General features: G+C 39.2%; 8 protein-coding genes across 11 annotated transcripts; 4 read left to right on the top strand and 4 right to left on the bottom strand.

Annotated features, from left to right (window-relative positions):
• Positions 1-6440: 6440 nt before the first annotated feature.
• Positions 6441-11105, bottom strand: LOC136754663 (chymotrypsin-C-like). Its single transcript, XM_066710693.1, has 8 exons — positions 11046-11105; positions 10819-10907; positions 10503-10600; positions 8864-8992; positions 7563-7699; positions 7093-7238; positions 6828-6980; positions 6441-6513 (listed from the first exon to the last, which is right to left on the bottom strand). Exons 1-8 carry the CDS (start codon positions 11083-11085, stop codon positions 6496-6498), a joined length of 810 nt encoding a protein of 269 aa, XP_066566790.1. The 5' UTR covers positions 11086-11105; the 3' UTR covers positions 6441-6495.
• A 14652-nt stretch (positions 11106-25757) lies between these two features.
• phf24 (PHD finger protein 24) lies at positions 25758-65925 on the bottom strand. 2 transcript variants are annotated; one of them, XM_066710691.1, is made up of 9 exons: positions 65481-65925; positions 56430-56824; positions 47187-47372; positions 32958-33036; positions 32524-32726; positions 32096-32262; positions 30826-30864; positions 29377-29478; positions 25758-28300 (listed from the first exon to the last, which is right to left on the bottom strand). In XM_066710691.1, exons 2-9 carry the CDS (start codon positions 56820-56822, stop codon positions 28204-28206), a joined length of 1266 nt encoding a protein of 421 aa, XP_066566788.1. In that variant the 5' UTR covers positions 56823-56824; positions 65481-65925; the 3' UTR covers positions 25758-28203. The 2 variants fall into 2 exon arrangements, with proteins under 2 accessions (XP_066566788.1, XP_066566789.1); XM_066710692.1 differs by lacking the exon at positions 30826-30864.
• Positions 65926-150049: 84124 nt separating this feature from the next.
• On the top strand, positions 150050-152829 carry LOC136754661 (C-C motif chemokine 19). The gene is made up of 4 exons (XM_066710690.1): positions 150050-150179; positions 151062-151182; positions 151609-151743; positions 152195-152829. The coding sequence occupies exons 1-4, from the start codon at positions 150110-150112 to the stop codon at positions 152205-152207; spliced, it is 339 nt and encodes a 112-aa protein (XP_066566787.1). The 5' UTR covers positions 150050-150109; the 3' UTR covers positions 152208-152829.
• A 7176-nt stretch (positions 152830-160005) lies between these two features.
• On the top strand, positions 160006-163650 carry LOC136754660 (C-C motif chemokine 19). The gene is made up of 4 exons (XM_066710688.1): positions 160006-160184; positions 161003-161132; positions 161236-161350; positions 162207-163650. The coding sequence occupies exons 1-4, from the start codon at positions 160124-160126 to the stop codon at positions 162240-162242; spliced, it is 342 nt and encodes a 113-aa protein (XP_066566785.1). The 5' UTR covers positions 160006-160123; the 3' UTR covers positions 162243-163650.
• A 4641-nt stretch (positions 163651-168291) lies between these two features.
• Positions 168292-172040, top strand: LOC136754659 (C-C motif chemokine 19). Its single transcript, XM_066710687.1, has 4 exons — positions 168292-168483; positions 169307-169436; positions 169540-169654; positions 170511-172040. Exons 1-4 carry the CDS (start codon positions 168423-168425, stop codon positions 170544-170546), a joined length of 342 nt encoding a protein of 113 aa, XP_066566784.1. The 5' UTR covers positions 168292-168422; the 3' UTR covers positions 170547-172040.
• Positions 172041-184187: 12147 nt separating this feature from the next.
• Positions 184188-187911, top strand: cimip2b (ciliary microtubule inner protein 2B). Its single transcript, XM_066710686.1, has 6 exons — positions 184188-184293; positions 185329-185552; positions 185952-186109; positions 186388-186520; positions 186653-186874; positions 186961-187911. Exons 1-6 carry the CDS (start codon positions 184226-184228, stop codon positions 187047-187049), a joined length of 894 nt encoding a protein of 297 aa, XP_066566783.1. The 5' UTR covers positions 184188-184225; the 3' UTR covers positions 187050-187911.
• Positions 187912-188537: 626 nt separating this feature from the next.
• Positions 188538-232930, bottom strand: rusc2 (RUN and SH3 domain containing 2). Of its 2 annotated transcripts, XM_066710684.1 has the most exons (13): positions 232796-232930; positions 207364-208996; positions 206339-206858; positions 200755-201474; positions 199809-199997; positions 198844-198987; positions 197670-197746; positions 195899-196073; positions 195612-195717; positions 194279-194325; positions 192805-193846; positions 192302-192475; positions 188538-192062 (listed from the first exon to the last, which is right to left on the bottom strand). In XM_066710684.1, the coding sequence occupies exons 2-13, from the start codon at positions 208864-208866 to the stop codon at positions 191879-191881; spliced, it is 4881 nt and encodes a 1626-aa protein (XP_066566781.1). In that variant the 5' UTR covers positions 208867-208996; positions 232796-232930; the 3' UTR covers positions 188538-191878. The 2 variants fall into 2 exon arrangements, with proteins under 2 accessions (XP_066566781.1, XP_066566782.1); XM_066710685.1 differs by lacking the exon at positions 199809-199997.
• A 1714-nt stretch (positions 232931-234644) lies between these two features.
• Positions 234645-271614, bottom strand: LOC136754656 (phospholipid-transporting ATPase ID). 2 transcript variants are annotated; one of them, XM_066710682.1, is made up of 28 exons: positions 271201-271614; positions 261381-261462; positions 259012-259070; positions 254250-254363; positions 254009-254107; positions 253746-253807; positions 252354-252426; positions 251993-252063; positions 251816-251898; positions 251340-251498; positions 251028-251116; positions 250602-250795; positions 250205-250413; positions 249835-249878; positions 249372-249537; positions 247937-248125; positions 247010-247125; positions 245869-246033; positions 245344-245455; positions 244746-244851; positions 244179-244341; positions 243791-243974; positions 241202-241425; positions 240784-240867; positions 239574-239819; positions 239031-239169; positions 238792-238922; positions 234645-237079 (listed from the first exon to the last, which is right to left on the bottom strand). In XM_066710682.1, the coding sequence occupies exons 2-28, from the start codon at positions 261421-261423 to the stop codon at positions 236798-236800; spliced, it is 3606 nt and encodes a 1201-aa protein (XP_066566779.1). In that variant the 5' UTR covers positions 261424-261462; positions 271201-271614; the 3' UTR covers positions 234645-236797. The 2 variants fall into 2 exon arrangements, with proteins under 2 accessions (XP_066566779.1, XP_066566780.1); XM_066710683.1 differs by lacking the exon at positions 271201-271614 and adding an exon at positions 269358-269587.
• Positions 271615-272508: the final 894 nt, after the last annotated feature.

Genomic DNA, 272508 nt, shown 5'->3' with positions numbered 1-272508 from the left:
TCTGTTTTTGCAAAGTTGCACATATGCATAAAGCACTCATACTGTGTTTTGCCCATAGGAGCTGTGGCTGTGCTTGGTGGCAGTGTGTCTCCTCCCCTGGAAATGGCTGTTGAGGTGTGTGCTTTTGTCCCCCTGGCTTTGACTCCTGCTCTGCACCTAGGGCTAGACAGAGGGATCCGAAGCCGCTGTCTAACGGCTCTGAAGAACATCAGGACCAGCAGGGAAGGAGCACAGGAGAGCACTGCAGGGTGTGGTGGACACACAGAGGGACACACACACTCTAGACCAGCGGTGGGCAGTTCCAGTCTTTGAGGGCTGGAGGGGTTCCTGGTTTTAGTTTGACCTCGTAATTAATTCCTTCATAGGATAAAAGCCAGTTTATTCCAGGCCTTAATTAGTTGCTGATTGAAAGGTACTTAGAAAACCTGCAGGAACCTAGCCTTCAAGTAGTATGACAACGAGCTCTTGAGTGTTTCAGTCTCGGAAACCACATCAAATGGCCTGAGCCTAGTATTTGATCTTATAAAGTAGTAGCTTAAATACCTTATGACTAAGACCTCTTTTCTCCGTTCACACTTGACAGAGAAAACAACACACATGTTTTGTTTCTTTTAAGGCAAATTCCTTCAATAAAATATTGTACTCTGTGTATATTGAATGTTTGTCTGATTATATAGTGCCAGGTGTCTTGTGCTGCCGTTGCGCAAATGCCTATTTGTCTGAAACGGATGTCAGCTGCTTTTTGACCTTTGTTTGAAACTTCGAGGAGCAGAACCCAATAAACTCCCCGCATGGTCTCAAATCCAAAGCAAGCGGAGTGAGAATGATTCAATCCTCGGCTACAGGGAGAAATGAGGCATACGTTCCCTTGTGGAATTGTAGAGGGAAGGATTTAAAGTGCGGCGGTCATGGCAAACAAACTGAGGCTGTTAGTAGAAAGAAGCGCTCGACAATTTGCAGAATAAGCCATGTCAAGTGTGCCTAACATCAACTAAATCCCTGGGAGAATAAAAGCGCTGTATAAAGAATACATCAAAGCTATTTTGCCTTGTTTCTTTCTTGGACCATATATGTAATGTTAGATTTACACCACTTGTGTGCCTATTACTGAAAACACAACTTGACTAAGCAAAAGTGACATTTAAAGCCTTATTTGTGTTACCAATAATTGATATTGTTTATTAAGGTGTGGACACAATAAATAGAGTCACAGCTCTCTTTTTTTAGCAGTTACACGTATGCCCATACATGCAAAATATCATTCTTGGAAGAAATACAGAGGGGGTGTTATATGTGGACTGAATAACCCACATAGTAGTAGTAACCTTGTTGTGCTGCAGTAATGATGTCACTGCTGCACCATAGCAACGTAAAACACTTTCTCATGCTATAGTAGACTGGATATTCATCTGCCATTGCCAATCCTCTTCATCATTGTTTATTGATTGAATAAAAAAGGCCGTATACAATGGTTTTCCTCAGTTATATCTGCCCATGTACCATGAGCGAGCATATTTGTACAGGCAATGCTGTGCTTTACTACCAGTCCCGGACACGGGTTCAAAACCATCAGCAACACAAAGGGCTACACTAGTAAACAACACCTTTGTGCCTGTTTCAATCCCCTTAACAATTACAAGACATAATTAAGTTGCAGTAGGGCTTGTTTGGCTTTATTACGCTGTCTGAGAATTGCAGTAATTAGAGAAGAAGGATGGCTTCCCTTTTCACTTAGAAGACAGCAGAGTTTAAAAATGGTGTTTATGTATCTAAGGTAATTAGAGAATGGGAATACACTGCTCAGTCATGTAAAGGTGAACAATTAGTTGTTTATGATACAAGTTCATTGTCACACATCGATGGCATTACCTAAGGATAACAAGACTCTCAGTCAGACCCAAGTATAAAGCATATGTGATGTACATAATGAAAAGCTGATCAGAATTGTGGCAAATTATCTATGGTGAATGATATTTTAATGTTTTACTAATATTGTCCTGCTTGGAATACGTCTGAGTGAGACAAATGTCTGTGGTACCTTGAACCATTAAGGCTGGTTATACTGTATAGTAAATTAAAAATGTGCACACGACATTCAAATAAATAAAAATGAATGACAACTGTATACATCTAATATAATTTCCATAAAATCTAATGTATTGCTACTTTGTTTATTAGTTATCATCTTTATGTCTTCTACAAGAGACTGTGGAAGAATCTGCTAGTTCACTGCCAGCAATCGGCAATGGATCTCATGCAAATGAAGCTCATTCACCGAACTAAGGCCTGCATGACATTTCTAAATCTAACATTTTTACTTCTATGTGTATGGTCAAGTCTATGTTCTACTTTCAAATGTTAAATAAGTATGATAATATGATAAAAACAATAGCATATTTACAAACAACTAAAATATAACTGTACAGTGCTGTTATTTCTTAAGTGTGCTTAGTCACTGGACCTGCAGAGACTACTGATATGAACCCTTTAATCTTATAAATGAAACCAGCTTTTAAGAAGTAAAACTCCAGATTTCTGAAATGTGTTAATTAAATATATAACATTTAATTCTTCATATATATTATCATTTTATATTCTTAAAAAAATATAATTCCACATTCGAGTCAAAGTGTTTTCCCATCCTCACTGGATTTTCCTAGATCATAAATTAAAGAGTAAAGCCTAATGTGCTCACTTCACTTGGTTTGGAAGCCAAGACTCTTAAACGAGCCTTCTGGAAGACTGGATATATAAGGCTTTTCCTATATCTGGGACATTGCATGATCAATCAGTCTTAATGACCTGCCACAGTAAACGAACACTTACAACTCAACCCCACTGTAAAGAACGCTGACCATTTCTCTTTTGTGTCAAACTGCCTGCATCCCTATAAATGAGTTTGACAGTACAGCTATTTCACTGGCAGAGTTATAAATGACACTTTGGGTCAGCTATCTGTCTTTCAAAAAACAGCATCTTGGCTTTCTATTAAGGAAACTTTACTTGGAAGCCCAGGGTAACCCAAAAGAGAAATATTCAGAATTATTTTATTTAGCACATTGGTAATTATATGTGTTCTGGTTCATGCAACAAAATATAGAAATGCTCTCATTGTGAAACAGGTGAAGACAACAGGAAAATAAATGAAGGAGGAAAAAATCACCAATTATAACAACAGGATATAAGTGGAAATTTCAGTTAATTTAATTAATTTCCAGCAATGCAATGTATTTTAAACAATTTCTACATATGTGTATGAATTATGCATGCTTGTAAATGTAAGAACACCCCAAGAACAAGCAGGAACTCAAGACAGCTGCAGTGCAGGCCTGCAGAGCATCACCAGGGAAGAAACCCAGCATCTGCTGATGTCTATGGGCTCCAGACTTCAGGCAGTCATTGACTGCAAAGGATTTGCAACCAAGTATTGAAACTCACAATTTAATTCATGATTATGTTAGTTTGTCCAAATACTTTTAAGCCCTAAAATTGGGGTGACCACATATAAAAATGGGTGTAATTTCTACACCGTTCACCCAAAATTGGAATGTAACTACCCTAAAATTAAAGGTGAAAGTTTACACTTAAAGAACATCTTGATTGTTTAATTTCAAATCCATTGTGGTGGTGTACAGAGGCAAAATTGTGACAATTGTGTCACTGTTTAAATATTTATGGACCTAACTGTATATTACATATACATTTATGTATTTATGTATTTATTTTAAAGCTTTTAATTGTTTTGTAAATGTATAAAGTAAAAAAATAACTTAATCATGATACTCTGAGTAGAGAATTGTAGACAACTCTGGTGTTGGCTTGATGGATTTTCCTGTTGCATTATTTAATGCTGGCTGTGTGATTGCTGCCATTTCTTCAGTGTTTAGGGGCATCTAGTGGTTTCTTTTGGAATTATAGTTTTTACGAAATGCAGTCTGAAGCTTACAATGTGGAACACTGTCATTAAAGTTTGATGCCTAATGACTGCAACCGAGTCTGCATCCCTAATCACCTTTCTGAGATCATTTTACTGTTCATACCCATAATGCTAAATAAAGGAAAGAGGACTTAGCTTCTTAATGAGCTGTATTACTATATTAATAATCATTACATGCATACATTAAATAACAGAAAATTACCATCAATAGATATTTGCCACTGGGCAATCGTTATTCTTGTATAAACCTGGATAAGGGCAATACATAAGAAAGAGATGTATCTATTTGTCACTAATCACACTCAGAGAAAGGGAGAAATTACTTGGCAAGGAAAATAAAAATAAACAACAAACCTGAGTTTTGCACCTGACAGATTTGATTCTGTTCCAATATTAAAGGACCTCTGAGGATTAACCATCAATTTTAATATCTCACATTTTAAAAGCCTTTCCCTGGGTAAAGTATTGATTCAAGTAACAAGAAGGGTTTATTGGTGTATTATTTGCTTTTAAGTTCACAAAAATTACACTTTATTCATACCTGCTACATCTATGATATGTGAGAATAGCTTTATTTACAGTTCCAACTTGAGACTTTAGGTAGTTAGTGCTGAATCATTTTCTACAATAAACTATTTCAGATTTAATATTTTACTATGGCTTAAACAGTATACACATATAATGACACAACCAAATAAAGATGACACATACAAAATTATCTAGAATGAAAACATCAACAAAAAGTCTGTTTTTTGAGCCCTGGACAGATTACCTCTGACTTTCAGCTGCTATCAGGGACTCTCTGTGCAGTATGTATTACTATGTAATAACAAAGGGAAAGAAACAGAGAATATTGGCTTTCTACTCAATTTGGATTCCCCAGCAGATCAGTCAGGGGTTGAACTGGAAATGACTCTAGCTGACACAGTGTTTTAGAGGCAGGTTTTTATAGAGTGCAGTCATGAAGAGTATGGACAGTAAACACATTGAGTGTTATTATGAATATCCACAACCTTTGTATTTGATAAGGTTCAGATAATATACTATATTTTCTCACAAGTACTTTAAGTTACATGACAGGACATAAAAGTGTATTTTTTCACACAAACATAATATTAAAAAGGAAACGTACAGTATGACTTATCTATCCACACACACACACATACACATACATCCCTACCAGCTTGTTTCTTGACACATGTTCATTGATGAGGCTCATTCCAAATATTAGTAATTGGAAACCAACTCTAGGCCCATTGATTTCACTGGAATAGTGGAACAAATGTTACTCTTTTGAAGTCTGACATCAAAGATTATTTCTCAGTGTAAAGCGTTCTCCAGAAACCTTGTATGCTGGACAGTAACAAACACAAGTAATAAAGCTTTAAATAAAGAGCACTCAGAAAGCAAACCAGTCATTCATCTTGCTTCGTGGTTGCCGGTCTTAGCTTTCCAAAGTGACAAACCTAATCTCTGTGACAGACTGCAATATGAGCTTTCAAGCCAACAATCTATCCTTTGCTATCCAGAGCTGTTTGATTTATTGCATCAACACTCAATTATTTACAAAACTCATTAAAAAACTTAAAAGAAACAGAGGAATGTCCAGCTGGCAGGACACATTTTGTAGGTAGGAGTTTATCACCTGAAATCAATATGCACATTTAATAAAACCCTTTCAAACTGAGAAGACATGTTAATATAAACTCAAGAACACAGTTAAACAAAGCCCAACTCTTTGAGGATGAAGGCAAAGGGGAAGAGGACACCTTGCAAACTCAGTAGGGTATCCTATGACAAGCAGGAAATTAAACAAAAGCAATGCATACACTCACTTGTGTCATCAATATTTTAGATTTTAATAAAATTTTTACAGTCCTTTGAGTTTTTTATGAATGATTTAACTAAACAAGTGGTGACTACATCTTCCGTAAAGTGATATTAAAGAAATACATTCTTAAATTAATATGTAGATACAAAAACATCCTATTTCGTTATCTCTTTACAGTCATGCATACATCCCACAGGAATAACATATGAATGCACTTCCCCTGAGTTCTGATGTTGATCAGATGTATGAGCCCTAACCCCAAACCTAGCCTGTTACCCTACCCGTAACCCCGACCCGAACTGTGTTGTACTTGCGATTAACTGTTATATGTGTTAACTGCTATTTCAAATAGCCTGACAATCTATGCGTAATAATATAATATTAATAATAATAATAAACCGCCACAATATGGCTTATGTGGAGGTCCATGGTTCATTCGTCTGAAGTGTTTAACTCAGTCCTCCAGGGCCGTGAAACGCGACAAAAGAAAGAACAAAGATGGGAAAACTCTCCAACACCTCCCCCAACATTCCTGCACTACTACTGAAGTTGTAGAGCAAATAGATCTCCGGGCACTCAACAATTAACATGTAGAGAGCAATACATAAAAAGTCTAATTTACAGATGTTATATTGGGGTAGTAGAGGGAAAAGAAAACAGCTCAACAGGATATTAATGTGCAGATGTTTTATTGCATGGATACAGACATAATCATTCGGGGATGCTTTCAGTAGCTCATCATGGTCTGAAAAAAGAGAAAAAGCTAAGTTATAACAGTGTGTGATGTAAAGTGTGTGATGAGGCAGGCTTTGAAAAACACAAAAGCCAGATTGTGTCTGTGCCTGTCTTTGAATTGCCACCAAAGAGAAGATGCCAGTTTGTTTCTGTGTAAGCTCTCTAACATTCATTTAAATTCCTTGGCATGAGGACAGGAAGAGAAATCACATTTAAAGCTCTTACAATTAGGGAAGGAGAAAATTGTGAACTTTATTCTGAAAATATTCCTCATGAAAATGCAATGGCAACCAAGTCACAAGTGCTCAACAGGAGGTGCAGTACCTGGGAGATCCAGTCGTTGAAAGCAGACACGCGAGTGAAGACGGTGGGCTTCTTCTCGTAGTTGCAGCCCAGACCAGAGACAAAGCTGGCGATGCCATGCACCTCCCAGATGCCCTGAGCATTTCTGCAGTTCAGGGGGCCACCGGAGTCACCCTGTGAGAACCAGAGGAAGTGAGACAGGGAATTATGGGCTTTTACCACTGTTTTTTACCATGTTACCACATAACATGTGTGTCAGAATTGCAGTCAATCCAGTCACACTTACGTTGCATCCAGCCACGATGCCATCTCCTCCGGCACACACCATGCTGGTTCTCAGGGCAGGGCCCCACCAGTCGGGCTTCGTGCAGGTAGCGTGGTCGACCACGGGCAAAAGGGCCTGCTGCAGGTTGTCAGCAATGGGGCCATTAGCTGAAACACAAGCAAGGCCATGATTTTGTGCAAGAGTAACAACTGAGCATTCAATTCTCGACATAGCTGGACGCTGGTTGAAATACAAACCTTGCGTTCAAATACTGCCATGACTTGAAACATGCTAGAATGTGTAATAACATTGTAATTACACCATAGTGGCAGTTTCATCATTTTGTTTTATTCTGTGCTATTTGATATTCAGCAGGGAATCGTGCCCATTACCTTCAAGGTCTAATTAACAGAAGATGCTCGAACATCCACACAAAAATATGTAAATAGGGACACATAACCAGATAGTAAATTGCAAAAAATAACCCTTACTGTAGAGCCTGCCCCAGCCAGTGATGTAACAGGGGTAGTTGTTGGTCAGGATGTCTCCAGGCTGAGGAATACAGGCCAGCTGGATCTGATCACTGAGGGTAACGTGCTCAGCCAACTTAATCAGAGCAATGTCATTGCTTTGGAAGAGAAAAATAAAGGGGTTCAGTTTAATACCTTTTTATGGATATTCTTCGACGTGCAGCTCCATGGGATGCACTGCATCAGCTCAGTTCACACTCGCCGAAATGGATTTACAGCCTAATTCTGCAGAGTGTCAGGAACCAGGATTCTAAAACCCTCGCTGTTAACAGATGAATTCTCCCTAAGCTTTGTTTCATTAGAAAAGTCTATATAGCAGACATTAGATATTGACAGCTGTGGGATAAATGATGGCTGTTACTGTACTTTTCTTTTTCAAAACATGTCTGAGTTGTTTCATTTTAGATTGATTGTCTTAATCAAAAAACAAAACTGAATTGGAACAATTATTTTTTCCAAATAAAGTAACACGAAACTCAGCACTGCTTCTGCAATGTATAATGAAAGATGACAAACATTCAGCTGGATCTAGAAACACGACAAGATGGATAGACACATTATGAGGAAGATGTGGCAAACTGTGTGATGAGGGTGAAGGGAAGCCTATTATGCAGAACATAAATTTCATCTGGGCTTGGGAGCTGAAATAATAATGTTCTGGCCTATGCACAGTTTGCCAAGATTCAGTTCTCCAGGGCTAGAGGACCGCCTGGTAATTATTGAACTGTAATCTGAAACATTACTAAAGTGATTAAGTTACTCCCTCAGCAGGGCACTACATTACATTTTCTTGGTATTTTTCAGTTGACTTCGGGAATGCAATTGTAGCCAACAAAATAAAACTCAATAAATAAAGTTTAAAGTTCAATGCAGTTCATTTAATAAAAATCTCATGAGCATTCAATTGATCTGCTCACCTACCTGCTTTAAACAAGTCAGCTATAGATAAACAGAAATGTGTTACTTTGTCACCTTTTGCCTAGTTTAGTAAGTGGAGTTTATAGCATTTGTGTGTCTTGGATCAATAAGCAACAGCTAAATACTACGGTAAGTGAGAAAAATGGGGAAAAGGAAACCAGAACCCAATGAAGGCCTTCATCAACGAAGCACTTGTGCTCATTTCAACGACAGGCAGCCTGTTTATCACACACTTGCTGCATGGAGGTCTGACTGCTGTGCAGGGAAGAAGGCAGATGGAAAGACAGCCCTCTGCTGTAGTGGCACGATGTGGAAGGACATGTGATGTACACGGCAGTCCTTACCCCAGGACGACAAAAATGGGATTCCATTTCTCGTGGACAAACAGCTGCTCTGCCGCAATGGCCTTGGATCCAGGTTCATCAGCCAGAAGATTGTGCTTCCCAACTACAACTCTGTAGGTGAATGCCTTGCTGCAAAGTGGGGTGATTTGGTGTCAAAATGGGTAATTTACAGTAAATGTTCACAAAATAAGTATTTGGTTTAGATACATCAGTATGTTAATCAATACATAAATAAATATCACATGGAAGACTAAACAACAGTGTTTGTGCACATGTAATGTAAAAGTGTGTTAGTTAAATAGTCAACTGTGTAACTGTCTAGGTTAAATTCTCTCAAGATGTCTTCAAAGGGACTTTAAGGCCTCTAGTCAATAAATCGGATTCTTAAGGTGGAATTGTAAAAATATTAACATATAGGGATATTTAAGGGGATGTTTTACATTGACTGTTTACATGACTTTAAATGAAAAAATTTTCATCCTCATTTCTGCTACACTGTAGAAACAGCCACATGGGTTCGCAAGCTGCTCACCCAGCTGGGAACGGTTTCATCCAGCAGTGAAGATGAATGCTTTGTCAGAGATCCCAAATCACACAATGCCACCTGACAGGTTCTCCAAATGTTCCAGTCAATATTTAATTGAAAAGACTATTAATGAAAGGGTTTAGTTATCCATTAGCTGATAATTCGACAGGTTCTTGAAACTGTGTGTCATGATGATCGACACAGTGAGAGTCAAAACCAAGACGATTGTCTGCTAGGCACCAATCTGGAATAGAGAACTGTGACGGATGGAGTGGACGTGATGCTCCAGTGTGGGGCAGCATGTCCTCCTGTCATCAGATCTATTTTTTTTATATCTTGATGTTCTTTCCATTATATCCACGCATGAGCTAATGAGGTTTGGCAGTGTTATTGGTACCTGCCCTGTTAGAATATGCCAGATTTTCCAATAATATTCATGCTGCGTACTGGCGTTCATCCGAAAGGCGTACGTAGAATTTGGTCATGTGGTAAATACGACTTCAGTCCATTCAAGTGACGGCAGACAAATCAGACTGAAATACAGAAATCAGAGACCACTGATATACGACAAAAGATTATTTTGTTGCTGCTAATGTGTTTTAAGAAGCACATAGACACCTGTTTACCTGTTCTGCTTTCCTATCAAAGAGGCGGGAACAAGATAGGAAACATATCAGGTAGGTGTTTTATTCTTTCACGTTTATAGGCTACATTCACATCTACCATTGCAATATTTAGCTGTGAATGTCACTGTACAATATTCATCTGCCACTTTCCCTGTTCTTGTCCTAATAAATTAGACATAATGTCCTGAAAGAAGGTCGCATAGTATGTAAAATATCATAAACTCGTGTATCATCCAGAATCCTGAGTTTCCCACTTGATCGGCCGTTTGAGTGCAATTTACAATTTCCAATTCCACCTGAATGCTCTGAAAGGAATGGCATGATGAATCCTAATAAAGGTGGGACACTGTTAATTCACAGCTTGCGCAAATTAAGATGAGTATAAAATTACATGTTGTTCAGCGTTATAAACAGTCAATATTATCCATAGACTGTCTTTATTTTCAGTGCCATTGCAGTGTATTCTTTTCTCAACAAATCGACTTACTTGATACAGTGAGCAGCAGTCATTACCCAATTGGTGGCAATCAGGGAGCCTCCGCAGGTGTGTCTCCATTCATCATTTTTCAAGTATTGAAGGGAGATCTTGAGAGCAAGGAAAGATGGAGAAGGAGACCAAAATAAAAATACCCCACTTCAACACCTGCTTGACCTATCCTGCCCTGCTTGTTCTTGCACAGTGAGTCACTCATGGGTAGAGAGCAATATTCTGACAGGTATTTTGACTAAAACACATTTTGCAGTCACAGAATAAGCAATCAGAAAACATCACAAAGGACAGAAAGTCCTTTGACAGCTCTTACCTGCCAGGGCCAGCTGTGGGGACGGGCATCAACTCCATTCACCACCCTGGTCACAGAGGGCTCAATGGCAGGCACACCGCACCCATAGGCTGAAACAGCACAGAGACATGAAAAACTGTTTTAAAGACAATTTGTTGGATAGTTTACTTCAAATAAATGTATAATACAATATATTATGCATTTCTACATCATGTTTTTGACTATTTCCAGACCCAAGATTCGCTTACCGGTGGCGAGGAGAATGGAAGCCAGTACAACAGGTATCATTTCGATGGTTTTCCAGCAGCGAGGTAATGCAAAGTTCAGGATTGCTTTTATAAATAGTGACCCTTATCTTGGCAGGGCTGCTTGATAAGCTTGTAGGCCTCCAATTGGTAAAAGTCAAGGCTACTCTGGGTAAATATTTTACATGATTTTTGGAGAATATACACGTCATCATAAACTCTGTATTAATAAATATAAATAAATATTATATAAAGCAACAATATGTACATGAATGTATTGGACAATAGTAATCAACAAATAGATTATTTTTTCTCCTATTACTATTACTGCAGTTATTATTTTTGATGATGATCATAATAATTATACTACTAATAATACAATTTCTATTTCAACATTTTCATTTCACTTCTAACAGTCATTCCCACAGGAGTTGTTTCATTCTGCCTTGATTCAATATGTACTGTTTTATCAGGTGGGTACGGGGATTTTTTTTGCTTGCATATAGAGTATAAAAAGGCACTACAAGGTACTACAAGGCTTACATGTGGCAAGAGCAGAACACTCTGTCCTGTGAATTGAACTGGGAATAAGGAGCTCACACACTTTAATTGTCGTAGGACGTCTAATTTGCAGCTTCGATTCCAGCCCTGCAATTCAGCTTAACAACAAGCGAAGATTAAGTTCATGTGTGGTAGATCTGCAAACACCTGCAGTGGTTCTCAATGAGCCGGTGTGCTGAATTCCCTCTCATTATCTTAGATTGCTCAACATCGACCATAGCATGAAACATTTTCACCACTGGGACATACGGTCTTTCCCCTATGTTTTCTCACAGCCTACAGACTTATATCCTGTCTATGCTTAAAAAAATATATACATATACTGCACAGACTTAATGGCTGGTCTAGGCTTCCTGCTTCACAGAAGAATACATGCTTTCTATAGAGCGGAAGAATATATGCTTCCCATACTGTACTCAGACAGTATCTTCACACTTTTTTCCTAGTTCCGGTTGTGTACATGTGTAAATAATTTCTGTTTTCTTGTGTTTTTTCAAAGTTATCCTCCAACTATGACTATGAGGCATAAGACCGATTCTAGCAAAAGTAGTGACAGTGCAGTTAAGAGAGAAGTCTGCAATTACTCTTGAAGAAAGGTTAAAAATGACTGGAAAACACGAAAGTGGACAAACATAGTATTTTAAAGATCTAACTTACTTAAACCCGACATACATAAAGGTCTCAGGACTGTACCCCTTACCTATCTTGGGGTTTACCTCTACTGCAATGTTGTAGTTCTTCAATTTATATTGGACACAGTCTCCTGAAATAATATGGTAACACTTTATAATAAGGTGGTGTGATTCCATCCATCCATCTTCAAAACCACTTATCCTGGTGAGGGTTGCGGGGAAGCCAGACATAGGGCACAAGGCAGCAATACACCCAGGACAGGACGCCAGTCCATCGCTTGGGCAACACACAGACAGACACACACAGGGCAATTTAGAGAGACCAATCAACCTAACCCACATGTCTTTGGACAGTGGGAGGAAACCAGAGTGCCCGGAGAAATCCCACATGGACACGAGGAGAACATGCAAACTCCACACAAACAGGCCCTCTGAGCCGGGAGTTGAACCCGGGACCCCGGAGCGGTGAGGCATCAGCACTAATTCTTGATTTCTCAAGAATTAATATATGAATACCACAGGATTTATCATGCACTTCATCTGAGTTCTCATGTTAAACACATGTATAATAGGGTTAGGGTTAGGTTTTAGGGTTAGGGTAAGGGTTAGGGATTGGGTTCATATGTTCATAACATCAGAACTCAGATGGAGTGCATATTTATGTGTTAATCCTGTGGTATTTATATATTAATTGTTGAGGAATCCAAAGGAAATACAGGATTAGCTGAACTGAAACTGGAGAATGCTCCCTTTTAATACTCCCTCTCCATATGCAGAGCAGCGTGGCATGGTCTAATCTACAGTAGCTGCTGTGAGAAATGAACACCTGCTGTGAATGTCAGGGATCAAAGTTGATTTTAAGTGTAAATGCTCAAACATTCTCCTTGCAGAGGCTTTCAGGAGAGTTTCCTCCATTTGTCTTCTCTCCAAATAAGATCTTGGTGATTCTGACATGTTTTACTATACCTCACAGCTGCCCAGGAAATTGAGAGCTGTTTAAGTACATCACAAGGACAACTAGTGCAACCTGTCTGCGTGAGCAGCAATGTTATTGTGCCGTTTATTTAGAAGACATCCCAAAAATGTCCATTATGTGTGGTCTCCAAAGGTAAAACAGATTTCATGATATACATAAATGAAGGATATACTTTTTAATGCACGCTTGGCAGATCCAATACACTGCTTAAAGTGCCATTGCCTCTCATTGGATGAATGCATGTCTGAATGTCCCAATCTGTGTGTATGTGTTCCTACTGATTTCATCAAATTTTCATTTGGATGAGTATGCTTCTTTGTTCCACAAGCACCCGATACCATTAATAAGCAAGTAACCTGTCCCCTCCAGACACTAGGTGGCACTAATATCCAGCAATTGTAAGATATAAAATGCTAACCTCACCAGTATCTAATTTTAGCTGGAGAAAGCCTCACCAATATATTTTGAACATACAAATATATCATGCATTTAAAGCAGTCAGTATGGGAGTGATTGTTCGCAGATTTCTACCATATATTAAAATATTGTACCATATGGAACAATATAAAAATATATCTGTCCCATATGGTAACACGGCATTGGTTTGAACTGTTTTGTTTATGTAAACAGTAGGTGAAATTGAGTGACTTCTCTTCATTCAGTGTAAAAGGCCTGTTAGTAATGGGGCACCTTAAGGCTCATTAATGATAAGTCATGCTCATTTGAAACAGCATGTTTAGTGGTATGTAAAAGCCTCTCCGAAAGCAGCACATATCTCTTTTTTAATTGTGTTGACACTGATCAAAATGTACATATGCAGCATACAGACTCACTCATTACTACAGGCTGATCATAATGGATTAACGAGTTTGCGCTCAGCTAATGCAGGACAGCAGGCTGGTGTCAGATGTGTTTTTTTATTCCAAACGCATGACAACATCCAGCTGGGGCTGAGCCAACGTTAGTTTAGTTATTTGGTAGTTGATGTTTCAAATGAAAAGTTTTTAATAATAAGAAGAAAGGATTGACTTTGCAGTTAATACAGAACCATGTACTCTATTTACATACAATATGGAATGCAAAAGGGTGTATTTTTTATTCTCTGGGGGTGCTTGTTGGGGATGCAACAGGTAATCTGATCAAACATTATGAGCCACAGTCTATAAATCCTTACACTGGCTATGCCACAGCTTTGCTTTCTTATCACTGACACTGCTTTACTTATCACCTCAGAAAATACTGCCTCTTGGGTTACAGAGCTGACAATCCACACGTAGCTTCTAGATTATATTTTGTGCTGGAGCATAATTCCCTTATGATAAAGGGAGGTGATTCTCATTTATATTCTTCTCGGAGATGTTGTTTACCTCCTGTAGCTATTCAGAAGTTTCTCTGGATCACTCTGTATGACATTTGAACGTCTCCGGGTGCTCGATAAGAGTGGCAGGTAGGATTGCCGTGTTATCCAGATTAATTCAGACCTGCTGGGATAAAATCAAAACTATCAGTGGTGCAAACACTAGATGGCAATATCCTAATAACAGAATCAAATACATCTCGGGAGGCCTGTATGTTTGCAATTATATTTTGACAGGGTGAATGGGTCTAGGATATTAATGGGTTTTACTCCAAAACAAATTCCTACACAGGAGTTGCTGGGTTATATTGGTAATTCTCAGTAGAGGAGATGTTGATCCACAAATCCAAAATGCTGCAATGGTCGGCATTGTTATGGATCAGGTATATTGCTTTCATACAGGTCAGTGACATGATTCCAAAGTGCAATACCTTCCATCATGATTGGTCATTCATTTTTTGGGGCACACATCAACTCAGGTCATGTTTATGTTCAAGTGGCTTGCCAAACTGTGGAGCAAAATGGACACTTCTCATGCACCAAGAGACATAGTCAATACAGATCTATCAATGCAGTTGAAAGCGGAGATGCTGTTTTTCCTACGCATAAGATCATGCTAGCTCCGGTGTGATCACTTGAATTGACCCAGAACTGGACAGAAAGGGAATGGTTTTAGCCTGATTGACCTCTGATATCATGATATATGCATGATATCACCCTGATGCCTTAACCTCTAACCTCTCTAGAGTCTTTCTGCATGCCTACATGACCTGTGGTGGAACCTCAATTGCTCAAAATCATGGACTGCCAGTCAACACAGCTGTATTCCCAATCTTTAAAAGGCAATATTAAGGCCACGGTTAGAAGATTTTCAATTAATAATGGATGTAATACAAGGACTATCTGTTATGACAACATGCAAATTCAATCAAACCACTTGTCAACATGTTGAAGTGTTTAGAAAAGTCACTCATACTGCTTTGTTTTTTTACTTTGTTTTATAAAGCCATTTCACTCAGGTTAGAATTCATTTTACAGTACACTTTTATGGAGCTGTGGATGAGACTTACACGGTGCGGATTAATGCTCTAATACATGTAATTTTAGACGCAAACACGTATTTCATTAAAACAGAAAAAGCAGAAGATCTATAGGGCAAGGGATGCAACCTCCCAACACTAAACTAAAGCTAACCTATATAACACTTCAGTATATTTGGTATGTTTAGCTCCTTTTCATTGGCTGAAGCATCGGCTGGCCTATTCCAGCTTTCCCACTGGTCTTCATTGGGGTTCCCAGCATGACCGGCTTCCAGTGTATTGTATTTGTATGTGTCTACAGGAGATAGGGTAAAGATGTTTTTTTTTATCATAGTTTCTAAACATATGTTTCAGGCTGAGCACTGTAGGAATTTGGCAAATAATCGTTTCCAATTACATTGAGAGGACCAATACATACAGCAATGCTATACGAGTCAAAAAATAGTCTGCTTCAAGTTTTTGCAGCACATTGACTTCTGGCAACAGCCCTATTCTTTCATAATAATATTTAGAACATGTGAACATAATGGTATTTCCTTAAAATAAAAGGTGTCTGCTCCCAAATTTCAATGTCATATATATTGATCTATAGTATTTCCTTCTCTTGTTTGCTTTGTGAATGCAAAGATAATCTCCAGCTGAAGTAAACCATTGATCAGAGGTCCACAAACATATTCGTGACTAATGCGGTGTCTAAAACACAAGAACAGTCAAACATATTTCTCTTAACTTCATGTCTATGTCATGCAAAGAAGGATTGAAAACAAGCAGAACACATTTTTCTCCTTCTGTTTCTACATTGGCAAATTTAGTGATTTCTCCAGGTTTTACCATTGAAATGAGTGTCATGCCAATCAACCATTGTTGTAGTGTATCAATAAACACACAGCATGCCGTAAATATCGATTTTGTCGCTGTATGAAGAAGTCAATGCAATTTACTGTTGTGTAAGTGTATGTCTGCAGTTTTCATCATGATGTGATGAGTTGCCTCCTTTTTATTTTGTGCAAAATGTTGTCAGAAAGAAGGCTGTTGGGTGATAATGGTTGGAGTAATTGCATATTGACAAGGGGAAAACAAAAATCTGATCCTTCACCTTTAATATAACTCTTCATGGCTTGAAATGTACCTTGATTTCTGAGCTCTGAATACAAGCTTGAATAAAGTCCACAAAGTCCACTGTTGTTTCTTTGTTTATTTAATTTTTGTCTTGAGTTTTCAATGATGTGTGCAAACATTATTGTTCATAATAAATGCAGCACACAGCTTCCATTCAATCTGTGTTATATTTAATATCATTCTGTTGCAGGTAAAATGTATTGTGTGTGTGTCTGCTGTTATTAGAGGGAATGGTTTAATTAGCCAGTAGTCAAACTAATGGATTATTTAATTCAGATCTGTTTCAGTGGTGCTTCTGGTTAGTCTCTGGACACCAAAAACTATGTTGACTTACCTGTGAATTGTACAGGGCCTTAATTATGATTGAGCATTTGTTTCTTCATTAAAAATATTAATAAAACAAATAATCATAAGACATGCATTCATTTGTATAAGCAACAACAAATGAATGGAACACAGTTCTAAAGAAAGATAATATTGTCTATCAAAGGCATAAATATGAGATTTGGTTATGCCTGTTGATTATATATCAATTTCTGTTAATATTGTGCTGAGCATATCGTGAATCTGTATTTATTATTCTTTCCACCATTAATGTATTCACTTTCAGGTGTGCCCTTCTGTAAAATGAAAACAATATATAAAACCTCAGGATCAGGGAACTTGTGACACTGCTATTGTGTTGTTGTTGTGTCCTTTCTTTCATTTCTTTTTAAATAATGATAAGTTGTGCTGCTGTGTTGACATGATTTAGTATGACATCTGTGAAGGCTGCGACTCCCTACGCCACTGACTCCTACAGCTTTCTAGACACGTATCCGGCGACAGTCCTGCTACTTTATGTACAGATGCTAAAAAAGGGCCAGAGTGGAAAGATTACAGACCATTTCAATATTTGATTAAATGGCTTTTCAAAAATGGGGGAGAAAGAGAAAAAGGATAAGTGTGTATTTTCCTCAGATGTGCGGTACATAGAGAATGAGAGAGAAAACAATAGCTGTGTCTGGGGGCGGTTTATTTTTAAACAGGGCAGGCTTCAGGTGAAATGCAGCTTGTCAGTTTACATTAGGCTCAGATTGCGCATTTCTCTGTGTCTTGGCAGTGGGAGGCGACCCCTAAGTGTCCAAATCCACTGTCTTCCACAGGCCACAATTGTGTTTCTTTTCACTGCCAGAGGATTTCTTTATACTTGGCCCACCTTATTCCCTAGTCCTCTTGGAGTGATATGTGTTTACACTGCTACATTTGTTTAAACATTTATATATAACAAAGCAGGCTTTATTGACTAATACATTATGGCAGCTAAAAGATCAAATACTAACAAACAAACAAAACAAAAAATGTTATTTACAGATTTAAAGAATAAAAGTACAATGAGTTTTCAAGTTACACCTCAAACTCAAAACAACAATTATGTATTAGATAACAACAGTTTCTGAACAAAAAAAATATACAACCTATATATATAACCTAAATATATGAGATAATATAGCTATCTTATATTTTATTAGTTCTTACTGATCTGTGTATTACTGTATGTTTTTTCACATGGACCATGGATTTTTAACCTTTTAATGTTTCAGAATTCTAGGCCTTAACCCTTAGTATTACCCTTAACCCCAACCCTCTCTCGCTAGACACTGTCTTTGAAATAAGTTATGTGCTTGTGCTAACTCTAATACTGTTTTCAAGCCATTCTTTTGTGACAAAGGTTTACCAAAGGTTGAAACATGATATAGAGGCATTGAAATGTTTTGTTTGTTTTGTTCTGGGCTGGGCTACTGTCTTCACCTCCCAAATCAACAGCCTTTTCAAATAATGTCTCTTTAAGCAGAAAAAGCAGATAAACTCTCTCTCAGGGGGGTCTGTCTGGCCCTCTCTGTATAGACGTACTCTCCTGCTTCCTCTCTTTGCCACTATAAATGGAAAATTCCAAAGTACATTAGGGTGAAACATGCACATATAAGCCATTGATCGCCACCTTAATCAGGGAGATTGACTCTTAACTCAAGCCATGGCTTGAGTACATGGCAGTACAGACTCTAAAAGATATATACTGATGAAAAAACAGCTTATATTATCATATTTTGAGGTGTTACTGATAGTGTCTCTTGATATTGATTTCAAATAATGAACAAACAGCATAGAAATACTACAGGGAAGGTTCTTTCTTTCCAGCATTCACCTGTATCAACAGTCTTCACACTCTAGCAAATTGGACTATATATTTCATACAGTTAGTTGAATGAAGGTATTTGATTGACAATCCATGAAGAGACCCTGCAACTTAGTTAGTTGAACCTGTATCTTATTCACTCTTCCTGACATTAAATTTAATTTGCACCAAAACTACATTTAATCTTACGAGTGCAAATGCATGCACCTAAACTGCATTCATCCACAAATGAGGTTTCGTAAATGGAGAACCCATTGGACATATTTCACAATCCAATTCCGAGTCTTCTTTTGCAGTTGTGTAATGCGTGGAAAAATTTGCAGATGCAAGTAATTGTAATAAAAGCCATTGAATTCCTAGTAAAATGTCATTAAGCATACCAGTGCAGTATAAGTAAAGGGAAATGACACTGAGTTTGCATCAGAGGATTAAGGTTGATTAGCACATTAATCTAGCTGTGTTTTATAGAAGGGTTTTTTTCTGCTTTTGCTTGGTGGCACAGAAAATAGATGCATATTAAGCTATAGACGAAGAACACAGGCAGAAGAGCTCTGTCTGCCTGGAACTTGTTGAGGGTCAGTGCCACTCCATTTTCTAGTATCAGTGCAGTCAGAGTTCTCGAAACGTACTGCTGCTTTGCTTGGTTAGATTCAGGCTCCACGGGTATTGAGTCATGCACACAAAGAAAAGAACAAACTATAGCCTATGTTAAAATGCGTATTGGTAAACGTATCAAATAAGGTTATATCTATAGCAGTTAATAAACAACCTATATACTAGTAATAGAGGATGAATAGAAACTGATAAAAACATAATGTTGTTATTAACAATTAGTGCAATGACTATACTATCTTGTTGCTAATTATAATGGGTGAAATACCTTGAACAGGTTCTAATTTTTGCTTCTCTGGAAGATAATTAATCTATAAAGGGTTTATTAGCATGGTAATAGTACATATTTACAGAATGTTGTTTATAATCTATTATTGCTTTATAGATCACATATTAATTGCTCTATAATGTAATCTCACTGATACTTTTTTTCCTGTTGACCTGGTCAGGCCCATATACATTACTTTAAATGCTATGATGCATTATGAGATCCTTTTCCATCCCTTTTGGCAAAATTCATGGAGAATCTGAGATCAAGATAAATATTTTCAGTTATTTATATTCATTATTAAGTCTTTCTTTGCCATAACACAATATCCACTCATTTACACTTCCCTTGCTGCTAAAACTGTATGTAGTGTCAGCTCTGAATTGCACACCATCTGCAGGCAATCAACACTTAACATATCTCTCTGTGTAGGAGTCAACTAGTCACCACTGTTGGTTGATCCCAAGTATTCTTCACAAACTGTTCAAACTCAAAGCAGGCAGGACATACTATTAGCACAAGTAAAGTAATTTTTATTGTATTTGCTAGCCATAAAAATTAGTTTGAATGACTAAGGATGGGTTACATAAACCGATCAACTCTCTGTACACTCTCTGTACACTCTCTGGACACTTCTTTGGACTTTGTTGTTTGTTTAAAACCATCTACCTTACCTATGACCTAGCCACCAACTGAAAATACAGACCATTGCCACAATGTATGGACTCTTTTCATACACAGAGTGAATGAAAGGACCTTCAAACTTTTGTTTTCCCACATAAAAGGTGAATTTCGGCCATCAATGATTAATGGGCATTTCACAGCCAAACCTGACTGTGTGCTTGATCACTCAATACAGTGCTTATGAAGATTGATGCTGTTTCTTCACACGGTGGCCGTTAGTCTTTTCAATATTCATACCCTGTCTAAAGATAATTTGAAACAATCCCCTAGCTATACCGAATGCATCTGTCAGGTCACTAAAGCGGGAGTGAAAATCCTAGATCTGTTTCTTCTTCTTACCACAGTTTGCTGGCCTCTGGAATTGCATAAAGAAGAGCGGCCAGTTAAAAACTTTAGTGGCGGTAGGGAGTTTAATCTTCGCTGACTGAGCAATGCATTTTGCCATTAAATTAGTCTTCAAATCTGGGGAGATTCACTTCAGGGTAAGATTTCTTTACAGCTGGCAAGCAGTGATAAGTAAATTATAACCTCACTCGCAAATCTCTTTTTCACATGTAAGTGTTGAATTATTAAAGGAAACTAGTGCCTTGATTCTGTCTGTATTGCTATTTTATACATGCAAAGATTGTAGTCTAGTCTGCATTTCCCTTCCTACATTAATTTGTTTCATACTATTATTACGATTATAATTACAATTACATTTTCGATTACGATTATGATTACGATTACGGTTATGATGTATAACCACAATTATCAGTAGTATGTCTCTGGGAATAATATAACTCATGTAGGAAATGTGTCCCCAGACAAGATAACTCAACATTCTATTTAAGCAAAGTTGTATGAGAACAAAATAACTATCTAACTAACTAATTAAATAAATACACCCTGTCTGTACGTGGAACATGACTTGACTGAATGTTATTTAATGGGCGTTGGCTCTCATCTGTTGCAAGCAGACGGCAGCATTAAGGCTGAGGTACCCTGGTGAATGTAAACCACACACTCCCTATCTCCCTCTCTGTCCTTCAGAGGTGACAGAACCTGCCACGCCAACATCAGACAGGATTCATTCGTCTCCGTGCTGTCATCTCTTTACCTTAACTGCAGCTACTTCCCCTCAGCAATCACATATTCTCCGCCAATTTAAAACATCGATCAAGACAGAAAACAGTCTCTGCCAGAACGGTGCTGTGGCTGAATTTAGCTGAAGTATGAAACAATTAAATTGACTTCTGATGAGTCTCCCCCCAAAAAGTAATTATGGCTGTCATGAATAATGCAATCATGTTTTATGGATTTTTGAGCAGCATGGCTTGAGGTCAATGTTAATGGTTAGGGAAATTCACTCTTATTTATTTATTTATTTATTTATTTTCTTCCCATGTGGGTTTTAAAAGAAAGCCAATGAACACAAACATGTTATAGTATCCTTTCAGTTGTGTAAACTTGTTGTTATACTTAAATTGCCTATGTTCCTTCATCCCAGGGGGTCCTTGAATAAAAAAAAAACAATTTTCTAGGTATATTAACCTGAACCAAACTGAACTTACTTTATTAGGTTTACTATTTCTTCTTCCATAAGAGGTTTCCATGCTACGAATTCATGAACGTCCTACTTTGGTAAATTGCAGTACATTTTACAAAACATTTATATGACTTTAATCAGGCCTATTCATTTCCTATCAAACAATCCACTTTATTTGGGTTATCTCTCAAGCGCTATTAGAGAAGAATCATGACTGAGAGTTGGACAGCTATTTAGCCTTTTGCTCACAATTACCTCTTGGCAAAATGGCCATTTATGCTATAGTGGACCTTCCACCAAAGCCTAAATGTCCCATACTGATTAAGCCCCATGTGTAGGCTTAGGTTCTTGCTCCTATATAAACATGGCTTGATTGCCAAACTTCACAAATTCAGCCGCTTAATCGTCTGACATTGTCAAGGTCCAGCACTTCTCTAATGAAGACTAACTCCTTCAATCGTGGAGTCCGACCAGCATTAACCACAGCCATATTAAACATAAACAGATAAATAAATCAGTGTTCAAATATTGTCGGCCCACACTGAACACTACTATGCTTCCCCGACTGCGGTTACACATGGTTCATAATTGATATGTGTAGGTAAGAAACTGAAAGAATTTGTTGATGATTAAGGCATGGCCTTTTTGTTTTCTGTTATTTCTTTTTTCTAAAAGGCATAATCACGTCTTGTGTCATTATCTTTTCTGATCATTATTGACAAACCAGTTTTGCCCTATAATAGGCACAGTGACATCCATGGTTTTGTAGCTCCTAATGAGTTCAGGGATGTTGCTGATGTTTTGATCTTTTTAGTTTTCTCTTTCCTCTTAACTGTAGTCAGATATCAGACAGTTTGGTTTATGTTGGAAGACCATTCTTTCGAGTTCTAGTCAAGAAGACAACGATGCAATTGAAAATATCTGAGGGGCCATGTTAATGCTCTTCCTCCTTCACATACGCTTTCTGAAAAAGTAAGCAATATTTTAAATGAAATCAAAAATAAAATGACAAAACTCTAATATTGTAGCACAAGTTTAAGTCATCTGTTTTCCATTGGTAACTTGTATACAGCTGCATCTATAGCATTAACTTAATGATATATGTATACAATGTAATAGTAAAGTGATATTTCATTAGATCAAATTGAACAAAGACTTGACTTAAATGCTAAACTGTTTGTTCCATCATTCCAGAACCATTTCAATGTTTAATCTATTCTGTGATCTAAAACATTTGAACACATTTCATAGGGAAAGTGTCACCTATAGTATTAAGTTAAAAATGTATATAAAGAGCCTTATTATGTACATTTCAAGCTTTACAAGACATTCAAACCATTGTATCACAGCATGATGGATGTATACCTTCTCTAATCTCTGCCCTTTCTGAAAAGATTAAGTTGCTATGACCCAGGGCTGGTGTGTCTCCAAGAACACATTTTCGAACAGTTTCAGCTGTGTGGTTCTGCCTCTTGAAGATAACTTTATTAATGACGCACCTTCTGCATTGGAGAAGCTATTTAATTGAATTCTATTTATGACTCGCTTGCTTTGGCTTAGTCATTGTTATATACTTCATCACTGCATGTTCATGTGTGTTAATCATATTAAGATAGACACAATGTTTTAGAAAATTATACTTTTTTTGGTTCATGTCTAAGGGTTCGCTGATGTGAGGATCCAAATGAAGCTGTATCTCCCAATCCCAAGTCATCAGAATTGTCCCTCCTCTTCACTCCTGCGCTATCTAGTCAAGATTAATATAATTTGCTGAAAATGACAAAACAATAAACCCTAATTTGAGACATTAAAACAGTGCATGATATTTACAACAAATAACATCTTTATAACAACACGATCCAGGTGTCCCTTTCTGATCCTATATAATACATTACCATCCATATTGTAGGAAGTTGTGGTACATTTCCTCCAGTGATTAGACATTCATCCAGCCATGACTTAAAACCCTTTTCTTTCCTTAAACCACATGGTCCAATTTCAATCTCTCTCCTTTCCTCATGGAGTGTTTGCTTTTCTTCTGATTCCCACAATGCATTGTTTTCCTGTTTGACTGCTTCCTAACATCTGCTCAGGACCCTGATTCGAAACCATTGTGCTCAGACCCCATTTGTTTTGTTTGTTAGTTTGTTTTACCCATAGAAATATGTATTGACTTCCTCCTTGCAGCCAATAATTTAAAGCAATAATTAATTACCAAAACACCCAGAGCGGGACAATCCACATCATTATTCATTCTGTAGGTGTGCTATACCACTTTAGTTACTGCTTACACAGTTACTATTGTCCTACTTACTTGACGTATTTTTATTATGATTTATAATAATAATTATTACAATACCATGTATGTAAACATATAGATCAGAGGGGTCAGGGAAGTGGTGTGTTTTTCTGGAGCAACTAAGATGGAGTTACACCAGACCCACATATCAGGAAATAAAGTAATGCGAATTTAAAGCTGTTAAAACATTATCAAATACCTTAATAATTCTTGTTAACAGAATAAAACAGATTCACTGATTTAAGGAGAAAAGAAAACAAAGAACCCTTTAGGATTTAAAGTACGTTTTTATTACATTTTTAACCGATGCTGCATTCCCGCACATTTCGGTTTGTCATGACATATTGTATGAACGTGTCAAGAATACATAGCAGGTGTCACACTATCATTATACCCAGGATGCAGTTTCTATCAAATATATTTCACTTTAGCTGAGAACAGTACATGGCAGTTAATAAATTGTCACTGTAAATACATAGCAGGAGTTGATTAAACAGTGCGCTCTGGAGTGAAGCAGTGGCTGAGCTGTTGAGGGGTCAATGCCATCTGAGTCTTCCCTAGAAACTTTGCAGAAGTCCATTTTGAAGTCGTGCTTCTTTGTCCAGACAAACATTTTAAACTGTTGGTATATCTGGAGCCCTGCATTTTGCATGAGAGATTGAGTTTAAAAAGCCAAGTCATGCAAAATGCAGGACCCTAAGTGTCAAGCTTTTATCTGAAATGCTTGATAAAAGGAAAAAGAGGTTTGACTTTCTACTGTTTGACTGATTCTGGGTTTCTTCAAACGGAAAATGTTGTCATGCTCTGGAAATGCCAAATACCCCCCCAATCTGCAAGGCCTGCCAGCAGCAAAAGAAGAAACCTCTACAGCCATTTACTAAAGCACTGCATCCAAAGACTTCACAGATAAATGGCCTAACATGGAGCATGTGGTATTAACATTCTGCATCAGAGGATAAAGAACGAGCCGGGTGGAAATGCTACTCTAAGGTAGGTCTTGGCATTTAATGTTTAACCCATGAACCAACAACATTTCATCAGATTTCAGAAAGGTTCTAGTACTGTGCGCTATAAATAAATAATGCTTGATAAACCTCGAAAACAAACACAAAGTGACTATTCCTGGAATGATAACCCACTTTTGTGATCGTGGCACATTTTTTGGGAAATCTAGGTGGAGTTTAGTCGAACTTAGAGAAAGGTGTAAATTTTCCACTTGAACTGCAGGCTTTTAAATCAAATCTTGATAGTCCATTAATAGTAAAACTCTGCCTAAAATGCTGTATCGGTCTGATTAAAATGAAAACTAGGGAGAAATTAGTAGTTTGTCCTAAACTAAAAGCAGTAAAAAAATGACAAATAAAATGCATAGAAAATTGTTAACCCTCAATAATAACCAAATATTAGCTTTATATGAGGAACAAAAGAGAAGCACAGATATTGTATATATATATATATATATATATATATATATATATATATATATATATTTTTTTTTTTTTTGCAGACATTAGTTTGTATGAATCTGCAGGTTTGTGTATTATTTTTTGTAAAGGCTGCTGTACCCTGAACATTAATTATTTCAGGTTGTATGAATACTAAATCAAATAAATGTGATATAAATATATCACTAGGCCTCATAATCTGCAATCCCAAAACCATTGACAAAGTGGTGAAGTACTACTTGTCATTGTATGATGATACTTACATTTTCTTGTTTCTCTTTGAATTAAAATAATGCACTTTACACCACCAATGGGTATAGGTTATCTTTAAGTACTGAAACAGGAAAAGTCAAACATTCTCTCTTGCTCTTTCTCCCATGCTTTCAGAGACAACGTATGTACTTAGATAAAAATGAAGGGGGGGACCAATTCCTAATATATATATACAATCTGTGATATAAACTATTTCATTAGCACAACCACACAACCATACTCACAGTGTTATGGCATTTCAGAGGTCTATTCTACATTCTTCAGAGTTATTTCCCTTTTAAAATCAGCAAAAGGTCTATGTCTTCCGTTTCTCACTCATTAGCATCAGAATCAACAAAATGGAAGATCGTCTGTAGTTACAGAGCACTTATTTATAATGAGCGTTAATCGCATTGAATTCAGAATGCACCAGCTGTAATCATCTTTGACTTTTAATTAACTTTTATCCAAGCTGCTGCTGGTTGCCTTTCAAAACAAAACTCGGTAACTTGGACGTCCTCCTTTTTAGATCTGTATCTCATTAGACTACAAGGTTCCCTTTTCCCCTCGTCTTTTAAAACATACTTATCCTGACAGATTAGATTAAAACTGTATGCACCTTGGACTCACTATGCTTCTCTTTTTACATTCTCTTGAGGATACTTTGTGCCACTTGTAATGCAGCTGGGAGTGTTTGTAAAGCACTGTGTTACACCAGCTAAAACGGGATCATTATGGAGTTCTTGTCACCACTCTTTGATATGGCTCTGTCCTCTGGAAGGCTGTTAAGTAAATGAAGATCGTATTTCATTTTGAATGGCTTAAAGCGGACGGTGTCCTCGCATTGACTGAGGGATTTTATTGTGGAAGCTGAGTCTTGCATTTGCATGTGTAACTGACTTTCACCTCCACATGCAGCCTTCTCTGTCTGCTATCATTGCCACCAGATGGTTATGAGAAAAATCACAGGGAACCAATAGTTAATCTTCTTTATAACGGAAAGCAATAGGTCTAATTACACTTTCACAAACTCAGATCCCAAAAATAGCCACCACGTTCGCTCTGTGGAGCTTACTCCCTGTACACTAATGAAGGTGAGGGGTCTCTTAATTCTTTATTCAAACTTGCACTTTCCCAGAGTGCAGTGCTATCCAGGCAAACCGTTTTGAACAGTGTATCTTTTGTAGTAGCTGAGGGAATGCGAGGCATTTGAAAATGAGGCTTTACTTCCAGTACAGTTGTGGGAGCAGCTGTCCAGCTCACAGTGCTTATAGTACTTTTCACGCCCTCGAAATCTCTGTAGCAAAATGAGAGAAACACAAGAAACACCACAGGCCTTGTCTACGGCTCACATACATAGAAATAATTTAAAAAGGTGAAGCTAAATCATAGGTTTCATGTGTTTATTTTAAGCCTAATCCATAACTTTCAGTGCATTATCTATTTGTTGCATTGTTCTGCCTTTCCCCGCATTCAGAAATCCCTCACATTCAGTTTCCTTGGTTAAAAGAAGCTGGATTTAAATGCATAATCTTAAACAAAAAGGCAAAGACAACTAAGCAAGTTTTATGAGGATTCTTGGGATACTTGGTATTCAAGTTGCTCAGACATGTCTCCAGTATTGGTCTTGAGAGTTAGAAGGTGAGAATACTTTTTCATTCATTTTCTTTTTTCTTACAAAGTCACTCAGTTATTTTTACAGTTGTTTGGTACTATTAAACATTTACAATTTTAGGGGAAAGTGCCAAGGCAAGGTAATATATAGGTTAGTAGGTTATTAACATAGCTAATTTAACTGTGTTCATCAGTATGTGAAGTCTTTATCACATTTGATTCTTAAATATGTGTTCGCTCTTTCTGACCTAGAGTGAGTGAAAATGACAAGCAACTGTGCTGCCCTTACTTGAGGATAAGGAGAATAAATATACATTATATATATATATATATATATATATATATATATATATATATATATATATATATATATTTCGTAAATAGCTTTGATTCCTGTTTTTGTACCTGTGCTGGTCCCAGCTGGCACACTTTGATTTTATAAGGATCGATAAGTTCTCAATATGAAGTCAGCAGTGTATCCATGACGTCCCCTCTTTTGCTGTGGAAGAAATCCCTGCACAGGTTGTCTTCCTCCCTTCGGTGGTTTTGCCAATTTTTTCTGAACTCCCCTCCCAAGGACTTGGACCGCTCCACAGGGTTATAGAGGGGGGCGGAGGTGAATGGCAGTGCTGTTTGGGCGTGCTGCCAGGATATAGATAGCACTCTCCTTCAGAAACTCCTGCCAGCTCACTTGTCTGCCAGACAGAAAAATATCAGCAGTTAAAAGAGTTCATCAGATTTTTCGTATCATTCATCCATCCATTACATGGTCACTGTGAGCCATAGCCTGACCTGACAGAGTGTAAGTTTTAAGTCTTTACGCTGTTTAGTCTTTATGCTAAGGATCAACTTCTTGGGAAATCAGAATTGATTCCATATATACATTGACAGACAAATGACCACAGGGAAATGTAGAGTAGCCATTCAATGTTTTTGAGACATGGGAGAACATACAAACTTCACACAGGCAGCCACCCAAGGCCACAGCTGAACCTTGGTCCGAGGAGCTGTAAGGCTGCAATGCTAGCCACTGTGCCACCATGCTGCCCATATTCTGATAATTTTTGTATTATTTAATTCAGTTATTTCTCAGCTTCTGTGATGTTCACATCCCTGGAGTTCTTTTGAGTGACTCACACTCGTGAGGGTTGGCTGGTTCTAAGGAATCTTGCTTTTGCAGCTCAGGTTGGAACCGCCATCTTTTAATCTTAGACTGCTTCATTGGTATTCTCTCACCTACCCTCACACACCTTTACCATTTCAGTGGTAACTGCTGCTGTGAAGCGATTCTTGCAGATATATGTTTGCCAAGAAGCAGAGGCAGGGGTCTTAGTATTTATGTAAACAATTCTAAAATCAAAATAATACCCCAACATAACAATATGCACGGTATTTACACAATCAAAATGGAACGATTGAAGAGAGTATTAATAATGAACATATATGTTAATCTTTTCCTAAAAAAATTATAGGAGGTTAAGTTATACTATAGATGACTCTGAATATTATATTGCAAATAATTGTTAATAGCACCTGAATAAACTGCTGGTGTAATCAATCGGTTTAGCATGGACCATTTAGATGCCAATTTCTTCTTGTTCTTAAGCTATTCATTTTATTCACTTACATTTTGAAATTATGTTAATGTATTCATGCAGTGGAGCTTTGTCCAGTGAAGAGTAATTATGGACCATTTAAACCTATTTTTTGGTGAGACGTGAACTCACATTATGTTGGGACTCGAAGGTTTCTGATTTCCTGGAGGACTCACCTGTTTTCATCCTGCTCAGAGGACAGCAGTTTTTTATCCCGGCTCTTCTCACTGCCTGAGCTTGCTGGGCTGCTTTCTGATATGGGACCAACGTGACTGATGCTGCCAATGATAGAGAAATACACACCATAGCCCCTTATAGCCATTCCATATCCATTTCTTAGGAGGGTGTTGTAGAAAACATTTGTTTGGTTTACCTGTAGATAAGCTGATAAGCTAAATGCCACATTCGTGGGGAACTGATGTGGGCCTGGGGGTTTGAAAGGGGAAGTTATTTTTCTCACAAAAGCAAAATAAGTTGCTGTGGGAAAGGAGCACACTGCAAACTGACAGTTTTACACGTAATTATAGAAGATTTCAATGGGTTTAAGCTGAACCGAGTGTCAATCTGACAGGGCTCCGCATGAGTATTTGTACAGCATGCAGAATGTAAAAAAAGAAAGTCACATGTATATTAATTTGATTTGAAGTTTTTTGGTTATGTCTTCTTGACAGTTGGCTTGATAGAGTAACTCTGTATTCTGATTGAAATTAAAGACATATAAAAGAATCATTGAGATGGTTTGTAGACCAGGCAGGAGATTTGGATACAAATTGCATTAACCTACATCTGTTCACCAGTGGTTGTGGTGGGGCGGGGTGACGTAGGGGATAGGGGCTAGAGTAATGATCACAATGGAATTAGTTGATGCCATGATTATGAACCTATATCAATAAGATTTATAGCACATTTTTGTTGAGGGAATTAGCAACAGAAAATGTCCGTCTCTACCTGATGTACTCTAAGGAATTTAAGACAGGTTTTGTGCTTCCAACTTTAATTTGTTCCACAGCAGAGTGAATTTAGCATGCATGGCCATTCGCTGGCAGCCTCTGTTACATAATAAAAAAGGGGGAAAAAGACCAGCTTTGGGTTCAAGCCAAGTCCCTACTGGAAAACATGCATTATACAAAGCATTCCTCCCAAAGCACTTGACTATAATACAGAATACTATAGGTTTCCATGCTATTTAATATTCTAGAGACGTAGTCATAGGATTAACCTCAGCTTTCCTCTCAAACTCAAAAGCAAGACAAACATGGTCTTTACTAAAAAATAAAGCTAACAGTGAGGCACATTAAAAATAAAGCGAATAAAATTAAAACTTCATAACACCAGTCTTAGGTCTGTTTTCACAAGTGTAGTGTTTTAAAGAAAGTTCGAATAGACTTGTTTATTGTATTGACCAACTTGCACTTGTTATAAACATATAATAAGCATATATAAGAAGATATATATTTGTTGTTTATTGATTTAAGAAAGCGTTTTCTCAATTCAAAGAACTTCTGGTAATGCTTTAAAATATCCACTGTCATTGAAATTTACCGCAGTTGGGAGATACATATCACCTCAGAGGAGCTTCAGACACAAACCCACATGCAATTCCCTGCACACAAACTGCTGCTTACCTTAAGTTCAAGACAGGTGAACACAATCTCATAAGGCTGCTGAGGAATGGCAGATGTGTAACACAGATGAGGAGAATGGCATGGAATCAAAATGGGTGACAGTGCATTATGAAATGGTTCAGAGAACAGGTGTTAAATGGTCTCAACAGTGCTGGTGAGGTACAACACTGGATTATACGCTGATATGGTTCCTGTTTTTGGTCCATCATTGATAATCACGTCATGGAAAGCATTTCACAACCAAAAAGAAAAAAAATACAGGTTTGAAATGAATGAAATGCATTGGTTGCTGGTGTTTCTGGTAACATTTTAAATGATGGTATCATTAATAAATGATTAGTAAATCATTTATAAACACTTTATTAATTAACTTCTATTAATAATTACATTTATAAATTATCAATACATGTTTATAAGGAATGATTTGTCATCTATCAAAAAATAAGTGAAACAAAATAGTGTTTTGGGAGCTAATTATAAATGATAAACCAAACCTGTTTTATAAACTATTTATTAATGACTCTTTTCTTGTGCTTTCCTTTGCTTTGTTTTGTTCTGTTCTGGTGTGGTCTGCTGTGAAATTAGTTCTGTATGTTAAGCGCTCATTGGTGTGCATAGCAGTAGCACTGTTGACCGATGGAGGGATGGAAAGCAGCCAAGGTCAGTCTGGCATTGATGCTGTAAAACTTGCTCTTAACAACTTGCATACACAAAACTGACAGAATTATGGTAATGGTAAGGGGGGGGGGATTTGAATGAATCTCAGTCTGTCTGCAATAGAACACCATTTAAAATACTCAGAGTCAAAACAATACTACGTTTTTTAACTTTGACCAGGAAGAGGGAAGTATGTTTTTGTTTGGAATGCATGCACAGCTAGATATACTAGAAATAGATATAGATTTGTTTTTACAATCTGTCTGGGAATGTGTACTTGCTTTATCCCCCCAAAATTAAACCGCTGTAATTACAATGGTAATGCATCATCAATCTCAATAAAACATGAATTAGAAGAGATGGAATATTTGCTCTCTCAATTACAGCTCTTTTTAATAGTTTTTTTTAGGAACAGCAACTTAAGTATAGATAAAAGTGATGAACTAGTTAGTAGATTGGGTTTTTGTTTTTAATTGAGGCTGTTCAAAAGATTAATGGTGTTGAGGGACAAACTAAACAACTTTATCATACATAACCAGACATTCATGAATGATTTTTTATTAACACTTGTGGTAACTTTTTGAAAAAGCAGCAGTTAAAACAGCAGGCTTACCTTACATTGCAAGACTGAGTCTCCTTGGTGTGCTTGTGGAACCAGGAGTTCTGGGCTTTCCGAACCTCACCGGCTGTGATAAATCCATCCTTGTCCTGATCCAGGCCCAGGAAGGTGGCTCGCGCCTGGCCCCTCTCTTTTGCAGTCAGCAGTCTAACCAAAGAATTCTGGGAAGGAAGGTACACATAAGAGCCTGTGCACTTCCCCAAGTCTTTCTGGTCTGGTATTACAATCTCAATCTCAACTGCTGAACTGTTGGGCTTTATTAGTCAAAGTGTCCATGTGTTCAGGTAATTTCATGATTTAGACCTGTAGTTGTGGCACTGCAGGTACAGGGGCTCCAGCTCTAGGGTAATACACTGTCAAGAACAGAAAACACAACTGGAAAATCAAAGGACTGAGGATCAAAGCCCCCCAGGTTTCCATACCTCCGATCGGAACTTGTGCAGGACCCCCAGGGACTCATGGTAGAGGAAGTCGACCCACTCGATCTGGCCCCGCTTCTCTGGATCGAGCACAGAGAACTGTGCCAACATCTCCTCCTCCTGCTCGTCCGAGAGCTGCTTCTCAAACAGCTGCTTGGACACAAAGTGCTTGTAGTGCAGGAACTCGTCCGACACGAGGCAGGACTCTGAGAATGCACCAGCAAAAATACACAGGTTGACTCACATTGATAATTTTACAGTGTATTAACATAGTAGGTACTCATTAACTACATGTTAGTTATTCATAGGAGCAGTGTAATTAAGCATTTATTAACATGTTCTTAATGTGAAACAATTATTAATAGTATAAATAGTACACATTTGTCTGGTAAGAATGCCTTTGAAGTGTGACCAAAAAAACAAGCAACACTAGATACCTGGGATGATCTTGCATTGTTTGAATGTCTCCATCAAGCTGTACATTTCCTCCTCAGTCAGAAGAAGGTTGACATTATCCTAAAACAAAAATTAACTGTTTTGAACACAGTTGTTTTGTTCAATCAGGTTTCTTATGAAGCCTTTACTATATAAAATATATTAATTTAATAAAATATAGATTGTATGACTGATATAAAATAAAAATACTTATGTAAAAATATATGAAACAAGCATTATATTTAAGTCATGTATAGTCTAATATTTGAGTAAATGTAAATAGGTAGTCTGAAGTGCTAGGAGATATTTGTCAACCACAGCATTTATTCTTATGCTGCACATGTACTGCTGTATATATTACTAGTGGCAACATATTATTTTTGTTTTATAGACAGGTATGTATGCTATTCAGTGATGTAAGACTGGAATACATTTTCAGAAAATATCCTTGTATGCATACAGTTGAGGTTAACTGTTTAAAAACATTAGTTTTTTATCAAACTCATAGGCTAGATATAATCCATGTTTGTGTCACTGTTTATTTCCAATAATGTTGGTATTGGCATTAAAGTGCTATATACTGGAGGTCATCCTATACCGCCCAGAGCAGTTACTACCAGGTCAAATTTAGTCACTGCCATTCTACTGTTGTCTGACTGTGTCTATAAATATTTTAGTAAGGTGTAATCCATCAAATGTTAATATTGTTAAGCTGGGAGATAAATATTATATTTCATAATACAGAGAAAAAAATGTTTATTTGCATGATGTGCAATAAAAACAATGACCTACGCAGAAGCTCTCAACATTGTGCTGATGTGAAATTATATTTGGACAATGTGCCATGAGTCAAGTCAGTACAATGTTTTGTATACAGAACAAAAAGAGAACGTCATTGCAATACAACCAGCACAGAGTATAAAGAGTATGAAACATCCTCTACTAGTAACAGCGTTTAAAAACTAACATGTACAACTAAAGTCTTAATATTTTCCTGTCATGTTGCTTCAATATCAACAGCCTTCTATAAACATGGTAATAGTATTATATATGGTATACAAAACCACAAGAGCAGTGTCCTGATATGCTGTGAATTGTCTGGTAGCTGGGTAGATAAGTTAATGCTGTAGATCACACTGCCATACAGAAGAAGGAATGACTCACAGAGACACAGCTACAGAAAGAGAACTTATTGAATGCCAGAAAAATGATCTAATACATGCAAATCAACTGTTGGAGTGCAACAGGGAAGGGAATCCCAGACTGGTTTCTTACATAAAAGTGAACAATAATATGACAACGTCAGTATAACCTCAGAGCCACTGAGTTGTTTTTTTGTGCAAACTGTATATTTTAACTCCCTTTCCACGTCAAAAATAATTATATTTAAACTAAATAACTGCCTACGTTTATTATCACATACGTCTAAAAAAAGAATCTTGTAATAAATATTCCCAGTGCACAGCGCAGCGCCCCTGCATTGAATAGCATGTCTTCAGACATCTTAAAGGTTGATTTTCTTTTTACTTTGCCCTTCATGTAAAGATGAAAACTGAAGTGGAGCTGTTTATTTATTTATCTTTGTCCTATTCAGTGCAGATTGAGAGTTGTATTTCATTAATATGAATACCCTTACGGCAACCCCAAGACTATCGAATTGGTATTTTATTTAAACTATCATAAATCTGATACTTGTAGGTCATATACTAGCCTTTTAGTAGGGACTGACCATTTAACCTTTGACCACAATCTGTACAATGGAGTTCTGAAGTAGAATACATTTTAAGAAAATGTAATTGTTCTGCATTTGTTCATATTTTGTTATTTTCTATCAGCCTCTATCTAGGTTTATTGTGTACCATTTGTTTGTATATTAAACCTACAATACTTTCTAATTTTAATACTCTTTCCCATCGCAGAAATATCACTCAATAAACCTGCGAAATAGCCCACACTGCCTAATGCATTCACTCCTGTTATCACTATAGTGACAACAGTACTTATCTCAGAAAGTGAAACTAATTACCATCATTTATCTATTAAGTGTTTTATGGGCTGTATTTCAATAAGACAGACTGAACACAAAGCCTCTGGTATAAAGGCTTTGAAGAAGAAAGCACTTTCATGGAAAGGAACGGGGGATTCAGAAACTGAAAATGTAATTGATGGCAAATATGAAATTGTTAGTTTATTTTGCGTGTTTTATTTTCCCAAAACAGAATTGTACTTCTACTGCTTTTTTGTGAATTTCTCTGTAGAGGTTCTTTATTTTCCATACTTAAACATGTCTGATTACATTACTTTTCATTTAACAGATGCTCTTATCCAGGGTAACTTATATTTGTACTCATTTATACAGCTGGGTATTTTACTGGAGCAATCTGAGTGAAGTACCTTGCTCAAGGGTACAACAGCACTGCTCTACCAGGGATTTGAACCCACAACCTTCAGTTCCGAGTCCAGAGCCCTAACCACTACTACACAGTGCTGCCTACTTCATACAGTGCTCCTTTATACAGGCAAGCCTAGCAAATAATAATCTCCTATCTTTTTGTTTTGTGCTTTTATGCCGTTTGTACCGATATGGAGACACAGAAGGTTACGTCATTGCAAGACAGGTGTCTCAAACACAAATCTGCTCCAGAACACAGCCTCCTATGAGTTGGACTTGACATGTTCCTGCGTAGTATAGCCTTTTGGGTTTTGTAAACTCCGCTGAAGCATCTTGCTGGTCTCAACATTCATCAACACATTCCTCAACAGCTGGTGAGGGAGGCTGAAATGTCGGCCTACATGGGACACAGAGACGTTCATAATCTGCTACCATATTCTGGCAGTTATATCTTTTTAAGCCCAATGTACACAACGTCAATGTAAACCTCCTCAGCACGCAGGATAAAGACCAACAGCGGGGCAGTAAATTAGATCAAATGGATGACCTTGCTGAGGTGCCTGTCAGTCTCAGGAACTGTGGGCAGTGCAAACTGTACGGATCCAGAGCACAGTTCACTATTGACTCCTGGGAGGAGCACCATTCTGAACAAAGATTGTCTGGATATTAATAATGACTCTACTGAGAAGCTGGCAATGATTATGGTGTTAGGGCAACACAATGCACTCTGCATTTAAGCATCCTGACAGAGTACATTGTGCGAAGGCTAGAAAGGAAGTATGATTATCTGTAAGAACACCATTTAAATGAGAATGTCTATGGCATTTAAATTAGGGTTCATTTGATATTCAAACCAAATCCAATTGTGAACTCTGACTTGATGTTCTCTCACATGCATACGAGTCTGTTGATTTTAACTGAAGAAAAATACCCCATGACTGTACTCATTCCAGTCATGTATGTCATTCCTGTGGCGTCTCGCATGAACGAGAAGAGGCACAGGTCTTCATCAGTAAGCACCTTGTCGACAGGCTTGTCCCCAGACAGTGTTTCTTCACGTGTCTTCAGTCCTGAGTCATGGTGATGGAGGCTTGTGGAAAATGCTGTGCTGTTGACCTTCATACCTTCGCACTCGTGGGATCCCCCGCCGTTCTACAGGGCGCTCCGAGCCTTTGTGCTCGAAGTAGGCCTCCATAAAGTCGTGCTGGCCTCCTGGGATTATAAGACCATCTGTAGTCAGATGAGATCTACCCAGGAGACCAGCCGGATAGAAGATTTCCCTCCCGAAACCTGCCGGTTTATCTGGGCTAACGCTACGCACGTTTGCCTCACAAATACGCAGAAAGATGTCTCCTGGATGGCTGTGAGTCGGTGTCTCCCCACCCGAATGTTCATGCACAGAAGGGGCCTAGCCCCTTATGACATCTGCCCCTATAAGGGTTGCCTGGGGAAGGAGACAGAGGCTCACATCTTTAGAGATTGCCCCTCCGCCTACAGGGTCTGGCTCCTGTTTTCTCCGTTCCTCCACAGGTTTGCTGTTCCTGCGCGGGCGACCGCCCAGCAGATCTTATATGGTCCTGCCAGGGGATTAACATCTTCCAACCTGAGGTGCTGGTGGCGTGTCGTCTGCGCAGTGAAGCAGGCCCTGTGGGAGGGACGGAATATCTGTCTATTCAATAAGCAGGAGCTGGACCCGATTGTCATCGCGCGGAGGGGTATGGTACTCGTGAGGGACTATGTCAATCTGGAGGTCCATCAGAGGGGCAAGGAGGAAGCCTATAAGAACTGGCATATACAAGATCTGGGGGAGCTCAGGATCCCATGATGGGACCCACCTCCGGGGACGGTCAGTTCCACCTGCTGGAGCCCGAGTCCAAGATCTTTTAACTATTTTATGAATGATTGCCTTTTAAAATGACTTTTAAAAATGAATTTTAATTGTTTTTAAAGATTTAGTTGTTTTTAAAACACTAGTTGTTTGGGGTTTTTTGGTGTAGTTTTGTTCCATTTTTTTTGTCAAATACATTGACAGTTTTGGATTTAATTTTAAATGTATTGGACCGTTTTGGTTTGTTTTTTATTTTTTCCTTTTTAATTGTTTCTTTATTTTGTCCAGTGCATTTTCAGTTATTTTCAATGTATTTGACTTTTATGTTGGTAGCAGTTTGCTTTAATCACGTTTGTTTTGTTTAAGCACATGTTTATTCGAGTTTATTTGTTTTATTAATCACTAAGATTTTAAAAATTTTAGGTGATTTTAAGAATTGACTTTTAAAATTTGAATCATAAGTATTAAAATTTGTTTTGATTGTTTTTATTTTGAAATGTAAAATACTTACACCAATAAAACAGTATCTGTTGACCTTCATAGACTTTTTCACTTGTCTTTTGCGTATATGCAAGTGCAAGTCCAATGCATTACAGAACAAAATTATTTTTTGTGTCGGGGGTGGAGGGGGTGGAGTGTCTACAGCAAGAGAGATCACAAGCAGAAGTAAGCTTTCTAAAATTTTAATCGACCAACACTTTATGCATATTAAAATTCACAAAGTCAAAAGTTCACAGTTCAAATCTTTTAAAGTAATCTAATGCAATATTTAGACCAGCATTCACGTTTCAAACATCTAATACCCATGGGGCGCTGAGTGTTGCCGGATATCAAAAGTCTGCGTTTTCAATCAACACATCAAACATAGTTTAGACCAACTTCACAGTTCGCCACCTCAGCCTCTGCCAATCAGAGAAAAAAAAAAGATGGGTGTGCAATTACTCACATCATTAAACCTGCTCCCTGTGGAAATGACTGTTCACATATTTATGCCCACATGTACTGAAACTTCAAAGTTTGCATTTAGGTTTACGCAACCTTTAAAACCGCCGTTTCTGTTTTCGTAAGCAAATCAAACTTGTTTAAGAAAGCAGCAGCCGAGAAAAAGAACAGACGGGGAACGCTCATTCCTGATGTTGCACAAGAGTTGCTGTTTCCACAAATACTAAAAGTTTGCCATTCCAAAACAGCATTCAGGCGAAGCAGAAAGAAAACAACATAACTGGATAGCAAACTAAGCACAACTCTGCCCTCTCATGACAGAGCAAGCTGTGGATGAACTATGCTAGTAATAAAGGGTACTTTTTTCATTAATCCCAGAGAGTGTTCTTTTGTCCGGTTGTAACAGTGAGGAGAAAGAGAGTATAATTTATATTCACAGCAGTACTTTAAAACTTCATCACACATATTTCCAAAAGCTCATCAAATCAAATTCTATTGGGTTTAAAATTGAACCCAACTAGATTCATGTGGTATTTAAAAAGATCCTATCCACACCAAAGATGCATTAATGCTGAACTACTGGTCAAATGGCTGTGTGTGATGCTGTGAATGAAAGATTGACAGCTATTAAAGCAACACATTGTTTAATCCAGCTAGTTAATTCCCTACTTAATTAAAAGAATATTAATTAAGTGAGAGTAGGACACACTTTGAGGAGAGGATATGACTTTTAGTTTTTTTTATCATCCAAAGAACTTCTACATGAGAAACTAGATGAGAAATAAGTTTTGTCTTTTCAAAAGTCACATATAATTTCACTGGCAAACAAAACCCTGTTTAAAATGTGTTCGTTTCACACAGGCCTAATGTGTTGCTATCGCAGTGTTTAGGTCTGAAAATACTTCAAAGAGAGGTACTCACATTAAAAACATTAAAAGGTTTTCAAGTTAATTACTCATACCAGGTGGTCAGATTTTTTAAAAAGTTCATTTACTGTAAGTGTGTAAACAGAATCGAGCGGATGGAAATCATTTCATGAGCCACAAACAACTACAATGGAAATGTTGAGTGTATTTTGTTTTATATATTTTTTTAAATTATATATATATAACTAAATTCTTATATAGTTTGAACAGCTGTTAATGTCTTTTTCCAGGGGTAATCCAATCCATTCACTTGTTTAAACACTTTTAACCCTTTCTATTTAGAGAAACAGAATATTGAATATATTCTTTCTTGTTTAATCTTTCTTGGTCTTTCTGCCTCACTTGTGATTATGAGAATGGACATATCTGCTCTGCTTTTTCTTCACTTCACAATCTTTGGAATTTTGGAGTCACGTTTTGCGGGAGGACTCAGGAACTGGAGAGTTAAAGACCCAGTTGAAGCGCTCGTAGAGGCAGCTGAGGGGTTTATGAAGGGAAGCAGAAACTGGGAAGGCAGGTGTAGGGCCAATGAGAGCAAAGGAAAGTAACAGAAGTGCACAAGGGTGTGGAGGAATGTTAATTGGAAGAGTGACTGATGAAAGCAGTGAAGGGAGAAAGAAAAGGCAGGGTAACATTGGCGGCCTCTAGTGGGGATAGAGGGTCAAAGCTAGGGAACCATGACAGTACCCCCACCTCCACACTCGGCGTAGCCAAACTGGGCCGGACACGATGCCGAGGAGCAGGAACAGAGGTAAAAGAGAAGTTGGGAAGGAGGGAAGGGTCAAGAGGTCTGGAAGTCAGCCACAGGACAGGAATGGGTTTGGGAGGTCTGGGAGGCGGCCACAGGATAGAGATGGGTTCAGGAGGTCTGGGAGGCGGCCACCGGCCAGGGACTGGGTCGGGAGGACCAGGAGACAGCCACCGGATAGAGGCAGGATCCGGAGGACCGGGAGGCGGCCACCGGACAGAGGCAGTGTTCAGGTCAGGCGGAGGAGGTGCTGGACACTTAGAAGGCGGAGCCGAGGAGGCCTCAGGAGGCAGAGATTTGGGAGCCACGGACAGTTCAGAAGACGGAGCCTCAGGAGGTGGAGCCATGGAAGGCAAAACCTCAAGAGGCGGAGTCTTGGAAACCTCAAGAGGCGGAGCCGAGGGAGGCGGAGTCCTGGAAGGCTGCGCTGCAGGGGCCGTGGATGGCAGAGTTGGTGATGCAGGCTTCGGGATGGGCAAGACCGGCAATGCAGGGTCGAGGATCGTGGTACTCAGGACCGAGAACTCGGGCTGGGCGGAGGCGGCCGGGCACTCGGGTTGGGCGATGGCGGCGGCGGCAGCCGGGACCTCTGGCTGGGTGATGGACGGGACCGAAACCGGGACCAGAACCTTTGGTTTGGCGGGCGTGGCCGGGGTCGAGACCTCTGGTTCGGCGGCAGGCGCGGCTGGGGTCAGGACCTCTGGTTCGGTGGCGGGCGCGGCTGGGGTCGGGACCTCTGTTTTGGTGGCGGGCACGACCGGGGCCGGGACCAGGACCGGGAACTCTGACTGGGTAGCCAGGACCTCAGCTACTGTTCCCACAGTGTAGGCCGAGCCACTCAACAGAATGGTAAAGTCAATGAATGTAACCAGAGACCAGTCACATCTGCCTCTAGGTAGCAGGGCGGATATGGACTTGTTCAGCCCAAAACTAATAATGTCCTTGAGGCAGGTGTCAAAGTCCACTTGGTTGGCCAGAGTACAACAATCCTTTACATATTCCCCCAAGGAATATTGTCCCTGGCGTATTCCAAAGAGGAGAACTGCTGGGTCCAATTTGGTTGAAGGCGAAGTTTTCTGTCACGTTTTGCGGGAGGACTCAGGAACTGGGGAGTTAAGGACCCAGGTGCAGTGCTTGTAGAGGTGCTGACAGAACAAAAGGGCTAGGCAAGGACGTGGTCGAAGTCACTGGCAATGGTCAAGATCAAGAAGGCTGAGTGAGACACAGGACTAGAACTGGGGGGGAGAGAGAGAGAGAGAGAGAGACAGGAGAAGGGAGAAAGAAAAGGCACGGTAACACTGGCGGCCTCTAGTGGGGATAGAGGGTCAAAGCTAGGGAACCATGACAGGAGTCAACTTCACAATCACAAGCAAAATCAGTGAAGATGTGTTTTCTTGCAGTCATTAAAAAAATGCAGAATGGGGGCAAGCAAAATCTTGACATGGAAGATTAACTTTCTGTTGATCTAAGCCAAAAGAGAGGCTGTTTTTTTTTTTTTTGCTTTTGCTTTTTAAATAAAAAGGACATCACACGTCTTTAGCATAGAAATTACTTCTAAGTTTATTATGGTATTTAACCCTGCCCCTAGGCCAGACCAAAATGCAACCCTAATATCATTACTAAGCTCAATCAGGTATGAATACATTTGACAGGTTTTCTCATAAGAAGAATAAATATCCTAATTAAATAAAGTCAAAACTCAAAAATGATTAAGCGTTGAATGTGTGTTTTGTTTTCAGATACAGAGATGTTGGTGTGCCTCGCAGGCTCGCACACATTTTCAATTAAGTAAATGTGCCTTAGGCTGGAAAAGGTTATGGAAAAGGGTGATGGTTTGATAACTGCAATCCACATTCCTATCTCCAGTAAGAGCTACAATCTACACTCACCTAAAGGATTATTAGGAACACCATACTAATACTGTGTTTGACCCCCTTTCGCCTTCAGAACTGCCTTAATTCTACGTGGCATTGATTCAACAAGGTGCTGAAAGCATTCTTTAGAAATGTTGGCCCATATTGATAGGATAGCATCTTGCAGTTGATGGAGATTTTTGGGATGCACATCCAGGGCACGAAGCTCCCGTTCCACCACATCCCAAAGATGCTCTATTGGGTTGAGATCTGGTGACTGTGGGGGCCAGTTTAGTACAGTGAACTCATTGTCATGTTCAAGAAACCAATTTGAAATGATTCGACCTTTGTGACATGGTGCATTATCCTGCTGGAAGTAGCCATCAGAGGATGGGTACATGGCGGTCATAAAGGGATGGACATGGTCAGAAACAATGCTCAGGTAGGCCGTGGCATTTAAACGATGCCCAATTGGCACTAAGGGGCCTAAAGTGTGCCAAGAAAACATCCCCCACACCATTACACCACCACCACCAGCCTGCACAGTGGTAACAAGGCATGATGGATCCATGTTCTCATTCTGTTTACGCCAAATTCTGACTCGAGACTCTCAGACCAGGCAACATTTTTCCAGTCTTCAACTGTCCAATTTTGGTGAGCTTGTGCAAATTGTAGCCTCTTTTTTCTATTTGTAGTGGAGATGAGTGGTACCCGGTGGGGTCTTCTGCTGTTGTAGCCCATCCGCCTCAAGGTTGTACGTGTTGTGGCTTCACAAATGCTTTGCTGCATACCTCGGTTGTAACGAGTGGTTATTTCAGTCAAAGTTGCTCTTCTATCAGCTTGAATCAGTCGGCCCATTCTCCTCTGACCTGTAGCATCAACAAGGCATTTTCGCCCACAGGACTGCCGCATACTGGATGTTTTTCCCTTTTCGCACCATTCTTTGTAAACCCTAGAAATGGTTGTGTGTGAAAATCCCAGTAACTGAGCAGATTGTGAAATACTCAGACCGGCCCATCTGGCACCAACAACCATGCCACGCTCAATATTGCTCAAATCACCTTTCTTTCCCATTCAGACATTCAGTTTGGAGTTCAGGAGATTGTCTTGACCAGGACCACACCCCTAAATGCATTGAAGCAACTGCCATGTGATTGGTTGCTTAGATAATTGCATTAATGAGAAATTGAACAGGTGTTCCTAATAATCCTTTAGGTGAGTGTATGTACCACAGCATCAGTGAGCATTAATTTTCTATGGGAATTAATTTTCTTTGTTGTCCTGGTTCATAGAGAGACAGATGTCAGTTAACCGAGTCTAATCCAGTCTACAGTATTTTGTTCATGAAAAGACATGAGCATGATTTAAAAAACTCTAAATGTAATGCTGTTTAAAATATATATTCTCACTCAATGTTTACTTTCTTGACAATAAACTGCAACTCTCTCCAGGCAATGGTATGACACCAATTATTTTACAGATATATATTGTTCTAATGAAAATCTCAGATAGTAGACAGTAAACTTTGACTACTGTGCTTCATTTCTAAATAATACTATACTCTGTCTTGATTCAAGCAGACAATTAATTTAGTCACACTAAAAACTAACAGGCACACTGAGTACTATACCAATAAATTATGAATGTAACACGTACTGGAAAAATACATAATGCTAAGATATTGTCTACAGATGCTGGTCTATGTACTTATTCTTGTCTTGCTGCTTTGATTCATGCATCATGCATTGTTATAGTTATTGTTATACTTTTAAAGGCACTATTAAAGTTTAATACAATTAAATATGTATTTTATAAATCAAACATGAGCCAAATAATAAATCACATTGAGCTTTGGGTAAAAATTAAATGCATTGTACTAGCTTAGATACCCTTACAGAGTGCAGTGCAATATAACTGAATTCACACAAAAATTATATTTATTTCCTTGCAGTATTATTTCAATTTCTAAAATAAGTGGTTTTCTGTTTTGCAACGGTAACTTTCCATTCTAAAATCAGATTCAAGCCAAAATAAGCAAATTAAAGATGGGAACGGGTTATTTAACAAATACTCGGCTTCAGCTTCCATCATTCTGGGCGAGTTTGGCTCGATTAAGCGTTTTTTACGGCCTAGGAAATGTTTCAAAACAAATCACTAAGGGCTCACTATTGAGTCATAAAGGCATCAATGGCTGATGCCAAATAAAGCATAATGGTGGTAAAGTAGTAATATTTGTCTCTCTATTAGGAAGAAAGGAAGCTGTCCTTGGAGGCATATGCCCTCTAACACTCAGCCTCCTGACACCACCTGGGTTTGATATTCACTCCAAATACAGGGAAAAACACTTTGAGACAGCACATACCAAGCTACATGATGCTGTGTTTACATATTCCTGCTTTATTTCCCTATCCCACTGTTCCTGTCCTCACGTACATTTTTACCAAGCCATACACTTAAATGATCTAACTAGGAATACACATTTAGTGTACTAGGAGTTTAGGCACAGACCTTAACAAAAGTGTGTGTGTGTGTGTGCATGTATGTGTGTGTGTTTAGTTAAACTGAAATATTTAAAAGCAACTCTCCTACATGTCTTCCATCATTAATTAGTCAGAAAAGTAACAGCAGTGTTCAATGAAGTAACATGTTTTTAGCATAAATAGTTTATTAATCTTCTCTTTACAAGGTTCAGGCTTCAGTCAGCTGTATATCTCTATTTTTATCTATTCATCATGCCTTTAAAATGATTAGTGAGAAGTAAGAGAGAACATGCTTGTTACAATTGATAAGAAACTGCCCTTTGTAGCTTAAGATATAACACTTTCTATTACAGTGTCAATAATAAATGATTGGTAAATAGTTTATAAAATAGTTATGAACCATTAATAATTACTTTCATTAATGATTAATACACCTTTTTAAGACATGATTTATAATAAGATTTGATACAAAAGTGTTTTGGCAGCTCTGATATATATTTTTATAAATCATAAATCATATTTTATAAAGGTTGTGTGTTTCAGAGGGATGGCTGAATGATTGTGCATGCCCTAAATATTGTTCCACTAATGGCTAAGAAAAAATGAAGCTTTTTATATCAGACACTCATCTGAAACAAACTAGCTAAAGGCAACAGTGGCCCAGGAAAGACCAAGTGATAATTGCCTCAATCCTGTACCGAGGACAAACGGCAAAATACCAGGGTTCAAAGGGTTTGTGTTTCAAATGTTGGCTTTGATACCAAGTTATAATAAACTTTCCTTTATTTCAGGGCAGCAACAAAAAGAAAACCCACTGTAATGGAAATGTGACTGCTGTCTCTGTCAGTATGTTTTATGGCTACTAGTCTCTAAATGCTCATTATCAGAGTGGTTTGAAGGAATCCTAGATGAGAGAAATAAAAAAAAACATCCCTCCACATTCTTCCGCCTCTGTTTGCTGGCTGCCTGGTCTGCTAAACAAATTTTGTTCTTTTTTCCTACACAATTATAAATGTGTCTTTACATTGGTGTCTGAATTGTAGCACTGAAAGAATGATTCCCAAGAGTGCCATATCTTGCCATTAAGGAGTGTATCATGATTGGCTTTCAAAAGTGCATTGAGACAAAACTAATAAGGTGGACGAGGGCAGCAGTGGGAATTTTCTCTCTGGCCTGCCTGCACATTTCTTTTGCACAAGACCCTGCCCGATTCCCCTTCATAGCAACAATATTAAATGATTGAATTATTTGATTGACCCAAGCAGTGTTTTAGATTTAGTCCAATAGGTCAGCCAGCTAGCGCATTGCTTAAGAGGAAAGAGTGGATGTTTTCAGCCCAAATGAGAGAAGTCGCAATCAGGATTTTAGGCAATTAGAAAATGCTGTAATTAATGGCACCAATATTAAAAGTTAAAAAACACTTTCTGTTGTACACTTCTCACCTGAGCATTGTGATTCAGTTGTGATTCACTGAGGTTTCCTGAGAGCCTCTACCATTAAAATAGACAGAAGTTGTTGCTTTCACTCCACGTGACATCGTGCAAGGCAATTTAATTTTGTTGCCAGAAGGCAACGCAAAGGTTATCAGTGACAGAAACCCACTTCTTCCAACACACTCGCAGAAACATGCAGCAAAAAGCTCCAGAAAGTAAAGATCTGCAGAAATCTTGGGCAGCAGTCTTTTTCAGTCCTTACATACTAATCAATGAGAGTTGTTTTAATTCCAGTTCAGTTCCACAGTGCCGCTTCAGTAACCAAGTCAAGTTTATTGTCAGCCCCACCCTGATTTCCCTGTAATGATTTATTTTTGGCAGCTAACCTTGACCAATCTGTTCCAAAAGACACTCTGAGTGTCAGAGTTATAAATGGGGTTTTATCGTGTTTTGTTTTTTGTATTTAACAAAAGCAGAATATTCCACTATTTTCATAATTGATAAAGAGATGGCTCATGAACACATTGCAAACTGTAGCACATTTCAATAGTTTATTGTGATTTTAGCCTGATCCAACAGACTGCTCTCGAAATATAAAGCTGGCCTTGAGAAGCTCAAACCTTTTATGAAAACCTGAGAGTGCCTCTACAATGCCTCATTGTCAATATACAGAAAACCAACAAAACATAATCTACCTAGAAATGAATTAACCTGATTTGCTTTAGTAGCCTAATCCATCTGAAATACGATTGTTTCATGGAGACACAGAAAACAGCTTAGCAACAGCACAATCAAACAGATAACACCCTACTGAGAGCGACTGCCTGTCATATTTTTCATATTTAGGATTTTATTCACAAATTGCACTTTTATTCTGCCAAACTAATATCCACAGACTATTCACCACCTTGGCATTAAAAGCCGCACCGATAAGGTAATCATGCTGTACTGTGGGTGGGAGTGAAGGTGATGAAAAAATAGGCTGTGTGAATTGCTGATAAAAAAAGCTCTCTCGGCACACAATGACACGAATGACAAGGAAATGAACTCCATATTGAAATGCAAAGGCCGTAGGATTTCATTTAATTCCAGAGCTGCCTGTGAGGTTTAATACAAGGACGTATCTGATAGATTTGTGTTCGATACAGGCAGCAGCTATAAAAGCTTCAAGTGGGATCCTGTCAGATCTTAGAAACTAATTAAGCTTTGGAGTGGTTAGTAGTGAGATTGCATGCATGTCGGAGAAATCAGGTTCCGGATTTGAGGTGGGTTGTACATAGTAAACCGAGATTTTCATCACATGGGGGGACACTTTATTTGTTGGCCTCATTTCACGGTCAAGTCCCAAACCGGTTATAATAAACTGAAAATAAACACTGCCTTCATTGAGTTTAAAACAAGTGTCACGTCTCGCTTTCTCTGGGGTGAATGTGGGACCATATTAGAGTGGCTTTACTTCATAAATATTGCATGAATCACTGCCGTGCCAAATCCCCTTGTAGAGGCCTTGTCAAAAACTCACCACAGAGGACCAGCCTCCCACCCACCGCACCCCCCAGCCAGTGTAACAGTAGTAAAACAAGGCAGCTGCAATGTTGAACGACGCTGAGGGAGGCCGAGGGGACTCACGCAGTAGTAGCAGCTCCAGCCTGTGGTGGTGTGCGCCGTCTCCGTCAGGTCCTGCAGGGTGTCGCTGTGCAGGTAGCCCATCTCACGCAGGCAGCCATCATGGAAGACCCTGGTGCAGATGCGGCAGGGGTAGAGGTCCTCCGCCGTCCACACCTCGCAGATCTCGCACATTTCATCATTGGGGGGCTGAGGGAAGACACAGTGGGCTCAGGGCCAATACAAAGACCAATGCCGCACACCGCATGTCTGTGCGGCCTAATGTTTACAGTCCTGCACCGTGCTGGGAGTCTAAAGAGGAGTTCCTTGCATTTTCCTTTAAGGTTTTGTCACTCATTTCTTCCCTTGTATTTAAAAAATGAAAGCATGGGATTTTGAAAGGAACATAGCATGTGGCAGAGAAGATAGGGATTCCTTTCCTTTATTTCTCTCTCACTTCTAATATCTCTGTGATAATAAGTAATAAATAAATATAACATTCAATCTTTTTTCTCCTTAAACTACTGCTAATAGACACAAATTAATAAAAACATCCACACAATGTAATACATAATAATTACCCAGAGCGTAAAAAGCAATACCATGTAGTCAAGGAACATATACATAACTTTTAACAGGCTACATGCCCATAGACAGGGGGTGTTCGGATAGTTCGAACGACCCCCCAACCCCTCACTGCCAAAGGTCCAGAATTTAAGTCAGTATTTTTGTATTAATTAATATCATCCTTTACAGGAATATTACATGCGCAGCAACTGACGTTATGCACTCATAGCAAAATCTGTGAGGCCAATGACTGGATAGTGAGTATGGGGTGAAAAGAGCAGGAGAGACAGAAAAGAAAGCACGCAGCACATGACGCAGAATATTTAACACATGTTCAAAAAGACTGCCAAACAGGGTAAGGTTATATTTACTACCTAACCTAACAGTTGAGATAGCTAACGCTAGCTATGTACTAGCTAACAGTCGTCAACCCTACAGGAGCAAAAGGTAGCTAATGTTTCCACTCGTGTGTGTCTGTGTCTGTCAGGATTACGCAAAAACTACAAGACTGATTTTCACAAAACTCAGTGGAGGGGTGTAGCATGGGTCAAGGAAGAATACAGTAACTTCTGACCATTATCCGTCCAGTGGAACTAGCTAGCTACAGTGACCGATTCAGAAGGTTTTTACCCTGAATATGTGTGATGTGTGTTCCTCTGTGTCGGCGCTCCATTCACGTGTGTGTGTGTGTGTGTTTGGACTGAAAAAGGTGGTACATGATGTTGGTAAGCAATTTGACAACATTGTAGTAAATATTTTCGATGCATCAAAAAGCATGCTCGGTAAGATACCAGCAGACAAGCTAATCCAGCACAAATTAGTGCATAAAAAGTCACCAAAATGAAGTATTTGAACCTCATAATTAAATACAAAATGAGGGGAAAAACTGCAAAAAGGTCCACTTTTTGAAAAAAATAACCCCCCCTTCCACTAGGCTGGCTACGGGCCTGGGCTATGATAGTCTAAAATCTTTCTGAGGTAGCTCTGGAGTCTGTAAATAATGCAAAATATCAGAAAGGAAAGAAAAAATACTTAACTCACTTTTGCATTTCCAACGATCAAAGTTTTATACGCTATCCATTATCACAACCACTTGGGGTTTAAACTTAAACTAATCTACTCTGACTTTTAGTACTTTTTCTTGCCTCTTTGTCTTCAGAGGAAAGCCTTCAATGTTCTTGAGCTACAAGCAAGTCCCAGATTCTCATGAATATTCTTATGTGTAACACACCTTTCATAGGGGCCGTATCTGCACACCAGTGGTGACGTAAGAGGGTTTAATGGTATACTGGACCAGCCTTTTAGCATTCCAAGATGGCCGCCTGTTTGTGCTAAGCCGACTGAGATCTCAGAAGTGTGCTTGTGATGATAATCCACGGTCTTATCACATGATCTAAAATTTCACATCAGACTAAGACACAGTTTGACTGACAATCAGTGACACCATCTCAACAGGGATCCATCCCATCCATATATAAATATATTTGTTTTAATAGCATGGTTTTGTTCTTCTCTTCATTGCCTTCCATTTGGAGAGCGAAGATACATCAACTACACATCCTTCTCAGCAACCTTTTTCCTATTACTCAGCAGTTCACTCACTGTGAGAGTGCTGAGTGCATTCCTTGTGGATAAAAAGAAGCTCGGTTGCAATTTACACAGTGCCTCAATTCGTATTGTCAGTGTGCTGCGTTTTTAGCATTCAGCCTATTTTGGGAAATGTGTGCAATGCATGATGGATAATATGTCTATAATTTAAAGCCCTGCTGAGAGAACGAGCTGGGCATTTGAATGAGAAACCCTTTCTTAGATGGAGTTATGGCTGCATGGTTGTCTTCCTGTCTCACTGATGTTTTAAAATATTGGTGTGGAAAGAAGGTTGAAATGTTAAAGGAATTGATTATTCTGAATAAGAACAGGGTCGGCCAGGTCAGGGTTTGTTGTGTTGAAAGCATAAAGTTTTCTCACCTAGTTGCTCCACAAATATATCATTTTTTTTCCTATCATTTTACAATCTCACCCTACATTCTCCATAGAGTAAATGTCGAGAAGAGCAAGCTAGATGCATTCACTAATCGGCCAATCAGCATATGATTCAGTGCAGTGGTTCTCTGAAAGCACAGACCCAGAACCACTGTAAATAGACAGGCACAGCTGTTATTACCAAGATCTTTAAAATGCAAAACTCTAGCTATGTTCCACAGTCTCACCGCTTCGCCTGCAATGTGAGGAATTTTATATGTGCCAGGGGCTGAATTAAAGTTAGTTATATACACATATCATAAACATATGTAGAAAGGGCAAATTCAGTTCCCGACATTTCCACCACAAGATCGTAATTGTGAGAGATGGTTGGCTGCCAATTGTATGACCAATCAAACCACATATTTCCTGTAAAATTAAGTTATATTGCAGTGGAAACTGTGGCAAAAGTGTTGCTGTTGCAATCTTCAAAACATCCTCCACTGTGAGTTGAACACATTGGATAATTAATTCATTTCCCCAGATACGAAGCATCAAAGGGGTTAGTCTACGTACCACCAAGTTGCAGTTTATAACTGTATTAATCTGCCACTTGACAAGTTACCCTCACTTGAGCGAAATGTTAAAACGGGTGTTGTGCTTAATCTATAAATAGGAAAAATTGAAAGGGGGCCTTTTTTCCTTCAGGAACACAGAGATCAAATACATGTGATGAAATCTCAAGGGAAACCACTCACGATGACTCAAGAGATTTGACTGGCTGCTGCCTTCACAACGGCACTTTCCTGCACACTGGATTTGTGACCAGAATCTGACGAGATTTAAAAGATTGCTTTTGTATTGATTAGCTGATACCCATTTGTTCTGTTGCTTGGTTTACAGTTACCGAATCACTGAAGCTTAAACGCATCTCTTGTCAGCTGAGCATGCTGAATTTTGAAGAATTTATCTCAAGAGAGAATGACACTCAGATGACTAGGAGAGTGAATGGCATATCCACAGTTCCTAGAAACCAGCTTGGCTACACAAACTACAGCTAACTTGTGTTGCCAGAACAGTTGAAAATGACAAAATATCATCTGCATCTCATTTACATGCAGGCACCCCCCTGAATCCACTCCTGTGTCCTGGCTATGAATTAGAAAAACTGCAAATGGAAAATGCATTTCAATCGAAAAGATGAAGCAGCGCAGAACATTTCAGCAGTTGCCCTTTGCCTGCATTGGGGGAGGCTGTGTTTACATCTGAATAAGAGCTCGTACAATGTACACTTGTCACAAATCCTCACAGAAATGATGGAATGAATGAAGCCAAGTGTTTCTCCATCAGTCCCAGCTGGGAGCCTAGGGCCAGGTGAATGGCAGGGACTTGCCAGTTTATAGCTGACTGAGTCATTCCCTTAAACTCCCAAAGTTCTTGGAATTAGACACACATCAGCGAGCGTGATATGGGGAGATATTATTTCAGGGAAAGTGGATTCTCAGGTGCAGACAGCAAAATTACTTTTTACAGGGAAAACAAGGAGACCAGTACAGACCTGAGAACAAAGAACATCACATATTTTCATAAGGTTGATTAGTAGTAGTATAAACATAATAGTTCACAAATCACATAATTATGTTATCTATGCTACTCCTATTATTACAATTACTACTTCTGCTGCTGCAGGTGCAACAAGCTAAGAAATTAGTTGGTGTTGAGTTTTGAGTTTTAGGCAGTGAATGCCAGACGTTTTTTCCTGTTTCGAATGTGCGCTAATCTAGACTAAAGTATATATGGGCAGATTTTAGTTCAGTGTTTAATGTCTTCTTGAAGGGGGGGATTATTGTGTAAAGTCATTCGAGAGATGCAGTTATAGCTAGTATTTGAGTTATCCACTATTGGCAAATGCATTGAATGCGTGAAATTGCACAACAGGTCAATACATTTCAAGCCTTCAACCACCAGGGGCCTGAACCCACACTTAACAAGATGTCTCCCACTGAGATACACTCTATACACAGATATAACTTTCTTCTTTGTATACCTAGTCAATACATCAACCATATCAATCTGCGATGAGATCTTTTCACCTCAAAGCAACGAACCGAGAACTGCACCTAGTTGGTACCTGGAAGCAAAGGCGCTAAGGAAAACCATTTTGGTTCCCAAAGTAGCACTGTCTGACCAATCCCTGTCATCTAATCTCTCTTATCCCTCTCTTTCAGATAATGTATTCTGGTAAATTGCTGTGCACACTGTGAGTATAAAAAGGAAACTCGGTATTATTCCTAAACACAGTGCATCTAATTTATGGTTTGAGGGAAGGAGGCAGTGTATACAGTGGGGGAAAAAGTATTTGATTAACAACAACAAAATCCAGAAAAACGCATTTCAAAAAAGTTATAAATTGATTTGCATGTTAATGAGGGAAATAAGTATTTGACCCCTTCGACTTAGTACTTGGTGGCAAAACCCTTGTTGGCAATCACAGAGGTCAGACGTTTCTTGTAGTTGGCCACCAGGTTTGCACACATCTCAGGAGGGATTTTGTCCCACTCCTCTTTGCAGATCCTCTCCAAGTCATTAAGGTTTCGAGGCTGACGTTTGGCAACTCGAACCTTCAGCTCCCTCCACAGATTTCCTATGGGATTAAGGTCTGGAGACTGGCTAGGCCACTCCAGGACCTTAATGTGCTTCTTCTTGAGCCACTCCTTTGTTGCCTTGGCTGTGTGTTTTGGGTCATTGTCATGCTGGAATACCCATCCACGACCCATTTTCAATGCCCTGGCTGACGGAAGGAGGTTCTCACCCAAGATTTGATGGTACATGGCCCCGTCCATCGTCCCTTTGATGCGATGCAGTTGTCCTGTTCCCTTAGCAGAAAAACACCACCAAAGCATAATGTTTCCACCTCCATGTTTGATGGTGGGGATGGTGTTCTTGGGGTCATTCCTCCTCCTCCAAACACGGCGAGTTGCGTTGATGACAAAGAGCTCGATTTTGGTCTCATCTGACCACAACACTTTCACCCAGTTCTCCTCTGAATCATTCAGATGTTCATTGGCAAACTTCAGACGGGCCTGTACATGTGCTTTCTTGAGCAGGGGGACCTTGCGGGCGCTGCAGGATTTCAGTCCTTCACGGCGTAGTGTGTTACCAATTGTTTTCTTGGTGACTATGGTCCCAGCTGCCTTGAGATCATTAACAAGATCCTCCCGTGTAGTTCTGGGCTGATTCCTCACTGTTCTCATGATCATTGAAACTCCATGAGGTGAGATCTTGCATGGAGCCCCAGACTGAGGGAGACTCACAGTAATTTTGTGTTTCTTCCATTTGCGAATAATCGCACCAACTGTTGCCACCTTCTCACCAAGCTGCTTAGCGATGGTCTTGTAGCCCATTCCAGCCTTGTGTAGATCTACAATCTTGTCCCTGACAACCTTGGACAGCTCTTTGGTCTTGGCCATGGTGGAGAGTTTGGAATCTGATTGATTGATTGCTTCTGTGGACAGGTGTCTTTTATACAGGTAACGAGCTGAGATTAGGAGCACTCCCTTTAAGAGAGTGCTCCTAATCTCAGCTCGTTACCTGTATAAAAGACACCTGGGAGCTAGAAATCTTGCTGATTGATAGGGGATCAAATACTTATTTCCCTCATTAACATGCAAATCAATTTATAACTTTTTTGAAATGCGTTTTTCTGGATTTTTTTGCTGTTATTCTGTCTCTCACTGTTAAAATACACATACCATTAAAATTATAGACTGATCATTTATTTGTCAGTGGGCAAATGTACAAATTCAGCAGGGGATAAAATACTTTTTTCCCTCACTGTATGTACCACACTCAGTCCCTGCATTCAATTACAGATTTCAAGTATCTGCCATCAACAGACTGATGGCCTGGATGCTGCTGTGGAGTCTGCCGAGTAATTTCTGCAAATGATTACGCTCCATGGGTAAAATATGATCTAATTGATGCCAGGTTTACAACCTACAGTCAAATCACAAAGATATATGTCTTCACTGCAGCTAAGACTTTAAACACTGTGCATGCATATGACATTGTAGGCTTTAAGCTGAAACTGAGCAAGAATTAAAAAACCCAACACACAACTCACACACTGATAGAGCCAAACAACAAAGAGCTGAGAAAATGGCACCAGTGAATTGTGATACATAGGTGTTTTGATTGATCTATTTTACATCCCTGGTGTGGGTTTTGCATTAGAAGTACAACATCCATTCTCAATGTACATAAAAGATGTTTTCTAGTTGCTTGCTTAGTCAGAAAAGATAAATAGGGGCAATTCAATTGTACTTTTACTCTCAAGTTACACCTGGTGGTGTAAAAACATAAAAACATATGCTGGCAATTTTTTGGGTCAAGAATACAATATAATATGTGTGATAGCTGCTCTAATGTATGTTGCTTGGTTCTTTATTTATAAGTATTCAAAATCAATGCAGCAAAAGTGATTATAATAGTTTATCATGTTGACCATGAAATAATTAATTCAGTCGTGCCCCTGACACCATACCAGTTTGATGTGGCCTTTAATTATGAATTTAAGAAGAAAGCATAGCCTGATGATATAATAATCTAAGATCCCTGAACCCTGCATTACATTCGTTTATATTCAGGCGGTCTGCACAACTTGCAGCTCACTAACTACGCATCCCTCATGACTACCAGCTCCAACGACCTTAATTAAATCACTTGCACTGAAACACAAAGCAGGAGAATCGTCTTTCTTTTCTCAATTGGTTTAAGGATGCAGAAAGCACAGAGACCAGCCACTCTTTCATCCCCTCTTATTTGCTACACGTAATTATGGAAGACTTTGTTAGATGAAGAGGTGTTATTTGCATAAGAAAGATCTTGTTAGTGTCTTTTATATTACATTACTGAGCCCAATCCATTCTCAAGCCTCAAGTGCAGGCGCTTTATATTTCTGTGCAGTATTTTGCCCCGTTATGTTTTTTTCTAAGTATAGGACATTGTACAATGCTAAAGTGAATGCTTTCTAGTATTAGGTTTTTTAAATAAATAAGTAAATAGGATTGCTCCTGAGCGGCTCAGCTGGTAAAAGTTTCCACTTGGAGCACAGACTCAGGCCTACAGTGTATTATGTAATTGCTAACTGTGACTTGAATTCAACAGGAGTTTGCACACATGAATAAGTGCTGCCAGGGTTGGGCAGGTATTGCATTAATGCATCATCTTTAAAAGCATCAGTACAATCTTCACAAGGAACCAGTAAGACCCCTTCTTGAGTGCATCCTTCAGAGCAAAGTATAACCAAACATTAAATCATTAAATTAAGAAATGCCTTTCCACTATACAACATTTTAATATTAAAAAATACATTTGGTGGGAAGAACAAGACCACCGAGTATTTCATTCTCATGAGCAAAAAGGGGGAAATGTCAGACCTTGTTGACATGATAGGCACATATTTCCTAACTGACTCCGAAAAGCACGGTTAGAGAGACAGCAGCGGACAGAAGCTCTGAAATCCCCCCGTGTCCGCGTTGAGAGCAAGATGAATCACAAGATGTTAGTCCTGATGTTACATAAGCACATGGGGGTGTTGTATTGGTAAAATGTTATTTGTCTAATGCAACTCAATCTGTTAAGAATCCACAAATAGACAATTTGCACTCCTAAACAGTGCCCATTGAACTACATCTAAAAATCCAGTGTACAAACACAGCAATCCTGTATTTAGCTAAAAGAAACATAAGACATGCCTGCTTTTTTCTTCAATGTATTGAGTTTTCGAGAAGATTCAATTAATGCAGTCAATGTCTTGTGCCTTATAATTGCAATTATAATATTACAGCTTTTTTAATCATACATATATGCATTGTATTACCTGGATCTGTCATTTGCATAAGTGTAAAAGCTGCACAGAATAGTTTTTATCCCTTGCGCTCAATCTTCCATATATCCACAGTGGTGCGCTGACAATATATCTTTATCATATTAGATGTCTGCACTCAAGCAAATATGTATCAAATAGATCACATTTTCAATTGTAGAAGTAATCAGACGTTAAAATGAACATGTTTTTAACAAATAATGGCTGTCCTCAGCCTTTCTGAGGAATTTGTGAAAAACCAGCAGAATAGGAGATATGTTCTAGTCTCAAAAGTAGTCAAATATTAAAGTCTTCGTTTGTAGTACCTAAAAACTCATTATAATTAAAAACTTCACAATATAAATATATAAAAATGTACACAATGATTCATCATCACCGACTAAATAGTATACTAAACAACATTTTGAAACAATACATTCCTTTGGAAAATTGTATAATAAAACCATTTTAGCACTAACCTTGCATCACATACAGCTCTAGAACAAATTAAAAGACCACTGCAAAATTATCAGTTTCTCTGGTTTTCCTATTTATAGGTATGTGTTTGAGTAAAATGAACATTTGTGTTTTATTCTATAAACTACTGACAATATTTCTCCCAAATTCCAAATAAAAATATGAATGGAATGGAATAGCTGCCATACATGTAGAGATGCTGATTTAAGAAAAAATTACAATGGTCTCTTAATTGTTTCCAGAGCTGTTATAGAGGTCTGGTAATTTGTGGTCATATATTTTGCCATGCCTTTTTAATATCAGTGGCATATACCTAATGATAATGATACACTATGATCCTAATTAGACTTGAAGCAAAACCTTCCTGTTTCAGCCCAATAGCCAACAGTGCCCACCTGCTCTTGCTGCTGCAGGACGATCTCAACGGGCTGGTCGTCATTCACATCTCTTTTGGGTCGCACAAACGCTGGAGGAGTGAGCTGATTGGCTCTTTCCAGATCTTCAGGCTCCACCCCCTTGCCATCACGCAGCCTGGACCAAGCCTCCTGGTTGACCTTGTACTCATCCTTTGCCGAAGCCTGGGCGGTGGACACCCCAGGCTTGCTCCCATCCTCCTGTGGAGTGGTGGCCTCGGGAAGCTTTTCCTCTGTCTCCACAGAGGCTTCAGCAGCCTCAGGCCGGTGGGCGGGAGGCGGCCTTTCCTTCAGTCCTTCCTTGAAGGCCGATACGACCACACTGACCTTCTGCACCTTCTCCACACTCTGCTTCTTGGACATCAGCACCCCCATGGCTGGGGAGAGAGCAAAGACACAAGAAGAACACCAATGAGAGACTGGAAAGCATTTGGCCAACACTTACGGGACAACTCCATATATATCTGACACATATGGGACACTATCTATATATATTTGACATGTCACTTAAACTAAATAGGATAACTTGTAATTTTGCATCGCTTTATTAAAAACTTCAAAAACAAACTGCATTGTTTCTTTCAGAGAAGAATGTATGGAGGAATCATAGTCTAGACCAGTGGTTCTCAATCCTGGTCCTGGAGGAGCCCCTACCCTACTGGTTTTTGTTCCAACTGAGCTCTTAGTTACTTAATACACAATTTTAAAAATAAAATGTAAGCAAATTATTACTTCAATTAAGGGTTCAATTAAAGTAATTGAGAGCTCAGTTGGAACAAAACCTAGCAGGGAAGGAGAACCACTGCTCTAGACTGTATTTCAGTTAACGCCAGTAGCAGTCCTGGTGAGCCCCATAACCCTCAGGATTTATACATCTCTTCAGTCAGTGTCTCAAGAACATGTTAATCTTTACTTCACAAGCTTTATGAAAGACAGTTCAGACTTTGCTCCTTCCTTACATCTTCAGAACCTCTTACCCTGAATCGCCAGTCCCCTATCTGCAGACAGCTACTTCTGAAAGAAGCACCTCACCCTTTTCCGTTTGCCTTATATGAAACACAGACTGTGTTTCTTTTCATGTGACAATGACAGTGCTAATACTGCAGTCCAAAGTTCATACCATGTTCAGATATACTATTCTGATATTGTTTGCAATTAGTTTAAAGAACAGAAAAAATGTATTAGCATTAAAACAGTACGTAAAAGGAGACAATTATGGCATTAAAAATGTGTTGTGTTGGAGATCAATCCAAGATTGCCAGCACTGTAGCTAAACTATTTACCATATCAGAGAAAGACCCAGACCACCCAAGAAAGCATTAGTCAGCTGCTACATGTATCCTTGGAACTGCACCAGAGGGCATGCATGTTAAACTGCCCCCCTCTCGGCTGCACACATCCCTCCAGTTCACCACCCAGATGGCCAAACAGGAGGCTGTAGCTTAACTTCTGACAACAGTGTAATGCTTGAAGGGAAAGCCAGGCAAGGCCAAGCACAGAACCCCAATTGTTATCTCTGCAGATGAGCTTTAACACCGCAAAAAACCCAGACACACTGTCTGATCTCCTGCAGAAAATGAAGAAAACTTATAAAAATGATTTGTGTTACTTAGCTAAGTGTGTTATCGTGTCTCTGGTTTGGATGTAGAATTGCCCTTGGTGTCTTTAATGACTGGTGTGGTTGGTTTCTCTAGATTATATTTACCTGGTTTGTACGTGTACATCCTGTTTTACCACAATTCAAGATTAGTCTGTACTAAACTAGTTACCATAAACTGTGTTCTTTCAGATACTACTGTTCATTATTTAGTTTTGGTGTTGCCTTAATCAAGTTGAATTGTTAAATTGTTAAATTGTTTTATGTATGATCTAACTGTTTTCTCAAACTTTTTCCTCTTTTTTCGTGTTCCCTTTTCTGTTTGTGTGTCTGAAGTCATCTTCTCTGAGAACAGTTTCCCACTGTGAGAGGGGGTGTATTCATGAGGTGTCATTAAATTCAGGGAAGGAAGCACATTCTTTATGAAACAAAAAGACACATTCCGAATCTTTTGAAATAAATGTATTAAAACCCCATCTTGGAGATTTTAATGTATTAGTGCTCAGCTCTCCAGGCTGACTGCACCACGGTCAGAAAGAATAACAGCAGAATGAATGTAGAAGCTCGGGAATCGATTCATTGTTAACCAGGAAGAAGTCGGAACAATTTTTTTAGGGTTTACCTAGCAACTTCTATATCTAATACAACATTACTAAGACATAAAATCCAAGGATCAAGGCCTGTTATTAAAATTATATATGAATGTTTGAAAAGATTATGTACTGTATTTTCCATGCTTTAATGAAACAAAGTCCAAAATGTACAGCTCTCAAGAGGAACATCCAGAAAATGCTTAACCCCCGAATCCTATAACATAGATGAGTTTGCCCTTCAAAATTTTAAAGAATAAGTGGGTGGAGAGGTTAAGCATTATCAGACAGTGTCTGTCTGGGAACGGACTACTATCAATAAAAGTAGATAGCTCGGCAGTGCACATGCAAAAGTACACCAAAGCTTTTGTGAGTTTGTGGCAGTGAATGGGGTTAAATAACAATCACTACTCTAAATTGAGAGACGGACAGGGTGGGAAATAATTGGCAATTTGAAAGGAAAAAAAACATAAATAAACTTTGCACATAACACATTTCCCTGATTTTTAAATGTTGCATAACCTACTGAAAAGCACTGCAGGTTACATTTCCAAGTGGATAAGAGATCTATCCTCCTCTAGGTTTCCAGCTACAACTGTTCAGCACATGGGTGCTTTGGTCCAAAGGACTGGCAAGGTTTTTATTTTATATTTTGAATTTTAATACACAACAGTTGGTTTGCAAACTCTTTATCAACTCACTGCTAGCAGCTGACGATGTCCTGCCTGAAATTGCAATATGTCAAATTAAACAACTCCACTGAAATCAAAATAATAACTACATAATCAACACACAATCTTGTTCTGCTGCAATTACTACGAAAAAAAGAAAGAAAGAAAGAAAGAAAGAAAGAAAGAAAGAAAGAAGGAAAGAAAGAAAGAAGAAGAAAAAGTCTAGAATACAATAAATAAATGTACCTGAGAGGATTATTATATAACTGAATTAGACTGACTTGATTGAAATCTTGAGGTTTCTGATTCAAACCAGGTTTGTCATGTCCTATAATGTTACGCATGCCTTTTGCAGGGCTTTAACCTAGATTACAAGAAAGGGGATTTCCTTCTTTGATGTCAATTAATCAAATGATCATTGATGTATTTTGATTTCCCCTTATTAAATCCTCAGAGAAATTAGAAAGAACATAAATGATATAATTCATGTGGGCAGAGCTTTGCTGTCATCAATCTGTACATGAAGTGGATTTTGTTTCACACTGGCATACAAACTTGGTCATAGCCAAGGCCACAAAATGTATTTTCTGGCCTCAAGAGTATTAAACCTGTACATTTTATACAGTACATACTTTAATGAACTGCTGTGGAAATTGAGTTTTGGGAAAACATTCCAAGAAAGTATTTGTAAGTTGAAGCAATTCATTTAGGTTACAGACAGAACAACTGTTTTGCTGAGCTTAGGAAGGAATGTAAGAGGAAAATAATGATTTAGTATTATATATTTCTTGTTGTTGTTGTTTTGCAAGCAACTTATGCCAGCTCTGGAAAAAATTAAGAGACCACTGCAATTGTTTTCTTAAATCAGCATCTCTATGTTTATGGCAGCCATTCCATTCCATTCATGTTTTTATTTGGAATTTACAAGAAATGCTGTCAGTAGTTTATAGAATAAAACACAAATGTTCATTTTACTCAAACACATACCTATAAATAGTAAAACCAGAGAAACTGATCATTTTGCAGTGGTCTCTTAATTTTTTTCCAGAGCTGTATATACCACACATAGGAAGAACACCAGTAAAGAACTTTCTGATTGTGTGTTGTTGTTTGTCGTTGTATTAGTTCTATGTGTAGGGATCTATGTTTGTGTTTAGGTTAGGCGCATCGAAGAGCAAGGGTTTTGATTCTAGTTTCTGTATATCTGTTTTGTTTTGCCCATCTCCTCGCTGTATATAATTAACCTGAAGATTAATATCGAAAATGTTTCGAGGGGTATCTATATTAGCTGTGGCCCTGCATACAAGCCATAAGACCATGAGGGATATTAGAATACAACAGAGAGGAAGCTTCTTGGCCCACCTTGATGGACTTCTTGTAATGTTCATATTCATACCTGCTAATGCTTTATCAATTACAATTATAATCTTCATACAGAAATCAAGTTGTACTGATAACAGCTGGGGTACATCATTCCTCATCTACTCAAGAGGTTTAACCCTTATTCAAGCTACCATACAGATATAAAGAATGCATATTAAGAATCATATTTACAAAAGAGGAAAATGTAGCATATCTTCAGAGTAAATGTTTACTCTATTTAAAAATCAATTTGGTTGATCTCTATCATAACCATCAGCTTTAAAATGTGCAAGGCAGCAGACATTTGAATGTACCAAACCACACTGTATATGCTACAAGTGTTAATTAACGTAAAGCCACAGCCGACGATGTAGAGATTAATCCTCCAGCAAAACTCCATTGAAGAGAGAGAGAGAGAGAGAGAGAGGGAGAGAGAGAGAGAGAGAGAGAGAGAGAGAGAGAGAGAGAGAGAGAGAGAGAGAGAGAGAGATTACTAGTGCTACTATCAAAATTATTTGTTAATTAGTATGAGTTACATGCAGTGGGGCTTTAATAATATAATTGGTAAACATTATTATAACATTTATTTTGAACAATGGGAGTGATTGCATGTTTGGTTTAAAACACCTACAAAGGTTTAATTTGAAATGTATTCTATTCAGAGACAGCTGTGTCATTGAATCAATTAAGATTAAACAATTGACCAGAGCAAATGGCAGAAGAAATCAGACCACAATTATTCATAATTATGCATCAGACCTTAGAAAATCTGCTTTATCATTGTTATTCAGTTATATTCTTCAAAGCACAGGTCTTTTAATTAATTATTCATTTAATAATTTAGTATTTAGGAAGAATAATGTCCTTTGCTGTCAGAGGTACATACTTCAAGCATATTAAAGATAGTTTGTGACAGATTAGAAAAAAAGTAACAAAAAGACAACAAGCCAACTTTACAATTCAAATAAAAAGGATTTTGATAACGTTCTGAGCTCTACTTAACTCTCAGAACAGCAAACAATGAAAAACAAATCTGCATTTTCTTCCATTTGGTGTGTTTTTAAGCATGATGTTTAAATGCTCTACTATTGACTGGGCTATTATTTTTTGTCATTGGTATATTGCTCATTAGTCTTTCATTTTATCCATGCATCACATTTACCGCTCAGTATCCCTACAAGATTTCACAATAAACCCATCCACATTCACATGACAGCAAGCTCTTTTTCAAAGCAATGCAAGTCTGTTTCCTTGAAGATAATATTGCAGTGGGGAAATTAAGCAATCTGGACTGTCAGTAAAAACTCATTTATCACACAGCAAAGGTAAACTATTTAATTTAAAAACAGTATATAGAGTACATCATTTCTTGTAGAAAGAAATTTAAAGTAAATGAAAGCCCACCAGCTATAAAATGATCACCTCCCCACCACACACCAACACAAGCTAGCAGATATGTAGGCACTTGTATCTATTAAACCTAATATGTATTCATCTTTACGTATTCAGTTCAAGGGAGTTTGTTTCTTATCACCATTCACAAGTGTATTCACCTGCACAAAATGAGTTGGAAGAAAGATTGTGTAGAGACAATCGAAAAAGCATTTAAAAGAAATGTGTGCAGCTCCCTGTGATAGATGTAAATGATGAATTCCGTTTTATACTTCAACATGGAAGTGTCATTTGCTGCAGAAACAAGCATGCACGTTCATTACTGTTTTAACCTGAGTAACCTGTGACTTGGTATTTTGCTGTGAGTCTGAAATGGAGGCATCAGTGTTGAAGTGTCTACTGAGATCACATGTGCATGGCAAAGCAAGGATTTCCCAGTTCACTTTACTGTACACCTACTGATCCTATCAGCCTGCCCAGACATTTTGCACAACTGGTAGGGAGTCCAGCCATAGAGATTGGACCGCTGGATGTCAATCTGCCTTTCTTTGGCAGAAAGAATAATCTTGCATTCCAGGTAGACATTATAAATGGATAAACTATTTGTAAGCTGCAATCACAAATTGTGCAACAAAACAGCTATCATCAACAAGAACCAGACAGAAAATGAATATCTCTGCAGAATTAATAATATTCTACTTACCATATAACTATAAATTCATATAAGAAATATGAGCAGTAACTATGGAAGTCAAATAAAATAAAGTTAAATTCAGCATTATTTCATATGTATTTAGTCTGATATAGTTTAACAGCTGTATATAATGAAAATGGAAGAAATTACATGATGTTATATTTATTCACAAAAACAATTTCCAGGCTATCTCTAGGAGTTCTTGAAATATCTCTGAGGAGCCCCAGGGAGTCTCAAACCACATTATGATGGGCAATATTGCCAGCATGTTCTTAGAATCATATAATTAAGTGTCAAGTCTTCAGGAAGGTAAACTTTCCACTTCCTCTGCTTTCAAATGGTGGTGAAGGCCTCTTCATGATCTGTATGTTAAACATCAAGAGGTTGATTCCAGAGTAAAAATCTAAATACATCTTTAGAAAAAAACTTCATCCGTCTGCCAGGAACCGTTTCCAAGCCAACCAATGAGATGTGAGTGGGATCTGCTCTGGGGTACAGAGAGAAGGGTCTTATGAATACGCCAGTGAAACCTTTTGGCTCTGGATTCTGTCAGAGAGGCTCTTAAAGAATGCAGCCCTTAAGAAAAAGAAGCCTTCTCCCTGGAGCTCAGAAACACTTTATGGCAATGTTTGTAAATGAAACCAGTGAGAAGCATTGTTATTCTAAGGGTATTGAAATGCTGAGTGAATTGAGCCATACACACACCACTGAAATGAAGGCAAATGCTTTTTTGTTTGTTTGTTTTTTGGAGTTATAAAAGTATAAACTGTCTGTATCAACCAAAACGGTAACTTTTCATAATTCTCTGTGCAACATATATGTCTAATCTGAAGGTAATTCTTCATGATTTTTTCAGCTACTGCTTTGTGTAAAATAATTGACCCACTTTTTGTAGCCTACCAAAAGAGAATGTGTTTTCCTCTAAAGATGATTATACAATGAATAATAAATGTATGCAGGTAGTTTTCCTGAAATGCAACTTCCTGGAATGCATGCGTACAAACAACTGCCAATGGGTAAAGAATGTGGATAATGACACAAAAATGCTTAATTACATTGTTTCTGAACAAATTAGGTGCCCTGCTAATTAATGAAGCCTGCTAAGGGTGTTCTGATAAACAATACACTAATTATTGTGCATTTTAGCTCAACATCAAACTAAAGCAAAAGCAACACCAGAAATACAATTATAATTACAATTAGGTTGAATCATTAGCTCAATTTCACTAATTTTAGAATGTGCCACAATTATGACATATCACTGATAAAACAACAAGTACAGATCATCTAATGTGTTAAGAATTTTTTGTATTGTTAGTGTGATTAGGCCTACTGTTAAAGCAAATCTACAGTGTCTTTGATAGTCTTTAACTGTGCCCTTGCAGATACAATGCCAGGGAGGGAAGAATGGATTCAGCTATAGTTATAGTAAACCTTTGACAAGGTACCAACACCATGCTGCATGGATGAAGGTGGAACAATGACTCTGATTAGAGACCTTTAGGCAACCATGCATCAGCATCTTCAGCACGACTTGTAAGCCACCAAAAAGACAAGTTCTGTGTCAGTTTAACAAACGTAGCAATCACGTCTTCCCTGTCAATTATCCATCAAAACCCAACAGCCACATGACAACTCACACAAATCCAACAAAATAGCAATAACAGCCAGAGAGAGAAAATAAAATCAAATACAATGCACGCAGAAATGCAGATAGAGTTAATGTCTCCACATACACGTGCTTCCGTAAAGACAAACGTGAAAATGATCACGAGTACAGCTCCGCACAGGACATAGAAAATACTTATGCAATAGAAATGTATTTGAAAGACTAATTAATGTTGCGGTTTCTTTAAACCTATATTTATCTTTCCCCTGCTGAGCAATCTAACCACCCCACCCCCTCACCTTCCCTTATCTCCACCCCACAAAATAAAGGAACTACAACAAAAATATGTTTATGTTTCCCTACTTGCATGATGTTACAAGTAAGTTAAAATACCGAACTAGGCATGCATGTAAAATAATGTTATAATTAAATATAGGTAACAAGAACTAAACATCTATCCATTTAAATGCCATTTAAAATCATGTTTTAAATGTTTGCATCAGCACGCTGTCATACTCACCAAATGGCCCTGTGCATCGCTACAGAAACCAAGTGTGCAGGCAAACATGTGCACAACATCTGGACATGTATGGGCCGTGGTCCGAGAGACAGCTTAACACTTAGACTGGGTAGCGCTACGAGTTTCAGTCTGCTGCATTAACTTAACAACTCACGAACTGGTGTGATTTTGCACATCCATAGCTAATAATGAAGAAGCTGACCTAAATTGTGCCAGAACACATTGCACACGCAGCATCCAATGAACTCTAAATACCCAACGAAAGCACTCGACACTAACGTTTTGTTGTTGTTGTTGTTTGTTTGTTTTTGTGGTTGTATTGAATTTTGCAATATATATATATATATATATATATATATATATAGCAACAGTACAAGGAATTGTCAAGCAATAATGATTTAATATAGCCTATGCCATTCTCCTCAGTATTACTATGGAAGGCACGAGCTAAAACCGACACCCTCATAACAACAGAACTTGTAAATGTGTGCTCACCCACAGTCATTTCTCCCGTATATGAAATTAAAGTGTATAATGGCACAGAATCCATTTAAATCAGTCCCTTTCATTTGCTGCATTGAGCTCAAATCAGTCCTACCTGGGATAAAAATTAGTTCGCAGCGCTCCTGACTTGATACTTCCTTTCCTTTGCTCAGAAAAGTCCACACAGCATTTCAGGGCAAGGCTGGCTGTGCGTGTCTGTGGCAAAGATAAGCTCCAGTAAAACACCGTCGTGCAGGACCCGAGGTTAAGCCTGGTTGTGTTGACGGTGTTTCTTTCTTTCTTGCTTGCTTGCTCTTCTGTCTTGTGTGTAAATATCAGCTGTGGTTGTGAATGCGAGCACTGCAGTGCCGTCGGCGGCGTGGACAGCTCCAGTGCTGAAATCCCGGCCGTGTGCGTTGGACAGTGCAGGTCTGACAGTTCTAACCAGGAGAGAAAAATGCAGGGAGATAAATAATGAATTACACACCCTGGCAAAACCTCCTGGTTTTGAAGCAGAGCTCTTTACTGGTGCCCAACTTGCGCTCAAACAGGAATGTGAGCCGACTTGATCAGCTGGGACCTCTTCTCAAAAAATTAGCATCAGGAGAAGACAAAAAAAGGAAAAGTTGTGACGCAAGTGCTGGGGAACACCAATAACAATCAACAATCTATGGGAGTTGTGGATCTCAGGGTTTCAGATGACGCTTTTTGACTCATCAGTCTTTGACAGTGCCTTATACATGCCATGAGGATGTGTATGAAATAAATGAACGTGTGTTTGTGCTCGTGTGTCACATTGCTTCCCTTCTCGTAGTTCAGTTATGGATTTAGATCCTCTACTTGAATATTGATTAAACATGTAAATTATAGATAATTATAAAATGCATATAGTTGGAGGGGAGAAGTCGTTTGTTTCGAGATTGTCTCCAAGAATAATGGTCCTTCCGTAGATTATTAAAGTCAATGTATGTTTAGGTGTGCGTGTTTATGTATGTTCTCTCTCAGAATAAATATGCGATTGTAATACACTGAATCAGAATGAATTCATGCATACTGAAAATGTTCAATATATACAATTGGGCTGTTCCTTCTATTGTCATAATATTTACATTCCAGGACAAAGAGTGTGTTAAGCTTGTTAGTTAGCAAGGATATTATCTGATATTTTGTGTTTCTTTTTTTTTTTTTGCAACTAGAATTTTACCTTGAAGAATACATTACAATGCAATGCAATGCATGTTTATTGGTAAGACTGATGCATACTGAGCGCTGAATCCCTGAAAACTTTTATCTTCACATCAATATCAAGAACATAACTGTGAGCTAAAAAAAAAATGCAGAATTGGATACACATCTCACTGCATTTATGCATACATTCTAAGTATGGGGATTTTTTCATCTATTCATACAAAGCCAACAATGTTAAACTCTGTGTGAAAGTGAAAAGGGTAATTTTGCAAGTCATTATTATAGTTTTGTTTCATTATATCAAATTCAAGTTTCAGTTATGAATACCGTACATGATACCTTTGCTTAAGTCAGTGAGACAGTGAGTGAGTGAGTGAATATGTGTGCATGTCCTTTGCAAATCAAGCCAGTTATTTAATATTAAATCAGTTTTACCTTCAGTTGTCATTCTGAAGCGGAGAAGCTGTAAAAATATATTTAATATGAAAAGGGAAAACCCTGTTGAATTAAGTTGGTATTTTCTCAGTTTTTCTTTCACAGATCTAGGTAGTCAATCAAGTTACTAAGCAGAAAAAGATTTAACAGACTTGAAACATCTACCAAGAAAAAGCTTATTTCCTGTAAACATATCCAGTAATGTAGTACTCTATTGTTATTACTTGGAGATGGGGCCCCTTTCAACAATGAAAGTCAAAGATGGAAAATAATAAAGCTCTGACTAAATCCGGCTGCTTAAATTGCTGTTACTTGTCTAATAAATCATTAAATATATTACCATATATAGGATAATAGCCATTTTGGCTATTGACAAATTAGTTTTCCCTCCATTTCCATTCCCCTACCCATCCTGAAGAATTCCATGATAATAAGAGTTGGTTTTCCCTGAGGAAGTCAATAAAGCCTTCCTATTGACCTAATGGTCAATTATTGTGCTACAGTATTATTAGCTCTATATCCCTTGAAGAAGGCATTCAACTCAGCAAAACGCAGCTCTTTAAAGAGAGTATCACACATGCCCATTTGCTGCTCACTCATCAATTAATCAACTTTTTTGTTGTTTTTTGTTGTGAGGTGCATTTTGTCTGCTTTAATACACAAAGGCAATAAGCAGAATTTTTCTTATCCCTGCACAGTTGCTAAGGTACAGACAAAGCTTTAGGCAAGATATGTGTATTTTATGATAAGAACAATACGGTAAACATAAATGCTACCGACAATATTTCTAAATGTTTAAATGGAAAATATGAATATTTATAATAATATGGTCACTCACTAATGAGAATAAATACCTCTATATCATATTCATAACAGCAGCCTGTATGTTTTTAAACCCACCCTATCTTTCTGTTCAACCTGAGGCAATGTTACCAGGATGAGAAAATATATTTACATTATTATGTCCTATTTACCACCTGTTTACTCACATATTCCTTCACAAACCTGATTTATTTTATTTATTTATGGAAAAAAGGTTTTCAAACATATTACTTTTTCAAATAATCTAATAGAGTTTTGGGAAAGCATTGAACATAAACTCCACAGTAAATGTGTTCCTGTATTACACAATTCAACACTTAATAATATAATCCAAAACATCTGAAAGTCATTATTGCGGTGATGGTGTTCTTTGACCATCAGAGACATCAAACCGTAAGGGGTGCCCTCAGCAAAGCTGCTCTGGAAGGCTACTCTTGCCATCTATTATGCCAAGGTGGCTCTGGATAAGAGCGATGTGAGTCCAATACCAGCTGGGGGACACTTCTGTTGTACCCTTGAGAAAGGTACTGTACCTAGATTGCCCCGGTAAAAACACAGCTGTGTAAATGGGTAATTATATGTAAAAATTATGTGGGAAAGTTTTATTTGATAGATTTTACACATTTCACAAGCATTTGTGTTCATATAATACATGATATGACTGATTTGGCATGAGTTAAACATATTTCACTAGTCAGAGTCAGGGAGGAGTAAAAAATGATTCAGAGCAAGCATGCCTGAGAGCTTCCACTCAGTCTACCCGCCTGCAGTTAAAAGCCAGAAATTATGTGTAATTTAATTTTGTCAAAGTAACCCAAGCTACCTTCTCTCTAATTGTTGAAGGTATCCCTTCAAATATGTAGAAAATGGATAACCACTGGTTTAAAGGAAATATTTGATCTGTATTAGTGATACTTAGAGTGGGATTTTACCCCTGTAAAAAGCACTGACTGAATGGCTGTAATGAAACCCTTGTTGTGACTCAGTGGGCCTGTGTGAAACATGACACAATAATTGTATTGTTCTGTCACCCCCAATTTTCATTAGAGAATCATAAACCCCATTACTGTGAAAAATGCTCTTTGTCCCTCCAGGAGTTCAGAACATATCTCTGTGTGAACAAATTCTCACAGGAAACGTGCAATCACTCATGGCCTTACTAACACTCTGCAGTTCAGGCCTCCCAAACCCCGGTAATTACAGACAGAAACAAACGCAGTTATGTTCTGCTCTCTGGGGTCAGGCACTAGCAAATCTGCACAGGCTTTACCTCTTCTCCTTTTAAGAAATGCAATCTTCTCTGTTCAGCTTTAGCTTCCAGTCTTCAGAAAAGAAAGAAAGCCTGGCAATTTACCCCAGAGAAAATGTCAAGGATGTCCAAGGTATGTAGATTAAGAGATTGGGGTTAGAGAGACTGATGCTTCCTTGAGCTTGCAGTTTAGGTTTCTGGAGGGGGATTGAATCCACTACACACTACAATACTACATGCAGTAGAATACCATCGTCTTGAGTCAGATAATTAATCAAATAAGCATCATATAATACAAGTGTGTGTAAATCCTTTTTTTAATAGGAGTTACAGTTTGTTGCAATACATGTAAAGAATATTTTTTATGTGCTTTTTACTCTTTATTCAGTTATTATAATCTAGAAAGTTAAAAAAATGACTATTCCTTTAATCAGGTACAGAAAGCACAGATAGACCCAACAAGAACACAACGACACAGTGCTGCCTTGAAGAGCTTATTGGCACGTCACTCTTGGCTACCAGTTTCCCTCTTTATGCTCCATACTAACCCTGAGCTGCCATGACTGATAAGGCGGTATATGTAATGATATTTGAAATAATGCATCCAGAAAAATTAATTAATTACAACACTTCCGTAGAGGCAACTGAGAAGTCTGACACTGTCATATGATACACAAACAGGCACATTCTAGACAAGCATTAATCATCATGAGATTATAATGAGTGCTTACAATATTTGTGTGTCGCAGAAGAAATGGGGCATGCTGGGACTGACCCATCAGAGTTACTGTTGCTAAGTCTGTCAAACAGACTTAAAGGTGTCAAGAGTACAAGGCATCTTTATGGGGCTTGCCTTTGACCTTTTCTGCAGTGTGGCCCAACAGTATGACAAGAAGTGAATATCTGTATGTGTGTGTTATGGAAAATGCCTATTGACATTTATTGTCTTTGATTGAGCGTTTCTTCCATTTTATGAATTGTGTGGTCCAAAGGCATGAGAGAAGAAAAGTTCTACGTTCTCTCTACAATTTGCTTTCTTAGAGTAAAGGGGGAAGTTGATATACTACAACATGCTAGAGCAAATATCTTGTGACATTTTCACGGTTTTATTCAACTGATTTGATTCTAAACCAATTGTAAAACCAAAATACGTAGGGAATCTCTCATTATAATTCTGTGGAATCCTTAAAGGTGTTTAGAAATCATTTTTTTAAATGCCAGGATTCAGGACTGGCAGGATCATCATGAGTCGGATAAATTCCACCGTGCATAGCAGCTACAGCACTAAATAAATCCTCTTAAATTCCTGCAGAATGAAATTTGTGTCTAAGAGCAAAAGCCAATATATTGACTGATACAGCTCTGACAAACTAGCACAGGTCTGTTCATTCCATTTATAAATGTAATTATAGTAGATTTGTATCAAGCCAATTAGTAGTCTAATTAAATGCTCTATTTCTACCATGCAGGATATTTATGTTGTGTTCTTTCCATGGATCTGAAGAATGACTAAAAACGCATTTTCCCAATTTCATAAGTGTGGCTGGTGATAATTAAGTATAATTTGAATATTCTGCTCCCTCACAGTGTATAAAAATAAATATCTCCCTAGCAAATTTTAATTCAAGCTGCACTGGCTGTGTTTGTTAGAAGCTCAGAGACCATCTGAAAAATAAATCATTCAATCCTATTATTCCAATCTCCAAACATGCATTATAAATACTACACTGTGTTTTGTCTTCTGTTTCATGCATAATCCCCACTACCATCTCAATGTCTTTAATTCTCTTCCCTGTGGACAGGACTGGGACCTCTTAGCCAACATCTGAGCAATGACTACAACAGACATAAAACCTGTCTCCCAGGCATAGACAGTGAAGGCCATGAAAAAATAAATAGTCTGTGGTTTAATCCTGCAGCACAATTTGACAATTTCAGTGATTTCATTCAAACTCTTTGACTCTCATTTGTTTCTCAGTGTTTCTGAAACTTTAAATCCCATTAACCTTGCCTTTAAAAAAAAAAATTAAACAAAAAACACAAGTAAGATTTAAATTCTTCTTGATGACTTCTCCATGTTGACCTCCAGACATCCGTGCAAATGTATTTATACTGCCATTTCTCAAGTGTTTGTTTCAATCAACTACTCTTTCATTTTCTGGCATACCACACTTCATATCTAATAGCTTGTGTTTGGACTGCTCCCCCTATTTTACTTACTAACAACAGAAATGTTTTTGTTTTATGTGTTTAAGGAGTATTACTTTGTTCCTCTCTGGCACTTCTCCCAGCTCAAAAAAAAGAAAAAAAAATGCATGAAAGAAAGTATTCTTCCAGAGCAGTTGTATATTTCATGGCCATTGCGGTTTTATTTTAGTTTTACATACAGTTTCATGCCATTGAAACAAGAATTATGCAATCAATGCATATAATTGTTAATTTAGGCGTGTTTGTATTCCACCTCTAAGAACTATGGCCTACTGTACTGTGCGATTTCATGTTGACAAGTAATAATTTAGCAGCAGAGTCATCATGAGGAGCTGTTCCTTAATTTCACAGTTTCCATTAATCAGGAAAGCTGTGTTGCATAGGGTTCAGATGTGTGAGGAGTGACCTGCTTTCCAAGGGTTATACTTCTTTATCGCTTGTTTTCTAAATCTTACTGAATGCCACAGGGGGGGATAACTCAATCCCTGCTCACCAATTCAGGACAGGGTAGCGCCTTACTCTGGCCTAAATCATCCCAGCCATCATAGAACTGGCTCACAAAAACCATGGCAACCACATCCCTACTTGAAAACGTGGTGTCTCAAAACAGAGTGATTTCATATTAGAGAAATGTTCAAGAAGACTTTAACATGGTGAACACATTTCTGGGTATATGTAATTCACACACTCAGTAACTCTATTAGATTAAGTGAGGGTTGAGTGTTCTTGGTGTTTATGTCTGGCCCTCAACCTTCGGCCTTTATTTTTATTGCTGCATAGAAGCAGTGTGTATTTAACGTTTCACGCTCAGTTTCAATTTCATTGGGACTCCAGTGAGAATGCTATCTATTGGCTGTATGATATAAATAAATAAAACGAATTCACATGCAAACAAGATAAACTCTAGAATCTAGAAATCTTGGCAGGCAGTCTTTCGCATGTTTCTGATGGGGTGTAAAGATTTGAAGATCTAGCTTTTTTTCCCCAAATAAATATTAAACAATCAACTAGTTTGATGGCTTAGATTTAACATTGTTCTTTTAATTATTAAGTATGTTCTCAAACTGTGTCCTAAAGGAAACTAAATACTGTACTCAATTAAAACTCTAGGATATGATTTTGTATGTTTTCTTTGTCTGACTACAACAAGAGGGCAAACTATATTCATAGTGTTTAAAATAATATACTTTCCCTTCAGGATACAACTTCCAATGAGTACAATAAGTTGATTCCAATGTGCTGACGACTATCTTTATATTGTTCCAGTCTTTATGTAAGTATTTCATAATTTGTAAGCTGTCAGGCATCACCCAATCTGCTTGACCACGGGTGACACTTACCCATTTACACAGAAATCAGCTCAAATCAAATTTGAAATGATTTCTTTCAAATCACTCTTTCACAGGATGACCCCTATTAGCCTGTAATGAGTCTCAAAGCACTGTTGACATTTCCCAGTTAATTGACTTTGAAAGCAAAGACAAGGTCTGACACCATTCTGTCCACTAGCACTTCATGCTTTGAAGAGCTATAGAGTTTTCCTTTGCACAGCACAGTTTGATGGTTGCTTTTTACTTTCATTTTTTCTCTATTGATTAATAGGAAACAATAATGTATTGACATAATAAATTCACCGGGAGCACTGCTCTTAATCTGAAACCCAACTACCCAGCCCACTGAGGTTCCTCCCAATTCCTCAAGCACCGCCCAACTGTAAATGACAGAAACGTAACCTAAACAAATATTTTACAGTAAAAAACATGGTCTTAATTGTAAGAATCCTGTACTATTAATGTCATCTCTGGCAGTGAAGCACTACCATCATGTAATGTGTAGTAATGTACTAATACCAGAGTGTAAACAGAAATTATGATATTGTTAAAGACTGAATAACAAAGCTACAGCCAGGGATGACAGAGCAAGATAATCCATAACAAGAACCCACCATGATCTGATTAATGTCATAGTTTTGACCCTTTATTGTCACCCTGATGTGACTATATTTTGAAACAGGAAATCGGCATAACGGAGCTGTTGTAATCAAGGCTGACTTTTAGACTGCACAACAATTAGAAATAGACATCAAAACTCCACTTACTGCAAAAGTGGGTGGTGTCACAAGCTGAAGTGAATATTTAGAAGTTGCATAACTTGGTTGCCTAACAACATTTCATGGATTTCAACTTTGATCAACATGAATGGATTAAAGCTTCTTAAGGGTTTGAAACCCTTACTTGTCCATCTGTCCCGCCTAACGTGTTGTTTTCAAGCACTACTGTGATCACTTATTACAATTTCACATTTGCTGTCTCCCCTGCCTCTTATTTGGGCTGCATAGAATGTAACTGCAACAAGGGGGTTATAAAACAGATATTTTTCACTAATGAAAGATGTTGAGGCACTGAGGAGAAGGAGGGGATAAAGAAGAGGTAGACCTAACAACCATACGGTCCTTCAAAATCGTATTCCACATTTCCTGCTTCAGTACAAATTTGAGGCACAGTTGTGTTACAGGCCTAGGACAAGTGCAATAATTAATATTTCCATCCCTGTACAAGCAAAGGGTTATAGCAGCATATATACTGTATTATAGTCCAGTCTGAGCTATTGGTTTGATTTTTCTCTTTCCCGTTCTATTCCGGGTGCTACTCATTTGTGCACACTGTGTTTTTTGGTGGAAAAACTGCACTCTGAAATGTTTATGTTCTGACTAATTGGCTATTGTCTTTGCAATAGTATCAGTCATAACAGATGCCATTAAAGCTTTTCTGTAGATAAATCAACCAATCATGTAATTAGCCAGAAAAACTCATCCATCCCATCTTTAATTTTCTCTCCAAATCTGCATTGATAAAACCATGTCCTCAGTGTGTTTTCAAGTAGCTGAAAAGCATCTGTGGGGGTGTTCACCCACTACTGCTACACCATTAGCAAGTGTAACTAAAGCATAATAAACAACAAATTACGCTGTTTTAATGATCGTAAATCTCTACACATTTTAAATCCTACTAATGCTCAGACTGTGAAAAAGAGAGCTTTGCAACTTTAAAGATTTCTACTACTATTACTATTCATAATAACAACAATAGTTATAGCCATATACACAAAAAACATCACAAATGAATGGGCTAGAATTGTTTTTGTATTGTTTTTTACTTGCAGGATAATTTCCCTTCCTGAAATTTGTATACCCTTAACACACAAATATATTGTCACTGAATATCTTCATAAATCATTACTTATTTGTCATTAGCGATTTATTAAATAATAGGATTTCAAATAACACAATGGATGTGCATACAAGGAAAATTAATGTAGGCAACAGAGGAGCAGAATAAAATATTTTTTTAAATAAGAAACTGATACTCAAAAGCATCACGAGATAGTGGTAGCCCAAAGTAACTGGTCTCAGTAAATCACAAATACGCACATGATCTAGCAGCAATGGTTGTGGCCAAATTCAAATGATGTATGTTTTGTATGGACTTCATGTCTATTTTAAGATATCTGAAATAGAACAGGAAGTCAATTTGATATATCTTGAATGTCATTTAAGATATCTCAAATTCAGTTAAAGATATCTTGAATTGTATTTTGAGATATTGCCATACAGTAAGGGCCAGAAAGGCGTGGCCATGATTCTGCAAAGCTCTGCTCTTCCTGTCCTGCCGCTCAGGAGCCACTGCCCACGCTACCAGCACCACTGACCCCGCCTCTGCCGACAGACCCATCTGTCACTATTTTTCATCTGAAAAGGAAGCCCACCCCCACATTGTTTCCCAGAACATCGAGCAAGAAACAACGCTGGCACCATTAAAGATCACCAAGCTGCTTGTGACACCCAGGAACCTAATATACTACTACTACTACTACTACTACTACAAATACAAGTCAAAAGATAAAAAGTAGAGTAAACGAATTAAATATCAACAAGAGAACAATTCATGACTTTGTGCTAATTTTGCATTTGGTCTGTGCTTTCTGTAAAAGCGCACGTTGGTTTGTTGACAGTGAGCAGCTCTGAGATTACGGATTAGTGAAGTGCATTTCTGCTTCTCTCTTAATACTGAAATATTCTCCTATTACTGGAATTAAAATAGAGCATCAAGCTAGAAATTCAATAGCAGCCACGGCAGCAAGTCCTCTTATTATTTGATTTGAACAGAGCACACTACAACCGCCCGATTATATTCCATGTTAAAAAATTAGGCGTATTGAATGAGAACAATTACAATTGTCATTCTTCTTCATTGCTGAGTTCTTGTCATCCGCCACACCCCTCAACAATATACAGTGGGGGAAAAAAGTATTTGATCCCCTGCTGATTTTGTACGTTTGCCCACTGACAAAGAAATGATCAGTCTATAATTTTTGTGGTAGGTGTAACAGTGAGAGACAGAATAACAACAAAAAAATCCAGAAAAACGCATTATAAAAAAGTTATAAATTGATTTGCATGTTAATGAGGGAAATAAGTATTTGACCCCTTCGACTTAGTACTTGGTGGCAAAACCCTTGTTGTCAATCACAGAGGTCAGACGTTTCTTGTAGTTGACCACCAGGTTTGCACACATCTCAGGAGGGATTTTGTCCCACTCCTCTTTGCAGATCCTCTCCAAGTCATTAAGGTTTCGAGGCTGACATTTGGCAACTCGAACCTTCAGCTCCCTCCACAGATTTTCTATGGGATTAAGGTCTGGAGACTGGCTAGGCCACTCCAGGACCTTAGTGTGCTTCTTCTTGAGCCACTCCTTTGTTGCCTTGGCTGTGTGTTTTGGGTCATTGTCATGCTGGAATACCCATCCACGACCCATTTTCAATGCCCTGGCTGAGGGAAGGAGGTTCTCACCCAAGATTTGACGGTACATGGCCCCGTCTATCGTCCCTTTGATGTGGTGCAGTTGTCCTGTCCCCTTAGCAGAAAAACACCCCCAAAGCATAATGTTTCCACCTCCATGTTTGATGGTGGGGATGGTGTTCTTGGGGTCATTCCTCCTCCTCCAAACACGGTGAGTTGAGTTGATGCCAAAGAGCTTGATTTTGGTCTCATCTGACCACAACACTTTCACCCAGTTCTCCTCTGAATCATTCAGATGTTCATTGGCAAACTTCAGACGGGCCTGTACATGTGCTTTCTTGAGCAGGGGGCCTTGCGGGCGCTGCAGGATTTCAGTCCTTCACGGCGTAGTGTGTTACCAATTGTTTTCTTGGTGACTATGGTCCCAGCTGCCTTGAGATCATTAACAAGATCCTCCCGTGTAGTTCTGGGCTGATTCCTCACCGTTCTCATGATCATTGAAACTCCACGAGGTGAGATCTTGCATGGAGCCCCAGACTGAGGGAGACTGACAGTTATTTTGTGTTTCTTCCATTTGCGAATAATCGCACCAACTGTTGTCACCTTCTCACCAAGCTGCTTGGCGATGGTCTTGTAGCCCATTACAGCCTTGTGTAGGTCTACAATCTTGTCCCTGACATCCTCGGACAGCTCTTTGGTCTTGGCCATGGTGGAGAGTTTGGAATTTGATTGATTGATTGCTTCTGTGGACAGGTGTCTTTTATACAGGTAACCAGCTGAGATTAGGTGCACTCCCTTAAAGAGAGTGCTCCTAATCTCAGCTCGTTACCTGTATAAAAGACACCTGGGAGCCAGACATCTTGCTGATTGATAGGGGATCAAATACTTATTTCCCTCATTAACATGCAAATCAATTTATAACTTTTTTGAAACGTGTTTTTCTGGATTTTTTTGTTGTTATTCTGTCTCTCACTGTTAAAATACACCTACCATTAAAATTATAGACTGATCATTTCTTTGTCAGTGGGCAAACGTACAAAATCAGCAAGGGATCAAATACTTTTTTCCCCCACTGTTTATAAAAAGAAAGGAACAGAGGGGAAATAAGTCACCCACTCACAAAAACGCCACAGTACTCCATCATGGGGAATTGTCAATGTGAATGCAATGACCAAACATCCTGGGTATTATCCCAGCAGAGGCAACGCCCATCCTTTGACCTACACAGGATTGTATTTCAGATTTAATAATTATGTCCACAATTTCCCAGGAACTAATCTGATGTTGTCTTTTACAGTTTACAGGAGAACAATAGCTTTGGTTTGCTGATGAAGATATTCATTTTACACATCCAATATGCTCCCAGCCTGCCATTAGAAATCTGATTTCAGTACTGTTGATTAACAAACCTTCTACCTTATGAATAATTGCCTCAATTAGTCCTCCTGTACATTTCATTCGTAATTGGCAGGGAGTTCAGTGTTTTGATTTTTCTGGATTACAGCCTGGGTTTCAGTTTGGGCTTCATCACAAATTGATCTTCACCATAATACATGTTCTCACTTACAATTAATCAGTTATATTAAGCTTTGGGAAACAAAGCTATATTTATTGCAAGCAATCATTTGTTTGTTCTTAGTTATACACTCACCTAAAGGATTATTAGGAACACCTGTTCAATTTCTCATTAATGCAAATATCTAACCAACCAATCACATGGCAGTTGCTTCAATGCATTTAGGGGTGTGGTCCTGGTCAAGACAATCTCCTGAACTCCAAACTGAATGTCTGAATGGGAAAGAAAGGTGATTTAAGCAATTTTGAGCGTGGCATGGTTGTTGGTGCCACACGGGCCGGTCTGAGTATTTCACAATCTGCTCAGTTACTGGGATTTTCATGCACAACCATTTCTAGGGTTTACAAAGAATGGTGTGAAAAGGGAAAAACATCCAGTATGTGGCAGTCCTTTGGGCGAAAATGCCTTGTTGATGCTAGAGGTCAGAGGAGAATGGGCCGACTGATTCAAGCTGATAGAAGAGCAACTTTGACTGAAATAACCACTCGTTACAACCGAGGTATGCAGCAAAGCATTTGTGAAGCCACAACACGTACAACCTTGAGTCGGATGGGCTACAACAGCAGAAGACCCCACTGGGTACCACTCATCTCCACTACAAATAGGAAAAAGAGGCTACAATTTGCACAAGCTCACCAAAATTGGACAGTTGAAGACTGGAAAAATGTTGCCTGGTCTGATGAGTCTCGATTTCTCTTGAGACATTCAGATGGTAGAGTCAGAATTTGGCGTAAACAGAATGAGAACATGGATCCATCATGCCTTGTTACCACTGTGCAGGCTGGTGGTGGTGGTGTAATGGTGTGGGGGATGTTTTCTTGGCACACTTTAGGCCCCTTAGTGCCAATTGGGCATCGTTTAAATGCCACGGCCTACCTGAGCATTGTTTCTGACCATGTCCATCCCTTTATGACCACCATGTACCCATCCTCTGATGGCTACTTCCAGCAGGATAATGCACCATGTCACAAAGGTCGAATCATTTCAAATTGGTTTCTTGGACATGACAATGAGTTCACTGTACTAAACTGGCCCCCACAGTCACCAGATCTCAACCCAATAGAGCATCTTTGGGATGTGATGGAACGGGAGCTTCGTGCCCTGGATGTGCATCCCACAAATCTCCATCAACTGCAAGATGCTATCCTATCAATATGGGCCAACATTTCTAAAGAATGCTTTCAGCACCTTGTTGAATCAATGCCACGTAGAATTAAGGCAGTTCTGAAGGCGAAAGGGGGTCAAACACAGTATTAGTATGGTGTTCCTAATAATCCTTTAGGTGAGTGTATATATATATATATATATATCGAACATCCTATTATATTATCCCTTGTTTGTAAAAACTATAATGTTCTCAACTGAACATTGTAGTCTCTATATCAGTGAGTGATACATACAGTTGTAATTCCTTTTCGTGGAAAGACAGGTCAGTCACCTTCTCATTACAGTTGGTCAGAATATGGCACATAGATTCTTGGTTTTGCAATGAAAGGAAGCAGATTATAGGTCAAATTGTCTGCGGTGTTGCCATTAAGAGACTGTTGGCTTAGCAAGAGCCATTTTGTTCAAGTCGTTTATCATTGAATGCAAACATCAATACACTCCTTTAATAGGGGTGAGCTGGTGACTGTGTCAATGTGAGTAACATGTTTAATTAAAACTAACAATATACTGCTTTATTTCCTCCCACGAGCTTTCAGAATGATACAAGCTGGGAGAGAAAGTTTGCAACTTCTCTACAAAATTGACAGTAAAAATATATAATTTCTGCCTTCCTTACAGCTCATAAACTATGTTAATTATTAGAACCTTGCTTTGAGGAGAAAAGGGTACTGTGAATGTCAATTTGCAGGGATTTACAGTACAGACATTGAAAGGAATTGTAGCAATAAAACCTTGGAGTTACTATTTGATAGGAAAATACTGATTCAGAGTTTAACCATGTTCCACTGGTTTCAAATCAGGCACATCCACAATGTAGACCAGTGTTTCCCAATCATTAGCACATTGGTGTCCTATTCTGCTTGAAATAACCCTTAATTGAACTAATCATTTCCTTTTCATTATTTTAAACAGTAGGGCTTTTAAGTATACAATTGTCAAAAGAACGTATCTTATTAAGAAACCAACTTCTTATCGGTTACACAATTTAAAAAGTAAAATGTAAGCAAATGATTAGTTAAATTAAGGATTCAATTAAGTAATTGAGAGTTCAGTTGGAACAAAAACCAGCAGGCCCCTCCTGGACCAGGGTTGAGAACCACTGACATCAGCAGGTTACCTATCCCTTTAAAGTTTATATGGGAGGATGCAGGGGTGGAGTTATGTAATGGGAGGGGTTATATTAAGTAGGTATGTCTTAGGCTTAAGATGGTTGAGCAACATTGATGCAGACAAAGTTTACAATATTCTGTTATATATATTTGTATATGATATGAATAAGCATGACATTTCACATTGTGCATTATGGAAATAGGGAGGCACTATATTTCCTGAAAAAGTGTGTTTATTATGTCTTTCTATCCATGGGTAGTACACAACAGCCAATGCTTTTTTAATAATAATAATAATAATAATAATAATAATAATAATAATAATAATAATAATAATAATAATAATTCAGATATTTAGCTGACACCCTTATCCAGGTCGACTTACAATTGTACCCTTTTATGCAGCTGGGTATTTTACTGGAGCAATCTACATCTCTATTAAGAGCTGGGGGCTTTAGAGTGTATTAGAGTGCTGAGTGTTTTGTCCAGTTCATATAACTTTAATAAGACCAGCAACTGAATGTTCTGTTAGCCAGACCAAAAATGCTTTGGAGGTTAGCAGTTTTCTTTCTCTATGCCAGGGTTCAGTACACAATAAGTACCTCTTCAGTCAGCCAAATACTGATGACTCTGATAAAATAAAGTGAATCAATTTAAAAGGAGGAACACAGCTCGATTAGTCAAGTATTATTCATAAAGGACAAGAGCTTAATTACTTTTCCTTAAATCTGTAATATACATTATGTAAAAGCCTCATTCCACAGCCATGAGCCAACTAACAACTGTGTTAATCTGCATTTTCTTTAACATTTTCAATTGACAAGAAATAAATTGATTTATTTTATAAATAAGAATAATAAAATATCTACTTGCAGATGGGTTTCTAATGTATTTCATTAATCCTGTTCCTCTGAGAGCCTTGAATGTTTCATTAATTGTATTTCTTCTTAAGATTAAAGTGTTCCCTGTTGAAATTAAATTGAGTTTTACATTCACAATTAATTATTTTTATAGCTTTCCAAATGTGTGTGAAGCCTAGCATTTAAACCTTCTAGAAAAGACAGTAAATGAAATAATGTATTTTTCTGTGTTTTGTCTAGAATAATAACATTTGCTTTTTGTATAATTCCTTTCTGTGGCCATTTCTAATTTGTGATGAAACCATCCACTCTTTGAACTAAGCTGATCCTTACAATTCACAATAGGCAGCCATTGGAATACATGTATTTTCTGTGTACTTTGAGAAAAATATTATTCTCAAAAGTCATGTTTGGCACCATGTAAAGATTTGTGTATGCTGTGACATTAATTCAGATGTTGTCTTTGTAACAAGTGGGTCCCATTGAATACCCTTTTTAAGCAGACTTTAAAGTAATGATATTTAAATCTATGTAGAATTGTTTATTTAACATTGATTTTCTGTATGTCTTCAGTCTTGGATTGTTGGATTCAGGTTTTTTTTTCAAGCAAATATGAATAGGAGTTTACAAAAATATGTGAATCTGTTTACAATTTCTAACCACATGAATACAAATGAACGGAGACTGTTTTTACACTATATATGCCAAGATAAAAATACCACAGAAGTGGCTCGATGTTTTTGGATTATTGACACTCATCATACCACAAGATTGTAGTATTAATTCATTGTCTAAGCCATTATACTCCTTTCGTGCATCTTAATGGTGTATGCCTGCCCGATTCAATATCGCATGAGAATGCTTTGCAATTTAACTCACCACAAAACACACTCTTTAATGTAAAAAATTGATTGCTTGAAATGCTTATGGTTCCAGAAACAGATACTCTGTAGAAAAAAAAATACATTGTCATATTCGGTGGACAGTGCAGTAGTGGATGGATGTTGTAGTATTTTTAGGAGATTTACTTCCATCTAGTCAGCCAGCTGCAGATATAAAAAATACATGCACTGTGGGTACAGTACCGAGCCTCCAAAGTACGACATTCAGGAACTTAAGCATCCTCGCTTTCGTAACTTGTAAATGTTCCGCTTCTTTGGCCACAGTTCTTGAATAATTGAAAACATAAAAATATCTGAGCCTCATATATCTATTCAGTCCCCCGTCTAAAGCCTGTGTTATCAGTGTGCCTGCCTGGGCTGTGAGCCAAAGAATGGGAACCCCTCTCACTGCGGCAGAACATTCCTGTCTTACCTGTGAACTCGGTCAGACAGAGGAGTTGTAGTCCTATTTCACTGCTGAGTGTTCACTCCAAATTCCACTCTCACAGCCCCTGTCTATTTCTCGCCACCGGGTTCAAATTATTTTTCAAATGTGTATTTTCTATATATCCAGCTAAATTGAATTTAAATCCAGTTGAGACTGAGATTAATCATTAAATGAGAATTATAGCAACTAGTCAGACATTAAGCAGTACGTGTATGTATGGATATATGAATGCATGGATGGATGAATGGATTTATTTTTGTATTTATTTAAATTAAGTGTATTTCAAAGCAGGTAAATAATACATTTTCTTTGTTTCTTTGTTTCTTAATTTCATGTTTTTAAATCATTCTGACTCTATTGTTCCTTTGCCAGTAGGCAGAGAACACCTATAAAACTCGTACAGTTCAGTGAACAGGAAAAAACCTTCAGGCATTATACACATAATTTATTTTAATAAATGTAACCATCAAATCAGAACTGTATGAGAATGATGTGAATCTTCAGAATATGTATTTGTTCCTTTTTTAGATGATGTCTAGACCACTTATGTCCGGTTATTTATTTGTTTATGTTTAAAGGTTTACTTCAAATGAAAAGGGGGAGAGGACACAGCTCTGCAATGAAGGCTCAAAGTCCTTGACTTCAGAATCAAAGCACAATTCAGAGTCTGAAAACTTGGACGGGAAGCAGCAAAACGAGCCTCTCGCTCAGTCAGTTTCGGTTTGACGCAAGAATGAAGTAAAATGATTTCCTATTAGAGAAAATGAATTAATTCTCCAATTGTGGCAGTACAGCAAAGGAAGAGAAATCTAAATCTGCCAAGACTCCCTGAGCTTCTAACAAAGTCTAGCAGCTTATTGGTTTGATGCTCCAGCAGGGGTGTCTCAGTATAATGTGACATGAGGACCAAGGCAATTGTGAGTGAAAAATTAAATACTATTCTAACCCATATCCTTGAAGCAGTCTCTTGCCAAGTCCTTTTCAATACTACATTGGCAGTTGGAGTTTCTCCATATTAATGTAGGTGTAGTATTAAGAAATAAGTCTGATGTATAAAAAACGCTAAAGTACTGAGAGCTATATGTACTGTCCTATTCACTAAATTATGTAGTTTATAGTTGAATCCTTTATTTCTAACTCTTTTAACTATTTTTCCATCTTTTAGAAATATGTCATTTCCCCCTGTTCAAGTCTGCAGCCCTCCAATGCTTCACTACAGCTTTACACATCTGGGCAGCTAAATTCCACAATTGATCTGAACTCTAAATATAGATAATAGATTTTCCTTTTTTAAACTTGTGTTTCTATTCTCCCATGTTATCTCTATCAGTGTATCCTCGCCTTACAGTAATTTCCCCTTTCCCTCTCACGTCTTCGGCCTAATCAAATAATGACCGTAATGCTACAATCTGTAATAATTTCATTTCCTTCGTTACATGCAAATGGACACAAAGCTCTGGATCAACGTCTTCTAACTGGATAAAGGTTAGGCCACATCCTTAGGCTTACACAATTATTGTTTTATTAGTGGCATCTTTAGAATCTATCCTTTCAAGTCATCAGAAAAGCCAGTTCTCCATTTGTATAATGGGCAATCAGCGCGTCAGAGGGAAGAATATTCCTTGAGGTAAGCAAGTCTTTGATCTCTTCTTGGCATTCTTTAATGAGAGGATTCTGGTGATGGGATTTTGAAAAATGTTTCTCAATGTAATGCTGCAATTTATTTACGCACAGTTTGTTGATGTATTCTACCATCTATTCTAAAGCTCATGAATACTATTTGCCACTGATCAGCATTGCATATTATTTATGTAGGCTGTGAGGATGTGTCTTGGTTGCTTGAATGCCTCTCTATATAAATAACAAATATCAGCTTAGTTGTGTAACAAATGCATGTACTGTAATTACTTTCTTTCCTTAGGAATGAAGGAGTCCCACCCCCACTACTAAAAACACACTGGTAAATTAACAACAGTATGGATGCTCTTAATTTTAATGCCTCTGGGGCTCATTTACTGTATACCATCACATATTCAAACCTGTAGATCTCATAGAAATGATGACACTGCTTTCAGAAACATTGCCTTTATATTGCTTGCTTTATATTGCATAAGCTGGTGTGAGGGGCCATATTTGGTTTTGATCTCTTGCAACTCTAAGTCTTGTGATAAAGAAAGAAACAAACAAGTACCAGTACAACCCAGCTTTTTTTGGTGTTGTTGTTGCTGTTTCTGTTTGTCACATAATCAATGGAGCCTCCCACAGTCTGATAATTGCCTACCTCACAGTGCCCTTGCTTGGGAAGGTAGGCAAGTCTAGAAAATAAATTCTGCCTCCCTCTACAATGAAAAGAATTGCACAGCTGAACTTTTCTTTTGTTTGGATGCATTTGTTCCTATATGGGTATGAACACATCGGTATTAAATACAATCCTAATTGTACTTTGTTTCTAAAGAACCCCTGTAGAGTACATTTTTCCCAAAGTGTAAATTTTTCATTTAAGTTCTCTGGAGGTAGATGTCTTTCAAGATGCAAATAATTATCCTAAGAGATGCTTGAATGAGAATATTTAGCTTGGTGCGAAGAGCCAATTAAAAAGTTCAGTTCCTGTTATGACTTTTAAATAAAAGTCCCCTTAAAAGGCAAAATTGCAACACATCATGGAAAGGTGAGCTTAAACATATTTAGGAACTTTGAACTGATATTCAGTGTGGCACAGTATAATGCAACTTGCTGACAAGGGTAGGCTAAACCTCTGGATCTGAATTCACACATTTCCGTTTCAGAATAAATCAGGTCAAGGAAAGGTCATCACATCGCTCTTATCCCATTTTCTTTCAAACACAAGCCTTGATACATCAAGCTACTGGAACCTATGAGCAAAGGTAGTACTGTCTCATTAGTTTTGCTCACAATATTTGATATGTGAAGGTGAGAGAGCAGCAACACCCATTTACTGTTGTGATGATTGCTTATGATTGCCCGTCAAAATGGATGATAAAGAAATAAGTTTCTTGTTGTCAAACTTACTGCGGTAAACAACTAGCCCCAGTTTTAGGATTATACTGTTCACAGAGATACATTGGGCTACGTTTTCAATTTTCTCCTGAACTGGAAAGTATCAGTTCTAAGCTCTGTCTATGCTTTAAAAAAGTGCTGATCTACTTTCTCAACTTTCTTTTTAATCTAAAACTTGGTAAATATATTTAGAGGAACATATTGCTTGCTGACTAAGAGATGATGACTCCCCCCTTTATTCATGACTTAATAACAAATTCAGGCCTTTTTTCCACACAGTACTAAATTACATTTTTCACACCTTGGCAAAGCTGCTTTACTGGTCTTATTCTGCCCATCACTCAGTGAGGGACATTTTCTTTTCATTTTCTTATTTGTTTAGTTATTTATTTTCCCCCTCCTCTGTTGCTCAACTCATTTGACAAGCATTAACACAAACACTTTCATGCAACTTAGCAATGAAGGATGTGGTGATACATTATGGTATACATTTATACTATACAATGTATATTGTTCCCTCAAAAACATATTTTGGCAGTAGATTAAAAGGAACTGTTGAAAACATATAATGAGATTTTCAGATTTGTAACTTAACAGTAATAATACATGACAGGAATTCTGGGTAACCTTGTAGGTACTATCACTTCTTATAAGATATATAGTTTATATTCAGAATGTTGCTGTTTACATAAAAACCCTAAATAATAGGCTGTTTTAAAATGTGTCTGCTTGGAAAGACATTATTTAAAATATGTATTCAGACTTCTCCTATTTGGATTACTGTATGTCCTGCATGTTAAAGTAGTGCATGGGATTTAACAGAGGACACAATGCTTGCTTGTGTGTTTCAACATCTAATGGGCTTATTCTTACACAGCTGTTCTCCAGTCATATAAAATCACCACGTGGCACATCTTTAATTTATTACAATGGTACTTCAGCTCGGATTATCCTCTCAAAAAGTACTTAAAAGTTTTAAGAAATAATTAATGGAAAGTGCATTAGGTACAAGAAGCAAGCGGCTCTCTTTGACATTAGCAAGTAGTTGATTGCTCAGATGTCAGGTCTAAATAGAGTTTACAGGAAAAATTTACCTCTTAACAAGGCAAAAATCCAATAACCCATTTTTAGGGTTTAATATTTTATACCACTTTTTATAATGGAGGCATTCTGTGTTTTAAATTAGCTTTTATGTACTCTATATTAAATATCACGGTGAGAGCTTTTCCTTTGCTGCAAGAAGTATTGCTGACCATATTTAAAAAAACAACTCAAGTAAAAGCAATTCATGTGAAATCTTAGAAACAATTGACTTTATTCTAAAAAAATCAGAACCCATCATTTTAAAATGTCTTAAAAATAAATTGAGCAAATAATTATAGGACACATTTGTAGAATGATGAATACACTCCTTTTAAAGCAATTGTTCAGCTAGTAAACCTTTTCAGATATTATTCCATTGCCATGGTAAATCAATGTAATAATAATGACTAGATCTAAGCCATTACAAAATTATAGCATGCAGAATAACATCTATATGTCATTTATGGAATGTTATGGAAGGAAATAGATATGGAGACTGTGGAATTAGCCAGGGTTAGACTACAATAAATGATCTGACTGGATGACAATTAGCTTTTGAGCTGGGGGTTGTTTCTGTGTCAGAGGTGGTCAGCATTGATATTCACATGACAAATAAACCATGGTATCATCACTGCACATAAACGTAGAATCTATATAGAGTCACATAAATCTACTGACACTTTGATTGAAACATATAAACTAATTGGAAAATAATGAGGAAAATAACTCGTGCAATGTAATCAACCCTTCCAATCTGCACACTGCATGTTATTAACTTACATGAGTTCTTATGTTGTCACGTCTAATACAGTAGATGTATCATCTCTAGGTCCTTGTGGAAATTATTCTGCTGTACTTGTACAATGCCCTATTGCATCTTGACTCATTGCAAACGTCTTTGTAGCAGGGATCACATCTGTATACCACTGTAAAAAAGATTGATTGATTGCCAATAATATGTACTGTAAGTTACTGTTTATTAATATGAACCTTTTAAGGTTGTGTATTTATAGGCTTCATTTCAGATTGGATTGCAGTTTGCAAGATGATGCAAATTAAAAGAATACCAGATCAATTGAAGATCTGTTCAACTGTAAGTACTTAAACCAGTACTTGAGGTAGTTTTTTTATGTTGTCAATAGCCGGCTTGTTTTCTCACCTCTGGACTATTTAGGCACCATCACTTTCTTTACATCTTTATTGGTATTACAGTGGCTCTCATAAGTATTCATCCTCTTGGACTTTTCCACATTTCATTGTGTTACAAAAATGAAATCAGAATGGATTTAATCAGGAGTTGTTGCCACTGATCAACACAGAAACTGTCCATAATGTCAAAGTAAAAATATAATCTGCAAATTGTTCTAAATGAATTACAAATACAAAACTGGAAATAATTGAATGCATAAGTAATCACCCCCTTTTCTATGACACACTTGATTGAGCTGTGGCGAAACCAATTGTCTTTAGAAGTTGCATAATTAGTTAGTTGAATTAGTTGAATTAGTCCAGCTATGTGCAATTAAGGTGTGTCACATGATTTCAGGTTAAATACAACTGTCTCTGGGAGGTCCCACAGTTGGTCAGTCAAATTCCTAACAAAAACTACATAATGAAGATGAAGGAACATTCAAATCAAATCCAGAATAAGGTTCTTCAGAAGCACCAATCAGGGGTAGGATATAAGAACATTTCCAAGGCAGTACAGTAAAGTCCATTATTAAGAAATGGAGATAATATGGCACAACTGTGAATCTGCCTAGATCAGGCCGTCCTCAAAAACTGAGTATCCAGGCGAGAAGGACACTAGTCAGGGAGGCCACCAAGAGGCCTATGGCAACCACCGCTGAGCTGGAAGACACTGTGCATATTGCAACAATAGCCCGGGTGCTTCACAAAAGTAGATTTTCTGTGTTGATCAGTGGCAAAAACTCTGATTAAATCCATTCTGATTTCATCTTAAATGTGGAAAAGTCCAAGGGGGGTGAATACTTATGAGAGCCACTGTACCCACAGGGCAAACAACATATAAAAACTTTAAACATTTTGGGAAAAGAAGCAGAAATCTGTTGCACTTTGTACTCAGTGCTGATGAAAAAATGGAACCTTCTAAATTTCTAAACAAAAAAATAAGCAAGTGCTCAGTCATTCTGTACATTATCAATTGAAGCCTTTCCACTCATTTTCTGATAACACCGACTCTCATTAGTTTGTAGTAGCAAATGTTTGATTTACAAAAGTACTTAAAAAGAAAATTGAAATTAATTGTTTTGCAAAGATGGTGTTGATTAATCATTCTTGCTGCCACCTTCAGTGCTGCATTTTGGGAAGACCTTTGCAGGATTAATTGGCAACAGTTTGTTTCTCAATTGACTTAATCTAGCCCTGTACAAAGCAAATGGCAAATGCAATGCCAAACAAAACACAAAATACAACCAGATTGGAGGCTTTCCAGGGGAATACACTAAGCTACTTCAATCTGTTTCCATAGCAATTATCACACTAGCAGCTTTGCCATTTGAAATGGAGAGGTTTTAATATCCATTTGGATTTCCACATTAAAAAATGTTTAATTTTTTTTGACTATCAATAGACTGTCTGGAAGAACTGTTGACTATTGGTGAACTTTTCACAAGTAACTCTATGAAAGTGCCGGTTTCAAATTGATTTCCAAACTTGTTACATTAGACTCAAGTTAATTAGTTTCATACCGAAAGAGAAAAAGTCCATTGACACCAGGTGAGCATTTGATAGGATATGCCACAGTTAAACTGTTGAGCTGAAAACAAACTAGTCATTTATTTAGAAACCTCTTCAGGATATAGCTGGGAGTGTTATTTTGAATTTTCAGGAGTTCTTCCATTAGCCTCAGACTGTAGTTTGATCAGCTAATGCAAACTAATTTGTATTCATGCTTTGTGGTTTGCAGGTCACAGAAGGGCCAGCTTTGTTTTTTGCTATCAGCACCATATTGATTTAAAAATGTATAATTAAGTTTAGAACAAAAGGCAATCCAAGCTACCAACTAATATCTCTAACCTGCTTATTAATCACACATAAAAACCTGCCTGATGAAATGATTCAAAGCTCATTATGTGGTCTAATTAGTGTCCTTTGTAATATCCAAAATTCTGAACATAAACATCATATCAATTCTATTGATATGTGTCTGTGTGTGTATATATTTTGAGACCATGTGTTTTTTGTTACAGTACATTTTCGTTTTCAGTGTCAAAGCATGTTCACTTCCTATTCTTTTGACTGCTTATTTTGTTTTACACAAGGAGGTTGAATGTTGCCAATATTAATTAAATCAGTCATTGAAAACATAATAACTTTCCCAGCGATTTTAACCTTTTACATTAATACGCTATTGTTTTTTTCTGCTTTTTTTTCTGTGAAACCTACAAGGCTCTTCCTTGATCTTAAGACTTTGAACATGTTTTTCTTTGGTAGCAGAATCAGCAAACTGTATTTCTTAAAACATTGACATTTGTTAAATTGTGTCTGTGTGGAAGCTGTGCATATCCCAAAACCAATAGAAGATTTGTAAGTGTGCTGCACCTTGAAGTGATTGACAGGTTCATGTTTGATTACTGAAGAAACCTTGGACCCTGATATGATCAAAACAATGCTGAAACCAAACGAGCCACCCACCTACATACATTTAAATATATCTGTATTTTAGCAAGCATATACTGTATACATAAGTACAGTACATTGATTGTGTGTTTTGCCTTGAACTATCAACCATTTGTATGATAATAACTTATACAGAGCAAGATTGGGCCGAACATCAGAAGACAGATTATTAAAACAGAAAAGAATCTGAAATCGAAGCAACTGATGTATCTTCTCTTACCCAAAGTGAAATGTTTGCTAGTAAAAACACAAGTACGGAGAAGCGTGGAAAAGCCTTAAAGATTCTTACCATGATGTTCGAAGGTATACAAACTAAACTAATGAGCACTCTGAATAATTTATAGGAATAAATTGAGATATAAAAAATGTATATGCTGTGTTGGGTAACATCTTGAGCTGCGTGATTACGTGGGTGGTGAGTCTGACATATCAATTATCTCTGAATGCTGCTCTAGAACTGCTGATACATTTGGAGGTTTATGTGGATTACTTTAAGACATACTTAGTATAGGATGGAAGAAGAAAAAAACTAAAAGGTTAATACATATTTGAAGGATTAGATTTACCTTGATATGGACCCTGGGATTTAAAGAATGGAAATAGATTAGGTTTTGAGGATTTCTGTCTTGCATCAGCCATAGGGCAAACAACAGGTTTTTTTTTTCTGTCTTTCGGTTTGTTTCAGTTGTTTCTGATAGTTGAGATTAACAGGATTTAAAGAACATTCTGGAACAATAACAGGCCCTTCTTCCAGTCACAGTTCGATCCACTGGGTTTTATAAGTGAGCTTATTTTAGCTTGTAACAGGTTCTTGTAAGATTTCAGTGTGAAAATGAAATAAAATAACACATGCTTGTATCTATTCAATTTACTTCCCTGGATTATGCTGGATAGTCTAAAGCTGCTTTCAGACTAGACAGTTGAACCCTGTGCAGAAATCAAGCTCTTTCTCCTTGTCATTTTCAACTCAAGGTTAACTCACCCCTGTTGAGTTTTTTCAGCCCGGGACAAAACGCTCACCTCAGGTTGAAAAATGTTAATGTGAATGCAATAGGGTTACACTGGCCTCGATGTGAAAACAAAGACAAACATCAAGGGGCTAGGTTCACGTGTCTGTGTGTGTAAATAAAACTGGCAAGAGTGCTGTGGTGTGAGAATGGAGTTGGACATGCTATGAGCAAATTAAAATATCCAGCGACAGATTGAACAAAACGCAATTTAAGTGTTCACACAATTGTCGGCTGTTATCGGCAGAAGTACATCTGAGTACGAACGAGAAACCTGTCAATTTGATCAAGAGCTTGATGAGGTACTTGTGTCCTAGCAGAGCCCTTTGAAACCAGGGCTCTAAAACGGAAAATCAAAGCAGATAGACAGGTCAACAAAAAAAAACAAGGAGCCAAGAGCTGGCAAATGGAGCATTAAGGGTAAACCAAGAATCGTAGTAGAAAAGACAAGCAAGAGGGAAAGGGAACAGGCAAACAAGGCAAGGTAGGTAATCCAAAAGTTGTTAAATGAAGGACTGTCAAAGTTCAGAAACACAGGCAATCAGACAACCAAGAAAATGCTCAGAAATGTTACACAAGGCAACCAAGACTTCGCAAAGAGTATGAGCAATAAAGGGGTCAATTTCCTAAGAGCAGAGGGAAGCAGACAATGGTGTCCTGAACAAATGGGAGAAGAGGGTCAATTAAACTAAATGCATATGATCCTTAGGAATGTCAGAGATGGCTAGAATTCGGGAGTCGATGACATCTGTGGCCGGTTGTATTAATGGGAATCCAATCCCGGATCCGGGTTCCGATCTTGATCTTGATCTCAATTGTGTTGTACTAAACAGATCAACACTCAATCTAAGCTCAAATCCGAGCTCAGAAATTATCCTGCTTAGGAACAGGATCAGTCCTTGATCCAACTTATTGAAACAGAGGAACTACGCGCTTCATTTAGTTCGCCGGCATCAAACACGGATACCGCGTGTATTTAAACACAGGCAATACTGTTTAGAGGTTTTTGGTGAGGAAGGTGTATGAAAGCAGTACAGATTATCACCATGAAGCATATTAAACCTCAAAGACATGATTGATCCTGTAGTGACCAACATTGAAGCGTAGTCATGTCTTACTCACACGTCTGAAGCTGCATTTAGCATTGAGATTTTTTGCAACATTCAGCTTTCAGCAAATAGGTAACATTTTCAGTGTAGACAAGCACAGATAAACAACAAAAATGTGACTTACATTATTTACAAACATTTGCACTTTCAAATAAACAGTATAATGCTGAACTGAGCGTTCTGCTTTTGTGTCTTTATGGTGAGGTGTAGTTTGTGTGTCATTAGGTTTTTATTTATTTTCATTATTTAAAATAATCACATAAGCTCTTATTTCTCCAGCAGCACCGTTGCAAACTGAATACAACGGGTGACAGAGCCTGCAGTAGTTTCTTAAAACTCACCTTTTTTAAAAAGCTTTTAAGGATCTCTCTTAAGTTTTTTAAATACTCTTGAATTGCTACTGCTGTGTTGCCTGTTTGATCTTTCTGTTTTGACTGCTTGACTTGTAGTGCTCTAGGTATGAGAAGAGTGCATTATAAATAAAATTGATTATTGTCTAATTGTTATTATTATTATATTATTTTTTGTATTTGATGATTTAAAGAAAGTGAAAGAAACTGTGCGGTTTAACCAGATCCAATGGGCAATGTCCTTAACGGACAATTTTTTCGATGATGGACTACAAATGATCGTGTCGGATCCAGTGTACAACAAGGGCATAAGCACACTGACATTAACATGCATTGGGAAACATAGTGAACAACTAAGATTGTTTAATTCATATACTCATCAGCAATATAGCATAGTATAGTTTTCTGAAAGGTTTATGATGGTAATTGTCATTAAAGCAGTAGATATTCAAATAGCCACACCAGTGAGGGACAAGCCGGTTTATGTCAATAGGAAACTTCTTGGTTACCGCACACGCTGCTTAATAATCAGATTAAAAAATCGGATCAGTGGAGCCTGATCTGCTTCGTACAACACCTTTTCATGATCCGGATCCAGTGAGCCCAGATCCGATCCTTTTAGTGGTAGTACAACTGGCCCCTGGTGGCAAACTGGGGAAGTGTGGGGTAAAGATATGACAACTTGGTGGTCGACCAGCCATCAACCCGCTGCTGTGTTTGATCTGGGTTGATAATATGTCATGTGAAACTGTCGTGTCCGACCCCAGGGCAAATCATAACCCATGTATTGTAGTGCCTGGCAAATGTGAATGCAAGCAGCCCTGCCCTGGTTGTACTCATCTGGGATTAGATGGTGTTGTGTGAAAACTTCTTAAGTGTGTATGTGTGTAAAGATATAAAGGCAACAATATGAATGATGTAGTTTATATTTTATAAGAATTATCACTGAACTAAACAATTTGCTTATTATCAATTATATAATGTATGTGTATAATAAGTAAACCCTGTGAATAAACTTCACAAAAGGATGCAAAAAGGTTGAACTGAGGAGAAACATGTGAAGGCAACTGAATGGCCTTCTTCTTAAATCATGGTTCCGAATTGAAGTCTCTGTCAATTTCAGAACTGAAGAACCACAAGATTAGGTGGAGATTTAGAAACTGTTTCACAGCTCATTTTAACATGAGTCTTTTTCATTATCAAGCACATTGTCCCACAAGTCTTTTGACAGTTGTCCTATCCCAAGGCATTCCATCTTATCATATAGAGTGATTTTTTCCCAACCCGGTAATGGATTTTTGATGTTGTGTCACATTTGAAAAAAAGAAAGAAAATAAAACTAAAATGTACACTTGCTTTCACCACCCTTTCCAACTTTCACACTTTGTAGCAGAAAACAACACCTGCAAAGTGCTGTTGGACATGCCAGAATGCTAACAGAACCCCCAGCATCCTTTGCTTCAATTTTAATTTGAATAGGACTTCCTGTGCTGTGAGTTAATATGTGAATTCTGCATTTTGTTTATCAAGCAGTTCATATACACACACTGTGCAATTGAAGTTATTTGCCAAACAAATAACTTGTAAATAGCACACTGGATCCTTCAGGTGTTTCTACACCAGGTGTGGAAATATTTAATTTATACATTGTATAGTTGTCAATAAATTGTGACAGTGGTGCTCTCTGTACTGCATTTTTTTAAGTGACAGATGTGATCTGTGAAGGCGTTAGCATTTGCCTATATCAACATGATAAATGGGAACACCAACATTTCACAAAATTTTTATACAGAAAAAAATGATTTAGAGTGCTGTCTTTGTAGAATTGGTGCTAATTATTTATAACATACATTTACATAATTGTTTTGTATAAATTGTGAGTTCATTAGGAAGACAGTTTGTATATTTGGATGATGGGATGCAAACATTCTGATGACTAGTAAGATCAATTCAGGTTTTGCCAGGAAAATGGCCTGTAAAGCCTAATGTGATTGTTCAGGCTGTTGTAGAGTCTAACTGAATTTGTTAAGACTGTTCAGTAACAAATTAAAAAGTAATACATGTTTTATTGAATTCCAGAAGCCATCTCTTTTGGGAGGGTAGGTAGTTATTCCAGTAGCCTATAGTGCTATTACTATAGTTATTTGGGCCATAATTTCATTAATAAAATTAGGTAATATGATTTGCTGTTGTATTTTAACTCTTCAGGGTAACCCTTTAGGGAATTTTATTAATTACAAATTAAAAGAAATATGACTCATTTATGCCATTAGTTCCTTCTTTGAGAACTTGATAGCTTAAGAGCATTTTTAATTTAATTTATATATAATATTAAACTCTTAAACATATTCCATAGATACTAAAGACATTTCCAGACAATCATACAAAAAATGTTATTCCGTATTTTAATCTTCCATTGAGAAGCAATCGTAAAATAGTTTGAAACGTTGTCACAAAACACCCAATGATTGATAAAAGGTGGGGAAAAGTATTAAAGGATCATGATTGATCACAATGCTTTACATGATGTGAAACAGGGGACAGAACATGTTCTAACAAAATCCATCAAAAGCTGAATAATGATTTCCGGGGTGGCTGGTAAGTGCCTGATGATTTGTTCCTTTCCGTTCTGTTTTTGTTCATTTTGTTTTTATAAGTGACAGCAGCATTTTGTGAAGCTCGGCTGTTCATCTCTTTCTAAAGCAGGAGGGATCCAGTCCAGTGCCTCCGGATGCCCTGGGCTGTCGCTATGCTTCCTAGTGCTGAGGGATAACTGTCACGAAAGGATAAGTAAGAAACAGCAGTTACATTAAACCCTGACTAATGCGCCTTGGCTTTGCCTATCAGACTCTTCCAGGGAGCTTCAGGCTGTGAGTTAGATCAGGGCACCTTATATTACTGTATGCCTGTACAATCTATGATGTATTCAAATCTCCTGTTTTGAAATGTGATCTAAGATCAATGGGCTATAGTCTGCCAGAAGACCAATTACTTGGAATGACAAGGTGGCGTATGTTCTCTAACAGGCACATTTGTTGGTGTTAAGAACAAGCAGTCACTGAATGAGATAGTTACTGTAAGGGAAACATTTTATTTCTATATTATCACCTTTTGATTAAAAAAAAAATGAAATCTTGAACTTTACCTGAAAACCATAATGCTGAGTGTGTCTCATTCTTACTCACACATTAATCTTGGATGCCCTTGCTTTCCTCTTGCAATTCAGTATTACTTTGTACTTTGTTTGTTTTCTTTCCCCCCCTTTTACTTGTGAATTGTTTCTCATAACAGCACCACAAAATATAACAAATTGAGCAATTTATTAAGGGAGGGTCGACAATTGCGAAGTGAGAAATATTGGTTTCAGTAATAAAGAATTAGAAATCGTGAACTTTCACCTGTGGAACCAGACAGTTCTGCTTCAATTCCCCCTTGCTGTGTTGATTGCAGACATGAGCAGGACAGCATTTCCTTAAAGCTTTTAAAGAGCTTATGAATGTAGTTGGGTGTGGAGACAAAATGGTGACAAATATAAAGAATTATAGTACTGGCTTGGATAGACCAGGTTTTTAAAGCTTTGCATTACAACTCCTTAATTATACAAGCACTCATCTATGACAACATCATCACTGTAATGCAGACGCTGTTCATCTTTAACATCACCTTTCATTTTCCACTGTGAAAGAAAGCAACACTGTCTGATAGCTTTTTTGTGTGCTTTGTTCTCTGTTTTCATCAGCAAGGTATATACACACTAATTCTATGAAAACCACTTACATTTGTGGGATAAGGTATCTTATATAATGTCTAGACTCCCATTATGAACCACTGGATTAGATTTAAACCTCTATCTTCAAGTGCTGTCAGATTTTAAAAGGCATTATAGAAACGGGAATCTTTTTGTAAAAGTATTTATTATATTTTGTTAGTAGTACAGCTGCTGAGTTGAGTCTTTCCTTTTTAAAATGCAGCCCTTGTGTTATGTTCTTTTTACCAGACTTAATAATTGGGAAGTAAAATGTATTTCATAGCACATCTGTACAAACAGACAGCCTATTAGCTACTCATCTTTTCACAATGTCCCAGTTGTATCCAAGAGAAAGCCACAATTCCGTGCGAAATATTAATAAGAAGCATATCAAACTTTTCCAGATTTGTTAGATCTTAATGCTCTAGTATGTTTATATAACCGAAGATTTATATGGTTTTTTTATTTTTATTTTATCTTGATGTCCTGGAGATTTTATAGGTAAAATTGTGTATGAATGCATCTGTTTATATATACATTTATGTTTGTATATATCTAAGTACATCTGTCTGTCCGTGTAGCTGAACAAATCCCTATCATATCATTCAGAAGCTAATTTTATATATGTGTATGGTTGGAACAAAATATAGAAAAACCTGGAAATTCATTTGACCTAGAAAGTCCCTGTAATGTTATGGTGTGGGCGTTAATACAGAGTTATATCTCCCTTTTGGATGGACTGATAGCACATAGTTCTCGCAATAAGTGCCAGGTAATTGGACAATTAGACTCAGTAAAAAGATGTACACCTGAAAAGACAGAATAATTACATTAGCTGTTATTAGAAACAGTGCATCACTCTGAATTTGAAATCCCCATCTTGAATATGAATAAGCCGCCTGTGTTAATCTCTAACTGTTATTAGTAGTAGTAGCAGTAGTACAAATCCCCTTAATGCCAGTGTAAACATACAAGTTCAAAAGTCATAGAATGTATTATTTAACTACTGAATCATAATTTAATGTCTCCTTTACAAATAGCCCCACAGGTAGGCTGAAGGAAAAAGAAAAAACAATTGTAAAAAACAGAGAGTAAGAAATAGTGTCACAAGCAGGGTGTGACTGGCAGTAACTAATTATCACTTATTATTGTCTTGTTTTTTTTTCTTTGTATTTATTCACATATGCACTAATTTATTTATTTTCACTGTCGTTTACACTTATTAATAACTTTGTTTTGTGTTTCTTTTGTTCCGTTTTACTTTGATTGTTTGGGGAGAGACTGCAGAAGCAACTGCCCAGGCCATGGCCGTAGCTACCCCTGTGAAGAAGATCTCCCTCGAACTCTAACGGGCTGCGGGCTGAGTTGCGGAAGCAAGTATACGGACTGGGCTGCCTGCTAAAGGAGGAATTGGGCCAGCCAAACCCGGTGGAGGTGCCAGCGAGAGGCGCGACCCCCGAAGATGCTGAGTGGAAGGGGGGAGGTACCGACCTCAAGTAGAGTCTCACGGGTCGGAACAAGGTCAGCGCACCTACCTGCAAGGCGGCCAAGAAGGGCTTATGTACCGTCAATGCCCCTTCTCGACGAGCAAGAGCAAGCCAGCTCCACACTACTACCCCTGATCATGGTAGGGATTGTGGGAGAAGGATGGGCTGAGGTTAACTCTGCAGTACATAAGCCTGATTTAGAGGGGGCATGTCTGCGGGTGGAGGTTATGGCTGAGGGGATCGTGCTCCCCGGCGTGTTGAACACTGGGTCTCCGTTGACCTTATTTAGTAAGTCCTTCTTTAGGAAGCATTTGGGTTCCTATGCAGTGGGAGATCAGGCTGATGTCGCTTGGCTAAAATTACATGCAGTAAATAGCTTACAAATTCCTTATGTGGACTATGTGGTCCTGGACTTTGTGATTTGGGGAATTCTAGTGCCACAGAAGGGGATTTTTTTTGTGGCTGATGGAAATCTTAGTGCCCACAAAGGCATCCTGGGTATGGAAAAAACTATTTGAAGGGCAAGATGCACAGTGGGTGAAGTTTTGGGGGCAGCTGGGGGGAGAACGGTCTGGGAAAAGGCATTTTCAGTTTCACTGTCCCCCACTATGTACAACAGGCTGCAGGGGTTGATCCAGCAGATGTGGAGTCAGGGCATGATTACTGAGAGTAGCAGTCCCTGGGCCACCCCTGTCGTGTTAGTTAAAAATAAAGATGGGTCCCTACGCTTTAAGGATGCCTGTCCTCTCCCCAGCATTGAGGAGTCACTAATGAGCTTGACTGGGCATGAGTGGTACTCGACCCTTGACCTTGTGAGCAGGTATTGGCAGGTTGCAGTAGACCCTAGGTATAAGGAAAAGATTACTTTTGCTACCCCCATGGGGCTTTACAAGTTTGTGAGAATACCCTTTGGGCAATGCAACGCCCCAGCCACCTTTCAGCGCCTGATGCAATGGTGTTTCGAACCCTCCATGAGTACGGATTGAAGCTCCAGCCTTGGAAATTCTGCCTGTTCTGTAAAGGGGTTGGATATCTTGGGCATCGGATGAGTAAGGTGGGGGTAGCCCCCTACACAGAGAAGATCGTGGTCATGGAGAGTTGGACAGTTCCTTCAACTCTGTGACAGGTCTGGTCATTTCTGGGGTTTGTGGGGTAATATCAGTGTTTTATCCCTTCCTAAGATCGCCACCCCTCTCCATGGGTTGTTGGTGGGAGCAGCACCCATAAAGAGAAATGCCCCTGTGAGTAACCCTTTTCTGCATGGAGAGCATAGCATAGGGTCCAGGGCAAGTTGGCCCCGCATTGGGTCCCCGATCCCATTGTGGTGTTGAGATTGAGGGGCGCAGGCCCGGTATACCAGATTCGACCTGAAGGTAAGGAGGGTCTGACCCGTACCATCAATCAATGACATTTTCAGTCACGCCATATAGGGGGAGGGTTGGAGAGAGAGCATGTCCCTACCCTGACAGTAACACCAGGCGAGCTAAACTAATCAGTACGACTAGGGCAGGTTTGGTGGTCATTTCCCTTGCAGGCCTGGCTCATGAATCCTGCACCTGCGCCCGGACCTGTTCCTCCCTTGGACCTAGAGGTAGGTGGGGAGGGTGAACCTGCGGTCGAGGCCCCAGAGTTGGCCGCAGTGCCAGTGGCCCCATCGGTAGGAGGGGTCCGGAGGTCCCAGCAGGTAAATTTTGGGGTGAAGCCTCGGCTCTAGAGAACAGGGTGGTTTTTTGTAAATTGAGGGCAGTCCAGTGGGGTTGAGTGTCATGAGCGGGGCTTCTAATTATCACTTATTGTCTTGTTTTTTATACTTCGTATTTATTCACATTTGCACTAATTATATTCACTGGTTTTCCTTTGTTTACACACATTAATAACTTTGTTTAGGGTTTATTTTGTTCTTTTTTTACTTTGATTGTTTTGCAATTGGTTATTACTTCATGTTTGTTAATGTTATGAGCCAATCATACGCTCGCCTGGTCGCATTCCCAAGTGGACTTCCCCGCATCTCCTTGATTACCGTCACCTGCACCCCTGACTCTATTGCCTTGCCTATAAGAGCAGGGAGCTCTGTTTCTTTGGCAGACAGAGACAGATCAGCAACGAACCAGGAACGTGACAACACAGCATGTTAATTTAAGTCTGCACTGTAGGAAGGGAGCAGGGGATAAGACAGTGGACCTACAGCCTCCTGGGACCCGGGTCAGAGGAAGAGCCGGGCAAGCCAACTACAGAAGTGACTACGGAAGCAAAGACATGACATTTGGAGGCTGTGGAGGAAAGGCGGACCCTCCCTGTATGGATAAGTACTGTTTCCCCGTTGATGAACGTGATCATGGTAAAGAGGTTTAAAAAGCGGCACTTGGAGCACTTTATTGCACACATGTCACAGAGACTGGTAAAGGATGGTTGGGGTCCTTTGCAACTGGAAATTGAACTGTAACCTGTATTATTGGATGGTCGTTGACTTCCCTTGCTCTCCTCTGGTAGCTGCAGTCATGTCAATCTATGAGTAATATAAGAGCCATTTGTATTGCTTATTTGCTTAGACTGTTTTATGGATGAAGATTACTGACCTGTATTTCCTTTTAGAATTTGGGCGAATTCAGTGTGGAGCCAGTCCGGATTTTGCCTGGCTCGAGTCGGCTACTGATCTGGAAGGCACCGAAGAGTAATTGCGTCTTGGAGTAGACAACTCACTTGCCTAACTTGGTTTAGTTTTTATAATTTTTATTAGCTTTTTAATTATTTTGTTTTGTTCCATTTGGGTAGGGTATTTTAGTTTTTATTGTGCCCTGATTATTAAAGGCAGTTTTGTTTTATTACAGTATTTATAATTTGGTTCTTCGCTGTTTGCTATTGTTGAGCACAGTCTTCCTGCCCTGTGCAATTGAGAACCAACCTGTAAATAAAAATCATTGCCATTATCACTTACCTCCTGCTGTGGCGTCTTGGGGTCCGATCGAGCATGTCCGTGGGGGGGATATAAATAGGGGGTTGCAAGCTCCTCTCACACTCATCAACTGAGGTGGTGTAGTTGGTCATGTGTTCACACTGAACCCCAACCAGTTGTGACAATGCAGAAGTCCAATTGCTTTTCATTCAAAAGGCGTTTTGATAGCTCTGTGGTTTCTAATTAATTATTCCCCACCCAGAGATGGATGCGTGGAGTATTAATACTGTAATGAACCCTCATTACAAAGCCAATTCACACATGCAAATGTCATGGAAATCAGTGTAGCATACAAACTCGTCAAGTACAGGTGCTTTTCAATTCAGTGTTGAAGAGCCTGAAAGAGGTCAGAAGAGAGACAAAGATCGGGCAAGAATGCCGAAAGCAGAGTTGCATACACATGTTCATAGAATTGTAAATGTGAGCGAACATACATGTTTAGAGCCTGTTTTGGCAGTCCTGAGATTGGAGAGTCTGAGTTTGGTTGCTGCTCTGAATAATGTGTGCAGATTGACCATCGTTCATGTTGCTGTCACTTGGCTGGAGCCAGACAGCAAAGACTTTGCTCTTCACTCCCCTACGCTGTTGACTATGTGAACTTACCTATACACGCACACATAAACACACAGCCAAAGCAACAGCTCCTACGTGTTGTGCTGATCCTCAATCGGTAATGTTTAGCTTCTCAGATGGATGTCAATCACAGAGCATCCGGTTGGCTTTGAAGACGCTTGCTTTTCTTCAGTTTAAACCACTCGCCATAGGTTAGCTGTTGGCAGCTCCACACGTATCTCCACACCCACAAAACAATCAAAGCCTGCAAGCTTTTATTTTCCAAATCATGCTTTATTGATTTCTGTAATGCATGGAAACAAAGCCATCTCTTGGCATTTCCATCCTGCGTGCAGCTCATTATGTGGTAAGTAGTTTTAATAATGACAAGAGGCTGATAAACACACTCAGATACAAGTCTCCAATGACCTCAGTTTACTGCCTGCTTTCCGCTTTCATGAATGATTGAAATGGCTACTCAACTTTATTTTTTTGTTGCTTGAAAGCTCGGTTTAGCTCTTTCTACAAATGCTTTTAGTTAAAAGCCCTTCAGGATTTTATCTATATAACTAACTATATAACTAACTAACTATATAACTAAACTGCTGAATCATTTGACATCAAACACATAGAAATGTTGAGCAGTTTTCTTTAACCCTACAGATTGTATGGGATCAAGTATCATTCACTCCTTGCTCCCTCATTTTGAATATTAATGCAGGGTGATGAACATGGTTCATTCAGACATCTTATTTACGATTTACGGAGCAAGTGTGGATGAGTAAGTTTGTCTACGTAGGTATGTTGAAACAAACTTCTGTATTCCAACTGGAAATTTAGTTTATCTTTCTTTACGCTTGACTGTGTTACAACAAACAATACTGATATATATACTGTAAGAGCTCCAGCGGTGAAGGTGAAATCAAACTCCCCATATAATGAATGTTCATAATCACAAAGAGTTACACATGAATGTAATATGTTTATTAATTACTTTTTTTCAGTAAGTTATTATTATTTCCACAATAGGCAAAAGAGTCTTAAGTGTTTCAATCTGTGGTCTTCTTCAGAGCTTAGTCAATGAAAGAACAAGATCTTTTTAACACCAACATTGATTCCATATACTATTAAAATCAACTCCAGAGAACAGGTAGTTGAATTAGGTAATCCATTATTACTCGTAATTCAATTACAGTTTCAATAGGGGATCCATTACCTAATCACAATTAAACTTGTTTAGAGAACATCAATAAAGAGAAGTAATTACTGAATACACTCTGAAGTATATTTTCAAAAGATATAGTTAAATCACAGTATAGTGGGCTGACAGAAAATCAGAACCAATCTATCTGAACTGATATATATATATATATATATATATATATATATATATATATATATATATATATATATATATACACTCACCTAAAGGATTATTAGGAACACCATACTAATACTGTGTTTGACCCACTTTCACCTTCAGAACTGCCTTAATTCTACGTGGCATTGATTCAACAAGGTGCTGAAAGCATTCTTTAGAAATGTTGGCCCATATTGATAGGATAGCATCTTGCAGTTGATGGAGATTTGTGGGATGCACATCCAGGGCACAAAGCTCCCGTTCCACCACATCCCAAAGATGCTCTATTGGGTTGAGATCTGGTGACTGTGGGGGCCAGTTTAGTACAGTGAACTCATTGTCATGTTCAAGAAACCAATTTGAAATGATTCGACCTTTGTGACATGGTGCCTTATCCTGCTGGAAGTAGCCATCATAGGATGGGTACATGGTGGTCATAAAGGGATGGACATGGTCAGAAACAATGCTCAGGTAGGCCGTGGCATTTAAACGATGCCCAATTGGCACTAAGGGACCTAAAGTGTGCCAAGAAAACATCCCCCACACCATTACACCACCACCACCAGCCTGCACAGTGGTAACAAGACATGATGGATCCATGTTCTCATTCTGTTTACGCCAAATTCTGACTCTACCATCTGAATGTCTCAAGAGAAATCGAGACTCATCAGACCAGGCAACATTTTTCCAGTCTTCAACTGTCCAATTTTGGTGAGCTTGTGCAAATTGTAGCCTCTTTTTCCTATTTGTAGTGGAGATGAGTGGTACCCAGTGGGGTCTTCTGCTGTTGTAGCCCATCCGACTCAAGGTTGTACGTGTTGTGGCTTCACAAATGCTTTGCTGCATACCTCGGTTGTAACGAGTGGTTATTTCAGTCAAAGTTGCTCTTCTATCAGCTTGAATCAGTCGACCCATTCTCCTCTGACCTCTAGCATCAACAAGGCATTTTCGCCCACATGACTGCCGCATACTGGATGTTTTTCCCTTTTCACACCATTCTTTGTAAACCCTAGAAATGGTTGTGCGTGAAAATCCCAGTAACTGAGCAGATTGTGAAATACTCAGACCGGCCCGTCTGGCACCAACAACCATGCCACGCTCAAAATTGCTTAAATCACCTTTCTTTCCCATTCAGACATTCAGTTTGGAGTTCAGGAGATTGTCTTGACCAGGACCACACCCCTAAATGCATTGAAGCAACTGCCATGTGATTGGTTGGTTAGATAATTGCATTAATGAGAAATTGAACAGGTGTTCCTAATAATCCTTTAGGTGAGTGTATATATATATATATATATATATATATATATATATATATATATATTTGAACCAATATCTTTTTATGAAAACAAACAACATACTGTTATGAATATATTACATTGGTTTGCATAAATATGTGTCCATATTGGTTCATAGATATATTGGTTTAGATACATTGATTGGATTGTATCTAACATTTTGAAAATATATATATTGGTTCAGAAAAATATTTTGGTTCAGATATATTGGTTCATAAATATAATTAATCGGTTGAAATATATACACTACCAATCAAACGTTTTACCTACACCTACATTTTTCCAGTTTTTATTGAAATTTACGCAGTTTAATGTCTCAATTTACTTTGAAATTAAAGCATCAAACAAATAAACAATTGGAGCCAGGGGTAGTCAATTATTTTGTGTCAAGGTCCAAATTTCTTGGTCAAGGTATAGTCAAGGTCCAGACATCAGAGGGAGGGAATCACATCTTCAAACACATACACACAAGTACGTGAATTAGTAATATACCTAGTTGCTTATATTTAGTACAGTCACTTGACAAAGTACAAAAATGAAACGTTTAAATAAATGTAAATATTAGTATTAAAACAATTTGTTAAAGATTATTGTAGGCATATAGATAAACATAATATAAACTTTGAAGCATTTCATGTCTTATTAGATTGAAGTCTTTACCATTTCCCTTTGCCCCACTGTGCAGTGCACAAAATGAATGTTGAGAAATGAGGGCAAAGCAAATTGAGGAATTCAGGGTGGGGGGTCTGGGGGTCCTGACAATTGGAGACCTGAAATGCACGATTTTCGAAGTTGAAAAACCTACCTCAAAATCTGAATGAAATCAGGTAGATTTGCACTCCAATATATCTTTGCTTCACAACCACATATAACCAGCGAAAAATCACACATCAACCGAGATTATGGTGCTTGTCAATCACAGAGATCTATTTTGGTGGGTCTCTGTAATTGTAACAGGTGAGGATGCACAACTCTCGATTTATGTGCAGCTAGAAATATGCATCTTCATTGGAAATCAGCTGTTTCCACCCCTGATGCAGGAGTTTCTAGGTGGCACCGCGCCCCGGTCAAGTGTCTGCACCTGTATATTTTGGGGCAAGACTGAAATATGTCCACATGACAAACAATTTGCAGTTTAGCTGTATTTATAGAAATCAGGAAAACAAACCGAATACCTGTGTTTTTTATGTTTTTGACGAGTACAAAGTGACGCTCTTGCCCACACAGGCTCTATATAGGACATCCCATATTAATACGCAACATCCTATTGGCTAACAACCAGGAAGGGCTGCTACTAGGTTCCACACAATAACAGGCACTGAGTGCAACAAACCTCCATAACAATACATTTTAAAAAATCATGATAATAAGTTAATTAAAATTATTCTCGCGATCCATTCAAAAGCATCTGGTGGTCCGGATTTGGCCCGCGGTCCGCCTATTGACTACCCCTGCCTTAAGCTGACAAACCCCTCTGGTACACATTAAAGGGGACCAAAAGCATGTGCTTCTTTTTAATCCCATTTGTACTCTTCACTGTTGTGTTGCTTGCCAAGTATTTGGTATCTCATGAAAGCTGAGACTCTCAGCTTTCTAACTATGTGCACATTGTAGGAATACAGTGTAACTTCTATGGACAGGAGCTGTACGTAACACTGCCAAATGATGCTTAAGAGGGTGTAGTAACACAGTATATAACTCTGAAATGTACATTATTTTTCAGTTTTTGGTAACCTAAACTTTTTTTAACCTCTGCCTTTGTACCATTTCAGGTTATTCACTGGACTTGAACTGCCTAAATTTCAATACAAACTGGAAAAATGGGGGTGTTCTAGGTAGTGCATATATTGCTTCCAAAAATATATTGGTTCAGATATATATACATTGGTTCAGAGATATATAAATAGGTTTATAAATATATATGTTGGTTCATAAATATATATATTGGTTCACATAAATATGCATTGGTTTATAAATGTATACATTGGTAGGAATAGATTGGTTCAGATATATATTAAATGGAATCCATTTTACCCATGTACAGTGCATCCAGAATGTATTCACTTTTTCCACATTTTGTTATGTTACAGCCTTATTACAAAATGGGTTAAATTCACTATTTTCCTCAAAATTCTAAAAACAATAGCCCATAATGACAACGTGAAAGATGTTTGTTTGAAATCTTTGCAAATGTATTAAAAATAAAAAACAAAAAAAGCACATGTACAAGTTTTCAAAGCCTTTGCCCAATACTTTGTTGATACAATACAGTTATATAACTGAATCAATGTATATTTCTACAAAACAGTATTTTGTACCCTGAACAGCAAACCGTAATAATAATTCATTAATATATAAATATATATTATGCTGGATGACAGAGCCTTTTTTCTCAAACTGCTGTGATAAAGATATGATTAATTAAAACAAACTACAAATATTGGACTGAAAACTAAACAACAGTTAGTCATTGCCTGACACAAATTGCTTTCACAGGTATATCATTAGGTATGAATGCTAGAAAGTTATAAAACATGTACATTTCTTCTCCATAAATACATGAGGGGGCAAATATAATACAGAACAATCAGAGGCCACTAACTGCCAATGGCATTGGAAAGGTAGTTTGCCATTTGGAGTTGAGCGTGCTTAATGTAGCTGGTATGCAACACGCCTGAGGTGACTGCTTGTGTGTGTGTGCATGTGCGTGTGCGTGTGTGTGTGTGCCTGTGTGCGTGTGTGTGCGTGCATGTGTGCGTGCGTGCGTGCATGCGTGCGTGCGTGTGTGTGTGTGTGTGCGTGCGTGTGCGTGCGTGCGTGCGTGTGTGTGCGTGTGTGCGTGTGGTTACTAAGGTGACTCTGTTGTTTTTTTGTGTGAACGCCTGCAAGAACTCAGAGACATTTCACGAAGTCCAGTTTCAACACAGAGCTCAGTTTGCTGTTTATTATCTCGGTTGCTCAATTGTGATTGTTTCTCTCTGTGGGAAAATAAGAAGCAAGCATGCTGTTGAAATAAACTTTGGCTCCACTGTGTCAATAATTATGCCCCCTGGAAAAGGCATAAACTAGTGTGAGCACATGTTGCTCTTTCAATCTATTCCACTTCAGTACTCCAGGAAGGTGAAAAAGGACAGGTGGGCTGTTGTGACAAATTAGCAAAACAGTGAGGGACTAAAGCTTGGGAACGTGGCATGACTGTAAGGAGGAGGATGTACACATTTTCTCTCTCAAAACAAATACAAATGAAAAAGAGAAAGAAAAGAAACTGCCACTTTTAGGCCTGCTATCCATTTTCATCAATGTTTTACACACCGATTATACAAATTGTAACGTCTTGCCCAGTCGTTACCTTTACATTTGGACATGGTTAAAAAATATATGTGTACTATGCAGTGATAGAGCTACATATAGTGTTGGTTAGGGATATACACTCACCTAAAGGATTATTAGGAACACCTGTTCAATTTCTCATTAATGCAATTATCTAACCAACCAATCACATGGCAGTTGCTTCAATGCATTTAGGGGTGTGGTCCTGGTCAAGACAATCTCCTGAACTCCAAACTGAATGTCTGAATGGGAAAGAAAGGTGATTTAAGCAATTTTGAGCGTGGCATGGTTGTTGGTGCCAGACGGGCCGGTCTGAGTATTTCACAATCTGCTCAGTTACTGGGATTTTCACGCACAACCATTTCTAGGGTTTACAAAGAATGGTGTGAAAAGGGAAAAACATCCAGTATGCGGCAGTCCTGTGGGCGAAAATGCCTTGTTGATGCTAGAGGTCAGAGGAGAATGGGCCGACTGATTCAAGCTGACAGAAGAGCAACTTTGACTGAAATAATCACTCGTTACAACCGAGGTATGCAGCAAAGCATTTGTGAAGCCACAACACGTACAACCTTGAGTCGGATGGGCTACAACAGCAGAAGACCCCACCGGGTACCACTCATCTCCACTACAAATAGGAAAAAGAGGCTACAATTTGCACAAGCTCACCAAAATTGGACAGTTGAAGACTGGAAAAATGTTGCCTGGTCTGATGAGTCTCGATTTCTGTTGAGACATTCAGATGGCAGAGTCAGAATTTGGCGTAAACAGAATGAGGACATGGATCCATCATGCCTTGTTACCACTGTGCAGGCTGGTGGTGGTGGTGTAATGGTGTGGGGGATGTTTTCTTGGCACACTTTAGGCCCCTTAGTGCCAATTGGGCATCGTTTAAATGCCACAGCCTACCTGAGCATTGTTTCTGACCATGTCCATCCCTTTATGACCACCATGTACCCATCCTCTGATGGCTACTTCCAGCAGGATAACATAGCACCATGTCACAAAGGTCGAATCATTTCAAATTGGTTTCTTGAACATGACAATGAGTTCACTGTACTAAACTGGCCCCCACAGTCACCAGATCTCAACCCAATAGAGCATCTTTGGGATGTGGTGGAATGGGAGCTTCGTGCCCTGGATGTGCATCCCACAAATCTCCATCAACTGCAAGATGCTATCCTATCAATATGGGCCAACATTTCTAAAGAATGCTTTCAGCACCTTGTTGAATCAATGCCACGTAGAATTAAGGCAGTTCTGAAGGCGAAAGGGGGTCAAACACAGTATTAGTATGGTGTTCCTAATAATCCTTTAGGTGAGTGTATATCAAAATACATCAAAGGATGAAAGGTTGTATTTTGAAATACTGGGGATTGCCATCTATGAGTGTTTTAGCAATATAATGACCATGGACACTTTTAAAGTGTGTCCTTTGAAGAAACGCTGCCTCAGATTTTTTATTTTATTTGTCTTGGTTATACGATTGAGTAAAGCCAATTATAGAAGTAGCATAAAAATAGGAACAAACTATTTAAAAAAACAGAAAATTATAGTACATATCTGAAGCAACAACTAAAAAATAAATAAATAATCAAATCATCAATCCACTGTATAATTCCTTCAGAAGAACCTGAGTTGACAAAATGAATGGCCAGCCCAGATTCCTGATACAAGCCACCCAGAATTCATAACCAACGTGGAAAGTAGAGCACAATGCAGGATCAGCTGTGGAAGAAAATATATTCCTGTCGCTTATATGCTTGGGGTCAGATTCCATATAAAATAGCTTCTGGGCTTTGTCATGTACATTTGGCGCTGTATGTAACCATGGCTTCATCCATGCCATAATAGTTACACCTTTAATCTTAAGGCTGATGTATTGGAATAATCTACAAGGATGATTAATATATTATATTGGCATCTAAATACCATACAACCACTGTTTTTATCCTATATTTTGCTCTTAATAATTCTAATTTTTTCTCTCCTGTGTTTTCTATCAATGAGGTTCTTCATGGTTTTCTTTTGGAAATAACTTTGATTATCTGCCATGACTCCTAACCATTGTTCTGAAAATTTACTTTATCTCCACAACCATTTAAAAGAGTTTGAGAAGGGTAGTTTCCAAAGCCCTTTGGCAAAACATTGTGCAATGTGCTGTCATCTTCTACCTCCTCGTTACTGCATATTCAAGTTCTGAGAAAGCTTTCATTTATATTGCTCAGGGACCATCTGCCAAAACCCAAACAGGGAAATAAGAAAAGTATGATATGATATTTGCATCTTCAAAAAACAGCTCAGTGTGTGACTCTTAAAGCATCGCTTACAGGAATATTTTGAATTTCACATTAATCTCACATGTTTCTTGTTAAATGGTGGTTCAATTAGCTACGCTTCCTGTATTCACAGTAAAAAAAAAAAAAGTATCATTAAGATTCTCTTGAAATATTGCATTTCTAAGGATCTGTTATTGCTAATCTGCTTAGAAATTAGGCATAATTTGTTTTGACTGAATGACTTGTTGATTAAAGTAATTACAAAATCTGCTCTGAATTAAAAACGGAAATGTTATGTTATAAGGGAAGGGTATGTTTGGATTCGGCCATGAGAGAGAGAGAGCTTCAGTCAAGCATGTTAAACTTTATATGACAATTACAAAACATTTTAAGATTGACTGTCAAGAGTTATGCCTATTATTACTGCACCTTTTATTTTACTGTTCAAGGCTCGAGTGTCCTTTAAAAATCATGCAAAGCAGAGGGTGATGATCCAAGTAAAATGTTCTCATCCTCAACATTTGAATAGTTTCTTTGGACTTACGACAGACACCATTTATATAACTTTTATTCCATTGTATAAGCACTGAGTTTTCACAGCTGATCCCTTTCTGCTCAGATTGCTTTACTTCATCCTTTATGAACAGATCAAATCTGACGCAGAGATCTAGGTCAGATCAGAGCCCATCTACTTAACTGTGCAAGTTTGGCAGAACTTTAATGCATTATCTGAGTTGTTCTTCTATTCTTCCAAGTGAAAGAGCAAGAAGGAATAACTGCAGAAAACGCCTAGGAAACCACAGAGAATAGTTTTAGATATTGCTCAGAGGGTTCCACCAGAAAAACACAAATAGACCTGAGAGGCAGTCTATAGTCAGAAATGCATCACCAAACACATTATTTTGAAAAGTTGTTGTATATTTAATTAACTGTATAAAGTGTGCACTTCGTATTGCTATTGTTTCCTAGATAAGGGCGTCTGCCAATCAATCAATAAATAAATAAATAAATAAATACATACATACATACATACATACATACATACATACATACATAAATAATAATAAAGTATTTGTTCCAAGGCATACTTTCATGTTTGGGGTTATGGAGTTGCTTTTTCATTTAAAAAGTGGTTTGGAGAAGCATTAGAAAATGTATATCATGTTTGATAGAAGGTGAAATATTGACGTGTTCTGTTTTTTAATCATTATCACTGTTGTTGTCATCGGTGGCAGTGGCGTTATTATTGTTTTAAATATTTTCTAGTAGTGAATGGAATAAATTATGTTTTCAGTATGCAGAAGGACCATTAATAACCTTGTAGTAACCATAATAGTCTTTGTTATTGATCAAATTAATGTATTTTTAAAAACATCAGTATCTGTCTGCCACCATCTTGTTGTGAAATGGGAATCCCAATTCAGTTGTTAAGTTGTTCACATGAGTCCAAGGAGGTGCAAAGGGTTGGCGCAGCTCCTGATGACTAACTGACATTCAAAATAAATTCAAAGTTTTATTAAAACTTCCCTCCAGATCCAATATTTCCTTTAGTCTGGTGGATTAAGTATGTTTCAATTCACAACCTTGCGTTTGTGTCGCTCATGGAAGAATCCAGCTGTTGGCAAAACTCCAAACTTACAGTATTGTTTGTGCACACACTGAGGATGTTAGTTTAAATAATCCAGCACATCCTGACTATGGTTTTATAGAGAGTGCTTTTAATTTTTTTTTTATCCAGTTCTGTACACGTTAAGATCACTGCTATTTTTAAGTGTGTCTGAACTGAACATCTTTACAGAACCCAGTTAATACATTTTTAACAGTGACATATCATGCCTGGAGACATTTCATGATTTATAAATGCAAGGCTTACAGTATTTATAAGTCTGACGGCCCCACAACAGAACCTTGGAACAAAAAACCCTGCCTGTTCTGCCAAAGTGCTCCCCACACTAATGCTAGCTGAATAAGATACTTGTGATGGGGTCTAGTGCTACACAGAGCACAATCCATACATTCAGAATGCATCCCCCTTCTGTTAATTGGGATAGCAGGCAGAAAAAGCATCCATGTGCCGTGTGTTCAAGACTTGAGAAGACAGTCCAATAGCAAAGCTTACTATGTTAGGTCTTAGGACTCTGAGATGACATTATTTTGTGCTTATGTTAAATTTCCAGTTAATAAGTCCTTGAGATTTTGAAGTTGATCAGCCCTTAAATGACATCTGCTGAATATTTTCGCTTTATCTTTTTGAGGTGTTTTCGTGAGGGGTGTCACTGAGTTCTGTGTCTCAGTGCAGCTCGCTATCCTAGTCACTGGGGACAGTAACTTGACATGCCAAACTTAGTTCAGACCAAGTGTATCAATCTCCATTTTATCTAATTTCACAGACAGGAGATGTCAAGATAAAAATGGATGACAGATAGTATGATGTGTCATCAATTCAAACCCTCTTAGTAACACTATGAAAGACTGTCTTGTTACAAGCTATAATTGAAACGTACCGGGAAAGTGATGCTGAAGAGTTGGTAGCGGTGTGCTGTAAAGCTCTCTTGCACAGGTGACACATTTACTGTATGCAGTGCTTTATGTGACACCTTGTCAAGTAAAGGTTAAATCCCCGAACGTTCGCGAAGAACCGTATGCATTGCCATGAACATCTACAACCATTCAAGCGCAAAAAAGGAAAAAAAAGGGTCATCAGGCCAAGAAGGAAAATGTAGATTAGTTGTCCATGAACATCCCATTATTTGAGAAGAGAGATTCAACATTGACAACATGAACTGGTAGCTCTTGAATATTTATATCTATTTTTAAAGTTTATATAAGTTTTGTTTTCAGTTTTTACATGTCTCTGCTATATACCTAACAGGGTAGCAGAGATTTCTGAATCCTGGGGATTTTCCACTAGTTCATTTTCTCAGAATGCATTTTTGCCTTGATTGCACAAACCCATAAACTCCCAGATTAGATTTTTGGACCATGATTCATTACTCTGTCCATCTTATGAGCACGCTTTACGGTGATGAAGTGTGAATCCTCTGAAGGCTCCACATTTTCAAATGCCATATAGTCTTTACAAAAATCTCCCTTTCCCAATTCACTGACATAAACAAAAGCAAAATTGCTCTCCATTATATTTTAATTAAGGACGGTTTGTCTTCCTGTTACTGAACGAGAGCATGCAGTGACAACACAACAGGGTAGGAATGGTTTTGTAAGAAAACGGTCGTATCTCTCCAACACGAGACAGTCTATTGGCAGCAAAATTGATAGATAAATAATCGTTTGTCTTTACAATCCCTGCACCCTATCTTGCTGTGTACTGAAATGGTTCATCATTCACAACTGCTCGTTTATCTTATCATTTAGCCTAAAGTGCAAATCTGTACATTTTCCTGGATTGTTTTCACTTCTTAGAAGTCCCTATTATAATGAAAAGACCAATGTTTTATCATCCATCTTACCCAAGGTTATGTTATTCAATGAAGATAAATGATAAAATGGTTGCTGCTGCTGGTTTTATGGAGGGCATAGAGTTTTTTGCTTTTTCTGTGTGTGTTTAAAGATCAAACCCATCCAACACAACGATGGCATTTTTTTTTTTTTTTATGTGAAGCTGCACACAAGCACTGTCATTTTAAATGAGTTCCCGTTGAGTTCCATGACTCAACTATAGATGTGGTCCACCTTGTGCTGAATTTGGACTTGGCTCCCTACAATTTGCTGTGATGCAGCTCAACTGTTAATTTTTAACCCTACGTTTTCCTTCCTTCCATCAGGTAACACCTTCAACACCCGATCCCTTCAAATGAGGGATTATTCCCTGAAAGACAGAAACAGCCTGAAGAAATTCCTTCATGCTTTTCCCTGCACACAGCAGCTTGAGACCTTATGTTCCCTGCCCTGTTGCACATAATGGCAGCAGCGGTTCATGGTAAGCTTTGATCGCTCACACCAGAGCCTGACAGCGTTGGTGGCCAAGGCTCCTGCGTGCCACTCAACCGAGAGCACATGACCTGGACCACCGCATAACGATAGGTTGCGTATGCAACCACAGTTATCTGAAAAAGGAAGCACTGCCCAAGGGGGAGGGGTTTCTTCGCACTTCCGCGGGAACCCGATCGAAATGTCACTCTATCAAAGCTGCCATTGGCCCCTGTGCTCGTCACTCAGAACAGGTCCCTTCCCACTTCCTGTTCTATAAAACGTGACGTCAGCGCAGGTTCGTCCTCTTTTGCTGGGAGCTTGGACTCCCGCGCGACCTTTTACAATGAATTAACTATATACAGGGCGGCCTCTTAAGGCAACATGCCTGTAGGCCGCACAACAAGCCCCGGGACACATCAACAGGGCTGTCTGTACATCCAGGAGCAGCTCGCGTGGGTGCTCGACTGGAAGGCATAGTCCAGTGGAAGGGAAAGACATGGTTCACTAGCGCCCTCAGGATGCACTTACAGGGGCAGACTGGGAGAAGGCAGGAGCCAGAGCCTGCAGGCTACTGGGGCTCGACTACAGCCAAAACCGGGTTCCCAATGGAAGGGACCGGTCCCATCACATCCAACCTATAGAACCGGGCAAATGTAAGCGGCGAGACCCAAGCTGCAGCCGCACAAATGTCTGCCAAGGGGGCACCTTGAAAAAGGGCCCACGATGTGGCAACGCCTCGAGTCGAGTGGGCCACCAGGTGATCAGGCACCGGGGTCCCGGTAGACTCGTAGGCCATGGTAATGGTGTCCACAATCCAATGCGAGAGGCGCTGCTTTGAAAGCGCCTGGCCCTGTGTCCGCGCTCCATAAGACACAAACAGTTGGTCTGAACGCCGAATATCCTTAGTGCGTTCCAAATAGCACCTGAGGGCCCGCACAGGGCAGAGCAGGTGAAGCCGACTCTCTTGCTCTGAAGCGAAGGGAGGAGGATGAAAAGCCATCAACTCAATAGGCCTGTTGACATGAAATGGAGACAGCACTTTCGGGAGGAACGCAGGGTTAGGCCGTAGCGTGACCCTGGAGCCATCTCCCGCAAAACAGACACACGATGGGTGTACGGACAGGGCGTGTAACTCGCTCACGCGCTTTGCAGAGGTGATTGCCAGCAAAAACTCAGCTCAGCTGAGTTCAGTGGCTCAAATGGGGCTTGGGAAAGTGTGTCCAGCACTACATCAAGGCGCCAAGCGGGCAGTGAAAGGGTTCGAGGAGGCCGTAACCATCGAGCTCCCTTCAGAAACTGCACAGCCAGAAAATGAGACCCAGGAGGTTCGCCATCAATCCGAACATGACATGTCGAGATGGCCGCCAGATACACTTTGAGCGTGGACGGGGACTTGCCCTGGTCCAACAGCTCTTGTAGAAATTGCAATATGACCCCGATGGGGCAATTAATTGGGTCTTGACCGCCTTGGCACCATGTGCTAAACTTCCGCCAGTGGTAGGAATACTGTGACCTCGTAGAGGGAGCTCTCACCGACTGAATAGTGGCAACTACCGCTTCCGACAGACCCCAGGCAATCAATTGCTCCTGCTCAGGGGCCAGGCCCAGAACAGGAGGAGGCCCGGATTGGGGTGCCAAAGCGTGCCCTGCACCTGGGACAATAAGTCCGCTCTCACTGGGAGCTGCCAAGGCTCTCTGTGGAGGAGGGCGATCAGGTCCGCGAACCAGAATCTGCGAGGCCACCGCAGGGCTATCAGCAGAACTGTCGCTCGTTCTCTCCTGACCTTCTCCAGGACCACCGGGAGAAGGGGGAACAGTGGGAACGCGTAAAGGAGACAGCACGGCCACTTGTGAGCTAGCGCGTCGATCCCTAGGGTTCCTGAGCGGTCTTGGACAGAGAACCATAGTGGGCAGTGTGTGGACTCTGCCGAGGCAAAGAGATCCACGTCCGCCCTGCCGAACAACAGTTCAGTTGTTGTACAACAAGCGGGTGGAGGCGCCATTCCAAGACCAGGGGGCCTTCCCGAGAGAGGAGGTCCGCCGCCATGTTGGACAGGCCTGGGAGGTGAACTGCTCTGATGGAGTGGAACCGTGGTTGCGCGCACAGAAGCAGACGGCGAGCTAGACAGTACAGTCTGCGCGACTGGAGACCTCCTTGCCTGTTGATATAGGCAACCACTGCTGTGTTGTCTGTCCGGACCAGCACGTGTCTGTCCCGCAGGACTGGCAGGAAATGAGACAGTCCAAGGAGTACTGCTTGTAACTCCAGGATGTTGATATGGAGGGCCTGTGCTGGCTCCATCCACCTGCCTCGGACTCCAGGTTGAGCATCTTGAAGCGCAGCACCTTGAGGTGGCTGTTCAGGCGCCTCAGATCCAAGATGGGGCGGAAACCGCCATCTTTCTTGGGCACAAGGAAGTATGGGGAATAAAAACCCTCGTGCTGCCCCAGCAGGGGGAATTCACGGATTGCTCGCTTCTCCAGGATTCTCCAGGCGATTTCGACGCGAAGCACCACACACTGCAACGGGTCCCTCACTCGCGTCCACACCACGCCCTGGAAGGGGGGTGGACGTGTCTGAAATTGCAGGGAGTAGCCAACTGATATAATTTGGAGCACCCAAGAGTCTTGGGTGCAGTGTTGCCAATTGGAGAGTTGCTGGGGGGTGTAAAGGTGGGCCAGAGGCTGCTGGAACGCCTCAGGTACGGGGCTGGGGTGGTGGAGGAGGCGGGGTTGGGCCGGGTCCCCTCCTACCACAAGCCCCGGCGGCCCAGGGCGGCGAGCCTGGGGGGGCACCTGCCTGCCAGTGAGACGCTGGCGGAGATTGGCAGGTGGGCGGGGCTGTGACCTGGGTTGTGATCCGGCCTGTGGCCTGGGAGCCGCGGTCGGGGGGCCTCCCCGCCAGCGAGCTGCCGCAGACGGCCTGCATTGCTGAGCCTGAGGTGCCACCGGGTACACTCGGGCCAGCTGCAGGGACTGCTCCCTCTCCTGGAGGGTGCGTGAGAGCATCTCCTCCACAGAGGGGCCAAAAGTAAAGCCCGGCGAAATAGGGGCGTCCATGAGGCGAGTCCTGTCCGCCTCAGGGACCCGCCGTGCCTGAGACAGCCAAAGCTGGCGGCACGCCGCCACAATGGCTGCCAAGGATCGTCCTGTCGCCCTTGCCCCCTGGCGCATCACTGTGACCAGCTGATCCGCCACCGCCGCTATCTCCGAGATAGGGGACGGGGTGAGTGATGTGCATTGTTGCTCCGAGGGTTCTGCCAGCTGGGCCACATACAAGGCCAGCAGGCTCTCCGTATTTCGGAGGCAAGCCGCTTGGGCTCCAGCCTCATACGCCCTCCGGAGCAGCATCTCCGTGACGCGACACTGCCTGTTGGGGCAGGCCAGGTCGTGTGGCTCCGCGGACAGCGGAGGTAAAGAGACGAGCGCGGCTATGGTGGAATTAACCTGGGGAAAATCCACCAAGCCCACTTCTGCCGTGCCCTGGGTCCAGGCATAAGCCTCCCCTCTCCTGGCTAGGGCGGGGGCTGTTGCCGGATGATCCCAGGTGGCCCTCAGCTCATCAAGGAGGTCAGGCAGCAGCGGGAGGGCTCGTGTCGGCCGCTGCGCGCTCTGACCCCTCTCAAACCTGGAGCGCGGCGGGGCAGGATCAGAGGGCCAGGGGAGCTGAAGAGACTCCACAGCTCTCTGAATAACTGCCCAGAACTCCCTGTCCTGTCCCGTGGGAGCAGGAGGGGCGTCCACGCTCAACGGAGGAGGAGGGGTGGAAGTGACCAGCTCCTCCTCCATGAGCTCCGACTCAAGCTATGAGTCCTCGTGAGGACCCAGAGACAGGCGGTCCTCCTCCCAGGTGGCCCGTCTGCTGCCCTCCTCCTGGGATGGGGCAGACAGACTCCCCTCAGTCATGTCGTGTTGGGGGGGCGGCACTTGTTGTGAACGAACCTGAACCCCTTGGGCTGTGCTTCCGACTTGAAAGATAACCCCTTATCTCCTTGCCAAGGGTTCCCGAACATAAAAGAGGGCGATCCATTAGACTGCAGGGGGCCATGTGGAGAGGAGATGGCTGAGCGGGGCTGACAGGTCTTCGCAGGCACTACAGAATCCATTAGTTGGATGAGTGCTAGGGGTTCGACCTGCACCTGTGTGCATCTCCCCATTGCTTTCTATTACCATTATCTCTCAAATTATCAGCTCCCGTTCCCCGGGAACCAAAACCGAAGGCGAAATCCAGTATTTCCATTTCATGCCTCGTCTCCAAGGGACATATCATGACTTTTTAATGCACTCAACAGAAATGCAGCCAAAAGGACCGTAGAACCCTTTTAGTAAATGGGAATGAGGCCTACAGGACTGTGAATATATCCAAGATGAATGGCCAGGGCAGTGAGGTTCTTCAGTTTCTCCAAAGATACATCAGTCTAGTGGGGGTGGTGTGAGAGGATGAGAGGAAAAAGATGCAGGAACTGCCTCTCTTGGGCGAAGAGGGTTTTTGTTTTAATCATAAAGTAACGTTTTAACATGGCACATGGACTAAAGTTGTGTGATGCAATGCCTAGAGTTTATGCACAATAGGTAGCTTCATTAAAAAAATAAACATTTCCTCATAAACATTTCCTCTTTTGCTGTTGCTTTTTTGATTCAACACTTTAGGCTAATTGAGCTTCCTTTTGCAGTTCTGTTTCAGTACTATAGAAAATTACTTAAAATAAGTGAAATTATCTGCCAGTGCAGCAAGAAAATGCCACTTGGTAAGCTTTCTTGAAATGCCTAACCAACTTGAAAACCCCAAAATCTTGAAGGGACCAATTGTAAGGTGTTGTATCCAATTAAGATTTCACATGATAAACTTTTTCAAAACAAGCTAAATGAACGGACTCACCTGGTTCTTGATAAGTAAATTAATTTTGAAATACAAATGTTAAGATTTATAATCTAAATACAAGAGAATCACACTTGCTCAGATTTGCATATTTTGCAGTGTGCTGTTGTTTGTATGTAAATATTCCTGTAGTGATCATATTTTGCTTTATCTTACCCTTTAGGCATAGCCATATAAGCCACACCACTGAGTACCTGCTTTACATTAAGCAGGCCTTCACTAATTCCTCAATATTACAGATTCCCATTTCCTCTCAAGGCTTTTTATTTTCTGGGCCGACTGCTTGTTCCGTGGGCTTGTTTTTATTTCTATAACAAGGTTAAAAAAAGGAAAACCTCAGCCATCAGTGTAATGAATTGTGAGCTCAACCACCTCCCCACTGAGTGTGGATATTACAGTCTGTCTGTACGATGCCCGAGTGGGATTACAATGTGGCCTTTCTATGAATTTGGTATTAGGAGTCCAGAACTTCATGCCTGGTGAGGACTGCGACATTCACTTCATCTTCATCAAATGCTTAAAGGACTTGCAATGATAATTGTGATCGAATAAGGTAACACACAATGCTTAGAAGAGTCTGATAAAGTTATGATCAGTACTGCTTTTCATTATTATATTTATATTATATTTTATTGTTAGGTGTCCAAGGTGTTAGCTTGTAATGAGGGTTGACTGAAGAGTAATGAATGCATGTCTTATTCTGTGAAGCATATCTCACAGTATCACTGGAATAAGGTTGTGAGAGGTTTTGAAATGGGCTTTTTTAAAAGATGTTGCAAGGCAGTTATGACAATCCCACAAACGTTATCCCTTTTATAGACCTCTTTAACAGTGGTATTTTATGCATGGGGTGAAAATGGCAAACCCTTTAACTGATTAATGAAAGCTAAGTTCTTCATATATTTCTTAAGATAGAAATGGTTTAATACGTTTGACAAACCAACCAGCTTTCTGCACTCAAGAAGCGCCACTCAGAGATTTCCCTGTAATTGCGCATGATTCTTCCATTAGCAAAAAGAGAGATTTCCGAAAGGGAGGTTTCAAAGTTGCAAAAGGTCTATTTGTAGTTATCATATTATCTATAATTGGATTTAAACCCTTTTCTAAAGCACTCTGCAATTGTGCATATTCCAGCTCTGTGATCTATTTCCTTTCCTTAAGTGGAATGTTATAGCCAGCCACAGAGGAAGGTGCGGTACATAATATATGTAAATACAATATTTAATATCACACGCCCAAAGTACAGAGTCCTCTCTGGAACGTTTACATTCATATTTCTTTCTAGTCCACTGCTCCAAAAAGGCACATTGCTGGACCTTTTGTTTTACAAATAAAAGTGGTAGATGTCTTTTAATAAAGATGTCTGGGGAGACCTTCTGTTCCAATATCTATCTATCTAACAGAAGATTGACTAGTTCCTTCCTTGGGGCACAGCAGAGTAATTACTAAGATTGTGCAGTGATCTGATTAATATTGTTTTGGCGTCTTGCCAATGCAGATCAACTATCTTGCCTGGGTTTTGTTTACAAAATGAATTAATACAAAAGCATAAATAGCATGCTTCGTAAACATTTTGTTCTTTACCTCCATATATCGCTTGCCACACATGTAACTCCTATGCAAAAATACTTGTGCAACTCTCCTTCAGCTCCATATTGCTTCATTTAATCTATAACATTTACTGTTAGCGAGCCCATCCCCTCCATCCAATCCTTAAAATTTCAGTGGAAAATGTTTCATGATATTCCCTCATACATGTTTAAAATCTCCTTAGGTAACGTGATTATGCTCACAGTATTTTAAGACTATCTTCAACCAAAGGAGCTCAGACAAATATATGTTTTCAAATACCATACCACCTCCTGGTGTTTCATGTGGGTTAGGAAAAATATGAACAGGCTGAAGAATTGCTGGTGATGGTGAAGAAGCTTCAAAATGATTAAATAAAAATAAAAATCATTGTAGCAATAGCAAGGAGCCCGTTTTCACATGTGTAAAGTACTGATTGAATTACATCAGGGCATTTGTCATAGGCAGAACAAAGCTTTTTATTTGAGTTAGTACTAGGTGGTAAAACAATATGAGATATATCATTTTAAGAGCCTTCTAGGAATAGCACAGCAAACACAACCAGTAAAGACAGTGTTTCGGTTTCTGCAGTATGTAATCAATGGTATGCATAATTTCAAGTTTTCCAGAGGTTGCCATTCTCAGGTTAGCCACTTGATGGCAGAATTAACCGACCTTAGTTTTCTTCCCTTTGTAAAAGTTTAAATTTGTATTTGTATGCATATATTATCATTATCATGACTATGATAATTAATGGTGGTGTTCTTGTTTGTGTTGTAACTGTTGCTCTTATTGCTTATTGTTTTTTACTATTTTTTATTTTACTCGTCTATGCTTAATTTCTCCCTCTTCATTATTAATGATTGCATTGAGTTTGGATCTCATTTCCTCCTTTTTTGTGTCTCTAAAAGACTTGTCGTTAATATTAATTACATTTGCAATTAGTATTGTGTGGAACCACAGGACATGTAATGGCTTCCAGCATCTCAACTATTTGTTTTATTTTTGCAGATGACAGTGATTACCGCAATGACCCGGTCTGAGCCATTAGTTCCAATCTGTGAGGACAAGGACACTAATTTGCATATCCCAACTGCAACCAATTCAAAGTCTTGAGTCATGCAACCTTTTCAGAATTTACAATATCCACATTGATTGATAGCAAAACTATTTGTAGTTTGAAGTGACTTCTTAATGTCAGAAATTACTCCAAAACAAGCTATGCACGGACACTGGAGCACCATTGGAGCTTTGTGGTAAAACTGTCAGACCTCACGCAGTCCAAATAATATGCAAACCCATAACTGTGAGAGAACAGTTAGCACCAGTATGTGCATGTGAAAGGGCACAAACTTTGAAACTTTAAATTTGCTCTCATGCACGTCTGAACCTAAACTTGCCTGTGCATGAAATAAGTAAATTAGTCCAGTAAATGCATTTAACTTCTGAACACCCGAGGGCTGTTCAATTCTTGTAACTCTTAAACATAATTCCTTTCGTGTAAATATATTTAATTTATATTTTGTATTTTGTGTCTGTCCAAAGAACTGGTATTAATTATAGATAATGTACCAGTTTTATTCAGATTTGCTGACTTGGCGTATTTTATTATTGAAGATTATTTTTTGAGATGCAAGTTGTATTTTATTGAAACCTTTTGAAATGAGTTTATAAATCATGTTGATAAGGTATTTTCAGAAACTGAGTAAACTGTGTTTCCAAGCCATATTCTTTAGTCACCCCTGGGAACTGTTCTCATAAACTATAATTGATGCAGCAAAGAGCTGTTCTGAACATTTTGTCTGAAGGTCCATCACAAAAAAACAACTAAATTTGTCCCTTTGGGGCACATTTCCCAGCAACATAAAGACGAAAGGTCTAGAGTTTTGACCGTGAAAAAATTAACTTTATCCTCCCACTCTTACAATCATATCCTCCATGGCCAAGAGTTGAGGCGCCCCGAAGAGGGAAGTGTAGTGACGGCTGCATTACCAGAGATATGCAAGAAACCTAATTATTGCAAAACATCCTGAATTTCCCTTATAACTGGTGACAATGTTTGTGAACAAACTGATAATGATATGTCATTAACTTTTCAGTTAGGTGCATTTATCTCTTGTTTGCTACACAAATTAGTTAACTTGTCCTTGTTGAACAACTTCCTATTTCATTAACTATGGATGACAATAAAGTCAAGTCATCTTCAATTTTCCATCTTCAAGTTTACAGACTCCTCAAAGATCTATTGGACATGCTTCTGGTGTGCACACAGCAATAAAGAAAGGCCTTTGTTCTAAAAGTCCATGAGAACTTGTAGTTATGAAAAATGTTAACTGCTTGCTCTTTCTGAAATAAAGGTACTTTTCATTACTGTTATGTTTTAACATGTGTGCCCACGTCAAGCTTAAAGTTTATGTCAAATCATTGACAAAACTAATATTTATATTTTTTAAATATAGGGAAACTCTGTATCCTGATATCTAAGGCACCATGCACCACATGTCTTCGAGTGTATGTTCCACGCTATAATATCCATGCAGAAACAATTGGTGACCTTATGCGAAAAAGGTTAGCCAGTTTTGTGTATGTACTTGCAAAACAAAATAATAATATATATATATATATTTTTTTTTTTTTATTATTATTTTTTTAATGGAGTGACCTTCCCACAGATGGACAAAACATTGGAAAAAATGTGTGAATGACAGATACACATTTTGAGATAAAATCAAGTTCAGTGACCACTTTCAACACATATGAATAATGTGCTGTTGTAAAGAGAAATCCAGGATCCATTAAATTCCTTTTTACCCTTTTGAAAATAGCTTATAGGTTTCTATAGAATGTAATGTATTATATTTATTCCAAATACTGGTACATTACTGCATAATCAACCTAATAAATGTTGTCTGTGCAAAACCAACGCCAGCTGCTGTACCAACAATGCCTTAGTAAAAAAATAAAAATTCCTTAATGATCACAATTACTGCTTATGACAAATCATATGCATTTTTACATGAAATATGAGTGCGTAGAGTTTATTACTTTGGGTTGGGATGTCGTTCAGGCATATTCTGTGTCACTCTCGTTTTCAGAGTCAGACTCCGAATCAATCTTCTGAAGTAAAGAGCATTAAAACAACACAAGACAGATTGTCCATACCTGCTCTGAGGATTGATAAAGGAATTATGTTCAGCTTTGTTGTCTTTCCAAGCCTTTTACGTGTACTGAGAAGAATGAATGGTTTTAATTGTTTTTCCCTTTTTTATTAATCAAACCATTAGTGTTCAAGAAGACATTTAAAACCTAACATTTGAGAAAGGTCCTTCAAATACCCTTTTAACATATAAAGTTTAGGTTTATCAATTTTTGTAATGAAAAAATTAAAGCTAAAATAATGACTGATTTAAAGACAAAATAGGCATTTGTGCAATGCATGGAAAAAAACCAATGGCAGCACCCTGCAGGCATTCTACTGTTGGCAAGCTACACCTGCCAAATACTACGTTATCATTGGGTTATTAGACCTGACTTCAAAGACTTGATTGGGACTTTTTTTCCAGACAAATAATTTACCCTTCCCTCTAGAAATGAACTCATTTTAGGACAAACAGATCAATTTACATAGATGTTTCAAAGTCTCACAACATATATGTTATATATTTTATACAGCACGCAAGTACATATTAGTTCTGTGTATGTTAATATTTGTATATATTTTATAATGATTCAATTTGTGACATAATTTTAATACCTGGGACATATTGTCGAATCTGATGAGAGACAGTGTATGAATCTAATATATACACACTGTTCTAATGTGTGGTGAAGATAAACCAGGCTGGCTTCAAAATTGGCTAGGAAATCCATAACCACAAACATGAATCAAAGAAATTGCATTTACATTTCGAACTAAGACCACAAACGCATGCCAGTGGTTATGTGTATGCAGGCACAAAGCTGCTGTGATCCTTGCAGTTGGGCCCAGTGAACAGTACCATGACTGTCAGGATGTATTGGGAACAGTGTTAATTGTGTCATTAGTTTAATTTAATTTAATCATAGTCTTAGTCAGGTCAACTACAATGTCTGAGATATAGTTACATTTTAGTCATACACTTTCCTTTGGTTTTACTCTACTGAAAATGGACAAAAACCTCTCTTAGTTTTAGTCAACTAAAACTACATATTGATAGAAAACGCTGCACATATTTAATTCAGTTTTAGTTCAATTTAGGCAGGATGGTGGTGCTGGTAGCTGACTAATTCTTGGCTTGGGGGGGTGGCAGGTAAATGTTTCTTAATGAACATTTTCATCATCAATTTAGCCTACAAACTCTGAGATTTTGTCAAACTGCTAATATCGTTTTGTCTTAATTTTGCAAACAAAAATAAAAAAAACATTTTTTAAACATCAGCTTTTCGTCTTCGTTAGCTAAAATGAAACACAGTTAACAACATGAATACTGATTGGGATCCTATATCTCCTCTCACCCTCTCCATCCTATCCTACAGCTTGTCTGTCAGCAGTTACCAAATGAATTACCAAAACAGAAATAGACTTCAGAGAATGTGTTGCCGCAGGAGCAATGGAAAGGTGGCAGAATGAAGCAGACATTAAGGCACAAAACCTATTAATTAAATTGCAAACAGCTGTGTTGTGTTAGACTGTGTAGCAGATTTGCTTAATAATATATATAATATTCAGCTGATGGTGCACAATACTCTCTCTTAGTATTTGAAAGGAGGCATTGTTGTTGTGTTTTGCCTCTTTGAATCAGAGTCCCAGTTCACTTATTATTCATGTATCTTCCAATCCTTCCTTTAAATGTGTAGTAGTTGTAGTAGCAGCAGCTGTTTAGTGTTTTACACACCTTTGTCATATTGCCAGTACTGGTTCTCCGAATGACTATAGAAAAATTTACTGTTTACATTCTTCTTCAAGATCTCTTTGATGGGACAGGGGATAGAAATTCAAATTCCTTGGCATGTTGACACACTAGCGCAGCAATATTTTGTGATGCTATCAAATGTATTGTAAACCTCATGGTTCTGTCAGTGAACAGACCAGACAAGGCCAGCCTAACCACCCTCCCTAATCTTCAAACCTCAGTGCCTTTTTCCAGAACAAAAAGCTGAGATTCAAGCCAGGAGGTTTCCAGAAAAGATCCAAGGAATGAAAAGGCATGGAATAGTTTACAAACCTTTAAGTCGGTAACTTAAAAGGATATCCATTTAACCATATTTAACCATAGTTTGTCATTTCAGTTTAATCGTTATCTTCGCCTAGTTGGGAGATAGATTTTTTTCCCCAAGTTGTGACCAAAACAGAATTTGAAGTTAAAAAGCCAGATGTAAAAAGTCACATTGTCTTTAGTCCTGTCCAGCTAATTAGATAACATGCTGGTCTAACATTTCTATATATATATATATATACAGTGAGGGAAAAAAGTATTTGATCCCATGCTGATTTTGTACGTTTGTCCACTGACAAAGAAATGATCAGTCTATAATTTTAATGGTAGGTGTATTTTAACAGTGAGAGACAGAATAACAACAAAAAAATCCAGAAAAACGCATTTCAAAAAAGTTATAAATTGATTTGCATGTTAATGAGGGAAATAAGTATTTGACTTAGTACTTGGCGGCAAAACCCTTGTTGGCAATCACAGAGGTCAGACGTTTCTTGTAGTTGGCCACCAGGTTTGCACACATCTCAGGAGGGATTTTGTCCCACTCCTCTTTGCAGATCCTCTCCAAGTCATTAAGGTTTCGAGGCTGACATTTGGCAACTCGAACCTTCAGCTCCCTCCACAGATTTTCTATGGGATTAAGGTCTGGAGACTGGCTAGGCCACTCCAGGACCTTAGTGTGCTTCTTCTTGAGCCACTCCTTTGTTGCCTTGGCTGTGTGTTTTGGGTCATTGTCATGCTGGAATCCCCATCCAAGACCCATTTTCAATGCCCTGGCTGAGGGAAGGAGGTTCTCACCCAAGATTTAACGGTACATGGCCCCGTCCATCGTCCCTTTGATGCGGTGCAGTTGTCCTGTCCCCTTAGCAGAAAAACACCCCCAAAGCACAATGTTTCCACCTCCATGTTTGATGATGGGGATGGTGTTCTTGGGGTCATTCCTCCTCCTCCAAACACGGCGAGTTGAGTTGATGCCAAAGAGCTCGATTTTGTTCTCATCTGACCACAACACTTTCATTCAGTTCTCCTCTGAATCATTCAGATGTTCATTGGCAAACTTCAGACGGGCCTGTACATGTGCTTTCTTGAGCAGGGGGACCTTGCGGGCGCTGCAGGATTTCAGTCCTTCACGGCGTAGTGTGTTATCAATTTTTTTCTTGGTCACCATTGTCACCAGGAAAACATTTGGTAACACACTACGCCGTGAAGGACTGAAATCCTGCAGCGCCTGCAAGGTCCCCCTGCTCAAGAAAGCACATGTACAGGCCCGTCTGAAGTTTGCCAATGAACATCTGAATGATGGGACAGCTGGGACAGCTGCCTTGAGATCATTTACAAGATCCTCCCGTGTAGTTCTGTGCTGATTCCTCACCGTTCTCATGATCATTGAAACTCCACAAGGTGAGATCTTGCATGGAGCCCCAAACTGAGGGAGACTGACAGTTATTTTGTATTTCTTCCATTTGCAAATAATCGCACCAACTGTTGTCACCTTCTCACCAAGCTGCTTGGGATCTTGCATCTGAGACCATCAGCAAAATGTGGGGAAGTGAGACAGTGTAACATTAATACATTACAAATTTTCTCTTTGACATCTATTTTCGTTTCTAAAAAAAGTGAAAAGGTGAAAGTGTTAGGTTGCATTTACGGAAAAAGGGAACTGGCACACTGCATTTTGGTATAAAGCCAACCATTTAATTCCTCTATAAACAACAAAAGAAGTTCAAAAAAAGAAAAGAAAGAAAGCTCTGAATGACTGCACCTGAATTTACAGTAAGTTATTTGTTGTATGTTGGGACTGTGCACATGCCCTGACTGCAGTGCTTGTCCTTGCATGTTAGGAGTCTGAAGAAAGTGGAAAGTACCTATAAGGTTTTGACAGACCTGACTTTATTGTATATGAGGGAAGGCTGGGAACATTTTTGTTTCCCCAGTGTGTGTAGAAATTAGAAAGTAGAAATTAATCTCCATGAGTATCACTTCTACAGATGTTTGTGGTTAAAGCTTACACTTCTGTTTTTCTCAGGAATTTGCACATTAGGCAGGGAACTTCATTGCAACAACCTGATATAGTAATAACACAAAACACATGCATTTGAATGTATTTAAAATATCTCCACACAATGTGCAGTTCAATACATTATTAGCTTATTTCTGCAGACTTGAAAATGAAGATCGACAGCATGGTGTATTTGTAGCAGTAACCTGATTTTCAGCCACTTTTTGAAGACACTTAGCAAAAACTAAATGTTAGGGTCCAGATATATTTATTTAACTTGAAATTAATAAGACATGTTTGCTTATAAACCCAGTGGTTTATATATAGTACTCCTTACAAGCAGGATATCATTAAGATTCCTAGGTAACTCCATTATTTGTACTTTCAGATATCGTTGTATGTGTGTGTGTGGTTTGCTACAAGACAACAGGAAGCCCGTTTTTAAAACCTGACACCCGATTTAAATGTGTGGGAACAAGCAGCAAGTAATCTATCATTTTCGTATTATAAAATGATATTTAATATGAATGTTTTTGTTTGTTTTCTTCCCCCTGTAAAATTCCATGAAAATGAAGATGTTGCAGAGATAAGGCATTGCTAAATGTACAATGGAAAAAGTAGGCATGTCAAAATTTGGACAATGAGAACATTATCAAGAATTATATCACACTGCCAAATATACAGTATTTAAGAACAAACATATATTCCCACTAATATGTGTCATATAACTGGATTTGTAGGACAAATTTGGAAAGACGATGCTGTTTTGTATGTGAAAGTACATAACTGACCTAAACTCAAAAGTGCCGAAATACACAAAGATTCTTCCCATCTAAACTAACAAATATATGCATATGTATAAATATGCAAATATATACAAACATGCATGCATACATACAAACATTTCTACATTCACCCTATTATTCACCATATTAATGTGTTGTGTATCAATATCTACCAAGTGGATCACATCCTTGCACCTAAACTGGTATATGTTTTTACTTTTTATCACAAGATTTATATGAAACAGATCTACAAAATAAAATGATAAGCATTACATCCTTTATTTTTTCCTAGTACATTTATCAAGTTATTATGTGAATCTTAGTCACCCTAGACCAAGGCAAGCCAAGTTTATCAATCCATCAGAGAATAAATAAATAAAAATGTCAATGTGAAAACCATGTGTGTGAGTGTGCATGCAGTTTTTCCTGTTCAGGAGTTGGACAGGATGCTTTATACATTCTTTCAAACGCCTCTGATTAGTGAGGTGGGACTTTTGTTTTTGCATCATCCCTAATCATCAGCATCCCACATGACACCTAGAAAAATATAGTCTTGCTATGATCTCCTGTAATAATTAGTCACTTCTGATCATTGTTCCAAACCAATTTAAACTGTTCCAACTGTCGTAGCATTCACATTTCTCAGAAGTTCACAAAGTTAATCAAGGTTCAAGAAAATGCAGAGTGCCAGATTCACCTGGCCGGTTTAAATTAAATTGCTGTTCAGCTTTAAAATGTTGCTGAACTAAATAAATCAATTATCTTATTAAACACATTAATCTAACAAAACAACAATTTCCAAGTCATGCAAACTATGTCCATAGAACACAAAATGCTACTGTTACACATGCAAGCAAAACATTGTACTGATAAAGAACCATTATTCAATAAAATGAAGGTAGATTTTTGACCTACTTGAATCATATACCACATTCCAGAATATGTCCATAATGGGATAGGATGATTGGTCTTGATTGAAACCAGCCCCGAGACAGTTTAACAGATAACCTACTTTCTTATTGTCTTAACTATGGCATAAATAGCACTTTTTTATAGACCAGTGTACGGTAAGAATTAATGGGATTTGTGTTGCATGTTTGACAAGACATCACATGCACAGCTGATGATTACACTCAAGGAAGTTGAAATATCGCTTTGCACATGTTCACATACAAGCAGTTTTGAAATACATGACACAACAGGTAAAGGAAAGTGAATAATACAGACATGCTCAAATTTGTTGGTACCCTTACAGGTCATTGAAATTATGCTTCATTCCTCCTGAAAAGTTATGAAATTAAAAGCTATTGCATCATGTATACTTGCATGCCTTTGGTATGTCATACAATAAAGCAAAGAAGCTGTGAAAAGAGATTAATTATTGCTCATTCTACAAAGATATTCGAAAATGGCCTGGACACATTTGTTGGTAGCCCTTAGAAAAGATAATAAATAATTGGATGATAGTGATATTCCAAACTAATTCGTTTCTTTAATTAGTATCACACATGTCTCCAATATTATAATCAGTAATTTAGCCTATTTAAATGGAGGAAAGTAGTCACTGTGCCGTTTGGTATCATTGTGTGCACCACACTGAACATGAACCTGAGAAAGCAAAGGAGAGAGTTGTCTGAGGAGATCAGAAAGAAAATAATAGACAAGCATGGTAAAGGTAAAGGCTACAAGACCATCTCCAAGCAGCTTGATGTTCCTGTGACAAATATTAAGGTCCATGGAACTGTAGCCAACCTCCCTGGGCACAGCCACAAGAGGAAAATCAACCCCAGATTGAACAGAAGGATAGTGCGAATGGCAGAAAAAGAACCAAGGATAACTGACAAAGAGGTACAAGCAGAACTCCAAGGTGAAGGTACATCAGTTTCTGATCACAACATCCATCGCTTTTTGAGCAAAAGTGGCCTCCATGGAAGAAGACCCAGGAGGACTCCACTTTTGAAAGAAAAATATAAACAAATTGCTAAAATGCATATTGACAAGCCACAATCCTTCTGGGAGAACTTCCTTTGGACAGATTAATCAAAACTGGAGCTTTTTGGCACATCAAAAGTCACATCAGCTCTATGTACGCAGACGAAAAAATGAAGCTTTCAAAGAAAAGAACGCCATACCTACAGTGAAACATGGAGGAGGCTCGGTTATATTTTGGGGCTGCTTTGCTGTGCCTGGTACAGGGTGCCTTGAATCTGTGCAGGGCACAATGAAATCTCAAGACTATCAAGGCATTCTTTAGCGAAACGTGTCAGAAAGCTCTGTCTCAGTCGCAGGTCATGGGTCCTCCAACAGGATAATGACCCAAAACATACAGCTAAAAGCACCCAAGAATGGATAAGAACAAAACATTGGACTGTTCTGAAGTTGCCTTCTGTGAGTCCTGATCTGAATCCTATCGAACATCTATGGAAAGAGCTGAAACTTGCAGTCTGGAGAAGACACCCATCAAACCTGAGACAGTTTGCAGTTTGCTCATAAAGGATCTCATTGTGAGCTACAGAAAACATGTCCCTGCCATTTTCATTTGTTTTCTTATTTACAATATTATGTTAATAAACAATCATAAGCAAAATCTGATTTCTATTAAATATGTAATAAACAATGGTGATGCCAATTACTTTAGTCAGTTTCAAGTTATTTCAGAGGAAATTGTGCATTACCTATTATGGATGCACAGAGGGAAAATACAATGTACCATATATAATCTGTATTCTGACATTACATTACTTGTCATTTAGCAGATGCTGGGTATTTTACTGGAGCAATCTAAGTTAAGTACCTTGCTCAAGGGTACAACAGCACTGCCCTACCAGGGATTTGAACCCACAACCTTCCAGTTATGAAGTTATTTTAAAGTTAACTTTTTTATTTAATATTAATACTGTATCTAGGCCAGATAGTTAATCAGACTTTCAAAACCGTACAAACCAAAACTTGGTTAAACATGATCAGATATTACTCTATTTTGGTGTGTGCTTTTGAAGATTATATCATATATGCAGTTGCATACTTTTTGTTTCCACCATCTTGACAGTTATTAGTATTTTAATAGGTCTGTGTTTTTGAAGAATAAAAATATAATAATGTAGTAGCAATGTTAAATAAAAATTAAAGCGATACAAGTTTAAACTGTGAATAATAAACACATTTTTTACAATACAATTTTTTAAGGAAAAAATACAAAGTAAACATTACATTCATTTCAGAATTGCCAACAATAATTTGATGTAAAAAAACAAATGGGTGTGTCCAATTTTTCGTTTCATGGGAGGTGCTGTTTTTAAGGATTTTGACCTTGCATGCTTATACGTGAATGTGTTTATATGTGATTATGTGCAGTAATGGTATAATTATCATACATTTTGAGTACATCAAGAGTATAAATGTATATGAAGACATGTTCAGTCAAACTGTCCAGAACTGGTTTAAACAAGCTGTCAATAGACTGATGCTGCGGAAGATCTTTTCCCAAAGAGACTTAAATAGTACTAAGCAGGGATGAAGATGGTGATTGCCATAATATTTTCCCTTCTCCTTATCTATAGTGAATGCCTTAGGGGTTTCATTAAGAGATGCAAGCTGATTTAGCATTGCAGTAGCAGCCATTGAATTTGTCCAAAGAATTGAGTCTTGGATGTAGATGAGTAAAGCATTACTGTTTTTAAGAAGCATGTTTTAACAAAAGGAAACTAATCTGGTTCCATGTTCAGTTCTGGTTTCCTGTGTTTCAGCTTGGAAACTAATGACATGAAACAGAAATCCTTAGTAGGAAGTAGTTACTATTCCTGTTGTTCCACTTTATGAAAATAGTCTCTTGACTTGGAGGAACATTCCTTTCTGATGAGCTGCTGTCCTTTGCAAAATGTTTAAAGACGATAGTTTTCCATTGTAAAAATAATTCAGTTCATTCATACTTCCTTTGCAGAAAGTAGAACAATTTCTGTACTAGACTTTTGATTGCATATATTAAGTCTATGTTATGATGAGAGAAATCACAAATAATATTAAGTAAATCTACATTGCATCTACATGTACTACAACAGAAATAGTGCCTGAATCCATGCACAAACAGCCAGGGGAGAGCTGACATAGTTGTCTTTCTGGCTTTTATTTGATTCACATGATCATTGCAGAATGCAGATTTTTTATTCCTTTATTGAATGTGAGATTGCTTGCTTGCACAAACCATCTCCACTTCGCATTAATCTCCTCTGTTGTTGGAAAGAAGATGAAAAACTCAGTCTTTACTCTTTTTCCTGTGCTCGGACACAGCAACACTTCATAATGTCTATGGAAGCTATAATTAATATCAAGGAGTACGAATTTGAAATAAGAAATACTTATACTTAGTTGACTTGAAAGTAATAACTCTAGTTATTATTATTATTATTATTATTATTATTATTATTATTATTTTTATTTCTTGGCAGACGCCCTTATCCAGGGCGACTTACAACATAAGTGCAAAAATACAGAAGTACAAGGCATCAATAATTACAAATTCAACTTGGCTAAAACATAGCAATTCAAAATAATACATTTTACAAATTCCAATTTACAATTTACACAAGTACAGTAAGAGACTCCCTACATCCTGGACGGTGAAAGCTAAGTGCTGTCAAGATGTAGGGTTACAGACGAGGGCTACGGGAAAGGGAGCAAGGAGGAAAACAATCAATAACGTGAGGAGCATAATAAGCTGAAGTGCTATCTAGCAGGGATAGAGGACTAATATTACAAGTGCTGTCGGAAGACAGTTGGTGTAGGGAAGACAAATACAGTGATTTTGTATTGTTTTCTCTACAACCCAGCAAGTTATGATACAACACACCCTGAAATTTAGAAGCAATAACCAGCTAACAATGTTGATGCTGTTTTGGGTCAACTCAACAAGCAGTATAGGGGTTGCCACACAAGCAGACCAATCAATCTGCCATCTAAATACATAAAGCCTAGTACATTAGTCTTTAAATACAATGTCCAATTGCAAAGCAGCAAAGCAACAAAAAACATCAGGCTAGAGGCAACCTGGGGCACAGAACAGGAAATTCATGTAGACAGATGGTCATTGAATGAGGGCACTGTTCCTTGACTAAATAAGATGTTAGTATATGTGAAGGGCATCTACCAAAGCACTGGATCTGTAATTATTGTCAAAGGCCTACTGAACAGTATTTCATGACTTGATAATCACAAAGAAAAACATCCCTTGTCTGCACTATTATTAAGATAGTGTAGCGTTTGGCGATTATAATGTGTTGTACAGCTCTGATTTTAAGGATGTGTAAATCAAATTAATCCCTGCTGTCTCCACTCTGCCAATGCTCTACTTAGCTGACACGCTGTTCTCTCACTGCCAGATAATGTCACACGCAGGGAGCAACCCCGCCCCGCTGAAACTCCTGAAAGAGAGAGATTAAAAAAAGCTGAATGGGATGATAGTCTAGTTCAAGGGAAGGTAGAGGACAGATGTTTGTGTTCGACCTGAGGGCTGAACACCTGTAAAATAGTATGGAAACCTCGACAATCGGCTACACGTGTATCAGAGCGCATGTGGGTGAGCACAGGGTGATCTGGGGTTAACCAAGATGCTACCATACTCTGCTGTTTATGCTTTGTATTACTTTGAAATGGTGAATTGTCAGTGTGTTTTGATTTCAGAGTAACAGAATTGCTTCTACTGTACAGAATTCTTAAATTCTATTCTTAACCGCCAAAAAATCATCTTAACTGCAAATGTAAACGGGAATACAGTGTTGATGGCACCTGTCAGTGACATTCTCTTCCATTGATTTATACCAGACAAATTGTGCTATAAGTTTTTAACTACATGTGTATTTGTATTTGCAACACAGATAGAAACAACATCCTCAGCTAAAGAAAATGTTTAGTTACTCCATTTCTGGCATTCAAGTTTTTAAGTTCCCACAAATTCTGTCAATAAAGTCAAAGTTGCTTATTAAAAAAAAAGTGAGTCTGGTCGCTTCTTGTCTCTTTGTTTTTTCTTTTAATTCTCCAGAAATGTTACTGTGGCTGTCAGCCCACCTTAGCAGCTCCGAGCTCCTTCTTTTGCATTCCCTACTGCAGTTATTTTAGGTTTGGCTTTTGGAACCATTCAATAACACAGGATCTGAACACAAATGAGGAAAATTAAATGTAAGTAATAGACATATATTTTGTTCCAATTTAAAACCTAAAAAGAGACCGGAAACACAGGCTATTAGGTCAAGTATCTGTGGGAGGGCAGGAGAAAGTTGATTAAAATGTGGAAGTCTGACCAATACAATATTGGCAGCTTGCCATTCATCTTGTGTAATGATGTTAATGTGTCTGATAATATTATTTTACCCAGTTAACTTTTTCATGAGAGCTGGTTATATATTAACTTTTTCTATGCGACACAATACCGCAGGACATATCAGCTAAAGGCTCTTTGAAACCCATGGGACTTCCCAAGCTTTTGAACTTGAACAAAGTGTCACATTTTGAACTCAGGGACTGAGTACGATATGGTATTAATTGGCAGGGTTGTACTTTAAAAGAAAGTGATCCACTGGGAACTTCCAGAGTTTAAAGGTTCCTGCCTATGGTTAATGATTTCTTTCATTCTTTTCTTTTTTTTCCTCATTAAGAAGACACAAATGTTTTACTGCAAGTCTCAAACAACATTATCAGTAAAAGGATAATTTTATCAGTGTGTCCTCCATCTAGCTTTCCATGTGACAAATGCCAAGGGTTCAGGGACTCACCTACGGCAATGCACTGTGCATTTTATGTACAATGTAATGCAAAATATGTTTTTCTGACTTTCTGAGATGTTTCATATTTGTTAGGTCATTGCTGCTCTATAAGCTTTTCTCATTGCATTATAATAGTCTTGAATAACACTAACATGTTCCATAAATATAAAGATTTTTTTTCTTCTCCACCCAGAAGATGTTTTGTTCTATTTGTGATTCAAGTGAAAAATGAGCAGCCTTTTTGGACAGTGAGCTAAAGAATTTAGAAAAAACTTCTATAGCATTCCATATCAATCATGGTGTGGTTCAATAATGCAACTAGCAACATTGCCTTGAATTAATTGAATGGTTGAATGGTATGTTTTTGTAGTAGAAAAGACCTGAATCATTGTGTTTTTGGCCTTTCACGGTATGGAAGTCTTGACTTGTCTGTGTAAAAGGTCATTTTTAATTAACTAGGTTACCACTATCATCGTATGTTTTTGTGTTTGTGTTTTTGGACCGCTCAATTGTTTTGTGTTTTTTTGTTTTTGTTTTTTGGTTGTTTCCTTGTTCCTCACAACATTTACTGGGGCTTTTGTTTTCTGGAAAGATAGCATAAAGACAGAGATTTTGGAATGTTGCGGATTGTCTCAGCTGTCTGTCCTGTGAAAGATTGAGATTGTGTAGAGTCATTACTGCAGCAAACTGATTTTGCTTCCTTTTCTAGAGAACAATTCAGGCAATAGGGTTTTTCCAAGCTCCGCTCTGTACTTCCAAGATTCAGAATAGTCTACTGAAACATTTAAAATGTAAACAAGAAAAAGAGAACTTCAGCATCTTGTTCAATCATGAACCTAATATTCATTGCTGCATAAAGCTGTGTTTTAAACTTTGTTATTCTTGAAAAATATAACCATTCCTCAAGTTAGTTCAAATAAATTAATCTTCACAAATGGTCCTGTAGACACACATGCAGATATTTTGGCTCTTTTAACACTTTGGGAGTTTGAATTATAGTTGCAGTAATTGTGTGCTGAGACAATGTAAGACAGTTTAAGTATCTTGACATTAGCAAACCAATGCAAAAACCAGTGCAACAATTTTGTATTGATGTTGTATGAAAAGAAAGCTCAGCTAAACATGTTAACATGTCTCTAACTGGGCTCTCTTGCAAGTTAAGACCATAAGAGCACAATAAAGAATGCAACCTATTAGAGACTTTATGGATTGTGTGTAGCAGTTTAGTGTGGTTAACTTAATAAAGTCATTTTTGATAGAGACTAATGTTAATCAGGACTTAGGAATAGAGAGAGTTAAATGGCACCAATTACTGTATTGTTAAATGGGTCAATGAAACAATGCTCTTTAAATCCATTAACTGTGGACCTGATGGTTGTCTGAATTTTGTTACACCTGTGCACCTTAATTAGTTAATTGATCTAAATATCCCCTCAATTCAGACATTTTAACTTCTCCCATTTCTAAAGTTAGCAATGAAGTAAAGAGATCTGTGAATACTACTGCCCCCTACAGACCAGGGAGGTTCTAAAATTGCAAACATTTTGGATACAACAAGCTGTATGAAGACCAAAGATATCATTTTGGAAATATATACATTTGTTGGTACCAAGCAGATTGAAATACTCTTTCAAAAGGTTTTGTGAACCAAGGGAATGGCAGCATGAACAATTAAGTGTTTTTATCAGTTCAGAATGACACCAAGGCTCCTTCACCATAAACCTGCATTGATGCTATGTCTTAAATGTATATTTCCCTTTGTTTGGATCACAAGGTTGACATTGTTACCCCTGTACATTATATAAAAACTGACCTCCCACCACTCGTTCGAAAAGTCTGCTGTTTTCACTGGATTCCAGCCAAGGACAAGGATATCGGAGGAAGGAGTCTCTGATGGTTTGACAATGGCTACACAAAAATACTAGTTATACTAGTACAGTGTAAATGTTTACACATAATCTGCCAAATTAAGTCCTGTGAAAAGCATTAATATTCTTGCCTTGAACAATCTCATGAATCCCCCCATTGGACTCTTCATGCACAAAACACCTAAGTCTGGCAACAGTCTTTTTCTCTGGCTCCTCTTGTTGAAAACAAAACAAACAGTCATTTTGTATACCTTGTATTTCCATTATTCTTATCACTGTCAAAACGTTGAAACTTTCCACAAGCAATTATTCACAGTTTAGCTCATTACTGTACTGAAATTCATAATTAGCAAATACATCACTCAGCTATTTCAACAACTACTTACTGCAACTATCTGAGAAAGATAAGCAATATGATTTAGAGATATATGCATAATGAATGGTTTACAAAAGGTGAAACAAAAACATGAACGCAGCCTAATCTTGTTGTCATAAGAAGTATTTACAATTGCTTCTCACAGTATTCTGAGGTCAGTTAAGGCAGGGAAATCCCTGCACTCTTATCTGTTCATGCTGGTAACTTCACTATTCAATCACATCAAATATAATCTTCACGTATAGATGATGATAAAATAAACTTTACACAAATTCTGTTTTAAATATATTTTGTCATCTGTGTCAAATATATAAAACTCACTAGTAAACTTATACATATACAGCTCTTGAAAAAATTGAGACCACTTAGCATTGATTAATCTCTTAATTGTTTCCAGAGCTGTATATATAGCCAATGTGTCTTGTTTTATCTTAAATTCTGAATTCAATTTTTTAACCTTAACTGTATGAGTCTTTCAACACAGCTGGCAGGGTTTCAATTTAGCAGAAAGTGTACAACGTGTTCATGGATAGTGGGGGCAGTAAAACAAAGCAAAAAGCATCCTGCTGGTATAATACAGCCTTTTATACTCAAATGCACACAACACATCAGACATCATTTTTAAAAATAGCAAATGTAAAGCTGCTCTAATGATTTTATTTGGTTGTCTTATTAAACCCCCACCTCCACTGCCTTGTGTCTCCAAATTGAACTCCCTGCCATGAAATTTCCCTACAATAAAGGCCTCCTAATCTCCTCTTACTAGTCTGCCATTCAGTAGATGCCAAGTGTATACTACCCCATATTAGCAGACAATAACATCCCATTTGTGCAGATTTTCTGAAAGGTACATTGCTTTCTGGATCCTTTCTGGCAATTTAATGAGAGCCAAGGTGACATTTTATTATGATGCACGAAGTAGAATATGCATTGTTGTACTTGCTGTTTTGTCTGGTCTATTTCAGATTCCATATACAAATGATCTGTTCCCTTATTATCCCTGCACGTCTGATGTGGTTCTAATAGGAGTCAATCAACAGATTTGCATGAAAATTATATGGATGGGTTTTCCTTGAAATTCCATTATTTCAAGTGAGAGGTTTTCCGTTTAACAGTGTGCAAGATGCTACTGCAGAGAAGCCTGCTCTGACTTGATGATCGATTTCTCCCAGGTATTAAACTGTTTAGTTTAGGAAATGGTGTGTGGGTGTAGTACCAGGCCAAGGAGAGCAGATTCCTTCTTCATTCTGTACTCCTTAATCTTCAAAAAACAAGTAATGGTTACTTCATGGAGGTATAGAATACAAGCATCAGTCTCTCAGACATGAACACAAAGACAATCCCCATTATTAATTGAATATCAATTAGTAGTAGTAGTGTTAGTAGTAGTAGAAGTATTTGTAGAAATGAACTGCATTACATGAGGTGGATAGTCATCAATCAATAAAGGCCTGGTAGAACACATTTGTGATTGATATTTATTTCTAAATCTACTTTAATGGCCACAGACTTTAATTCATGATGAAACAAGAAGGTTCACAACCACTGAGTTATGCAACAAGTTCAAATGGACTACTATACATGGGAAACAATAAAGCTATGTTCCTTAATGTGACACTTCTTAAAAGCCTGGAACAGATTTACAAAAAGTACAACCCACCTTTTTGGGTAAGAACTCTGTGGTTATTCTGCTCATTCAGCCCAACCACACTATGAAAATGAATTGTCATGACAATCTGTCCTATATGTATTGTTGCACAATAGTCTGTATTATTTATTTTGTTGATGCCGGATATGTCTTGTAAATGCATCTAAACTGAGCTTTCTTGTGCAGTAGCTTTTTTAATACTTAGAAATGCATGAGATTATTTCCCCTTGCTCCTGTAAATGTTCAAATCTCTCGAACAACAGATAAGCCTCAGTATACCCCTGTGCAAGATAAGGAATGCCTATGCAGATTAGAAGGGGGAAGGCAAATATTTTAATAAAAGTGTGCAGGAATTAAAAAAAAACAACAACAACAAAAAACATTAGAAATGTTATTTGGACAGTTTTGCATGGACTCTTAACAATGACAACACTTCCTGCCCATAAATGCATGTCACGAATAGCACTGCAATTATAAACTTTGAAATATGTGCCACATCTAAGCTTGCAGGTAGGCTTTTACCCCCGTCTCTTCAATAGCTCTTCTTTTGTACAGCAGGTTTTCTGGAACAAGAGTGCTGACCCCCAGTGGGATGAAGTGCATTCAATTAAACTAAAATTGTATAACATCATATGAGCATGCTGCAGATCATATTAGCGTTCTCTTCCTGGGAAGCTGATTCAGCAAGACAGAGAGCAACATGCTTGGTCTGGGACTTACATAAGATGTATTAATGACATACCTGTCTTTCCTCAATTCCTGAAAAAATAGCACATTACTTATTGTAACCTGCTATGCCCGGGAAAGTATTTCAACATATTGATATGAACACATAGCTGCTGCACAATGATTTTGCAAATCCAGCATGGGAACATGATACGTTTTAATTGTTGGATTCCTATAGCTGGTGCACCTGAGCAGACACTGACCCAGCATGGTAAGGTCACAGGGATCTTCCACTCACTGCTGAAGTGTAACCATATCCGGTCAAAGAACAAATGTATGTAGTATCGATTTGCATTCAGAGTTAGGGGAACTCCGTCATTATCAGTTGCACATTAACTACAGGTTTTGTGCAAAAGGTCAACATTGAAGTGCACATGCTGATACCATCCATGCAGATATGCAGCCGTGAATAAGCAGGATCTCAACCAGTTGGCAGAGTTGCTGTTCAAACACCCGATTCGCATTTGTGATTGGAGAAAAATGTACTACGAAGCCTTGGCAAGCACTTTAAGCAAACATAAAATGTCCAGAAGGTAAAAAGCTGACTTCTTGTAAATGCCACTCCCTTTTCCTGTAACTATACTGGGGGTTTCTTCAAACACGGTGCCAGCCAAATAAAAGTAATATCAGAGGTATACATTTACCTGCGATGATTGAGATAAATAATTCATCCAGGTAACTGGCGCTGAGCCATTTTAAGGTGTCTCATAAGACTTGCAGCATTCACACAGGATGAGAAATATATTTTAATGTTTATACACTGTAATTAGGTTATAAGTACTCTGTATTCAAGCACTATTAACAGTAAAAAAATAATAATAATGCTTGGAAGTAATGAAAAGCAATGTGAAGTAAATGCATAACAGTGTTTCTAATTTGTCGATATGGTGCATTCTGCAATTAAAGCTCTTTCCTTTAGAATTCCCATGCTGAGATTCCCAGGGAGGAATTTCTGCCCTCCCCAAAGCCACTAATGGTTTAGACATGGGAATAGATCACTTTTACAAAACTGCAGAGATGCACACAAACATAGACACACACATGTGTTTGATTGATTGATCACCAACAATCATTCAAACAAATACAACCCAGACAGAGATCATGCTTACAGACATCAGGAGCACATATTTATAGAGAAGACTGGCTTTGCCTTGAGCTGAATTTAAAACTGTATGCCCTTTGTTTTAATGAGTGTTTCAAATGTTAGGATGTGAGCATCAAACACTTGACTCCAAAGCTTCCGTCTTTGTTTTAATTACACCTATGTTAGCAGACAACACTTGAACATGGTACTGTGAAAGTCCATGATATCGGGGTCTGAGGAAAACACATTGATCTGTCAGATAACAATAGAGTTATATTCTTCATTATCTATTGTTGATTAGGATTGCTTTTCTAACTGGACAAATGGCAAACCTATTCGCAGGCATTCTTCAACATTTCAACATTTGTTTTTGAGCTTTGGAAATGTGAATATTTTATCTTAGTTTGATCAAACTGACTGTGATTTCATTTCAGGTAATATAGAAGCGTGTTCACTTTTTGAACATGGGTATGTGGAATACATTATTTTGTGAGATTATTCCTACTAGACAAACTCTATTTCCTTGAAATTTGCTTATTCCCTGAACTGTATTGCATTGGAGGATTGTTTTATGATTATGTCTACATTTGTTGTATAAGTGCTTCTTGGACATGGGCCTTATTTGTTTTGCAGTTTGTGTTGTTCTTACTCTTTGTGACATTTTGTGATTTAGATTTTCTCATAGAGTTACATTCAATGGTTTTACAACAAGAAGCAATAAATGTGCTTAATGTGTTGTATCTAAGTGTTTATAACTGAGTTTTATTGCATCCCATATAGTTGCTTTGTGTCCCAAGTCAGTTGCTTTGTGTATGCTTTTTAGTAAGTAGAGAGTTATTAAACAATCCTGTCTTTCTTTCATTTTTGGCCCATCAGTCAATACATATATTTTTAGATATACCTATTTGAAAATGGGCAAGTTTCAGTTTGATAGTGCTGTAAATCTGTCTGTTTTTGCAGTGAGGCTGTCAGGTGAATTTCAAGACTGATGGCGTGTGTCTAAAATGTGTTGGGAGAGCTTAATCATACAGCAGTTGTGTGATGAATGCATTGTTGCTTTTTCATTTATTTCTAAACTGGGTTAGTTACCCTGGGAAAGTTTCCAGAGGCAGATTTTTTGTGTAAATAATATTAAAAAAATAATCATAGTTATCTCTGAGTCACAAAGTATAGAGGTCCAGGTAGGAGTCACACAAGGTTTAGTACAGGGGTGGCTAACACTGGCCTTTTTGTTTTATCCAGATCGTTAACTGCTTAATTGAACCAATTATGGGTCTCAATTAGGCAAAATGTCCCTGTGTTCAAGATATCCACTGACTGGTAATTAAGAGAGACCTGGAAATCCTGTAGGATTGCAGCTCTCCAGGACCAGGGTTAGCCACCCCTGGTTTAGTATGAGTCTTCTGAAGTGGTGACTTGAGTCATAAACACCTTCTGGTTTCCCTTATAGCATAGCATGCAGGGGGAAAATAACAATAACAGGAGCCTTATCACAGATGCATTTTAATGAAGAACAGATTTGGACTGACCTATTTTCTCCTTTTATCATGGAAAGGTGAGCTTAAATTCCATGAAATTGTACGATGACTACACACTCAATCAGACTTGAGGCCCACCAATATGTTTTGAATTGTTTTACTTATCCTAGTGGGTCTTAAATAACAGATTTGGTACAAGATATGTCTCCAATGAAAAGCAGCAATGGAAAAACTGGGAGCAACATAGTATCATATCAAATATCAAATGTAAAATTAGAAACCTCATCTCCCAAGACAAATCCTGCTATAGCTTAATACAGCTGTTGTGATTTCTTCAGTTTCCTATTCTGACAGGACGCTCTTTTCAAGGAGATCACCTTGCACAGTCAGTCACACAGCCCACTCACAGTCGAAATACAGTTTTACTCCTTTCGATGACTTACTGCATGCCTGTGTTATGTAACACCTTAGATTTTTTAAGAATACCAACAGGAAATGTATGTGATCCATTTAATAAATTCTCCAATTATTCTGTAGAAGCAGCTCCAAGAGAAAAATCAATTTGGAATCTTCTTCAAAATGACGTAAAATCCAAAATAATCGATTTTTCTTCCCATGGCAACAAGTTACTTTTCATGTGATGGAACTGCTCTGTTAGAGTCACAGATCTTTAGCCATGTTCACCCAACAGGACATGTAATTAAACTTTTAAGGGGCGGCTGGGGAAACATCTCTTAACAATATCATCCAGAGCCTTGGTGTGTAGAAAAGAGGCTAGGCCATTTGAAGTTGAAAAAAATACCTTTCAGTCTGTGATAGTGCTGCATGCTTGTGAGAACACTAAATTCAGGACACGCGCACAGCAATGAACCAAACAGGCCCACAGATATCATTCCCTCACCTCGGACTGCAAGCCGTTAAGTTGGCCAGACAGAACTGCGGCTCCATTGTAGGACTGAGTAGCTAGTTGACAGTGCCCATGCGTGGAGCCTAAACAAGAGTTTCCACACGCAGCTCTCCATTAGCATGTGTGTGTGATGGGGCTGATGCACACCTGTAACACACACAACATGAAGGGAGGACCTCGTTCTTTGAAGAGAAAGTAATAGTGGCAGAAGAAAACATACTTACATGACATGAGTGAAATGTAGTGATAAAATAAAGTGATAGGAATAATATAATATAATATAATAGACTACAGTCTCTCTTCATTTGAATTGCTTCTGGCCAAGTGATACTTAACCAGCTAACTATGACTGCCCGCCACTGAGTAACTATTCTTGTAATTTCTGGTGAACTGTAGAAGCAATGTTAGGGAAAAGGGGCACAGATTAGTCAATAAAACCGCAGCATCTGAAGGAAGGCTTCAATAATGGTTTTATTCATTTGTTTATTTTATAATTAATTTTGGAATATATTTTACTTGGTCCATCTTTGATCTGTTCTTCTTGCAATGTGTCCAGCCCATTGCCATTTAATAATTTCATGCTTTCAATGATGTCACATATTTTGGTTTGTTCTCGGATCCTTTCATTTATTTTTCTATCTCTTCTTGTTATTCCAAGCAGACATCTTTCCATGCTCCTTTGTGTCATCTGCGGTTTCTGTATCATTTTTCCCATTGGCATTAGTGACCAGTTTTCACAGCCATGTACCAGTACCAGTGAGCACTGGTAGTATGCACTGATCAAATACTTTTCTCTTCAAGCAAATGGGTAGGTGTCCTTTCAACATGCATGCTGTTTCTTCCAAATGCATTCCATCCCATTTCTACTCTCCTTTTGATTTCCATTTGCCGGTATGGTATTTTTTTATCTCTTGGGATCCATTCAAATGGCTTATTTTGTCCATCCTTGACCTGTTCTTCTTGAAATGTGTCTGGACCATTTTAACATTTGTAAAATACTAAGTTTATTTCAACTCATCACCATTAAAATAATTTATATAGATGTTTATTATTGAACTTGTTTGTAACCACACATTGCTATTTGGCTGTTGTTTAGTCTTCAGTCATTAACTTGAATAGGCTAAAAATAGATTGTTGATACATTTATTTAATTACCAATTATTGAATTATTGTTTATATATGTGTCCCCTTGATGCTTTGTTGGTTGGTTTTCATTAAGATTCTATTTTGTGCTTTTCACCTGTAGATTTGAGTCGAATTGATTGAGTTCCTATCAATTAGTCTTAAATTGAAACAGTAAACAGTAGTGTTTTGAGTGAGTTTTCAATTTCCCTGAAGAAGGCTGTGGTGGAAACATGTTGGTGCAGCTAATAGCTGTTATCTTTGATTCATTTTTTAGATAATCTCCTTATTGTTACTAAGCTTTTATTTTGCTATGAATAAGATGGTCTGCTTATGAAAGGCTCAACTGGGATTTAACCCATTTCACCAATTCCATCTCTTTCAAACTGTGTGAAAAGATCTTCAGTAAACCAGCACTTGAATTCAATCTCTCATTTCACAATGAGTCAAAGAGTTCACAGCACTCGGGATCAAAGAACATCTGTGAATTTGTGGCAAATGTATCTGCAAATTACACCATGGAGGAATATATTGAATTTAGTCAGGCACAAATATCCCTGGAATTGCTCCTAGTGTATGTTTTGAAGTAATACACGTCAGAACTCCTGTTTAAAGTTATAGATATACACTCACCTAAAGGATTATTAGGAACACCTGTTAAATTTCTCATTAATGCAATTATCTAACCAACCAATCACATGGCAGTTGCTTCAATGCATTTAGGGGTGTGGTCCTGGTCAAGACAATCTCCTGAACTCCAAACTGAATGTCTGAATGGGAAAGAAAGGTGATTTAAGCAATTTTGAGCGTGGCATGGTTGTTGGTGCCAGACGGGCCGGTCTGAGTATTTCACAATCTGCTCAGTTACTGGGATTTTCACGCACAACCATTTCTAGGGTTTACAAAGAATGGTGTGAAAAGGGAAAAACATCCAGTATGCGGCAGTCCTGTGGGCGAAAATGCCTTGTTGATGCTAGAGGTCAGAGGAGAATGGGCCGACTGATTCAAGCTGATAGAAGAGCAACTTTGACTGAAATAACCACTCGTTACAACCGAGGTATGCAGCAAAGCATTTGTGAAGCCACAACACGTACAACCTTGAGGCGGATGGGCTACAACAGCAGAAGACCCCACCGGGTACCACTCATCTCCACTACAAATAGGAAAAAGAGGCTACAATTTGCACAAGCTCACCAAAATTGGACAGTTGAAGACTGGAAAAATGTTGCCTGGTCTGATGAGTCTCGATTTCTGTTGAGACATTCAGGTGGTAGAGTCAGAATTTGGCGTAAACAGAATGAGAACATGGATCCATCATGCCTTGTTACCACTGTGCAGGCTGGTGGTGGTGGTGTAATGGTGTGGGGGATGTTTTCTTGGCACACTTTAGGCCCCTTAGTGCCAATTGGGCATGGTTTAAATGCCACGGCCTACCTGAGCATTGTTTCTGACCATGTCCATCCCTTTATGACCACCATGTACCCATCCTCTGATGGCTACTTCCAGCAGGATAATGCACCATGTCACAAAGGTCGAATCATTTCAAATTGGTTTCTTGAACATGACAATGAGTTCACTGTACTAAACTGGCCCCCACAGTCACCAGATCTCAACCCAATAGTGCATCTTTGGGATGTGGTGGAACGGGAGCTTTGTGCCCTGGATGTGCATCCCACAAATCTCCATCAACTGCAAGATGCTATCCTATCAATATGGGCCAACATTTCTAAAGAATGCTTTCAGCACCTTGTTGAATCAATGCCACGTAGAATTAAGGCAGTTCTGAAGGCGAAAGGGGGTCAAACACAGTATTAGTATGGTGTTCCTAATAATCCTTTAGGTGAGTGTAATTTAAATGTAAATATGGAATCGGAGCTGTTGAACAAGCCTGATTGTAGTGTTTAAAAATTCTCATTTAGCTTGAATGCATCTAAAAAAAATAGTTGAATAAGTATTAAGGACAGATTTGCTTTTTTCTATTCTTGTATGAACACCAGAGACCAGAGCTGCCTTTGAATGTGTTTGATAGCATAAATCAAAAGGTATTTGAAGCTTATGTTTCCTGCACTTTTTTATTTTGGAGAGTTCATCCTGACAATGTGCAGGAGGCTGGACAGTGAAATGAGCAACAAAACCAACTTTTCAATCGGCATTAAGAGAAAGCAGATACTTGTCTCAGCATTTGTAAGAGGGCAGCAGCATAATACGATGAATGGCCTCTTCTCATTTGTAGACTTTATATTATTTCTGATTCAAATGGTTTGTTAAGACAGGAGATGAAGAGCAGATCAAAGGAATGCTTGGACAATTGGGGGTTGTGTCCATACTGTTCGAAAAAATTATAATTAATGTATCTATTAGTGATGAGAAACATATTGTGACATACAGAAAGTTGTCTCCCATTGAGCTATGAATGCACACATTACAGCTGTGTCCCTGGGGGTGTCTGATTGACTGTTTGACCAGCATGATGTTCAGATTCATTCCACATCCACATCCACAATCATTTCAGACACTCACACAAACATAGGGAATGCCAGTTTTAGTTGATACATGCCCTGCCATTAGTGTGTGTGTGTGTGTTTTGACTATGTTATATCCGTTGCTTTATTACATTATTTTATGTTGTAATTTTGTTATTGTAAAGCCTCTTTGATGGATTAAGAGAAAGCAGCTTGGTTATTGAAGCGCAAGCAGCGTCCCTGTAGTTATTTATTCATTTATGTATTTATTTCAAACCTATTGAGTCTTCAGGCCTCTGGCTCCCACATGGGTCATTGTGTTCCAATATATTTCAGCAGATAAACAAACTAACCCCTGTCCAAAGCACAGTATTTATTTAACAGCTGTGAAGTCTTGGATGCAAATCTCAGTTCTTCATTTTGCTTCCGGCCAATGAATGGGCCAAAAGCTTCCCGACCCTAAACATCTATTACGCTAAATCTTTTATCTTATCTATATAGTCGTGCACTGAGTCTGGAGGCCTAACTGGAAGACTGAAGTGAAATGAAGCCAATAATTAGCTGGATTAGGTAATTAGATTGAAAACCTGAAGATACCAGGAACAGAGTTATGCATTCCAGTTGTGCTGTAGTTGTTTAACCCATAATTAAATAATCAATCAATCAATTTTTATTTGATATAGAGACCTTTGGAAAGTCATTTAGTCTGATGAACCAAAGCATAGATTAGGTACAGAGAGAATCCAAAACTAATTTCTGAAGGACAAAGCGTTCATGGTTTGCCTTCCCTTAAAGCAAACAGTCAGGTATTGTGTAAATGTATTACCATTGACCACTAAGCAGGATGCCAAGTACAGTGTGGAGGTGCAAAAAGCTGAAATCCACCGTGATGCTTTAGGATTTATTGTTGCAATATTAAGGCTGATAAATGTGGTGAGATATGGACAGAAGTCCATAAATAATCTTGTATGACAGAACTTTGAACCTTAAAAATGTACTATCTTGCTGTTTCTGTGATTGTCATACATATGAATTACTATGCCTATGGGTGCTATAACAGCAGACAGCTATTAGGAACAGATGCAGAAAAGAGAAAGCAGTGATAATATTCAAGTCAGATAGTAACTTTCTAGGTGCATTTCTCAATTAATTCCCCCAAGCGATTATACAATATTCTATGTGGGTTAATAAATTAATATTACTGTTATTATAATTTTGTCAAATGTTATAACACTTTCTTGTGATGTGATTATACATTGGTTATACATTGATTATACACCTCTCCCTACTTACTGACAGCCTGAAAGGATTGCGATTGCGGTGTGTATGATCTGATTTAAAAAAAAACTACAAACTACATATTCAGGCTGTCAGGGTCAAAGAACAGCATCCACATCCACTTATGAAAAATGATTTAATCTTTCACCAGGCATATGATGCCAGACTTTGTAAGACAACATCACAGAATATACTGGAAGGCATCTGCTCACTCTTAACCCTTTTGCAAACACAATATTAGACAGTTAATTTAAACAGTATGTGCAAGACACTAAATGCATGGATGATGTTGATACACATAATTCAAGCTCCAAAAAGAGCTTTTGCAGTATAGTATAACTTTCCTCAAGAACCAACATACATAGTTTTTTGGCACGTTATTTTTATTGGCAACAAAATAGCATTATTTCACAGTTTGGCTCAGATTAATATTTATTACAAGCTTGATTATGACAGCCACAAGGCTATAGTTCTAACAAGCAGGACATTAAAAGAGAGGTTGAGTTTCATTAGACGGGGATGGAGAGGCCTATGGTAGGATTGTTCAGCGTAAAACAAAACAAATCCAACAAAAAAAGGAACCATATGTGCAGTCCATGAACAACATGATGTTGGACATTTTTATGCACCACTTGAAAAGATTTAGATTCAAGGCAGAAAAGACAGAGGAAAGAAGACATGGAGGACAAATAAACAATGCAACATTCACCCATGCCTATAGAATATGAGCTCTTCACTCACGTTTGAGACTTGATTGAAGTTAGTTATATGGCATGGATTTTTGCAGGGCTGTGCACATTTATGTGGGAAGTGGATTATATGGATCAATTACACAGACAGATGAGAACAACCTACAAAATTAAGTCTTGAGACCTGATGCAAGACAACCTAATTGTGAAATGACTTGATGCCTAATTTCACCGCCTGTTTAAAAGAGTTTCCACATACTTTTACCCTGACATTGGTAATCAATTTTCCTTGCTTTCAATTAGATATGAATATACAAACAATATATATTAAAATCACTTTAATTCTTCCTCTATTACTGTGCTTTATCCAAACCAAAGGTATACTTGCTGTAGCCTACAAATTAGAAATACATGCAGAAACTTTGTTTGAAAAACAAATAAAAAAAACTCTGTTGCAAACCATTAAGGATTACATAAAAACAGACATTTGCACGTTTACTTCTCTGTCTCTGTCAGATTTCCAGGAATGTTTCTTTTTTTTCAGGGAAGATTGGCCACCTTCAGTTGTGGACATTCAGCCAACTGTCTGCGCAGCTCAAGACATGTTAGAAACCGTAGATTTAGCACGCTGCATTAGGCGAACAAACACAGACACTAGATTAACTCTGCCAATCAAATCACAGCGTGTAAAGTCAATATTGATGTTGAATATTATCTGACCTTCCAGTTAATGTATTTACAAATGTGACAGAAAGGAGTGTGTATATGACCAAAACAACTGAACAAAAATATAAACACAACATGTAAAAAGTGTTGGTTCCATCATGCTTCATGAGCTGAAATAAAAGATCCCAGAAATTTTCCATAAGCACAAAAAGCTGGTTTTGCTCAAATTTTGTTTATATCCCTGTTAGTGAGCATTTCTCCTTTGTCCAGATAATCTATCCACCTGCCAGGTGTGGCATATCAAGAAGCTGATTAAAAAGCAAGATCATTACACTTGTGCTGGGGACAATAAAAGGCCACTATAAAATGTGCAGTTTTGTCACAACACAATGCACAGATGTCTCCAGTTGTGAAGGAGCGTGTGATTGGCTGCTGACTGCAGGAATGTCCACCAGAGCTGTTGCCAGAGAATTGAATGTATTGAATGAATTGAATTTCTCTACCATAAGTCGCCTCCAACATAGTTTTAGAGATTTTGGCAGTATGACTCACCCCAAAACAGAAGAAAATATAGAAGTTATTTCCTCTTTTGTACTGGTGTGTACAGACTATCTAAAGTGCAGGGATGAGAACACTGGTTCAAATGTGATATTGTTGTACTATTATATATTAATCCATAATCATTATCTTCAACACTCGGCTCTTCTGTTGTTCACTGATAACTGTGCCAAATATTATCCCACATATCTGGCTTTCCTCATCCAACATGCGCTTGGTTCAATGCTTAAAACAGCAGTTCACCAGACCACATTGTTGTTCTAAGTGTGGGTTGCCTTGTGCTTTGGTCAAAACTTAAAACAGAGTAGTTTTATCAGACATTATTGTGAATGCAGTCCTCATTTCTGATTATTCAGTTGTTTATTATTTTATTATTATTATTTTTATTTCTTGGCAGACACCCTCATCCAGTTTGTTGTAATGACCCAAAACAAATAAAAACAAAAGAGACAGTGAAACAAAAGACTCTTAAACATGTGAAACACATACTACATTGTAACATTTTAATATCACATAGGTGTTGCATATCAGGATCAAAAACAAATGACCTCTCCGCATTGTTTGGCATGATGCAAGATAAAGAATAATTTGAGATTTGCAACAGCTTGTGCTCAGTCTTATTACCTGTAACAGATTGTAAACTGACAGATATGCCCTAGGGAGTTTTTAAAAAAAGGATACAGGTTAGTTTCCAGGACGAACTTTGGCAACATTCCCAGCTGGAAAAACGAAACTTACTAAGAGTATATATTCAGGCACTTATCCCCATACTGCTGCATACCTGCTCTGAACTCCTCCAAGGCTCCTAACTAAGAAAGCATGAACATAATGGCTGTGAAAGCTGTAGCTCTCCTCCTGGTCGCCTCTGTTCTCTGGAACTACGCAGAAGGTAAGCACTCACACTCAAGTGGGTAATAAGACTTTCTCTTAGTTTCCAATATGCATGCTTTTAGTTATGCCGAAGCACTTGTGTTGCAGCTGCCTGGCTGAACGAAGAGATTGTTGAAACCGGGTTCTTAAAGAATTCTTCATTCTCCAGCCTGTGCAATGAATGGAGATGACTTGAGGTGTTTCTGTTGTTAAGTTGGGCTTTTCTGGTCATTCGTGACTGGGTTCTCGAAACCAGTCTAATGCTGGCAGTTGCTGGAGTGAAAACCATTAATTCAGCTAGAGGTTACACCTTAGGTGGTAATGAGCAGATTCCTTGTCATTGTGTAGCAGCTCAATTAATAACAACTGTCTGTGTTCATTTCAGATCCGAGTAAAAGGAAAATAATAGCCTCTTCAATTTAAAGGGCAGTGTTACAAAATGTTGAATCTTGGCAACATGTTGCTCATTAATACAGCCAAACTAAACCATGTTGATACTAGACAGTCTGTTGCAACAAACCCAGTCCTGTATTATTTCCTGCTGCAGCTCATTGTGCATATAATCTGTTCAAGTTTAAAATGTGTCAAAGTTGAAAACTCCTTTCTCAGCCCCAAGCTTGGCAGCATGTGCAGTCTACAATATCATTGAACCCGGGAAATCCCAACACTAATGTAGAGCTGTTTTCCTGTAAAAAGCTGACCTTGACCTATAAATGTCAGCCCCCCCAGATGGAAAAAAACTAAACATACAGATATATCGGGCTACAGGCTACCTGTCAGTTATGAAATTATTAAGTATATTATAGCTTTTGTGACAAAAAGATTACTGAATAATTCCTCCAGACTGTGTGAAAGTTACAGCATCAGTAATAATAATAATAATGTGTGTGATTTCTTATAGCAAGCTATGAAGGAGCTTTTGACTGCTGCTTGTCTACTAAAAGCCAGATTATCCCAAGACGTATCGTCAAGTCCTACAGCACACAGACAGCTCGGGAAGGCTGCATGATACCTGCAGTCTTGTAAGTTCTATATTTCATGTATACAAATTGCACTACTGATAATGGCCACTCCAGATCTTTTCAAACAATCTTTTTTTTGCTTATCTATGATCAAATGGCGAATGAAAGCATAACACTCATTTCATCTCAATATATATTGTAAACATTTCAGAATACAGTGTATGTGCATCTCCATATGTAGTGTATGTGCTTCTCAGTATATAGTGTATGTATTTCAATATGTAGTGTATGCGTCTCAGTATGTAGTGTATGTATCTCAGTATAGTCTATGTACCACGGGCTGATTTATGTCCCTAAAGGCACTTCATTTTAAATCCCTGAACAGGTCTGCATAGGGTTGTCTTGTTTGTAGCCCTGCTGAAGTTCCGTCTCATCTAAATACCATGTTTGACTAACCTATCCATTTCTGTCTACACTACCCAACAGATTCAAGGTTAAAAAGGGTATGACGCTGTGTGCCCCACCTGATGCCCAATGGGTGAAACAACTGATGACATTTCTGGACAAGAAAACCAGCAAACCAACTACACAGAGGAAGAGAAAGCCAACGAGGAGGAGGGGGTAAGACTTCTACATATGTATATACACAGAGCTGACAGGAATGCTAAGATATATAGCACCCCACAAGTGGAGATCAAAAAGCACTTGAGCAAAGAAATGTTAACTACTGGAATGTATAAAACAATCAAAGAATTATGATCAGTAGTAGTGGAAGTAACAACAGTTATTAAAAGATTAGATGGCTAACTTTTATTAACCACTGTTATGAGATTTTCATACTTGGCTTCATTTCAACTGATTTGAATATATAAATGCCCATCTGCAAAATGAGAAAAGACCCTCTGATTGGCACCAACTTGTACTTTCCCATATTCCAGTCACAACCCGATTCCACTAATGTCTTGGCTCGCATTAGAGTAATGCATGTCCGCCTTCTTATTCATACTGATGGCAGTGTTGGACACTAATTTCAAGGTCATGCCCTTCTGTTTTCCTCTTCATATTTTTGCAGGAAGAAGTACTGAGACAAGTCAAGGGCTGATTCAGCATTAGATTGGGTTTCTTCCAACACCGGACTGAGAAGCGTACACAACGGAAACGAAGGGCCAACAAAAGCTTTCCAGCTTTAGGCCACTTGACATTGCTCTGCATTGTGAAAAATAGGAGCTAGAGACCTTTCTAACTGCAGGATGGGATCAATTAGTAAAGAAGTCCACTTTGTAAAAACTGCATTAGAACTGTCTACTCACAAATCTTGTCGAGATGAGTTTTGACATTCAAAGGGAATGTAGCTCTCCTTTCTACTTAGTCTTTCTCCTTTTCTGTTTTTCTGTTGGTTTATAATAACAATAATAATAATAAGAAGAAGAAGAAGAAGAAGAAGAAGAAGAACAGAAACAACTACAAATAACCCTCTATGTGGAGTTTATGTCATAAACTGAAAAAAGTGATATCTCAGAATCTGTTTAATTTTCATTACGTTATTACATTGCTATTTGTATAGAACATAGCAGAATCTATATACATTTGCACATTTTGTAATAAGCTATTCTTTGAATATGTATGAATGTTTTGTGTCCATTGTTTCACACTTAAAGTGCGCCTAAATGTGATGACTGGTTTATAATAAAAAGAAAAAGAAAATCACCCGGTGTGCACCATCATGTTTGATTTATTCCACCAGTTCAAAACAATCATTCAAACCTATCAAAGCAGAGATATAGGCCACCAGTGTTTCGTGACTGATACACCAGTTGGGATGCACCACTACTGTCCATAAAACTGCAATACTGGTTCCCAGCCTCTTTGTATTTTAAGGCAAGCTTATGTCAAAATAAACGTGTAGTATTCAATGTTTTATTTTTGCACTAATAGCATGACCAGTTTCTGCTCTAACTCTGTCAATCACGTGTTAATGCCCTAACCCATTTGCAATGTTGTTATTCTTTCTCGGTGGATGAGATAATGACCATGACTACAGGTTCTCAGTGACATTAAAGGCATGCCACACGTGTCCATGCATCACACTACCCCCGTCTACTTTACAACCACCTGGAGCAATTGTACTCTGTGAAGGCCTGTCAATGGAAAAGGGGAAACCCAAAACCAAAAAATAACATTATAAACTGTAAAATATGGCCTCAAACTCCTCATTAATTCCTCCAAACAATGTAATTATAATTTTAAATGTCTGTATTACTTTATTATTTAAAATTAATATATTTTTTAGAGGGGGGCATTTTAACACAGTTTTATTTAAGACCAGCCCTTTTCAAAAGTTATTGTGATTAATAATCATGTTTTTTAGATCATTTTCCCTGAATTGCATTCATATTCACCACTGTATTCATATTCACTACGAGCTGCATGATGTACAACATATTCTGTCAATTATTAAGTGATTTTCTTCTCTCATATATATCTATTGCTACAGACCTAGTTCTGGCATTGTGATTAAATTTAGAATTAACTTTCACTTCACCTCTAAATGTCATTAATACTTTCCCTTTCTAATCTCTTGCTGCAGTAGAAAAAAGATCAATCTATAATCAGCTCTTTAAATTAGATTGTTACTTTTGCAACATGTAACTATATACAGTGAGGCAAAAAAGTATTTGATCCCCTGCTGATTTTGTACGTTTGCCCACTGACAAAGAAATGATCAGTCTATAATTTTAATGGTAGGTGTATTTTAACAGTGAGAGACAGAATAACAACAAAAAAATCCAGAAAAACGCATTTCAAAAAAGTTATAAATTGATTTGCATGTTAATGAGGGAAATAAGTATTTGACCCCTTCGACTTAGTCCTTGGCGGCAAAACCCTTGTTGGCAATCACAGAGGTCAGACGTTTCTTGTAGTTGGCCACCAGGTTTGCACACATCTCAGGAGGGATTTTGTCCCACTCCTCTTTGCAGATCCTCTCCAAGTCATTAAGGTTTCGAGGCTGATGTTGGGCAACTCGAACCTTCAACTCCCTCCACAGATTTTCTATGGGATTAAGGTCTGGAGACTGGCTAGGCCACTCCAGGACCTCAATGTGCGTCTTTTTGCCACTCCTTTGTTGCCTTGGCTGTGTGTTTTGGGTCATTGTCATGCTGGAATACCCATCTACGACCCATTTTCAATGCCCTGGCTGAGTGAAGGAGGTTGTCACCCAAGATTTGAGGGAACATGGCCCCGTCCATCGTCCCTTTGATGCGGTGCAGTTGTCCTGTCCCCTTAGCAGAAAAACACCCCCAAAGCGTAATGTTTCCACCTCCATGTTTGACGGTGGGGATGGTGTTCTTGGGGTCATTCCTCCTCCTCCAAACACGGCGAGTTGAGTTGATGCCGAAGAGCTCGAATTTGTTCTCATCTGACCACAACACTTTCACTCAGTTCTCCTCTGAATCATTCAGATGTTCATTGGCAAACTTCAGACGGGCCTGTACATGTGCTTTCTTGAGCAGGGGGATCTTGCGGGCGCTGCAGGATTTCAGTCCTTCACGGTGTAGTTACCAATTGTTTTCTTGGTGACTATGGTCCCAGCTGCCTTGAGATCATTAACAAGATCCACCCGTGTAGTTCTGGGCTGATTCCGCACCGTTCTCATGATCACTGAAACTCCACGAGGTGAAATCTTGCATGGAGCCCCAGACCGAGGGAGACTGACAGTTATTTTGTGTTTCTTCCATTTGCGAATACTCGCACCAACTGTTGTCACCTTCTCACCAAGCTGCTTGGCGATGGTCTTGTAGCCCATTCCAGCCTTGTGTAGGTCTACAATCTTGTCCCTGACATCCTTGGACAGCTCTTTGGTCTTGGCCATGGTGGAGAGTTTGGAATCTGATTGATTGATTGCTTCTGTGGACAGGTGTCTTTTATACAGGTAACGAGCTGAGATTAGGAGCACTCCCTTTAAGAGAGTGTTCCTAATCTCACCTCGTTACCTGTATAAAAGACACCTGGGAGCCAGAAATCTTGCTGATTGATAGGGGATCAAATACTTATTTCCCTCATTAACATGCAAATCATTTTATAACTTTTTTGAAATGCGATTTTCTGGATTTTTTTGTTGTTATTCTGTCTCTCACTGTTAAAATACACCTACCATTAAAATTATAGACTGATCATTTCTTTGTCAGTGGGCAAACATACAAAATCAGCAGGGGATCAAATACAAATACCCTCACTGTATATACATGTTTTTTTTTTTTTGTAAATGTAATTTCTAGTTTGCTGCATGGTGAAAATGTGGTATGGTCACTGTTATTTAGAAATATTTAACTTTTAAAAGATCTGTAAAAAAGTAAAATGAACAAATTATTAGTATTCATTGATGGTATTGGGACATGCAGCTTTTGTGTTTTTTGCTTTTTGTGCCTGGAAATATCTGTTATACCTTAAAAAATGTATATATATATATATATATATATATATATATATATATATATATATATATATATATATATTAAAAGCTTAATTTACATTTGTAGAACATTCTGAAATTTTTCTTCAGAATAGCAAACCCATTACACATTTATCTCACCTCAGAAACATGGTCTACAGTTTAGCGATGACAAATGCAAGACTGTGAGAATGTGGTTTTCTGATAACTGGAAATGCATCTACACGATTCCTGATTTTGTAGAGTTATGCAATCACTAACAAATAAATAAATACATTCTGATACGATTGTGCAATAAAGGATTTGGCAGTGAAATAAGGGGAAAAACATCTTATTCTGTATTGACATGTTTGTACATTCAAGTAGTCCATATCAGTTCACCCAGGTCTACTATGCTGTGGCTTATTGCAAAAACGCATTAACAATACAAATCCCTGGAATTATGTTCTTGGAGATCACTTCAGTGTCCTTGTACAATTGGCTTTTATTTCCACAATGGACCTTTCAAAATGAATATAATGAGAAATAAAAATTTAATAAATCCTTCTTTTAAAACAGTTTTGCACCAACCCACATTTGAAGATGATTAATCTCTATGGAAAATATATATGTAGTGCAGGAGAGGCCAACCCTGTTCCTGGAGAGCCGCAATTCTGCAGATTTTCCAGGTTTCTCTAAATCGCCAATCATTGGATACCTTGAACACAGGGACATTTTGCCTAATTAAGACCCACAATTGGTTCAATTAAGTAGTTAACAATCTGGATAGAACAAGAACCTGTAGGTCTTGTTCTGTGCTTACTGGCTCTAGCATCTTTGTTAGCTGCATTTTATGTTCTTTGTTATTGTCACCCATCAAATGAGGATTGTAACTACCCCCAGTTATAAATAAGTTAGTTTAAAGAACACAGTGCAAATATTAAAGCACTTAAGGTATCTTTTCTTAAGGGTCACTCAACTCATCAACTTAAAATGATTTGAAGTTGATGAACCACATCAATATTTTTTCCAATCCACAAATCACAAAAAACACGTTTTATTTTAACGATGGTAGATGATTGAAATGAAGAATGCTTTATCAAACAAAAAGCCAGCATCAAACACTGTAACTGATTTATAACTGGCAGGACAGCATTTAAAATATGCAGAAACAATGTAAAAATATAGCCCTATATAAAACATTTCCAAAAGTGATAGAATAAAGAAATGTCAAGATAATAACAGTATAGTGTTTAGTGGTTGTTTTCTTGCTAACGTCTGCAGTTTAATTTAGGTGGACAGGGAAAGATACATTTCCTTCTTAACAGTCTTGAGTACATCTTAAAAACAAGGAAACAGCCTTATACCAAAAATGGAAAAGAAAGCCCCCCTTCAGAAAATGAAGAAGTGTCCTTGGCAGCATTTCTCCTGAAAGACACTTTTCGTAAATCTTTTGCAAAAAAACACGGAAAGCCCCTTCCTCACACATGAGCTAAAGCCCAGCCTTATGTTGTAAAAGCGTTTAACTATTCCTTGCACAATGGGAGGTCATTCTTTAGAGGTTATTTGCCTTCAGTCAGGCTCTGCAAGAACAGAGTAACATTGTAAACGCTGTTAGAAATCCCCTTTCTGCCGGATTGGTACTGGACCAATGGGGAGGTAAACCACATATATCCTGGAACATTAGATCAAATTCTGGTTCTTAAACAGTAGTTGCTGCATTTAAAAATGTCTCGTTCCTGCACAGACTTAATCTCAAATGCAAATAAGACATTGCCCAGCCCTGGAACAATTTAGCATAAATTAAAAGCTGCATTCTCACAAGCCTCTCAAAACTATGCAAGTATAACTTCACAAAAACAATACCCCTAATCTGGACACGTGCAGTGTGCCAAAACAATTACTATAATCCATGCAGTGTGAAATCCTCATTCCTGGACGCTGACATCCTGCATTGTCCCTGGAGAAACAAGAGTGTGCGCAGTTTTCCAGCGAATAGCTGGCTCCTACATAACTACTTGTGTGCTGCTGTACATGAGTTTCACTTTTTGTGCTCGATGGCTTTATAGTTTCATTGTAAGCAGCTTTGTAAGAGTAATGTGAGCAGTGGGAAACTTATACTGAAATTCTAGTAAACCGCAGGCTTTGAGAACTCACTGGTTCACCACAAGGTCACCATATGTTTTGATGCACTTGTCAGCAGTGAAGATAAATTGTCTTTGTGTCTCACAGGTGGTGGATCTTTGTCTGTCTATGGTTTGCTGGTGGCATGTTTTCAAATCGTCATGGATATAGATGATAATGACATCTATCTATTTAAGTTCATTTCTCTTGGTAGTATCACAGGGGGTTAATTGAATACTGAAATAAATGAATTGTTGATTCAGATTGGTTACACGTGTTGGTAAATTGAATTCCACACTGGAGGAGATCTGCAGTTGGAGGGAGTATTGCTGAGGGGCTAAATGGATGCACCTGAACTTGATTGTGAATTTGACTGTGGGATTTAAAAAAGGGTTTGATTTTCTGAATGAAAGGCCTGTAAGAGGAGACACCACATCTGAAGCAGGCAGTGGGCACTGAAGGGGAAGAGAGCGAGGTAACAAGATGGCTGCAGGGAAGGAGGCACCGACGAGGCAGGTGGCAAGAGGTTCGGCTCTACACCTGGGGCATGGTAGGTGGAAGAGCTGGGCACGATGGACACAGTCACCCTGACCGCCAAAAGGGAGCCCAGGAATGGGTGTGGTGGGGTCAAGCACCCCCAGGTTGCCTGTTGTGCCCATCAGGTTGAGGTTGCATGGGGTCCCCTCCCCTATTGCCCAGCTGCAGGACTAAAGGACATTACAGGAGCGCTGTTGGATTGGATGCAGTTCCTTGTGTTTTGGGATTACTGGAAATATGTTTGACACATTGGGGGATTCTTGAAGGCCCTGCTCTCAGGATAAACCTCAGATGAGTTGTATTCAAGAGTGGGTACCAGTAAAAGATGACTCGCCTCCCATTATGAATTATATGACCAGTCAGTAAAATGTTCATGTGGGATTCATCTGTATAAATGGCTTGCAATGCAACCCTTTGTGTTCTAACAAGTGTACTGGCCTATGATATGAATAGATTGTAGAAATGAGTATTAAATGTTTTTAATCTGTTGTTTGTGTTGAGAATCCCAGGATCCTTGCCTGCTGTGGGGGATTGGGTGGTGTGGAGGTCCCCTTTCCTCAGTATAATAAAAGGGGTGGCGTAGTCGATAAAGAGGGGAGCCAGTGCCGTGTCCCACCTGTGACAATATCTCTAAATGTTGTGCATTTACACCACTACGGGATGTAATTAGTTGATCAAAATATCAAAATAATGAGTCTCTTGTCTAACAACACAACAGCATGACCAAACTGACTCCAAAGAATCCAGGTTCAATAACTTCTTGCTTCCTTCAGCGTAAAGTTCCATCCCTGAGTCTCCATACGCATTCATTAATTTACACTAACTGTATCATAACAAAAAAAGCCTTGTCAATATTTCACAACATATCTAAAGAATAACAAAATTCTCAAGACATACCATCTACACTAGCTAACTATGAAATAACCCCAAATGAGAGAGAGATTGGTATTGCCTTGATTATACAGCTGTAATATCACGTTTTAAAATGCATGTTTTAGAGTACTATCATGATTTAAAAATAAATTAAATCTTAGTTTTCTGCCCTCCTTTTTTTCTTTTTGCTTATTTACTTTATACACAACATTATGAATGGCTTACCTGCATTTCATAGTGTGATCCTTTTCTAGTTAGTCTTCTTTAAATGATCACATGTATTGTACAGCAGTCATAATAGTTCAGTAGTAATATGTTGAATAAATCGTTTTATCCATTCAGCCGGAGAAGCTATTCTTACAACTGCAGGTGTTAGCAATGTCACTCAGATATTTCAATTCACCTTTGGTCTCCATACTATTTAAATACAGGGTTTTCTTGTTTGTTTCTATAACACTTTATTTTTTCTTTTAGGATTTATTTTATTTTTATTTTTTTATTTTGTTTGTCTTTTGATTCCTTTTTTAGAATTCTTCACCCAGTCTATAGAAGACAGGACTTCTAGGATAGCTTTTTTTATGAATTGCACTCGTTCAGACATGTAAAAGTTGTATATCTAGACATAGTGTATTATTATTATTATTATTATTATTATTATTATTATTATTATTATTATTATTATTATTATGTAGTCATATGAGTTATGTTGTAAGGTTAAGTAATCTTATTTATTTTTTAAAACCTAAAGTGCATCAAATACAGAATTGAAATATTTGTCATATCATCAGAACATAACCATGAATGCTGAAAAAAAAAAACATTCAGGGAAAAAAAGGAGGGGTGGAGGGGAGGAGGGGAGGAGGGCTGGACTTCCTACATGTATCATAATGAAACCACATCTGGGCATAAAGGGAAGATGCCATCTCTCAGCAGACAGCAGTGCACTGGAGCTTCAGCAAGGCTTGGAGATTGTAAAGAGTCCAGCAGCAAGAGCTTTCTCTCTCCATCCTTGTCAAGAAGATAACAGCTGATACCACCATGGCTTCCAGCATCACATCTGTCTGCATCTCCACATTCCTCATCTTCTGCTGCTTCAGAGGTAGCTTTTACTGAATATGTTTCAAGATAGATAAGTAGATACTTTTATATATAGAGAGAGAGTTCCTGCCTGAGAAGTTTTTTAATTTAACAACCAAACACTGTCATGCAGCTGAAAAGTCATTGTGTGTGTGTGTGTGTGTGTCGGAGTGAAAGTATTAAAGTATTCAAATTGAAAGCAAGAAAAGTCAAACAATGGCTTCAACCTGAAAGAGTTTTTCCAGATTAAGATTTCAGGTACAACTTGTACCAGTATGTTTTCTTGCCACCAGGGGGACTTTTATGATTTGATAGCAGTTATTCAAGAAGTTGAAGAGCCTCTGAAGTTTGTACAAGAGATAAGATGTTCGTACATTGTTCAAACAAATGGTCATTGGGTTTTGTCAATAAACATTGAAGAGGAGGAGAGAGAGTAACTATTCTAGTAAATAGAGAAAGAAAAATTAAATTACCTCTGGGGGACGGGGGAAGTGGTACAAGACCTGGAGAGGGTTAGTCCTCCATTTGCAGTCTTCATATCTTTGTGCATCATTGATTTGATGCATTTTTTCGGAATAACAATGTGAGCGAAATGTTAAGATTGAATCGATGTCTATGTTGTCTGGGAATCTGCTGGCACATATTTCTATTTGGTGAAGGGGAACTCCTTGCTCTGCGGGCACATGTAATAGCAGCAGATCCACGATGCATTGTCTCACGGCTGCAGGTTGGAAATCGAAGAGCTGGTGTATTCATTCAGAATTGATGTGGTGTGGAGTCTGGGATGTATCCGTTTCTTACCTATTATAAGCCAACTGACTGAAGTCATCTCCCCCCCAGCTGCTCAAGGAGACATCAACATGGCAAAAGACTGTTGCCTGAGGGTCAGTGACAAGCCCATCCCCCTCCACGTGGTGAGAACCTACATGAGTCAAAAAGTTGGTGACGGCTGTGACATTAGTGCAATCATGTAAGTACTTCTGTTTTGCATGTTTTAAAACCTAAAACAGCACCTGGGAAGCCAGTTAACAAAAAGAACTGAGTTTTAATGTAGACTGATTTGTATTATTCAGCTTCATTACCAAGGGTGAACTGAGACTGTGTGCCCCAACTGGACTAGCCTGGGTGAAGGATCTGAAGATCAAGGTGGACTCGAGATGGGCCATGTGCAGGACCAAGAACTTCAAGGTAACGTTGTAACCCACAATTACTTCACTCAATGAATGCAACGTACTGTCAGATTCAGGTCTTGCTTTAAGGGCAGGTTTTGGGTACATTTCTACAAATTGGAAATCTAACATTCTCTTTCAACATATTGGGTTACATCAGAATAACACATGCATACCTCATGCTCTTCACCTGAGTTCTGCTATTAATCACATGTATAACAATGTTCGGGTCGGGGTAGGGGTAGGGTAACAGACAAGGTTTGGGGTTAGGGCTTAGGCATGTGATCAACATCAGATCTCAGTGAACGTGCATGAGGCGTTCATGTGTTATTCCCAACATAACCCAGTATGTGCTTTCCTGTGGAATTAATAAACTAATTCATTAAGAACTGGTGCCCATTATTGTACAGTGTTATGGTTTAATCATGTATCCTTCTCTTCAATTCATATACTTACATACAGCAAGAGATTGCACTGCCTGGCACTGTGACCACAAACTGGCTTTATTTTCAAAACCTCTTCCTTCTTACTTTCAACAACAAAAGTAGGCACCACAAAATAGACAGTCATTCAAGTGTGTAAAGCAAGACTGAAAGATATGCCAGGGTTTTCTCTTGATGTGGGATTTCCTAATCAAAGATCAGTTACTGCCAATATCCCTCATAACCTGCGGTTGCTCGCCGTTCCTTAAAAACGAACCAATAATAATTACAATAATAACAAACAAACAAAAAAAATGGGGTGGGCTGGTGTCGTGTCTATTATGCATAAACATTTGTTTTTCCTATAATGTAAACAGGTCTTTCTGCGAACATAAATTGTGCAAAATGTATGATATACAATGTCCAATATGTGTTTGTTTGTTTTCTTCACAGCCTAAAAGGTGCCATAGCCTGAGGCGGGGAAAGTAGAAAGCTTGAAGAGAGACCTTCATAAACTCACAGAAGGTCACTGGATTTGGGAGGGGAACAAATGACCATTAAAATGTGATATTACAAAAACAAATGCACTATATATATTGAACAAAAGTTGTCAATGCTGTTATGGAAAGTAGAGGACGTAAAACTTGTGATTTTCCAGTTTACTGTTCGGCATTCAATATTCCAGAAGGGAGAGTGGGATTCATTTTTTTAAAACAATAATAATCATCAAGTGGTGATGCATTTTATTGCAGTCAGTCTCAACTGATAGTTGTTGTTTCCAGGACCAAGTTAACTGAGGGGGGTGGGGGGTTGGGACCGGGTTTAATGTTTTATGACTGTATATTAGCCTGCAAAGCACAAATCAGATTCATTGTGAATTATTCCTACTTTTCTATCTATTCATTATTTCACACATTTACAGCATGAGTAGTACAATTTCCAAACACTTTAAAACTATGCCAGCAATGGACAAATGTGCATCTAGTAATAAACAGGATGTGCGAACAGGCCAGAATGAAGTAATTAGGTGAATTTCCCATCGAGAAGTAGGAATTTAAGGCACACTCCATGTAATAGCATGGAGTACCATACAGAAGTTATGATAAGCTTTTAAAATTCTCCTTTGACCATATATGTGATAATTGAATACGTGTTGAGTGAAAGGATTTTATTATTTTCAGAAGCAATACATTTACAATTAGTTCAGGAAAGGGGAAAAGTAAGGCATGAAAACTTGACAATTTAATTAACTGAACAAAAATGCATTGTTTTCATGTTTTATTACTTAAGCAGTAAAAATATTTTAATATCAACTTTGTTTCTTCAACCTTCCTTTATTTTAGTTAGCAAACACAAATATTGATAATTGATGTGAATTCACACTGTGAAGGACTAAAATAAGCAAAAGATCAGGTGTCAGATGTGTAAAGTCTCTCATAAAATACAGTTTAACACACTGCCTATGACTATTACTAATGGAGAAAGTCAAAACAAAACCAAACAAAACTTGTTTTTCTTTTAAAATAGCATTTTGGAAGGTAGGACACATTAATCAAGGCTCCACAGAGAAAATGTGAAACGTAAAGATTCATAACAAGAATGTGTTTTTTTTATTCTTCTTTAAGAATAGCAGTTACATGTTTTATCTTCTGAGTCTTTAATACCTTATAAAGCAATATGGCAGAATGCTATACCCTGCTCAATTCAGTGTCTTCAGCAACAGCAGCAAAGCAGCTAAGCTCCAATACAATTGATGAATTGATGATGTTTTTTCAAAGCTATATTTTATATATTGTTTTGTTTGTTGTTTTAAGATATGTACTTTACTTTGTATGTGTTTGTACTTGTTTGTTTATCTCTAAAATTTTTTATCTCTAAATAAAGGTATTTCATACAATATTATGTATTCTGTCCTTTTTTCTCATGCATAAGGTTCATCTGTTATATTGTCATTCTCGGGGAATAAAGGCAATTCACAATGTGTCGCTATGACATTAGACTAAACCTAATTTCTGCCCTTTTGATGAAGCATGAAACTGTCCTGTTGTGCATTACTTTGGAGTTGCGGATGTTGTTAATATGGTAACAACATAGGGTCTGAAAGATATGGTAAATAGTGTTTATTATCATTATCATCGTCAATCATCGGAATGTTTAATAACTGTAGATTCATTCAATCTGACAATCATAAGAGATGTTTTCTACAGAAGCCATTAGAAACCAAACATGCCTTGTACTATTCCCAATTTCATTGTAAAGGCTATCTTCTTTAATGTTTGCCATATGATATTATATATATATATATATATATATATATATATATATATATATATATATATACACTCACCTAAAGGATTATTAGGAACACCTGTTCAATTTCTCATTAATGCAATTATCTAACCAACCAATCACATGTCAGTTGCTTCAATGCATTTAGGGGTGTGGTCCTGTTCAAGATAATCTCCTGAACTCCAAACTGAATGTCTGAATGGGAAAGAAGGGTGATTTAAGCAATTTTGAGCGTGGCATGGTTGTTGGTGCCAGACGGGCCGGTCTGAGTATTTCACAATCTGGTCAGTTACTGGGATTTTCACACACAACCATTTCTAGGGTTTACAAAGAATGGTGTGAAAAGGGAAAAACATCCAGTATGCGGCAGTCCTGTGGGCGAAAATGCCTTGTTGATGCTCGAGGTCAGAGGAGAATGGGCCGACTGATTCAAGCTGATAGAAGCGCAACTTTGACTGAAATAACCACTCGTTACAACCGAGGTATGCAGCAAAGCATTTGTGAAGCCACAACACGTACAACCTTGAGGTGGATGGGCTACAACAGCAGAAGACCCCACCGGGTACCACTCATCTCCACTACAAATAGGAAAAAGAGGCTACAATTTGCACAAGCTCACCAAAATTGGACAGTTGAAGACTGGAAAAATGTTGCCTGGTCTGATGAGTCTCGATTTCTGTTGAGACATTCAGATGGTAGAGTCAGAATTTGGCGTAAACAGAATGAGAACATGGATCCATCATGCCTTGTTACCACTGTGCAGGCTGGTGGTGGTGGTGTAATGGTGTGGGGGATGTTTTCTTGGCACACTTTAGGCCCCTTAGTGCCAATTGGGCATGGTTTAAATGCCACGGCCTACCTGAGCTTGTTTCTGACCATGTCCATCCCTTTATGACCACCATGTACCCATCCTCTGATGGCTACTTCCAGCAGGATAATGCACCATGTCACAAAGGTTGAATCATTTCTAATTGGTTTCTTGAACATGACAATGAGTTCACTGTACTAAACTGGCCCCCACAGTCACCAGATCTCAACCCAATAGAGCATCTTTGGGATGTGGTGGAATGGGAGCTTCGTGCCCTGGATGTGCATCCCACAAATCTCCATCAACTGCAAGATGCTATCCTATCAATATGGGCCAACATTTCTAAAGAATGCTTTCAGCACCTTGTTGAATCAATGCCACGTAGAATTAAGGCAGTTCTGAAGGCGAAAGGGGGTCAAACACAGTATTAGTATGGAGTTCCTAATAATCCTTTAGGTGAGTGTATGTGTATATATATATATATATATATATATAAATTTGTGAATAAAGTGAAGCAGTTGGGAAAGTATAAGAAAACATGTATTATTGTAGTTTATTCCAAAAGTGTAAAAGTGAGAAAGCTCACCAAGGTTGTGATTGCAATCACACAGCAATTAAAAACCACAAAAACTACTGTTCAGTAATTAACCGGGCTTTAGTGTTTAACAAGTTCTGTCAGTAGGGGGGTGGCATCTCAGCATGAATGTGTAAAGTTCTCCAGGTTGTAGTACAAGTTTTGAACTTCGCTGCGGGGACAGGAATATCAGTTCTAAGGCATAAATCAAAATACAAATCAGTACAACCATACAATAATCTGAAACTCTCTGGGGGATTGTCAAATTGTATGAGATTTCAGGTGTAACTAAACCACATGAAATACTTTGTGTAGAACAATTACACAGGAAACTATGTACAAGGATTTCAGACACACAGAGGACTTTGCAAACCACCTCTTAATCTTAGTTCTTCACTGAAGTCCTGTATTGAACGACATGAAACTATAGGAGGTTAAAGTATGGCTTCCGGCAAACTACTCAGGTATTTGACTGCAGTACAAACCAGCACTGATTCACCAATTATTGTTGATTCAATGATCACATACCATTATTCTTCTTAGAAAGAAGGATTGGGAAATAGAATAGTGTGCGTCACACCGCCAGTTTGCCTCCGAGCCAAATCAAGCTGACATGGGAAGCTGAAATAGGCACGCTGGTCACTGGGTGTTTGGTGTATTCTTAATACAATTAATAATTTCATGGTGAAAAACACAATCTGATGTGTTTATAGCTTCTTGCAAATCAGTGCCCCTATTTTGTGATTTATCATGCATCAGATGGGATCCTCGTCTTGTTGCTCTGTTTCCTGTATCATCTTTCTGAAATGACTCCACAGAACCCTTGCATTGTCTGCTGATGAAGGAGATTACCCAATGCTTTCGTTTGGAGTTCAAATTTAATTAAATGCTGTGTTCCAAAACAGCAATGCAGAAAAGATAAGGTCACATTCCCAAGTGATTCCTTGTAAAGAATTGCCAGTGTTTTTGTACTTCCAATAGTTGATGTAACAAAACAAAATTTGTTTTTGAAAGAGAGAGCAACACATTACATCCAATAAAACATACTTGAGCATCGACTCTGATTATTCCAACTACTGCATTGACCCCAAGAGTGCAATTCCAGAAGTTTGGTTCTTGAACTCACTCAGTCACTGTGAACAAGAGTGGAAGTGACGCAAAGTGCTTTTCTGGCATTGATTATAATTATAATTTTCTAACTGAGGACAGTTTGTTTTACAACAGTGACAAGTAAGTATAAATTCACAGACATACACCGATCAGCCATAACATTATGACCACTGACAGGTGAAGTGAATAACACTGATAATATCGTTATCATGGCACCTGTCAGTGGGTGGGATATGTTAAGCAGCAAGTGAACATTTTGTCCTCAAAGTTGATGTATTAGAAGCAGGAAAAATGGGCAAGCGTAAGGATCTGAGCGACTCTGACAAGGGCCAAATTGTGATGGCTAGACGACTGGGTCAGAGCATCTCCAAAACTGCAGCTCTTGTGGGGTGTTCCCGGTCTGCAGTGGTCAGTACCTATCAAAAGTGGTCCAAGGAAGGAAAAGCAGTGAACCGGCGACAGGGTCATGGGCAGCCAAGGCTCACTGATGCACGTGGGGAACGAAGGCTGGCCCGTGTGGTCCGATCCAACAGACGAGCTACTGTAGCTCAAATTGCTGAAAAAGTGAATGCTGGTTCTGATAGAAAGAGGTCAGAACATACAGTGCATCGCAGTTTGTTGTGTATGGGGCTGCGTAGCCGCAGACCAGTCAGGGTGCCCATGCTGACCGCTGTCCACTGCCGAAAGCGCCTACAATGGGCACGTGAGCATCAGAACTGGACCACGGAGCAATGGAGGAAGGTGGCCTGGTCTGATGAATCACGAGTTCAAGGTGTTGACTTGGCCTGCAAATTCCCCAGATCTCAATCCAATCGAGCATCTGTGGGATGTGCTGGACAAACAAGTCCGATCCATGGAGGCCCCACCTCGCAATTTACAGGACTTAAAGGATCTGCTGCTAACATCTTGGTGACAAATACCACAGCACACCTTCAGAGGTCTAGTGGAGTCCATGCCACGACGGGTCAGGGCTGTTTTGGTGGCAAAAAGGGGGACCTACACAATATTATGCAGGTGGTCATAATGTTATGGCTGATGAGTGTATAACCTAAAATGTGTTATGCTTTATTTTTTATGTAGGCACAGAGAACAACAAAATCATCATCATCAAATGCCTAAGAATTATGCACCTATTTATGAACAGACGGGTAACAAATAAAAGGAAAAACCTGAATAAATGAGTGGAGGAACATAACGAATGCAGATGCCTCCAAACAGGTGTACTGCATGATACAATTAAGCATTTAACATCCTATCATGCTATGTGGCATGTATAAAAATGCTGAGCAGGCCCAGTTGGCCTTGAATTTGGATCAAGATGACAAGAGGAAAGTATCTCAGTGACTTTGAAAGAGGGAGTCATTATTGGGGCACAAACGGCAGGAGCTTCAGTCACAGAGACGCTCAACTGGCTCGTGTTCTGGACAAGTGGGCAAGTGCACGTGTGGGACACCAAGAGAACGGTACAGGCCTGACTGCTTGACCCCTACAGTGAGGGGGTCCAGAGGCTCTGTTATGCTTTGGGGGGCATTTTCCTGGCATGGTTTGGGTCCACTTGTCCCCTTAGAGGGAAGGGTCACTGAATTATGTTGTAAGGTTGAGTGTATCAAATACAGAATTGAAATATTTGTCATATCATCAGAACATAACCATGAATGCTGAAAAAAAAAAAAAAACATTCAGGGAAAAAAAGGAGGGGTGGAGGGGAGGAGGGCTGGACTTCCTACATGTATCATAATGAAACCACATCTGGGCATAAAGGGAAGATGCCGTCTCTCAGCAGACAGCAGTGCACTGGAGCTTCAGCAAGGCTTGGAGATTGTAAAGAGTCCAGCAGCAAGAGCTTTCTCTCTCCATCCTTGTCAAGAAGATAACAGCTGATACCACCATGGCTTCCAGCATCACATCTGTCTGCATCTCCACATTCCTCATCTTCTGCTGCTTCAGAGGTAGGTCCCCAGCTTTTACTGAATATGTTTCAAGATAGATAAGTAGATACTTTTATATATAGAGAGAGAGTTCCTGCCTGAGAAGTTTTTTAATTTAACAACCAAACACTGTCATGCAGCTGAAAAGTCATTGTGTGTGTGTGTGTGTGTGTCGGAGTGAAAGTATTAAAGTATTCAAATTGAAAGCAAGAAAAGTCAAACAATGGCTTCAACCTGAAAGAGTTTTTCCAGATTAAGATTTCAGGTACAACTTGTACCAGTATGTTTTCTTGCCACCAGGGGGACTTTTATGATTTGATAGCAGTTATTCAAGAAGTTAAAGTTGAAGAGCCTCTGCAATTTGTACAACAGATAAGATGTTCGTACATTGTTCAGACAAATAATGGTCATTGGGTTTTGTCAATTAACACTCAAGTAAATAGTAAATAAATAGAAAGAAAAATTAAATTACCTCTGGGGGACGGGGGAAGTGGTACAAGACCTGGAGAGGGTTAGTCCTCCATTTGCAGTCTTCATATCTTTGTGCATCATTGATTTGATGCGTTTTTTCGGAATAACAATGTGAGCGAAATGTTAAGATTGAATCGATGTCTATGTTGTCTGGGAATCTGCTGGCACATATTTCTATTTGGTGAAGGGGAACTCCTTGCTCTGCGGGCACATGTAATAGCAGCAGATCCACGATGCATTGTCTCACGGCTGCAGGTTGGAAATCGAAGAGCTGGTGTATTCATTCAGAATTGATGTGGTGTGGAGTCTGGGCTGGGATGTATCCGTTTCTTACCTATTATAAGCCAACTGACTGAAGTCATCTCCCCCCCAGCTGCTCAAGGAGACATCAACATGGCAAAAGACTGTTGCCTGAGGGTCAGTGACAAACCCATCCCCTTCCACGTGGTGAAAACCTACATGAGTCAAAAAGTTGGTGACCGCTGTAAGATTAGTGCAATCATGTAAGTACTTCTGTTTTGCATGTTTTAAAACCTAAAACAGCACCTGGGAAGCCAGTTAACAAAAATAACTGAGTTTTAATGTAGACTGATTTGTATTATTCAGCTTCATTACCAAGGGTGAACAGAGACTGTGTGCCCCAACTGGACTAGCCTGGGTGAAGGATCTGAAGATCAAGTTAGACTCGAGATGGGCCATGTGCAGGACCAAGAACTTCAAGGTAACGTTGTAACCCACAATTACTTCACTCAATGAATGCAACGTACTGTCAGATTCAGGTCTTGCTTTAAGGGCAGGTTTTGGGTACATTTCTACAAATTGGAAATCTAACATTCTCTTTCAACATATTGGGTTACATCAGAATAACACATGCATACCTCATGCTCTTCACCTGAGTTCTGCTATTAATCACATGTATAACAATGTTCGGGTCGGGGTAGGGGTAGGGTAACAGACAAGGTTTGGGGTTAGGGCTTAGGCATGTGATCAACATCAGATCTCAGTGAACGTGCATGAGGCGTTCATGTGTTATTCCCAACATAACCCAGTATGTGCTTTCCTGTGGAATTAATAAACTAATTCATTAAGAACTGGTGCCCATTATTGTACAGTGTTATGGTTTAATCATGTATCCTTCTCTTCAATTCATATACTTACATACAGCAAGAGATTGCACTGCCTGGCACTGTGACCACAAACTGGCTTTATTTTCAAAACCTCTTCCTTCTTACTTTCAACAACAAAAGTAAGCACCACAAAATAGACAGTCATTCAAGTGTGTAAAGCAAGACTGAAAGATATGCCAGGGTTTTCTCTTGATGTGGGATTTCCTAATCAAAGATCAGTTACTGCCAATATCCCTCATAACCTGCGGTTGCTCGCCGTTCCTTAAAAACGAACCAATAATAATTACAATAATAACAAACAAACAAAAAAAATGGGGTGGGCTGGTGTCGTGTCTATTATGCATAAACATTTGTTTTTCCTATAATGTAAACAGGTCTTTCTGCGAACATAAATTGTGCAAAATGTATGATATACAATGTCCAATATGTGTTTGTTTGTTTTCTTCACAGACTAAAAGGTGCCATAGCCTGAGGCGGGGAAAGTAGAAAGCTTGAAGAGAGACCTTCATAAACTCACAGAAGGTCACTGGATTTGGGAGGGGAACAAATGACCATTAAAATGTGATATTACAAAAACAAATGCACTATATATATTGAACAAAAGTTGTCAATGCTGTTATGGAAAGTAGAGGACGTAAAACTTGTGATTTTCCAGTTTACTGTTCGGCATTCAATATTCCAGAAGGGAGAGTGGGATTCATTTTTTTAAAACAATAATAATCATCAAGTGGTGATGCATTTTATTGCAGTCAGTCTCAACTGATAGTTGTTGTTTCCAGGACCAAGTTAACTGAGGGGGGTGGGGGGTTGGGACCGGGTTTAATGTTTTATGACTGTATATTAGCCTGCAAAGCACAAATCAGATTCATTGTGAATTATTCCTACTTTTCTATCTATTCATTATTTCACACATTTACAGCATGAGTAGTACAATTTCCAAACACTTTAAAACTATGCCAGCAATGGACAAATGTGCATCTAGTAATAAACAGGATGTGCGAACAGGCCAGAATGAAGTAATTAGGTGAATTTCCCATCGAGAAGTAGGAATTTAAGGCACACTCCATGTAATAGCATGGAGTACCATACAGAAGTTATGATAAGCTTTTAAAATTCTCCTTTGACCATATATGTGATAATTGAATACGTGTTGAGTGAAAGGATTTTATTATTTTCAGAAGCAATGCATTTACAATTAGTTCAGGAAAGGGGAAAAGTAAGGCATGAATTTAATTAACTGAAGTTTAATTGAACCACTGAATTTTCTTTTTTAAACATTTATAAATATTAATCAGCACTGTATTAATTTCATATACATACAAAAATGCATGGTTTTCGTGTTTTATGACTTAAGCAGTAAACATATTTTAGTATCAACATTGTTTCTTCAGCTGTCCTTTATTTTAGTTAGCAAACACAAATATTGATAATTGATGTGAATTCACACTGTGAAGGACTAAAATAAGCAAAAGATCAGGTGTCAGATGTGTAAAGTCTCTCATAAAATACAGTTTAACACACTGCCTATGACTATTACTAATGGAGAAAGTCAAAACAAAACCAAACAAAACTTGTTCTTCTTTTAAAATAGCATTTTGGAAGGTAGGACACATTAATCAAGGCTCCACAGAGAAAATGTTATGAATCTTTACGTTTCACAAGAATGTGTTTTTTTATTCTTCTTTAAGAATAGCAGTTACATTTTTTTTTTATCTTCTGAGTCTTTAATACCTTATAAAGCAATATGGCAGAATGCTATACCCTGCTCAATTCAGTGTCTTCAACGACAGTAGCAAAGCAGCTAAGCTCAAATACAATGTATTAAATTGATGAATTGATTAAGTTTTTTCAAAGCTTTTTTTTATATATTGTTTTGTTTGTTGTTTTAAGATATGTACTTTACTTTGTATGTGTTTGTACTTGTTTGTTTTATTCAATCATTATTATTTTTTTATCTCTAAATAAACTTATTTCATTCAATATTATGTATTCTGTCCTTTTTTCTCATGCATAAGGTTCCACTGTTATATGAGGTTTAATAACTGTAGAGTCATACAATCTGACAATCATAAGATGTTTTCTACAGAAGCTATTAGAAACCAAACATGCCTTGTACTCTCCCCAATTTGATTGTAAAGGCTATCTTCTTTAATGTTTGCTGTATGATAAAAAACAAAAATGTAATTTGTCACAATCTGCTGATTTGCTGAAATGGTCTGCAAGTATTTTAGTATGGTTACTGTGCTTTTCTAATAAGACACCTCACCAGTGAGCTCTTCTCATTTGTAAGCTCTCTTATCTTTCTGTGGTCTGAGATCCTGCTCACCAAGGTTGTGATTGCAACCACACAGCAATTAAAAACCACAGAAACTACTGTTCAGTAATTAACCGGGCTTTAGTGTTTAACAAGTTCTGTCAGTAGGGGGGTGGCATCTCAGCATGAATGTGTAAAGTTCTCCAGGTTGTAGTACAGGTTTTGAACTTTGCTGCGGGGACAGGAATATCAGTTCTAAGGCATAAATCAAAATACAAATCAGTACAACCATACAATAATCTGAAACTCTCTGGGGGATTGTCAAATTGTATGAGATTTCAGGTGTAACTAAACCACATGAAATACTTTGTGTAGAACAATTACACAGGAAACTATGTACAAGGATTTCAGACACACAGAGGACTTTGCAAACCACCTCTTAATCTTAGTTCTTCACTGAAGTCCTGTATTGAACGACATGAAACTATAGGAGGTTAAAGTATGGCTTCCGGCAAACTACTCAGGTATTTGACTGCAGTACAAACCAGCACTGATTCACCAATTATTGTTGATTCAATGATCACATACCATTATTCTTCTTAGAAAGAAGGATTGGGAAATAGAATAGTGTGCGTCACACCGCCAGTTTGCCTCCGAGCCAAATCAAGCTGACATGGGAAGCTGAAATAGGCACGCTGGTCACTGGGTGTTTGGTGTATTCTTAATACAATTAATAATTTCATGGCTTCTTGCAAATCAGTGCCCCTATTTTGTGATTTATCATGCATCAGATGGGATCCTCGTCTTGTTGCTCTGTTTCCTGTATCATCTTTCTGAAATGACTCCTGTACAGCCGTTATTAATGTTTTATATAAACTGTATTTTGTTTTATATTAGAAATAACAATAATATGCATACTGAGCAAAAGTAGATTTGTCAAGCTAGCAACAGGCAATTGTCCAGAGGATATGCTCTGGACATTCTCCTCTCCACTTTGACTTCTGTTCATTATGATAAGAGGAACAGCCAAACGGATCAATAGCCCACAGAAACCAGTTTGTTTGTGGTTTCCTGTTCTTCTCTCAAGGCTGAAGATGCTACATTATAGTGATTGACTACCTCATTGTGCATTGTTAAAGAAATGTGAGATTGGGCAGTTTGTATGCCACAACATGAAAACACCTGCTTCCATGATGACCCCCACTGCTCAGGAAGACCACCACAAAGATTCAGAAACCTGATCTCAAGACAACACTTTGGGAAATCTGTCTGTGCCCCTGCCCACAGACCAACATGTCATGCATTGTATAAAAGGCTGTCCACTTCTGCTGTTCAATAAGTCTCTGCTGAGGAAGAGTGCTTCCATGTCGGGCCCCTTCCAGGCCTGGCATGTTAAATAAATACATTTACCATCTATGCATCCAGACTGGGTTCTTCAACTCCACAGAGCCCTTGCATTGTCCGCTGATGAAGGAGATTAACCGATGCTTTCGTTTGGAGTTCAAATTTAATTAAATGCTGTCTTCCTAAACAGCAATGCAGAATAGATAAGGTCACATTCCCAAGTGATTCCTTGCGAAGAATTGCCAGTGTTTTTGTTTTTGAGAGAGAGAGCAACACATTACAGCCAAACACAACATACTTGAGCATTGACTCTGATTATTCCAACCACTGCATTGACCCCAAGAGTACAATTCCAGAAGTTCGGTTCTTGAACTGACTCAGTCACTGCGAACAAGAGTGGAAGTGATGCAAAGTGCTTTTCTGGCATTGAGAAAAACTGTCCTGAGCAGGAAAATTATAATTTTCTAAATCAGGACAGTTTGTTTTAAAATAGTGACAAGTAAGTATAAATACACAGACATATAACCTAAAATGTGTTGTGCTTTATTTTTTTTATAATGTACGCACAGAGAACAACAAAATCATCATCATTAATCATCTAGGAATTATGGATCTATTTATGTACAAATGGGTGACAAATTAAAGGAAAAACCTGAATAAATGAGTGGAGGAAAATAACTAATGCAGATGCCTCCACACAGGTGTACTGTATGATACAATTAAACAATTAACATCCTATCATGCTCTGTGGCATGTATAAAAATGCTGAGCAGGCCCAGTTGACCTCGATTTGAATCAAGATGGCAAGAGGAAAGGATCTCAATGCCTTTGAAAGAGGGGTCATTATTGGGGCACCAATGGCAGGATCTTCAGTCACACAGACATCAACTGGCTCGTGTTCTGGACAAGTGGGCGAGTGCATGTTTGGGACACCAAGAGAACGGTACAGGCCTGACTGCTGGACCCCTACAATAAAGGGGTGCCGAGGCTCTGTTATGGTGTGCGGGGCATTTTCCTGGCATGGTTTGGGTCCACTTGTCCCCTTAGAGGGACGGGTCACTGGCAAAGCTTTATAAAGCTATTCTGAGTGATCACCTATATCCTATGGTGACACATTTCTATCCTGATGGGAGTGGTCTCTTCCAGGATGACAATGCCCCATCCACAGGGCACGAGGGTCACTGAATGGTGTGATGAGGTGACTCAAATGCTATAGCCTTCACACTCACCAGATCTCAACCCAATTGAACACCTATGGGAGATTTTGGACTGATGTGTTAGACAGCGCTCTCCACTACCATCATCAAAACCCCAAATGAGGGAATATCTTTTGGAAGAATGGTGTTCATCCCTCCAGTAGAGTTCAGAGACTCGTAGAATCTGTGCCAGGAGCATTGAAGCTGTTCTGGCGGCTCATGGTGCCCAACACCTCACTGAGACACTTTATGTTAGTTTTTCCTTTAATTTGTCACCCGTCTGTACAGTGAGGGAAAAAAGTATTTGATCCCCTGCTGATTTTGTACGTTTGCCCACTGACAAAGAAATGATCAGTCTATAATTTTAATGGTAGGTGTATTTTAACAGTGAGAGACAGAATAACAACAAAAAAATCCAGAAAAACGCATTTCAAAAAAGTTATACATTGATTTGCATGTTAATGAGGGAAATAAGTATTTGATCCCCTATCAATCAGCAAGATTTCTGGCTCCCAGGTGTCTTTTATACAGGTAACAAGCTGAGATTAGGAGCACTCTCTTAAAGGGTCTTAAAGTCTTAAAATACTTATTTCCCTCATTAACATGCAAATCAATTTATAACTTTTTTGAAATGCGTTTTTCTGGATTTTTTTGTTGTTATTCTGTCTCTCACTGTTAAAATACACCTACCATTAAAATTATAGACTGATCATGTCTTTGTCAGTGGGCAAACGTACAAAATCAGCAGGGGATCAAATACTTTTTCCCTCACTGTATATGTATGTATATGTATATGTATTTGTATGAAAGAAGGCAACAAAGATTTGCAGGTGCAGGGTTGGATTGTGTGTTGTTTTTCAGACTCAGGCATGTGTGATTCATACAGACAGACAGTGATACACACTTTCAAAGTCTGTTGGGAGAATTCAAGCTCATCTCTCCTGTAAGAACAACATGTTACCAGGTGTATATATGTGGGGTTAGGGGACACGGTCTGCCCCAGGTGTTGTGCAGAGTTTAGTTAAAAGGGATTTGCAAACCACTCATTTGGTGAAGCTTTAGGGAATCAGTCACGCATGCGGGCTGACAGCAATGACGATGAAACCACATCTCTAGTTTACTACCATTCAATCGCACGTTTTTCTCATGAAAACTCCTATGTCTTCTCAGGTTCACATACTTTGGCTCTTCAGTCACACATCTTCAGAAATGCATTGCAGTCTATTTTTGCCGTTCAGCCTTAGGCATCTACCAGAACATGCTCATGTTGGCCACATTCTTTGTTTTCGCAGATGCTTTGATCACCTTAGTCAGTAGAATAAATTGTAGCCAAAAAACACATTAATTGAACTTATTTTTTTGGTTTAGTTGTAATTTCCACTACTCACACAGCATAAAGAAAAAACCACAAAAAAAAAGGCAGAAAATTCCATGGTCCTTCAAAAGCAACCCTTAGCTGACCCATTTTCTAACAAGCCTAGAATTATTAGTTGGGTCTGGAAAATACCTGGAGATAAAACAAAAAGGGGACTATCCAATACTTAATGAAATAGAGATCCTGCATGTTATAGCCCTATAAATGTAACTGAAGCTCATGAATTGTGTGAATCTCTTTGTCTGAGCACCAAAACCAGAATATAAAAGCAGTGTAAATGTTTATCGCAATCTGCAGCGACACTTTATTCTCATTGTTGTTCTCAAATCTTTGACGTCCGAGATAACTTTCTCAGGCTGACAAAACCAGCTATGCAATGGAAAAATAATCAAGCTGACATTTTGACATTCAACAGAGAATGAGCAACAGGACAATTCATTAAAACATCAAAGCCAGTACCTTAAAAAAATACATAACAATATGGAAACTACCTGTAACTTTATTCTGTAGAAAGAAGATGAAAATAAAAAATATATAATAATGAAACCTTATAGCAAAACAGAACAATAACAACAACAACAGGGACCAGGAAAACCATGGAGAAATACATAAGATTCCAGTCAGTATCAGCTAAAAGCCCCCTTACTCAAAACGTCCAAAGAAGTTTCTTTTTAGACACAGCTCAAGGTTACTGAAGAATATTTAACAAATTTCCCTGATTGGAATTGCAGCTGCTGAGCTCTTGTGTTTCTTATATCTTTTTAACAAGCGGTCAGCACGAGATGAGTGTTTGTGTGAATCTGCTTTCAGCAGCGGCTAGAGTCACAGCCAAAGGTGTAAGGAAAACCTTAAGATGGGACACAGCAAGAGCCCAGTAACAAGAAAGGCAGAGTTAGATCCGTCTTAGTGACCATAAATATATACCAAAAAGGGTAATGTCAGGGAGCTTCTCCACTCCAGAGGACATTGCACAATGACTAAAACAAATCTCACACCTACTCAGTTTCAAGATGTAGATCATTTGAAAGTACAAGTTCATTTGACATGGGGGAATTCCACATAAGATGCCGAGGGCCAGGACAGGTACAACTGTATCACGTCAGCAGTGAAAGCACAAAAGAACATGTGGAAAAGAGCCTTGAGGAACAGGTACCATCCCTGGGGAGACTCGCACAGCTCTGCGCCAACTCTTGGGAGAGGCTCTGGACAGCGGCCAAGCCGTGGGAAGCCGCATTTCCTTTTTCTAACTTGAATCAACAGTGCCCGGTGTCATTTGTTATTTTTCTTTGGAAAAGCTCAGATAAGAATTAATAAATTAAAGTTCCAAGGAAAACAAAAGCTGTTTTGTCTATGGGGGGAAAAAACTACCAACAAACAAAACCAAAAAAAAAACAACAACTTCACACAGCACCGTGCTACAGGCCTTCCCTTCACTTCAGCAGCTCAACATCAATTGTACAGGAGTGAATCTCTACTTATATAGTTTTTGAGCTAGCTTCAGGACACTCCCCTCAACTAAGCCCCACCCACGTGTCCATATAAAGAGAATTATAGTGTTTTCTATGTATAAGACAATGGAGATCAAGACAAGGATCATTTTCTGAATATGCATGAACTCCAGAAGCTTCTCTTATCAAAAGTAAAAGAACCCAACAAACGCAACAGAGAAAAGAACAGTCTAGTGGTACGTTCTATTACTGGGAAAGAATGTCATTAGTCTAAGTACCAATTTACTAAATGTGCAAAACAAATTATAAAAAAAGATTTCCGATAGTTTATTGGAAATGAGTTTCTTTGCTGACTACATTAAAGAAAGATGGAGAAAACATGTTGTTGATATACTTACATTCTTATTCACTCAGACTTCATATCCTGTCTATTTGTCTCTCTCATTATTAGCCAAATAGGCCCCAAGGTTTCCCAAACTAACAAGGCTCTTGGCCACAGAGGATGTCCCTGGAGTTGACGTGCTCTGAAAGACAGATTATCCGCGAGCTTTCCAACAGTAAACTTGTTTGCTGGGTTCTCTCGGGGTACAGCCTTTTCCATGCACTCTCTTTTAGATAAAGTGGAGTATTATTTCAAACAAATTGAGAGTCAGGCTGATATCTATATTGCTCTCCTTGTATCCATTTTAGATTATCTTTATCTAGGTTTAATGTCCTCTCTCTCAGCTTTACGAACAACATGTCAAATACCAGCTGGAATGAATCTCGTTAAATGGTTTTAAGGGTTTTAAACATCTCAATCTAATCACGGCCTCACCATTGTGCTACACAAAAGAGCTGTTAGGTCTGTGGTAGAAGGGTAGGACTGCTGCATCCATTACAGAACGAGCCTGACGTTTATGAAATGTTTCATAGATAATTGTTTTATTGGAGCATTGGAGTGTCAGATTTACAAACTGGCTGTTAGGCAGACACTTAAGTACCAGGGAAAGACTTTCTCTGACATTTTCTTTCTCCAAGGTGATATCATTCTCATTAACTGTAAGTTTGGAGTGGAGTAGCAATACTCTTTTCAACTATGTACTACAAGTGGTCTGTTTTCATGCATGGTTGTTGGCATCAGCAGATTCCCACAGCAGATAGACAACACTTTTCATTTGGCAGCGGTTTAACTAGGGCATAGTTGAACATGTGAGTGCCTTGTATACAGTAACTGCCTTTTTTTTTTCTTATAGTAAAAAGGGACTTTCCAAGTTCCAGTCTTTATGGGAAGATGAGAGCAGGGGGTTATTGACGCACAGACAATCAAATAAACAAACAAAAGCTAAATGAGAACAGAAGACCATTCCCACTGTTTGGACATTTAACTATACCTTTGCAACTAAGAAATCCAAATAAGAACCTTATTATATATGCATGTGGGAGTATCAAATCTCATACATTTCCAGATATACAAAACATTTGAATGTTTTATATTTGTAATAACCCACAGTTGAGGAAGACTGTAAAGGACCTTATGGAATTGTAGAATAGGTCAAACTGCATTGCAGGTCAATCACTGCCCACTTTAATGCCAGAAACTCCAGTTTGGGCAAGGGGTACTTCTTCAATGCAGTCAATAGATTTCTGCAGGTAAAATCTGCAGGCCTCAAACCTTCTGTGTACTCCTAATACAGAACAGCACCAAGTCCATCATAAAAAGGCCTCCTCAGGTAGGATGTATGGCTTTGTGGTTTTACCTGAAATGTATAAATACAAAGTTGAAAAAAAAATACAACATACAATTGCATTTACTGTTTATTTAATTATTATTTTTTAAGATTTTAAGATGAACATCTGGTTTACAGATGTTTCAGCTGTGCGTCACTGCTGATGAATCATCTGGTTTGCCTGTGCCAATCTCTCAGCCCTGCACAGCGGACATTTTTCAGTCAACGTGTCATATCAGACTGACAGCGCCATCTGGCGGCCATTGCGAACAACACGGGTATCAAACCTGCAGACAGGCGTCCAAAACATTCAATTCTCTTTTCCCATTAGAAATGTCTGTATAGTTTACCAGTGTATTTACTTCTTTGTTACTATGGTTCTGTAAAATATATAATGGGATGGTAGCTTATAGTGCCATCAGAGTGCAGTATCATGGTTTACTATGTTATGATACCATAGTAAAATGGTATTGTTCTGTCTTATGGTGCAGTCATAATACTTTGGTCTACTATTATGCTAATTCCTCGTCATTCAAAAAATACATAAAAGGAAAATTTTGAAACATTTGACCTCCTTACAGACATATATTTTTATTATAATGTATTTTTTGTATTTTGTCCAGACAGATAGATTGAGTAACAGATAGATATAGCTTTTGCTGCTTCCACCAGGTGACAGTACTGTGATGAGCAGTTCAGTATAATCTAAATTCATATTTGGAATAACTGTTTTGTAGAAACCCACTGGGTACACAATGATCGTTTATTGGTTGTACAGTGAGGGAAAAAAGTATTTGATCCCCTGCTGATTTTGTACATTTGCCCACTGACAAAGAAATGATCAGTCTATAATTTTAATGGTAGGTGTATTTTAACAGTGAGAGACAGAATAACAACAACAAAATCCAGAAAAACGCATTTCAAAAAAGTTATAAATTGATTTGCATGTTAATGAGGGAAATAAGTATTTGACCCCTTCGACTTAGTACTTGGTGGCAAAACCCTTGTTGGCAATCACAGAGGTCAGACGTTTCTTGTAGTTGGCCACCAGGTTTGCACACATCTCAGGAGGGATTTTGTCCCACTCCTCTTTGCAGATCCTCTCCAAGTCATTAAGGTTTCGAGGCTGACGTTTGCCAACTCGAACCTTCAGCTCCCTCCACAGATTTTCTATGGGATTAAGGTCTGGAGACTGGCTAGGCCACTCCAGGACCTTAGTGTGCTTCTTCTTGAGCCACTCCTTTGTTGCCTTGGTTGTGTGTTTTGGGTCATTGTCATGCTGGAATACCCATCCACGACCCATTTTCAATACCCTGGCTGAGGGAAGGAGGTTCTCATCCAAGATTTGACGTTACATGGCCCCGTCCATCGTCCCTTTGACGCGGTGCAGTTGTCCTGTCCCCTTAGCAGAAAAACACCCTCAAAGCATAATGTTTCCACCTCCATGCTTGACAGTGGGGATGGTGTTCTTGGGGTCATTCCTCCTCCTCCAAACACGGCGAGTTGCGTTGATGACAAAGAGCTCAATTTTGGTCTCATCTGACCACAACACTTTCACCCAGTTCTCCTCTGAATCATTCAGATGTTGGCAAACTTCAGACGGGCCTGTACATGTGCTTTCTTGAGCAGGGGGACCTTGCGGGCGCTGCAGGATTTCAAGTCCTTCACGGTGTAGTGTGTTACCAATTGTTTTCTTGGTGACTATGGTCCCAGCTGCCTTGAGATCATTAACAAGATCCTCCCGTGTAGTTCTGGGCTGATTCCTCACCGTTCTCATGATCATTGAAACTCCACGAGGTGAGATCTTGCATGGAGCCCCAGACCGAGGGAGACTGACAGTTATTTTGTGTTTCTTCCATTTGCGAATAATCGCACCAACTGTTGTCACCTTCTCACCAAGCTGCTTGGCGATGGTCTTGTAGCCCATTCCAGCCTTGTGTAGGTCTACAATCTTGTCCCTGACATCCTTGGACAGCTCTTTGGTCTTGGCCATGGTGGAGAGTTTGGAATCTGATTGATTGATTGCTTCTGTGGACAGGTGTCTTTTATACAGGTAACGAGCTGAGATTAGGAGCACTCCCTTTAAGAGAGTGCTCCTAATCTCAGCTCGTTACCTGTATAAAAGACACCTGGGAGCCAGAAATCTTGCTGATTGATAGGGGATCAAATACTTATTTCCCTCATTAACATGCAAATCAATTTATAACTTTTTTGAAATGCGTTTTTCTGGATTTTGTTGTTGTTATTCTGTCTCTCACTGTTAAAATACACCTACCATTAAAATTATAGACTGATCATTTCTTTGTCAGTGGGCAAACGTACAAAATCAGCAGGGCATCAAATACTTTTTTCCCTCACTGTATTTGAGTCGCGACGTCAGGCTACCAAAATATAACCAACCAGTCTGTTTGAGTCGATACTTCAATGAAATAACCCATACACACTGTTGGAGGTGTGTGTGTTAGGACAGTACTGAAAGCCTATTCTGACATATTATTTCAGTTTTACACCCTGTGTCATTATTATTTACCAATTGCTGATACTTTAACCCGAAACAGCTGACTTTTCATGTTTTTGATCGGCTAATTGTCCAATAATAAAGTGCCAATTAGCCAATCAGAGCTGGGGTTCATGGCTGAAGCTGCTGGCGGTGACCTGTCACAGAAGAAAAGAAGAGAAAACAGGCAGAACAAGTCCCCATATACCTTCTGAGCATTACTTTTACCCCATCTGTTCACAATAGCAACAGCATCCTGCTATTGCTCACAGTGCTCAGTCCACAGTTAAAGATGTGGCTCATCACAATACCAATACTCACGGCATGTATAGGCTAAATATCTGTTATCCTGACCGAGATACAATTGCAGCATATTGGATTTGTGTTGAAAATCTCCAGTTCACATTGTCCGCTGCACACTTTTCTCGAAAGCTGAAGAATATAACACAATTGTCCATTTAAGAAAATAATCATAATCATAAGAAGGATTTTTTTTAATTATTATTTCAATGTGTTTTTGTATCCCTTTTATAAACGAGATAACCAACTAGGAGCCGGTTGCATACTCAACTCCCAAGCAGGACTTGAAATCCACTCAAAACTACACTCTAGTTAAAGCATGATGGGAAATGTCGTTTTGAAGTCCTGCTTGGGAGTTAAGTCTAGATTATGGTTTTAATGCAACTGGCTCCAGGTCTTGTAGGTTCTGTTGTGTTATATTAATGAATTTGCTACAAGAATATTGAATTGTGAGTAGGTCAGCTGCTGTAGTTGTTTAAAATGTGTTTATTGCTGATCATATTTGGGATGCAATCAAAAATTTACGTGACCAGATTTTCCAGTGCCAAAAAAACAGCCTGATATTTGCAGTGTCCCCCCATCTGAAACTGAAAAATGGCACGTATGAAACAAGGAGAAAATGTAATGCTGAAGTCAGTAGCCGCAATGAGGAACAAGAAGACAGAGCTGTAGACCTCAGAAACAAAAGTGATGTTCATGAACAAGCAGACAGAGTGATGTGGAGAAAGGATCAGGACATGACAGTAATAATGATAATGATTTTGGGTATATCGTTTCTTCAGAGTCAGAATTCTGATTTCTGAGATTTCAGGTTATTTAACTGAACACTTTCATTGGAGTAATAATTTACATAAATGTGACTTTTAAAATTGTATAGGCCTATATCTTATAAAATGTTCCAATTCAAGTTTCATATAACATATTATATGCTTAACTTGAAACCCCCCATTTAAAATGATTGGAAGGCTCAGATTAGGCATATTATTAGTTCAATTAAGTAATCGAGAGATCAATTGGAATAAGAAACAGAATGGGTAGGGGGTCCTCCAGGATTAGGGTTGAGAACCACTGGCCAAGCTAAATGATATGTTTCTATTTTGTTTTTATTGTTAATTTTACTGTTAATGCAAAATTGTATTAAATAAAGTATGACTTGAATTCAGTTTCTTTCTACAAAAGCCTTGTGTTATTTCAATGATATACTGCAAGTGGTGTACTAATAGCATTGTTTAATATAGGAACTTCAAGTCAGACTTGTAACATTGATATGATTGATATAATAATGTTATACAGAAGTCAGAATCCGACGTCAGATTGTGGTCATATAATGATTGTATGTGAAAGTTGGAATGACATCAGATTCTGACGTTGTAACAACGACATTATTCTAATTAGTCAATCCAACTTTCATAGACAACCATTACATGGCCAAATTCTGACGTCGGATTCTGACGTCAATGCAACGTTATTCCAACCAACTGTTCCAGGAACAGCATTTCTTTGTTCCAACAAATGAAAAAACAGAACTTGTATAAATAAATGAATAAATACATTCCATATTATTATGACGTCAACATCTTCAAACAAATAAAGTAAGGACTATCCATTGAAGTATTTTTTCTTTAAAAAGGGTGCCCAGGTAATTATAGAGCAACATATTGTGATGATCCGGCCGTCTCTTGTATTGCTAATTATCCACGTGTTTATTTAATTTATTTTTCTATTTTGTAAGGCACTGAATGCGCATATTGTTTGATTTGAAATAGTGACTATTTTGAGATACAATTTAGGCAAAAGTATGAATTGACATAATGCGCAGGATCTTTATATACATGTATATATACATGTGTGTAAAATCGATTATATGTACTTTTGCCTTGGTTAGTCGCTCTCTCTCTGCAAGTGGTGGCATAAAATGACCAACGGACAGCACTAACCCCTCCCTGCGCTCAGCTGACAGCGCAGCTCCATGGAGCCGCAACTAGCAACCGGCGCAAACACAGCCCGGGCCAGCGGCTCTGCGCACTGCGCACCGGCCAGCCATGGACCCGCACGTCCCTCCCCACAGCGGCGCCGTGCTGATCACCCCGGACCCGCACTACATACCAGGGTAGGTGGCGCACACACGTTTTTGAAATGCATATTTTCCTTTGCGTTTACTTTGGAGTTTGTTTTGTTATGCCTTTATTATGGTGATCATGCAGTATTGGTATTAGTATTATGAGCAACAAAACTAGCTAACTAGTCAATCATTTCTTATTATAAAGACCCATTGGAATGTAAATCGAACACTTGATTACTGTTCATTTGGGCTATTGTGTATAAGAAAGGACTATTGTGGGTTCAAATAAACATGTATAAAAGTACGGCATTTATAAAACAAATGCAGAATTTAATACTATTCCCAAAGTCTCGATTTCATACCGAAATTAGGTGTATTACTGCGTTGCTTGGAGCTGCACTGTTTTTGAGCCTGGTTAGTGGGCACCAATGGCAACCGGCCACCCGGACAGCTTTGTCTATAGATGCTGGGAGCATTGCCATTATTTCTGTGTTGCCTTTTTAAAATGTGTTGTAAAAGCAGTAAAACTTTTTTAAGATCAGTAAACTATGTACTACACAGTATAGGATATAGGCTTTGCTATTATTGTGTAATATTATAATACACATATAATAAACATTTGTAATTTTAACTCATTTACTCTTCGTTTCCTTTTAAATATTGGAATTCAACATGTTCCTATTTGATAATTTATATAAATTAAGCTGAACTTTATACTAGAACTCCTCAAACGCATTCAGTTCAGTGCTGGAGGCCATTTCTCCCTTTGTCCAGCTTTCCTCAGCTGTTTGAAATTACAACACAACCTCAGCACAGCACTGTGACAGACTCGGTCAGAGGGGTGTGACCACAGGTGAGCGTCCTCAGGGAGGACGCTCACCTGTGGTCACACCCCTCTGACCTCAGACCTCCGCACACAAATCGGTGGAGAACAACCGAATTCCCAAAGAACAAGGTGAATGAAACTCAAGTCAACTGCATGTGGCCTCAACTCAGATTTGGACACCAACCTTCCCCTATCTGCGTCCCTTCTGTCACTGGCCAGCTCCACATCACACTAAAGCCGCCTCCTTTCTCACGCAGCTATGCCGGGTACTGCCCTCAGCTGAAGTACAACGTGGGGAACACGTATGGCAGGCTGACGGCCCGGCTGCTCACCGACCCCGAGGTCCATCGCTCCCAGCGGCTGGTCCTGCACACCGGGAGATTCCCGTCCACAGAGACTGACACGGGCCCCCGGGACGAGATCTGGAGGAGCCGGCGTGGAAACTGCCGACAGCAGGAGAGGATGATCCCTGGATACACAGGTCCTGCTGCTTCAGTCACCTGCTACTGAGCTTCATCTGTGATCATGCAGTAACTCTAAAACCTGCACCACCTGCACCCCATCCTGAGGTTCCTGTGTTAGGTCTCTCAAACCCTTTCCCTGTTCCTTCCTTCACCCACTTTCCCCCTTTGGCATCTTTCATGATCCCGGCCTTTACTGCATGCTTCTCCTGATCATCGTTCTTCAACTCCAAATTTTTTTCATCCCTTATTCTCTTTTACATTTAAAGCACAAAACTGGTGATTCTGTGCCATCAAACATTTGTGATGATCCAAATAGTTGAAGAGGTAAAATCAAAGAAATGCCTGTGTGGTCCATTGATGGGTGGCTTTGAAAATTCACACGATGACGACAAATGTTTGTTTCACGCGACTGACAGGCTTTGTCCCAAAAAGCCAGAACTACTTCTCCAAAACGTACGCAGAGTTGTGCCGGGAGGCTCTCGCCGAGTTCGAGGCCGAGCAGCAGCGCAGGGTGGAGAGAGCCAAGTCGGCCGTCGTCAAACCAACGCAGAGCAGCGGCCTTCCTGAACACAAAGTAACTCACTGACACCGGCACATAGCCCCTGTACACATACACTCACTTCTCGTTTTCATTACTTCAGTGGATGAGAATAATATTTTGCTGGTTTCAGTGTAGTGCTGTACCTAGTAGATTGTTGCTTCAAGCCTGGAGGGGGGAAGAAAATTAAATGTTTTGAGAGCACTTTTAAGACTGCCTAATTATGTATTAGTAATGTGTATTAGTAATTGAAAAAAATGCTGTAATCCGGGCCTAAATGTTGGCTGTGTCTATGCCCCCCCCCCCCTCCCCAGCACCCTCGCTACTCCACACCGCTGGTCCCAGTTTCCACAGAGGCGGCGCCCTATCAGTCCACAGAAGTCTGGCTGCCACACGGCTCCCCCTATTTCATGGAGGATGAAAACCCCCACAAATATTTCATCTCAGGTCAGACATGTTTTTCATAACCAGAAAGTATTATATAACCGTTCACATTCAAATAAAGGATGTGAATACTTTCAACTTCTGACCTCTACTCCAGACCGTGGTTTGAACAGCAGCTCTATTATTTCCTCGCAGGCTTCACTGGATATGTGCCCAAAGCTCGGTTTCTCATAGGAACCGGCTACCCCGTCACCACTAACAAGGCCCTGAGACAGTTTGGCCAGGAGATCAATAAGAGCGCCCCCGGGCCATTCCACCTCCCAGGGGAGCGTAGAGAAGGACACAACCTGCCCCCGATCTCGAAGATCTACCCTTCCAACCTGGGCCTCCTGCCCTGCTACACTGGGCACGTGCCAGGTGAGCAGCTTGAGAATGGCACAGTTCCCTGCAGCCTTGTCTTTTGCTTCAGTCCATTACTTACCCTTTTCTTCTTCCTGCCTCAGGGTACAAGTTTCAGTACGGCCACACCTTTGGACAACTCACCCACAATTCCCTGGGACACAGCACCAGTCAGAAGCAGATGGCAGCTTAGTGCCATGTGCCATGACAGCCTGTTCGAGGTGCTGCTGGAATCCAGGGATAAAGGTTGAAAAGTGTCTAATCGGTCCTGTAATCCATAAGCTTGGGCTCCCAAAACCCTGCTGAACGTGACTCTCCAGAAGTACAGCACGGTAGAGTGATGCGTTCTGCAATCAGGGTTGGTTAATTTCCAGGGAATGTGTTTATTAATTGATATAATGATTTAAAGCTTATGGGTACCTAAAATCAGATAAAATAAAGGGCAGGAATCACAAGATCAGGTCTCAATTAATACACAGTTGTTGTCAGGCAGATTTCCGAGGCTTCTTACTTTGAGAGCAGTGGAGGGAAGCTTTTTAATTACACAATTTCCACCAAATAGCACAAGCATTCTAATTAAAGTAAATTATTTACTGAAAACAATAATGTCTGCAAGGTCACACCTAATGTGAAATAGTCCACCTATACATTCATGATTTTGACTGGATGAATCAGTTTGTAGTTGTTGACGATTTTTCTTTCAGTATTGTAATGAACTATCAACTACCTCCAGCTGATAAGACCACAGATGCTTTTAAATATACTATGGTGTCGCTTAACTCCTATACGTTTTGGAATTACTATAATAATTTAATAATGGTCCTGTATCGTCTGGGATTTTCTTACATGGTGCAGCATAATTTAACAGTATCCTGTATCTCTGGGGTCACTTGTGACAGATGTAATCTTTTAGACCACAGGAGCACTAAGGATACTTAGGGGCAAGAAATACTTATTTGATTGAATGTTGCTCTAGTAGGGTGTTTTGGGTTCGATTGTGTTCACTTCTGTGGAAAACATTCATTTAAAATAAATCTGTTTTAATTTTGTTAAAATTGCTATGAAAATGAACTGCTATTCTCACAAAAACTTATATTCTCTGCACAGTCATTTAGCTTTGTGCATCACATGTATGATTAATAAAGAGAAAGTATATATATATATATATATATATATATATATATATATATATATAAAAGCCTAGAGATAAGGTAGAATTTGACTTCAACTGTAAATGTCCCAGTATCTGTGATTCCTATGGGGATAAATTCACTCTTTTATGCTTTCAGTGCCTTATCTACACAAACCAACTGATTCTAAAGTGTCAGAGATCATCTGTATTACAAGAGATACACACTTAAATGAGGCTGTTGAAAATGTTTGGACAAGTCTATACACAGAACATCCACTAGAGGGCAGAATCGCCCCTCTCTTAAAATACTGTCACTTTGTAATCAGCCAAAACTGAAACAACCTGTAACTTTTTTCCCCCCCTTTGTACCTTTGAAAGTCAATTTTGTGTTAATGTGTAGTTAAATCATTGCTTTTCTCTTTAGTCCAGTGTTTCAAGAGCTATTACACAGATTACACTGTCTAAGACTTTGGTCTAAATTCAACAAACAAATGAAAATCTTTGAAAAATTAACATTTTACAAAATGTAAAAATGACAAGACACTGCAGTTAGGCTGTGTTCACATGAGCACCTTGTTATTAATATCCATCTGAAATTAATAATGCCATACACATTATATAGCATGGATAAAAGAAGACATTAGTGTCACTTGGAATATGTACAAGCAGGAGATATAATACTAACAGACAGAAAAAAAGAGAAGAAAATACATGTACATATATACCCACCACTCCCTTTTACAGACTGGTTTTCCTGAAGCTCAAACATCAAGCGGTTAAGAAGGATTCAGCTTGTGTGTGCAGGTCTAGGCAGTGCAGACAACTCCACAGAACTGTTCTCCCAAAAGGCACCAATACTGTCTCTCCCCCTCCTTCAAATACTGCCTGTCATGTCTGCCAAGAATGTAAATGGAAAGCAAGGCTGCCTGGGAAGAATTCTGGAACCTCCATCCACGGAATTCAGACGGGTTCCGAGTTGCGACCCCAACCCCCAATAATATTAAATTGGTACCATCCCCCATTTTGTGACCAAAACCCTCAGCTGCAGGAAATCCGCTCTCTACAGCCGCTTTAAACGAACCTATAAAACAGGTACAGGACATTTTCAGCGACCCAGCTGCCCTACTCTATCAAATAGGAAAATATACTCTATTCACCCTTTATTCTAAAAACACGTTAAACAAAAAGGAAAACTGTGTGACACCTCGTACAATTCTCTCATGGGTGGAAATTAACGTGGTATTAAATTAAGAATATTTACAACTTCCAATTAAATAAAAAGTGCAATTGGCTTAAATATATGTATATATAGAAACAAATCAAAGAAGAAATATAAAGCCTTAATTATAAAAAAAAAAGTGAAATCACAGTGGTGTAACTGAGCTGGAGAGCCTGCCTTATCCAGTGTACCTTTAGCTACAATGTAGCCTTTTCAATTCAGTCAACCAAGTTTAAAGACCAAGGCTTTTATAGGCCTGTCATTAATACAGCCAACTGCTGAAAGGCAATGAAACCAAAACCAAAAACCCCACATTCTCCGTCCACTAACCATTCCCAACCAACCCTTTTCTATCTATCAATCACATTCCATACTTTGAACACCTCCCTCATAAAACCTGCTAAATCCCATCAGTGTTTTCTCTAGAATCCCTTATTTACCTGATGTGTTGAAGCGTTTGTACCATTAACACACACAATTTGGAAGTTTCTTCATCTCAAGACGTTCACTGGACACATCGAAATTTTAAGGCCACATTACAATCTGAATTGTCCCCACGATGTGGCACTAGTGCACACTTCAGGTACACATTTATAAAGACAATGCACCTGGTTGGGTAAGTGTTTTGGCACCTAAAGATATGGCACCTCTGCTATACATTTTTATACAGGACAAATCAGGAATAAAGTCTTCCAATTAAGGTGAATGAGGAACAAATGTGCAAACTTAAATAAATAAAAACAATTTTATACGTGTACTTGACAGCTGGTGGTGAACACACTAAGTGTTCCATGCCATTTCACTCGGAAATTAATCTGTGCCTCTTGAACAGAAGCTGAAACTGTAGGATCAGTGAACGTGTTATACTTTTGCCACCCTGTTCCAGACCACAAACCTAAACACACCTGTGAGGGTCCTACGCAGAACTTGTGGTGTCCTGCCACTAGCCACTGGTGTGGAGAGAAGTCAGAGCATCGATCTTCCCTCGGTCATGCCTCCCCTGGGCTCACCTGCTTTCCTTTACATCCTCAACTTTGTTACTGCACGTCACTATGCAGCTATACACTACCCGGAATAAGTTACATCAGTACTTCATAAATAAATTAAATGCAACACATATTATTTATATAGATTCTTGTATTTATCCTCTCCAGTCCCCGCACCTATGCCGTGTCCAAAGTCCATCGAATAAATGCACTGGGAGGAGGGAGGGAGGGATGGGGGGCATTTGAAGGGTGCAATGTTTGCTATGGGGACACATGCACAGACTCCAGTGCCACCAGGGCCCTCCCCTGCCCAGAGCCAGTCAGCCACCTCCTCCACCCGTGGTCCAAACGGGGTGGAGTCTGTGAGCGGACGCTGGCCAGTCAAGTCCGTTTCTAATCGCCGTAGAAAAGTTCAAGATAACGTTCGTACGGCCAACGTAAGGCGGCTTTTTCGTCTTCCCGACCGAAACCCACTTGTGTGATTGTTCTCATCAACGACTTGGAAAACAGAAAACGTTGGAACTTCCGCAGGGTTTACATATGGCTTAACAATAAGGGGTTTTAATAGAGCATGATTAAACCAGAGGCAAGTCCACATTTTAGAGCAGTTGTTCAATGCTGTTTTAAGGCCAATCTTCACTTTACACATTGACTCAGCTTTAAATAATCCGCATTAAAACCCCTCATAAATATGTATTGTTAGTTCTAGATTGAAAACTCTACCTTGTAATACTTTATTTTGTATTCGTCCCCCATTGACAGGAAAGGAATAAAGCGTGAACACACACACACAGGGTAACTACGGTTAAGAAACTGTGTCAAAACAAAAACGAATGAGCTCAGCTAAAAAGGTACCAGATACCTGTAAAATCCTCTGAAATGTGCAGTGATGTGACTTCCCTTAAGAGTACAATTAAACGGTCAATGTAACTGTGATTCCGGATTGTGCCGTGTGCTTTGGGGGGAGAAGGAACGTTGCTTGTGTAGGTGGGTCTGGTTTGGTGAATTCGACGTGAGCGACTCATGTTTTACGGAGAAGTTGCTTGTAGTGAATTCGATTAGCAAAGTGTGTTTTCAACTGTAAGGGACGTAGGATGCATCTCATTTCGACGAACAAACCTTCACTCCATGTTATTTTTCACCTCATGCGAGGACATTATAGATGATACACTTGGGTGTATAGCAGATGTACCGAAAGAAAGCATTTTGTTAGAAAAGTGCCATGCTTAGTATTGTCCCTTATAGAATGTGTCCCTATTTCCTGTCCTCTGTCCCGTCCCATGCTGCACATGTCAAAGGACTTTACAGGCCTCTTTTTGAAGATGATGAACAAGTTTAGTTTCCTTTGTGACACTCCTTCTATCTTCCGCCTTAAGATACACACAGATTGGATATAGGTATAGGTATAGATATAGATTGACGGATATAGCAGAAAGTATCGTTAACTGTTTAATGACCTGGAGTCAGTCTGTAGATGCCGAGTTCCAGTGCTCCCTACGCACTGTGTGTGTGTGTGTGTGTGTGTGTTTGTCTGTGCGAGTGTGTGTGCGCGTGTGTGAGGTTGTGAGTGTTTTCCAGTGGTCGGTGGCCAGAGAAGAGGGTTTGCGTCTGGTGGGTGGGGAGGGGGGTGTTGTTATCTAGGCCCCTCTCTGACCCCAGTCCACCCCACAAGCCTCCTGGGTGGTTCAGTTGCCATGCGACTCCTCGGTCAGGGTGACGTAGATGATGGGCACCAGGCCGGAGCTGTGCCCCAGGGCGCAGTACAGCCAGTCGGGTTCGGCTCGGCTCAGCACCCTCAGCACGTCGCCCTTCTTGAAGCTGAGGTGGCCCGGCTCCGTGGCAATGTGGTGGCACAGCGTCCGCACCTCCCTGTGGGGGGCGAAGACAGGAGGGACGACACTGAGACACGCATCACATGGTCAGACACAACCGTGCCGGCCTCACCAAACAGCAGTCCAACACACTTCATTTTCAAGGGAAGGTTTAAAAAAGGATCTTCCCTGAGGTATCGATGATGACACAATCGATACACACAGCTATATATTTAGTCTCCACAGTCACAACACAACATGCGTGGGATTATGAACAGAAGAAGTGTGTTTGTTTACCACAGCGCCAGCTGCTTGGAGTCCTTTGCTTCGTGATGCGGTGCTGGACTGTGCTCTCTGGCAGGGGGGGTGTTCTGCAGCTGTGGAGGATGGTCCCACAGTTTCCCCGCACCCACCGTCTGTGCCATCAGGTCCAGCACAGACTTGTCCAAACTCAGCCATCCTGACGGCAGCCTGGGAGGGACAAACAGCACGAAGGGTTTTAAAAGACAATAGTATTTATGCATGCCTGAAAAGCAGAAGAAACAAATATGGAACCTGTACAATACTACAAGGAACTGGCCACCACAATTGTAAACAATTAATCTATATAAATCAATCTGCTTGAGATGAGTATATTTAAGTTAAATTTTTACACGTTTTATTTGTGTCATCATTATTCTCTGTTGAAAAAATGTAATCTTAGTTCTGTGGTTAGTAATTTGTGAAATAACCACAACATCTGCTTTTTCAATATTGTGTGTCTGAGAAAGACAAAAGCAGCACAGAGAGGAGTTTCTGACCTGGATTTCTGAGCCCGCTCTGCCCTCTGCGTCCGGACGGGGGAGCCCACGCCGGCTCCAAACAGCCTCCCCCAGCGCAGCCCCTGAGCGGCCCCGTCTGCGGCCCCCTCCTCCTGGGACCCGCGCCGTCCACCCGATGCCAGCGTCTCCGGCTCCTTCTCCTTGCTCCTCTTGAGCTCATTGAGCACAGACTCCGGAGGGCTGCCCATCCAGGATGGCTTCCCTTTACTCCCGGCACTCAGCTCTCCACGGCCTCCTTTCCTGGCCTCTGTGTCCTGACTGGCCTCTGCCCCCTCCACCACTCCTACCCGAGGGGGCGGCTGGGCCTGTCTGCGGCCTACGTCCTGCCCCCGGGAGGCCTGGGCCTCCCCGGCCGCCTTCTTCCTCTTCTCCCACTTGACGAACTTGGATCCCTCGGCCGAGTTGTCGATGTAGACCTGGGAGCTCTGCATCAGCTGGTACCACCAGCCCGCCTGCCGGTCTCTCTGTCTGGTCCCCTCAGACAGGGGCTGGTCCCTCTCCTTCCTCCTCTCCCTTTCTCCTTCCTCTCTTTCCCACCACGACTCCCCGCCGACTCCCTTCGCCCTCTGCGTGATGCTGCCCTTGCCGCCTCCTCCTCCACTCTCTCTCAACGACTCCGCCCCAGCTCCCATCAACCTCCTCTCCAGTCTCTCTTCTCTTGCTGGCTCCGCCTCACTTCCCTTAGGTTCGTCCTTCAACGCGCCCCACTTCATCTCACTGCTCGCCCCGTCTCTCCTGGGCTCCAGCCCCTCTCTCGTGGGCACGGTGCCCCAGCCCCTCATCAGCTGGAAGGTGGAGCGCACCGACTGCTCCAGGCCCTGACCCGCAGAGCACAGCTGCTCTTTGCGCCGCAGCTGCTCCTGGCCCTTCTGCAGCAGCCGCGGCTCAAACAGAAGGTCCAGGTCGAAGGGCAGCAGAGACAGCGGCTGCAGCAACAGGAGCAGCTCCTCGAACAGTGGCTGGCACACGCCCTGAGACAGCGGCAGGAAGCCCCACGGGTGGTAGTGCGCAGCAACGACGTCTGGGAAAGGAAGGAAGAGCAAAGGTGGAAAAAGAGATTGTGGAGAGATGGAAGGAAAATGGAGCAGGGAGGGGGAGATGGGGATGAAAGGAAGGGGGAAAAAGAGATGATAAAAGTGACGTCCGAGGAGGCACAGAAAGGAAGGGCATGGAGGATGGGTTATAGGATTTGGGTTGACAAGGAAATATACATTTGCCTTTCTGTCTGTCTTAACAGGATACAAATATACAGCTCTATAAAAAGTCCAGAAACTAGGCAAGACACTTCAGTCCACCAGATAATACATGTGCACTGGAGACAAAGTCATTTAAAGACAAACTGATGATGGGAGGAATTAAATAGAACTAGTAGAAAAGAAGGAAATTAAACTGATAAAAACATACATAGTATTGTGTTAGTAAACGAACTCAAAGGATACAGAGATATCCTCACCTTCATGAGTGTACAGATGATTGAACCAGAACTCCAGAGAGCGCAGACTGAAAGATAAAAAAATAATTCATGTCGTCAACAGCAAAACCCAGGCACGAACACCTTGATATTAAATGGTACTCAAAATATACTCAAGACTCAGAAAAGCATCTTCCTTCATTTCTCACCTAGTAAATTGCTTACTTTTAACCCCTGTACTGTCATATCCCAAGTCACAGTGTCAGAGGGGTCACACAGGTGAGATCATTTTGGTGTTGTGAGAAGTACCACAACATGGAAGCATTTGGTCTAATAACCAGATGGGTACACCAGTTTTATATATTAGTCAAAACCCCATCTGTGTGCCTGCCAAACTGAACCATGGAGTGCAGCACAGGAGCAAAACATTGCTACTGCAAATAATAAAATCACATAAAGGAAATTGTGCGATCAAAAATTTTCCAAAGTGTTTTCTAAGACTTTGAACAAACTTCAGTTTCTTCAAAGCAAAATGAAGTACTTTAATGTTAAAAATAAACACCCATCAGCTTGAAATGTACAGATGACAAATGTGCAGACACAAAGTTTGCAGTCTAATTTTTACCTTCCTAATTTAACTTTTTTTAGTTTGTTATTTTTATCATTTTGTATTCATTTTCTCCCTCCGCCCAACGCTCTTATAACCTGCCTGTTCAGAATAATGAAGAAAATACCAGACTGCTGAAGTCAGCGAACACCAGGCTCTCTGAAGGCTTATTCAGCACTATATACGGTATCTGTCACATATAAGGAATTAACCAATCAGACGCCTGGACCAGCCAACAGTCCGAGTCCTCAGAGTGCTGGGTGCTCTGGGAGGAGCAACGCAGAGCAGCTATAGCACAGCACTAATTCATAGCCAACACCAGCAATTCAAGTCTGAAGCATTGCACTGTGATGACTGTGACAGCCTGCCTGGTATAAACTAGTCAACACTCTATCAAAGGAAGCAGGAGGTTTGAAATCAATAATAATAACATTAATAACATCCCAGCTGAAAATAAATCCACACACACTTCTTTTTGATTAGCCATTCTGTTCTGTAAATCAAACCTAGTGTTAAAAGGTTTCACATGTTGTTTTCTTCATTCTACAACATCAGCTTTGTGTTAATATACTGACAATCGGAAACAGTTATTTGAATACAGAGCTTTATATTAAATATAAAGCGAAACACAATAGGGTAGAACTTGAGATTTGCATCTGGGTAAAAGTTTTGATTTGGTCTAGCCCTAAGAATGACTCTGCTACAATACTATCTCATAGTAAATAAGACGTCTGGCATGCAATAGAGAGGTAGTGTTGGTGAACTCACTTGAGCAGGCCGAAGATGAATGCGTTGAACCTCATCCTGTGGCTCGTGAGCTCAGAGTACTGGCTGATTTTGGAATACAGGCTGTGCAGCACACGAGTGGATGGGCCTACAGAGAGAGACAGAGAGAGATAAGGCATAGGACAGTCGCAACCACACGACTAACATAACAAAGACAATAAAAATGAACTAAAACCATCAATCTCGCTCTCCAAAAAGGCACAATTTAATATGAATATTTTTGTTCAAGTTGTATTATTTAAATATACATTGGATGTTTGTAAACTCACCAAGCTGTGTGGAGGCCTCCACCACGCTCCAGGGCACGTTCCTGCGCTGGCCGATGATCATGTCCAGCACGTAGGCCTTCAGTCCGTCCTGCAGCACCTCCCTCATGGCTGGACACAGGTACTTGAGGATCAGGTGACCCACATTGGGGCTCACAGAGCTGTTGCCCAACTTGGCCTGGTGCACACAACACACACAACACACAAAGGGAGACAGGGCCTCAGTCTGGGAAAGCAAGTTCTTGTTTCAAAACTGATGTTTCATAAGCACTAAAAGGATGGGTGTAGACATCTGAACCCTGCATCAGGGACTCCTAACCATTATTATTATTCATTCCACCAGGGAAGAGCTTGTGTAGTGAATCTTAAAATATTTAGACTGAGCAGTGCATATATCTTTGCAAATCTCCTCTAAGTAATTAAGGGAACACGTAATCATCACAGCATAACACCAAGTCAATTAAACTTCAGGGATATAAATCTGTCCAGTTAGGAAGTCTAAGCGATTGTGAATCAATGCCACCTGTTTTGGTGCAAATTAAAGTGACAACAGGTGCACTGGAGAGGCAACAGCAAGACAACCCCCAAAAAGGGAATGGTTTTGCAGGTGGTGGCCACAGACAATTGCTCTCTCCTTATCCTTCCTGACTGATTCTTCTCTAGTTTTGCGTTTTGCTAGTGTCCTTGTCACTACTGGTAGCATGCGGCGGTACCTGCACCCCATTCAGGTTGCACAGGTAGTCCAGCTCCTGCAGGATGGCACATCCACACATGCCGTCGCAAGAAGGTTTGCTGTGTCTCCCAGTACAGTCTCAAGAGCATGGAGGAGATACCAAGAGACGGGCCGTTACACGAGAAGAGAGCTGGACAGGGGTGTAGAAGGGCATCAACCCAGCAGCAGGACCGGTATCTGTTCCTTTGAGCGAGGAGGAATAGGAGGAGCACTGCCAGAGCCCTACAAAATGACCTCCACGTGAAAGAGTCTGGAGACGCCGTGGTGAATGTTATGCTGCCTGCAACATCATCCAGCATGACCGGTTTGGCGGTGGGTCAGTGATGGTCTGGGGAGGCATATCCTTAGAGGGTCGCACAGACCTCCATGTGCTAGCCACCGGTACCCTGACTGCTGTTAGGTACCGGGATGAAATCCTCAGACCGATCGTCAGACCTTACGCTGGTGCAGTGGGCCCTGTGTCCCTTCTGGTGCAGGATGCTGTGATTTCAATTGTTTACTTTGATTTTCGGTGTCAGTTTGAATCCAGCCCTCAATTGGTTGGTGATTTTGGTTTCCATTGACTGTTGTTACGTCATTTTGTTCTCAACGAATTACACAATGTACAGTAAAGATTTTTATCTTTAATATATTTAGTTCATCGAGATCCGATGTGTGATTTAAGTGTTCCCTTAATTTTTTTGAGCAGTGTATTATTTTTAAGAGCTTCAAAAATGAGGCGATATATATTGGGGAATTGAGTAAGCTATAGCACTGCAGGGCTGAGAGCAGGGCTGACTCACACAGCGTCTCCCATTTACACAAACTGCAAATCTCCTGCTAGAAGACATGACCTGAGGCAGCCACAGCAGCCGGGGAGGCAATGCGGTTTGCTAGTTTAGGATTTTTTCAAGATTAATTAAGCAGTTTAGTGCACAGAGAAGATTCCTGCAATGGACATGCACATCTCACATGACCAAAGCTAATCAGAAGGGCAATTATGCTAGTTAGAAGGGCAAGAAGCAAAAGGACCAATGACAGACTAGTTAAAATGTACCCTACCTTGACTCCAGGGTCTCGACTGGTCCCAAAATGTGCTACTATCAGGTCAACTGCTGTATTGATGGCCTTTACTAGCCCTGGGGAAAGTCAATAAAATGGATCTCATTCAAATCAATGTAAGAATGGCATACAGTCTCAAAACACATACAAATGGTAGCAATTGCAACACAGGAAAAAGCACAGGCACATATCACTAGATACTTTCACTGGGCTCAAAGTGATAGAAATCCCCTTCAAGACACAGCAGTCCCCCCCTGTCCTCGATCTTCAAGACGGTAAAGACTTTTTGCAGATTCCTGCTCATTAACCAAATACCAAGCAGTTCAGAGGCATTTATCTGAACATTTCTCTGATACTCTTTCTTTTGGGGGAAGAATACAAAACTTTAATTATCAGAACCGTGTTAAGAAGCCTACCAAGAAAAAGCATACACACACGCATTGACAATGATATTAAGGAACTGCCATTTTTAACATTGAGACGCTTTCTGGCAAATAGAACTGCTTTTATGAAAAGAACTCGAGAACATTCGGTCATGCTGAGACATTAGATTTTTTTTTTTTTCGCTCAAATGAGCAGTCCGGCAGAAATAACCTTGAGTCGATATTGAGTGGATTCAGATCTTTTTGACCTACATTAGTGTGTGGAACAGGGTCTCCCAGAAACACATGTGCAAACATTTCCACAGGCAGGGTTACACCACTCCTAAGAGAGCGCCCTCATTAACCCAGCCAATCAGGGAGAAGAGGAGATAAAGTAGGGCACATTTGTAAGTATTCCCTCCTGGGCACAGAGCATCACAGCCTGCCCTCTTAAATGTAGTGTTTATACAGAGTGGGCATGGAGATTTTCAATTGATCTACTGAGGTGGTATAACATGCTTCAAAAAAGGAACCACACAAATAAATAAATACATCACCCCTTGCCTTTGCAGTATAATCCTTTCTATTACAATCACCCATAAACAACACACACACACTGAACAGCAGCCACAGCAAAGATACAGCACACAATGTTTTGGCTCCACACACTGAACAGTCCAAAGCTAATGGTATTTCACACACTTAATGACGGCAAACACTGAGGCAGATACAGATGACACTATAACAACTGCAAAAAAAGGACTATTACAGATATCTAAGGTGGCCGAACTCGAGACCAAGGCACTGCTCACCTTTCTTTTGCAGCAGGTCAATGGAGACGGACTCGGTCGCGGCGTCGGGGGACAGACAGAACTCCTCGGGTGGTTTCTCTGTCAGGGAGAAGTAGTCTGGGAAGAAGTCGCTGTAGTAATTCTGCAGCTGCTTCACAGACTGGCCTGCAGATGAGAACCGCACACACGGATTAGACACATACGTCACTCTCAACGTGAACACAGATTATAATAATAATAATAATAATAATAATAATAATAATAATAATAAATAATAATGTGTTTTAAGGAATAATAATTAAAGTTTTACATTTGTTTTTAACTTATTTTACTACTGCATCTATAGCAAGGCCTTTTACATAACGATTGTTCAACACATTGAAAAATATGTTTTTAATTGTGTATTCTGACGTCACAATGTTCATTGGAACTTGCAGGATGATAAAATGTTTCAGTTCTGAATGCGTCTCTGGTATGAGGCAGGGGATATTTGTGACCTATAAAAAATGTACATAACTTACATCAACATTTATTTTTAGTAATTTTGATTTAAAATGAATGTTACCCTGACACGCTGTAATTGGTTTAGTATTTTCTCTGTGACCATTTGTGAATTTCAGAGAAAAATGCAGTGAATTTTCTGGTACCTTAGTTATTGTGCATTTCCAGAGCCACACTACCAGCACGGGTCTTTTAAGTAGTGGTCAGTGGCTGTGCATTAAGTGAAGTCCGCCAATGTAAAATTAAACCCTGTTCAATAATAGCTTAACTTTTAATCACAGCTTTGCACTTAGAGATGAATCGAAACTCATGGGCAGGATGAAAAACAACTCCCAGAAAGTAAAACATTAGTCTGACAATTTGTTGTGTGCGTGTGTGAGTGTTATTGTATTGTGTAAACCTGACCACAGCCCAATGAGATATCCCTAAATGCTTCCTTCCACCCCCCCCACCAGCATTCCTCTGACACAAAACTGCAGCAGCACCGTTTTGCCTGGCATGGGCGTGGCTGGCAGAGACTGGGAAGTCAAACACATTGCGGCGGGTCAGTCTGCCCTCCGGCCTCCTGGTGTCCAAGCTGCCGGAGAGAGGGGCGCCCGCCACCCGCTCCACACCAAGCGGGTTCTTGCGACGATATTCCCGCCACTTAAGGGCCTGAGGGGAAAGGTGGTTTGCTGGAGGGCACAGAGACAAACGCAGGCGGACAGTGGGACAGGGGGGGGGACAGACAGAGCAGGACAGAATAGGACAAGACAGAGAGAGACGGGGGGGGGGGGGGGCAGAGAGGAAAAGAAGATACCAGTTATAAAGAGACAGGAAAGCTAGAAAGAACATTGAATATTGTCCACAGCTGGAGGAGGAGGAGTCAGGAGGAAGTCTGTCATTCCTCATTTCTCAATGTTATACATGGAACCAGAACTAAAAAGATAAAAACTGATCGCTGTGGTTCTGGTTTTATAATCTCTTTTGTAAGCAGAGCAGAACATAACATTTTATTTTGCACTTTTTTTAATCGATTTAACTTCCTTTGGTTCTCTATTGAATTTTATCATAATTTTCTCTGTATGAAGTTCTTCAAAAATAGGAGCATTTTGCCTTAAAATAATTTATTTTTCTAACTGTTGTTTAGTGCTCGAACATATACTCACAGATATAAATATATAATTCATTTGCAAACAAGAATAAGTACCTTAATTAACATGCAGATGGTGACCGTAGAGACTGAATAAATAGGAAAATGAAAAATGAAGGATAGGGGGAAAAAAGCAGGAAAATAATTCAACACACGGCGAAGAGGCTTTTGGATCTATTCAAGATGCATGTAAACACAGATCTGGGTCAATGTTGAGTAGAAATGCAGTGCTTTGGGGGAAGAGAAGATACCGTCCTACACACAGTCAATATCTGAGCAGGGCAGAACTGGACACATACCGTTGGGTGGACGGGCGGCCACACAGGTCTGCGCACTGGCCCGGACTCCGTCACTGCTGCCACACCTCTGCGCCGGCTCTAGGTGTCCCAGCGGGCTGAAGCCGGCCGTGGGCAGGGTGGGCAGGGAGTTTCGGTGGAGGCTGTACCCGGAGATGGTTGGCAGGAAACTGGGAGGCTCCTTCTTCAGGGCCTGGGGTGGCGTGGCCTGCTGCAGCTGCTTGGAGAGGCAGTCCCTGCTCAGCTCCACGGCCTGGCTGGCATCAGTGGGCGGCAGCACGCAGGGCACGGGGGATGGGCGGACAGGCAGGAGACTGGCAGACAGGGGGCAGGACAGGCTGCGTGGTGGCTGGACAGCGCTGTGCCCCCGGTCTGGACTTGGGGTGCAGGTGGAGCAGGTCTCAGAACTGGGCGCCCCGTGGCGGACAGGGGAGTAGCTGCCCAGAGGGGAGGGGCGCACCGTGTTCGGGCCTGTTTTCTTCGCCCTGTTTTCATCTGCCTCCCTCTCTCCGCCCTCCTCTTCCCCCTCTCTGGTGGAGCCCCGGTCGTGTGCCGGCTGCCCGCTGGGCCGGCTGTACATCTGGCTGACGTAGTCGCTCAGCAGCGGGCGCAGCTTGGGCTGCTTGCTCAGCTGGTGCTGGAAGATGAAGGGCTGGATGGGCAGGGTAGTCGGGCGCTGGTCCTTGCTGTAGCGCACCACTGGGCGGCCATCTGAACAGACTCCTGCATGGGACACAGAGGAAAGAGGAAAACACATTTATAATAATCAGATCATAACCATTTACTCAGGCCCTTTAGCACACAGTCATACAATGACTGAAAATAAAACCCTAAAAACTTCACCCTGGTTTATAATAGCATAATCATAATAATTACAAATATTCATAATCATAATAACATCCTTCTTCAATGTTTTAAACCTTATAATTACCCATTCAAAAGTCATAGGTGTCAAATGTACTAATGCATTACAACTTCATGACTAAAGCAGTAAATATTATATCTGGGTTCTGCTCCTCAGTCTCACAAAGGTTTCTTTATCCGACTAAACCAAACCAGATAAATTGATGTTCATCAAATCCCTGCAGGAACATGCTGCATCTACATTTTGGGTGGGGCTGCTCTTTAGGTCCTGAAACACAGAATGCCTTGATACTGAGACTGGCATCATGATTTTCACAGGATATGGACAGGAGATCAATCTAAACAAATGTCCTATAAATGCCCTTAAAAACAATTTAACCAAGTACATAGGCTATATAATCCTCTCATTAATGTGGGATAAAAAGTCACAGTTACAGCCTAAAGGCCAAACCTGTTTTTACTTTAGTAAAGTACATTTTAGTTTAGGTTTTATAACACATAAAGCAAACAGAAAACACTATGAAATGAAAAATAGTGCCAGGCAGCCAAGAGAGAGTGCATGCCCTCTACTGTACACAGAACATCATAAAAGAAACAGTAACACCATGTCCCACAATCATGTTTGTTTACACACACTGAACAACAAAATATCAGGAATACATCTCACATTCCTGACTTTAACGTTGCTTGTTGGAGCCAGGGCTATTGTAAAATGTCAATCTCTGGCTGTTTTGATCAAGTCTCACCTCATGTGTTCGTGCTCTGCTACTGAGCTCCCTCTCAGAGGCATTATGCAGTGATTGCACAATCTGTTTGTGTTTCGAATTCAGAAGCCGTGACATTTCCACAACACTGTTTGCCTGCACTACATCTGGAGACCACGAGGGAGAGCACAGAGCCACATCAAGATAGACGACAAGAGCCAAGAAATCATTCAAATGATTAACTCATGTAATTATAAAGAAAAGGTAAAAGGTAAGATGCTATTCAAATATATATGCAAAAACTGAAGAGAACTACTACTGTAAAATGCCCAGGATGCAGAGTGTTGAGTTTTAGCCAGAGGTAAGGAAATGGGCTTTAATTGGGGCCAAAAGACAGGGTTACAATATTACTGCAGTTCATTTAACACTTGGTACAATATTTATGTAAGAGAGAAAACTCTAATTCCTAAAGTAGATCCTAGTTTTCTGTTTTTCAATCCAGGATCTGATCTTTTCAAAATAACATTAGGTTCATGTGTTCAAAGATGTGTCCCCCAACGTGGGATTAAAATAATATAGGATGTCCTGAATTTGATCAACCTCTTCAAGCCGTTTATTGAAAAATATGATACTGTTCTGTTATTCACTTCTCCTATCTCAAAATTCACTTTTTGAAAGTTTATTATTTCTACTGAATATACATCCTGAATATTCAACATAGGCCTTATCAGTACAGCCACTGTAGCTGGGCTACAACAATACAGTTTCAGCAGGGGTGGGGGTGTGGTTACTAGTCATATGCAGTGAATGATTTAAGTTAAAATAAAATATGAGATAAATTACACTCCAGGAACAAAACGTTGTTTGATTTAGACTGATATCTACTACTTATATCTGGAATTTGGTTATATTCATTAACAGATGCCCTCAAGCTTTCGTTTGTAAGAGAAATTGCCTAACTTTGTCCCAAATCAATTCCAGTATTAAAATGTTCCTATTAGCCTAACCTATAGGAAGCTAACCCATATTCTTAGATTTATGTTACTAAATTAAAATTGTATTATGTTCAACACTATGCAAGACAGACACTACCATGCTGAATACTAAAATGTATTTTAATCAGCACTGTTCCATTGGCAATGCTCATTCATGCACTAACCACCACTCTAATGACATCAAGCAAACTGTTTCTGGTTATTGATTTAAAAGGCAGCAAACAGTTTCTTACTGAACTGCAGGGCTAACTACTCGGAGGAACTAAATACTGTTTTAAGGTAGAGCATAAATCAAAACTCAAATCAAATAAACCCTAAACAGGAATTAGACTTCCAAAAAATTGGAAAAGGATCTCAGCTGTGAACAACCATGATATATATCTTACACATTGCTGGAAGGGACCGTGTGGTTATGAAACGTTGCGCTGGAATGTCCACCCCCAGGAATGTTCAGACTGTTTCTGAAGGAACACGTTCAGACAGTGACAGCTGACAAACACAGAGAAGTTACATCTAAGCCATCTTGAAAATCTGAGGTACTCCTTTCTGAATAGTTTGAGGCACGTCAGGAGGAATTCCAGGCATTGTTCTAATTCAATAAATCAAACCTCCTGCTGTTACCCTTCCGTTCTGCCCTATAACGACAGCGTAAGGCCACGACTCCACCAAGAGGAGGACTAGGGACAGGACATGGGCTACCAGCAGTTCTCAGTGTAATCTGACATCGCATAAACCACTTATCTGGCTATCCCTACATATATAAGCACCCAATTTTCTTAAATTTTTGAAAGAATACATGTTGCCATACAAGCACATGGTTACTAAATCTTATCTACCATTCACTGATACAGCAACAGATTATTTGCGGTTCACAACCCACATTCAGGCCAACCAAACATAACTCGCTTAAATCCATAACAGTTAACATTTCAATGACAAATGAATCTTTCAAGTCTAATTGTCAACCTCAACTGCCACATAGTACCATTTACACCGAATTGCAATCAATAGTAACACAGGTTGGGGGATTCATCAGTGAAGACTCACACAGTGGGCTGTGCTGGACCTGTGTACTTCTTGTTATTTTATTTTATGTTACTTTTGCAGATGCCGGTAACTTATTTAGCATGGGAATAAAACCATATAAACCCCCCTGAAAGGCAATTAAAGTAAATAACAAAACAGGAAGAACCAGAAGAGGATGCAAAATCAATATATAGTTTCTTATTGGAATCAGCTCAGAATTATCATTGAGTAAATGCGTTTCTTTTTGTTTATCATTAATAATTTATATCAAATCAGTGCATAGCCATAAAATGTCAGAGACAGACAGAGATATTAAAGTTTAGTCAACTGTTTCTGTTTCTCTTTTTCTGACACCACGAATGGGTCAGGTTACTAGTTTTCATTTTCAGTTGTACTAGGTATGGAATCCTAAAATGCTGTACTTTTTAGGGTATTTGCGTTCATAAATACCTCTATCAGAGATGCACACAGACACCGACGTTCTGTTCTGCACATCTCAAATAACAATGATTAAATAAGCATATACGCTCTACAACAAACCTGCATTTCAGAAGTAAGTGTACTCATAGCCTGACATCACAATGCTACACTTTATCATATTTGCTTTACTTTGTGACACAGTTTTATGTATTTTTGAAGGGCAGTAAAGTTGAACAACTTTGTAAGAAGCAGACAAAAGCTACACTACATTAGAGCAGCTAAATAATCAATAAGCAAATAAATAATCTACTCCACGCTGTACATTTCCTCATTCAGTTCACTCTTTAAATGAAGCACATGTAGGCTACGGTCCCCAGGTTATACACAAATAATACCAAATTAAAAAAAGCTATTTACATAAAACCTGCAGAATTTGTGTTGAAGTCCAGCAGTCTGCAAAACAGTCTAATCAGTAAAACAATCCCACTCACTGTGCCTTCTCAAACAATCTAGACCAGAGTAAGTGAACCGCAGAGCTCTGCCCAGCCGGTTTACGGTTTTATTAGGCTTGAGCAACAGGATGGTCTCAAGTCCAGCCTTTCCTCTCTCACCCACTGACACAGGAAGCAATTCATCCAGAGCTCCTTTTGCTCAAAACACAACTAGAGCAACCCTTTTAGGGATTTATAAAAGATGCCAAACTCTGAAGTTGAGATAAAGGACCTTCATTTTTCCTCTGTGGTATTAAAATATTGCATTCTCATTCACACAGATAAGTGTGTGGAAGATAAAATCCGGGAGATATGCAGCTACTTTAATTGTTTTTTTCTGCAGGTAAGAAAAAATGAAATGTTTTTTTTATTTAAATTGTGGGAAAAATATAATTTAAACATGAAAAAAAGTCTAAATATAAACATAAAATGTGGCCTACAATATCATGATGTATAATAAGTGTTTCATTAATGAGAATGGTGAGAAAAAAGCACTTTTGTGCGTGGTAAAATCTCTCAACTCACAGAAACTCGAAATCACTAATGTTCATAGCAGTCCCATTTGTGTTGAATACCTGATTTTACAGTGGGTGTGCACACAAGGTTAAGGGCTTTATTTTCAATTTCAGTTCTTGCATTTCATGAATCCTACTAGGAGTGGAATAATGACATCACACAGGCATGTGACAGGAGTTAAAGACATATTTGGCCAATATAAAACCCACACAAGAGCGTAGACTAATGATGTTTACCAATATATTTTTAATTTAAGTTTTATTTGTCCACCAATATCAACAGAGGTTAGTCCCATATCAAACAAACAGATACACTTGCTAATAGAGACAGTATTTTGGGGCTTTATGCAGTTGACGAAAGAAACAAAGAAGCAGTAAAAGTGTGTACATGAGAAAGTTTACCAACGAGAGGAGGCCATTCGCCCCATCGTGCTCGTTTGGTGTCCATTAATAACTAAGCAATCCAAGGATCGTGTCCAACCAAAGTCAAGATCCATATTGGAGGATGCAGAATCTTGAACAGATACATAGCACAGAAATGACAGATTACACACGCTTATTCAGGCCCTTACCTTCAGCTTTACTGCGCGTCTCCCTGGAGGCCCCGGGCGAGTCTCGCAGGGGCTGGGGGTCGGGGGAGCTGCTGTGTGGGGTCACGTCACAGCTCCCTTGGCTGTAGCAGCGCGTAAAGGGCATGGGCGGCAGGCTGTGGCTCTCCCCGAAATGGCGCAGCTCCGGGACGGGGGAGAAATCCTGGGATGAGGAGTCGGAGCTGGTCTTCAGGGGTGGCGTGCCCCCTCCCAGGCTGCCACTCTTCCTCTTGCTGCGGGCCATCTCCGCGAAGGAGGTGACACGGGGGGGCGGCGAGATCCGCAGTGCAGTGTCGCTCAGCCGCACTGGGCAGCTCAGCATGCGCTCCAGGGAGCCCAGCCGTGGTGGGGGGGACTTGTCCAAGTTGCGATCGTAGCTCCGGGAGCGCGGACGGCCCACTACATTGCCCTCGCTGCCCCCCAGAGGAGGAGACACGTTGATGTACACCTGCCCCTCGATGACATTCCGGGATTCCAGACACAGCTCCGTCTCTTCCTCCTGCTACAGAGAAGAACCACCAGAGATTGAAAAAGCAACCCACAATTGCAAAATAACATCTACTAGACTATTAAAAATAAAATACATTTAAAACTGATGATAAAACATAGCATGACATTTAAAAACATGAGATGGGATTATCAATGGAACTAAAAATAGACAATCAAGGTATTCGATTAAAAAAATAAGAAAATAAGTGAATGACACATTCATTTTTAGGTCTGAAACAAGACGCTCCTCCAAGCAAAGTTACTGAGTCACAGCAGACATATGCACTGTGAATCGTCAATGCTATTTTATAAGGTGACCTATACTGGTTACTTAACCATGTTAACCATAAAAAATGATATCTATGAAAACTCCAATTTAAAAAAAATGGACTAACAGGCTGTCTCTCAGTCTCAGGCTTTCCTTGAAGGAGTTCATAGCTATCTATAGAAGACCTACATCTCAGCGAACCCTTTCCACCCCATTAGGCATTCCTCAAGGCCCCTCTCCCAACCCCTACCTGCTGTGCCTCTTCCTCCGCGGGCTCGTTGGACTCCTCTTGGTCCTCTGGCTTCCTGAACAGGTAATACTCTGTGGGCTGGGTGGGGCTGCTCTTGACATGCTCTTCTGAGCAGCTGGTGATGGAGGATCCTGCTGGGCTGGGGGACGACTGAGAGGAGATGTCACAGGTCACCAGCTTGTAGTAGTTCTGAGTGGCCACAACGAGCCGTGCCTGACTCTGGAAGCAGGAAGTGAGGTCCGAGGTCTCGGAGAGGCAGGGCCCACCCTCGCAGTGCAGGTGGTACGAGTTGCAGTTGGCGTCCAGGGCCTGGGGCGACTGGCAGCTGCAAGTGTTGCCATCCTGGGAGGTGGAAGTGCCGCCCCGGGGCTCAGTGGGAGAGGTGTGCAGGTCCAGGTAAAAGGCGCCCCCTGCCTCCGGGTGGCTGCAGACGGAGGAGGTGCAGGACTGGTCCCCGGAGTTGAGGTTCAGGGGCTTGGCGGGGCCTCCGTTGTTCATCTTGTTGTAGATGGCGCTGAAGTTGACGAGCACCCCGTCGGAGCTGTTGCAGGAGGAGTCGCTGACATAGCCCATTTGGTGGTCCGTGTTCTCTGAGGGGTCCGAGAAGCTGTAGCAGCAGCAACGGTGGGCCGGTCCTGGCGGCAGGGGGAAGTCCGAGCTGGAGCAGCAGCTGCAAATGCGGCTCCGACGGCCGTTCCTCAGCGGGTCCTCCTCCTCTTCCTCAGTGGGACTCCCAATCCACTCCTGCTCTCCGCAATCCATGGACAGGGTGGAGCCACTGCTGCCGTGCCTCCGCTGGCATTCAAACCCGGAGAGGTCCAGGCAACCTGCTAGCCGTGTCGCTGTCTTAAGGGCCCCCGCATTGTGCACGGTCCTGCCACCCTCCTGGCCCTCGGCTATACCTGGTCTGCCAGTCACGGTGCACCATGTCTTGTGAACGCCTCCCAGCGTGTCATGCAGCAGGAATGGTTCAGGGGCGAAGGCCAAATCATGCAGGCCGAAGGAAGAAGTCTTGCTGCCGGGGGCATTGGTGTTCCCATGAAGATGAAAGGAGCAGTCTTCCAGGTAGCCATTCAGGTTGTCTGCATCATCACAGTCTTCATCGTCCTCCTCGTCCTCCTCCGCATTCAGGAGGAACGGGTTGTGCCGCTGCGGGTTGGCTTTGGCTGTGGTGTCCCTGCTCTTGGGCCGAGGAGGCAGGGGCGGCTCCTCAGAGTTGTTAGAGGAGGTAAAGGAGGAGGAGTCGCTGACCAGGCTGCTGCCACCCCTGCCGCCCCCGCCCCCGCTGGAGGTCTGGATCAGGCTACTGTACACCAGTGCCTCCCTGTGCAGAACATCTCGCTCGGGAAGGGACGTGGTGCGTGTCAGGCCCAGGTCCGGTTGGCAGAAGGGGCTGGCCCTCTTGACAGAACCGCAGCACTGCCTGCCCGGGACCTGGCAATGCACCAGCGGGATGTGATGGACGATGAGGGTCTCCCCTGACAGTGTGGGGGGGCTGTCCATTCTCTCTGGGGGAGGGGATGGGGGGATTCTAGATTACAAACCAAGCGCCAGGATCCAGACTGCGAAGCCCTCGGGACGACGGGATGCAGCAAATCATAGTACAGAGATCGTCATGATCTTGAGGAAACATCTGAAGAGAAGAACACAGAGAATAATCCAAGATTTACTTTTTACCTATATAAGGCTGACATTTTTATGATATCTATGTAGGTATGTTCTGGCTCAAGGTAAAGGCAAAGTTGGCAGGGTTAGTGCATGATGGCTCACCTTTTAGAGAAGTGACTGGAACAAAATATGAGATCTTCACATTATTAAAACAAATAATAGCTGCGAAAGAAAAAGTCTAAAGTATACAAAGCAAAATGCAAGAACTCATCCCTGCTCCTCACTGCTAATTTCCTATACCAATTAATAGCCATGCAATGACTGAATCATGATTCAATCCTGCTGTAGACACAGCTTCTGCTGTCACTGATCAGCTGCATACAAGCACAGTGCAGCAAACAATTCACATATGCTATACAACAATTTATTGATCACAGAGGAGTCAAATTCGGCATAAAGGAAACTTACCAAGACAAGAAACGAGCACACAAGAATCATATAATGTGCAACCAGGCAGTACTGAGAGGCCCGCATGGAAACACAATCAATCTTTCAATGCATAATAACAACAAACATATACTGTGTGTAAATCAACAACTAATACATTAAGACCTGTTCAATTTAATCAATGAATATTATTTATTACAATGTTTAGGAAGCGTCTGATTCATTGGACCAGCCTTGTGCTACAGCAGATGCTCCTCTGTTTCATTGAAGTTCAAATTACGTGAAGGACGGGCCTCTCTGTGCAGTAAAGCTAAATGCCAAATACACAAAGCCTCCGTGATGAATGAGCTTTGGGGACAGCAGAGCGCGCCGCTATGTCTTTGTAGAAAAATACCCACAGAGCCTTGCAACTTTACACGATGCCAACATATCTCTGGAGCAAAAGCAAATGACCTTGTGCCTATAATAATACCATGAACAGCACTTTGACAGTTTCAAGCAATATCCCATGCGCCATTTTAAAAATCAGACGACTGGATATCAGAGCAGAGCACAGAAGTGGCCAAAAGTGAAACCAGATAGTTGACATTATTACCCTGTAATCGATTGCAGTCCTTGACTCTGTGTACTTAGTAATTATGCATGTCTTTTTTCCCCACTTTGTAAACCTTTCTGACAAAATACAACAGTGGAAAAGGTGAGGATAGCCTGAAGACATGAGCTGTGGAACGGAACAGCAGAAATGAGATGGAACGCAGCGCTTACTGTGTGAGATATTTTTTGGGGAAAGCTAGCAGCAAAGCATTACAGTAATTCAATGCTTAGGTGACAGAAGCATGAAAGAAGCCAGTGTTGAGCTTCGAGTATAGCGGCCCTCAGGGAGACATAACAAGTCGTGAAATAGAAGTGGGTATTAAAGAGGTACAGTAAGTCTTAACCCCGATATAAAAGTAAAACTCAATAGTGGCTCAGTTCAAGAGTGCCTGTTGTAGTCTATTTATTTTAACAGGCAATACTCAAATCTTTTTCATTTAAATTGTTTGACTGTGTAAAATGGTGTCCCATTACCTCTTGCAACACTAAACGCTCAAACTGCTCTGACTACGTCTGACCCGCAGTGGTGCCGAGGAAATTTAATAGCCAATGTCCGTGTTTCTTTACAGTAGGACTGGTTTATTAATAATTTAAATAACAGGTGAACACGTGCCATTCCCCTGCTAAAGAGACACAAACAACTCTAGGAATAATGCATTTCAATAGTTGAGAGAGAGAGAGAGAGAGAGAGAGAGAGAGAGAGAGAGAGAGAGAGAGAGAGAGAGAGAGAGAGAGAGAGAGGTTTCATTACCACATAATAGCAGCCCTTACCTTTATGTAGACAGTGTGAAGTCATTGACAACAGGAGACGCCCCGCAGTAATGTTAAAACACTAAAGGAGGAGGCAGAAGCCAGACACATATAACTACCTCTTGGCCTGACTGCTGCACTCTGGGACTCAAAGGAAGTGTGGGTTGAAGAGGATCGTGTAGTTGCATAACTATCTTACAGGATTATGTAGGGTTCCTCTGCTTCTTACAATCCTGGCTTGAAGACAGCAGGTACACAAAGCAGTCTCCACAACCAAATACCATACTGCCATGTATCTTCTGAAGGGAGTAAAAAAACATCCAGAGAAAAACTTACTCACAATACTTTTGCGGATTAAACTCTTTTCAGTGTCACAACTCATCAGTTTAGGGACTTAGTGGATACTGATGAGAACACAAATGAAGTTTGACCATAAAATCCTATATCCTCCTGTGGAACACTTGGTCCTTAACACTTTTTTATGCTGCCACCGCTCTGATTGTGTTTCTGTCATGCTTTTCAGTTCACCAAGCCTTGGGGTTTTCAGGTCAATGGAAATTATGAAAATCACACAATTATGAAAACAATACAATGGGAATATCAAAGCCTTGAAGCGCTTTTGTCTTCTTATTCCAAGGCAATGATCTGTGGCTGGAGAATTAGCTCAGAACACACTGTCTTAGTCTCTTAGTCGAAGAAAAAAAGGAGGAAAAGGAAACCCTGCCTTATTTTATTTCTGTGCAGTCTATTTCAGTGTCAAAGGAAATGCACAATAACTCTCTGATTTGTACTCTCACCAGTTCCATTGAGAAAAGTCTAATCTTGTGTCCAATCTTTTTATATTTATTTTTGGATGACTGCATTGGGCATCTTACCATTCACATTCAATTTTTGTAAAAGTTCAATCATAACAGTTATTCCAATGTATTTACATGTCGCATACAGTCCCCAAGTGTGGTATCAGGATCACTGAGGTCCACAGAAACACACCAAATGACACAGAATACCTAAAACAGGATCTGCAACAAGTAAGAAATTAAATAAAGGCAAAGTGTAGCGTAGATGGTTTATACTTCCCTAAGGGAGAGATCAATACACTGCAACTGTGTTTTAGAGCTTCTGTTTCTGGAATGGTTTGTTCAGACAATGCTAACCTCTCGTCTGTAATCTGAGTATTGTAACCTGAATATAAACCTCACTGCATGTGGATTGTACCACCCGGCTCATTATCCCACAGTTACACCAGCTGATTTTGAAATGTGTCCGTATTCAATCAATTCCTGTTTTTTGTACATTGAAAAGGAAGATAACTTGTTTTTTCATTTACAGCAGTTTAGCATTCCCATATTATCAGCTGTGATTAATTATTTTACATTGTGGCTTTGCATGTAAAGCACTGTATAAGAAATAACTTCAGATTGCATATTTGGTCTTTAAATACGTCTGTCACCATTCACTACTCGGAAGGAATAAGTGGAGTCTCTAAAGTAAAAGTGTGTGGCCTACTTTATGAAAACATAGCATAGGCCTACATCTTCCTTTCTGTTTAACTTAAATCTTTGAGCAGGTGTCTAATATACATCTCCTTTTTTACAATGATTTCAGATGAGTACACTGAGCAAAAGCACTCAAGATACGAGCATGAATGAATCCTAGTCAAAGCTCCCCATTCCCCCTGGTCTTACAAAGCAGTATTTTATCAGAATGCCACACCACTAAATTACTCCGTGGTCACAGCAGTTGCTTTAATGTATTTGTATTTTCTCTCCTTCGTTTGAGAACACATTGGTGCTTGATGCCTGACATGCTCTTATCTCCACGTGAAGCCATGACTCTCACCAGATTAAACCCCCAGGCAGGACATCGGCTTAATCACTGCAGTGAAGAGCACAAGTTACCACAGCTGACTGGGAAGAAATCAAATCAAGCGGGTTTTTATTTTCTTTTAAAAGAAGTGGGTGCCATCCTACCTTCTAGAATGTTCCATCAGAGAAGCGTGCACACTACCCTTAAAAACACAGGAGCATGGCTGACAAAGGAACAGCATTTTTGAATGCATGACTAGGAACACTTAGGCCTACTTGCATTTTTTGTCATAGTGTCTTGCAGAAATCAGGTGGATTTAATGTACTTAAGCCTGCCAAAAATCAAGAAACAACTGTAATAATTCTGTGGCTTATAAAATCAACAAAGAGGTGACTTTTTGGAAAAGCACTGGGGCATTACAGGTGTACTAATAAGGACACAATAATAGGATTAGTAGAAACTGGAAATCACGGTTCTGTGGCTATAGATCACACTCAGACCTCAAGCTGTTAATGGGATTAGAGAGGGTTACTGCATACTAGAAGGTTAATACCCACTACAACACTTTTAATAACAGTACTCATGAAACATTACAAACTTCTGCCAGTACCTGTTTCCAGCTGGAGGAACACAATACACAGCCTGTCTGCACTGCAGTTAATCAGGGAACATTTTTTACTATTAAAACACACAGTTGGGGCAATTAGACAGTCCTGAGGGAGATTTCTAACCGGAAAAATCATGTCATAAGTCCCACACCAGTTGCAGGATCGTTTTATATATAAATTGGTTATACTTCTAAATAATTACAAAGAAAAGAAGTTAATAAAATTCATACGAACGTAAAATAAAATAAAAACAAAAGTGAAATCCTGCCAGATAGAAAGCACCAAATGAAATACCACACACCAATTATAAGCATTCCAAAATCTCATAAAACAATATTTGTTTTAATTAAAGGGGAAATGTAATAATGTGTACAAGCTAATAGTAGTAATTCTATAAAAACAATTATAAAAATAAAACTGCAGAGTGATGGAGACACACCCAAAATAAAACACCTTGCAAATTTCCACCGTTTCCTGTGCTGTGAAGCATTTTGGCCCAGTTTCACTAAACTAAGCACAGTCACTGTGTCTGGTCTATTCATAAACACAAATAAGGAAAAGAGCTTGGACTATTGTTGCCAATGAAGCCAATGAAGGAAATTAAACTGTGGACCAAGAAACTTTATGTGAGGACCTCCCTGTCTGCTTGCTCTGTCTTGCTGTTATGTTGTACAAATGTGCTGTCTGTTGCTCTGGTATAATACACACCTATGCCACAATCCTCAGCAGGGGCTACACAGTGCTATAGAAATGAAGAAATGTGCTGTACTATAGCACCACAGTGCTTTCCCTCAGGGGAATGATTTTGAACTTGCTGAACAGCTCTCCAGAAAGCTCAGTGTGGGACCTTCGTTATTGCAAACATCCAAAAGTGAAGAAAACAGTGACAGATAACTATACAGATGTGGTAGAACTAGAAAGGACATTTCTAGCAACTTGAGGGAAGTCTCTGGTTTCTGGCAACTTTTCACACTCCTTCATATCCACTAGATTAAACTATATTAACCTACTGGCATGACATTTTTCTCAGTTCACAGCTCATCTATATACAAATTTTAACTAGTCAACCATGACCGATATTGTGCGAATAATTGTCTTCCCAAATTGTTTCTCTTCAACTGTTAAGTCGAAGACACAAAAGGATACGAGACTATAAAATACTGAACGAGATATGACCTTTGTCATACTTTGAGGTAGCTTACCACCATTTAAAATCTGCAATTACTCAAATATAGCACTAGAGACTAATTCTGCAGATCACCTCTAATTGGTGTAAGTGGATTATAGAACATTTCAAATGATCTAGCTATTTCAACGACTTTCTCCCCGTTAATAACTGCAGACACCCAACTGATTATTAGATAACAGATAATGACTACAAAGGCTAAGACTCAAAATACAAGTGTGAGTTTGCCTTGCTCAATTTTACAATTTTACACATTTTTACTCCCTTCTGAATGTTCAACTCTTCAATAGCCCAGCTGTTGATTGCCAGAACTCCACAGAGCATCCACATTGACTGACAGACAACCCGGTAGAAAGCTCTGTGGTGGTCTGATCCAATCCTAATATTTACCCCGTCAAAGCACACTTTGGTGAAGCCTTTACCAGAAAACTCTTTGTAACATCAGTAAAATTTGTAATACACTCATGCTACAATGCATTTCAAAAACATGAAGGAAGAGTTTTGACACTGAGCAACTATATGGTTTACAATCACACATTAGTGCACCGAAAGAAGAATGGCCTGAGAGAGCATGCATGACGCACAAAAATGTACAGCCGATCACACTTGCTGAATCATTTATTTATCCTCACCTTCAAACTACTGTTCATACTTAAATTATAGAGCATGCTGTAACTCAAGAATGTTGTTTTTTTCTCTCTCAGTGGGAGATACAGTGTTGAGTGAACCGCAGAATCATCAGTAAAAGGCAGGCAAACAAATCCAATTGATCTACAAGTTCACAGAGCAAGGAGATTAAGGATGAAAAAGAACACAATTAATACATACAGAACACATTCCTCTTACCCCATTACCATCAAATAACAATAAGCACAATGCTATTCCCGTCAGTGTGTCCATTCTACCCCTAAGTAGTCAGATCATTATTATTTACAGCACCACAGACAACTGCTTTCACTACGGGTTTTAACCTGCAGCTTCCACCAGGAAAAAAAAACTAAAACAAAACACACATACATACACGCATACATGCATATATACATACGTAAGCAAATCAATTATCTGAAAATAATAACAAAAGCAATACATAACTTTCCTACAAAAGACATCTATGTTTTGATTTGATAAAGCACAGTCCTTCTCCGTATCCCAACCCCTATTATGGCAACACCGACAACGGTAGGTGCATCCCTGGTGCCACCCTCACCCCCAGACTGTAAAACCTCACCTCGCCCCACTCCACCTCCCACGTCAGTCTGCTTGCATTGTTTATAAATCCCCTTATTCACACAGATCCCTCTACAGACACCCACTCAGTCGGAGTCCTTGCAGTCTGTCAACGCAGAGCATGGCAGCTCTCTCCTCAGCACATCTCCCTCTGCTCACAATGGTGGGCACTGTTTATCCCTCAGTCGCTACAGCAGCTGGGGCTCTGCTATTGCAGAGGTAATGCGCAATCTCCTCCTCGCATACAGTACCCACACACATGCGCACACACACACACACTCACACAAATACAGAGAGAGAGAGAGAGAGAGAGACTGGAACAGAGGGAAGAAAGAAGCTCTCCCTCCCCCTTCTCTCTCTCTCTCGCTTTCTTTTTTGTCTCAGTCTCTTATTTCGAGGGTTGTCAGGTGCTTTCAGAGCTGAGCTGCTCAGATACCACAACATTCTAGAACATCACCGGCTGCATTAGGCATGCTCAGAGCTCGGGAAGGCACCACAGCAACAACATTGAGAGGAGGGGACCATTTTTCAGGAAAATGACTTTTGCTTTTCAAAAGGGGATTGAAAAGGTTACAGGAATATAAGGAGTGTTATTATTGCATCTTAATTTTGTATCTTTGCATGTTATTATAGTTATTGCTATTGTTCTTTTTCTTCTTCATAATAATAATATAACATATCTATGACATTCAAAAAGGTCCTGCTTATAATTTCTCATTAATTTAATTCAGTTTTCATTTCGAGTCACACAGTTAATCGGCACGCATGTAAATCGGCATGGAGTTATGAAAATGAAGCAGCCCTTTTGAGGGGTGTAAGGAATGGTCAGCCCTCACTTCTTGAAATTCAAAGCCTGGAAACTCCTGCGATACTGACGCAGGCTTGAATTCGTCTCCTCCATCACTGCACACGTCCTGCTTCAGAGAAAACAGACAGGCCTCACTCACAGATTCACAATGCACGTATGCCTGCAAGATCCATATTTTCCATTATCCTCCATAACAAAGTAACCTTCAGACTATATCCCTTAAGAACCTACGGAGATGTACAGCTCTGGAAAAAATTAAGACCACTTAACATTGATTTCTGAACTTGGAGTGGTCTCTTAAATTTTTCCAGAGCTGTATATCTCACAAAGAAAAATGTCAAAACCTTGACAGATATATTATACCATTTTACCTGGCCTTTGTTTTATAACTGTCATGTTGGGTGCTGAAGGTATAAAGCATAGGGACATAAACAGATATTCATAATTTATTTACCTGGGTTTTGGCCTATCCTTGGCCCAGAGCACTGCTGCAATCAAACAAGGGGAAATTTCTAAAGCCTAGATGGCAGTGCTATTGCTCCTGCAGTGCAGTTCCTACTGTGACAAAGGAAGCTGGGGTACCAGGTCTCTTACCGATTCCTGATTAGTTCCAGCTCATTGCAAAGGTGTTCGAAGGGATTAAGGTCTTGATTCAGGGCAGGCCATGTAATGTTGTTAGCATTATTCTCACTGAAACACTGCTTTTCAGTCCTTGCTTTGTGTCATAGTACATTCACATGTTGCTAGATTTACAGGTTCACACTCACTGATGTAGCTAGAACACAACTGATACTGACAGTCATGGGGCCTTTACATCTAGACCAAAAGCTTTGTCCAAACAATGGAAAACCAGCTCACACCGTCACACTGCGAACTCCAAACTGAGCTGCTGGAAGACAATGAACAGTATGTTTGTATGTATGCCATGTATGCATGTTTCTTTTTTTTTTTTTTTTTTAAGTAAATATTAAAAGATCACATTATTTCCTGATAGAGAATCATTTTGGGAAGCTGTATCTGACGTCCAATCCCAATTATGTATATATATTACTGTTTAAATGTGACAAAGTCAATTGCATCTTAATGGCGTCTGGGTCTTCATCTGTCAATGCAGATCTCCACACAGACAGCTTCTATTGTTGCAATCACCGACATCAAAGACACAGGGCTTAGCTACGATGCAGAGCTCTGTGCAAAGTGCAACCTTGCACATTAAGACAGCTATGGGAATTGACTAAAATTAGTCTAATATCCTTAGCTCAATGCACGGCTGGGGTTGGATAGAAATACACAAAGAACAGGCAGTACTTCCCTATGATGGCTTTTACTTGTCATAACAAAATCATAGAGGACTCGTCACGATGGGAACTTGAATTTGCCCGGGAGGAGGGAGGCACTGAGACCTCCTCTCTGTGACTGGGAATCTTTCAGCCATTTTGTGCCTGTGTCTGTTTCCAAGTGCCTGGCTGGTGCAAGGATGGGAGAGGCTGTTATGTAAGAAGATCAACACAGCAGTACTGTCAGTCTGCTGGCTATTCATAGCAAACTACTGTTAACGAGCCACCACACATGGCCAGCACACCCCTGTAGCCAATTGCAGCCAGACAACACAATTATAGCTTCAGCACAAGGGACAGGAGAGACTCATTAACAAGGACTACTCCACATTTAGAGCCTTAAAGAGAAGCACAACAGACATAATAATAAAAAGTTTTCACAACCCTTGCCGTATTGTAGAAGAGCTGTGTGGAGCCAAAAAGCCAGAGTTGGCTGCTCCAAACAAGGGTCAGACTTCGACTCCTGGTCACAGTGTAAATACAGCAGGATTGTCACGTAATCCATTCATACTCAGGATGGGCTTCATTGCAAAATTTTTTCTTTGTCCAGACTAGCTGAGATCACTACAAGTACCAAATAACAAATCATAAAAACTGACAAAAAACCACTGCTTACACACTACGGTAAAAGGAACTTAAAAATTGCCCTAACATCCTCTCTCAGGATCTAAAATAAAATGTTTTTCAAGAAGAAAAAAAAAAAAATCAGCGTACTGTGGACAGAATACACAAAAACATTGTGATGCAGCATGTTTCATTAAACAAAGTATCCTAAACCTTCTCAGGAAAACACTGACCATCTGTGGTCAGCTAAGCTTATTCATACTCTTGTAATTTCTTAAAAAACAAACGATAAGGTTAAAGGCCTATATATTTAGTTATTTTATTATTATTGTCATTATTATTAATTAATAATAATTATACAAATACTAATATTCATATTATTATATAAATGTAAATCAGTAAAATAATTAGAACTACAAAATTGGTAAGAAAATACGGAAGCAAATGTGCTTCCCTTGAAAAAAGAAAACATACTTGTTTGTTATTCAAACACACCATGGAGAACACTTATAAAACACTTTAATGTGGAATATATTGCAGTAAGCAGAAGGAGGTTTAAATCTGCTTGATTGGTGTAGTTATGGTTTGTGTTAGAAGGAAACTTGTTCTTTCCTTTGGGTTTCCATTGTATTCACTTTCCGTATTCACAGTATGTTTATCACCAGTAGTCGGAGCAAAGACTTATCGAGCTCCCAAGTTAAACCCCAGTGGTATGCATCTGGAAATAATCTGGGAATAATCCCAGCAACATCTGTGGGATAAAGAACCCAGTACTTCTATCTCACACACTCAGTTTGTTTTGACGTGGAATTAACCAATAGTCATTCTTCTGTCAGGCCCTTACTCTCCCCAGGTCCATTGGTAAATACAGGAATGGTAGGTGTAGGTAGCCCCCCCACCGTGAAGCTACAGTGAACAGTTGCAGATTGCTGCACAAAATCCCCAGAAATCATCCAACAAGCATCAGGTTTCCATTGGATGTCAAATGTGAAAGATTTGGGGTAAAATGGTTAGGTTAAAGAATTACACATCATTCCAAAAACTTAGCGCCAGCACAGGTGTAGTACCAACACAGAGGGAAGGTCATATAGCATTTCTGCAATTCATAAGTTGCTACTTTCAGGAACATTCTCAAAAGCAAACCTCTAAAAAAAGATGAGTAAACTTGCCTGATGGCAGCACACATCAATGTACTGAATTTGATTGAAGAAAAAACATGAAATTGATTCACAAGAAAATAAGACATTAAAAGAAGTAACTGCGTGAAGCAAATATGAGCACAGCATGCTAAACTGTGTGAACCGCTGAACCTAATTTCAGGCTGGAATGTCTTCATTAACTTGGGTGGGAAGACAGAGTCAAACATTGAGGAACCGTGACCCTTATGGTGAAAAGGACCTTCAGGGAATAGACCATAACTGTGAATTAATATAAGCACACAATTATGATTGATTTAGCGCACTGTACTGTAGGTACCACATGTGGCCTAGATACATGAACACCATAAAATATTGGATGCTAGTTGATTGATATGTTCAATATTACATACCAGGCTAGCACTACATTTTTACAACCCAAGCCAGGAGCATCTGGGCTGTATTATTTGAAGTCTTTCTCTCAAAATCTGTCTGGAGATGATAATATACTTAGAGAGGCTTTTAGCAAAAATAATACACAGTGTTAATTGTACCCATGGGTACTGAACATTTTGTCCATACATGAACAACAGTGATATGATGGTATTTGTGTTTCTATTCCATAGGATCCCATGTTTTCAGTAATATATTCAGACTTCTTGAAAGGTTCAGGAAGGCAAGGATTTCCACAAGTCCATGGGCCATGGGCTTTGTCTGACAACAGCCCTGCTTGCTCTCTGTTAGATGAGTGGTCTTCCCATGCCAGTGCTACAAGTGTATTCAATGGGTAACTCATCCAGCCAACAATAATACTGTAAAACAATGACCATCCCTGAGCTGGAATTAGTCATGTGTACGTTTTAAAGTGGCCTTCCCTAAAACGTCAAACTTTCCATATACTGTAATATGTCAGTTTGCTGTTTGTTCTGAATGTTTTTTCATGTAACCTACCCTACATCTGTTCCTCTAAACCATCTCTGCTATAGTATTTTTCTTGGCGTTGTGCCTAGCTGGCTGACAGAGCTGTTCCAAAGGCTGAAGAGGCTCCGAGTCAGAGGAAGGGTGTGAATGCATGAGCCGCCTGCCGCACGGCCCTCTCAGAGCACATTCCAGGAACCGACTCGTTCTCCCAGACACAGACAAACAGCACTCCCCTTCCCCATGCTGGCTTCTGCTGAGAAAAAGACGGGAAACCATGGCAACCCAGTCTCAGGAAAAGGGTTTGGTCACAATGGGCTCTTTTCATCCCAAATCTTGGAGACAGATTCGAAAAAAGCTTTTGAATGTTTTCACCAGTTGGCTGTGCTGAAAGGGAAGGGAGGCGCATTGACACACACAGCAACACATGTGCTGTGAAACTCGTATAGAAGCCCTGCGCTTGGACACTGCCAGCCCTGGGAGTGGAACTGGATACTGTACAGAGCTGCTTTACAATGAACACATAATGAACGTCCTGACTGGGTGAAACAGCATTCAGAAAATTCATCGGGTAATAAATTCCATAAGGATTGTAAGATTTTAAGTGTGTGGGCTTTCCACATTGCGGAGAGGGGGAAGAAGGCCCTGATAGAAAGACAGCGGTCTTGAAGGAGAGATGACAGAGTAAAACAGATACCCCTGAGATTAAGTGAAAATGCTGCCATGTTAAAAGCGTGTCAGACAGCAACCTGCAAATACGATAGCAAATACTGTATCGTTCTCCAACAATTAATGAGAAAATATGGAAAAAAATACTTTATCAAGTAAACAGATGAAAATCAGAAGGGACGTGTGCAGCTGAGACAGCAAGGGCATCGATTTTCCTGGAAGCATCTGTGTCAAAGTCAGCCTTTGGGTTTTGTTTCAGTGGATCATGTGACAGGAGCTTCTCCGCCTCACTGACACAGCTACAGTACAGTCTGCAGGTAGCAGCCCTGCCATGTCTACATAAACACTCGGAATAATCTGGGATAGGTTGTTGTTATTTTTCTTTAATCTTGTTTCTATCTCTGTGAAAGACACAAACACATTAAGCACAGGAATGCTGCTGAAGCTATTCCTGCTGTTAGTTTGGCATCTATCATACTGTGGGGAGCCAGCTGAAATGGCATTGCAAATTTGAGTCACTTGACTCCACACTGTGGATACAATTCCGTTATTATGATGATTTCATGACTCTTCAAAATGTCAAACAAAAAGTACTCCTACATGTTTAGTTTCTGACACTTGCAGGACTCTCAGACAAGAGGAGGGCTGAGGCAGGAACAACTCAAACTAACAAGAGAGCCAACTCTTTTCCCCTGTCTAATGAGGCTCCAGCGTACTCCTCCCATTTATATATCTGGCAAGAAACCTGCTAAGAGGCCTTAATAGCAGTTCAATTACAGAAAATGTGAAGCCTCCCTTTATCATAGCTCATAGTGTTCTTGACGCCCACTCATTGAGAGTAGCCAGATTCTGGATTACTGTGAGGTACCATCATTATCCTTTCAGTTATTGCCATTGTGGTTTCCACAAGAGTGCTAAGGTCTGCTTTGTCCAGACTTACATTCAGTACTTCCCAGGCCAAACAGGCACAAACAAACAGAGAACCAGAAATGCTTAGGAAGACGGGAACAAGCTAATATACCAACAGCAGTCATAACAATAATATCATATAATAGGAAATGATGTCTGGATCTTTAAAACAGGTTCTATAAGGCTAAGAGCTGTCCAAGGTACTATACAGTATAGGTGGTGATTAAATGCAAAATGGACATTATGCTACAGTGAGGAAAAAAATTATTTGATCCCCTGCTGATTTTGTACGTTTGCCCACTGACAAAGAAATGATCAGTCTATAATTTTAATGGTAGGTGTATTTTAACAGTGAGAGACAGAATAACAACAACAAAATCCAGAAAAACGCATTTCAAAAAAGTTATACATTGATTTGCATGTTAATGAGGGAAATAAGTATTTGACCCCTTCGACTTAGTACTTAGACTTAGTCAGACGTTTCTTGTAGTTGGCCACCAGGTTTGCACACATCTCAGGAGGTATTTTGTCCCACTCCTCTTTGCAGATCCTCTCCAAGTCATTAAGGTTTCGAGGCTGATGTTGGGCAACTCGAACCTTCAGCTCCCTCCACAGATTTTCTATGGGATTAAGGTCTGGAGACTGGCTAGGCCACTCCAGGACCTTAATGTGCTTCTTCTTGAGCCACTCCTTTGTTGCCTTGGCTGTGTGTTTTGGGTCATTGTCATGCTGGAATACCCATCCACGACCCATTTTCAATGCCCTGGCTGAGGGAAGGAGGTTCTCACCCAAGATTTGACGGTACATGGCCCCGTCCATCGTCCCTTTGATGCGGTGCAGTTGTCCTGTCCCCTTAGCAGAAAAACACCCCCAAAGCATAATGTTACCACCTCCATGTTTGACGGTGGGGATGGTGTTCTTGGGGTCATTCCTCCACCTCCAAACACGGCGAGTTGCGTTGATGACAAAGAGCTCGATTTTGGTCTCATCTGACCACAACACTTTCACCCAGTTCTCCTCTGAATCATTCAGATGTTCATTGGCAAACTTCAGACGGGCCTGTACATGTGCTTTCTTGAGCAGGGGACCTTGCGGGCGCTGCAGGATTTCAGTCCTTCACGGCGTAGTGTGTTAACAAATGTTTTCTTGGTGACTATGGTCCCAGCTGCCTTGAGATCATTAACAAGATCCTCCCGTTTTGTTCTGAACTGATTCCTCAACGTTCTCATGATCATTGAATCTCCACGAGGTGAGATCTTGCATGGAGCCCCAGACCGAGGGAGACTGACAGTTATTTTGTGTTTCTTCCATTTGCGAATAATCGCACCAACTGTTGTCACCTTCTCACCAAGCTGCTTGGCGATGGTCTTGTAGCCCATTCCAGCCTTGTGTAGGTCTACAATCTTGTCCTCACCCATATCTTTCACAAAACCACTGACTTTTCATAACTGCCAGAAGACACTGGGTGAAATTAACTGAATTAACTGGAGAAACAGAAGTGAAAAATGTAAACGTGTCTCGGAGTATGTGGAATATGTTTTAGGATGCTGAGATTCCACATGAATTTACACAAAGCGAAACTAAACAACTAAAATCTTGCTTCAGATCTGAAAGCAATTACATTGAACCACTCCTAAGTTCCCAGTTTTAACCAGTGTGATATGCCTTGCTGCCTGCCAGGCACAGCTCTCACACTCAGACAACACAGCTCTCTGAAGTGCACAAGGACTGATAGCTATAATCTCCAGGCTTTTATATTCCAATTTGAAGCCTCTGAATTTTGTAGTAATTGGTTCCAGTGCAAAACCACATCACCACCAGAAAGCCCCTCACAACACCATAGCAATCGTTTTATTTTTCTTGTACTTCAGCCTCACCCCAATGCACATTTAAATAATCTCAGAACAATTGTGGAAAACAGGCTTCCATATCCAGTCTCTAGCTCATTCCAGGCATAATTCACAATTCCTGTGGTTTGATGAGTGTTAACAATCCACAGGTTGGTTAAAGGTGTGATTCAATGAGTCTGCTAATCTGTCAACAACCACCACCGTGATTAAGACCAATGCTTTAATATTCATGTCTGTGTGTGGCATCATGAATGACCCAAGGCCAGCAGAGCTTCCACTGGGTCTCTGTACAGCAATTTCAGAAGTCCTGCCAATTTAATAGTAAAATGGGGATTAACTGGTAGAATGTGGGTCACAGCTTCTAATGACTGGGTGCTCCTGCTGTGAGGGGGTTAGTCTAGTGAAAGTATTAGCTCTACATTCAGACTAACAATTATTAATCCCTGAAACTTCCTGAATTTGCAGACTCTTCGCATTGTCCAGTTAAGACACACCTATGCACCCAGGTGACCCATTGCCTGGAAGAGACCCCACCATAGACTATGGCATCCTAAATATGATTTAAAAGAGGAAGCAGGACTTTAATTAAGAGCTCAAGTGGAATAAAGTGCAGAGGAACCTGTGGTCCCTGAGGTCCAGAATGGAAGAACACAAATACACAATTAGACTTATCTAAGCGTTGATGTTTACCATTAATTGTGATTAACCATGACCCCCACACACCTTCATTAAGTGAGGGATTGCTTTCATTATGTCCGTCTATGGTCTATGGTTTCTGTTCTACAGATAAATAATGATAGATAACTGACAAAGACTCCTGTCAGGGTGTATCAATGTTTATTTCTGCTACACAGCGAAACAAACTTGAGTCATGATAGCATCCCAGTTTCCATTAACACAGAAGGTTACGTCACACACTGGGGAACTGAATCTTCTATGGCGGAGCAGCATTTTCTCAACAAATTTTATACTGCGGGTAAAATCAGAATCATCTAAAAAGCCAATACTTCAATTTTCAAAAAAACGAACAAAAAAAACAATAACAATAAGGCATTTACCCTTCTGAACATAATTTAGGGACTTCAGCAGAAAACTTATTCCACTCCACATCCCCTTTACTCAGCTGATCTGAGAGAGGACAGGCCAGTGGGCTGTGAGACCAAGTTTCCTCTCCACTGTTCTATATGAATTCAAATGCAAATGTGTTCATTCAAAAAAGGGTCTCGTAGAGATTACAAGTAAAATTAATTGTCTGGACGTCCCCAGAACAGTTTGGCCAGGCGAAATTCCTGTCTTCTATATTTCCAAATGATTTGACGCCCTGAATCCAGGACCTTGCGAGACCCACTTAATTAATTAGCTGTGCTTTCAACAGCTGACTGCACATTTCCCACAAGCGAGATAATGCATTCCTCTGGCTCAGCCTGGCTGGCTGTACAAACACCTATCAGGAGTTCGGCAGCAGAGGAGCACTCTTCACTTCAGTGCGTCTCCTCAAATATGTTGACATTTAAATAAGACCAACACAGAGACTTTGCTAGTCACTGATTTATTAGGATCCTTTAACACTGCCTGTATTAGGATGTTTCACCATAAAGACATTGCTATTAATTTCCACTCTGAAATTTAGGGTTAGCTCCTTCCTTAGTCAGCCTTATCTGCAGTCCATAAGATCAGTTTATCCCAACCAGTGTGTTGTGGACTTTTGTGTTGTCATACATACAAAATAAGTAAATAAATAAGACTAAACTTCTGACTGATCTAAATTAAAGAGAGCATCTATACATTTTGTTTCATTAGAAATGGCTGCAGAGTGAAACAGCATTGACAACATAAATAAGGACTCTGACAAACCCTGTCACTGCCAAGATCAAGTCACTGAGCCCAGCAAGGCTGTGATATATGAAGTTCTGAAATACTGCAAAGCTTGCTACAAAAAATCTGACAGATCTTGCTCATTTAATCAAGCATATTTTCTCCCCAAGCATGCATGGGTAAGCCAAAAACGAATTCCAGTAGCTGGTATTTTGTATTAACAATAAAGTCTTTCTTCGCCAGAGTATGAATTAATCTTTCAGGTAGGCCACAAATCCAAATAAACAAGATTAAAAATTAAAACATTGTATACTAATTGAACTTGAAATCGAGATATATATCTGACAGAGTTCTGGTGACTCAGACCTATAGATCTCTAACTGGAATAAGAAAGCCTACGACTCAGCACGCACCGTATTGAACGGCACTGGGAGGCCAACGCTTATGTCAGCAAGAGTCTGATTTCACGGTCGCTCTACAGACTTGTTATTTATTAATTATTTATTAGTTATTTAGAGACATTACATTGAGAAACAACAATAATAAAATACATTCAATTGTTAAGTTATGGTGTACAATATGGTGTACAAATTGTCACAGTCAGGGAGATTATAACCCTCCTAAAATATTTACTTATTTAAATAATTAATATTTACCCAGGGTGGGTTAAGCCACCACCAAGAGAGAAGGACCCTAGGTTGAATGTAGTACTCTTTCATAATGTCTGGGCTGGCTAAATTATCCCACTCCAGTGCAACTTTTAAGCTACTGCCTTAAAGCAGCTGTTGCCTCACGAGATATACAGTACAGTAGTGGCCGCTCCTCAAGAGATTTAATTTCAGTACTCTACAGTCTAGAGTTGTGGGTGATGCTTACATGGCACAAGACTATGACTATCGGCAGAGATAACCCAGTTCACAAAAGTCAAAGCTATTCACGAAGAAAGCTAAAGCTAAACGTCTAATCTCTGGACTGTTTTCCTTTCCAGCACAAGCCTGGGATGAATTCCGTCAGCAAATGAAGGCAGCATGCAGCTGGGCCATTAGAAGGCATCTGTTTATTTATGTTTTCTCCTAAAACACTCCCCTCTGCACCCCCGTCTCCACTACTGAAGTCACTGCTGCTCTGTCCCGCCTCTCTGATCGGTTATGTAACAAAGGTTATGACCGATACTGGATTGAGGAAAGCGTGCTATCCATCCGACAGCTGTGACAACTCATAAAAAGATCAATGGATTTCATTTATTTCAGACAGACACAGGCCCATCGAAACAGTCCTGCTTCCCTCGTCTGCATTGGAAAGTTACAGCACCACCCCAAGACATTCGCCTTCTGTTCTGATTACCAAGATAACCATCAATGCTCAGAAAAAAAGAAGCAAGAAAAAGGAAGGAGACACGGCAGCTTTTACACAGAGTTACAATCTCAGCTGAAGGCTTGTTCTTCTGTCTGAAAATCATATTTCACCAGTTCAAGTTCAGACTTTTTTAGATTCATGCAGAGCAAATAAAATACATTACAGTTTTCTGTAATTTCTCTGTAATGGATAGAAGTTCAATATCTGGTCCTTTACAGTGCTGTCATGGAAGAACAGGGTTTAGAGCAGTAGTTTACATAGTTGTAAAAATACCTCAGTTTTTTATTAGGCTTTTTATACAAACCACAAAGCCTTTTATGTAAATCTACACATGAATGTATGTTTTAATTAAAAAATACATACCAAAATAAACTCTCCTTTGATCATTTTTTCATTTTTCACTTTCTTTTCACTCATCTTAAACATGAATTAGATATTTGCTACCAAAAAAACCTTATAGTTGGCCCATTTGGCAGTATAAAGAACTAGCAGAAATACCTGCCAGACTAAGCAAATCAAACATTCTTCTAGAACAGCATTTCCCAACCAGTTTGTCTGAAAGTCACAAAATAATGTAAGCAAGAATGAACTTCACATTTATTTACAGCAAACACATTCCTGACAGAATTAAACAAATATTTGCATGCGACAACTATTTTAAGTTAGGATGGTGGACATTGATAGGCTACCTTCCAACCTTTATCAAAAACATCATCACTTCAAACAGTGTTTGTCCGTGTCAAAAGGAGAAACGTTTCATTATTACATTAGTAGGTTACTTGTCACTAATGAAAGGTTACCAATGTATTTTTTTTTAAAGTCTGTGTATGCCACAGAATTTTGGACAGGACACAAGAAAAATAATGTATAAAACAAACACATGATTCCTACCAGAATTAGACAACTCTGCATCATCAGGACAAGTGCAGATTTCTCACTGAATTCTTCTGAATACATTTTTTTGGGCTGAGTTGGCAGGAAGAATTGATGTGTCACACAAGTACGTGTGTCTGAGGCTTGAAAAGGCTGGTTCTCGAGATACCACTGAGAATCATATAGATATTATTGAGATAATTTTACATTCCAGATGTTTATTGAACAGAATCATTTCCATTGGATTTTTTCTCATTGTGTAATAAATGCTTGTGCTGGCATGATTATGTTGTGGGTTATTCTTTTATCTGTGAATCCACAGTGAAATTTGCATGTTGAACTCATGCAATACCCCTGCTATTTTTATACCCAGTCTTTCAACGCACACAATCATTTTATGAAGGTGCAGGAAGGAACATAAAGCAAGTCGCTTTGATGAAGGGAGACAAGGCAACCAAGGCGTAAAGCAGTAGCTCCCAGCTCTCTGCAGTGTGAATGTGTTAGAGAGAGTACCATGGGGATATTAAATTATGATATGAGGGCTGAGTGCAAACCCTCTCTAGTGTGCTGTGCTTTAGATGCTTGTCTCCACTGAGCCATCAATGCTTTCTCTTCTCTGTTCCCTTTTTGATGGAATATTCTAGGGAAGCTTGATTTTTTTTTTCCCAGGGATACACGGAATATCTGGAAGGGGTCTCTGTCCCGGTTGTATTTTGGAAATGTATAACGAACCATTTCTCCCTCAAGATCAAACAAGATATTTCAAGTCCTGCTTTCCAGGTTCCTGGAGTGCAGAGTTGCTGGAATAATCTATCTGTCTGATAACAGTCCATGTAAAGACACCAGGTTCTGTCTACCTGTGCTGTCCACCCTTCATCTTCACAAGCACGGTTTCTGTCAACTCTGAGAACACTGAGTTAGACTGCAGAGCAACACACACCTCCAGTATTTCACTGTACCACCCACAAAGGCCCATGCTTCAGCTCAGACACATGCATTTTGTATTGTAGGTTAGTAGTGGATTATTTTTCCTGAATTTCTTGTAAAGCTTGCAAAGAAACCCCTTGGACTTGACACTGATCCACTGACTGCAGCAGGAGTATGTTAAAATATATAATATTTTTTACTATTATTAATAATAATAATAATAATAATAATAATAATAATAATAATAATAATAATAATAATACAATTATATGGGTAAGCATATGCAAAGCAACTAAAACTGGGAAACACACTTTGAGTCAGTTACAACGTGATCTTGTTTTTAATGTCTCATTGGAGAGCAAGGTTCAGTATCTGGATTTAGAGGATAAAACAAAGTGGGTTAGTGCCAGTGGCAGACCTAGGGCTTGGACTGAGAAACTTTATATAACAAACTTAATCTTAACCACTGGACCATGTAGCCTCCTCAAGTTATGTAAGACAGAGAAGACTAATTTATTTAATTATCCGAGTTTAAAACTGTATCACATCAGTAAATGCACAGTGCTCTTCTTGACCTGTTGCACAAAGCTCTGTCCCAGTTCGACAGGAAGCTGGGCTAGATGGAGGCACTTAACTGGATTAAAGAAAGCACTTCACGCCTACTGCAGCTCAGACATTATTGCAAAGACCATAAATACACAAATACATAAAAAAAATAAAAACAAGACCCCAAGAGTGTTTTCTTCTCCTGCTAACTAGATAAGAACATCATCGATAATAATCATCAAATAATTATAATAATGAAATTGAAACCCTTTGGAAACTGCAGACTTATCGGACACCCCTCGGTACCTGTAGTGCACTGCAGCTCATCGTATGCAAGTGCTAAATTTTAAAGCATACTCTATTGGGGGACTGTGCGATCTGTTAAATGTTTAGTGTTATTTATGAGCACTGGGCTGCTGAGAGGTTCCTCTGCACTGGGTACCATAGGCCCAGAGCCATGCCTGTCTCTGTCACACTATATTTGTAACGCTGCCTCTCCAACTCTTTCACAGACATGAAACCTATCTGAAGTCTATGAAATGTAAGTAAGGCTCCACTGCCTTAAAGATTACTCCCAAAAGACTCACAAATGTCAATTGAAAGTTTTGAGGTACTCTTCTGCTGCACTTGTACTGGTGATTTTACAGATTCCCTCCTGTTTACAAGGCATTTAAAAGTGTCCTAAAAAAAAAAACTGAAGGACACATGCCAGCTTTTGCACATAGTTCACAATTTCAAGTTCAGACTTTTCTATTCTCATGCAACAAAATAAAATACATGAACAGTTGAGAAAGAAATTTCTCTGTTATGGATAGAAATTCAATACCTGGTCCTTTACAGTGCTGTGCTTTACATTTTCCGTTCTTTGTTACGAAAAAACGTTTTACATGCAAAAGCATTCAAATGTAAATTGGCTTACTGTTGCATAAAAAAACATTATAATTCATACAGTAGATAGTAGCAGCCACTGTTATTCAGCATTACATCTTTATCTTCTTAATTATGTTTAAATACAATAATAGTGTTTTGACTCATGGCACAGAATAGCTTGTATTTCACATGATGACATGTGACAAGCAATCCTGTGTCAAAATATAATATCCATGCATGCCAAAATGACGATGCCAACATGGAAGAAATCTCAAGCAGCCTCAATGCCTGTGGTGCAACAACCAGCCAGGTTCTGTCCGAATAAGTAGTTTACTTTCAATTCGGTGGCTCAATGTCAAGACAATACAGCCTAATGGTGTCTAAAAACCTGAGGTGATGATGACACGGGCACTGTCAATGCTAGCAATATTACAAACTGGTAGCTTAACTTGGTTTTGATTGCAGCTGCCTCCATAAGAAAGCCAAACAGCACACTTTGTGGGGCCAGAAGTTTTTCTCATAAGATTAATTTTAGAGCAAGTGTTTGCACCATTTAACTTTAAAGGGGAGTGCAAAAAGTCAATCATATACTCCCTTGCAGAGATTTGTTTTTAAATTATAACCTTTATAAGCCACACTGCCATTTGTTTCCAAACAACTCCAACTTCACGCCCAGGAGGCTGTGATAGACTTGTTCTCATGATGTTACAATGTAACAGGCCAGAAACTTAAAAAAAAAGCCATGGTTTTGAGTGTGAATTATCCAAACATATCGGTAGTTACTAAGTGCATTGGCATTTTGGTTACATGAAATTAAAAGCAGGGAGAAAAAAAAAATTACATCACAAATACTGTGTCTAATGTTGCAGTAAGCTATGGAGTAAAAGCCACAGTAGAAGGCATGAGACAATGGAGTCTTCTACAATGACACACAGGCACATTCCTCTGAGTGTAGTCTTATGTAATGCTTTAGGACACCATAAACAGAGACAATCACCCTCAGGGTAGCACTAAAATTGCCAAGAGAAAAGCCAAATATGGGATTACAGTTTTCATATTCAGCTCAAATGCTGCACATTTCAGTTTCTCCCCAATTACCAAGACAGCCCTGAGATGAAGGCATTGCAGAGATTTATGGTACAGTTTACTGTTCAGGGATGTTTCTCTGTAAATATCTATTCATCCACGTGAAAGGGTGGCCACCTTGGTCCATGGAGAATTTCAGAAAAAGAGACTGGATACAACACTACATTTTAATTAACACATATTTAGAAGTTGTCACTGTGAAGAATGTGCATCTCTCCTCCACACCAGCCCGTTTTTCTTTTCATAACCACCGACAATGAAGAATTCTGTCCTTCTGAATTGACTTCAAACCTAAAAACACACCGTAGGCAATCTGTCAACAGACGCAGGGTGAGCGGAGGTGCTTTGAACTTATCTTATCTTGAGAAAACTGCAGAACAGCGCAGACACAGTTAAACCCCACCACAACATAACGGCCATTGCAGGGCCCAACTCCAGCCTTCCCTTCCACTGTATGTGTGCATGAAATCTGCAATGTACTCCATTATGACTATATTATTTGATGGTGCTGCCATTAATTAGCACAGATCTCTGAAAGCATAGCACACATGTTGAGAGAACTGATGCAAGAGATCTGTCATAACAAACATACAAGCCTAGCAGAAGCTAAAATCCCACCATCAGCACCAACAGAACAATTCTGAAAGCTGCTCAGTGACAACGTGTCTATTTAAAGAAAGCCCTGTGTACTGTATGCATGCTTCATACAGGAACCAATGCCACCCCGTTTTGAAGAATTAATTCCCCAATGCGTGCAATAAAATGAGCAAAATGTTCCCAATGCAGATCTGCGCCAGAGGCTAGATTTCTCCCCAGCAACATCTCCCTATTGCTCATGATCATCACCCCCTCGCTGAACCGGCCATGCTGCAAATATACAGCCTGCATGCATTATTGATGGGCAAGGTTACGCCATGGCAGGCTAATTCGAAATAACGTCACCAAACAGATACGAATACATCAAAATAGACCTTAATAATAAAAAGAAAAATAATGGTGAGCACACACACCCAATGTGAACACGCTAATGAACAAATAAATATGAAGAAAATTAATCAAAATGAAAATGCCTCCCCCCACCCAGGTTAGATGCTGAATGAGCCTCTATTGTGCTTGACTTGAGCCACAGCGCTTTCTAGAAGCGGAGGACCAATCTGCCAAAGATCACTGAAGGCAATGCAGGATTGTGGATGCATTATATTATTATTATTATTATTATTATTATTATTATTATTAATTTTGTTTCCAACCCTGCAGGAGAATCGTATTGTCAAATATGAAATGATGCGCACACAGTCTGGCAACGGCAACAGTACACAAATAAATAAAGGAATACATCTTCAAATACAAGTGTCGGCGAATATATGATATTATTAAATCTGTACATATATATTTGAAATGTAGCCCTATTCATACACACAATTGCTGCCTTACTGCCATTGCACTTGTCCGTACGACAGTGAAGCAGCCCGTGTATCGACACTGTAGCTCCATTCGCGCAAAATAACAAGCAACGCAACACAAATGACACAAGGGACTTACAGCCAGCGTCTGCAAATGCGCTCAGTCTCCCATTGTCGCCAGTATCCGAGTTATGTCAGGGTGACACTAACAAAAATAAGAGAAATTAATCCTTCGCAGTCAGCCACGATCCCGAGTCGGCGAGCTCCCTCGAAACCAGCGTCCAGTGAGCTGGGCTGGACCGGCCGCCCTACGTCACGGCAGAGCTCGGGTCGTGTTCGTGCTGCGCAGATGTCCGCAGTTCTGCGCGGCTCCACCAATGGGATCGGTGGGATTCTGCAGATCTGCGCAGAACTGCGGGAATCTGCGCTCGTAGAAACGCGTTCTGAATGTCTCCACCCCACGAATGACGGCCTGGTGTGTAAGCAGCTGTTCAGACGTGGGACACCGACAGCAGAACGGGGTCGAACGCGTTTTCATGAAAAAAACCGTCAATTTATTATTGTATGATATATATTTTTTAAACTATAGACGTTTGATTTGTTTACACGGGTTGATGTCAGGGGGTTTTGGCCAAGAATACGCGGCGCTTGCATCACTTTGCATCTGACGTTTCCACAGCAGACTGCTCGACTGCATTGACTAGAAATGTGTTGGTTTTGTTAGTCGTTGCGCTTGGAGTGATGAGGCAGAATTAGCTTTTCGCTGATGTTTTTTAACGCCTCATTACAATTTGGAATTAAAGCCACTAAGATAATTCAATGAATTAGTAAAATATGCACTACTTGTGTTGGTGATAGAAATCAAACCAGAATTGGCCAGCACTAGTCTTGCATTGGATAGTCCAATCACTTTGTCTGTATGTATTGTAACAGATTGTACACCGATCAGCCATAACATTATGACCACTGACAGGTGAAGTGAATAACACTGATAATGTCGTTATCATGGCACCTGTCAGTGGGTGGGATATATTAGGCAGCAAGTGAACATTTTGTCCTCAAAGTTGATGTATTAGAAGCAGGAAAAATGGGCAAGCGTAAGGATCTGAGCGACTTTGACAAGGGCCAAATTGTGATGGCTAGACTGGGTCAGAGCATCTCCAAAACTGCAGCTCTTGTGGGGTGTTCCCGGTCTGCAGTGGTCAGTACCTATCAAAAGTGGTCCAAGGAAGGAAAAGCGGTGAACCGGCGACAGGGTCATGGGCGGCCAAGGCTCACTGATGCACGTGGGGAGCGAAGGCTGGCCCGTGTGGTCCGATCCAACAGACGAGCTACTGTAGCTCAAATTGCTGAAAAAGTTCATGCTGGTTCAGATAGAAAGGGGTCAGAACACACAGTGCATCGCAGTTTGTTGCGTATGGGGCTGCGTAGACGCAGACCAGTCAGGGTGCCCATGCTGACCCCTGTCCACTGCCGAAAGCGCCTACAATGGGCACGTGAGCATCAGAACTGGACCACGGAGCAATGGAAGAAGGTGGTCTGGTCTGATGAATCATGAGTTCAAGGTGTTGACTTGGCCTCCAAATTCCCCAGATCTCAATCCAATCGAGCATCTGTGGGATGTGCTGGACAAACAAGTCCGATCCATGGAGGCCCCACCTCGCAACTTACAGGTCTTAAAGGATCTGCTGCTAACGTCTTGGTGCCAGATACCACAGCACACCTTCAGAGGTCTAGTGGAGTCCATGCCTCGACGCGTCAGGGCTGTTTTGGCGGCAAGGGGGACCTAAACAATATTAGGCAGGTGGCCATAATGTTATGGCTGATCGGTGTAAATCCAAAGTGTCTGAGACCTTAACAGAACAATTGGTAACAGAAATTAATAGAATAGAATTGTAGAGAACACATATGCACACTCTAGTTTCCAAAACCATTAGGTAGAAATGTGCTTAGGAAAAAGTACGAAGTACCCAATGCATACAGCTCTGTATATAAAAAATATCAAACTTTTATTTTTGGCAGCCTTCCATGTTCAACATAATACATACAGTAAATTAAATACAATTAACAGTTTGATTAGCATTCCTCTGGTCTTTTCTGATATTAAAGATGGAACACATAGTAACCTAAACAAAAATACACAAATTATGAAAAGCATTAAAAATATTTTCCTGTTACCACTATACGACATGACAGACCTAGGTCATGTATAAAGGGGAATGTTTCTTATCTACACTTTCTCAAAACAGAAGGGAACATAATAAAGGCCATTTTGAGCACAATAGCATTTCCATGTATAACTAAGAATGGAACATGTTGGAAAAAGGGATAAAAAGTGCTTTCATCTAAGTTTTGCAGCTCTCCCTTCACCTGAGAATCAATACATCCTTGTGATTTGTTTTAAACATCTTAAACCAACTTCCTGTGTGAAAAACAATAGTTTACACATCAATGCCCAGCACTTCAGTAAAGAAAAACAAAAACGGTTTGCGATCTGTGTGAATAACATAGTATAGACTCAGTAAATATAATTCATTTACTTTTATAATGTAGCACCAAAAAGGCCAAACTTTCATCAAAGCTGTGGACCCTAAGGCATTGAAAAATAAATGATCCCATTAGATTCCCATGCTCAGAAATATGTGGTTTACACAAAAACAAAAAAAGAAGAAATATGTGGTTTACTATTCTCAAAACATTTGGGGCTTCCTCAAACATTTTACTTTTAATTTAATGTACAGTATAGTATAGTTAAAATCTTAGTTTCTTTATGTATTTACATATCCCATTGTACTAATGAATGTTGTGTTTCACAATTTTAAAGGACAAAAAAGCAACCAAGCCTTTATCCAAACGACCTTTGACACTTGCAACTAAAGTACAAAGGGCTTGGGTTATAATCAGTCATCTCCACCTCTGTCTTTTTCTGGACCATGCTTTATTAGAAGCCAGTAGTGATGCAGAATAACCCAAGTTTTCTCTGCTTCACATCTTCCAGGGGATATTCTGGACGTAGTCTTATTTACTTATATGGTAATCATTCAAAACTGAAGACAAAGCACATTGCTAGATATGTAAACGAATGAGGATATTGAGACTTGGGGGTTGTGAAATGGACTGCAGTAAAGGCACTTCTAAGACATAAAATGGACATTTGTAGTTAAGTGCATTAATAAACATTAACCAAATTCCTAGAGTAGTCTTCATTTATCCTCAGCTCCCATATGGTTGTATTATTTCCACAGCTGATATATAAACAGAAGGATGATATAGAATCATATTCTCTGCTATAATTTGACTCAATGCATGCAGCCTCAACAACTTGAGCTGAGTTTGTAAACATTTGTACTTGTTTTAATGTATGTCTCTAGATGGGAGAACACAGTGCACACTGTGCCCTGAAACAGAAATTTAAACTTTGAGAGATCACAAATAGCATTGCACAGCGTGGGAATATAAATAACTGTCCCTGTCGCAATGCAGTTCATGAAACTGCATCCTTAGTGTTGTTTAAATGTTTTATCTTATTCCAACCTTGAAAGAAGAGAAAGAGTGATTTATCAAGGCTAATAGCTGCATTTGTTACCATCATTTGCTATCATTTGGTTGGTTGTTGAAAGAACTAGTTTGAAGTAACCCACGAACTGCTGTGTGTGCTTTCAGCCTTCAGAACAAATAACCAGCATATAGTACAAATTAAAAATGACAAAAGCCCTTAATAAATGAAATTACAGTATTTAGTGTATGTATCTTACATACAATGAAATGAAAACTACCACAATCATAAGACCTACATACACATGATATGACTGCATGATTTCCCATGGTCCTTGAGAAGGTTTGTAGTATATAAAAGATGATCTTAGATCACTCAGTGTAGTCATGTTTAGGTTGTTTCTAGTTGACAATAGTCAAAACTGCCAGCTAACCTTACCCACAGACACGGTAATAAAGTGCTGTTGTCACACAGTCCTGCACACATGACAAGATAAAAAGCTGCTCGGAAGAATGTTTTTACAGACACGTGTAGAACCAACGGTACTCTTGAGCAGCTGCAGCGAGAGCCTGAACATAAAACACTGTCCCACGCCCCTGCGGGTCTGACGTAAACAGTCCCAGTGTGGCCACGGCGCTGGAGTGCTCAGAAGGTAGGCGGGCTGGCCTCGGGCTCCTGGACTGAGCGGTACATCTGCAGCACTGTGTGGGACTGCCTGGCCGTGTCCCGGGCCTGGGGGCTGAAGCCTGCGGAGCGGCCCAAGTGCATGGGCGTGCGGCGCAGGTACCTCCCGGAGGTGACCAGGTCCCCGTAGCCCTGGGTGTGGGAGAAGGCATAGCCTGAGCGCCGGGAGCTGGTGCGTCTGATGCGAGCCCGTTTGGGAGGGGGAGGGGGCGTGGCTTTGGTCTCGCTCATCTTGAACCGCACCTGGAGAAGAGGAGGGAAGCAGAGCCATGAAGCAGGGGGTGTAAGGTGTAGCTTTATGGCCCTAATCTTCAAAGTAACTAAAAGAAAACTACTTTTTCCATTTACCATGTAGCATTTGTGCTATGGCAGTCTGTACTCCTTTCTGCAGATTTGTACCTCTATTTGCTCTGTATTTTTATGATGTAATACAGTGCCCAGTCATGCTCTGTTTCAGCAGTACGCTAATGGATAGAATTACTGTAAATGGGTCTTGGCTTTTATTCAAGTACCAGCAGCAGACAGGCTGGTATCCCATGAACACACATCTGTCTTGTTGAATAATGAAACTATTGTTAAATCAATTAAATGTAATTAACATAGATGGGAACCTGGGAATAGGATACTAAGACACAATGTTAATAAAACATGTGTGTGTATACACCATGTCAGAGCTTATTTTCCATAAATGAAGGTCATGCAGGTCTTTGCTGCTGTTGGGAAAGTCCACTGAGACTCAGATACGTCAAACGACGCACAAAGCAAAGACTACACAAGAGACCTGGGCTGCTGAGGCAACGCAAGGCCCTAATGATTCACAAATTTTAAGTGAGCATCCAACTCCCATGCAGAAAACCCGATCCAAGGTCAGACATTTCTAAGGGTACAAATAAATCTTAGATGCATCTCTACCTATTAAATATTTAACACGTATCTTTGCTCACAGTACAATCCCAGCTGGAGGTCACTGATCAACGACCATAATAAATACAAATCTTTGGGAAGCAAATCAAGAAAGCTAGGTGCTCTTCCTGCCTTAACTACATGGCTGCAGCGTGGGAGCACTGACTTGAATATGTTTAAAGGATTCATTCCAATCGCATAATTTATTTTTTCTTATAATTGCAGGATATTGCTAAATCTGTATTAGTGCAGTAATGGCGTCCTAAATTACAACTGTACAACTGCAGGACTACAAATAGTATCTCAGACTAATTTAATTAATCCACTAAGCCAGCTTGACTTGAACCCAGCAGGTGACCATGACAAAAATAGTGTTTGCAGTGTGACTAATGAGGTCCTCGTCCAGACAGTGAATCTCTGGCATCATGCAGCACCGAGTCAGACACCCTGGGAGTGTCCACGTGATCGGATACTAAGATCAAGGTGCCAAAGGAGATTACCCTCCTACTGGTTACTGAAAGACCAATGCAAAACTGCACTGTATGCTTTTACTCTGAGGTTGAAAGGAAAATGAACTGACTAATGCCAAACTAATACATAATTTTTTCTACCAGGGTTGCTAAACCTATTTTTCCATCAAAATATTTTACATTACGATTACGTTCAGCTGAGGGGTTTGCCAATATTACATTTTCTATTCACTGCTGAGCATATTTACTTCAGCAAAAACAAATCAAGATGGCAGGCAAGACAAAATGTAAATCTGGAAGTGATACAAGTAATTCATGAAGATGTCCTCTTTACTTCTACAAGCATATCCCCATATTTAATCAAGAAATGTAAATTCCTGAATATGTTTATCTATGTTTGTTGGTGTTTGATTTTTATTATTAATTCCTTTCAACATAGAGCACAGTACACAGCACAGGACAGACAATGAATACATTTAGTGGCAGGTAGAGGATTCAAATTTAAAAATAATAATAATAATAATAATAATAATAATAATAATAATAATAATATATCAAAGCTGTCATTGTCACTTTCCCTACCTTGTCGTTGATGGTTGGACGCACAAGTATGAGAATGAATCTGTAGGCCACAACTGGCAGCACGCACAGAATGGAGGTGAGAATGATGGTCAGCCAGACGTTGGGTTGGCTCAGAGAATTCCTCGCCGTACCTGAGGGAAACAGGGCAAGCGTTGACAAAGCACGAATAAAGTGCCTGCAGCTGGGAGTTCAGGAAGAAGGCACGTTTACTCCATCAAATAGAGGAACACTGTACTCACCAATGAATGGAAAGGACGCTGTGAAGATGAGGTACATCCCATTGCTGTACATGGTGAACGTGATGGCGAAGTACACAGCCAGGCTGCCCCAGATGAAGAACTGGTTCACAGCTGTCCAATAAGCAGTGTCAAGCCCCATCTGCCACGCCAGAGACAACAGAAACTAAAATGCGCTGTATTTTCATTTGTTGTTGTCCTCTAGCCTTTATAGCTCTAATTGTATTTGTTTAATCAAAAATAAGATAAAGGCATAACAATTCTTGACCAAGGTTAATTACGGTCTTATTATATCTGTGCAAACGACAATGTGTGCTTTTATAACATTTGTTAGATTGATATAAAATGGAAAATGAGACAAAGGCCAGGCACAGCAGGATACACACAAAGGGCTGAAATGAAAATGGAACCCAAAGTTTTGTTTTTTAATTAACGAGCAAACGGCTATAGATGCAAATGTGGGAGATAAATAATTGCTGATGTTTTAGAGGGCAGTATGCCAGCAGAGAAATAGGGAAGGGTAGGGTGCAGGGCAGGGAGTCGAACCTGGATGCAGACAGCGATCAACAGGCAGGTCTGCGCCAGCAATGCGAAGGACTGGTAGTCGGCGATGTCCTTGCCGTCGTCCCGCACGGTGTCATACATGGCGCCGTACGGGATGAAGAAGAGGACCAGGGAGCTGTAGATGCTGTGCAGGACGCACTTGACAAAAGCCCACTTGCTGAAGTACAGATTAAGCTGCCCGGGCTCGTAGAGTTTGGGATACTGCATACTCCAGCGATCATTGACGTCCTGCAACACACAACCACCCTCAGTAGCCAGTCGTGTGCTCTTGAAACTCAGTCACAATTAAAGGGGTAATCAGAATATGAGCAAGAATGCAATTCAACATGGCATCCAATGCAGTGAAGGAGTAGATTGTTTTCTTAGGAAGCACAATTCCATGATGCTTACATACATCAACTGCAAGCATGGAAGGAGCTATAAAAAGGGCACACACACAATAAATACAGCTAATGATGGAATATACATACCATGTTTTTTCCAGAGTCTCATTATGCTCTCTACTCACAGTGGAAATAATATCCAGTGAAAGTTTATATTAAAATATATGCTTAGAATATATATTGTTTTCCCACTGATCTGCTTTCCCCTCAAATGCCCCACACAATATTCTGCTCTTTTTATATGGTTTTATCAAGGACGTCCCCCTGTTCACATTGAACGCACATAGTTTTGGGTTATACTGTATCAGAGGTTTTCAAACTGGTCCTGGAGTACCCTCTGCCCTGCTGGTTTTTGTTCCAACCAAGCTCTAAATTGCTTAATTGAACCCTAATTGAAGTAACAAAGCAATATAACATTAAATTGAGTAATTAAGACCTAGGTTGGAACAATAAACAGCAGGGCAGGGGATACTCCAGGACCGGTTTGAAAACCCCTGGGTTATATAATTTGAGAAATAATAGCTTTTGTCATAATAAAGATAATTTAGTTTTTTCTAAAATTACATGATTAAACGTATATATTGTGGAGAATATAATCCCATATGGCTTGATATAGTGGCTGTAGGGGATATTTAAAAATTAGCCAGAAGTTGACATGTCGATCAGTTAAATATTCCAAAGTGGTTTGACAACAGTGTCAGGCAGTTGTTTGGATTGACTGTGAAGTTTGCTCAAAAACTAATCATTGTGAAAAATGTTTAGACTTCAGTGCCCCACCACCACCACCCCCATCTGAAATCTCATCATACCTGATCAAACAGACTCATCCCCAGCACCGGCAGTGATGTGTAAACCAAATTGTAGAGTGTAATAAACCATTCGTCATACACTGTCTGCAAGGAAGAGTGAATAAAGAATAAAAACTCAGCTACATAAAACATGCCGCTTTCAATACTCCATATGACCTTGTTATAGTCAGGGCTGTCTATTAAAGCAGAATTGTTCAGCTGTATCAGATGAAGCTACAGGCCAGGTGCTCAGATGTCACTCCAAATAGCAGGTTTTTGGAGATGGCTGATAAATGAATCTGTTTTTAGCCTCATAACAAAATTAAATCATAAACATTGAATCCACAATTCATCCCGTCTTTTCCCATGAAATCTGATTCAAAGCTCTTTAGCACATTACCCAGCATGTAAACCGGCACTAAATATGCCCTCCTCTCACCTGGGCAGAGAATCCGCAGAAGAAGCCATACCAGAAGTGGACGAAGGTGAAGGTGAAGTTCTTATAGAAGAAGTATTTGAGGAACTTGCACATGCGCAGGTATGACCATCGGCCGTGGACCAGCAGGAGGCGCTGTAGATACCGGAACTGGGCGAAGGAGAAGTCACTGGAGAGCACCGCCTGCATCCCCTCCTGCCCGCTGATGCCCACCCCAATGTGAGCCGCTGAGGAGGTGAGGAGACAGCGGCACAGTGAGCAATTAACCAAAAGCATTCAATTTGGTATTCCACAGTTAAACCTTCACAGTCCCTGACCTCCTTCCAGCGATTACTCAAGACGCATCTTTTCAGACTGTACTTGTAATTTAGTCATTAATTCTCCTGTAAGATTGCACTTATACAACATTTTATCATACTTTTGCCTTTGCATTTGCACTTGTATTGTTAATTTTGATTTCCCCTATACTCCTTAGCTCTTAACTTTGACTTATCTTGTCTGCACTTTTCAGCTTTTATAGGATGCAAGACCTTATACAGTGGGGGAAATATTTGATCCCCTGCTGATTTTGTACGTTTGCCCACTGACAAATAAATTATCAGTCTATAATTTTAATGGTAGGTGTATTTTAACAGTGAGAGACAGAATAACAGCAAAAAAAATCCAGAAAAACGCATTTCAAAAAAGTTATAAATTGATTTGCATGTTAATGAGGGAAATAAGTATTTGATCCCCTATCAATCAGCAAGATTTCTGGCTCCCAGGTGTCTTTTATACAGGTAACGAGCTGAGATTAGCTAATCTCAGCTCGTGACCTGTATAAAAGACACCTGTCCACAGAAGCAATCAATCAATCAGATTCCAAACTCTCCACCATGGCCAAGACCAAAGAGCTGTCCAAGGATGTCAGGGACAAGATTGTAGACCTACACAAGGCTGGAATGGGCTACAAGACCATCGCCAAGCAGCTTGGTGAGAAGGTGACAACAGTTGGTGCGATTATTCGCAAATGGAAGAAACACAAAATAACTGTCAGTCTCCCTCGGTCTGGGGCTCCATGCAAGATCTCACCTCGTGGAGTTTCAATGATCATGAGAACGGTGAGGAATCAGCCCAGAACTACATGGGAGGATCTTGTTAATGATCTCAAGGCAGCTGGGACCATAGTCACCAAGAAAACAATTGGTAACACACTACACCGTGAAGGACTGAAATCCTGCAGCGCCCGCAAGGTCCCCCTGCTCAAGAAAGCACATGTACAGGCCCGTCTGAAGTTTGCCAATGAACATCTGAATGATTCAGAGGAGAACTGGGTGAAAGTGTTGTGGTCAGATGAGACCAAAATCGAGCTCTTTGGCATCAACTCAACTCACCATGTTTGGAGGAGGAGGATTGACCCCAAGAACACCATCCCCACCGTCAAACATGGAGGTGGAAACATTATGCTTTGGGGGTGTTTTTCTGTTAAGGGGACAGGACAACTGCACCGCGTCAAAGGGACGATGGACGGGGCCATGTACCGTCAAATCTTGGGTGAGAACCTCCTTCCCTCAGCCAGGGCATTGAAAATGGGTCATGGATGGGTATTCCAGCATGACAATGACCCAAAACACACAGCCAAGGCAACAAAGGAGTGGCTCAAGAAGAAGCACATTAAGGTACCTTAATCCCATAGAAAATCTGTGGAGGGAGCTGAAGGTTCGAGTTACCAAACATCAGCCTCGAAACCTTAATGACTTGGAGAGGATCTGCAAAGAGGAGTGGGACAAAATCCCTCCTGAGATGTGTGCAAACCTGATGGCCAACTACAAGAAACGTCTGACCTCTGTGATTGCCAACAAGGGTTTTGCCACCAAGTACTAAGTCGAAGGGGTCAAATACTTATTTCCCTCATTAACATGCAAATCAATTTATAACTTTTTTGAAATGCGTTTTTCTGGATTTTTTTGTTGTTACTCTGTCTCTCACTGTTAAAATACACCTACCATTAAAATTATAGACTGATGATTTCTTTGTTAGTGGGCAAACGTACAAAATCAGCAGGGGATCAAATACTTTTTTCCCCCACTGTATATTGTTTACTGTATATCTCGTATACACTTGTGTAAATTCTAAATTTGTAAAATGTATTATGCCTGAATTGCACTGTATTGTTGCACTTTGTATTGCTCTTATCTTTTGTAAGTTGCCCTGGACAAGGGCGTCTGCTAAGAAATAAATAATATTAATAATAATAATGTAAAACATTGATTCCTCATTTATTTTCATTTTTAAGTATTAATAGGCCAATGGCTGCTCCTGGTGAATAATGTAGAAAGCGGAATAATGCTTCTGTTCTGTTTTTTGCTTCATTTAGTGGAAAATGTGATTCTAAATTCTGAAACAGATACAGGGTTTTTATGTATACTAGTCATTATTTGCATCATATCACACTCCTAATGATGTGACATTAGAAGCTTAAAGACAGATTTCAAATGTACATAATTTATGACATGTTAATTATTGCAAGTTAAAAGAACTGTTCAAAGTTAAAAACAAAGTTTTTAGCTGTTTTCTGGGACTGGAAAACCCAGAGAGGTCAATATGTTGTACCTTTGATCATGCTGACATCATTCGCCCCGTCTCCAATGGCCAGAGTTATGACCTTCTTGTACTTCTTGACCAGCTGCACCACCTGGGCTTTTTGCAGGGGAGTCACTCGGCAGCAGATAACTGCCTTACACATACAGGCTGTCCGCAAGAACTCCACCTCCATGCTCTTCTCCAAGGCATAGGCCTGCAACACACACAGACATGAGAGATAGATGGAGGGGGAAAGAGAGAGTAATTAAGGTATTGATTTTTTTAAAACCAGATGTCAATACAGAGTATAAAATAGGGAAATTGGTTTTTGGGGTTTCAATTTCTTGAAGGCTTGCAACTGCTCTCAAAATAACTGTGGAAGTGAACATGGAGAGAATCAGATTGTTATTTTCCGTACCAAGCTGTGTCCATTGATCAACAGACCGTACTCTCCCTCCACATTTTCTTCAGGCATTATCTGTTGTTTTTTCTTCTTGGTCTTCGCTCCCTCAGCAGGCAGCTCATTCGTCTCATTTTGGAGTTCTGTATCTGAATCTGGCTTCATTTTCATCCTTGCATTCCTAAGAAAAATATAGATTTTTTTTAAAATTATTAATTATTCTCACTGTTTTCCCCAGACACCGACTACATTTAGAATATTTACAAAACTTGTTTAGCCAGATTTCTTAAGCGCATCTCAGGTTCAGTAGCTAGTTTAAATAAACTGTATTCTGATAAATTGAAATAATACTCTCTTTTTTGGTCATTAGAATAAAGTCTAAAGATGTGTCAGTGAAAACTAAAACTAAATGTAATGCATGAAGACCATATGACATAGAACAGGCCGTATTGGTTTAACATCTTAATTTTTGAGTCTGCTTTGTATTTTGAAATAATATAGTTAGTAAAGGAGATTTGATATTCCTCTTTCAGAGCCTGAAAATAATTATACATTTTCTGAACAGTTTCACAGCCTCCTTCTCACCTCAGTTCTTCCCTCACGCCACCTGGTGTGTTTGCAGAGATGATGAAGACATCGTTCATCTCCTCTCGAAGCATGTTACACGAGTAGCTGATGTTCTCCGCTGTCTCTGCAACAGAAAAGAAAATGCATTTTAGCAGTAAAATTCAAACAGCCACCAATAAAAAGCTGTAACATAATTTTCTGCATTATCTTGCTCTGCTGTTCCCTGCTTCTGAGCAACCCAAACCTCCAGAGGGCTGCTTTGGTTAGTCGCTTCAAATGTACGTTGAAAACCACTCCGGTACTGTGTGTTCCTAAGCTATATGGGTAATGTGTGATGTTATTTTTGGGCTCCTTGTAAGAATCATAAAGATCTGGTACACTCAAGTGACAAGCAATCCAAAATACAAAACTGAGCTCCACACAGGCGGAAATCTGTCATCAGGGACAGTCCTTCTTTAATGAATCATTCCTCAGCAACTCTAGCAAAAACATCTTCACTTACATGGGGATTGCAGGAGTGATAAAATACATATACATATATAATATATATTATACATATATATTATACATTAAAGTAAATCTGGTGTGAAGCTAATAGCTGAACATGTGTACAAACCTTGTTTATCCCCAGTTAGGACCCATATCTTGATGTCAGCCTTGGACAGCTGTTCAATGGTCTGAGGCACTCCATCTTGCAGCTTGTCCTCAATGGCTGTGGCCCCTAGCAACTAGAAATCATGCATCTTCTGAATATGAAACTCAGTGCTCTTGATACATTATATTTATATGACTAGCATATAACGGGCAATGGGCATGTTTTCCCCCCCCATTTTAGACTTATACTTTTAAAATTAAACATGTCTTTTTTGTACTTAAAAGTGTAAGAAATCAAAACTGTAAACTCCTACCGATCTAATATCTATTATAAATAAAAGGAGACTATAAAGAAATATTGTATACAGTGGAATGCAGTTAAATAGAACACCTCTGTGATTCTGTTATTGTCTGAAGATACAGAAGAATATTCTGTGATGTTTGGAATCCCTAAGCAGGATGCCTAAATTACAACACAAAAAAACACACACCAATATGAAATGTAGAGAAGTCTTGGTCTTTTAGCTGTACAGTATGAAGAAATTACCATCAGGTCTTTCTCTATTTCCTCAAAGAGCTCATCCAGTCTCTCCTCTTTGAGCTCAAGACTTGTGTTGGCCTCGTGGTGCCTCTCCTTCCACTCCATAAAGTAGTCCTCATCCAGGTGTTTGTAGGCCACAACCAGAGTGCGCAGACCCTCCCCTGCAAACTCCTGTAGAGATTACCCACAGCTACGTTACACTTCCCAACCTGCACGCTGTGCTTTCAGCTCTATATTTCTGATATACACAAATTCATTTATTCGGCAGACATCCACGGGAGAGACAGCACTGTAGCTCCAAATTCATTAATTTGCTCTTGTCTTTGTTTTTTCCGTTTCTTTTCAAATCCATCTGGTGGCTGCTGTGTTTTTAAACAGTGGGTCTATCTGTGTCTCAGTGCGCACAGCGGGATGAAAATCGCTCTGTTCCTGAGGAAACAATCTCTCATATAACTTCATTTATCTATTATACTGCAGTCATCAATTATGAAAAACTAAAAAGTATACCAGATATTTTGGAATGCTAGAACGCCATGTTTTCACAATCCAATGGCATTACAGAACTTCCCACATCGGAATTCAAAATTAGCTGAGGAGATACATCGGTCCGGCTGTGTTGATGCAAAAGTAATCTAGATAGGAGCTCCTCAAACCTAACCATCTATTATATAACAGGTGAACTCAGAATGCTCTGATGTTTCTTGTGAATAAATACTATTTTTTTGTAACAGAGTTGTGTAAAAGAATTTCAGATTCTGTGCTTTATTAAATTAATTGCAGGGCTCACATTACATTGGGATGATGCCTCATCTTTGCCCAATGTGTTCTTAACTTAATGTGCTGCTGACACTCAAATAGTTTTAATACATAATAGCTTTAGAAAATATCAAACCCTTTTCACCCCCCACTTCAAGCTTCTAAAACTACGCCCTTGACCAAATCAAAAGGTTCACCTGCACACAAATGGCACATTACAAACATGTAACCAATCAATCATGGTCTAATTTAGAAGAAACATGACATGGTAAAACTTTACGGGTAGTTCAGTGTTTTTATTTGGTCTGGGCTTCCGTTTGGTAGTGGAATGGGTTGTATTAGAGACACTGATGGGTGTCAATTAAGTGCCAGGCCCCCGAGTGCCACTCACATTCAGGTGCTCCATGGTGACTTCCATCAGCTTGTTGCAAGAAGGATGAAGCCTCTCGTATATAATCGTATCGGCTCCCTTGCAGAACAGAGTCAGCTTGCCTTCAGGGCTGCGCACTGGGGTTGAAAGCAATGAGATATATTGATATATATATATATTGATTCAGCAGTCACTTTATTTGCGGTATCCAGTTAAGGCTGATCAGCTTTAATCAGAGGCAGTCTAGTGTAATGCCTAACTTTTAGCTGAGATACTTCGAAATTGTAGTTGTTTAATTGCTAAGTCGAGTTTTAATGATATGTTGTAATTCTAATATATAATTGTATGAAGACTAAAAGGGCTCCATATGTGTCTTTTTCTTCAATATGTATATTTTAATTGATGAGTCTGGTAGCTCAGACAAGCCCATGAGCTCATTAGCATTTCAGCTGGGTTAAAAACGAAATAAAGAAAATTGCTTTTTGTGCAATGAGCCATTAAACTGGGAATGAGCAAATTAATTATTTTAAGCTTTAACGAACAGGAAGCTGGTGGCATCTTCTGCCCCATGTTTTGCAGATTACTAAACTGTGTGATTTTTAATGTTCTCTTTTTCCTTCAGAGCACAATACTCAAAATATCCTTAAAGTAATTGTGAGCCTTTCAAGGCAAATCTGCAAAGATACAATGTGGCTATTTACACGAGAGATAAAATGGTTATTTTCGAAAAAGGAGGGGATTTAGTTGTTTTACACTAATATGTAGAATACAAAGCCAGTTTTCAGCCTCGGGCTATTCCTTCACCAACCCTAAACTGAAATGTTAACTAAACCCTGAAACCAATATGACTCCAAAATCTAGATAAACTCTACAAAGTATCAGTCGAATAAGAATTATCAGTAAAATAGGTGTGCGCTTCAGGGGGAGTTAGCAGGAATCGTGACGCACCAATAACAGACATCCTCTTGCGCACGTTGTTGAAGTCCAAGATGTTCAGCAGCTCGTAGGTCTTGTTCTCTCCCATCTCCACCACGTTGATGGTCTCGGGGGTCCGGGAGCGGAACACAAAGCCAAAGTTCCTCGCTGCCGTGACGATGGCGCCCTCGTCTGGAGACTGGGCCTGGTACAGCAGGTCACCTGCAGGAGACATTTTTACACAATTAAGTGTCTTACCTTTCACATCAGTGTGGGATGACTGTCAAGCTATGGCCACTTGGAGCATTGACCTTGAGTGATTTAAACAGCCTCACTGGGCTTTTTACAGGGATCCAATCAAAAGATAGACAGTGTATGTGTGTATGTGCATTGTATATTGTATAAATCTATGCTATTGAGCAATTATCACTTCCTTTCTTAAACAGGATATACCTTATAGCACCAAGAGACATGGGCTTGAGTTATTCTCAATGCAGCACACAACTGAGGTGACATGTGGAAGCCTGGTTATATTCTCAATTAATGTGACTGGCTTGCTGTCTCTGAAGGAGCCTGTGGTCAGCTTGTTAAAAATGCTCTGCTGCCAGCCAGTGACTCTCCGCTAATTGAAATGAACAGCTCGGATGTATGAGCTGATGTTATTTAGACTGAAAAGCCATGCATTAGCACAATGACCGACAATCACAACAGTAACACTGATTAAAGAACAATATATACAGCACTGCAATTTTTTCTACATCTCTACATGTATGGCAGCCATTCCGTTCCACCAGACCACTGCAAAATTATCAGTTTCTCTGGTTTTACTATTTATAGGTATGTGTTTGGGTAAAATGAACATTTTTGTTTTATTCTATGAACTACTGACAACATTTCTCCCAAATTCCAAATAAAAATATGAATGTAATGGAATGGCTGCCATTCATGTAGAGATGCTGATTTAAGAAAAAAGTACAGAGCTGTATATATATACACACACATGCATGCAAACGCATACACACATTTACATTTTCATTGATCTTTAAGTTAGTCATCAGATTAAATGGGCTATAACATAATACAAAAGTGACAGTAATATATGGGAAATTAAGATAACAATGGGACGTCATAATAGGTAATTAGGAAGACTGCGGGCAAAATACTAAAAGTAAAAAAAAAAAAGTGTTATATCTTCAATTGTCTTCATATAACTGATCATTGCTATGTACATTGTATTCCTTTCGGAAAATGGGCATTAAAACTATGGTTTGCTAGGACCCTTCAGTTCACTTCCTAGCCGCCTGCCGAACCCTGGTGAGAGACCGCTGCGTGTGAGAATATCTGAATGGTTTTCGCGCTGTGGGAGTCCTGCTGCTGAGCTAATTGCAATGCCCTGGGCACAGATGCCAGTCAGGATTTCATCATGGCTGTGTTGCCTTCACTGTATGTCCCACATCCCGGTACCAACCTTCATTCTTCTCCTCGGCCATGACTGTGTGGCAGAGCGACAGGAGGCGGAAGAAGGTGTGGACATCGGGGTTTTCCAGCTTCACTGCCTCCACTAGGCTGTGATCGTGGAAGAAGAACTTGGGGTCTGCCAGGGGGTTGAAGGAGAAGTCCACTCTCTCGGTCTTCTGAAAACACCAGGGCAAGGGGTTGATGAGATAAAGGGAGGGGTTTTGTCACTTATAGGTTTATGCTCTGATGGGCAAACAGATGATGCGTCTTACTTTAATTACTCAATCAGCATTTGTAGATTAAGACTGAAATCCTTATAACTACATCAGGAGAGTTTCTTGCTGTCGGTTTGGCATTGTGAAGATCCTACAATTATTTCTGAATGTAATTGGATCTGTAAGCAGATTCTTGCTTTTTTTTTTTTTTACAATTCAATGTCTGTATATCCAGACCAATGACTCGGCAATTCTTACCTCAGTGATTTCCATTCTTTGCCCAGCAAAGTCAAATACATCCCCTGGAGCAGAAAGAAGAAAAATATATGACATTTGCGCATGGTATATCAAGATGTATTGAAAGCTGATTTATAAGGACAGACACGGGAGATAAAACGGCAGCAGAACGAACTAAATATTCACAGCTCAGCTGAATGTCAACTTTGCAAATCACTTGAGCTGCCACCTGGCCAAGCACACTTCAAAACAGGACAGGTTTAAAAAATCTCACATTACAATATCACTTAATTTTTTCATAAGCAACACAATACTTTTTCATACAATTCCACCTCTGACTGAATAATAGATCGCATTGTGTTTGTGTGGGGGGGTGCGCGTGTGTCCGTACCATAAGACTTCCCGTTGATGGAGCACTTGTTGAAGGTCATGATGTTCTGCGTGAGGGTGCCAGTCTTGTCAGAGAAGATGTATTTGATCTGGCCCAGCTCCTCATTCAGGGTGGTGGTGCGAGCCTGGGCCGGCGTGTCTTTGCGAGGGTAGTACATCTTGCGATCCCAGTCAATGTAGAAACTGTTCCCCAGGCGGATGATCTCCACACTGACACAGACATACACGTTAGAAAATATTATTATTATTATTATTATTATTAGTAGTAGTAGTAGTCATAGTAGTAGTATATAATTATTGTTTTTCTAATACATATTTTACTAATATTATTTTTTCTTCCCCTTCCTTACTATAAAATGTATTCAGCTGTCAGATGTAAAAGCCAAAAAAGTCTGTACCTGACGTAGAGTGAGATGGGCACCACAGTGTTGAGGATGATGACGTAGGACCAGAAGGTGAGGAAGCCTGAGAAGGGGGCGTTGACTCCCTCTTGCCAGGGCAGAAACACTGTAAATTTCGACCCCTCCTGATGCTCCCAGATGCCATTGCCAATGGCCAGAATAAGGCACATGACGGCCAGAAAAACAAAAATCTGTAGTGGAAACAGAGTGAAGCAAATCACTAGAAGAGTCAGATATTCGGATGATTGTAGGACCATTTATTTTCAGTTTAAAACGATGAATTGTTTTCAGTTCTCATTTAGGTAACTAAGCTACATTAATATAATTATTATTACAGTAACAGTGTTGATATAATTATTGTTGAGATCCTTCATTTGACCCCATTAGAAAACGCCCCTGCCTGTGCTCGACACACTCACTCACCCAGAGAACGAGCACATTCATCAGCCGGTCGATGCTGGTCCTTTTGAAAGTCGTCTTCCCACAGTTCTGCATTAGCTTGGTCTCGGGGCCTGAAATGAGAATTCATCAATATGAACTTTTAATGGCATTATAAGATTTAAAGTTATCTGAAGTAAGTATCAAGCAGCTGTAATGGTATAACTTTTTTTATTACTTTCTTTATATTATATAGTTACCGTCTTTATGTTGTGAATTTTGTTTTGTTGATGGCCGTAAATAAGTAACTGACAACACAGTAATTTTGCCCCCTCAAATAGACCTGGCTCAGCTCACCTCCGAAGATGACAATGCCGAAGCACCACTCCGTGTTCCTCAGGGTGCAGCCCCTCAGGAGGATCTTTTCGTTGTCCAGGGCGTATTTCTGGTCCTTGTACATCAGCATCCCTGTGAACTTATCCAGCCGGTTGTTAGGGGGCTCACATCTCACTTCACCTGGAAGAAATGAAAGGTGTCACTTTGCCCTGCGAGGTCAGGTCAACAGGGTGGCAAAATCAGTGGGTTAACACATGATGGAAAAATCATCAGGTACAGCCATTTAAAAAATATTACATTAATGATTTAATTAATCATTGCATTAATGATTAATGAAATATTATATTCACATATTCCATTCTTTACTGAGTCTATTTTTTGCCTTTCTACTGGATTTTCACATACACTGTGATTAAAATACTTGTCTGCCCCCTCTCCTAATAACCCAATCAATACCTGTGACAACGCCATCGTGAAGGACAGAGCTCTGCACTCACCGTTGAAAGCAGCGAGTTTCTCAATGTCATTTCCCAAGTCTCCAGTAACCGTCAAGGCCTGTTTCACCTTCAGATTGGTTTCTCTGCAAATTGCATTTAAAAGGGGCACGATGAGGCTGATAATATAGTTCATATTACTGTGAAAAAGTCAAATTATTAGCATGCAGAGAAACTCACCCATCCAGTTCGGCAGTCTCAACGTAAACCAGATTTAGAGGTTCACTACTGGAGAGCAGCAAAAGATCTGCCTGAAATCAAAGAAGTAATAATAATATTTCACACGGTTAATTGTTCAGATAAGAACTACACGGGATCGGCTAAATCACAGTATATGTGGAATTATGGAAATCCTATTCACTGAAATCTAGAGTAAAGTACAGACAAAATGCTGTTCACATTTAGGAATCTGATCAATGAGTAACTGCTTAAAATATATTAAGTTGTGTAGCTAGTCTCAGAAACTAAATTGTGTTTATGCGTTTATTGCATTGTCGAGGGTGCTTCATGTACTTTTACAATGTGCTTTTCAGATTCTTACCGTAACAAACTGGTTGTTTTCTAATTTGATTATATCGCCCACTTGGACATTCATCCATTTTTCACTGATAAGTCTGTTTGGGGAGATAAATTACAGTGTAAAAAGCACTGCAACCTAGACAGAGACAATTTATACAAATGCATGCCAGTGAAATACAGGATAAGTGTGACAAAATGGTTATGTCAATCTGCTTCTTTTATCAGATTGTTCAGTTTCACTAAATATACCCCAGTGTGTGCTACCATAGTGTAAAATGGGAATTTCCGGTCTGTCTAGAATTTAAAGGGACACACTGAGTTGCCCTCTAGATGTCAGCATAACTCCAAACATTGTTACTTCTTTCCTTACAATAATGTTCTTATTCATATTGAGAAACAACTGAACAAATGAACAGCACTGCCATAGGTTATAAAAGGTGTTACAAGCATGTGTCCATTGATAAATGGACATTTCTGTCATCATAGAGTCCCAGAATTTAAAATCGGCGATTCTTTTGTGGCAGAAACAGGAAGTGGCACTACTGATCATTCAGCTGGTAACTGAAATATAAAAGCGGTGTAGATGTGTCTAAATTAGTACAACATCAAATCGATCCAGAGTAGAGTAAGACTGAGAGGGAGGTAGGTAGACAAGGGCGCTTGATCTTGACCAAGCATAGTTTAAAAACACCACAGGGCAGAAGTGAAACTAAAGGAAGTTCATAAACAACATTCCAGGTCACACAGCTGTTTCCTGGTGTTAGAGAAAGAATTATGGCCAGTGTCCCAACCACAAAACCAAACAGGGACAGATGTCCCCTGGATTACTTTTCATAAAGATCTGAGGCCTTTCTCAGGCATCAAACACAATTACACGTCTTCTCCTGTGTCTATACACTCAGAGAAAGGTGAACTGCGTGGTGGAGAGTGTAACATGACTCGTCTGATGATATTGTGATGCAAAATTAAGTTATTTGCTTTTGTGTAATAAAGCATTAATGCAGGTGACTGTTTCTGAGAATGAATGTGTGCACAGGTTGGCTGTCCTTGTGACTGGGGTGAGGATATACAAATGGGTGGGGAAACACAGAAGAGAGTACACATTTTGTCCTTATAAGTGCGATTACAGAAATACACTGCAAACGCATACATATGGCAGAGACCCTTTGCTTCTCTCTTCTTTAAAACAAAGAACTTCATATTGATTGACACAATGCTCTACTATCCCTCTGTTCAGGCCATAATTCTGTGCAGCAGTATTTCCATTCCTCTTGAAGCTGCATGCCAAAACACTGACACATTAAAAGATTAACAATGATGGATGCTGATAAATATCCCTTTACCAACTGAGAACTGATTCATAAATACAGATGTCCTGCTCTCTAACGTCAACATATAATTCAAGTCAACTTACTCGCCATTCACAAGGACCATAACCTGCCGGTTGTTGACCTGTTTGTCACTTTTGTGTCGATTCTGCAATGAGAAAAGTGATAACAGAATTAATTACAGGTCCAGTCAGAGATTTGGAGGTGCCATACATCCCCAACTCCCACGACATCAATCCTAACCTCAGGTCCTGAATCTATGTTTAAAGCACACCCTACACTTGAACAAAATAGCATGTATCATACATAACCCAGAATTTAAATCTGCTCTATTGGAAATTGAACTTACAATGTCATCTGTGGCATCTTTTGCAGCAGTCACAGCCAACACCAGGATAAGAGGCCCCACCGTAGTGTACCAGGACAGCGAGGATATTTCAGGAATTAGCTAAAAAAATATATAAATAAATGGAATGAAACACACACACACACATACATACATATATTATATATATATATATATATATATATATATATATATATATATATATATATATTGGACATCATAAGGCAAATCTAAGGAAACGTACCTGTAAAATGAGGAGAAAGAGAAAGTAGGCATTGGCGACCCTTTGGAACTGTTCGAAGAGGTTCAGTGGCAGGAATGTAAACAGATTGTACTTGTAGGTTTTGATGGAGTTTGTCTACAGAGAGATAAATAAAGCTTTGTTACACCCCTGACGAAGAAGCAATGTGAAATCATACCAACGTGATCCTCCAAAGAATTGTTCAATCTGTATTAAAGAGCAATGTCAATGCCTGATTTATAAATTTCAACAGGGTAAACAGTACATCTGAATCAGGTCAATTTATTGTGTACATCTTTCTCATTGCTTATTGGGATTCACCCTGTAGGAAGACATAATAACAGGTTTTAGGCAATTGATATTGTAACTGTCACAGGCAGGTGTTTATAATGAAAATAGTTTTTCCGTCTCCTCGATTTGTTTTACCCTAATCTGATCAATTTCACACCATATGGACAAATAGTACAATCACTGCCAGTGGAGTGTAAATGAATGCAGGCAGGCATGAAGAAAATCAGACGCACACACCCTGTCTCCACAAACACGAATGAGAAATTATGTTTGTCAGCTGAGCTGCATTTCATATCAACCCAGCTATGTTTCAACACATTTAAACACAGCAAATACAGTAGCCTGAGGTCACTGTTCTGCAAATAAATAGTACAAATAAATTGACTAAAAATGAATCTACAAGATTGTCTCTGTATTTGAAATCATTTTTCCTTTTAAAAATATAATTATCTTTTCACTCTTGTTGTTATGAATGTCTTTGAAAGTGGTTTGTGAAGAGTTTTCAGAAGCTTAATAATAACAAAAGCATAGAACACAGAGATAATAGGCTACTGATATATCAGTTTGCAAAATTATGTGACATTGTTAATAGATTAACAGGTACTAGAAAATCCAAACACAGTCTTGCATCAGTCTCAGTGACAACACTCTTTAGGTGACTGACTAATTTAATAACCCCACCTTATTTAAACTTCAGTGAACTTCATATGAAGAACCTTTACTTTCTAAGAAGGTATCATAACCACAACATTTTTATAAAATGTTTGAAACTTGTGATGTTGTTTCCACAGTCACAGCCAAACCCCATCTCTAAAGCCCTTCATTCTGAAAGAACACTTTTTTAACTATCTTTTAAAATACAATTGGATTTTGCTTAATTTTGGGAATACTGTTCCACAACCCAAAGTAAGTCTGTACAAATATGTTGCTTTTATTGTTTTGCCTTCTCTATATTCAACTAGAAGCCAAAATCCCATAGAACTTAATCCTTGTCTATACATGTACGCATTATCATTAATATTTCAATCTCATCTCCCAGGGAAAACAGAAACAGATTGTCGGGAATCAACAGATTCCAACCATTTCAAAATGTGGGTTATAGTTTTATGATGCACTTCCTGTTTATGCAACATCAGACATGTCAAGAAACAATTATCTTTAAAAATAATGTAGAGCAGGAATGACATTCAACATATGTAAAAAAAAAAAAAAAAAAATGGATATGAAAATAAAACAGTCAGGTTGGTAATTGTATGCAGCTCATATGTGATTTGACTACACTGTTAGTCTTGCTTTTACAGCTGGGTTTTCAGATGCAGGACAGCTGTGTAACCAGTCTCCTTGTTTGTTTAAATATCTTGCTTTTTAATAGCCGATAGCAGTTCTACATTGCACAAAACATGCAAATATATATATATATATAAAAAAAACTTATCAGTAAATGTATTCAAAGTAACTCGTGGCTTCATCGAATGTATACAGTACCACAATACCTTTATGGATACAATAAAATGTAGTTGAATGCTAAATGTTAGAAAAGGGATATTGCTGTTTAACTTTAACAAATATATTGTAGCATGCCATGTGCTTTCAACTTTCAAACTTAATGAAAAATAGAGGATTCAACATAGCACAGGGGGCAATCATTATTTAAGTGATGGTTTATGTAGTATAGTTTGTGTATACTATGTGTGCCAAATTTAATAAAGGAAAAGCAATTCATCCGCACGATTATTACATTCATTAGATTACCAAATTCTTCCATAAATGTTGATCTCTTAAATTGACACTTCCGTACTTATTAAATTACACAATGCACTTATCCCCCCATAAATATTTTTAAAAGAAAAAGGAAATGACCACAGAAAAGCTACCGCACCTCAGTAAACGAAAGACCAGGCATTGAGGGTTGGCTGTGGTGAAACTGTACAGGCCTGAGCAGACCCTACCCATTAGCAAAAAATAGTGTGGTGTTATAGCATTCACATATCTTGATCAATGAATCGTGTTACAGAACTGCATCGCAGTGCATTGAGAACACTAGGAAATTTAACTATCACAGTTTTGCAAGCTGCTATGAAGAACCTTATTCATTAAAATGGCATTTTTATCCAAGGTGAATCAAATATAGCTAGCTGACGGGCTTATTTAATTTAGAACTATCTATTAATAAGGTCATTTCTCATAAAGATCTGAATCTGTGAAGACCCCAAAGAGAAAAATAAATAAAGTGATTATGATCAACCACAGATAAACAAATACATCACATTGTAGACGTAAGTAAAATCATATCCTGGCACGGTGCAAAACCTGCCAATCAAATCAGGATGTGTTTACATAAAAATGTATACATGCTGGTAAGTTTAGAACAAGGAAGAGAAAAAAGATGAACACTTTCCAAATTGTATGTAGAGCTGTTTTCCCAATGTATCATTCTAAATGTAGACCTTAAAATAACACAAACATCACCTAATTTCAAGCTTTAAAAGAATATCAGGAATCTGAGAAATTATATATTTTAATCATTAATTTATAATTTTATAAGTGCTATGAAAGAATAATACTGTTTGTGTGGTAGCTTAATTTTTGGATTGGAGGTGGGTTTGCTTGTTTGTTTTTTGGTGCATGACCTATACATTATTCATCTTTTACATGCAGGGTATAGACTAAATAGTTTAACACTAAATAAACTGGAAACATTCTCTCTGGCATTGTTCCTCTTTATTGTGACAGAGAAGTTGAAATATTCAACACATATTAATACAAACTGTTTTAGATAACTGCATTGACAAACCATGATTGTCCTTAGAAATACTACTAATATCTATCCCAAATTACTACAACCTTGGCAGCACTTCTATGTGACACCATCTTAAGATGAAGGGCTAATTATACACTGAGGCATGACGTTAATAACACATGCAATATCACATCCTTTATCACTGAAACTACTAAACTGTTTAATCACTGCCTGTGCTAAACACATTGCAACTCCATACTCCAGTTTGATGATCGTCGCCTGAGCTGGAAAAGTGCAGTAAATTAAGACAAATATTTATGAGTGGATTTCAAACTAGGCGGAGAATGAACACCATTTAACCAAAACACAAAGCAAATGTCCCACAAATATGTAAAGCTGGAAATAGTTCCACCTTTTTTAAAGAAGCTTCAAAGTCACATGTGCCACAAAAAGCAAGAGCTAGTTTTGCATTACACAAATCTGAGCAAACTCAGCGAACAAAATGTTATTCTGCGTCTGCTTTGGAGGGAGCGATCACTGTTGTCATGGCATCTCTTATATTTTCAAGTCAATGCTCTTTTGTTGTGTCTGTTTGTTCCTGTATCTTCTCCTAGGAGTGACCACTTCTTATTTCTCTATCTTAACTGCTGTGAAACATTCGGAAACGGGCTGAGACATCTCTTTAATTCCACAACAAATTGTCAAACACGTTTCTTTCGGCAAAAGGTAAAACAGTCATTTTAAAAGATGCGTTTTATTCACAGCAGGTTTCGGAAGCTCTGTTCTACAAGCACTATGTCAAAATTACACAAACTTACAGCTATGATTGCACATGCCAATGCAATTGACTTGAAGTCCAAAGCGCTGTCTGGTTGTCTAGATTTACATTCTTGATACTTGCTCCACAGCTTCATCCAATTTAACACTGCAGTTTTGAGTTATTTTCCTTATCTTCGTTTTCCAAGTGTTCTTATCAAGACAAGGAACACTGGAAAATCTTACAAGGAAACTGAACAGCAATTATCTGACCGGTTGATCTAATGATTCCTGGCGGCTGAAGCAGGAATACTGCACTGAGTCCGTAGCACACAAGAAAATTGGACTGTTACAGAAAATTAAGCTGTAGTTAATTCTTCTAGTCAAAGGAAAGCAAATAAATAGGTGCTTTTCTGAGAGTTACAAAGGCTTAGTTTCTTAACACTCACTCTTTGTTCCCCTTTAAAAAGTGCTTCAGAAAGTGCTTTTGCTTGAATACACAGCATGACAAATCAAAAACAATAGGGAAACAACATTAATAAAAATAAAACTATAATTCATAACATATCTCAGAGGATGCAGTAGCTGAACAATAGATTGGACCACCTTCTTTAGCATGTAGAAAATGGTGTCCGGGTATCTTTTGGTTTGACATTTAATTTTATTTTAAAATTTACTGACTTGATATGGGTAAACCAGCAGTAAGATTAAAAAAAAAAAATCTAAATATAACCAATTCCTGAATTAATGTGTGTGTGTTTAAAAGTAATAGACTGTAGTAATCCACTAATATTAAAAGTAGACTGATGTCATCATTCTTGCTTCGGAGAGGCAGAGAGACATGAAACATAAGGTAGATAAAGGTTACACAAATGACACAACCAGGAAATGGAAATGTTCAAGAATGGATTTTTGCCAGTCCCCCGGCAAGGTGCAGTTAAAGAGTAACTTATTAAATAGGTCGTTCCCTTCACATACCGCATACTGGAATGATAGATTGAATTCTCTGTCATTTGCTCGTAGGTGCCTTTCCTCCTCTGCAACACAAGACAAGAAAGTAATGCATTAATCACTTATGAACAAATCCCAATGAAGTCTCCTAAAAGAAAGTGTTGGCAGATCATACTTTTGATATGTATAACTTTTGCTGAGTATTTCTTTCAACTTTGAATCTTTTTAAACAAACAACTGTTACAGAAATATGTAACAGTTCATTATAATGACTTTCCATTTATTTATTTTTTCTGCTTTTCTGTTTATATTGAAATCCAAAAACTGTGGAAATGACAGACTATTACAGAAGGTACAATTACTCATTACAATTTGTTGAGAAGGGGATGGGGGGGAAGCAGTTGTGAATTTCCAGCACAGGCTTCATTTCAAATGTGAAGAGATGAGTGTCTCTGAGGACACAGCACGGCCATCTCTCTTCACCCCAACGCCTTTGTCACAAACAAATGCAGAGATACTGAGGGGAGGATTGGCATGACTGATGTCCTAGTATTTTAAGCTTGGTAAAAACTCTGGTGTGACTAGACAGGCCAACACACTCCCTACCTCGCGAAGGCCTGAATAAAGTAGTTCCTTGTAGCTTACCCATCAAGATTGTCAGCTTGGCTTGAAGCTACAATCATGAATATGTATATTCATCTAAGGTTTTTGGTGTAATTTCCCTAAAATCATGACTATATGTCCAGTATACACGTCCAAGTACAACTCTGACTCAATATATCTTAGTTGATGCAGTCGTCACACTCCAGATTCACACTGTAGGAAGAAGATGGGTGTTTTAAAATCGATGTGACTAACAACTGTAAAAGATGGTTTTCTCCTTTACCCCCCCAAAAGAACAGAGGTCTGACACACTTGTTTGTGGTGTTCATTTATAACCACATTCTGGCTAAGGAGCTGTTGTGGTTATAAGCTGCAAAGTTCATAGCTGCACACACACACAGAGTATGCTTAATTATAGCCATGCATACACATGAAACAATACACACACACACTTATAGGCAGCAAGCAGCCTGCACAACAACAAGCAAACAGCAACACACACATTTCAAGCATTACGACCTCGTATCATCTGAGGAAGTAGAAATGTACTTATATAGTAAACTGCTTTTAATTACATGTATATTATAACTTGTATATATCTGTGTACATCAGTAACCATAAACTAGGCTGATACATGCTTGTTTGTAAATGACTGGTGTAAAGTGCTCAGGGTTTTAAAGATTTCCGTTCTGAGAGCAGTCCGAAGATATGACCCCAAGTTGAACTGTAAGTTGAAGCTTAACAGCTTGTAGATATAATAGATCAGTGAAAGACACTTATAAATATTTGCTGCACTATAAACACAGCCAGCATTAGGCAAACAGAAAGGGTGGCAGGTAACAGTGGAATATGGAAAATAAAAGGTTATCTTCAGAAGAGTTCAAAGGTGACGTTTCATAGTACCTTGCAACATTTAGCAGCAAAATATGCATACAATTCCAGTGTGTAGTATGGTATGACTACAAGTTATACGTGTTCAATGCTGTTATAACTGAAACTGCCAAACTTCCTCAAAAATCACAGCTGAAGAGCCATGTAATTCTTATACACCAATATTAACAAAGCTTGTGAAACTGTGGCCAATGGATCTCTCATTGCAAGACATTTTAAAGCAGGCAAGCATTTGAAAGTCAGGGAGGAACAGTGTGACAGGTTTGTGGTTGTAACTAGACTTAATTAATGCTGTAATTTTCAGAACAGCACAGGACAAAGGCACCATTTTTGTGACCTCAATTATATGAAGCTGTTAGGCTCCAACAAATCGTTTGACACATTTAATTGTAACTCAATACATTAATTAATTACTAGATACTGACATTTTTGTTTGCATCTTTGTGAAGCTAAATGCATAAGTGTCAAGTTCCATGAGGAATCGAGTGATTTATACACATGCAAATACCTTTGTTTTCGAGATATCAATTACCATTGTTAATACTGAGAAAAGTCATTCAACCACAAAGCATCTAAAGCAAACTTCTGCTCTGTCTGAGAGAGTTCCCCCTTTCCCTGTGTGATTATAGTAAATTACACAAATGCACTGGCACTTCTAAATCATACAAAACTGCACATGTGTATAGCACATTACCAATATATATATATATATATATATTCTTTCCTTTAGGTTAGCCAATGCTTATTGGTGTGTATGTGCTGATGTCCTATGAATCAGGAAGTACAGTGAACTGACCTTATCAGGTTCAAACCCAGCCCATGTTAAAATTAATGGAACGTTAAATAACTATGCAAAAACAACAACAATAATAATAATAATAATAATACAAAATAAAACATACCTTTCTCCTTCCTCTTCCTCCAGCCCAACCCAAAGAACGACATCACAGAGTCCCTCCTGTACCCTACACATCCATAGAATTGCTGAAAGGAAAAAAAACACACACATAGCAATAGATAAATATATATTTTTATGTATTCGATGGTATTTCACAAGCTTCATTTCAAATGCATTTAATTCTCAATAAAATACACCTTTTGGCAGCAAATACACTGTGGTTAACATGCATCTAAAGCTGTTACTTTTTAATGACATAGGCAATGATGTGGGAAATAAGTCACTATATGTTTCATTGTACCAAATTTTGTCACTGTTTTAAAATGTATCTCTTCACTATTCGGAGGTTAAATTGTTAAAATATACATTGCGACCTACGACAACCTCGACTTACGACATGCCGCACTTCTTCCTCAACACAGGCGTTACTTACGACGAGCGGGGCAGCAAACAGGCCATCCCACTCCTCCAGTGAGTTTCAACTTTTCTTCCTCCAAAAAATGCCACCACCCGTGTGCATGCCCGCGTCACGATACAGAGTAAGTGTTAAACTTTACTTTGTTCACCTAGCATCTCTGCCTTATGGGTAAATATCGGCAATAGGTAACGATGCCTGGGTGAGATCTTTACCTTTATTTTATGTCCTTGTTTGTTTTTTATCGATTCATTATTGCACACGACCACGTGTTTATGCATCATGTACTGTACAGTGTATGTATGTAAAAAAAGTTTTACATTTAGCGTGAGTTACGGCTTTAATAAACTCTCGACCTACGTACTAAACCGATTTACGACAGGTCACATCAGAACGCTGCGGTACGTTCTTTAATGTTGCGAACTCTCCACGCTGCATTCTTAGCCACCCAACACATCACTGTTTGAAGACTTTATACTCTGTAGGCTCATTCATATATTAAATAGTTACTTTTAACAACAGTAAAGACATTGTAATTTCTTCTGCTTTTGCTCTGGTGCTAGCTGCAGGGTAAACATTAAACAAATATTTAGCCTGCATAAAATCAGTACATTCATTAACAAGTACCACCCGACTCTGAGTTAAGACACTGCAGATGACATCAGTATTACCCGTGCTCTCTGGCTGTACTAATTGATATAATATTTTATTAAAGACGGCACTGACTTTCTGAGGCTTTGCAATTTCACAGCACTAATGACTAAAACCATTGCAATCCCTAAGCATGAAACTGATTATAAGCTTTAGGTTAAGAAGGATGCTGTTTACTGTTTGAATAATCTCTGGTTAACATAGTGCTACAGGAACTATGGACATTTATAAGCAATTAATCTGCGCATTTTGGTATTTTTTCATTTGGAATTAAAGAACGTTGTTATTAGAGACAATGTCAATCAACATCTATTGAATATTAAGACTTCTTAATTTAACCACAGTTGAATTCAGCTTTTTGAGAGATGTCAGTTGTATCAGGAATAGGTGAAAGGAACATAAATAAAAATCCTAAAGAAAGTTTACACCCCCTTAAGCTGTTTCACATTGTGTTGTCAGTTCTTGAGAGTTTCATGCATTCAGATTAGGATGTTTTTACAATAATCTGCACATTATATTCCACACTGTTAAGAGGGGATTAGTTTTTATTGCAAACAACAACAACAACAAAAAAATGCTATATAAAAAATACAAAACTGAAATATCATAATTGGATAAGTCTCTACCACCATGAGTTAATACTTAGTGAAAGCACCTTTGGTAGTAATTACAGCTGTGAGTCTGTTGGGACAGCTCTCTACCAACCTTACACACCTAGAGTTGGCAATATTTGATCTTTACCAAACTGTTCAAGCTCTGTCAAGTGTTGACAGACGACAAACATGAAACAAAGACCATTAGGGATGATGTAGAGTGGTTTCTTTTAAGTCTAAACAAAAGGCCAACTCATTGAGACTGACTAATAAGGGTTCCTGAAAATATAAAACCCTTATCTTGGAGAGATTTGATTATACCATATAATATAGAAGGTGTTAAAATAGTTTAATTTAATGTTATTCTATCAACATTGAACATTCATGGTGCTTCTATCTGTGAACATCTAAAGCTTGAAGACATTGCATTCTGTAGACCTTTCTTGCAAAGAAGTTACGGTAACTACAGTGGTGGAGGTGGTTCAGCTGTAATTAGATCTACTCAACCTTTGCTTTTGTACCATTGCACATTTAATTTTGCTTCTGTCTTAATTTCCTTTCTCTCTTTATCATGTTTCTCCCATTTCCTGAAGGTTAAACCTTTCAAAGTCAAGCAAATAAGGAAAACGCTACAACACTCCTCAAAGCTTGATTTTGTTTTGTCCTTGACCTATTTCATAAACATCTACAGTACAGTATGCTTTCAATGTTTGTATGTTAGGGAATTCATCTTTGGGTTTGAGTGTTGCTCTTGCAGCTCTTCCTGGCTCTGATCCATACATCCACAGACATACTGCACTATATTCGTAAGCACTATGATAAACTTTCCTGAGCAAACACAGTAACTTACCATTGATAAGTCATTGAATACTTTTGACCATAAACCCATTATACAGTAGCCTGTAAATCCCAAAGTCATTCTCAATATGACATTTTCCCAAACAGCTTTGAATGTGCTTCTGACAGGAAACCCACCTGTCCGAGCAGAGGAGGAATACTTAAATTATCGGAGAGTTTTATGAGTAACTTGTCAGGTGTTGGAAACAAATTTTTTTTTTAAAATAACTGAAAATACCAATACTTATTTCCCTCAATAACATGCATATCAGTTTATAACTTTTTTGAAATGCGTTTTTCTGGATTTTGTTGTTGTTATTCTGTCTCTCACTGTTAAAATACACCTACCATTAAAATTATAGACTGATCATTTCTTTGTCAGTGGACAAACGTACAAAATCAGCAGGGGATCAAATACTTTTTTCCCTCACTGTATATGTTAATGTATGTACACAATGTTGGGATTATTTAAATTAACGCATTAAAATAATCTAATGTGAAAACCAGGTAAAATAAGGTTTCAATTAATGAATAAAGTAAAACAAATAGCTACTTGAGAGAGAGAACAGTGTCCACATTGAGCATTATCTTAATCTGACACCCCAAAAATGTCCTACCAAGTAATTTCTACCACGGAAGAATATACATAAAGTACTGTAATCTAAGTTAATAAATAAATGTGCAATCATTATTTTTTCGGCAAGAATACTGTTGCAGCAAAAGGAAGTTTCCGATGCCCACCCTTCTGGCTTTCATTCCATTATGACTTCAGCTACAGCTATTTATGGAAACGTTTTAAAGTGTAATGTTGGGAACAGTCTCAAAAACCGCTTACAATTGTTCTCATGGAGCACATTTCGTCATAAAAGAAATAAAACAAAAACACCATGAACAAATATTAACAATTTAATATTAATATAACGATGCATAACTCAGATAACACGATTGATAAACTTTCAAAGAAAAACTATTGCTTAATATGTGTCTTAACAGTGTGCTTGTGTTCATGTATAGCTCATTTTGTTGACCTACTGTAAGTGGACTGGAAATCTCTCGGGTCTCCAGATTTAGACTGGGGAAAAAAGTAACCCTGCACTAATGAAAAACTACAAAACTGTATTTGGGCAGAATATTGTTTGTAGGATACGTCTTCTGCTTATATATAACTACTCTCAAATATATGTTTTAGTTTGCTATTGTTTGGTGGAATCAATGTTTTGATTGAAATCCACTACAGACTACGCTGGGACAAGACAGCTCTGGGCTGGGTTCAATCAACACAAAATTGCCAAGTAATCTGGAATACCTTGCAGGTTTTCTCATTTCTCTGTCCTTTTTCAACAGCTGGTCCTTCAAAGACAACAAATACCATTTTGCTTATATTACTATGCTGTCCATACCTTTGTTATAAAATTAAAATACTTGTTTTACTTATTCTTTGCAAAGTAGAATGATCATACAAATATTTCCACTAACCAAGCTAGGATTATCTACATAGACATTGAACTAGACATCACAAAGATTTAGGCAGCAGAATTGCATAAAAAAGTAAACCACATGAATTAGAACTGGAATAAATAGACAACAAAATTGATATCATTACGACCATTATGTGTTGTATAAAAATAAACACATAAACCAAGCAGAAAAAACTAACCAAAAATACTACACAGTGCCAGTGATCCTCAACAGTCATTCATTCTAAACAGAAAAAGTAATGTTAGCAGACCTTCTATCCTGAGCGAATTTCCATTTCTTTTGGTCCACTTAAAAGCCCTGTCACCCTCGACAACACTTGCCTGAACTACCTTCTAAAACTTTATAAAGACTACTGGTTTTAAATGGTTTTAAACTGAGAACACTGGTGTGAGAAGAAATCCTGTTTGTGTACTCTGTGGTGAAACAGTAATCCTGGCAACTGTGTCAAAATTGAAAAAAACATCTACAGAGACCACAAAGTGAGAACATAAAGTCAGAGAAAAGGTGTTGCAATTGTAACCAAATGACTTTCACACACCAGCATTCCACACAGCAGTGGTACAGCGCACCAGTGTTTGATTAGTCCATGCATGTCATATATCTGCCCTTAAGTCGGTATTCCCCGTGTCTCATTCATGAAGAGGAGGCACTCACAACAGGTCACCCTACGACTGGACCCAAGTCCGTCTGCCCTTCAATTCAGTCTTCAAAGTCAAGGTCTGCTAACAACTATGACCAAGCCTCAATTCTGGTAGGGCTTTTGACTAGAGAAGAAGGAAATAACAGCAAATTAGGGCCAGATTGTAAACATTAAGTGTAGTCCTAAGTAGTCACTGAACCCTAGCTCCATTGATTTGCTTTCATTTGACTGTTTAGGAAGATAAATCAATAATGATATTTGTGCCACCCAGTTTTATAAGGCTGTTAAGAATCTGTGTCATGTACACTAGTCTTCAAAGTTAGTTTTGCATGTAATAAGTCATCAATGAATGTATTCATAACTTAACACAATAACATCCTGTTCTTTATAACAATATCCCAGACTTCATCGCTTTTCAGTGCCTTGCATTCAGTCACAGTTTATAATCTAGCCGCGTTGAATCATGTTAATGCTTAACCAGTAAATGAGTTGCATATGCTTGCTGTTTCCCAGATCCCTTCTTTTTCCCTTTCCTGACACCCAGCCAAGGGCAGTTTTCCTGGCCATGTCTGTTCCCACTCCTCGTCTCCTCTTCTATAGGGAAACCAATCGGTGGGTGATTGTTTCCCCTTGTTTGGAGGCCTCAGCAGCCAAAGATTACAACAATATGAGGGTCTGTGTTAGAGAGTGAGGAAGAGTTTGTTGTCAAGGGCTCCTTCTTATCTGGTTACGGCACGGACACACACCCACAAACATTAATCCAGAGTCAGTGATTTTCTTGAATCTCTAAAATGGAAGACTAATGTATTGAATCATGTGTAGGCAGCTCAAAAACCTGAAGAATCACCCCTGAATTGAACCAGATACTTTGCTTCAATCTAATTTGAAATAATGATTGTTGAGATGTGTAGTCACAAATGATACCAGCTTAGTATTATTTTGTCTAAAGGAAAAGGAAAGCAATGTAGCTGACATTATACATAAAAAGCTTCACAGATATTTACGAAGATTAAATTGGCAGATGAAGTGAAACGCTGCTTGATACACATTTTTTAATCACAGCAGAACAATACGGAATGAAAAAACCTGGTGGAGGAAGGCTTTCACAAAGCAAGGAAACTACTGCGACGGCCTTTGAGAACATTTACATTTGCTTTATCTTCGTTTGATGGTTTGTTTTAAGCCGCGACTCCCCCGAAAGCCCTCTCTAGTCCTCACAGTTTTCAGCAATTGCTTCCGATATAATAATTGAGTCTAGAAACCCTGGGCTTGTTTGGGAATTTAGGAAAATGTCTAGGAAAGCTACAGGAACGCCTGTGTTTGCAGTTTGGCGGTATAAGAGGATAAGAGGTTGGCAGCCGTGCACATTTATAAGAGGACTCTCCAGATGTCTGATATGGGTCCATGACACACATCCACATCTAAACATGCAACTTCCACAAATAAAAGCGTCTGTTTTCCTTTTATGGAAGATTTTGTGTATCAGTTTGGGGCTATCAGGCCAGACCTTCTGTAAACTCTGCCAGACCTCAATACTTTAACTAACTGGTAGATGTCACGAGCTATAATGTTAGTGCACTTAGTGATTAGTGTGTGGACAAGCTCAGTTCATTACAGTTCACCAAGTTAACCATGGTTAAATGATCCATCGTTTTCACATATACACCAATCAAACCTTGTTTAATTCTGGAGCTCCTAAGTATTTTTTTCTAAGGTTTAGGCTAATTCTATATTTAAGTAGTTTAGGGCAATTAAACCTCATCCTAAATGTCATTCTTCAGCATTTAACCATACACATAAGGTACGAACATAGAGAAACATAACCAGGAAATAATGTCTTCACCATTTGTATATCATATTTGCTTACATACTACATAAATTAATGTCTTGAACACCACCAACCACCACTCTGCAACTTCAGGTTCAGAAGAACAGTTGTGCAATGAAATGGTTTACTTTGCTCAAGTTTAAGAAAACAAATTCAAAGATACACTATTTTCCTGAACTCCAAAAAATGAAAAAAGGAAAGCTCTGAGAAAATGCCACCCTTGAAAATATAATCCTGTCTGTGTATAGATAAATCAGTAACAGAATAGTTCCACTACAAACCAGTCAAAGGTAAATAAACATCATGCACAAAAAAAGTATAATATCCCACAGGCCAAAGAAATCTAAATGGAATTCTATCCTACTGATTCTATTTTGCTGGCAATTGTAAAGACCTGTATTTCTGTCATATTGGATCTGTCCGCTGCTGAATGCACAAAAAGGAGGGTAACTGTGCACTTATCTCAAGCTTTATTCAAATCTTATCCATCAATCTCTCCCTGGTGGCCCTCATGAGACCTGCATGTTGTTTCTTCAGCAGCATTGCAGTGACAGCTATTCCAGCCCTAAATAAAACTTTATCTGCATCATTAGCATTTGTAGATTCGAAGACTGCGTGCAGTGAGCCAGGCTAGCAGTATAGTCTCAGTTCAATATTTAAAGATTTAAATGTGAAAAATGCATGCATGCAATGAACACACTACACAAGTCATGTCTATGTCATCTTACATCATGTGAATGGATCCAAAAAACGTCAGTGTATTTTAATAGTTTGAAATGTTAGTAAAGGTAAAATGCACAGATACGGTCAACCTTTGTGTGGTTAACATAAATGTCAGAATAATCTACAATGAAGTCACAATCATGTTTTAATAACCTAAAAAGTCAAGGAAAGAGGAATTGTAACTAATTCCCATTGTAAAATAAACAAACTCTAGGTCTATAGTTTTAAACAAACTATTTCACATTTTAATTTTCTTTTTTGTTCTCAAACCTTTATCACAAAAATTGTTTTGGTTCAAATAGAAAACAAATCATATGGAAAGCAAGGTCTTCTAACCAAACAAGAAGTCAAGTTATTATTATTGCAAAGGAAATTAAACCTTAGTTTAAATTGTTTAATATGAACCATATGTTTCTTTTTTGTTTTGTTTTGTTTTGTTTTTAATGGAAACTCCAGAGAAAAAAAGGCTCCAAGATACAAAACGTTTAGGCATAACAATACCTCTAAAAAAACTATACTATACTATACTTCTCCAATCTTTTTCACTGGCATATCATAATATACAGGCTTGTTTTTCACTATTCCCTATGGAACGATGGTAAACCTAGATCTCTACACCAACTAACATCTGTTCCCTGCCTTAGTTTTACTGATTAACGCTCCGCTGTCAGACCCCCGCACTGAAGCAGACTACGTTCAGGAAGTACTGAAAGTTCAGATAAAATCCACTAAAAATTCACCTTCACAACCACCATACCCCCCCTATCTTACTCCCACTTTTAATCCTTCAAACAGTAAGAAAATGTCATTCTTACCAGTCCTGTGCAGTCCCTCACTACCCAATTCCCCTAGTGACCGTTGCCCAGCCCTCTTTTACAGTTTCGTAGCAGAAAAAGCCCTTCTGCATTTCCCAGTCACTCTCTCCTTGTCAGTCCACCCTTGCGTTTTGCCTCTCCAGACTGTGGGAGGAATTATGGGTGGGCCCTACACAGCCCAGGTCCCGCAAACACACAAACATGACTAAGTTCAGTGAATTTGCTCGAATTCTTTGACCACTTCTTTCTCTTTTTTTCCTCTTCTCTGTGTGTTAAAGTATCAGTTTCCTGCAGAGAGGGAAGCAGACTTTTTTTTTTTTCACACACAGCTCAGCACTGTGTACTGGACAAACTCAAGCTCAGCACTGTCTGTCTGATGAAAAGTTAAGATACTGTTTATATATAGGGGATTGTGTCTTTAACTTAACTGGCCACTCAGTCACTAGTCACAGAGTAAAATGAAAAGCCGCTCTTTGGGAACAGGCTATTCATAATTCTACACTAGCTTCGAACCTAAAGGTTGACACCGTAATGATATCCTGTATATTTTCATGTTGGTATATGCAGTACTGTACGGTACCGTTTAATCACTATCCAGTAGCCTCCAAAATTAGTCATACCATTGATGAAATGTAATGAAAAGTTTATTTAGCAAAGAAAATGCAGGTTTATACAGTTTTGTGACGAATCAATTAAAGATGAAAAACAACTATGAATAACAATAGTTTAGGCATCCATAGCATATCTGTCAAAAAGTTACAACTGTTTATAAATCTACAATGCACTTATTCTGACCACAGCATCAGTATTTTGTGAACCCACTTTGGCATTGATAGCACGCAGAAGGCACTTCCTGTAAGCTTTTAATAGGTGCATCATCTTAATCCTAAAACATAAAGCTGTGGCCATTCTACCACTCGGGGACCCAAGCTTTATTTGACATTTGAATTTAATTCAAGGTTATGGCTCTATCGTGGTCAAAGTGTTCGTAAAACATGTGGGGGAAAAAAAAACTGTGACTTTGAAAGCTTACCTAAAACAAAATCACGTTTTTTAAAATAAAAAAGGGGTTTATGAATGCATGGAAAGCACAATAAATCTGCTCTATGATGGTCACCCTTTGGTAATGACACGTCACAGGAAAGTGAAAGAGCTTCGTATATAGACTTTGCAATGCCCCTTGAATCTAGTACAAAATCCACCATCAGTAATCTTCAAGAACTGATTGTAAAGTTAATAGCCTTGGCCCTGAACATTATACCCTAATTATACTAGCATGCTGAACCTCAGTTTGATAATCTAATCATTCATCATGAGTCCGTTGTGTATGATTGTTTGTCACATTTTGGAAACCTGAAACAATCTTGTTGTGAGATGTCAATATTTTCCTTTCCTGATTCCTTTTGTGTTTTGCTTATTGTCATGACTTATTGAGCTACAACTAATTAAATTCAGCATCAACCAAGAGTCCAATCAAAATAATGAATATGATTAATTGTAAAAGTGTTTTTCAATTTGTACCCAACCATAGATCCCACTAAAACTGCACCTAGGCCACAAACTATTCGCCATGCTATGGCTATTCATTAAAATAAAGAGCTGTTAAACCAACCTCAAATGGAATTGTTTTTAGCTAAACTAACACTGATTGAACTATATTTTAAACTATACAACAGCTATACTTTTGATTTCAAAATAAGTCTTGTTCACATTTGATTGTAAAAATCCTTATTAAAACAGTATTAATAACAATAATATGAAATTTAGACCGACCCCTCTGTTTAGAAAATGCCATTAAATATCAATAAATACTTTTAAAAAACAAACAGTAGCTATAACAAACCTTTTATCACAGGGCAGATAAATCTTCCAGGCTTGAAGATTGCTCTGTCTTTCAGGCAGGCCCCACTCAAAGAACAATAGTCAATAACTCCACACCAGAATCAGATCCTCGGTAACTATAAACAGACACTTTAAACGCAGTCCGCACGGCAGTAAATCCAGTTCAATGGCTTGTCTTTTCCTCAGACGTCTTCCATGCTTTCCACAGAGATAGAATCTGAGAGGTGGCTTAAACTTCAGGCCAGCAGGGGAGTGAATTACAATAAAGTGTGCACCTGGGTGGGTATCATTATTATTATTATTATTATTTATTTATTAGCAGACGCCCTTATCCTGGTATCTGGAGTGTCCCTGTTCCCAGACGCAGGTAAGAACAGTCCTGAAGGTAGAGATAGGAGATGGGTGCACAGGGTATTTTATGAATTTCTGTGGGTGGAACACGATGGTACAATACAACGCTGAGTAAACATGGAGCAATGATCTTTGGACCCAACTGCCATATCAAGTCTACAGACCTGAAGCTGTAATAAAAACTGTGCTAACACACTGGCAATAATAATAATAGCAATTTTATGTTTGTCATCTAATCTGGTCTGATCTTACTTAAGTACAAATATGTATATTAAATATAGCCTCTAAATATATTTTAATACATGACAAAATGTGACTGCAATTCATATCTTTAGGCTTCTGGAAAGTGAAATGGAAACTTGACGAATTTTTTAATTATTGTGAAAATCCCTGAGATTACATTGATTAGAAGTAGTTTACTAATTTACTTAAATAAATGCATAATTAACTTTAAAATGTCAAAAGTTGAGTCTTTTTGAGCAAAGGCAAAATAACTAACATCATGTTCTCTATTTCCCGTTTATTACTGTTATCGTGTTGAAAAAGTAGCCATTCTAGGAATCTCTTCTTTCTGAAAAGAAATTCAATATCACGGTGAATACAATGGTGCTACTGTTGAGGGAAGTGTTGTGCAGGCAGCTACTACAGCTTTTCCATTATAAAGACTTGGGCTGAGTATTGGTAGTGCACTTCTAGAAGGTTCTCCCCTACCTGGCCAACTAGTATTTTGTTTAAATAAGCTGCTGTGTCATTGTGATTGTATTATTTGTGTGCTGTATAATATACACGTTTATAACTCAATCATAGCAGTGTATGAATAAATACACAAATAGCAATAATAATAATAAGAAGAGTCCTTGGTGAGGGCATCTGCTATGAAAGAAACCGCATCATAACAATTATTATAATAAGTAATAGTTTTTTCGGTTTCTTAATGTGGTGATTTTCTGTACACTTT

Source organism: Amia ocellicauda, chromosome 8 (genome assembly GCF_036373705.1).
Source record: "Amia ocellicauda isolate fAmiCal2 chromosome 8, fAmiCal2.hap1, whole genome shotgun sequence".
Lineage (NCBI taxonomy): Eukaryota > Metazoa > Chordata > Actinopteri > Amiiformes > Amiidae > Amia > Amia ocellicauda.
The sequence above is the reverse complement of the archived record's forward strand: the minus strand, read 5'-3'. Positions and strand labels throughout refer to the sequence as shown.

What these genes read in the sequence shown, in the direction of transcription:
- LOC136754656 (XM_066710682.1), bottom strand. Translation starts at nt 261,423, where the DNA reads ATGTCGTTCTTTGGGTTGGGCTGGAGGAAGAGGAAGGAGAAAG. An exon ending in AAATAGAGAAAGACCTGATG is followed by an intron (nt 245,456 to 245,868) that starts GTAATTTCTTCA and finishes CATGATTTCTAG; the next exon opens with TTGCTAGGGGCCACAGCCAT. An exon ending in TGATGTCAGCATGATCAAAG is followed by an intron (nt 241,426 to 243,790) that starts GTACAACATATT and finishes TCACCTCCTCAG; the next exon opens with CGGCTCACATTGGGGTGGGC.
- rusc2 (XM_066710684.1), bottom strand. Translation starts at nt 208,866, where the DNA reads ATGGACAGCCCCCCCACACTGTCAGGGGAGACCCTCATCGTCCATCAC. An exon ending in TGACCTGCTGCAAAAGAAAG is followed by an intron (nt 197,747 to 198,843) that starts GTGAGCAGTGCC and finishes GACTTTCCCCAG; the next exon opens with GGCTAGTAAAGGCCATCAAT. An exon ending in GTCGAGACCCTGGAGTCAAG is followed by an intron (nt 196,074 to 197,669) that starts GTAGGGTACATT and finishes TGTGTGCACCAG; the next exon opens with GCCAAGTTGGGCAACAGCTC.
- LOC136754663 (XM_066710693.1), bottom strand. Translation starts at nt 11,085, where the DNA reads ATGATACCTGTTGTACTGGCTTCCATTCTCCTCGCCACCG. An exon ending in ACTGCTGCTCACTGTATCAA is followed by an intron (nt 8,993 to 10,502) that starts GTAAGTCGATTT and finishes CCCACTTTGCAG; the next exon opens with CAAGGCATTCACCTACAGAG. An exon ending in TGGCTGGGGCAGGCTCTACA is followed by an intron (nt 7,239 to 7,562) that starts GTAAGGGTTATT and finishes CTTGTGTTTCAG; the next exon opens with CTAATGGCCCCATTGCTGAC.
- LOC136754660 (XM_066710688.1), top strand. Translation starts at nt 160,124, where the DNA reads ATGGCTTCCAGCATCACATCTGTCTGCATCTCCACATTCCTCATCTTC. An exon ending in TGTGACATTAGTGCAATCAT is followed by an intron (nt 161,133 to 161,235) that starts GTAAGTACTTCT and finishes TGTATTATTCAG; the next exon opens with CTTCATTACCAAGGGTGAAC. An exon ending in GCAGGACCAAGAACTTCAAG is followed by an intron (nt 161,351 to 162,206) that starts GTAACGTTGTAA and finishes TTTTCTTCACAG; the next exon opens with CCTAAAAGGTGCCATAGCCT.
- LOC136754659 (XM_066710687.1), top strand. Translation starts at nt 168,423, where the DNA reads ATGGCTTCCAGCATCACATCTGTCTGCATCTCCACATTCCTCATCTTC. An exon ending in CATCTTCTGCTGCTTCAGAG is followed by an intron (nt 168,484 to 169,306) that starts GTAGGTCCCCAG and finishes TCTCCCCCCCAG; the next exon opens with CTGCTCAAGGAGACATCAAC. An exon ending in TGTAAGATTAGTGCAATCAT is followed by an intron (nt 169,437 to 169,539) that starts GTAAGTACTTCT and finishes TGTATTATTCAG; the next exon opens with CTTCATTACCAAGGGTGAAC.
- phf24 (XM_066710691.1), bottom strand. Translation starts at nt 56,822, where the DNA reads ATGGGGGTGCTGATGTCCAAGAAGCAGAGTGTGGAGAAGGTGCAGAAG. An exon ending in ACAATGCAAGATCATCCCAG is followed by an intron (nt 32,727 to 32,957) that starts GTATCTAGTGTT and finishes GTGCATTCTCAG; the next exon opens with AGTCCTGCCTCGTGTCGGAC. An exon ending in ACTCAGTCTTGCAATGTAAG is followed by an intron (nt 30,865 to 32,095) that starts GTAAGCCTGCTG and finishes GCCATTCCTCAG; the next exon opens with CAGCCTTATGAGATTGTGTT.
- cimip2b (XM_066710686.1), top strand. Translation starts at nt 184,226, where the DNA reads ATGGACCCGCACGTCCCTCCCCACAGCGGCGCCGTGCTGATCACCCCG. An exon ending in GATGATCCCTGGATACACAG is followed by an intron (nt 185,553 to 185,951) that starts GTCCTGCTGCTT and finishes CGCGACTGACAG; the next exon opens with GCTTTGTCCCAAAAAGCCAG. An exon ending in CTACACTGGGCACGTGCCAG is followed by an intron (nt 186,875 to 186,960) that starts GTGAGCAGCTTG and finishes TTCCTGCCTCAG; the next exon opens with GGTACAAGTTTCAGTACGGC.
- LOC136754661 (XM_066710690.1), top strand. Translation starts at nt 150,110, where the DNA reads ATGAACATAATGGCTGTGAAAGCTGTAGCTCTCCTCCTGGTCGCCTCT. An exon ending in TCTCTGGAACTACGCAGAAG is followed by an intron (nt 150,180 to 151,061) that starts GTAAGCACTCAC and finishes GATTTCTTATAG; the next exon opens with CAAGCTATGAAGGAGCTTTT. An exon ending in TGCATGATACCTGCAGTCTT is followed by an intron (nt 151,183 to 151,608) that starts GTAAGTTCTATA and finishes ACTACCCAACAG; the next exon opens with ATTCAAGGTTAAAAAGGGTA.